This window comes from Lissotriton helveticus, chromosome 2_1, assembly GCF_964261635.1.
Source record: "Lissotriton helveticus chromosome 2_1, aLisHel1.1, whole genome shotgun sequence".
NCBI classification, from domain to species: domain Eukaryota; kingdom Metazoa; phylum Chordata; class Amphibia; order Caudata; family Salamandridae; genus Lissotriton; species Lissotriton helveticus.
Window position 1 is genome coordinate 1,877,179,856 of NC_136059.1, and position 288,358 is coordinate 1,877,468,213.

Below are 288,358 nucleotides of genomic sequence, written 5' to 3' on the forward strand. Positions count from 1 at the left end.
AAAAATCTCACTTCTGTCCAGAAGGACCAATACAGGAACAAAAAGATCCTTCACTCATAGTAAATCCTAACGTCTGCGAACCCCCCCAAGGAAACAAGGAACAGTGCCGTGCTAATACAAGATGGTCAAAGGAGGAAAAAATAGATCTAATAAAATCAGCAGCAAGTGCAGCTGCAAAGGATCTGCGGACCGGCAAATCGCTATCCAATACATGCGAGGCGAACCTAATTGAAATCTTGGAGTCTTTAGAAGGGATGGGTCAGGAAATGGAGCAACGTACCCCGAGTCCAATGAAAACAAACCTACAAAGAAGAGCTCCTCTGAATCCTCAAAGAAATCAGAATGTCAACACGACAGAACCACAGGAGGATGGCCACAGTCCCATAACAAACAAACAACTAATCCTGTCATCACCAATAACCATCTCTTCCGGAAACGCGTCAAGCCCTGGTTCGTTAGCACTGGCTCAACACAATGATGACCATCACAACACGAAATGGGCTGAAACTCTGATTCATACCTTGGAACAATCTATAAAAGTACTAAACTGCCAATCTGACAAAATGGATGTCAAAATAGACCTGATCAATCTGATGGCCAGCCACACCGCTGGAGTAAATAAAAAACTGGACGTAATAACTGCGCTAATTAACAAAAAAAAGAAAATCCAGACAGGCAAACTGACTCGAATAACCAACTAGCCACATGCCACTGTAGCCCGATAATAGAGAAACTGGCAACTTTACCGGAACTCTTAAAAGATGTACTAGGGGCAGCAAAACAGTCTTTAAAAACTACCTACCAAAAACCGATCGCGCAAGAGCAAAACTCCCACCTATTCAAAGCCAACAACGAGGAAGCCAAAAATAAAAACGACCCTCAAATAATTTCAGACCTTGAGATAAACCAAAGTCAACGCGTAGATCAAATAGTGGCTCCACAGCCAATAACAAAGGCGGGAGTTAAAATCACTATTTCCACTTTTCACAGTAAAATCAACCACGGAGACAAAACCAACGTATTGCTCCCTATCCGAGGGTGGAAGCGCCGAAAGAAATCGAACACACTTTTCACAGTCCTCCCTTGCAAACAGCCAAGGTCCTAGGCACACGGCAAAACCTTTTCTTGTGCCTCAAAACAAGCAAGGAGTTAGAAGCCCAGTGCGTGAGGACAAAGCAATCGGTAAAGAAACCCAGGCGATGCAGCAATTGAAGAAGACAAAATTACATGAAAATGAACAGGACGAAGCAGTACACACGGAAAATCAGCAATTGCCGGGACACAGCAGCCCGAGGGGTGGCAAAGTAAAAAAAGGTCAACACTGTGCATGGCAACAAGCAGAGACACATGAGGGGCCCAACTTAGCAGAACTTCAACAGCCCCCAGAAACTAGGTCGGAGGGCTCATTGCCAACCAGCCCTCAAATCCCCCTGAAATCAATTGCTGTAATACTAAGGGGAAAGGATCGCCACTGTAAGCTCTCAGGCCAGGAGCAAGCAGACCCACAAATAAAGACGTCGTCCCAAAAAAACTCGGGCTCTACAAATGCCAGGCAAGAGGTAAGAATTAAAAACCGTGCAGAGTACGAACAAGGAAGTAATGAAGAACCCCCGCTAACCCTCACAGGACCATGGAGAACAAATAAAAAGCACACTACAGTCATCCGAAAAGCAAGTTGGAATTGACTCGTGTGATTTGAAGCGGTCTTTTAGCCCGGAATGTTATGTTATGTTAGGAAATTTGTAAAGCGCACTTACACCATAGGTCTCTTGGCGCTGTTCCTACATAAGCTGCTGCGGGGGCCAGTTTAAACAGTTTGTCCGAAGAGCCAGGTTTTTAAGGCTTTTCTGAATCCCAGAAGGCTAGCACAGTTCCTGACTGATAGAGGGAATGAGTTCCAGAGTCTGGGGGCCAAATAGGCAAACCTACGCCCGCCTAGGCGTTTTAATTTGATAGATGGAATGGACAGAAGATGAAGATGGGCGGAACGAAGATTGCGAGTAGGGACATGTCTCGAGATTAAGCTGTTGAGAAATCTAGGACTGGTGCAATGCAAAGCCTTAAAGATTATACAGCCCGATTTGAATGCAGAGCGTTGCGCCATAGGTAGCCAATGTAAAGTGCGCAGTAACATCCTGGCAGACTGCCATCTTGGCTGCTTATAGATCAATCTCGCCGCCTGGTTCTGAATTATTTGTAGGCGGTTTACCAGACCAAGAGGAAGGCCAGTATACAGGGAATTGGAGAAATCAAGGCGGGAGAGTACCAGCGCAATCACCACCTGGATCAAGGCTTGATGAGATAACAGATAGGCGATCTTTCTTATTTTTCGTAGTTGGAACAGAGAGTAAGAAATGACCGTGCCCACATGGCCCCTCAAGGAGAGATCGGAGTCTATTGTTACTCCCAGACTTTTCAATGATGGGGACGGAACAGGAGGGGGGCCTAAAACGCCCGGCCAAAAGTGAGGTCCCCAGCTAGTGAGACTCTTCCCAGGCAACACCAATTTGTTTTTCCCGGGGTTGAGCTTTAGTTGGTTCTGGTCCTTCCAGCCTTGAATATGCAGCATTGTGTCTTGGAATTCTGCAGCTGCATTTTGGGAGTCCAGCTTGAAAACCAGCTGAAGGTCATCAGCATAGTTGAATACAATTGCGTTCCTAGCCTTGAGTGAGTGAATCAGGGGGCGGATGTACAGATTAAACAACAGTGGGGATAGGGATGAGCCCTGTGGGACTCCACATGAGGTAGTCAGGTTAGGGGCCGTATAGTTCCCAAGATATACCGCCTGCATTCTACCTGTCGAAAAGGATTCTATCGAGACATTAGTTCAAGTAGGGTAACATAATCAATTTCCATGAGTTGATCTAAAACAAATGGATTATCAGGGTTGGCCCCAGGGGGTTCCTCCTGGGCTGCCAAAGGTATACTAGCCCTGATGGTATACTAGCCCTGATGGTCTCGATTTCTCCACAAAGAAGCTGTTCAGTGCGTTACACCGCTCTTGTGTAGGAACCAAACAGGGAGTAATTCTGTCTTCGCTACTGAGGACATTAACAATCCTAAAGATTTCTTTAGATTTGTTGGAAGCAGCGAGTACCTTTGTGGAGAAATAAGAGGTCTTTGCAGCCAATAAGGCATTCTTGTAGTCCCTGCGAGCAGTGAGATAAAGTAATCTTTCGTCACTGGCATAGCTGCGCCTCCACTTCCTTTCTGACTGGCGTAGGAGTAGTTTTTGTGATTTCAGGCCCGCAGTGAACCATTTGTGAGCTTCGGCCTGTCTCGCCCGGGGAAAATTGATGAGGGGGGCATGGATGTCACTAGCAGCTAATAGCCAGTTAGAGATGCCCTTTTCCATAGAGTCGACATTAATATTAATGTCAGCAGAGGGAAGGGAGCTGGCTAAAGTAGCCATAAAATCCTGGGTGGTGAGCGATTTCCAATTTCTGGTCATGCCTCCTACGACCTTCGATGGCTTTACCCTACCATTAAAAGTGACTGTGAATTCAATTAAGTGGTGATGCGACCAAATGCACGGAGAGATGAGCGGAGATAACAGTTCGACATTATACGACCATAATTGGTCCAGGATATGGCCTTTTATGTGTGAGGGGGCCAAGATATGTTGGACCAAGTTTAAATTAGAAAGTGTTTCAGACAGTCTGCTGACTGGGTCCCACCACCAACGTCGTTAAACCAGTAATTCAGATCTCCAATATGCATAACTCTAGCGTGGTTCATGGCAAGATTAGCTATCTGTTCGCGAAGAGAAAGGGGAAAAGAGGGCATGGGCTGGGGAGGACGATACATGAGTACTAGCGCCAGAGATCCTGAATTTGTATCGAAGTTGATAACCATATTCTCAACCTCGGGAAGGATCAATGAGTTCAATTTGTTGAACTTATGGCATTTATTTATAATGGCAGCGACTCCCCCTCCCGCCTTCCCAGCAGGCCTATTGACTGAAAGAATGTAATAGTCAGCAGGAAGAGCAGCTAGGATGTCGGGGGTGGAATCGGGGGGTGAGCCACGTCTCAGAAAGCAGCAAGATGTCTGGTTTCGCTGACGTCAACAATAAAAAAAATGTCTAGTTGATGCCTCACCATCGAGCGGGTATTAAGATACATAACCCGCAGGGCAGTCGACTTTGGTTTTATAGGTGACTTCACGATATGCTGGGAAGGAGCAGGGTAAATTGCCTTATTGTGCGAGATACCGTGCATCCTAATCCGGTCCATGATGTCCGATGGGAGCCCCGTTTCATATTGCTCGAGGGATCTAAGCTCTTCTGAGCAATAAACCGTAGTTTGACCATGGTTTGTGGCCCCTGGGCCCGGGCAGGCATGGACGGGCGCAGACGGTCTTGCCTTTGGCGCGCCCGCTGCGCTCCCGCGTGCCTATGCACATATATACGTGTACTGACCCCGCCTCTGAGCTCCGCCCCGCTCTAGCTGATTGGCTAAGGCCGCTAGGAGGGTGTCAGGCAATGTAGGCGATCGGTTTTAATGCCCCACGCCATTCAGTAAGTGAAATTAAAAACACAGTATATCACAAATTAAAAGATTCCCACAGTATTCCTGACACAGTTTTAATTTCTAGTTTAAATTAGCCCAAACAAACGGACCACGCGGCAGCAAGCAAGTAGTGGCTGGCCCCTCGCGTAGTTCCTCCCTTTGAGGTCTGACCCCGCCTCTGAGCTCCGCCCCGCTCTAGCTGATTGGCTAAGGCCGCTAGGAGGGTGTCAGGCAGTGTAGGCGATCGGTTTTAATGCCCCACGCCATTCAGTAAGTGAAATTAAAAACACAGTATATCACAAATTAAAAGATTCCCACAGTATTCCTGACACAGTTTTAATTTCTAGTTTAAATTAGCCCAAACAAACGGACCACGCGGCAGCAAGCAAGTAGTGGCTGGCCCCTCGCGTAGTTCCTCCCTTTGAGGTCTGACCCCGCCTCTGAGCTCCGCCCCGCTCTAGCTGATTGGCTAAGGCCGCTAGGAGGGTGTCAGGCAGTGTAGGCGATCGGTTTTAATGCCCAACGCGATTCGGTAAGTGAAATTAAAAACACAATATATCACAAATTAAAAGATTCCCACAGTATTCCTGACACAGTTTTAATTCCTAGTTTAAATTATCCCAAATAAACGGTCCGCGCGGCAGCAAGCAAGTAGTACTCATCAAAAGGCATCCAGGACACACTCAACAGGGGAAACCTCTTGAGACTTTTCCATGAAATCCCGAACTAAAAGGAATCTGTACACGAGATCTAATCTCGGTGGAATTCAGGGAAACACCCCGAAGGGGGGCAGAGGAGTCCCTGAGAACGTGGGCGTCCAAGGACCTGGTGGACAACATTGTAGCAATGAGCGGAAGATTTGAGACATGGGGAATCAGGCTCTAGGCAGTGCAACGCCCAAGGTACCCGTATCCCTTTCTAAACAATCCAAATGAAGAGCAAAACCCCCCGAACACATCAGCACACATGCTTATGCGGAGCACGTCCCAACTCACCAACATAGTCCCTGCAAACCAATAGGCACCCCAAAAGCGAAAGCTTGGGTACCACAGGGGGAAGCCCGCAGGAACTCAAGGATTGGGCCTGGATTGCAAAAACGCTGAATGATAAGCATTCCTAACCAAGGAATACAATCACCGGGACCGGTAAGGGGGAACAATGAATTAATTAACATCTCACTTTGTTCATGGAAGGTGCATGGTTTCAGGGACATGGGCCAAGATCAAGAGACAGTAACCTTTTTAATGCAACAACAAATTATCCTGCTTCAGGAAACATGGAACATGGGGGCAACCTCAATACCTGGCTTCATCGAACATCATTGCCTGGCAGAAAGATACTCCAAGAGGGGGCTTATCAACCTTCATAACTCAGAATTTGAGCTGGGTAACGGAAGAAATAGACACAGGGGCAAACTGGATCCAAGTGACCAAGGTAACCAGCAAGGAACAAACCATAAAACTCCTCCTAATAAATGTTTACATCCATCCGGAGAGAAAGAATCAAAATGGTAAATACATAACTCTAATAAAACTACTAAAAGCATTGCAGAAAAGCCACACTAATGCTGATATGTTGATCGCCGGCGACTTAAACACCAATCTTTTAGCGACTAAATGGGGAAGAAACTGTAAAGTTCCGAATGGTGCGTCCGATTTCGTCTGCAAACTAGCAGCACTTGACCTAATAATCATGAATGGTAAATCCCCGTGGGACTTGCCCCCAGCGGCAACATACCTGAGTGGAAAAGTCACCTCGACAATCGATTTTATCATTACCAACACAAAACTGTTTTCAGAAATAAACAGTTTTAGAATAATTCCACGAGGAGAAATTGACCACCTCCCGCTAACACTGAATCTGAAGAACAGAACAAAAATTGCTCAGAAGAGTAACGCCATTATCCAGCACCCAGAAACTTTCAATTTGCGCAAAGTAAAATGGCGAGGAGTGGCCCCAGAAGTTATGGAGGACAAAGTAAAGGTCTTTATTGAAACCCAAGGCCCAGTTCAAGAACGGGCACACGTAAAACATTGGGAGCAAATAGCGGAGTTCTTGTCCCATACTTTCCCAGTTTCCAAGCAACAGAGGTCTTCAAAAACAGCCAGAATGGAGCCATGGTTCACTCATGATCTCAAAATGTGCAAAAGAGAGATCGCAAGAGAAGTGTGACGCCTATCCCGAGAGGGAGAAAAGGGCTCAACACAAGAAAAAATAAAGTTGCAGGCACTAAGGAGCGCTTATAGAAAGAAGTTGGGGAAAGCAAAATCAGTATATAAAGATTCAATCTGGCAGCAACTATTAACAGCTAGCACAAAATCCAACAGCAGTGATTTCTGGGGGATCATTAATACTTTAACAGCTGGTCCAACACTTCAGCAACAGGCAGGAATCGGTGCACAAATCTGGACAGACCACGTAAACACCTTGTTCAACCAACCCACGAGGGACCTATAACAACAAGCCCAGGTGCAACACCATGACCAAAAGGAGGATCAAGCCTGCCACCAGGTTGTCACTTCTTATGACCCGGATAGTTTTGCCCGACCAATCTGGCTTTGTCCCGGGCCGGTCCACTTCACATAATCTGTGCACTCTTTTCTCCCTGCTTCATACAGTTCACCCTGACCTCCCCGTCGCGGCGATCTTTTTAGACGCCACAAAAGCGTTTGACTCTATTGAGTGGCCCTATTTGTTCACCGTCTTGACCCGTATGGGGTTCCCCATCATATTCATTTCCTGGGTCCGATTACTATATACTCAACCCACCGCGAGAGTCCTGCTTAACGGCCATCTCTCCGCGCCGCTTGACATCTCCAGGGGCACCCGACAGGGGTGCCCACTGTCCCCCCTGCTATTCGCGATTGCCATCGAACCCCTCGCATGCCGGCTCCACCAGCTTCATGGCAAAGGTGCGATTCACTGCCTCCAGCGCCAGATTGATGTCTCCTTATATGCAGATGATATGACTTTATTCGTTAAGGACCCAGTGCACAACCTGAATCCCCTGCTCAGGGAATTTGTGGTCTTTGGAAGAATGTCGGGGTGCAGATCAACTGGACGAAATCCCAGTTTTTTCCGCTCACGGACGCCGTACCCGACTTTCCCCTGGATTACCCCCTGGAACGGTGCAGGCCTGACCGTCGGTATCTGGGCATACAGATCTCGCGCGACAAGGATGAGATTCTCCGCTCAAATTATGGCGTAGCTGTGACCAAACTTACTACTCTGGTGGACCGCTGGATATCCCTCCCCATTTCCATGGCAGGGAGAGCGTCTCTTATCAAAATGGTAGTGCTCCCGCGCTTTCTCTATCTTTTTCTCAATATCCCCTTTTACCCGGGAGCCTATTTCTTCAAGACACTGAAATCGGAGCTCTGCCGCCTTTTCTGGGGAGGCAAGGGCCCGAGGCTTAAATGGTCAATGTTGATACTACCGTACGATAAAGGGGGGTTTGACCTCCCAGATTTCGAAGCCTATTATCTGTGCGCGCAGGCGCACTATGCGTACCACTGGCTTCTCCCTACTCTCTTTATGCCTCAGTTGGCAGTGGAGGACTGGATTGCCAATCCCCTGCCCTTGAATGGCCTTCTGCACTGCCAGCCCTCGGCCATAACGACACCTTATACGTCGGTCACATGTACAGTTAATGCGTGGCGTCGGCTGGCTAAAAGACTGCACTGCGAACTATTGTACTCCCCCTTACTGCCATTGACATATCATCCCGAGCTTGCACTCCTGCAGGAGAAAGGATTTCAAAAACTCTGCGCGGCCCTGAGGATTACTTGCTGGGGTGACCTCTTCACTACGGGTCGCTTTAAAACTGCTGATGCGTTCTTCAAAGAGCATGCTCGTACCCCTCTCGAGGTATTTTACTATTTGCGACTCCGCCAAGGCATGCGCGCTATACTCCCTGACTTCCCTACAGAACCTGCCATTACACCCCCGCTTCAATTTCTGCTGAGCTCGCATGATGGCTCTCATTTGGTCTCGGGAATGTACCGTCATATACGAACATGTTGCCCGTTGCCGGCGGCCTCCGCGAGGGCGCGCTGGGCTACCGAACTAGCTATTGATATCACTGATGACCAATGGTTAAACTGCTGTACTCTTACGGCTCGCATATCGGCGAGCAGTAGGCTCAAACTAATTCATTACAAATACCTACAGCGCTTGTACTATACCCCCATGAAAAAATTTAGGTTTTGCTTAACTGACACAAACCGCTGCGACCGCTGCCGCGCAGAACATGCCGACTTTTTGCATCTTGCCTGGGAATGCCCCTCTATACAGACCTACTGGCAACAAGTACATGCTGCCCTGGCATCCATGATCGGGTCCCCCATACCACCGGACCCACTACTAATGCTGTTGGGACACACGCCGCAAATTCCCTCACAATGCAGAAAATTTGTAGATGTCGCGCTCCTCCTGGCAAAAAGGCGCGTAGCATGCAGATGGGGACGTGGCAGGGCCCCCAAATTCAAAGAATGGCTTGCTGATATGACACATAGTCAGGACCAACACACGACTTTTGCTGACCTGCCCCCAACGTCTAGCAGGCCGAGAGACATCTGGCAGCCCCTGGTCGCCTATCTTTAAGCCCAGGCGGCTCGTGATGATGAGCCCGAGGGGGACTACACTGGGGATGGTAATGGTAACCTGGTATAGTGTACTTCAGTCACCTAATGATTCTGTACTGCCTCTGCTATTATTGATATTGGACTGTATTACGACTGCATGTATTCCTATGCTTCCCTACCGCTTCGCTACTGCCTATTGCTGTTTTGCTCATGCATATTTACATGTTTCTGTCGACCCCATGCTGTAATGTATTTTGCCCTCTTGCTTATTCCCTATGTACGGATGCCACTGTACTGCCCCTGATCGTGGTGTGAAACCTGCCTGTTGCCGTACTGTTGATGCTCTGGTCGACCCGCTGTACTTTAGTATGCTATGAGCCCTATTCCACTTAGATGATAATCCATGAGCCTTATACCCCAGCCACTGTAATGTCGCACTGTATGTTCTGTCTTGTTCTCTTGTGTTATAAAATCATTAAAAAAAAAAAAAGGAGGATCAAGCCGTATCGAGTCATGTAACATCAACAGACAATTCAGCCCATTCAAACTCCACGTTTAAAGAGCAAACTCCTCTGACAAATGCGAAAGAATTGAAAAGCCTCATAAAGAAACTAAAGTCTGAGGGAGCGGCTGGGCCAAATGGCATACCAAATGCAATTTTCAGGAGCAACCCAGAGTTGTGGTCTGAAATCCTAACCCCAGTCTTCAATGAGATCTATGTATATTCTAACATCCCAGTTTCCTGGAGGGGGACTGTCATCCACCCCATACACAAAAAGGGAGACCACGTCAAGCCAGGGAACTACAGACTAATCTCATTGATTGACGTGGAAGCAAAATTATATACCTCGTGTCTATTGAACCAGCTGCAAGGCTAGATGGAGGAAAAAAACATCATCCCCAAATTTCAAACAGGATTCAGGCAATGCATGGGTACTCAATCGAATCTTGCAACCCTAGCCCTCCTGACAGAACAGGCGCAAAGAAGGAAAGTTCGCCTCTTTGCCTGTTTCGTGGATATCAAATCAGCATTTGACAGAGTCAGCCGAAATCACTTATGGAGCAAACTCAAAAGATGGGGCCTACCAAATGTACTCCTCACTGCCATCATAAACTTGTTCACTGACACCTCGACAAGAGTCAAGTTGGGAAATGGGTTGAGCACCACCGGAAGTATTCTCACACAAAGTGGCCTTAAGCAAGGCTGTGTCTTGGCCCCAAGCCTTTTCAATCTGTACTTATCGGACATTGCCGACACTTTGAAAACCCAGACTGCCACCCCCCGAAACTGGCAAACGAGCCCGTCCCAATCCTCCAATACGCAGACGATATAGTCTTGCTAAGCCAAACCCCAGTGGGGCTACAAAGATCAATAAATAACTTGGCATCCTACTTGGACTCGGAACAGCTAGAGATAAACAAAGACAAAACAAAAGTCGTCCGCTTGGTTGACAGTAGGAAATTAAAGTTTAAATGGAGGGTTAACGGGGCCCACGTGGAAGAAAAAAACTCATACAAATATCTGGGCGTAATAATCGGGCAGGGCACAAGTCACAAAGAGCACAAACTGGCCCTTAGAGCAAAGACCCAGTCTTTGATCTATGCTTATAGATCCTTGCGCAGAAAACTGGACTGCCCAAACTATTCGCATCTGTTAAAAGTTATGGCTGCCCAAATCCAACCAAGTGTGTCCTACGGCCTCGTCCCCTGGTGTGGAAAAGATTCGCATTTTCAGAACGACTTGCAGTCAAAAATCTACATATCGGTTTTTGATTTGCCAAAATGCGCCTCGCCTGCCCAGGTAAGACTGGAATTTGGGCTCCAGGATCTTAAATACAGGGCAATGAGCAACTTTATTAAATTCTGCCACACTCTCCGGCTATCCGAAGTAGACACTCTAAACAGACTTTGCTGGGACGAAGTTAGGTCACAGAACGAGCAAGAAATTCCAAACTCTTGGGGGAGTTTCCTGAGTACATCTCTGGCCACTTTGGAACTTCAACCAGCATGGGAGAACAAGATGGATCGAGTGTCTTTTAATAAAACTGTGAACGTCGCGAGCAAAAAGAAATCTTTACTGGAAGATAAATCGGTGCTCAAAAAGAGGCGGCACGGATGGACAGTTATGAAATCATATAAGACTACAAAGCCACAAGCCTACTTATCTGCCCACTTTAGTTCCCACTTAAAGATGTGCTTCTTAAAGTTCAGGATGGGGGTGCACGTCTCCAAGGATTTATCCCCCTCTTGGGTGATAGGTTTTAAGTCAGAAGGTTATCGCTTATGCAGATTCCAAAAGGAAACCCTGACCCATTTGTTGTGCGCCTGTCCAGCCATGTTAAGCCAAAGGAGACAGTACCTAAAGGCGATTTTAATCAACCTGAACATTCGCTCTAGCAGACAAGCAGTGATAAGCTGGCTGGAGGGTTCGTCATGCATTCTGGCTTGCCGAGGAGTCAAGTATATGAAATTGGTAAACAGCTGCCTATCGCAAGCGGACGATGTCTAAACTTAAATGTATGTAACACCTCCCCACACTCCCACTTGGAGGTTCATGAAATTTTATTTCTTTGCTGTAACTTGATACATTTTTATATCATACAGTTTTAGTACGATTTTATATTAATAGAATGTTATACACTCGAAATGTATGGCAGACAGAGCACGGACATAACACGATCGCTCGCAAAATGACAATCTTAGCTGCCCGTGTAGATGCAATTCATTTATTTTATGTAGGGGGGGGGGGTTGTGATGATTTTAATTAATCAAGCAATAAACATTAAACTTGAAACTTGAACTTGAAACTAATGGTCAGAAAATGAGCAGAACCCACTCTAGCACAATGCACCCACTCACAGAACAACTCAGACACTCTCACACCACCTCACAGACCCAGTCCGAGACCCATGCACCCACTTAAAGAATCACTCATACTCTCTTCCTCACCCACTCACAGATCTACTAAGAGGCTCACTGACCCACTAATAGACTCTAGCACCCCTCACAGACCCACTCATGCAGTCACTCACAGACTGACTGATACACTCATGGAGGTACTGACAAACCTACTCACAGACCCAGTGAGATACTCATGCACCCACTCACAGACCTATTTAGACACTCATGCACTCACTCACAGACCCACTCACACACGGAGGAACTTGCAAACCCACTCACTCTCACAGACCCACTCAGACACTCATGCACCCACTCACACCCCCAGTAAGACACTTATGCAGTCACTCTCAGGCCCACTTAGACACTCACACACCTACTCACACACATTGAGACATGCATTCATACACACACTGAGACACTCTTACACTCAGTCACACACTCATTCTACAAGGTTGCAGGTTACAGTTAAGAAATTGAATTTAGAAACCCTTAGAAACTCAATGAAAAATCAAAAGGTTACAGGGACGTTATAGTCTGGCTCAGATTTCACTTGTACAAAACCATACAAATACAGCAGTTATAGTTACCTGAGCAAACTATAACTTACAACCTGCAATGCACGGCTTATGACCGCACATATTACACTACTCATGACATGGTCAGTGACATCACTAATGACATTACTGATGACATCTCAAAAGACATCATTGATTACATCATCCATAGAACCACTCAGACACCCACTCACACCCCTCTCATATACCCACTCCGACTGCCACACAACCCCTCACATACCTATTCACAGACCAATGCAAGTACTCACTCATCCATAGAGCCATTCACAGATCCACACTTATACAGCCACTCACACACCTACTTACTCACCCATACAGCCACTCATGCACCCACTCAAACAGCAATACAGCCACTCACGCATCCAGTCATACACCCTTGCGGCCACTCACACAGCCACTCAAGCACTCATACAGCTACGCACTCACCCATACAGGTACTGACACACACATACACTCACCCATACAGCCACTCACTCACCAAAACAGTTACTCACACACCAACTCACTCACTCACCCATACAACTCAGACACCCACAGAACCACTTACCCATTCACACACCCTTACAGCCACTCACACAGACATTCACTCTCCAACACAGCCACTCACACCCACTCACCCATACACACTCAAACAGCTACACACTCACCCATACAGTCACTCAGACTCACTCCCTTACCCATAAAGCCACTCACATAGCAACTCACACCTATGCAGCCACTCACACAGCCACTAACTCACCCATACAGCCACTCCCACACCCACTCAATCACACATGCAGAAGCTCACACCCCCACTCACCCATACAGCTACTCACATGTCCACTAACGCATCCATACAGCCACTAAGACATCTACTCACACACTGATAGACACTCACACAGCCACTCAGATGAGAAATGTTACAAATAGGACCAATTACTAGTACAGAAAGAATAGTAATGTAACTTATGCTGTAGGTTAGTATATATCTTCAAGTTTCAGAAACGTTTACGAAACACTCAAAGGATGATGTCATCAGTGAGGTCACTGACTAGGTCCTGAGTGATGTAATACGTGAGGTCATAAGCAGTGCATTGCGGGGGTTGCTTCATTTCTATGGTTTTGAATAATGTAATCTAAGCCGAACTATAATGTCCCTGTAACCTTTTATTTTTTGAGTGAATATTTACAGACATATAAAAACATATGTATATGGAAATATATGTATACATAAACTATGCATATATGTCAAATTAATTTTATTTACTCAACATTTTTGCAACATTATTTCCTATGTAGCACTATTTTAAAACTCCACTTTCATTATATGGGAGTGTGTTGCAAAACGTATGAGTGGCTATTTGTGGTGCTCGACTTACTCCAAGGCTAGGCTGAAGTACATTTTCTGTTTCTGTGGGTGCCTGCCGTAGCCTGTCCTTCTCTAAATCCCTCCTCATTTTGCAGTAAGCAATTCGATTTTCCAACCACTCTCCCACATCCCTCTTACATTAACATCTAAATCATATACTTAAGAGTGTGGACTCTCCGCCACCCTGGTGGCGATCTCTGCACAAAAAAGATAGGACACGGGGAGGTCTCCACCTTTAGGTTTGTATACAGCATTTTGTAGAATGTCAGTTATACTACTATAGTAATACTTGCCATACTACAAAATGCAGTTTGTGAATCAAGGCCACAAACTTGATATGGTCTGTTCAAATGCATGAACCAGAAGGTGAGTCTGTATGCTACAGGTAGCGGAATACAGAGTCTTATGGCAGTCTGGTCACACATTTGAATTAGAGGGTAAGCTTGTACCCTAGACAAAGTTTCAAACACAGTTTGATGCACCCTGGCATAATTCTGAACCAAAGCTTTTACATGCAACCTAGATTTGGTTGTCAACGTAGGTTTGATGCAGCCTAGTCTGACTATATACACCCGAGGTGGCTCCTCACAGTGCCTGTTTGCACCGTATCATGCAGCATAGGTTGAGCTAGAGTTATTCAGTTGCCTCTACACACTAATGCGTCAGAACCTGATCATGCACCACAGGCTTATTTGCTCCCTTGAGGTGGTTACACACAGGTCTGCAGGCAACCGATCACGCACCTTTAAAGTGACTAATGATAGAGGCTGTTGGTGCTACATCATGCATATGTACCTTGGGTGAGTCAGCAGAAGGATTATTATATGGGTTTGAAGGGAACTCTGTCTCTACCTTCAAACCCCCTCCATCTGCTGCTGTTCCTGTAACCAATGTATTGCAAAAGAGGAACTCTCTTGGAATAATACACCTAATATAAAATCAAATAGCAGTATGACTGTAAATAGGAAATACCAATGGCATCATTTAAGGATGGCCATTGTAGCAACCACTGCTCCTGAATTGCCCCTAGCGACTTTTGGCACTGTTTTTGCAACCCTCAGCCTTAGAGGTGGAAGAAGCAAGTTGGGCCTAGAACAGATGGTAAACATTACTTTCTAAACCATCCACTTGGGTATTACTCTTTCATTGCTATGGAAAAAAAACATTCAGAAATACACAATAAAATTAAACATATTTTAAAAAGTATCCACATATTTAAATTATTTCCATGTTTTATAATTATGGAAACAATAAATGTAATGTGTCGGAATAAAACCTTTGTGATACACACAAGTGATAATACCTTAAAAGTGATCAGAAAAGAAAAATGATTGACAAGTAATTCAAATCCGTAACATAGTATATTTTCACTGTATGAGCCATATGAATTACTAAAGATAAGCATGGTAAGGAAAATGCTACTTACCAGTATGCATCTGTTCTTGGCATGTAGAGCTGCAGAGTTACACACTGTGCATAGATGGCCACCTAGTGTTGGGCCCGGATGTTTGAGGTTTGTTTTTGTTCTAGAAAGTCTTTGGAAGTCATAGGATAGGTGACTCCTCCTTTGGATCATACTGCGCATGGGCATCGGCTCCACCCCCAGATTGTTTTTCGCCATTAGGGAAGTGATGGAGTTTTGCAAGAAAAGTAAGGATTTTCATGTAATTTGTATCTAATTAAGATAATACTGGAACAGATAAAGGCAGCCGGGGAGGCGGGTGGGTGTGTGTAACTCTGCAGCTCTACATGCCAAGAACAGATGCATACTGGTAAGTAGCATTTTCCTTTCGAGGCATATGAGCTGCAGATTACACACTGTGCATTGATTATATAGCAGTACCCACATTTAGCGGGGACCACCAGTATCTGTTGCAGTGGTTTGAAACAGGGTTTTTAGTACAGCTTGGCCCACAGTAGCTTGTTGTTTAGTTTGCTCATCTACACAATAGTGTTTTGTGAATGTGTGCGATGTAGACCATGTAGCTGCTTTGCATATGTCGTCTGGGGGAACGTTCACTAAAAATGCCATTAAGCCCCCATTTTCCTAGTAGAATGGGCTTTAGGAGAAATAGATAACACACGTTTAGCTTTGTGGTAACAATTTTGTATGCATTTGACAATCCACCTAGTTATCCCAGAATTTGATATGGGGTTACCCTTATGGGGTTACCCTTATGTGGTGGTGAAAAAGACACAAAAAGTTGTTTTGTCTTGTGAAAAGTTTGTGTCCTTTCAATGTGGTAAAGCAATGCTCTTTTGACATCTAAGGTGTGAAGAGCTCTTTCTGCGACTGTTTGTGGCTGTGAGAAAAATACGGGCAGATCAACAGATTGATTTAGATGGAAGGTGGAAATGACTTTTGGAAGGAATTTAGGATTAGTACGGAGGACCACTTTATTATGATGCATTTGCAAAAAGGGTTCTTGAATGGTGAATGCTTGTAGTTCACTAACTCTTCTGAGAGAAGTAATAGCAACTAGGAAAGCTACTTTCCAAGTTAGGAATTGCAATTCACATTTATGTAACGGTTCAAAGGGAGGGGCCATTAACCGTGTGAGAACAATGTTTAAGTTCCACCCTGGTGAAGGTGGTGTTCTTGGAGGGATTATTCTTTTAAGTCCTTCCATAAAAGCAGTTATGGCGGGAACTCTAAAAAGAGATAGATGTTGTCTATTTTATAGGTATGCTGCAATGGCAGCAAGGTGCAGTCTGATAGAGGTGTACGCTAAATTACATTTTTGAAGGTGTAATATGTATCCTATGATGTGCTGAATAGACACATCTAAAGGATTGATGTGGTTATTTTGACAGTATATTACAAACCGGTTCTACTTCGCTGCATAACATGCTCTAGTGGTTTGATGTCTAGCTTCTTTAATAACGTTCATACAGTCTGGAGGGAGGTTAAGGTAACCAAACTCTACGACTTCAGGAGCCAGATCGCTAGGTTGAGCTGAGCTGGGTCCGGGTGTCTGATCTCTCCATGGTTCTGCGTTAATAGGCGTGGAGATAGGCATAGTTTTTGGTGTGGTACCACAGAAAGTTGCAGCAGCGTGGTGTACCACAGTTGTCTGGCCCAAGTTGGAGCAACTAGAATGAGTGTTAGGGAATGTTGCTAGTTTGCGTACCACTAACGGAAGTAGTGGGAGAGGTGGAAAAGCGTACGCAAATTTGCCGGACCAGTTCATCCATATCGCATTGCCTTCGGACATCGGGTGTGGATATCTGGTGGCGAAGCTTGGGCATTTCGCGTTTTTGTGGGTAACGAAGAGGTCTATTTGAGGTTGTCCCCACAGTTGAAAGAACGGTTGAAGAACTTGTGGATGAGGTTCCCATTCGTGGATCTGCTGTGTCTGTCAACTTAGAAGATCTGCTATGGTGTTTTGTACTCCTGGAACATGTTGGGCTAAGAGAAAGATTTTTAGTGGTATAGCCCATCTCCATATCTGTTGCGCTGAGAGAGCTGAAGAGAGTGTGTTCCCCCTGGTTTGTTTATGTAGTACATGGCTGTCATATTGTCTGTGCGGACTAAGACAGCTTTGCCTGATACTTGCTTCTGGAATGCTTTTAGGGCTAGAAATACAGCTAGTAACTCCAGGTGGTTGACGTGGAGTGACTTTTGTTGTTTTGTCCACCTGCCTTGCATGGTATGAAAGGGGGTGGTGATGGACGGAGCATCTAAATCAATCAAACACTCACACCCAGTCAAAAGATCTGGGTTAAATCCATCACCGTTCTTTAGCCCACTCTGCCACCCCAGTTCAGACATGGCTATATGCAAATCAGTCTGACCCTGTGCCTCATGGGAACAGTCCAGCCCGAACTGCCAAGCCATGTCTTCCCTGGACCGGAAACAAGCTTCCGAGGACCGGTTTCTGGCATTCCAGCCGTCTTCAGCCCGTCTTGCTTGAATCCAGTGGCAAAGTGAGCAAGGGACTCACGTCTGAGCATACCCTGCCACACTTATGGCGGCCAAAAGCGGTACAAAAGGGGGTGGTGATGGACAGAGCATCTGAATCAATAAAACACTCACACCCAGTCAAAAGATCTGGGTTTAATCCATCACCGTTCTTTAGCCCACTCTGCCACCCCAGTTCAGATATGGCTATATGCAAATCAGTCTGACCCTGTGCCTCATGGGAACAGTCCAGCCCGAACTGCCAAGCCATGTCTTCCCTGGACCGGAAACAAGCTTCCGAGGCCCGGTTTCTGGCATTCCAGCCGTCTACAGCCCGGTTTGCTTGCATCCAGTTGCAAAGTGAGCAAGGGACTCACGTCTGAGCATACCCTGCCACACTTATGGCGGCCAAAAGCGGTACAAAAGGGGGTGGTGATGGACAGAGCATCTGAATCAATCAAACACTCACACCCAGTCAAAAGATCTGGGTTTAATCCATCACCGTTCTTTAGCCCACTCTGCCACCCCAGTTCAGACATGGCTGTATGCAAATCAGTCTGACCCTGTGCCTCATGGGAACAGTCCAGCCCGAACTGCCAAGCCATGTCTTCCCTGGACCGGAACCAAGCTTCCGAGGACCGGTTTCTGGCATTCCAGCCGTCTTCAGCCCGACTTGCTTGAATCCAGTGGCAAAGTGAGCAAGGGACTCACGTCTGAGCATACCCTGCCACACTTATGGCGGCCAAAAGCGGTACAAAAGGGGGTGGTGATGGACGGAGCATCTGAATCAATCAAACACTCACACCCAGTCAAAAGATCTGGGTTTAATCCATCACCGTTCTTTAGCCCACTCTGCCACCCCAGTTCAGACATGGCTATATGCAAATCAGTATGACCCTGTGCCTCATGGCAACAGTCGAGACCAAACTGCCAAGCCATGTCTTCCCTGGAACGGAAACAAGCTTCAGAGGACCGGTTTCTGGCATTTCAGCCGTCTTCAGCCCGGCTTGCTTGAATCCAGTGCATGGTATGATGCAGTAGGTGAGCTCCCCAGCCGGAGAGCGATGCGTCCGCTGTTATGACTATTTGAGGAACTGGCTTTAGGAATGGTCAGCCTTTTGAAAGGTTTTTGGTGCTCCACCATTGCAGAGAGCGATCAGTGCGGCTGTCTACCAACACTAGGTCTGTTAGTTTACCGTGAACCTGTTTCCATTGGCGTGCCAAGTACTCTAGAAGTGGAAGCATTTGTAGTCTTGTGTGAGGTACTATGAATATGCAAGATGCCATGATTCCTATGATCTGCATGAACACTCGAGCTGGAAGAGAGTGTTGCGGTTTGAATTTTGTTAGGAGAGTTTGTACACTTGTTATCTTGGCTGGAGAGGGATAGGCTAGTGCTAATTTGGTGTTTATCGTGGCACCGAGATATTTTTGTACATGTGACGGTTGCAGATGGGACTTTGTGTGATTTACTGTGAATCCCAAATCGTGGAGTAGTTGAATTGTGTTGTGAGTGTGTTATACACACTGGCTGTATGAGCTGGCTTTTATGAGCCAGTCGTCTAGATATGGGAAGACGTGAATATGCGGTCTTCTTAGATGTGCTGCTACTACTGCTAGGCATTTAGTAAACATCCTTGGTGCTGTTGTGACTCCGAATGGGAGTACTTTGAATTGGTAGTGCTGCCCGTCTAGTACAAACCTGAGATATTTTCTGTGCGCTGTGTGGATAGGAATGTGAAAGTAGGCGTCTTTGAGATCTATAGTGGCAAGGAAGTCGTTTTGTAAAAGGAGTGGAAGGACCTGCTGGAGTGTGCCCATATGAAAGTGGTCTGATTGTATGTACACATTTAGAGGTCAGAGGTCTAGAATAGGCTTCAGAGATCCGTCCTTCTTTGGAATTAGAAAATACAGTGAGTATACTCATTTGTTCTGCTGATGCAGAGGAACTATTTCTATTGCATTTTTCTGCAGGAGGAATATTACCTCCTGTCTGAGCAGTATCAAATGTTCTTGTGGCATTGGACGCTGTTTGGGTGGTATGTTTGTGGGGATAGATGTTAGTTCGAGACAGTAACCTGACTGAATTATTTGTTGCACCCACCTGTCTGACGTGATGTTTTTCTAGGAATTGGCAGGTATTGTTGCAGCCTTTTCCCGACTGGACTGAATGCGGCGGGGGAAGGGGAGGGAAGTCATTGGGCAACTGCAAGGCTCCCATAGATTTGGCAGTATCGGTATCCTTTTTTATCTTTTCAAGGGATACGTCCACATTAGGTCCGAATAAGTGTCGCTCATCAAAGGGCTGGTTGAGTATGGCACTTTGGACTTCAGGTTTGAACCCGGTAATGCGTAGCCAGGCGTGTCTACACAACAGAACACTGGTATTAATTGCCCTGGAGGTAGTGTCTGCTGCATCTAGTGCACAACGAATAGAGGTGTTGGTGATATTTTTACCCTCCTGTATAAGTTCATTTGCCCTGTTTTTATACTTATCGGGGAGGTGTTGCATTAATGATTCTAAATCACCGTAATGTGCCCTTTCGTATCTTGCCAGTAATGCTTGTGTATTGGCAATACGCCACATGTTTTCTGCCTGTGACGCAGCTCTTTTACCGGATGCGTCAAGGAGCTTAGACTCTTTAACTCTTTAACTGGTGGAGGAGCTTCACCTGATGTTTGTGAATTTGCTCTTTTACGTGCATTAGAGACCACAAGAGAGTCTAATGATGTGGGCCTTTAATATATGCTGGATCTTAAGGGGCAGCTTTATTTTTCTTCTCTATTCGTGGGTTGATGACCAGAGTTCTAACTGGGTCTTTGAAGACTTCTGGAGCATGCTTAATAACTCCCTTAAGCATGGGTAAAATTGACACTGACCTTTGTGCGTTGTCAAAGGTATCCATTAGGAAGTCTTCTTCTACAGGGTCAGTATGTAGGTCAACCCCATGGTATTGTGCAGCCCTACGTACTAGTTGATTAAATCCCATAGTGTCTTCTGGTGGGGCAGGCCTAGAGGGATATATGTCGTCCTGGGGGACGTTAGGGACGTCTGGAGTGTTATAATCATTCCAAGGGTCAGGTGAGCCCGGAGGAATAGACTAATCTGGTGGCTCTCTATCTGCACCACCCCCTGTGTCAGCAGAGCTATCATCCCTGTTGTCATCATCTGCTATGGGAGAAGGTGTAGGGGAGTGAAGTGGTAGGGGAAGAGGAGGTGATGGTATATGTGCAGGAGGAGAGGAGAAGGAATCCTTAGAGGAGAGGTAGCAATGTCCTCCTTCATTGGATGAGGAGCAGGTGTAGGAGTGTCCAGTGGTCGCTTCTTTGAACTAAGAGTTAGTCGACCAGTGTTTGGATCTTTAACTAGAGTCTTTTGTGCAGGGTCTGGATGAAATAAGTCCTCTGCGGGAGGCAGATCCTTTGGTGCCAAGGGCTTTTTTGGCACCGAGCTATGAGCTTCTTTTGGCTTTGAAGCTTGTTGTTTGGCCGGGTCTTAAGTATGCACCTTTTTCGGCTCCAATGGTTTTTCCGGCTCCGATGGGTTTTTTCAACTCCGAAGCGGGTCTGCTTGGGTCTGAATGTGGTTTCGGTGCCGAGGAGCTAACACTAGGTTTCGGTGCTGATTGTTTCGATGCCGTCGTCGAGGCCAACGATGGTATCCTTTTCGGTGCCGGTAGATGAGCTGGCACCGTGGGCAGGCTGACTCGGGCCCGAGTCGCCTGAAGGCTTATTGGGCTTCTTCGCCGAGCCTGAAGGCAGGGCATTGGAAGCGGTGTCTCGGTGTGCACCTGAGGGCGAGGGTGTGACCGAAGCCTTTTTGGAATGTGTCGAGGAAGGGTCGGGGTCGACGTTCTTACTTACGACCCGCTGTGCTGGAGTGATGTCCTCGACTTCGGAATCTTCGACCTCGGAGTTGCTGTCGACGCCATGTTGTTGTTCTGGGACGTCGACGCCCTCTTGGAAGATGTCGTCTGGAATCGGAGCTGATGAACGAGCTATTGTTCTCCGAGCTCTTTGGTCCCAGATCGTCTTCTTGGAGCGGAAAGAGGCACAAGCGGAACAGTCTCTGGCTCGTGCTCCGGTGAGAGGCAAAGGTTACACACCTCATGTAGATCGGTGTGGGGAAACTTCGACCCACATTGAGGACACCTCTTAAATGGCATCCTTTCCATGAGCTGGAAGTTGAGGCCTAGGTAGGCCAGTAGGTCTTCGTCGAAGACCGGAATCGAAGACTTCGGAGTTGAAGACTAGCGTCAACTGGAAAACACGTTCGAAAGAATACCGTCGAAGTTGGTGAAGATTGTGCGCCGAAGGAAATGGGTTCCAACACGGAGCGCTGGAAACACATCCGAGCCCGGTGGCGGAAAAAAACAATCTCTGGATGGAGCCGATGCCCATGCGCAGTATGATCCAAAGGAGGAGTCACCTATCCTGTGACTTCCAAAGACTTTCTAGTACAAAAACAAAATGCAAACATCCGGGCCCAACACTAAGTGGCCATCTATACACAGTGTGTAATCTGCAGCTCATATGCCTCGAACCTATTTTTAATTTATTTTTGTGCACCTCCTCATGATTTATCAATAACTTTCTACTTGCGATATACACTAGGCTTCAGTAATGCCAATTACTGTGATATTAGGATCAAGGTCAAGAGGCATCACTTGTTGGGATTCAGGGTCTAAGGTCATATGTCATTTCCTGCTGCTAGTGCAAATGTAATTATTCACAAACTACTTTATTAAAATTGCAATGTGCAGAATTTCCATTTACAGATGTGTGTGTTAATGCAAAAATGTGTAGTAGGCAATAACACTTAAAACCTATAGGCCCTGTAACCTAGTAATTAGGCCTGGATTTTTACCTTGACATATGTAAAGACATCATGTTTTAGCATGAAGGCCCATTAATACTGAAATGTTTTTTGCACTTTTAATGACTGTTGTGCAGGTTGTTTTCTTCTATTTGCTGCAGATGTTGCAATTTCAAAAGCTATGGTTTATTAGTTAATGAATAGACATTTGTTGTATTAGGAAAAGGATAGTGAGATTCACAATGCAAAAGATGCATATGACTTGGAGGATAATTCATGGGAAGAGGTTTTTGAAAAAAAGAAAGGATGTGCTGCAACATTCAAGGACACATGGTTAAAAGACGATTGTACTCTGGAGAGAAGATGGGGAGTAGATCTATTTCCAGGAGCGTGCTGAAATCTTATTGATCAACCAGAAGAAGAAAGAATATTAATGTTGCAACATAGAATATGTGTGTTAATATTAGTGCGTGTTCCTAGACTAAGTAGGGAGATTCTTTCAGTAAGACTCCCAATTTGCAGTAGATGTTGTATGTCCCTTTTCCTAACTCTCAGAGAGTAGATAGACTCTGTACCAAGGTTTCTGAACATCTCTTTATGAGAAGTCTTAGTTTATTCCTTAACCTGCTATTATTTGAAGTGTGAATACTTTCCAGCCTGGTCTGCTAAAGCTTTATGGTTATTCTCAATTCTTTCATCAGAATTCTTCATGGGTATCTGAACTGACACCTGAAATCCTTTTTAGGTCGAGCATTCAAGACCTTTTGCATATACTTTAGTATATACTTAAATGTGCATGTACTTTCTGGGCTCAGGAGATCAGCCCTAGGACTTGTCTGCTTCCGCTTAGGGGCTTTTTTTTTACTGTTCAATTGCCTCTATTTAACGGTCTTGCTAGAAAACGACCAGCAGGTCAGTAAAATACCAGGATTGCTTTCTGCTGGGGGACTTTCTTTTTTTTAAAAATATCTGGCAACTGCCTCTATTTAACTTTCTTGATAGAAAACGACCAGCAGAGGTCAGTAAAATACCAGAAACGCCTTCGCAGTCTCTAGATTCCAGTCCATAGAAATTGTCTTCCAGTAGCACCCGTAGACAATATTTTTTTATATCCTGTATTTTCAGATATATAACCACCGAAGGCCCTGCTTTTATACTAAAAACAGAGCTTTGGACCATACCATTTCCCGCTGAAAGGCAACATTTCTCTCCATGTGTTTCCATACCTGGCATGTCATGCAGTTTGGTGCTTACTGTCCCTTCATGTTAAAGACCAGTATATGTTTCAGCACCCAGGCTAATGTGCTGCATAGCTAAATACATATAAGGTCCCAAAGGTGAGACCGATTGCATTGCAAATGCTTGTTGCATTTACCCTGACTTAGCTTAGAATAGGGACATTTCTTTATGGAAAAAACGTATTACATTTATTGTATTGATGCTTTATTTTGATTTACTGAATTGACTTACCTTATTACTTAATATTGATTGATTTTGTTAACCTTCAATTATGAAACTTGGAGAATACTACTTCTATAAAAGAATGAATAACAAAAAGATTTAAAATAAAAACCCTTTAACTCAACTTAACTCTGTTTAGTGATTGAACTAAAGTAATGATAATAATTTATGTTGAGTTTTGACTTTTACGTTTTAGCTGACAACAAAGATCCATCAACCTGTACGCAGGGTTCTTGGTGATGAGTAAGTGCAGGGCTGGCTTTAGGGCAGTGCGACTGGTGCGGCCGCACTGGGCGCTGACCTGTGGAGGGGGTGCCGACCTCAGGGGGGGCGTTGTGTTTAGCAATAACTTATGATTGGAGAGATGAGGGGCACTTATGGCAGGTGGTAGTGAGAGAATCCTAGGAGTCTGTCATGGGGAGTGGGGGCGCCAACAATGATTGTTGCACCGGGCGCCACCAGCGCTAAAGCCGGCCCTGAGTAAGTGGCAAGCAGAACCTCGTGCTCCAGAACTGTGATGTGATTCGGGCTACCCGTATCATTTTGCTCAATCGACGTCCAGGAGAAACACTCTAAGCCTCTTTCTAAGTATATTTTTTTCGTTGTTGTAACACGCTCTGACAACAACTAAAGCTGCCTCGAGCCAGGCCTCATTGTTCAGAAATCATCGGCAGTCGAACACAACGGGTCTGAAGCAAACACAGCATTATAAAACCAGGATAGAAATCAACCACATCAAAATAGAAAGTAGAAGTGTACCCCAAGACAACAACACTTGACAACATGCCATTTGATGTAGGTAAATACAGTTAACAATTCGTCAAATAAAGCACGGGACTCGAACCCACAAAAAACAGTTTGTTATTTGTACACATAACACAGCACATCAGCAAGGTAACTGTTTTACAAATTAAAATCAACAACTGAGAATTAGCATAATAATTTATTGTGTGTTGCGATGAAAAAAAAATGTATTGTTCCAGCTATATATTCTTGAAGTCCCAGATCTAATGCATTATTTAGAACACAATGCTCAGAAAAACCTGGACACCGAGGATTAGCCTACATTTTAACTTTTTTTTTTTTTACAACAATCTGTAAAAAACTGTTACGAGAAACTATTCTCTCCTAGAAACACAAGAGCTGCTAAGATTAGCTCGACAGAAAAAGGCCATCAGTTTATTTGCAGTGTTTATGCCATAAAAAAGCAGTAGTGCCAAGTTTTTAAGTCATAACACACGGTTGTACTTCAAGGCATACTCTTATAAATTATCAAATCAAGAATGTAAGATTTATAAAAAGATCACTATACATTTAAAAAGTAATCATATACAATTTTTTACAACTCTTATTTAATTAGTTAACCTGTGAAAGGCTGTTGCTAGGCAACACAAGCCAAAGCAACATAAACAAAAACTGAAGACCTATAGAAAAGGATGAGTTAATTTATTTCAGTACACACGCGAGCAGAAAAACACTGCACAAACACCGCATCAGTTACGTTTGAATAGAACCTTCCCAACCATCAAAAAAGGGAAGGCCTTTACATTGATTAAGTATCAGTGGTACAGTGGCAAGGACTCGTTTGTTTCTGTCACATAAACCGCCCTTTTATGCTTTTACTTCGTATCCAATACAAGAATGTAGTACCAGTGGAAATGGGTCATTGTTGAGTTGCTACTTTTCTTGGTAAAATTCGTGGTCACCTCTGCTGTCAGTCAAAGCAATCTGAGGGATTCTATATAATCTCATATGGATGTTTTTTCCCTTCATGAAAACACAATCAATTGGTTTTTTTCCCAAGACCAGAGTCACTGTTAAGGCAATGTTTGCTACGGTGGAAATCTGCAGTCAGGCTCTTGGATTTTAAGCACTGGGGGTAATGTCCCACGTACATTGCATTGGCTTTTTTGTAACATTCTTTTGTTCTTGGCACCGGAGTTAACTTCATCAGCCTCTCCAAAATGGTTCGATGTATAGCACCGGACGAAATAAGCTCCTCTTCTGGAGCAACTGAAAAGACTTCACCACAACAGACAAGTCAAGCGGGGTACTTCTGTAGGAAGCGCTCAAATGCGTCATAAATAGCTTGCCTGCAATATACAAAAAATGATTATTGTACAGGGTCGTCTTTAGACATAGGTTAATGTAATTTCTGTTCTAAAACATTTTAATCTGTTCCTCTCGAATGGTGTTTTTGACCAAATCGTGAGAGTTCAATTGATGTAGGCATACCACTGCGGTGATTATCAGATATGCTCATTTCAGGTGGCAGTATTACCGCACTATTCGGAATTTGCTCCAGAGAAATGGGGAATAACCGCAGGCATCTGCGTTTCCGACCGGGTTCTCATATTTGTTTCTCACATTACGGGCATTTAACCCAACGAGAAAAAATATCAGAAGCATGGTGTTCCCGCAAACCTCGTGATCCTGATTCAACCGGAAAATTCCAAATATGGATTTGTTTATGGATTTAAAATGTGGGCCTGGTGGACAAGTGTTTGAGCTTTCACAAACGGCAATAAAATGCAACAGTGGGGTACAGAACGAGCAAACAAAAAACAGAGCCACTAGCTAGGTCCGTTTATATACAGTGCATGCACACAAAGACACACAAATGTGAACACATAAATGACATTTTCTGTCCCCCATGCACACAGTCAAAACTCGGCCAATCACATTTCTACTGCATGCAAATTTCAGTCCCGCCTACTCAGAATGGGGTCTGGAGTACTTACAGACCTTCGGACCAACATACAATCCACTTGCAATGAGCACAGCATTGCTGAGCATCGAGACATGGAGGGCTACCACCCACAGCTTGTCCCATTGGGCAGTTTGGCTCTCCTGGCCCTGGCTTAGCTCACATAGCTGTTCAAAGACATTATGTGAACATCATTCAATATCATTATACTGTTGCTATTTTTAATGTCTCTTGTGTACCTTGTATAACTGCTCATCTGTTACTCTACGCATCATTCTCTTTGGTGGTGCTGTACCCTTGTGGACTGCCCATAATTATGCATCCACTGCCCCTACACCTCTGAACTGCGCATACCTTCGACTTCGGTGTTCTTGAGACTTGTACCTATTCTTGTGTTTGGTACCCCTGCACAGTTGTGCACTATGCATAACTGCTTGTGTACCTCTGATCTGGACATACGTTTGTATTATGTCCATTTGCATCCAATACCTCTGACGGAATATACCAATCTGTTAGGTACCCCTACACCACTGAGATCTGAACCTATCCTTATGTTTGGTGTCCTTGTACCCTTGTGAACTCTGCATTAGAGTGCATCCAATGACACTTCATCTCATGAACTACGCGCACCTCGAGTTAGGTGCGCCTGCACCTTGCAGAATAGTACACATGTGTGGATTTGGTGCCCCTGCACACTTGTGAATCAGGCACAACTGGGAATTCGATGCCCCTGAACCTCTTTGAACTGTGTCTATTCGGGTCTTAATTATCCCAGCAACCATATGACCAGCGTATTGTCCTTGTACGTACGAGAACTGTAGCTTTCCTTATGTTTGACAATTTCCAAACGTGAAATTTATACATGATAGAGATCCAAGCGCCCAGTTGCTCTAACACTTAAATGGGTTTTGAAGCCCCATGATCATTAGGAGTGCGGCTAATTTGCGTTTTAAATGCCAAAAAGTGGGTCTATTGACCCAGGATACTCCAATCACATTGTAACCATGTTGTATGTGTGTGCCTCCAGATACACAGAACTTATCCTACTTAAGTTTGTGTCGCCCCTGAGAACTGTACTCAATCAGTATCGCTGGTGCTCAAGCACCTGTCAAACACTGAGCTGTGTGGTGCATACACACCTGCAAACTGTGCCTAACCATGCACGTCATGAGCTCCGCAGGCTCATACCTAAATGTATGTTTGTGCCTCAACACTCACATGATAGTGTCCAACTTTACCTAGCCTACATCCACAAGAGTGGTCTTACCGTAGACATACCTCACACCCAAGTTTTAAGCCCTACAGTCCACTAATGGTAAGCGTCAAGAGTTCTGAACAATTCTGTCCAAAGAGTACTTTCAAGTAGAACGCTTACTGAGCAAGTGGTATCCATACATTTGGGGTTGTTTCTGTGCCCAAAAACATTCTAAAAACCCTCCGGTTTGTTTGATTAATCGTTTTAACTTCCCTATATTGCCTATACATACCATACTAAAAAATAAAGGACATTGTTTTAAAGATATAGCTTTGCCAGGGCAGTGAGTTTATTGTTCAATATTTGTGTCATTATCTGTCTGACTTCCAAACATGCTACCACTTAAGCTTTGTTGCTAAACGTGGTCATCTTCGGAGAATCAAGTGCATTAGGAGAGCAATGAGCCATTGAAGTTGAAATATAAATGTAGCTGTTGTATCCTGGGCTGAGATTACATGTTAGACGAGGGGTAGTTATGTGCTCTTTGCTTAGGGAGCATAATCTATTCCACAAGCAAGGTAACACTGCAAATGGCGCCAACAATAGGCAGGATACCATACTTGCCTGGGGGCTAATTAAAGAGCTGGCTTTTAACCTTACATTCAAGCATAACATTTGGAAAGGAAGAACAGTTCTTCCTTTCTCCTTGAAAGCGTCTGTTCTAATCCCTTCAACAACACCACAATTTTTGCGAGCAGCTTGGCAAAGGCTAATGCGATAATTTCACACCTTAAAAATGATTTACATAATCATAAAGCACTGACCTAGCTTCAGTCAATAGAGTGTTAAACGTATCAAATGTGACGAAACAGATTACATAGTACAACTTGTAATCAATGAACAGCGATTACTAGGGCAATATGCTGCTAAATAAATGCTTACAATGTCCCCATCACCATGATTCACATGTTATCCCAGTCGTACAGCTGAACGTTTCACAGTAACTAGAGAGAAGTGCAATGTTAAAGATCGGCAGAAAAGCTTCAATATAGTAAAAGAAATAGCTCATCCACATTTTAAAATATTGAAACTTCAGTATATCAGCATACAGCACATCTTTCACCCTTCCTCACCCAGGTGATTCTAGCTCAGATTTCGTAGCTAGTGTTAAAGAAGAACATGACATGGGTAAGCACGAGATGGCGAGGAGGGTCGGTATATGTGAATCTATGAAAGATTCCAATATTGGAGTAACTCAGTTACATGTTAGTAACTTCTTTTCCTCCAAGATTGAATCTTTCATAGAGTCACAGGCTTGAATCACAGTAGCATGCAGTGGTATTCCAATAAAAATAAAAGCCTCATTTTACTGAAGTAGATGTCGCAGGACGACCTGTCCCACTGCTGCATCCCCGTGTAGGGTCATATCCAGACAGTAATGTATAAATATTTATCTTTTTTTCCACATTGCTGCCCTACAAATTTCTGCTAAAGGCACTCTGCAAATAAGGTTGTGGATGTAAAAGCACTTCTTGGGGATTGTAGGGTCACATTTCCTTGGAGAGGCTGACCAGTTTTATTAGAACAAAAGACTATGGCTGCAGGCACCCAGCAAGCAATATTCGTTTGAAAAGAGATTTTCCTTTCTGTGGATGAACGTAAGCCACCAAATTTTGATCAATTTATCGTAACAATTTTGTTGTGAAAATATAAAACTTTAGGCATTTTTTTACATTTAAGGTATAAAAAGCTTTCGGCTGCATTACTCTAATTCTGAAAGTATGTTCTTAAGACTATTTAATTCAAATAAAAGTCAAAAGGTACTCCAAGGATAAAATGTGAGTTCATTCATAGTATGACTCATCTCGGTCAAGAAGAAAGGGTTTTTTAATTGTAAGGGCTTGAATTTTGCTAACACTTCAAGCAGAAGTTAGAGCGGGCTTCTCCAAGGAGTAGTTTGTGAGCGACTGGTAGCTCGCCAGCTACCTGTAATTAACTCTGCTAAGTGTAGCTCGGTGAACTCAATTAGAAGATTTTGCTTATTTTAATTAATAAAACGAAACGAAAAGGAGTGTTTTTTCATAATTCATAAGCGGATGTTTGGAGAAAAAGAGTTGAATTTCCAAAATGTATTTAGAGCTGATATGTGAGAGATAAAAATCGAACACTGCTGGGGAGAGTATTACTAGTTTAATTACCTTGGTGCCAGAGCACTGCAGCTATGGCGTTTATGTATTACCCATGAAGAGGCATTCCACATTGACAAAGCATTTTTTGCATTACTGCTGGCAACTGTGCCTGAAGCACAGTGGTGATCATTGCTAGTAATCTTGCATATGGTTGCCACTTATTCAATCTTGTCTGATGTGGTTACTACTACATCTCTGATATTAGTAACTCAAGAGGATTTTCATTGAACATAAGTAGCTCTTATTATATAAAAGGTTAGAGACACTTGTGTTAAAGCCAACAGAAGCATTATCTTCCAAGAAATACATTTAAATTCCGCATTGGTTCAAAGGGACTCCTAATTAATTGTGACAGAACCATGTTAAGTTGCCATGGGTTAGAAGGAGGTCTTATTGAAGGAAAGAATCAGAAAAGACCTTTGAAGAATTCCTGAAAAAGGCTATTAGACCAAAGCGATGGCTGGTTTAGTGTCCTGCAAAAGCGTGAAACGGTAGCCAAATGGACTTTGACCTACGAGTGACTTAGACAAGATCTTGTTAAGTGAAGCAGGTATGGTAATATTTGCTATGGAGAAGACAGCATCAGCTGCAAATTATGTACTGCACAGCAAGAACAGAACAACTTCCATTTTGCCCCATACGCCTTATTTGTAGAGACTGCTCTGACTTTAGATGGTATGTCTCTGCAGTCCTCCTAAATGTCAAGGAGGAGGAATTAATTGAATTCAGGAGCCAAGCTATAAAGTGCCGCGAGTGCAAGTCTTAAAACAGGATCTAACCGTAACATTAAGACAGTTGATTCTGTGATGATTTTAGGTAGGATTCAAGGCTGCACTGCGATGAGGATAAACCGTGTATCAGTGCTCTTTGTAGTACCATGGGGCTATGAGAACGAGACGCCACGGCTCCGTCTTCATCTTTATAAGAACTCTAGGGATTAGGGGGAAACATAGGAAAATTGTATACATAAATTCCTGACCAAATGATTAAAAATGATTCCCCATGACCTGGGATGGTCATGCCTGCTGACATAACTTCAGCACATCTCTGGTTCCGACTGGTTGGGAATAGAACCAGATTTAGTTTGTCCTAGTGGTGGAAGATGTGGTTCAGTTCCACTTGATTCAGTACCCATTCGAGACACTCATTTCGTGTTCTGCTGAGATTGTTGGAGTTGGTTATACCTGGTTCAGCTACGATTCTGTACGTCCCAGTCCCATGTTTTGTTCTTCCCTGAAAACATGCAGGAGAGTGTTCCTCCTTGTATGTTGATGTAGTGCATACTCGTTATATTGTCTGTTTGCACCAACACTAAGGAATGCTTTATTCTTGGAAGAAAAGAGTGTAGGCACATTGCTATGGCTCTTAATTTGAGGACATTGATATGTAGGTGAGTCACTCTGAGCAACCACTTGCTGCTGTCCACTAGCTCTTGCAAGTGCACATTTCAATCTTTTAGGGAGGCGACCACTATCATAATAACGTGGGCGTTCTCCTTAAGAAAAGGCAATCAGACAGTGGTTTTTGTGTTGCCTACCAAAGTAAGGCATGTTTAATTTGACTTGTTACCTTTATGAGGTTTGCAAATGAGTCTTTGCTTTGTAGCCACTGTTTATCAAGCTCTTACTGTCACAGACTTTAAAGGCATTATTGATGGATTAAAGGGATGAAGCAAGACATTATCCCAAAAAAGGACATGAAGCGTCAGACGGTAACTAATCTTCCTATCTCCGTCTCGTCAACGTGGTTAGACACACTATTCTACCTTTGGCTTCAAAGACCTGATTTATATGTCAAAAATTGGATTTTCCTTCCAGGAACTAAATATGATTTGCCCTTTTTTTCTTTAAAGTAAAGCTTAACCTTTTGTAGACTTGTTGACATTCTTTGGTAGATGCTTTTGTGGCCTTGAAATAATTTCCTTTGACTAGCCAATTAATTAAGTATTGAAAAATGTCATGGCCTTTTCTCAGACGTGCTGTTACTGGGGCCATACACTCAGTGAAATTCGTGTGGCTGATTGGAGGCCAAATGGGAGGGCTTTGAATTAATAGTGGTGCTCAGCCACGTCGAATTTCAGACATTTCCAAGGAATGGATTGGTATAGAAAAAGAGATGTCATGTAATCTAATTTTCAGAGATGTTGGATGACATGTAAAGTCACCATGCAAAATATTTGCTTTTTTGAGAAACTCCGTAGATCCAAAATTGACCTCCGCTCACAATTTTTTCTTTATAAGGAAGAAGCAAGAATAAACCTATGTATTTCTCAGGGAATAGTTCCATCGCCCCTTTCTTTAACATTGTAACAGACGAAGATGTTGATGGGATCTATTATTTGGTGTTGTAGGCAGTGGTTTTAGAATGAACTCTAGAGTTGTCCAAATGTATGTGGTCCAATGCCCAGTGATCTGATGTTATATTGGCCATCTGTTTGTAAAGAGATGACATTTTCCCTCCTACAGGAATGTCTGGATTCTTTATGACAGTCTCTAAAATGTCACTGGCTTCTTGAACTCTCATTACTTTGTGACTATTTTCCACCTTTCCTGCAAGGGGTCCATTTGTGATATCACGCTGGTGGTGGCGCCCTGTACGTTTGTGTATAACCTTGGGGTATATGTCTGCTGAGATGGTTGGCATCATTCGTACTTATACAACTGGTAACCTACTTGTTGGCTTTTTCCATGAACTACCTGGAAGGGATATGGTCACCTCTGCTGAAGGACCTAGAAATCGTGCTGTGCCAGCATTTGAAATAATAGATTGAAGCACCTCATCTTCATGCCGTTCGACAAAGGATTCTTCATTATGCAACATGTTTAAGATCATAACTCAACATCTGGTCTAAAAGAGGTGGAACGTAAAAGAGGTGGAACGTAACCAACCTTGCCTACGTAAGACAGCTGCACCTGCCAACTGCCCGATTCCAGTTATTGTAATGGCCATTGCAGTATCAATGATTGCAGACAATATTTTTCTTTTTCTCCCTCATTACGTATTGTCTTCTGCCTTTTTCTCGTCCGGAAGGTGGTTTTGACATGGTCCAACATCTGACCACATGTGATTGTCACAAAGTGCTAGGACTGCCAGTGCGTTTGCAACACTACTAGATGTTGCCATTGTAGATAACCTCTTATCAATGTGACCTAGTCTTCTGAACTCTCTATTGGGTGTTTGAGCACATGGAAATGTCGGATTTCTTGCTCATCGTTGGGCTTCTTGCATCACCACCAAATCTGCATGGGAGTGACCAGTGAGGCAGGGCTGGGTATTTTCAGGGACCTTATATTTCTCCTTGAGTCTGGGGACCATGGCAGCTACAGTGGCTGGATTTGTCATGACTCTTAGTCTGTCTGACCAAATATGATTGATCATTGGTATGGCATTTACTGATTTCCTTGTTGTTTCTTTAAAGTCAAAGTAAACTGTCATTTTCTTTTGTTGCTACTGGCACATGAAATCTCTTAGACACTGTCAAATAAGGATGTGAAGCCTCCAATGTCATCAGGACGAGAATCCTTTGTAGGAGAGGTGACACCTCCTAAAATGAGTGTTACATAATCATCCCATTCTGGGCAAGTATAAAGAAGAGTGACTGGTGGTAGATGACCTTCCTGACGGTCATCAGAATATATGTCATCTCAAATTGGTAATATAGATTGATTTGCCAAAGAGGAGTGTTGCGGCGAAGGAGTTGCATTAAAGGCACACACATAGGAGTGCGCAGGGTTGTTGGACGCCTTGATTTAAGAGGAGATGCAGTACTTGGAGGTTGTTTTGTCAGTTTGGATGTAGCCGATTCAGGGAAGTTCTTATAATAATCTGCAAGCAGAAGTCGTAGGTCTCTTTCCAATGCTATAGGGACCTGGATCATTGATTCCTGAGATGTTTGAGTAGTCTGATCGTAAGGGTCATACCTATACTGCCAAGCATCCTCATAATCTCAATGCTCTTCAAAGGGATGACAGGAACTTCAGGTATTTGGATTTTCCATCTGACCAAAAGCAGAAAATGCCTTCAATTTCCCTATATTCTTCCATATCTGGGTCTTTAAAAAATGTAATTGCACTGAACTGTATGGAGGTCTGAAAGAACCATCATCATTCTCCTCCTCCTAAACAACATCAGATCCTCTCATCTCCCATATCCAGGAGCCGTTCTGGTGTGTAAGGATATACCTTGCTTGAAGATGTATGTTCAGGCAGAAGTGGCATCAGAATGCCCTTTTCTGAAATTAAGGTGATGTTTGCAGTTCTTGAAGTCTTTAGTAGAATGTGTTTAGTCAAATCTCTTGCCATTATTGACGGTGTAGATGGGATTGCTTTGGATACGGTTATCAATGGTGTCATTGTTGATGCAGTGGAACAGTGTGCTTGTGGACCGCGTCATTGTCAACGGAGCTGAAGTCGACACTGGCTGTAGTGCACTGAAGTGTTTTTTCCTGGAGCCGTAGCAATGATTGGACTTAGCCTTGTGGGTGGCTCAGAGGACAACTTGGTGGCGGCTTTGAGAGGTTTTTCCAGTCAGAATTTTCATGACTACTTCAGGAGTGGCCTCAGTTTCATTCACAGATTATTTGTGTGAGCTTTTATTGGAGGCTGCTCAGAAGTTGTGGATTTTCCTCATGTGTTGATTTTGTAGAGCGCATAGAGAGTCAATGAACATTTTCTGCAATTTTCCTGAGGCATTTGAAGTACTCTCAAGTTCCTCTTCAGAAGTTTGTGAGTTTCTTTTCATTTTGATTTTTAGGCCATAATAGATGACCACCCTCTTTGTCTTTTAGGATTTTTGTAGCAAAGGTACAACATATTTTGCAACCCTTTGCTTTGTAGTTAGGATATAAACAATATATGCAGTCCTTACGAGGGTCTTCAGAGTGAAGCCTCTTCCTGCCACAGGTTCCTTATGGTCTACAAAGATCTTTTACAGAGGATTCAGCCATGATCAAGTCTTGTCAGGTTAAAAAAAGTCTTCGAGATGGGGGTATTCTCTCAGAAACTAATCAATAAGCCACAATAGCAAACATCTGTGTGACTGACTGAGCAGAGCTGGGGACTCTCTTCGCACACAACGTGCAGTAGAAATATGCCCTAGGGTGACCTGAGTAGGGAATGGTGAAGGCTGTGCTATTTGCTGATTGGCTGCAGCTTGGATATTTTAGAATAATATTGATGGGCTACGTCTGTGACTTTGTTAAAGCTTTTCTGGAGTGGTTTAACAATGCACTACTCCTTGGGACTCCCAGCTTAACAACTGAGATGATTCAAGCATATCAATCCACCAAAGATCCAATATTGGAGAAGCCTCCAACTGAACATCAATGGAAGCCCCACTGGCAATGTCCTGCGATGAAGAAACAGGTCATAAAACTGTCTCGTAGTGACTCTTGAGATAGGACCTGATCCAATCCAGTATAGTGACCCTAATCCCAAACTGCCAAGGAGGACAACATGGTAGATGGGATCAAAGGCCAGTACAGATCTAATATGATAAGGGCTAAGACATATCTAGCATAGGTTACCTGTCCCATGTTATCTAGTACAGAAACCAGTCTAAAGCGGGGGTTTGCTTGCCCTAGGCTGAAACTAAATTATAAAGTACCAGCTTCTCCAATACTTTGGATTTTACTGACAAAAGGTACGTTATTCTACAAATCAGTTGTGTGTTGGATCCTTTTGGGCTGCATACTTAATGAACAAGTTTCTTACCTTCAGTAACAATGCATCTGTAAGAGACATATGTAGTTATAGATTCCTTCCATTTGGAATTATCCCCATGCGTCAGACTGGATCTGGAGATTTTTTTCAAAGCAGTCCCCCTGCACGTCGATAAGGGGAGTCGGTCGACTCCATGTCCGGCGTCGTGGTCGCCGGGATGACATTGCAGAGTTTACTTAGACGACGCCCCTGCACTCTGACGTCAGCTCCGACACGACTTTCCACTCCAGAAGCGCAGAGCCATGCAAGACACGGACCACTGGTGCACATAACTAGGGCCCTGTAAGGGAGTCCCTATCCCCAGAAGTCAGTTCGCAGAACGGGGAGGATGGATGGGGCAGTAAGGAATCTATAACTACATATGTCTCTTACCGAAGGGAAGTAACTTGTTCATCTGAAAGAGACTGTAGTTATAGATTCCTTACCTTTAGAATAGATGACCCAGCAATGCCAAACCCGGAGGTGGGTCTGGGAACCAAGTTCACACCAGGAAGTCCTGGAGAACAGAACGGATGAAAAAGCAGTCTCTCCGGACTTGGCTGTCCAGGCAGTAATGTTTTGTGAACGTGTGCAGGGATGCCCACATGGCTGCCTGGCAGATGTCAATCAGCGGAACTCCATGTCCCAAAGCAGTAGTGGCTGCAGTCGCCCTACTGGAGTGGGCCAAATAATAGCAGACTTTGATTCATAGGACAACCCATCGAGAGATGGTATGTTTGTGCACAGCCCGACCTATCTTGGCGCCCACATAACCCACAAAGAGTTGATTGTCCACCCGGAAATCTTTAGTGCGATCAAGGTAGAAGAACAGCACACGTTTTGGGCCCAGGCGGTTGAGTCTCTCCTCCTCTTTGGAAGAGTGCGGGAAGAGGTGGGCAATGTGATAGTCTGACCTATGTGGAAAGAGGTAACCACCTTGGGTAGAAAAGAGGGCCTGGTGCGAAGGACCACTTTGTCTGTATGAACAGCAAGAAAAGGAGGCTTGGAGGATAGAGCCTGAAGCTCCCTCACCCTGCGGGCAGAGGGGATGGCAAGCAGAAAAGCAGTCTTTAAAGTAAGAAGACGAAGAGAACAATTATGCAGTGGCTCGAAGGGAGCACACAAGATAAGTTAGGAAAAGATTCAAGTGCCATTGCGGCATTTCGAAAGGAGAAAGAGGAAAGAGATGAGCAATGCCCTTCAGAAATTTATTTACAATCAGGGACTTGAAAAGAGAAGGCCGATCAGGAAGGCGAAGAAAAGCCTCACAGAGCGAGTGCCGCCTTGAAAACTCCAACACGCAGAACTGCTGACATTGCGCGTTCTCTTCGGTGGTGCACAGATCTAACCAAGGCTCTACCCACTGCTGAAAGAGACCTAGCACCGCCTCACAGTGAAGACGGCATTCATGATCCTTCATGCACCGGTGGCTGAATTTGTCCGCCCTAGCGTTCAGGGAACCGGCCAGGTGTTCAACCACCAGGGATATGCCCTGCTGTTCCAGCCATGTCCAAAGGCGAAGGGCCTCTTGACATAGGGTCCACAACCCCACCCGCCTTGTTTGTTGCAGTACCACATGGCGGTGGTGTTGTCCGTGAACACCTGCACTTCTCTTCCATTGAGAGAAGGAAGGAATGCCTTCAGTGCAAGACGTTTCGCCCGTAGCTCCAGGAGGCTTTTGTGGAGCCCAGACTCTGCTGGAGACCAGAAACCCCTGATCTCTGCCTCTCCCACTGTGAACTCTGGTTGGGGAAGGGAGAGGGATCTGGCATTGACCCGATCCTGGTGCATAAGCCAGCACTGCAACTGATGTGCAGTCCCCTCCGAGACTTGGACAACATCGGAAAGGTTCCCCTGATGCTGCGCCCACTGGAACTTCAGGTCCCACTGCAGAGCCTGCATATGCCATGTAGCATGATCCACTAGCAGGATGAAGGAGGCTTTGCGGCCCAGCAGCCTCAAGGTCATTCTCACCGAAGTCCGGGATAGCGGCTGAAACATCAGTATTATATCCTGAATATTCCGGACTCGCTGCTCGAGAGAATAGGACCGAAACTGCGCTATATCAAGAACTGCTACGATAATAGGAGCTTCTGAGAGGGAATCAGGTGCGACTTCGGCACATTGATAGTGAAACCTAGCGGATGCGGGAGGTTCGCCATAGTCTGGAGGTGGAAGATGACAACCTGGGGCGAGCCCGCCTTCAACAGCCAGTTGCCGAGATAGGGGATAGGGGAAGACTGAAACCTCTAATCTGCGCAGATAAGCTGCAACCACCACCATCACTTTCGTGAACACCCGAAGGGCGCTGGTAAGGCCGAAGGGGAGCATGGTAAACTGAAAATGCTTGTGGCCTACAGTGAACCTTAGGTAACGCCTGTGGGTTGGCAGGACGGGGATGTGGAAATATGAGTCCTGCAAGTCCAACATTACCATCCAGTCTCTGGGATCGAGGGCAGAGAGAACCTGATCCAATGTGAGCATTTTGAACTTCTCCTTCTGGAAGAAGGGGTTGAGGGCCCTGAGGTCTCATATAGGATGCAGGCCTTTGATCTTCTTGAGTACCAGAAAGTAGTGGGAATAGCAACCACAACCTACCCCTGGCACAGGGACCTGTTCGATAGCTCCCTGGGCCAAGAGAGCCATAACTTCCTGGCGGAGAAGGGGCGAAGTGATCCTCCGACATGCAATGGAATGCTGGTGGCATAGAGGAAGGAGTAGTCTCGAAGGAGAGGGAGTAGCTCCTTTGGTTACTCCCTCCTTTCTGCACAACCCACCTGTCCAACGTGATGTTTTGCCAGTGGAGAATGTGATGGTGAATCCTGCCACCCACTGGCCTCTGGTGGCCCTGAAAGGTCGGACAAGGAAGGTTTGGAGGCTGCTGCAGGAATGGGAGGGGGGGGCATGGGTGGACTGACACACCTGCTGGTCCCCAGACCCACGTCTGGGGACCAGCAGGTGTGTCCCAGGTTGTCATCTTCCACCTCCAGACTATGGCGAACCTCCTGCATCTGCTAGGTTTCACTATCAATGTGCCGAAGTCGCACCTGATTCCCTCTCAGAAGCTCCTATTATCGTAGCAGTTCTGGATATAGCGCAGTTTCGGTCTTATTCTCTCGAGCAGCGAGTCCGGAATATTCAGGATATAATACTGATGTTTCAGCCGCTATCCGGGACTTCGGTGAGAATGACCTTGAGGCTGCTGGGCCGCAAAGCCTCCTTCATCCTGCTGGTGGATCATGCTACATGGCATATGCAGGCTCTGTAGTGGGACTTGAAGTTCCAGTGGGCGCAGCATCAGGGGAACCTTTCCGATGTTGTCCAAATCTCGGAGGGGACTGCACATCAGTTGCAGTGCTGGCTTACGCACCAGGATCGGGTCAATGGCAGATCCCTCTCCCTTCCCCAACCAGAGTTCACAGTGGGAGAGGCAGAGATCAGGGGTTTCTGGTCTCCAGCAGAGTCTGGGCTCCACAAAAACCTCCTGGTTCCCACGTCCGCGCATAGACTGGGTAGCTTGCATGTCCCTGTGGCTCGATTGGGTGGAACATGGTGAGGCACCCCTTCCGTAGGTATGAAAGGGGTGAAAGGCAGACTGCAAGTGGCGAGAGGTTGCTGCGAGGCCCAAGGATCTGGCCTTAGCCCTAGAATCCTTGAAGCACTCGAGCGCTGAGTCCGCCTTGTCACCGAACAGGCGGCGGCCATCAAAGGGCATGTCCATAAGGGTGGATTGAACATCCCAAGAAAAACCAGACGTGCTCAACCAGGAATATCGGCTCAAGGCTACCGACCTGGAAACCGTTCTACCCAGAGACTCAGCAGTATCCAGCCCACACCTGATGGTGAACTTTGCTGCGTCTCGAGCCTCAGCAACTACACGGGTGCGAACGGCCGGGCCTCTCCCAGTAATGTGGCAGCACGTGCGCAACTGTATTCCACACCGTTTGGGTATAACGGCCCAAGAGGCTTGCAGTGTTCACCGACCGCACCTCTAAGCTAGCGAAAGAAAACATCTTCCCAAGGTGGTCATGCTTCATGGATTCCCATCTGGGGGAGCGGTAGGGAATGTGCCTTTAGAGGACGAGGTTTGGACCACCAAGCTCTCGGGGTTGGGTGCTGTGAGAGGAAAAGTGGGTCGCCCGGAGACTGGCGGTGCCGTCGGGCAATCATCCTGTCCACAGTAGCACCTGTGCTGGGCTTGGACCAAAGCACCAGTAGTATGTCAGTGAGGGGTTCATTTAAAGGCAGCAGGGGCTCTGAAGAGGCTGCTGCCGGCTGAAGCATCTCTGTCAGGAGGTTAGTCCTGACTGCCACCGTAGGAACCTCAAGGCCCAAGGCCTCAGCCACCCTACGCAACACCACTGCGTATGAAGCTCCCTCCTCTGCAGCCACGGTAGGGGGTGAGAGCATGCCAAGGTCTGAGGAGGTATCCAAACCACTGGCATCACCCAACTCCTCTTGCCAGTCCGGCTCTTCAAGCAGCTCAGCTAAAGGGTCAATAGACCCCTCCCAGTCCTCCTCTGGCTGCCACTCAGGGTGATAGGGAACGCTAGGGATGAACAGCGGTACAAAAGTACCCTATGACATCGGTACCGAGGACTGGCGACGTTGGTCCAGCACCAGGTCAAAGTCGGGGGTGAGGCCGGTGTCGACGCCGGTTGGGGGCACAACGTCAGGGGTGTCGTCCCTGGAATGGACCACCTCTGGGGCATCGTCACTGGAATCCGCACTGGGGAAAGTTCAGTGACATCGACCGGCGCCGATCTGGATCCTCGGGGGCCCTCCGGCGGCAGAGCCGCGGCATCGAAGGCCCAGGGCCCCCAGCCGAGTCTGTGGGTACCCTAAGGCGCGCCTGCGGGTTCGGGCTGCCCAAAAATGCTGTGAAGCGCTTAGCAAAAAGCTCGAAGCTGGGCAGGGGACGCTCTGGGAAAGGGGGGAAACACAGAGCAGTTCCAGGAGCGGGCTCCGAAGACGGAGCAGGAGAGCGACAATGCTCCGGGTCTCGAGTCGCATCAGCTGACAGATGGGGAGAAGGCGAAGAGCGGCAATACTTCTTCGCCTTCTTCTTGACCTCCTGCTCGACCGGGACCTCGAATGATGCGGGGTGGACTGCCGGGCCTCCAAGAGCTTTCGGGACCGCTCCTGCAAATACTTCGGATTCATGGCACGGCAGTCGGAGCACGACTTCGGGTCGTGGTCGCGCTCCAGGCACCAGAGGCAAACGAGGTGACGGACATCAGCTTGTGACAGGAGTCACAGGGCTTGAAGTCAGTCCGACGATGGGACATCCCTCGTGCACTAGGAGTCGAAGTCTCAAAAAAGATGTCCACAACAGTCGAAAAAAGTTTAGTCAAAAAATGACTAAGGGGCACACTCTCTCCAGATATGCGCTGGCTGGCGCGGAAAGAGAAAGAAATTACTTCACCAAGCAGGGGCGGCGTCTAAGTAGACACCGCGATGTCATCCAGGCGATGACGACGCCAGACACGGAGTCGACCGACGCCACCTACCGACGCGCAGGGGTACTGCTACGAAACAATTCTCCGGATCCAGTCTGACGCCTGAGAGTAATTTTAAAGGTAAGGAATCTATAACTACAGTCTCTTTCAGATGCCAGTGTTTACTATCTCAAGCCTAAAAGTGGAAATTATATTTTGTTAACAGAGATTTGTATAACGCTGTATTCCGTTCCGAAAAGCCAATAACTATGCACTTTTGCTGTGGTCTTACGGTGACCACAATTTCAGGTCATGGGTTACATTATATAATTGATTTAAGTAATATCATAAAAAAATAAGTCATTCTTTGAGAATGAATAACCGCAGGACCATGAGCGTCATTTATGTATTGCTGAACAGTGACATTGAGTTTGGACAATAATAATTCTGAGAAACTACCTTGGGAGCGGGAATTGAGAATAAGCTATTTTCATTGCTGATTATGGACTTCATTTTAAGTGCGAACATCCTACAGAGCTTCATCCAACAGAGTGGGCAGCCAGGCAGGATCACCAACGCTGGAGGCCTGTTTCCAGGAGACTACAATCTGCGCTTGAGAGGCAGTGAGAGGAAATCACACAATTGATGGACTAGAGCCTCATCCTAGGAGACCTGCATCGGAGGCTCAATAATTAGCACAAAATCTCAGATACTTTGCTCCTGGAAAACACAATAATAAGGTACGACTTCTACATATAGGGGGTAAGGCCAGATATTGGTGCACTTACCAACTGGAGTGCAACCTAATCCCCACACACTCCCTCATCATGCCTGACATCCCTCCAGCCATACGATCACTGTAAAAAGAGCAACGCTGACCTACTGCATAGACTATTGTAACTTTAATGCATTACTGCCTCACCACCACCTACTGCCAAACCGATCAATATTTTGCACATATCAAACCCTAGGGGAACAAGCATCAGCATTATAACAAAATATAAGGACTACCACTAACAATGTTGTCTAATATACTCTAATGAACTGTCACTCCCAACCAATGGAACTGTCACTCCCAACCCATGCCATCACTCTCCAAATAACTCCAAGTAATCTGTATTACCCAAATAGTGGGGGTTGTGCCCAAAATGCACCTTTACACATTTAAAGTCACACATTTCTATTACCTTTAGCAGTCAAACAGGCCAATCAGCACTGCATGTTAACATTACCAAACTTTGCTCCCCATCCACGATCATTTATCCAAAAATTTAGATTCCAGTGAAGAAACCACTAAAAACGCACTTCACTCTTAATATTTGACACATGGCCATCCAAACAATTGTTTTCAGAGTCAATGACATTAGCAAGCAACCATCAGAAACCATGCTCAAAGAAATAACTATTGGAACCTCCATAGTAGGGAAGATGATGGAATTAAGTACTGAAATGAAATCAATACGTTCCAACACACGTGGCTCTTCAGAAAAATATAATTCAAGATCTGCAAGAACATACAAATAAAGCTCCTAATTGGGGGTAGGATATCTGAATCTGGCACCAGCAAAGCAGAATAACTGATTAAGAGGATGTTATAGACATCCTTTTTGGGGTCCCAGAAACCCCAAAAGTGTTCTCACCATGTTATTAATGAAGTTGGTGCCAAAAGAATTCTCGCCAAACCTTAAATTTACCAGTGAACATGTCATACAAGTACACAATTCTTTCAGATCATTAGGACCAAGAAATATAATTGCTTGCTTCCTGAGACACCATCAAGACAAATAAGTGATACAAGATGCCTGGAAAAACATGTTCGATATCCATGAAGGCCAAATAATACACATTTCAGCAGACTTCTTCATGTGAACAAACCACAAATGCAAAGGCTTTCCGGTTCTCCATACCAAGCTGAAAAAACGAATCATCAAACACGGTCTCCTAGATCATGAAACAGCATTTCTAAAGAATACACTGAACCGGGGGATCTGGATGGCTGTCTAGATAACCAAGAATCCACTGACATGGAATTCGGTCCAGAAACACACAGTCACCAAACGGTGTCAACTAAGTAAGTTGGAACAGAATGCTCTGTGAACAATCCGGCTTTCAGACTATATCAACAATACTCCGACAAGAAAGGTCTAATTCAAGTGGTGGAAGCTGCTGTAGAGGATAGTGAAAAAGATCTAGGTCTCCTCTAAAAACTAAGGCGGACTACACTGCTGCATCAAGATGTACATGACTCCTCTCAGTAAAAACACATCAATCATTATCACCTCATTGCTGTGATCTTGCCTCCTGGATGGTCACTTTGTCAGCATACCCACTGACTACCAACAATCAATACCTATCAAACATGGGAACATTAGGGGACTCAAGCCCCAGTACAACACTGACACATTTGCCACAAACGCACATCCACCAACCTTCTCCATTATTTATCCAATGATTTTGAGAGATACTATACCTCCCCTAGCCCCTCACCTTCAGGGATCCCTCAATACTCACTAGAACATCAATCATTTAATATTTAGCATATTATCGCGTCTGGCTATGTGTACCAGGGACCAGGATGCCACAAAAAGTTGCAAGTTGTATCTCTTGTAGAATGCCAGCCTACTGACTCAGTATCCTTCATGTGCACAGAACTACTAAACACTTTTTACTCAGAGGAATACTAACCCTTGGCCCATTCCTATCTTTCCCTCCATCTCTATTCATCATCTTCAAATCCACCAGTTCAGCCCTGACCGAGCATAGTGTAAACACATTATTGTCTAGACAACATTGAGTGATTCCCCATCTTCCCATTTTATCGGAGCTAGATCGTGAAAACCTACCTAGTCCTTTCCATGCCATTACTGCCACCCCTCTTGTCCTTGTGTCCTACATAGTGCTGGAAATCAATTGGTATCCTGCCAACTCCACAACCTCCCGTCTACTGGCTTCAATATGTGTTTCCTGAAGGCAGATAATATCGGCCATCAAGAATTGGACGTCCACGCTGACTCTCCATCTCTTTTGAGGGTTATTTAATCCATAGATGTTAATTAAAGCTATTCTGAGCTTACCCATTAGTAGATGAGTAAGGTTTGATCACCACGTGGCATAACCATACCTATTTACATATACTTCCCACCATTATCCCAAAAGCCTGCCCATTTATTTTCTTTTGGAAACCTCCCTCCCCACCCTCCAAAACCCCCTGAAAAAGGCAAAAAAGGTCCATAGACCCTTGTGATGCCTCCTGCATTCCCCTGTGCCCCTAGCTGCTCCCCGCCTAAGCTTAAACAAAAAAAAAGAGAAAAGAACCCAAACAAAAAGGGAGAGATAATCCTAATTAAACTTATGTCCCCTAAACATATGCAGAAGACATAGCGAAGAGTTTAGCCCTTATATTGTTCTCTATCTGGGTGAAACTTCCTGCATTTACTCCTGGGCTTGTATCTCGGAGGTAAATACCCTGGTTGTGCCTTTACAGATGACCTTGAGTCGGGCAGGATTCATTAGAAAGACCTCACAGCCCAACTAATGGAGGGGAGTGATTAGCTGCCGTAGCCTCCATCTTCTTTCCACCGCTGTGTGGAAAAAGTCCGGTCACACAAAAAAGGAGTGCCCCTCAGCTACTCGCCTTGCATCAGGTCGGACCTTCTCAAATATTGATTGACGTAGGAGGAAATTTCCAAAGAATATAAGAATAGCTCCGGGTTTCCCACTTTGGACTGCTCTCTTTTTCCTCATCAGAGGGAATCTATGCACCCCTCTGCACCTCTGATTCCCAGTTCTAATGAGCAAGTTCCGAAAAGGCACCCTTAAATAGTCTTAGAACAAATCCACGTATATCCTCCCCTTCCGTGTTTTCTTCTATGCCTAGTAGCTACAGGTTATTTCTCCATTGCCTGTTTTCATCCAGTTTCCAGGGTACATCAGTCATTCTGACCTCATTTGCCACGATTTCTTGTCAGGTACTCTCAGCCCCGGCCTCTAGCCCCACGATACGCTCCTCTAGAACAGTAGTGCGCTCCAAGATTTCTGAACAAACTTTAATATCTTTGCGAATGGCCCCTGAAGTTTCTTCGTCGCCATGTGAGCCCTCTTGAGCTCATGGCGGGCTTACGTCTGAATCTGCTTGAGCGTAGAATAGATGAATCCCATGGATGGAGGGGATTCAGTCTTACTTTTAGACTCTACCAAAAATTCAGGAGCGTCGAGTTGGGATACCATTCGCCTCCTTCCTCCTCGGTTTCTATCCCAAAATGGGTGGTGGAGTAATGAATATGCTACTTACCAGTATGCATCTGTTCTTGGCATGTAGGGCTGCTAACATTCATATCTATTGCATAGATCGCCGCCTAGTGTTGGGTCCAGATGATTGCACATTGTTGTCCTGGAAGAGTCTTCGAAGTATCACGAGATAGGTGGCTCCTCCCCTGGACTACAGTGCGCATGGGCATCGACTCCATCCCCAGATTGTTTTTAGCCATTGTGGCAGAGATGGAGTGAAATAGTGTAAAGGATGTCCATGCTAATGATTGAATGCAAAAGAGTATCTGCAGCCGCTACGGGCACCGGGGAGGAGGGTGGGCGATATGAATGTTAGCAGCCCTACATGCCAAGAACAGATGCATACTGGTAAGTAGCATATTCAGTTTGAGGCATGTGGGCTGCTAAATTCATATCTATTGCATAGAATACATAGCAGTCCCTCCATTAACGGCGGTTGCCCGTGCCAGCTGCAGAAGTCTGAAAGAGTGTCTTGAGAACAGCCTGTCCTACAGCTGCTTGCTGCTTGGAATGCACATCTACACAGTAATGTTTGGTAAATGTGTGCGGTGTAGACCACGTGGCTGCTTTACAAATGTCTTCCAAAGGAATATTCCCCAGGAAAGCCATGGAGGCCCCCAACTTGCGTGTGGAGTGCGCTCTTGGGGGGATTGTTAAAGTACGTTTAGCTTTTTGATAACAAATCTGGATGCACTTAACAATCCATCTGGCTATTCCTGCTTTGGAAATAGGGTTGCCTTTGTGCTGGGCTGAGAAGGCAACAAAAAGTTGTTGTGTTTTCCTAAAGTGTTGTGTTCTGTCAATGTAGTACATCAACGCCCTTTTTACGTCTAATGTATGGAGCATTCTTTCCGCTACTGTTTGTGGGTTTTGAAAGAATGCGGGCAGGTCAATAGTTTGGTTGATATGAAACTGTGACACCACCTTCGGAAGGAATTTGGGGTTAGTGCGGAGCACTACCCTGTTTGAATGAATTTGTATGAATGGCTCTTGGATTGTGAGCGCTTGCAGCTCACTAACACGCCTGAGCGATGTAATAGCAATGAGAAAAGCCACTTTCCATGTCAGGAACTGAATCTCGCATGAGTGTAGTGGCTCAAAAGGTGGGCCCATCAGCCTAGTGAGGACTACATTAAGGTTCCACACTGGAGCTGGTGGTGTTCTTGGAGGAATGACTCGTTTCAGTCCCTCCAGGAAGGCTTTAATGGCAGGCACCCTGAAAACAGAGAGATGCTGCCGGTTTTGGAGATAAGCCGCTATGGCGGATAAGTGTATCCGAATGGAAGCGTACGCCAGATTGCATTTGTAAAGATGTAACAAATAGCAGATGATGTTAGGAATGGATGCATCTAGCGGGTTGATATTGTGTTCAGTACAGTAAATGACAAACCGCTTCCATTTTGCTGCATAGCAAGCTCTGGTAGTGGGCTTTCTTGCCTCCCGGATGATGTCCATGCATTCAGGAGGCAGGTTGAGGTAGCCAAACTCTAGGACCTCAGGAGCCAGATCGCCAGATTGAGCTGTTGCGGATCTGGATGCTGAATGTCGCCATGGTTCTGCGTCAAGAGGCTTGGAGAGAGATGCAGCCTTTGATGCGGTACCACGGAAAGTTCTAGAAACGTGGTGTACCATGGTTGGCGTGCCCACGTTGGAGCAACCAGGATGAGCGTCATCGAGTGTTGCTTGAGCTTTCTTGCCACCAGTGGAATGAGAGGCGCTGGGGGAAAAGCGTACGCAAATCTGCCTGACCAGTTCATCCATATCGCATTCCCCTGCGATTCTGGGTGAGGGAACCTGGCGGCAAAGCTTTGGCATTTTGCGTTTTCCCTTCTGGCAAAGAGGTCTATCGCTGGATGACCCCACTGTTGGAAGTACGGGTGGAGTACTGATGGATGCATCTCCCACTCGTGCATTTGATGGCTGTACCTGCTGAGTAGATCCGCCATCTGATTGTCTTTGCCCGGGAGGTGTTCTGCCATGAGGAAGATATTCCTCTGAATGGCCCACTTCCACATGCTCTGAGCCAGATGAGACAGCTGTGGAGAGTGCGTACCTCCCTGCTTCTGGATGTAGTACATGGCTGTCATGTTGTCCGTCCGGATCAACACGACCTTGTTGCACAGATGTACTTTGAAGGACTTGAGCGCCATGAAGATTGCCATCAGTTCCAGGTAGTTGATGTGCAACTTCCGTTGCTGCGTCGACCACAGTCCCTGCACCGTGTAGTGGAGCACATGAGCTTCCCACCCCTGGAGAGATGCGTCCGTTGTTAGAATAATCTGTGGCACAGGCTCTTGGAACGGTCGGCCCTTGCAAAGGTTGTGTGGATTCCACCAATGCAGAGAGTTGTATGCCCGACCGGTAACCAACACTAGGTCTGTCAGTTGTCCTTGAGCCTGTGTCCACTGATTCGCCAAGCATTCTTGGAGCGGACGCATATGCAACCTTGCGTGCGGGACTATGAAGATGCAGGAGGCCATCATGCCTATCAACTGCATGAACACTCTCGCTAGTAGTGAGTGTTGCGGTCTGAACCTCTGGATGAGCGACTGAATGTTGTCGATCCTCACCGGGTTTGGTTGAGCCATAGCAGTCAGGGTATTTATTGTCGCGCCTAGATACTGCCGCACATGGGCTGGCTGAAGGTGCGACTTTGGGTAGTTCAGTGAGAACCCCAGACTGTGAAGGAGGTGAATGGTGTGGGACATGTCTGCGGCGCACTGCTGTTCTGACTTTGCTTGAACGAGCCAGTCGTCTAGGTAAGGGTAGACATGTATATTTTGTCTCCTGAGGTGCGCCGCAACTGTCGCCAGACACTTTGTAAACACTCTGGGGGCAGTGGTCACTCCGAAGGGTAGTACTTTGAACTGATAATGCCTGTTTTGGATGGTGAATCTGAGGTATTTTCTGTGGGAGGGGTGGAGTGGTATGTGAAAATAAGCATCCTTGAGCTCCAAGGTCGCTAGGAAGTCCCCTTGGTTTAGCAGGGGAAGAATCTGCTGCAGCGTCAGCATGTGAAAGTGTTCTGACAGTATATACAGGTTGAGGGGGCGTAGATCCAGAATGGGTCTGAGGGATCCGTCCTTTTTTGGGATAAGGAAGTACAGGGAATAGACCCCTGTACCTTCCTCCTCCACTGGTACGAGCTCGATTGCGCCTTTTTGCAGCATCACCACCACTTCTTGCTGCAATAAGTGCAAGTGCTCTGCCGACATAGGACGTTGTCTTGGGGGAATGTTGGGTGGAGTGGATGTCAACTCCAAACAATAACCGTACTGGATAAGTTTTCTCACCCACCTGTCTGTGGTGATGGACGTCCAGACTGGCAGGAACTGCTGGAGTCTCCCCCCGACAGGTGTTGGATGGTCGGGGGGCAGTGACAGAGAGTCACTGTTTGTTGGTGGCAGAGGAACGGGAGTTGTTGTTTCCTCTGCCTCTGCCCTTGGCACTATTTCCTCTGTAACCCCCTCTACCTTGCTTGGGGTACGAGGACTGTGCGCCACCTTTCGTGAATTGTGTTTGTTGTGCCAGGTGTCCTCTGGTAACACCGCGGGTACCTGAGCGACGAAAAGTGCTCCCCCTGAATAGCTGGGACTGAAGCGCCCCCATGGACTTCGCTGTCTCATTGTCCTTTTTAATTTTTTCGAGGGTGGTGTCAACTTCTGGGCCAAACCGTCTGTCTGGATTAACGGGCTGGTTGAGTATAGTTGTTTGAATGTCAGGTTTAAAACCTGATATGCGAAGCCATGCTTGGCGCCTTAACATGACGCTAGTGTTAATAGCCCTAGCCGCTGTATCTGCCACATCAAGCGCACACTTTATCGCAGCGTTTGAAATGAGCTTTCCCTCTTGTATGAGCATCTCGGCTGCCTCCTTAAACTCATCTGGGAGGTGTTGAAGGAGCTGTTCTAGGGTGTCGTAATGCGCCCTATCATAACGTGCCAACAGTGCCTGTGTGTTTGATATGCGCCAGATATTGGCAGCCTGCGCAGCCACCCTTTTGCCAGATGCCTCAAGCACTTTCGACTCCTTGTCTGGGGGAGGAGCTTCACCCGTTGTCTGGGAGTTCGCCCTTTTGCGGGCATTTGCGACCACCAACGAGTCCAGAGGCAACTGTCCCCGAATATATGCAGGGTCCCCAGGTGCCGGTCTGTATTTCTTTTCAATACGTGGGTTGATTGATTGATTGATTGATTGAAAATAATTTATAATGCGCAAAACAATAACCCGAAGGTATCAAGGCGCCTAACAATAAAATCAGAAAATAGAACCATTCATCCACTACGCATAGGCTTGCCGGAAGAGGCGAGTTTTAAGTACACCACGAAATGCCTGTAATGTAGGAAGGGACCTGAGGTCAAGAGGAAGTTCGTTCCACCATTTAGGGGCAAGGGTGGAAAAGGCCCTGCCACCCCATTTAGCTTTTCTGATACGAGGGGCTGACAAAAGCAATTTCCCAGAGGAGCGCAAATTCCTTCCAGGGATGTAGTTGGAAATGATGGAACTTACTCCCGAGTCACTATTTTTTGTGGTGACTCTATAAGTCATACACAGGACCTTGAACCGTACTCGGTATTCTACCGGAAGCCAGTGCAATGTTTTCCTGGCTAACGTAGCCGAAGTACGTCTGGGAACGTCCAGGACAAATCTAGCCGTGGCGTTTTGGACCACCTGTAAGCGCTGCAGGAGGCTCTTATTCAGCCCCGCGTACAGCGCATTACAATAGTCCAGCCGCGATCCTATTAATGCCACTGCTACCTGCTTTCTGGATTGAAGCGAGAGATATTTCCTAATCCTCCGCAGGGTGTGGATTAAGCCCCAACAGGTGGAGATGGTTCTGCTCACCTGTCCATTCATATCCAGGGCAGGGTCTATCATCACCCCCAGGTTCTTGGCAGAAGTAGTGGGGGAAGGGCAAGCTCCAAGGGAGTTTGGCCACCAGCTATCTGACCAGATGTTGTTGTTCCCTCCAAACACCATCACCTCAGTTTTCTCCCCATTCAGTTTAAGAGAGTTCTGAATCATCCAGTGACCAACCGCCTCCATACAGGATCTAAACTTGGAGGCGGTCTGCACATCTGAATGGGAAAGAGAGACGAGGATTTGAGTGTCATCAGCATAGGAAACTACCTCCATCCCGAAAGATCTTATGAGTCTGGCCAGCGGGGTCACATAGATATTAAACAGGGTCGGACTGAGAGCCGACCCTTGAGGGACCCCGCATAGCACAGAACGGGATGGAGATAGAAACTCACCCAGTTTGACTCTTTGCTCCCTCCCAGCAAGGAAAGAGGTCAGTAGATCCAAAGCCGCCCCCTCCACCCCCACCTCCCTCAGACGAGATGTAAGTACTGAGGGGGAGAGGGTGTCGAAGGCAGCAGTCAGATCCAGAAGGACCAGGAGGGTGGTCTGGCCCCCATCCACCGTCCTACGGATGTTATCGAGCACGATGGTGAGGGCTGACTCGGTACTATGTTCCCTCCTGAATCCATGCTGGGAGGAGTCCAAGCATCCCGAGCACTCCACAAAGGCAGCAAGATGCTTGTTCAGGTGTAATTCAAGCATCTTGGCCGGAGCGGGAAGCAGCGAGATAGGGCGGAAGTTTTTTAAGACCTCTGGATCAAGGGAGGCCTTTTTTAGCAGTGGTTTTACCACTGCCTTCTTCCATTCCAGCGGGAAGACACCGTTTCTTATAGCTAGATTCATTATCTCCAGCAGCGGTGGTAGAAGGGTCTCCCTACACAGCTTGATGATTTTTAGTGGGCAAGTATCCATAGGGGAGCCAGATTTGATCTTATTGGCCAAGATTTCAAGGTCCTCAAGAGTAAGAGGTGGAAAAGAGTCCAGGGAGCCCAATGAAGAGAAGTCGGTGGTTAGAATGCTTATCTCAGCCATGCCGGTGGGCACACTAATGCAGGCTCTTTGTTCCTCAAGAGCTAAGTGAATGTCCTCTATCTTTGTATGGAAAAAAGAGGCAATCCTATCGCATAGGTCCTGCGAGGGCACGACAGGGTCAGGGGCCTGTAGATTGACAAGAGAGTCGACAATTTTAAAAAGCTCCTTCGGCGAGGAGAGCGAGGATGTCAGGGTCACAAAGTAATCCTGTTTAGCCTGCACAATCTCAGCCTTATATTTCTTAATAAGGGCTTTGTGGGCCTCTTTGTTCTTGAGGTCCCAGCTGGAGTGCCAAAGCCTCTCCTTCCTCCTTACCTCTTGTCTGAGAAGCCTGAGGGAGTCGGAGAACCACGGGGCCGATGGTTTCTTCCTGGCTCGACGGCGTGTCAATATAGGGGCCAGTTCATTCATAGCCTCAGTGATGACATACTCAAAGTGACCAACTGCGGTCTGTACATCATCCATACCTCGGGTAGAAAGGCTCGCAACCCAGGGCTCAAACGAATGGCTGGTAATACTCCTGAAGCTTCTCGCCATTTCCACAACATGATTTCCCTCTTTGCCCCCTTCCTCCCTGTCATACTGCAGATGAAATGGTACTGCAAGGTGGTCAGACCAAGACAAGTGGGTTTACCACTCTCGCCCTGGTAGGTTCCTTAAAGATCTCTGAGGCATGCTTAAGGACACCTTTTAGCATAGGAAGTGTTTTAACAGTTTTTTCTAAAGCAGAGAAAGTGTCAAATAGAAAATCTTCTTCCACCGGGTCAGCATGCATGTCCACATCATGATTTGCAGCTGCCCGCTCTATCAAGGCATGAAATGCCGCTGAATCCTCAGTTGGGGATGTTCGTGCACCAAAACCCTGTGGGTCCTGTACCACCTGATGGCCTCCCTGGTCACCAGTGTCCACCCATGAGTCCTGTTGCTCATCAGGGTCATTGTTAGCCGGGAAATTGTACTGGTCATCCTGGTCATCGTCCTCCCCCCCCGACTGATTGGGGGAAGGTGATGGGCTCCGCCTTGGTGGAGGCTGAATAGGTTCAACAAGGGCAGGAATGTCCTGTGCCGGCCTCTTCTTCTTTAGTGGTATGACATAGGATTCCAATGGGTGGGAAGTGATCTTTCGCTTATAGAGCGTTAATTTCCCCGTTTCGGCATCGATATAATGCTCAGATTGTTCTTCTGAAGCTTGATGTCGATCCAATCAGCCACTTAGCGTCGAAGGTTCCGATGTTTCAGTGGTCTTCGGCACCGATCTGGGTGCAAATGCCTTCGGTGCCACCTTCGGCGGCAGAGTGTAGAGAAGCTTGGTTGAAGTCTTCGTAGGTGCGTCAACCAGTGTCGGAGCCGACGGCGTGTGAGTCGGTGACGTTAAAGTCTTCTCCCGAATTCGTTTGAGGGAGTCAGTGACCTGCTTTGTGAAGGAAGCGGAGGGTTTCGTAACCGATGCCCTATGTCCGTCACCATCGGAGGCTCTCCGTGCCGACGAGGTGTCCGCCGACGCATCTTCGGCCCCAATGGTCCGCGCCTCCGTTGTAGGCTTAGGCGCCGATGCCGTTGCTTTAGATCCGGCGTCTGTGTGCCGATGCGTAGGGCCTCCGGACTTTGGCTCGGGGCCCTTTGTCGACTTTGCTTCGACCGGGCGTTTGCCAGTTGGCGCCGCAGTCGCGTCCGAAGGAGTTGCAACAGTCTTAGTGGACTTTGCCGGAGTAACCGTGCTCGACACGTGTAGGACGACCTTCTTAGAGGACGGGTCCTTGGCCACCTTCTGTGGCGGTGGCGGCTCGACAGCCGTCTTCGGCTTCAGAGGCCCGGCGGGCGACGGAGTCGATGACGTAGCAGGCTTTTTCACTTTTGATGGTACGTCGGCCATCTTTGGTGTGGTCGAATCCGAAGGTTTCGGTTTCGATGGGACGTCGGCCATCTTTGGTGTCGTAGAATCCGAAGGTTTTGGTTTCGGTTTCGATACGCGCAATGGCGTCTCCGCTGGTGTGTCCGAGGCCGGGCCAGAAGGCGGGGCCGGGGATAGCGGTGCAGGGTCGTGGGTAAGGCCGAGTGGCGATCCCGTGACCTGAGCCTGAGTCATGTAACTTTCGGGGCATAGCTCTTCCTCCGAGCTATCTTCCGCGGCCCCATAAACTTCTTCGTCGTCCCCTACCTCCTCGACGTATTCAAGGTCCTGGCCCTCAACGGGTTCTCCGGGATCTGCCTCGACCTCCGTCGATGGGGGTGAAATCTGCAGGCGATGGCTTGGGCCTTCTGCCTCGGGCTCGTTGAAGATGTCGTCGGGTGCCGGAGCTGCTCGCTGGGCCTCGAGGCGCGCCGCGCGCTGAAGCTTGAGCGTTTTCTTCGACCTGAACTGTGAGCAGGCCATACAGTTGTCCTCGTTGTGGTCCGGCGAGAGGCATTTGTTACAGACTGGATGCACGTCGATATGTGGGTACTTGGATCCACACACGGGGCAGCGCTTGAACGGACTTCGTTCCATGGTAAGCTCGTCGGGGTCTTGCTGCGACGACAGGGCCTCGATGTCCGAAGAGTTAGTCGACTCCGCAGAAATTCGACTCGAAGAGTCGGATGAAGGCCGAGACCGTACGCGAACAATACCGACGCAGTTAACGAAGGCCTTTTGGCCTTAAAGAAGTATGTTTTTCCGATTCCGACAAGGAGACGTCGAAATCACATCCGAACCCAATGGCGGAAAAAAACAATCTGGGGATGGAGTCGATGCCCATGCGCACTGTAGTCCAGGGGAGGAGCCACCTATCTCGTGATACTTCGAAGACTCTTCCAGGACAACAATGTGCAATCATCCGGACCCAACACTAGGCGGCGATCTATGCAATAGATATGAATTTAGCAGCCCACATGCCTCGAACTCCCATTTTAGCTGACTTGTCTGACTGTTATCAGAGTTTGAACCCTTGTCTTTACCCGCACCTCTAGTGCTTCTCCTTTTAGTGCGATTAGTTACACTTTGAGTGTCGGGCCTCAGGGGAGGGCTGCCACTATCCTCTCCTGTGACTTCAGGGTCTGTACCCTAGATTTCACTGGTGTTGGTGAATTCAGACTCATCTGTCAAAGAATAAAATTTGTCACCATCTGGAGTCCATATGGTCTTGCCGCACATATGGGAGCTAACAATAGCATTGGGATCAAGGGAGCTTATCCCGCTTTGTGCTTCTGACACAGTAGAACTTACTTGGAGGCAGTTCTTATCCTCCTTCCTTATATCAGTGTCAGTATTTGGCTCAATATTAGTGATGCTTGTGTTAGACAAGTTTGTTACAGGCATTTCTGTTAATGTTATCCCGGGGGGCAGTTTTACTACTGTTGACTGTTTGTCAGCCATGCCCCCTTCAATATCTTCTGGGTCTTTACTGCCTTTCAGTGTCTTAACATTGGTTTTACCTTTGTTTGATGTTTTTTCCTGTGCTCCGCTAAGCCCACGGCCGGAGAACATCCCGGGAACGGTTTGCTGTTTAGACCTGGTTGCTGGGTCGACAGGACGCTGCTCTCTGCTGGCGTCCTGCCGTCTATCTCTTCCACCCCCAGGCCGATCGTGTGACCAGCATCTCCGCTCTTTTCCACAGTTGTCTTCCGGATTGCCAGGATCCCTTTCGCACCAGCCACTGCGCCTTCCTTCGGTGGTGGCTTTGCTTTTGGGGGCATATTTTGGATTTACCATATTCCTCCGAATGACAGCTGGAGACCGCAGAGCACTCCAGGGCCAGAAGTACGCTTTCCGTTTTAGGCCAAGAGCAGAGAGGAAACTGTCTGGGCTATCAGAGCTCCGATTCTCTGCTCTGGCCTCATCTGGTATTTGTTTGCCTCTTAGGATGTATTAAGAGTATTCTCTCTTGAGTTTACATGATTATCCAACGCTATAATGCCAATTTTAATCCATTACAGGTTCAATTGTTATTGGTTTTCTCCGCGGTGAAGAGAGAGACTTTCCACAGCGTTCATGCGGCCGCCATCTTGCCTCCCCAGTAACCTAAATCTTTTCAATATCTATGTTCAGACCATAGGTTTATCACTAATCAGCACTGGAAGTAGAGCCAATTATCACATTGGTTGAGATGCAGACTAGAATTTGGATAAAATACACTACCTACCACACTAAAACTGACATGCAACCAGACTTTCGGTCACCATCAAGAAGGCTCTGGTTTGTATTATGTCTTTATGGACCATCTCTTCTCCATCACACTAGAACAGGACCACTGCCTTTTCTGGCCATGGAGCATATCTCACTAATATTCAGACAAAAAGTGCTGTGACCTCTTAGAACACCGCGACAGAGTACTGAGGTGCACTAGAATTAAGTTTGGTTATTATAAAATAATATTAAAATGGTACTTGATCCCTACATAGATTTTTAAAGTGGGGCTCAGTCATAATTCCTCCTGTTGGAGATACTTTCAACTCACTAACTTGGAAAAACTATGATAACTAGTACAGGTTTTAGGCTTTGTCTTTCTGCCAGGTTAGCATTCTTACATGTCTCGCATACTGGGCAACAATTAAAACTGGAGGAGATGGACATCAAACTTCCTTGCACTGTCTTAAATATGTATACTTTGTTGCTGAAGATCTTAGGACTGACTCCTGAAGAATGGTGATTTGAAATGTACTGCATAGCAATGTTTGAGAGACATATATAGGAACTAAATAATCAAACAGAAATATTGCTCAAAATATGGTCCCCTTTTACAAGGATAGAGGATACATTCATGGGCTGATGGGCATTACTTGACTGAATCACACCACACACCAAACTCGACATGAAATCCCCTCAATCATCCTTGCTCACACATAGTCCTGGCAAGTTAAAGCTGCCACATGGAATAATTAAAGCTCAAAAGACGCCACACCAGAGACGGGTATGACATAGGGTACTAGAACTTAGTTAGGTACACTGCACCCCTCACCTCTCTCCTTGCCCCATTCCTATCCCCTTCTCAAAAACTACCCAACCCTATCACCACCCCCTCCCCCCTCTATCCTAAGGGAAATGCCACTTCTGGACCATTGACTGGAGACTTGTTCCACTCCCAAACAAACTAATTAGACGGACAACAGGCCATTGTTTTATTCAAGCGTCTCTACCCAATTCTAACACCTATGTTAATGTCATGTTACAAGAAAGGCATTTCAACTAGTATTTGTTACTATCACAGTACTAGCATGCATGACAAATGATCCTTCATCTTTAGGATGAGAGAGGCATGTATGTTTTGGAAAATACAAAGGCCTCAATACATCCAGTTCACAATATATTTGTGTATGTTTTACTAATGCTGTAATAAACACTTCAAAAAGAATTCTGCTCTGACTCCACTAAGAAGGCAACAAATGATGTAGAACAGTTAGAGAATGTCAATGGCGTTTTAACTTTAGCCTCATCACTTTCCACTGTGGTGTTTACAGCATTTGGCAATACAATTGCCATAGTTTATTGGCACTATTTTAACCATACATTTACTACACTTAGATGGCAAATGGGATCATTTAAAAATTTGAGAAACAACTTGCATTTAAGTTAACAAATCTTACCTGAAAAGACCTTGCTTGAAGAGGTACGCACTTATGTGACCTCCATTTAGGTACCTTATCTCACACCCCGGCCAGATCTCTTGAAGGCTGCGCACCCCAGTTCGTGGAATGTAGGCATCTTCCTTGGCCTGGACTACAATTATTAAACTGGGGTCAACTGGAGCTGGAAAAATATGCAAAATAAAAGATCTAACATCAAGCATGAATACTAGGCACAAAAAAGACTCTTTCAATACCACAACAATTTTGTGGCAACGCATACAGTCATTTATTATTTATGGATTTATTGGGCATCAACAAGCCAGAGTAGTTTAATTATTAACAATAACACAATCATAAAAATACTATATCTTTGTGCTATAGTTAGGCACAAATATACACAGCATGTGCATTCAGCAGGTCAATAAACCTTTACCAGATAAGAAACAAAAGGCTCACAGGAGCGAAAACAGATGAAGTGCGAGCCTTGAATTGAGATCTAAATGTTCTTGCATTCACATTAAATACACAATAAAATACCACATAATGTTAACAGTATACAGTACTACACACATTATGTAAGGCACACTGGCTTTTCAAATATAGAGAAAACGATTTATTTGTAAGTATTCGTTTATGGCTTGTACTTTGTTGTTTTAAATGCTGGCCATTCTCCTGCCATGTAGTGCTGGGTTCAGAATATTACAACTTGTTTTTCTCTAAAGTCTTTTGATTTATCTTAGCCCTCTCTTCCTTTATCAATACTGTTATTCAAACTGCTTTGTCAATTAAACAGCAGTCAAGGCTGAAGTCATAAGAGGACCAATGAGCTGCTACCCTCACTGGTTTATTCTTTTATTGTCCGATCCATTGCGTGTCTGTACCACTGTCCATCATTGCATACATTGGTGACAGTGAATTTCACTCAACTCGAAAGAGAAAAATAATCTGTACTGCAAACTCTTGGGTCCAGTTACATTGGTGTCCTGCACTTGAAAATGCTCTACCCTCTTCTTTCCATGAACTTCCTTTCTACATAAGCTATCCCAAAGAGTTCCCCCCGCCTGCCAATTTCTAAAGTCTGAGAAGTACCTGAGAAATTTGCTACGTGGGTGCATTCGTCCATGACTCCTTTCATAAATAGTAAAGATTCCCTCTGCAGTGTGTCCCGTCTCATGTCCTCCCTTTTTGTATGCTCCTTCTCTGCAACTCTCATAAAGTGCTTGTTGCCGCTGCTCATGTTGGCTGAAAAGGTTGGGCTAATGCTGGACATTTTGGAAGTGTCGTGGTATAAAAAGCGGTCCATGGAGCCACCTGCAGCAGCTTTGCTTGCACCAACAGTTTGAAAAGAATCAGCAGACCACGTTTTGTCAGCAGAACCAAGGTTCAACATCTCACTGGTTAATTTCAGGTCTGTCAGACTGTCCACACTTCCAGGTGAGTTTTTGACAAAGTCTTGTCCCATTTTGAAGGAATCAGTCTGAACAATTAACAAATAGAAAATTGTTAATAAGAAGATATAGCATGCAAAGGATTATTACAGAATAATTTCGTTAATAACTTGTATTGTGAGTGAAATCCTGTGCACAGATTTTCTATAAATCCAAGGTTCTGTTTGCTTGTACAATTGTCTAGGCTCAAACCAAGGGCAAACAGAATTAAAAAATAAAATTCACATTAGCAGAAAAAAAGACTGGTGGATGGGTATCAGTGGGTTGTAGGGCAATGCATTTCAATAAAGTAGCAACTCCTTTTTCCAGTGTGAGGGTAAAAATATAGAACACCAAAACATTTCGACAATAGGTCTAAGATACAGTAAGAAAAAGTTTTCTCAACAACACTGGTCATCATGGTCCACATAGCAAAATTCTCAGAAATGAGTAAAAGGTTTTGAAAATATGTTTTTCACCAGTTGTATTACGCCATTCAATATTTATTCACGGGGTTCAGTCAGATGTAATAATGTATACTGTAAAATGCAGTAATGCATTTTGTAAAATGGAGTAATGTATTGTTTTTTGCAGTGTCCGAGCATACTGCTTTAGAATGTTAATAAAATGGACAACAAAAGAAATGTAAAAAGATGTTCATGTTCTACCAATTATGACTGAAAACATAAAATGCCCACATTCAGCTGTGAGGTTTATTTCAATGGGCTCCCAAACGGTTTACTTCCATTTGTCTCTTGTACGATGCAGAGTTCAATGAACAGTAGAACCAGACCAGAATGAAAACACTCAAGATGCAGGTGCTCTTTCCAAGTACTGTAGAAAGGTCAATATTTAGGGCATGTCTTAAATACAGATGCTGCAGGGTTCTGTATTCTCTAGGAGTCAAATACACACCTATTCCGAATTCCACCTGTTCGAATGGGGCCCTGCATGTCCCATTTCGCTGGTCAGAATGAGGCATAAGATGCAAGACTGGGGGTTTTCGTATGTATTACACAAGTTTGAACTTTTTCTATCAATTTCTCCACACAAATGTCGCTTGGTATTGCTAGACAAAAAGACTTTAAAATCTGAATCTCGACGGAAATGTCTTAATTATGTACTCATTAGGCAATAATCAAATAAATTGGCAGCAGAAAACAATACTCACTCCACAGTATTCAAGCATTTGGATAATTTCTTCCTCGTATACGGTTTGAGTACAATATTGCTTCTCCAGCTCTCTCCAATTGACTGCCTTACTCAATACACCCTGCAATCACAATGGTAATGTTTATTTCTAGAACTATTCAGGACAGAGGAATCACTGATTGTATTTAATGTTGCAATCCCCAAGGTGAAATCACAGGTGAAACATAGATTTGTTTACTGCTTCACATATTTGATCAACGAAGAGAACACAACTGAGAACATTACAATATAAATGAATGCAGTAGATATAGGTCACGGCTCAAAAATGTTGAACACACTTACTTCAAAACTAACAACTGGCTCAATAAAAATAGTGAAGGCAAGAGACTCATCTTACTGAAACACATGCATGAAAAACGTGTTTGACAATAATTATATTACTCATGAGCTTTTAAAGGAAGAGTTTATATTCAGTGGAAGCTGGAAAAGCTATGAAGAGTCTCTTCATAAGCTCCTACACTACGCAATAATTGACGAAAGTGAATTGTATCTGTATCTTGAGGACTGCAACGTGTACTTGAGACCAGAATATGCAAGGATCTGCAATTTGTGAGTAAATGTTATGGCTGGGACATGAGTGGATAAAGCCCTTTGGTTTTCTCCATAGGCAGAATCATTACACTTGAGAGCATATGTATTTGTGGTGGCTGGATCTCCACCTCCTCGAAGGATATCCTTGCAGTCTTTGTGGGTTTGCAAAGCTCTGACTTCTAAATATTTGGGAGTCAGGCTGTCCAGTACAATAATGATAAGTTGTTGCTAGCAATTGGCGTTTTTCTATTGTCAGTTGTGCCTAATGAATTCTGAAAATTAATGTTTTTGTATTGACAATTACTAGAATCCTCTGCACTAGAACTGTTCCACCTACCCTGGGGGTTTGAAATTCAACTTGAGGTAAAGGAATCCTTTTTGATTCTTACAGAAGAAAGATGGATACAAGGAAACAATATATGTAGAGCTTAGTTCCAAAAGATTTGTGTGCATATGGCTTCCTTTTAGCAGCCAGTGAATTTGTGTTGACAATATTTTAAAGTGGGTAGTATAGTCACACAGGGAGGCATTGTTATTATCAGAAACCAAGGCTATGGTTCTTAGATGGAACATGCAGTGGTGGAATTTAGACAACAAAAGTCAAAGCTCCATCCAGAAGATCATTCAAGAGTAATTACTTAAACCGAAAGATACTGCCTACATTGTCAATATCTATTTGTGTCATTCCCACTTGCAAAAAAGCATCTATCTGTTGAATGGTCTAAAAGAGACGATGAAAATAAATCAAATGCAGTCATTTGAACAAACTGTGCAAAGACAGATAGTTAGAATGGATATCTGTATTAAACCCTCCATTTGCAATCTCTAATAATAACCGAAACGTGAACAGCAACATAGTCCTCAAATAATTGCTAGGGCAATGAGAGTAACTGAAAAGAGTAGATTGATTTACAAGTGATAGTTGATCTATATACACACACACAGAAAGGCACAAGGATTAGACAAAGTCTGTGCACCCAACTAATGGCATCCTTAACACAGTCGTTCATTTGCTTATGTGTTGAAGGAGTTTCAACACTAGAGGAAGAATCAATTGGTCTTCATCAAGACGTGGGACAGTGGGCACTTCTTGCATGGGCCTTTTCAATCAATCAATCAATCAATCATAGCATTTATAAAGCGCACTACATACCCATGAGGGTCTCAAGGTGCTGGGACGGGGGGTGGGGGTGGGGGGGGGGGGGGGGGCTTGCGAAGTCTCCTGAAGGTTAGGAGGACTTCGGTATGCCGCAGGCGAATGGGGAGGGTGTTCCATGTCTTGGCAGCGAGGTGGGAGAATGATCTACCGCCAGCGGTCACTCTTTGGATGCGGGGGACGGTGGTGAGGGCGTGGTCCGCGGAGCGGAGCTGGTGGGTGGGGTTTAGAGGCTGAGTCGGCTGTGTTCTGCCGGAGAGGAAGGAGGTGGTCCAGTCCAGGGCCTGATCTTGGATTCCGGAGTCGTGGAGGCGAGTTCGTAGTGTGCATGGCAGACTGTGGCTGGCAGGTCCAGAAGGATGAGGGCAACGGTTTCTCCGTTGTCAAGCAGGGTCCTGATGTCATCGGTGGCGGCGATGAAGGCAGTTTCGGTGCTGTGGTTGCTGCGGAACCCGGACTGGGACAGGTCCAGGATGCTGTTTTCCTCTCCTCGAGGAAGCTGGTTAGCTGTTTGTTGGCAGCCTTTTCGATGATCTTCGCCGGGAACAGGAGCAGGGAAATGGGTCGGAAGATCTTGATTGCCTTGGGGTCCGCCTTGGGTTTCTTGATTAAGACGTTGATCTCTGCGTGCTTCCAGCTCTCCGGGAAGGTCGCTGACTCGAAGGAGATGTTGATGGTTTTCCGGAGATGGGGTGCGATGGTGCTGCTGGCTTTGTTGGAGATGTGGTGTGGGCAGGGGCATTCCGGGGATCCGGAGTGGATGGTGTTCATGATCTTGGTGGTGTTGTCGTCATTGATGTTGGTCCAGGCGAGCAGGCGGTTGGTGGTCATGGGAGTGGGTGTCTCATCGGTTGCCGGGGTAGAGGCGGCATCGAAGCTGTCGTGGATGTTTGCGATCTTGCGATGGAAGAAGGTGGCCAGCGAGTCGCACAGGTCTTGTGACGGTGGGATGTCGTTGGTGTTGGAGCTGGGGTTGGAGAGTTCCTTCACGATGCTGAAGAGCTCTTTGCTGTTGTGTGCGTTGTTGTCTAGGTGGTCTTTGAAGTAGGTCTTTTTGGCGGATCTGATGAGGTGGGGTGTCTGCGGGTGGTATTCTTGTGGGCTGTGTAGCTTTCCGGTGTTCGTTCATGGATCCAGTTTTTTTCGAGTTTTCGGCAGGTTCGATTGGAGGCCTGGAGGTCTTCGGAGAACCAGCTGGCTCTCTTGCTGGTGTGGGTGTTGGAGGGCTTCTTGCGAGGGTGTTGGCGCAGTCGTAGATTCACTGTCTGAGGATACGGGTTGCGGCGTTGGTCAGGTCTGCGGGTGGGTTCTGGGTGAGGGCGGTGTTTAGCTGGTCCTCGGGGACTTTGCTCCAGCGGCGGCAAGGCATCTGCTGGGTGTGGTGGGTTTCCGGACGGTGAAGTGGATGCAGCGGTGGTCGGTCCAGTGGAGTTCGGTTGTGCGGTTGAAGATGACGTGGGAACTTGTTGAGAAGATGGGATCAAGTGTGGCTGGCGGATTGGGTGGGTGTTGTGACGAGCTATGGGAGTCCGAGGTTGGCGAGGTTGTCGATCAGGGTGGAAGAGTTGGAGTTGTCGTTGTTCTCGAGGTGGAAGTTCACGTCCCCGAGGAGGATGTGGTCCGTGGAGCAGGTTTATAAGTGGGCGCATTCTGAAGGAGAAGCAGCAGTGCTCCCATCAATAGTTTTGTTGCACCAGAGATGGTCTCAGATCCTGCAGCTAGGAGGGATGCCATCTTTCTAAGCAAAAGAGCGTGCTGTGAGAGTTGATCAAAGACATTAAGGTAGCTTCGAAGCCAATGAGACCGAGGGGGTGCACAATCACTTTGTTCAGATGTTCCTTACAGTGGAGCCTCCTTGTTCCCTTTTTGGCTGGTGTTCAGGGAGGAGATGGAATATAGCGTGTCTCTCTACTGTGTTTGGTTCGAAATGTCCTTATGGTTTCTGAGGGCTGGTAGGACTAATTAGCTGAGCAGTTATTGGAGCACGGTGGAGTGATACTATGGGTTGGAATGTTGTAAATATAGGTTTCATTTAATCACCCATTTTTCACCTTCCTCTCACGAACATGTTTGGCCTCATGGAATGGTTCTAGTGTGGCCTAGAGTATGACTGACGTTGGAGTAGGGAAACAACCATTACAACGCATGCTTTTTCCCCGCATGCCATTACAACGAAAATGGCTTGCTGTAAGGGGTATAAGGTGTTGGATTTAACTCCAACACATTCCCTACTGTTGCACAGACTGGAGTTGGAATAGTAAATTATACTATTCCAAACTCCAGCGCACCCCTGACAGCAAGTCGGGGGAAAAAATTATGTTGTAACGGCATGCTGGGTAAAAGCATGCGTTGCAACGTCATACAACCGTTGGTGTAATAGAAAGAGAAAGGCCTTACATCTGACCATTTGCTTCTATTTGCAATGGAAGTCAAGAGGCTAATCAATTATATTCTGTGTCAAACGATAAACCCTTTTAGTCCACAATTGTTAAGAAGTACTGCCTCAGAGGTCCCCATATATCCCTTATTCTAGATTCAGGCATTAGCAGCTCCATGTACAATTACAATTGGTAACTGCAGTATTCCAGTGTACCTATCCAATTCCAAGTGTGGGAGAACTCTTCCCACCCCAACAGAATGCCACCTGTCTTTTGGCCAGCAGCAGCACAAGTGCAAAAAACTACCGTTCAGTGTGTAGGTCCCTCACCCAGCCCAGAAATGCAAAGCAATTTTGGGATCCATGCGTATGACACATTCTGCTCTGCGGGTCAATGCAGCCAGCACCTCTCGCCAATATGAAATTACTTTCTCACATGACCAGGCCAGGTGTACAAAACCAGACTTTTAACTCATCCTGCATGCCACATCTCCAAATAGCCAGGGGGATGCAGTACGCTCTTTGTAAGAACATTTAAGGTATGATCCTCAATTGGGTACTGGAGGAAATAAGGCCAGTCAGGGTGCAACAGAACTTCCAAATATCTACTGGAATCTCCCCTTCCAGCTCATCCTACTTTACTTATCTAGATTTGAAGCTTTCAGTGGCTATTCCAAGGGCTTACACAATGAACTGGTGAGGTTTTCCCAAGTGCAATCAGGTGGTAAAGGGTAAAGACTGAGCCAATATAAAGCATCTAAGCTCCATGTTTGGGATAGGTGAGCTAGTCTGAGTCAATCCGATCTTCTAGTGTAGCACCTTGGGGCAGCGAGTTTATTCTATGTGGGCTCTACGTTACTGCTTCTTGAATTCTGGTACTTGCTGGGGCATGTTGAATATGTTCTTCTTGCCTCTCAAAGTGGTTTTAAGCCACATGGAGTATTACATGGCATATTGTATATTCTCTTTTTGCAGTTGTTTCTTCACTGTTCAGAATTTCCGACGAGCCTCCTGCACGGCCACTATAAAGCCTAGATAAAGAAATATGTCATAGCCCTCAAATGACATGCTGCCCTTTTCACGCAGCAATCTGAGTGCTGCATCTCTATCCTTGAAATTCAACAGGTGTGATTATGGGGGCCCCGTTCTGACAGTCGGCGGCTAGTGACCTTTAGGCGCCTCCTATTGCCAACAGTTTGGAGCAGGCACCAGAGTCAAAAAGGGACAACAGCAGTGTTCCCCCAAAGACCTCCATTTTTAAATTCAGGGATTCCTAGTATGAGAATATTGTTGCGACGCAACTTTGCCTCAAAGTCTTTATTTTTGGCTGTGATCACCCAGAGCACTTTCACCATGTCCTGCAGTGTGGCCCCCTTGGAGCAGAGGTCATCTTCTTTGTAGGCATTGCACCTAGAAGTGTTTTTATGTTGCCTTCACTGTCAACTGTAGCACAGAGGACCTTACTTGTGGTTCTGGCACAGTGTCCCAGGCCTCCAGCACACGATCTGTGCCGGGGTTCAAAGTGCAGCTTTGGGTGCTTAGCATTTGACTTCCCATGTTGTGGCCTTAAAAGCCAAGGTTTTACAAATGTGGTTATGTCATGAGATTGGCCCTTTGTGGTCCAAGAGACCTGGCAAGACAGCGATAGGAGGAGCGTGGTTCAAGCAGGCAGCCAAATGGCTGCCAGGCGGCTCTCCTCAAGGTCACACCAGCTTTAAGTGTGGTCTTTGTTCTTACAGAAAGTGATCTAATGGCCTACGCTCCTACATTCTCCTTGCAATTGTGAGCAATAATCAGTACTCCTGACAGAGCATGTGGGTATGTGTGTGCCAGGTCAGTACTACTAAGCGGAGTGCAGGCTTGGTTCCAGAGAGTCCTGGTTAGTTCGAGTTCAGTCTACCCCTGTGTACTGTGGACATGAGCAGGGGGATCACGAGCGGACACACGATCACCAGGGCACCCATGTCAAATCTCACCAGAAGGTTGATAATCACTCTAGCCTAGGTGACGAGGGCCAGGAATCTGCGGCTGGCATTTTGGAACGAGAACGTTTGATATCTATGGAAGGACTACAGGGGTCCCAGCCCACGGCCCTGGTGCTGATCGGCACTCCGCACCTTTTGTCTTTTTGATTCCTTACTCTGCACAGGTACTTTTTGACCACATGAGAATCGGGTCAACACACCCGGATGTATAGACACCCAAATTAGATATGGTCTCCCCCACTCCCTTTTTTCCTTCTTTTTAGGTCCTGAAGACAGCCCACTTGACCCACATGGGCAACCACAAGGGCTGCAACATGTCGACCTTTTTTATGGCCATTCACAGTGTGTTGAACCAGTAACCAGTCTTCCTATGCACGACACAGATTTTAATATATCTCGAATCCAGATTGATTAAAATTAACAAATCTGGGTCTACGAGTGTTTAACATCACTTCCTGAGACTCACTCCCCAAGACTCGCTTCACTAAACACCTCCACCTTTCTTTGATCACTACTGCAAGAACCAGTGGTTCACCTCCGGATGGAGGAAGCATAAAAAACTAACCCTATGTTGATGCTGTCACGTTACTAACCCTATGATGATGATGCACGTTTTTAAAAGTAGGGCGGAGAATCAAGATATACCGCCTTCCCGACGTGAATACGTGAATGAAGGTTTTTATCGGTACACTAAGAATTTTGCAAAACCCTGGTTACTCAGGTCAAGTGATCCCTTCCCATTTGATATTGAATTTACGAATAAGGAAGCTGAATGGATCGCAGTTCCTTCTTTCTCCCCCCTTTTGATTTCATATAATAATTTGTTGTGACCCAGTAGAGCTCAAGGAAAAGGAGTGCCTTTGCCTAGAGTGTTCACTTAGACTACCTCTGAGTGTATCACCCAGAAACGATGTGTGAACACTAGTATAGATATTTTTGGGTATTGCAACATAAAGTTGAGTTTATTGTTTTTATATATATATATATATATATATATATATATATATATATATATATATATATATATATATATATATATATTTGATGCACAGGTCCTTCACCGCCGCCGCTCCAGATGTCCCGGGTGCTTTCAGCCAGCGCTGGTGAGGCGCTTCAATATCGCTACACAATCCAACCTATCCAGGTCAAGGAAAAACGGCAAGCACTCCGTAGCTATGACCGCCGCAGCTATGACCAAATACCGTCATCTATGTCTATGAAATGAATTTTAGCGGCGAGTTTAAAATGGCCATAGAGTTTTTGCACAAACTGACACTGACGAAGCTAACTGGCGAAACGTGTCTGTCAGGGGTGAAGGGGGGTTTGGATACGAATAAACTTGGATCCATCACGACATCGGAGTGCTTGCCGTTTTTCCTTGACCTGGATAGGTTGGATTGTGTGTTATTATTGCATTTTTATAAGATTTTTTAGGAATGCGGTATTAATTGATTTTTTTATATAAATAACCATGTGATATTTTATGGAATATTTTATATTATATAATCATTGCACTTGTCACTTTACAATTCAGGCTGAAATAATGAGTGATACAAATGTTCAAAGAATAATTTTTAAATGTTGAAGCTTCGCAAATCTTAAATATTTGAAAGGAAAATATGTGTAGCCTTCATTGAGGATGTTGTCTATGTCCATTCATGCGATCATGTGACTCACAGGGGGGTGGGACACTAAAGCAATTATAAAAAAGAATGGCTTTTGCGTTATCCGCTGTGTGAGCAAGGGCACTTGGTGCTCGACACGCGTAACAACAGAGAAAAGATTCAATAAAGAACAACTACCTGCCAAATCCGCTGGGTCCGTGGATTTCATTTTGCCTGCCTGGGAAGTGATGGGATCATGTTTACTTGATAGATTATATATATATATATATATATATATATATACATATACATATATATATTTTCACACAAAGTTCCATAGGAATGATGGCACTCCACTCGTGGAAGTTTTTAAAGTTTTTATTTCAACAACTGAGATCGCCTACGCGTTTCGAACTTAGCGTTCTTGATCACGGCATAGATTTTGGACAATTAGTCCCTTTTCCCATTAAATGTTTTTCTATTCAATAAAAAGGTGTACGCACAGTGCTGCGGGACGGCCATGGGAGTTTCCTTCTCCCCAAGCTACGCTAATCTCATGATGGGGTGGTGGGAGAGGTGCTTGGCTTGGGGAGAAGAAAACGACAGTTACATGGCTAACGTGGCATTGTGGCTGCGCTTCATTGATGATTTGTTCCTGCTCTGGAAAGGCACAGAACAGGAATTCCATTTATTCTTTGAGGTTCGGAACAACAATACTGTAGGATTAAAATTCACTTACAATCTAAGCTCCAGGGAAATAGAATTCCTAGACACAAAAGTCTACGTGAAGAACAATAGACTAGAAACAACTGTACATCCTAAGAAAACAGCCACAAACAGTTTACTTCACGGGCAGAGTTTCCATCCTGAGAGCCTCAAAAAAAGTATACCTTACGGAGAACTACTTCGGATGAAAAGAAATTGCTCTGAAGCAAGTGAAATGGAACGAAAATTTGAGGATACAAAAATTTGTTTCAAACAGAGAGGGTATAAACAAACGGATATCATCAGAGGGGAGAAAGCAGCCAGAGAAATGAACAGAGATGAAATGCTCGTATCTAAAAATAAGACTAAAAAAGCTTCACTTGGCAAGAGAAAAAATACAGATGAACAATTGTTTCCAAATACAGAGAAAATGGAGGAGACAACACTGGAAGAACATCCTAGGGTGATAATTAGTTACACGAAGGAAAGTTACAAAATACAGAAAATAATGACAAAATACTGGCATGTACTAAAGAAGGATGTCGACATAGGGAATGATATAGGAGAACGACCATCGATCACCTACAAAAGAGCCCCTAATTTGTCAGACCACCTTGTGCATAGCCATTTCGAAATCAGAAAAAATTCATCTTGGCTAGAAATTAAAAAAAGAGGATTTACGAAATGCCTAGTATGCAAGGCGTGCAAAATCGGGAAGAATCTAAAGAATATATATGATCCATCAGGAAAGAACTTTGAAATTAAAGAACCGATAACCTGTGAAACACTCTTCGTTGTATATCTACTCCAATGTAATTGTGGAAAAAGCTACATTGGCAGTACCACGTGTCCTCTCAAGAAACGAATCCTTTAACACACTCGAGCCATACAGAACAAAGACCTCTCATATGCCATGGCAAAACATATGGCAACCCATCCCGGAAAAACATGGCTCAACATGACGTACTCAGGCCTAGCCGTGGCACCTCATCATGAACGGGGTGGGGATAGAAAACTAAAATTGAGACAACTTGAGTCCAAACTTATCATGAGATTCAAAACAATGCAACCTCTAGGACTGAATGGAGATGCGGAACTATATGTTCATCTGTAAATATGAAACTGAAGTTTAGAACATTGCTTGGAACAATGAATTTGAACTGTAAAACTTACTGTTTGCACATGCATAAAGTGAGATCGCTCAAGGCACATCTAGCAACACTCACTCCCAGTCAGATGTGGTAAATGTTTGCGGTGGCAAGGGCACTCAGCCCAGGAACCATTAGTACCTCCAGCAGTGCGACTGCGTTATATACACGCGATCCTTAAGATTGAACACAAGTTCGTATAGATAAGAATAGAAGACTTTCGCATAGGAAGTCTACCACCGCAATACCACACAATATCGGGGAGTTATTCTCAGAGCTCACTGACACATAAGTAAATGTAAACAGACACAGCCTGCTGGAAGTAATGGGCACTCAGCCCAACACATAAGAAACCAAAACAAACTAAAACGATACTAACAAACATAAGCGTTCCATAAACACATAGTTGTAATAGAGCGCCGAGACTACACATGAAAAATAAAATGTGTTAGAAACAATACGATTAGTTAAATGAAAGAAACTGATCACAAACTGTAGAATATAATTTAATGCAGCGAAATGAATTGAATTTCACTACAAATCCCAGCATGCATTGTGTGTCACATGTGTATTTAATGTGAAAAGGGAAAAGGGACTAATTGTCCAAAATCTATGCCGTGATCAAGGACGCTAAGTTCGAAACGCATAGGCGATCTCAGTTGTTGAAATAAAAACTTTAAAAACTTCCCCGAGTGGAGTGCCATCATTCCTATGGAACTTTGTGTGAAAATGTTCGACGGGATACTGCCTTGATCCAGACGATGGCACCAGCACGATAGTGCTCCCCCTGCGACGAGGCAAGTTGTGAGGGATATATATATATATATATATATATTTATTTTTATTTTTTTTGTCACCAAACAATTATACTCGCACACCACCAGGAAAGAAGTTTATAGCAGGTTTATTTCTGTGCCCTTACAGCACACAGCTTTGGTAAAGCTATGTGCTGTAAGGGCACAGAAATAAACCTGCTATAAACTTCTTTCCTGGTTGTGTGCGAGTATAATTGTTTGGTGACAAATTGACGAGCAGGGAAAGCCCGTCCCTGGAACTCGCACCGGCTGTTTAAAGGTGTGCCTTCGATAACTGGAGTAATTTGGTGAATAAAAAATAAAAAAAAAATATATATATATATATATATATATATATATATATATATTGCAATAACTTTATGACAAACCAAGAGAGTGCTCACAGTATGTCTTTTATGTCTACTTATCACGTGACACGGGTGAAGCATTAGAGAAAAAAACACAACTAAAAACAATGGTATAAAAACAGTAAGCGGACTGTGTTTCCGCCAGTGATCAAGGATACTGTGCTATCCGAAACGCGCCTGACAAGCTAAAATAAACAAGATCTGCTGTTCAACGACAACTTGGTGTTCGTATTCCTCTCTCTGAACATTTGCCAGCTGGAAGTGTGAGAGAAGTCAGGAAACTGATTGATATATATTATATATAATATATATATATATTATATATCCACATTCACAAAAGTTTGCCCTTGAAGAAAAGCCACTTACAGGTAGGTGATTTTCGTTTTTTAATGTAGAAGCTGCAGCCGAGGGGAATGCACATTCACAAAGGATTTTATCAGCCTGACGCGTTTCATGCTCAGAAAGCATTTCTTCAGAGGCAGTTCATTAAGTGTAGTGACGCATGAGGCAGTACTTAAATCTTCCGAACCACCTGCGTCAGTGGGCATTGGCTCGTGCTGAGCCTGCTGGTTCTTGTAGTGCCCAAATAACACTCAAGTGAGCTGCTGCACTTCACCAAATTAAAGTTGAAATTAAACCACAGTGGGTGTTGCAAAAGTCTTTCTTGTACTGGGCTGCACATATGACCTTCTACAAATGACATCCTGTCCTTAAAGCGCTGGTAGCCAAATACTTCCAACTTGGTCCACTTCCTTGTGGCAGGGCTTCTCCCACGACCGGGACCAGCCGTTTCAACATTAAACCACAAAAGTTTGCCCCTGAAGAAAAGCCACTTACAGGTACGTGATTTTCGTTTTTTAATGTAGAAGCTGCAGCCGAGGGGAAAGCACATTCACAAAGGATTTCATCAGCCTGACATGTTTCATGCTCAGAAAGTATTTCTTCAGAGGCAGTTCATTAAGTGAAGTGACGCACGGGGCAGTACTTAAATCTTCCGAACCACCTGCCTCAGTGGGCATTGGCTCGTACTGAGCCTGCTTGTTCTTGTAGTGCCCAAATAACACTCAAGTGAGCTGCTGCACTTCACCAAATTAAAGTTAAAATGAAACCATAGTGGGTGTTGCAAAAGTCTTTCTTGTACTGGGCTGCACATATGACTTTCCACAAACGACGTCCTGTCCTTAAAGCTCTGGTAGCCAAATACTTGCAACTTGGTCCACTTCAATGTGGCAGGGCTTCTCCCACAACCGTGACCAGCAGTTTCAACCATAGCTGCGATTGAGCGCCCAACAACGCTCCTCCTGGCAGTGGCATACAAATGCTACCGGCGGGCTTTATACCTCACCCGTAATACGGTTCCTTATGCGCCAGCTACACCCCTGGAGGGCTCATCTGGTGGTGAGGGGTGCTTACGGCTTCTATGCTCATGGAGGGGCGGGAGGCAGACATCCATACGCTTGGAGATCTATATAGGGATGGGGAGCTCACGACATATGAGACACTGGTAACAGAGGAGGGGCTTCCACCTGGGGGGTCCTTAATACACCGCTCATTGAAAGCAAAGCTGACCGCCAGGTGAGGAGACATAACCACGGAGCCCAGGCAGCATTTACCAAACAGTATCTGCACGTTATGGGGAGGGGCAGGCATCTGGTTCGCTGCTTTGCGGCATCATTAAGTGAACACGTGGCAGTTAGTTTAGGCCCACTTAGATGCAAATGGGAGCTGGACCTGGGGCGGCCACTAGCGGACAAAGAATGGGAAAAGGTACTTAAAAGTCTGGTGCGCATCCCTATAAACATGTGATTCCGCCAAATTCAGCTCTTCATTGTCCATAGGGCTTACCTCACGCCTGAGTTGATTAATAAGTACTTTTACCGTGACGATGCGCTCTGCCCTGGGTGTAGCGAGTTGGGGGTGGGGTTCCTGCATATGCTGTGCAGCTGTCCTGGGCTGGGCACTTACTGGCGCGCAATTAGAGAGCTGCTACAGGGTTGCACAGGTCGAACAATACCCTTTGACTGGCCCGAGTACATCCTGCATCATTTCAAGAGGTCTCTCAAGGATAAGGTGTCATCCCATTTTCTGGACCTGGGGCTAGTGGTAGAAAAACGCCTCTTTACAAGGAGATGGAAGGCACATGACCTGCCATGTACATGGGCATGGAGTTCCTTATTTCAGGCGTGGGCTAGGGCAGAGTGGACTGCCATTCGCAGGGGGGGAAACACTAGGGCTCTGGAAGGAACCCATAGCGGCCCATTGGGAGTGGATGCATGGTGCATTACAACAGTCGGACAGGGAGGGGCGCACGAGTCACACGGAGGGTGTGGGAGGTGTACACAGGGGTGGGTGCATACCACAGGTCGTTCTCCTGCCGGGATAATCTGGTGACGCTTTACTCCTGCTCCACCAGGGCATGAAGGCAACCATGCCAGTGCGGCCACAGATGAGGAGCGCGCGCGCAATCCGGGAGGGGGTGGAGGGTCGGGACGAGGGGGGGAAGAGAGTGAGTTAAATTCACATGCGGTTTCTGCTGCCACGGTTATTGTTTCTTGTTTCATATATACACTATCTGTTTGCATGCCCAAGATGGAGGGTCAGCCCTGGACCGCACAGACCACTGGGAGGTTAGCACACCGGTCCTCATGGGTAGCCTCAGAGTCTGCATCAGGACTGGCGAAAAGTAGTTCAGTTAACCCCTGGGTGAGCATCTTTTGTTCTAATCATAGTAAAGCTCAAACACATGTAACATATCATGACCATGCGCTAATGCATTGATGGATGACCTGTATATGACTGTGAGCTTTTATAAGTGATGCTTGTGCTGTAAAGTGTAACCTTAAAACAATAAAAATAGATTCGACAAAAAAAAAAGCAACAGGCCTCAATACGTACTTTAATTATTTTAAGGTGTTAAAGACAGAGTAGCATAGATAACAGATACATGCACAATCCGAAAACAATTATTTGTATACAGCAGTTAAAAGTTTTAAGCCGAGATCTAGGTTTCCCAAAAACTAAAATGAAACAAATACATTTTACTTTTCAATTAAAAGATACTCATTAGTCACAATTGCTTGCAATGTCCGTGCACAGGCTTACTTAAAGAAGACATCCTTTAATATTTACCCGAGTAAATACGCCTGAAGCTGTAGACCAGGAAAGGCAAGGCACTAATGGTATGGGTTTGGGCCAGTTTGTTACAGCCAATGACGCCATCTATAAAACAAAAGAATAATAAGTTGAGATTTTCTTTATGTTTTGATCCCTTTATTGTATTTATCCAAAGATGACCTACTGTGCACAGTAAAAGAAGGATCAGCCTGGAATCTCTTACTGAAACAGTGGTAGACTGGTTTTAACTCATGGATCAATTGGAATTGATGCCTCAGGTCTTTTGATTGCAATTACTTAAACAGAAATGATTCCTATGAAATTAAGAAGAAACCAGAGCTATTTAACCTTATATTGCCTTTTTCATGCCTTGGAGTCCTAATACCTCCCAAAAAAGTTAGACACAAATCAAGAGAGGTCATATGAATATAGGGTGAGGCACTTCAAGTGTGACCATCAATTTAAGGTCTCGAGGGCTTTGCAAAAGACAGAACATCTACAAAGAAGGTTGTCTCCATGACATGTAATGAAAACCTAAATGAGAAACTGGTACTACCAAAAGGTTTTTTAAAGAATGCCAACAAAGATGAACCTAGTTCAGATAAAAGATTGACACTCGCCTTAACTTAAAGGGGTGAGTTATTTTGATTTCTGATGTGCCACCTCCACATCTTTTGTTGTGTATAAACCAAGCAGATGGTCCACCAGACTTATTAAATGCATCAGTCTTTATGGAGATGCATATTCACAAACTGTTATAACTACCAGAAATAGGGTTTCCCATCAGAGGCCTTAGGCAAGTGGGTGCTAAGCTGTTAAAGATTATGCATCATAACAGTGGAGAGGGGAGACATATCAGAAAGTGAGGCAAACCAACAGGGAATCACTAAAAAGAATTGCATAGCAAGCCCCTGTCCACTCATAATGGAACCCCTGGACTCTTTACACAGTATATCTGATTCTTGATTTATCACATAAAGAGCCAGCTTCCTACACCTCCCACTAAAGAACACTTGCCTGCCACCAGACAAAGCCAATACGATCACATTAAGGCGCGTCACTTGTTGCCCCGCCTATATTCATTAAAGTATTTTCTGTATACTTTATAAGGCAGTCTAAACCACCAAAACCAGACTACTGGACAGAAAATGTCACCTGGCACCAGAGGTTACTACAAATACCAGAAAGGGGAAGACAGCCTTTTTCTCGTTGACCACTCTCTTACAACAACCCCCATCGTGTGGTAAGATTGGTCATTTCTTGTTAATCCACCATGCTTACAGAATGTTTGTCTTGTAGCTTTGTGCAAATGTAGGTCCTTTTGTGCAACTATAACCGGAAAGCCTCAACACATATACATTTGATTACAAATAAACTGCATCTGCAACTAAATATCTGGTTTTGCTGTGGTCAAATGAAAACACAAGATAAAATAAACCCGTGTAGCTCATAAAACTATGCTTCTTTCTTATTAACATGGTAGGAGATGATTCAACACAACTCCCTCCTTTGACGAATGACGACCCAAAAACAGCAGGGCAAAGAGGAGGAGAGGAAAACACTGGGCTGAGATAGTTTGATCACCAAGTAGGATGACAGTTATCATACTTGCATTAAGGTTTCTGCAGAACTCATAATTGATGCCTCAGAAAACATTCAAGGAAAACAGAGATGGACTGCTTGTGGCATATAGGCTACCTTTTAAACTTCACCTTCTTGATACTTTTTTTATGCTTACATGGTGTACGGTTTCCATCCCAGTTGGTAGTAGGAACAAAGCAGATGAGACAGCATGTGGTCTTAAAACCATGACTGCTTTAACAATTAACTTCACAATGTAGTCACACACCATTTTCCAAAATATTATGCTATGTGGCTAGGACCCATTAACCATCTATTGATTCACAATAAGCTTGATGGAATGCAGTGTGATGGTAGTTACTTTTTATTGGGACATGGAAAATGGTCGTGATTCTGCAGTATATTTATGTATTAGACAAACCTAAAATAATGTACCCGTTCTTCATGGTCTCTAAAACGTACTCCGGATATACAAAAAGAAATCTGCTCTTGATAATATTTTTGACATCACAACTCACTGGTATTTAATTTTCCTTTGAAAATTTGATTGAGAAATAATAACAATGAAAATCATGTTACTATCTGCTTTAGTCAAGATAGATCAAAATAAATGTGTTCTTGGTAATATTTGTGACACCACAACTCACAGGCATTTAATTTTCCGTAGTGGATCTGATTTCAGAAGAGTAGCAAAGAAATTTATGTTAATGTCTACATTCCAAATGTGGCCTAGTTCTACCCGAGTTAAGTTACATCAGTTAGTTAACTAAGTGATCAGAGTTACAAAAAGGTTCACTTTCCATCGACTGTCAGGTTGGAATGGATTCATCAGAGTTCCTAGCATCTGTGCACAACTAAAGAAATCAATGAAAAAACACTTCTTGTATTGTTTATCGCATTTAGATATGTAGATTTCATTTGTATTTTATTATTGTATTACTTGTTTTCTCTTACGATACATTTGATTGTTCATTTAACACACATCTTTCAGATTCAATAATATGTACACCCTACTGAATTAATTTCTTTAACTATTTATACTGTTACTATTATTGCAATGTAATTCGGTTCTTCTCTTGGAGACTTTTATACTGTATTATATTTATAAAATGCTAATAAATAATTTCAATAAAAAAAAAAAACACTTCAAAAGTAAAGACTTACACGGTTTTGAAAAAAAAAAGTAAAGACTTACGTGGCCACCCATGGATATACCAGTCAGGCCAAGAGGTCCATAACCTTCTCTTTCCAACCAATGTAATAGAGCAGCAGATTCCAATACAAGAGCTCCTCCCATGACAAAGAGGTCTGAGACATTTTGTAAACACGATCTCCTGTCCTCCACAAACAAAAGAAAAATAGCATTGACTTATTTTACTGATTCCGGTCTTGAATTCAAAGAATTTGCAAAACTGGATCATGGATGTAGCAGCAGATAACAGTACTCAAAGATACTTCATACTCCTTTCTAACGTGGATGGTAAAATTATGTTCCAAATGTATAATTTTTTAAGTTAGCACATCAAATAAGATATTTTGGTACATGAAACTAAAAATACGTAACATTATATCATTTAAAACATGAATAAAAAGACAAACAAGAAAAATAATGTTCGTGTGAAAGGGGCGTCGATAAATCACTCGCACCATTAAACTTTATGGACTAAAAATGTGTGGAAGTTCTTTATCATAAAAGATACTTACGTCGTAGAAACACTTCTTCAGATGGATGCTCTAGTAAGATTTCAGGGTCTCTATCTCTTGACAGCCCAGGCATCCAGATTAAATCCGGACAAGTTCTCAGTGCACATACAACGGGCAAAGGACTTCTAGCATGGATACACATCCAAATGAGATCTGGCTTTTCTAAAGAACGTCCTTCCAGGTATACAAGTTAGCACAGCTGTGCCAATAGCACCAGTTCAAGCTTCTTACCAATACTACAAATATGACGACGTAGTGAGGGCAACAAGGAGTCATCAGAAACCTTGATACTAAGTGATAAGCAACACCTTCTTTAAATGGGGATTTTAGTCTTGAAAATTCAAATTTTTAAAACAATCTTGATGAACTCCTACGCTAAAATAATGAAGGTGAGTCAGAATCAAAATAATGTTTCTAATCACACCCTGAAACAAGGCTGTAGTTAGTAGCTGTGTCCGTTAGTAGGATTTGCCTGGGAGACACCTCTGAGCAACCAAAGGACTTTAAAGGATACTGACCACCCAGAGGTGGTGCTTCAACGGCTTTACTAACCACGACCAGAATTACTTCCTTTTATTTTCAGACAGTAAGAGGAAAGACTCCCAGATGGAGAAGATGCCTTCTGAGCTGTCATGGCAAACAAATGGTTTTCATATTAGGGAAAAAAAATCATACTGCTCACTGTGGCATCTCTAAGAAAGGATAGGTCCAGTACCCATGCTCCCATGGTTAACATAGTAATCACTAGGGGGTAACTGTTCCTAAATAGGAGAAGTAGCAGACCTATTTGGTAGCTTAAAGAGGCTCGTGAGAGTAAAGCACTCACAGTAAAGGTTAGATATTGATGAAGGTGGGGCAATTCCTCCTTTTGGAAAGAGTGCCCTCACACACCCATGCGAGTGTCATGCTTCATTATCGGGCATTTGCTTCTCATGGGGGTGCCTACATTAACGTCCAATGGGCGTTCCTGGATCCAACCCCTCAAATAATAAAGGATAGCCTCATCTGCATGTCAGCGTGGTGATAAAGAGGTGAACAATGCCTCTCCTCACTTGCAGCCTATTATCTGCCCCTCCGCTGCTCGATTGCCGGTAAGAGGAGCATGGCTGCCATGAAAGGAAGAGATGTTGTGCTGATGGTGACCTTTACTATTATTTGTCTTACTTCAGTATTTGTGAGCACGAAGAGTGTAAACAGTTCTCAAATTTCACAGGATAGTTGTATCTTTTAGGATAAAACCATAACAGACTGAAATATTGACTGGATAAACAGAGGAAACTTTGAAATCTGATAGAAGCAATGCCATACTCCCAATATTCACCCTCTAGGAAATCTGAGCAGTCAAGTGCCAAACGGACTGCTAGTAAATCTTCTCATCAAAAGAAAGGAGCTCATCTTTCATAAGGGACTGAAAGAAGTAAGGCTAACTTGTTGTCGTCATGCATGTTTTTCCAATCTTAACAAAACCTGATCTTACTGAGACTTTGCTTACCTACCTTTTAGCTTGGAAGCATGGAGAGATAATATGATCCTACAGAGGGACATGTTGGTACAGTAAGGATTAGTTACTTACCTGTAATCCTAGTTCTCTTCCAGGGGTATCCTCATCAAAGTCATAAGCATTAGAATATTCCCGCCCATGCGCGGGACCCCGGAAACAATATATTATATGTGCCCCACATATATTATAGACATATATATAAATATATATATATATAAAAATAAGCAATTGTAGCCAAATAAACAATAGAGCTGTAATATGCAGTGAAGAATTTCCACAATACAGTGAATTCTGTATTAGAAACATGAGAAACAACACCAATGCTTGTTTAGAAACTGTTTTAATGCTCAGAAAACAGTAGAAATTCTCATAACACACTGTAAGCATATACAGCTCCCAGGCTGCATTGCAAAATCCCAGTCTAAAAAGACTGAAAAGCTAACCTGTAGCTGAATGCACTAAAAACTGACGCTGTGCCTTTAAGGCACCTCTGCCCCTAGCTTCCCATCATGCCTCAGGGGTTACAGTTAGGTCAGTTGTTCTTTTCGGAGACTGAAAACCAAACCATGGTAATAACAGGTTAAAAAACATCTCCTATTTAATAAACAAAGTCCTTTGCCCGGGGAGGCGGGAGGGGTGCTTATGACTTTGATGAGGATACCCCTGGAAGAGAACTAGGATTACAGGTAAGTAACTAATCCTTCTCTTCCAGGGGATCCTCATCAATAGTCATAAGCATTAGAATAGAGTAGCGAGCCTCACCTCATCCCTGCGGGCAAAGGAATCAACAGATAACATTTATATCCGTAGGCCCAAAAATAGGCCTTATTCTACCCAAATAGGTTTCTCAAGGAGGCTTGCCCTACTTGAGAATCCGCTCTGGAATCAGACTCTAGGCAATAATGCCTTGTAAAGGTATGGACTGATTTCCATGTCGCAGCCTTGCATATTTCTGACATAGGAATGTCATGCAAAAAAACTATTGTGGCTGCTTTCCCTCTAGTGGAATGAGCTTTGGGTGATTGCAACAAAGGTTTGCCAGCCAGCTGGTATGCTAGTTTGATACAAGAGACAATCCATCTGGAGATGGATCTTTTGGCTGCTGCAAACCCGGACCTCATTGCACCATAATTGACAAAGAGTTGGTCTGTCTTTCTGGTGTCCCTCGTTCTTTCTAGGTAAAACTTTAGCACCCGTTTAAGATCTAACGAGTGCAACGACCTCTCAGCTGGGGTCGATGGGTTAGGAAAGAACGAAGGAAGGGTAATCGTTTGATTTATATGAAAATCCGATACCACTTTTGGAAGAAAAGAAGGGTGAGCCCTCATTACTACTCTGTTGTGGTGAAACACAGTGTAAGGTTCCTTGGTGCAGAGTGCTTGAATCTCGCTAACCCTGCGCGCAGAGGTTATTGCCACCAAGAAGGCCGCCTTCCAAGTGAGATGCTGCAAGGAGGCCTTGTGTATAGGCTCAAACGGTGTAGACATCAGTCTGGAGAGAACCAGGTTCAACTCCCAGGGAGGAGAAGGATTTCTCACAGGGGGATAGACCTTCTTTAATCCCTGAAGGAAATCCTTCACCACCGGGACCTGAAAAAACGATGTTTGTGTAGGTGATTTTCTGTACGCTACTATGGCAGATAGATGAACCCTAATAGAAGCGTATTTCAACCCTGATGTCGCTAAGAATAGGAGGTATGGTAGGACTACCTCTTCTTGCCCTTTGGTGGGATCAAAGCCATGGTCCTTACACCAAATGAAAAATCTTTTCCACTTGAACGCATAAGACGTCCTTGTGGAAGGTCTCTTTGCCTCTCTTAAAATATTCATACATTCCGGAGGCAGATTTAAGTGTCCATATTGCAAGACCTCAGGAGCCATGCAGTCAGGTTCAGCGACTGGAGGTTGGGATGCAGGATCCTCCCGTCCATTTTGCTCAGCAGGTCTGGCCTGCACGGCAGCCGTCTGTGTGGACACAGCGACAGATGTAACAGGTCTGGATACCACCATTGTCGCGGCCAATCCGGAGCAATTAGGATCATGTCCATGCTCGATCTGATGAGCTTGGCCACCACTTTCGGAATCAGTGCCAGAGGGGGAAAAGCATAAGCGAACATCCCTGTCCACTCCAGCAGGAGAGCGTTCCCTTGCGTCCCTGGCCGGTGGAACCTGGACGCGAAGGCGTGGCATTTGGCGTTTTCGTCGTCCGCAAATAAGTCTATGTCCGGACGACCCCAGCAACGGAAGAGTTCTTCGACCACTTCGTCGTTTAGCACCCAGTCTGGCTGATCTTCGAAGTGCCTGCTGAGTGCGTCTGCTTTTGTGTTTAGCTCGCCTGGAAGGTGCACTGCCACCACCGACAGTCCCCGAGCCAGAAGCCAGTGCCAGATTGCCTGGGCTTCCAGAGACAGAGGGCGAGATCGAGTTCCTCCCTGCTTGTTCAGATAGAACATAGTTGTAGTGTTGTCCGTCTGAACCAGGACTTTGTCCGTTGTTATTGCTGGAAAGAACGCTTTGAGCGCCAGATGAACTGCTCGAAGCTCCAGCATGTTGATGTGGTATGTCTGAAGGTTGGTCGACCAGCGACCCTGAATCTGAAGATGACCCATGTGAGCACCCCAGCCTTCTAGAGATGCGTCAGTCACCACAGACAGCGAAGGAAGAGGTTGCTGAAAAGGGACTCCCTGCAGGACATTCCGAGGGCGAGTCCACCACTGTATTGAGGTCAGCGCTGCTTGAGACAGGATGATTCGATCCTCCCAATCTCCAGTCGCTTGGTCCCACTGATCCTCCACCGACTCTTGTAGAGGCCGCATCCTCAACCTGGCGTTCGGTATTAGGAAGATGCAGGACGCCATGGAGCCCAACAGAGACGCTACGTCTCGCACCTTTGGACGAGGAATCTGAAGTAACTTTTTGCATTTTCGTCCCATGGAAGAAAGTCTCTCTTGCGAAGGAAACGCTCTTCCTAACTTTGTGTCTAGAACTGCTCCCAGATAGTGGATAGTTTGTGTGGGCTGCAGGGTCGACTTTTCTGAGTTTACATGGAGGCCGAGCCTGTGTAGCTGTTGGAGACACAGGTGACAGTCTTTGGTGGCTTGTCGAGGAGATGGACTCTTCAGGAGCCAGTCGTCTAGATATGGATACACAAAGAGACCTTTCTTGTGTAGACACGCCGCTACCACTGCCATGCACTTGGTGAAGACCCTTGGTGCGGATTTGAGTCCGAAAGGAAGCACTTTGAACTGGTAATGCTTGGACCCTACCAGGAACCTCAAGTACTTTCGATGACCTGGTGTAATAGGAATGTGGAAGTACGCGTCTTGTAAATCCACCGAACACATCCAATCTCCGATCTGTAGATGAGGACATATTTGGTGGAGTGCCAACATGCGAAACTTCTCTTTGACCACCACTTTGTTGAGGAGTCGAAGATCCAAAATTGGTCTGAATTTGCCTTCTTGGTCTTTTTTGGGAACAAGGAAATATCTTGAGTACACTCCTTTCCCCCTTTGGGATAGGGGTACCACTTCGATTGCGTTTTTCTTTAAGAGGACGCTCACTTCCTTTTTGAGGAGCTCTAGTTGGTACGAGCGAGACTTTTTTGGAGGAGCCGGTTGTGGTTTCTTCCTGAAACATAGCGCATATCCATTGCGCAGTATATTCAGCACCCACCGATCTTTCGTGATGCTGACCCACTCTGCCAGATGATGTGCAGCACTTCCTCCCACTGGAGTGGGTAACGGTGACAGAGGAAGCCACTGCTCAGGCCTTGCCTCCTCTAGGTGTGGTAGAGGACTGATTATGTCCGCCTCTACCTCTGCTTGACCTTCCTCCTCTGTATTGCGGCTTTCCTTGCGGCTTGTTTTGAGACCATTGAGGGGTTTGAACCCTCTGTTGGCCTCCCCGGTTCTTGTTGGTCTTGAAGCGTCGTTTGAACGGTGCTTTCTGTTTCTCCAGACCTACTGCCTTTACTGTGTCTAACTCGGTCTTCATCCGGGCCATTTCCTGATCGGCATGCTCCCCGAAGAGTGAAGATCCGGAAAAAGGCAGATTGAGGATGCGCTGTTGGGCATCTGGCTTGAGCCCAGTTAAACGTAGCCAAGAGGATCTCCTCGCACATATCCCATGTGAGTAGTTATGTCCAGCTAGAAGGGCGTTATCTGCTGATGAACTAATCATTTGGTTTGCCACCAAACAGCCCTCCGTCACGGTCTCCTCAAAGTCCTTCTGGTCCTCCTTGGGCAATTTCTCTTTGAATCGTTCCATGGAGTCCCATAGGGCTCTATCGTACCTTCCCAGAAGGGCTGATGCACTAGAGACTTTTAGGGATGAAGCTGCTGTGCTGCATACCTTGCGTCCCCAAGAATCTTGCGTCTTGCTGTCTTTGTCAGGAGGAACTGACGAAGAGGGAGCGACCGTGTGATTCTTCCTAGCTGAGGCTACAATAACTGAGTCCGCTGCAGGCTCACCTTTAACAAAGATAGGATCTGAGTCAGCCGGCCTATATTTTTTTGGGATACGTGCCGGTACTGCTCTGATCGTTGCTGGCGTGAGGAAAACCTCTTTGATTGGGTCCATTATTCCTGGGACTAATGGGAGCAACGGCCTTGCATATGATTTGTGATGAAGAGTCTCAAAAATCACAGTAGTGGACACCTCTGGAGTGGTCATTTCTATATTCAGCTTGTGAGCACCCCTTTGCAAAACGTCCAGATACGTGTTGACGTCGTCCAGAGGGGAAGCTCTTGAGCGAGGACTGTCTGCCAGCGTCGGAGAGTAGTCCCCTTTCGAAGATCTAGGCGAAGATGGAGGGGAGGATGAAGGAGTTCTTCTACTCCTGTGGTGAAAACGCTCCTTCCTCACCGGTGATCTCCTAGGTCGTTCCTCCCTTCGAGGAGAACGTGATACCCTCTGATGTACTGGAGATCTCGATCTCTCAGTTCGTACCTCCTTTCTCGGTGTTCGAGATTTGGGTTGCTCCCTCCTTGGCGATCGGGAGACCCTAGGGGCATGCGACCTGTCCGCTCTTCTCTCTCGTGAGCGTGATCGCTCTGCCTCTTCTGGTTGCTGAAGAGGAGACCCGTGGATTGGACTCAGGTACCTTTGAAGTCTCTCTGGTGCCTTAGAATCCTTCCAATTACTCAACGGAGCATACCATCTTGGAGAGAGTCTTATATGTGAAGTGTAACCCCGCTGGGGATTCTTCTGAACCGGACTCCTACTCCTAGAAGATGACCCCGTTGACCCCGAGGCACTTGAGGAGGAATGGAGTGAAGCAGATTGTGTCACTAGGATTGTCGAAGGCACTGAAGGCGATCTCCGTCTCACCGGTGTTGGAGGACGTCTCAAAAGCCTTTCCCTCGACGTCGAACGCCTCTGCGGCGTCGACGGGGCGATAACCTTCGGCGTTGAATGCTTCGACGATGATCTGTGGTCCCTCGACGTCGATCGGTGATGATGCGCCGACGGCGGAGTCATATCCCTCGACGTCGAACGGCGTTGTCTTGCCGTCGACGGAGGTCTCGACGTCGAACGGCGTTGTCCTGCCGTCGACGGAGGTCTCGACGTCGAACGGTCTAGTTCTGCCGTCGACGGAGGTCTCGACGTCGAACGGTCTAGTCCTGCCGTCGACGGAGCTCTCGACGTCGGCCGACGTTGATCTGTCGGCGACGGAGATGTCATCGACCTGGCATGTGGCGACGGCGGAGGATCGGACATCCTCGACGACGAGCGCCGACGTGCCTTAGATGATCCCTTCCTCGACGTCGATCGTCCGAGGGGGCTCTTGCTCCTCGACGCCGAGCGCCTCCGTGGAGACGTCGACGGAGGTGTTGCACTCTTCGAAGCCTGTCGACGTCGAGACGACGGCGAGTGTGATCTGTCTCCCGACGCCGACCGTCGCCTGGTTGACGGCGGCGGAGTTGACTTATGTCTTGACGCCGAACCTCTCGTCGACGGCGATCTCGTGGCTTCTCTCGACGCCGATCGTCGCCTAGTTGACGACGGCGGAGCTTTCTTCGACGACGGCGAACCTCTTTTCGACGACGATTTCCTCATCGACGCCGATCTCGACGTCGACGGAGCTTTTTCTCTCGAACCGTCCATCAGATGTCGTTTTTTCAGCGCCGAGCCCGGTGCTGAGGTTGATGGACGCTCTGACTTGCCTTTGGAGGGAGTTCTGGGTCTCTTTGAACTCTTCCTCTCTGCAGATCTTCCTCTCATGGATCTCTGGGCCAGACCATAGAGCCTGTTCCTCTCTCTGTCTTTAAGTGTTCTGTCAAACAGCTTTTTACAATGAGAACAGCCTTTAGGATCATGATCCTCTGGCAAGCATAAAATACAGACCTCATGAGAGTCCGTTTTTGCCTTCTTGTGGCCACAAGAAGGGCAATCATCAAATAATGAGGGCATCCTGAAAGGAAAACCTCACAAAAAATTGACTGCTAAGCAGTTATTTACTTGACTATGATGTGAAAAGTCAAAGTAAATCAAAAAATTGTTCTTTTGAAGATTTTCTGACTGGAAAAGGCAGAAAAGTGTGGAGCTGAGTATCCAGGGTCCTTCCTGAAGGAGCCGGAAAGAACAACTGACCTAACTGTAACCCCTGAGGCATGATGGGAAGCTAGGGGCAGAGGTGCCTTAAAGGCACAGCGTCAGTTTTTAGTGCATTCAGCTACAGGTTAGCTTTTCAGTCTTTTTAGACTGGGATTTTGCAATGCAGCCTGGGAGCTGTATATGCTTACAGTGTGTTATGAGAATTTCTACTGTTTTCTGAGCATTAAAACAGTTTCTAAACAAGCATTGGTGTTGTTTCTCATGTTTCTAATACAGAATTCACTGTATTGTGGAAATTCTTCACTGCATATTACAGCTCTATTGTTTATTTGGCTACAATTGCTTATTTTTATATATATATATATTTATATATATGTCTATAATATATGTGGGGCACATATAATATATTGTTTCCGGGGTCCCGCGCATGGGCGGGAATATTCTAATGCTTATGACTTTGATGAGGATCCCCTGGAAGAGAACCACAGTTAAAGCCCTGGCAGGGATAGCACTTCTTAGGCACTGGACTAAGAACATTGTTGATAGTGAAGATGGACTGGTGCACACCACTAAATTAGAAACCACAATCTTATTCTAGGCATTTTTGTTTAGGGGAAGAATCTCTCTATCAGAATTCTCTTCTTTAGAATGTTTGAGGAGAACAAGTCTCAAGGTACAACATCTCCAATGTGACCTGACAACCGCAGATGTTCCAGTGCACATTTGTATTACCAAATACCTTTCCCTATCTCATCAGTGAATAAAGTCACAAATATATTTATTTAATTTACATTCTAGTTTAGCTTATGACCAGATATCCCTCTGGGAATAAGTACTTGGTCATGGACAGAATGGAAGGAACGTTAAGCAAACCTAGCTGAAGCTAGGGGAGAGGAGTTGGCCTAACGGCTTGGGCGGTCAACTTTGAATCTGGGGAACTGGGTTAGAGTCTCTTCAATGATGCTGAACATCCTGTGATTCTGGGCAAATCACTTAATTTCCCCGTGCCTAACAAAAATGAATGTGTCCTCATGTAACGCAACTGGTGCTATGTAAAGCGCTCTGATACCCGATACCTTCAGGTCAAGTTCGCCGCTATATAAAAGTCAGTTAAAAAAAAAAGTGAGAGGTGTCATGTGGGTGGTGATGGTGATCCTGTTGCTGGAGGTATAAATAGGGTTGAGGGTGTGGCCTGCTGTGTGTGTTGGTCCTTGGACAAGCTGGGTGACTCTGAGGTTGCTGAGACAGTTGAGGAGTGTCTTGGAGTTAGGGTCTGTGGTGTCTTCTAGGTGGTAACCGATGTCCCGGAGAAGGATGTAGTTAATCTGAAGAAGAGGGGAGCAATGAAGCCTGAGGTGTGGTTACAGAATCATACTTGGGGGCCTGGGGGTTGGTAGGTGAAGGTTCCCTTTAGGGGGGCTCTGGAGTCTATTCGTATTGTGCATTAGAGGTGTTCCATGAGGATGGTGTTCGAGTCAATCGAGTTGGTGCAGTCAATCGAGTTTTTGTAGATGATCACAAGTCCTCCGCCTGGTTTGTGGGTTCGATCCTGGTAAGATTTTGTAGGCAGGCGGAATGGCTGGGTTGAACCATGTTTCAGACAGGAAGAGAAGGTAGGGTGTGTTGCTGTTCAGTTGAGTGTTTCCACAGGGAACAGACATCGACAAGCATGGCGGACAATTGGTGCAAGGTGGTGGTGGTGGCGGCGTCCAATGTGTTGCAGGTAAAATCGCAATGGTTTCAGGAGAAAGGGTCTACAGTGGTGCTGGGAGATGCACTGCAGCAGCGTGTTTGCCGGTCTGCTTTGTTGAGATCGCGGAAGAGTAGTGGTAGCGTTTGTTGGCACTGGTGGTGGCTGTGGTTGTAGTGTTGCGTTAGATGATCATGGGGCAGGGTTCCTGGCACTGAGCGCGGTCCATGCACAGATGGGCTTGCCTTTTGCACGCCAGCAGTGCACCCACTGTGTGTATCCGCTGTGCGGTAACGCTACGGCCTGCATTACGTAAGTCTTGGAGTGGGCGAGGCTTCTGTTGGCAGGAAGATCAGTGAGCGTGAACAGCCGAGGCAGGAAAAACTCGGCAGCTGCAATGTCACTTGGTCAAAAGGCAGCAACTGGATCAGGGTGGAACAAACAGAAACTGGGGGCCATTGGCAAGTGGCAAGTTAGGTGCCCAGGTTGGTGAGGTCCCAAAGGCTTATGCATATTAACTCAACATTTTACTAAAACAGGATTCATATTCAACATTACCGAGAGTTAACACACATTTCTGGTGCAGAATTAAGAAAAATTGCCTTAGCATAACTGAAGTAAGGACAAGCATATTTTTGCTCAAAGATAAAACCAATGCTACCCAGCTGTGCCTGTCTCAGACACCTAAAGCCTCACATTCGTGCTTGGCATTAAAGAGAGAAAATTCTGAAATAGCTTGCCCAATTCTGAAAGTTTACATGACCCTTTCTATTTAAAGGTTGAGTCTGTATTATTACATAATGTAGTGTCTGCATTTGTTGTGTTTAGTTTTTTTCTACACAATCACCATTCCAGCCATGTTTAAAAAAACATAACTGTGTGTCCCATACATGTGTGCCTTTGCAACACCCTCACAGGGTGCCCAGGGGTCCCCATTTCAACTGATTCAGTGATTCATGCGCTAATTTTCTTTGTTTAATAAACACTTTCAGACTACAAGAGGAACATGAGCACAGGCTCTTTCACAAATAAGCAGATTTTTTCATCTCAATATACGATTATAATTAGATGAAACACTGATCTAGTAAATTGAGGTGTTTCTACAGTACAGTTACGCAATCGAAACAGACTCTTAACTGAATAGTATTGCAACTATGTTGTAGGACTAACATTTTAATGGAAACATAAAATAGGCATATCTGCCTCTTTGTAACAGGCTACATTGCAACATTTCATCCACCTGTGCAGAATTGATCAATGCTGATAAAGTGAAATAAAAAACTTACACTTGATCCTTTGGTTTTCTACAGCCATGTTATTTTATGTTAAGGACAATTATTCAAACACATGTTGTAGTTATTAAAGAATAGGCTAACCACATCTTAATTTTACCTAGCTCTTAAGGCACAAAAACAACATACATTGATTAACATTCCAATTGGAAAGTAGCAGTAGAGATACACACAAAAATGAAATATTTCAGGATGTGTTAGATTTTTTCCATTGCCCCATTATTCCACATTGGTCTCCCCCTATGTTGTAAAGGTCCCTTACCACTTACGTTTCAGGGACACAATAATGTGGCACTCCAAATTGGATATGCAAGACACTAGAAATGTATTTGCTTACTCCAGGTTGTAGAGAGGCTTAGAAACTCATTGAACACGATAGATAACCCACAATAAATTCAATGTAAATTCTTAACTTAATAAAAATAAAGTGCCTTATAAGTAAAATAGTAAACTTAAACACAAGAAATGCATTGAAATCTGGAAGGTACAGCACCTTCTATGCCCAAGACAAAACAACTGCAATGCATGCACACTCTGACGTCACTATTGAACAAGTTACTTACCTTCGGTAACACATTATCTGGTAGAGACTCTATCTAGCTGCAGATTCCTTACCTTTGATTCCTTACCTTTGAATTTCCCTGGCATCCGACTGGATCCAGAAACTTTTGCTGAGCAATACCCCCTTGCGCGTGACTTCGGGTGGCTCCTTTCGGCTCCGCGTGTCGTCGCCGGCATCGGTAGCGGCGGTTATGACGTTGCGGGGCCTATATAGGCGCCACCCAGGCACGCAGACGCCGTTTTTTCCATGCCAGAAGCGCAGAGCCACGAAGTGACTGATGTAATTGTTTGCAAAACTAGGGCCCTGAAAGGGGTGTAAACCTAGACCTACTACATAGGTCCGCAAAGCAGGGAGGCATGGGTGAGGCTGTAAGGAATCTGCAGCTAGATAGAGTCTCTACCAGATAATGCGTTACCGAACGTAAGTAACTTGTTCATCTGATAGAGACTTCTAGCTGCAGATTCCTTACCTTTGAATCAGATACCCGAGCCATACCATCCTGGCGGTGGGTTGCAGACTCATGACCTAGACTAAGTCGTCTTGCAAGACTGAACGGGCAAAATGCTCATCCCTGCGCACTTGACCGCAAAGGCGATAATGCTTTGCGAACGTGTGCAATGATGCCCATGTCGCTGCCTGACAGATGTCTTGGACTGGGACACCCCGAGCCAAGGCTGTAGTTGCAGTCTTTCCCCTGGTGGAGTGGGCTCCTAATCCTTCAGGGGGCTGCTTATTCGCCAAGGCGCACCAGATTTTAATAAGGGGTATCAGATTTTAATGCAGAGAAGAACCCAGCAAGAGATGGTTCTTTTCTGCACTGCCTTTCCCTTCTTTGCTCCCACATACCCCACAAAGAGTTGGTCATCCACCTGGAACTCTTTTGTTCGGTCAAGGTAGAACGATAACTCTCTTTTTGGGTCCAGACGGTGGAGATGCTCCTCTTCTTTAGAGGGATGTGGGGGAGCAAAGAAGGTGGGCAAAGTAACGGATTGGCCCAGATGAAATGGTGTCACAACTTTTGGTAAAAATTATGCTCTGGTGTGAAGCACCACTTTGTCCGGAAAGGACATAAGATAAGGAGGCGAGCTGGATAACGCCTGCAATTCACTCACCTTCCTGTAATCGCCACTAAGAAGACTATTTTGATGATCAACAGCCGGAGGGGACAATTATGCAAAGGCTTGAAAGGAGCGCACATCAGGTAAGTGATGACCAAATTAAGGTCTCATTGTGGCACAATAAAGGGCATGGTGGAAACAAGTGATCCAGCTCTTTAAGAGATCTATTTCCAATAGGAGATTTAAAGAGAGAAGGCTGGTCTGGCAGCCGCAAAAAAGCAGACAGAGCAGAGAGGTAACCCTTGAGAGTTCCCAAAGCAGGACCCTGCTGGGCAAGAGTTAAAATGAATAAAAGGACAGTAGAAAGAGGGTCAATGGACCTTTCTGTACAGTATAATACAAATGTGTGCCAACGGCAGGCATACACCAACTTAGTGGAGTGGCGTCTGGCCGCCAGAATAACATTACAGACTTCGGGAGGAAGGTCAAAAGCCATCAACTGCCGCTGCACAATCTCCACACATGGAGGCGCAGAGTTGACAGGTTTGGGTGGATAACCCTCCCCTGCTGCTGTGACAGACAATCCTCTTGAAGAGGCAGCCTGATCGGAGTATCAATGCTCATTCTCAGAAGCTCTGGATACCAGACTATCCTTGCCCAGTCCGGTGCCACAAGAATGACTTGGGCCCGGTCGATCCTGATCTTCTTCAGAACCCTGGGCAAGAATGGTATGGGCGGAAAGGAGTACACAGGCCTGAACTCCACTCGCAACGAAATGCATCGCCGAGTGATAGCCGCCTTGGAAACTCCAGTGTGCAGTACTGCTGACATTGGGCATTCTCTTCGGAGGTGAACAAATCTAACCAATGTTCTCCCCAGTGTTGAAAGAGACCTTGCGCCAACTCTAAGTGGAAACACCATACGTGGTCTGGCAGGCATCGTGAGATTGTCCACCCTGGCGTTTAGAGAACCTGCCAGGTTTTGAACCACCAGGTTCATGCCCTACTGTTCCAGCCATGTCCAGAGACGCAGGGCCTCTCGACAAAGGGTCCACAACCGCACCCCGCCTTGCTTGTTGCAGTACGACATGGCGGAGGTGTTGTCCGTGAACACCTGCACCAACTTCCCCTTGAGATAGGGAAGAAATGCTTTCAATGCCAAGCAAATCGCTCAGAGCTCCAACAAGTTTATGTGGAGCCCCATCTCTGCCGGAGACCAGGGACCCCTCATCTACATCTCTCCCATGTGGCCACCCATTCCAGAAGTGACGCATCCGTCATGATTGTGAAATCTGGTTGGGGAAGGGAGAGAGGTCTGCTAATGACTCAATTTCGGTTCGTTAACCACCACTGCAGATCCTTTGCAGTTACATCCGAGATCTGACCATTTCGGTGAGATCGCCCCGGTGCTGTGCCCATTGGAACTTCAAGTCCCACTGCAGAGCCCACATACGCCATCTCGCGCGCCTTACCAACAGGATGCAGGAGGCCAAGAGTCCCAACAGACTCAGAGCCAGTCTCACCGAAATTCAGGACAGAGGCTGAAATATCGGAATCATAGCCTGAATATCCTGGACTCGCTGCTCGGGAGGTTAAGCCCGAAACTGCACTGTGTCCAGAACAGCTCAGATGAAAGGGAACGTCAGAGAAGGAGTCAGGTGTGACTTCGGCACGTTTATAGAGAACCCCAGCGAATGAAGGAGGTTCGACGTAGTCTAAATGTGGGAGACAACTGTCTAGGGCGAGCCCACCTTCAACAGCCAGTCGTCGAGGTAGGAGAAGACTGACACCCCTAACCGGCACAGGTGAGCTGCAACCACCGCCATCACCTTGGTCAACATCCGGGGCACTGGTAAGGTTGAAGGGGAGCACGGTAAACTGAAAGTGCTTGCAGCCCACCTTGAACCACAGGTAACGCCTGTGGCGCGGCAGGATGGGAATATAAAAATACGCATCCTACAGCTACAACGCTACAATCCAGTCCTCTTGGTATAGGGCAGACAAGACCTGAGCCAAAATGAGCATTTTGAATTTCTCCTTTTTGAGGAAGAGATTGACGGTCTGACGATCCACAATGGGCCGTAGCCCCTTGTTCTTCTTCAGAATCAGAAAGTAGCGGGAATAACAGTCACTGCCTACTTCTGAAACTGGGACCCTTTCTATAGCTCCTTTGGCCAAAAGAGCTGTAACTTCCTCTTGGATCTGCTTTAAATTATCCTGCGCCTGCCGTTCCTGACTAGGCAGAATAGTAGGAGGAAAAGAATGGAAAGGAAGAGAACAGCCCTCCTGGACTATCTGCAAGACCCACGTTTCTGATGTTATAGATCTCCAGCAGGGGAGATGATGACAAATTCTCCCACCCACTGGAGTAGTGTGGTCCTGCAGAATCAGCCTAGGAGTGCTTGGAGGCTGTTGCTGCTGGGGGCAGTGTGGTAGACAACTTCTGGCCTCCATTCCTAGGATGGAATGTACCGCATCCACGTCCACCCAGGGCTTGGGTAGTCTGAGCGGGACGGTGGCTAGGATAGGACTGAAGCGGCTGGAAACCCCTTCCGTTGCCACGAAAGGGGAGAAAGGATCTCTGGCCACAAGGAGTGGCGGAGAGACCCAGGGATCTGGCAGTTTGCTCGAGAGTCCTTGAACCAGACCATGGCAGAGTCTGCCTTTTCCACAAAAAGGCGGGTTCCATTAAAGGGCATGTCCATCAAATTGGCTTGGACATCCCCAGAGAAGCCAGGTGTACTAAGCCAGGTGTGGCGCCTCAAGTCCACCGTAGTTAAAATCAACCTGGCCCGCAAATCGGTTGTATCTAATCCACACTGTACGGCAAAATTTGCTGCATCTCTCCGGTCCTTGACCGCTTGGGTGAGCACAGCCCGGGCCTCCTCCGGGACTTGTGGCAGCACCTGCGCAACCGTTTCCCAAAGAGAGTGGGAGAAACGGCCCTATAAGCATGTGGTATTCACCGAGCGCAATGCCAGACTGGACATCTCCTTCCCAACTGAGTCCAGTCTCTTGGCTTCCCTATCCAGAGGTGTGGAAGGGAATGCGCTCTGGGAAGTAGAGGCCTGCACCACCAAACGTTCTGGAGTAGGGTGTTGGCTGAGCAACTTTGGGTCACACAGAGCTGAGCAATGGCGGTGTACAATTGTCTTATCCACAGGAGCCCCTGTGCTAGGCTTAGACCATGTTCCTAAAAGGAGGTCCGTGAGTGCCTCATTAAAGGGCAATAGGGGTTCAGAGGTGGAAGCTCCAGGTTGAAGCACTTCAGTCAGTAGATTAGTCCTGACCTGCACTGAGAGCAGCTCCAGTCCAAGGACCTTGGCTGCCCTCTTAACCACCATGGCCTAGGACACCCCCTCCTCCATAGCTACTGTAGGCGGAGAGAGCATGCCAGTGTCTGGGTAAGTATCCAGACCACTGACTTCCCCAAGTTCCCTATACCAGTCCATTGTCTACTCAGACACATCCTGGTTCTCTAGTGGGTCTCCAGAATCCTTCCATTCCTCTCCTGAGCCCAGCACATCCACAAAGTGCTCACGCGATAACAGAACCCCTGAGTCTGTCTATGTCGGAATCGGCGTTCCTGCTCCGTGTCATTGGGGATGGGGCTTTCGCCGCCAACGGGCATCGGCGACATGGTTGGCACTGACTTCGGATTCGACGCCGAGGGAGGTCTCGTTGGCACGACCGGCATCAACCCGGATACGGGATCCTGTTGGGGTATCCCTCGGTGTTTTGTTTTATTTACATTTCTGGTCCATCCTTCCATGTGCAGAGTATTCCATTTCTAAGAACATCTGGACAACTTAAGCATGGGATTACAATTATACCCAAATAGATCAGGGTAGACAGAGGGCTTTATATGATGTTGGTCGTTTTGTATATGATTTTGATCAAGGTTAGAACCATATATATATTCCTCTATATAATTAGTGTTAATAACATCAGAAGCATTCTCTCCTATCCAAGGTAGTGTGTCTCGTAAATATGACAAGGCCCAGCACTCCCAGTACTATTGAGGTCGTATTATTAAACACATTTTGGAGGTGTTGGATGTTTTAATAAATTCCCACTGACTTAATATCTTTTGAAACAGTGTTTTATACCCATAAACCAATGCCAGTGTTATTGAAAGAATGTATCCAGATTTAAAATTCCCTGTAAGCGTTCTGGAGTGGTTCCGTAATGTAGAACTACTATTGCCATTAGCTCATGTATTTCTAGGGCGTACCTAGGGGAATAGTTCCGGTATGACCTTTTGAAACAAACAAGCGACGGCACGTATGCCTGCTCCCAGCCCCACACACTTTTGATGATTTTCAGAATACAACAGTTATTAATGGGCATTTAACGCTAATGAAATATAGCGACAACACTAAATATTGCCTTTTGATAGGAGTATGCCCGATTATAGAGTCAAGGTATTGTTATGGGCTTAGTGGGGGAATAACAATTACGCATTGAACACAGCACACAACCCAGGTGGTCTCTATATACCACCCCGTAGATTTTTTGAGAGCCTGCGTATTTCACGCATTTCAAATCCCTTCCCTCTTGATTGAGGAATACTAGAAATATGATTTCTAGAAAAAATACTGGGGATTCCTTTACATTGAAACTAGATGATCATCAGGATAGACTTTGTCGGTTTTACTATATGAAAGTTGCAAATATGGAATAGTGAGTTTCATATGACAGAGACACACAATTGTGATAAGGCTGATCAACAAGTGAAGTCTCACTTGCAACAGCACACACATTTACATCTTTCTGTTTTTCTACAATTGTTTTTAATCTGGCTCTGTATACATTGATGGGGACTGATATCTTGAGAATGGAATAGGTCCTTATACATCGGGTAAGAGCACTACCCCCTCCTTTTCTTTGACACGTTCACTACCCTTTCACAAGTGTGGTTGTTGGGGATGGACAACCTGCCGTACGCTACATTACCCCGAACTTTGATGAATCAGATGGCAACTAATGCAAATTTGAGCAACTGCTGTTTTCTTGGTCTTTTCTTTTTTCAGCGCCTTAGGTAAAAACTGAAGATAAGAATAATTCACCACGTAAACCACTGAGTCAAATGTATGGCTAGTATTTGATTTTACAATGAAAGCAGAGAAATGGCTTATCTCTGGTCCTGATGAATGCCCACAAACTTTAGACAGTCATTAAGGGGCTGTAACATGCTGACCAACTGATATAGCGTAGTTGTTACCCCCTGTCCTCACATATATTTAAGTCCTCTTCAATGGGGACAACAGAATAAAATTATAGTTTGCCAACCTAGAGATAGATAGTTTTAAACCACTATGATTTTCTTTTTGCACTCTGCCCGCACTCACCGACATTACAATCCTGCTAATCTAAAAACACCTCTGCTGCTCCTAGTGTATTTGTGAGTTGTAGCCCACACAAGGTACCTTACGGTCCTTGTATGAGGAGGGAGCCCTATGATGATGCATGTCACCTTCGGGTGAGTGAGGGTTCTCGTCCCTAACAGCTAAATGCTCCCCTTAGATACTACATCATGTACAAATATTGTGTAAGACTATCCTTTTAGGAGCAGTACTTATTTAGTAGCATTAAAATGCTCCTTTAGAGACCCTATGTGTGAAAAGGGCGGCAAATATTTGAAATTTAGTGCTGTAGTGACAGGTACAACACTAAAACCCTTTTTGGAAATCAAAGACGAGTTTGGTCTATCACACCCAGTTTTATAGATATTTCCAATTTAGACATTCTCAGAGACCATGCCTGTTGAACGTGAGGAAATACCCTAATACGGTCCTTGTATGAGGAGGGAGCCCTATGATGATGCATGTCACCTTCGGGTGAGTGAGGGTTCTTGTCCCTAACAGCTAAATGCTCCCCTTAGATACTACATCATGTACAAATATTGTGTAAGACTGTCCTTTTAAGAGCAGTACTTATTTATTAGCATTAAAACCCTCCTTTTTGAGACCCTATGTGTGAAAAAACGAATTAGTCAAATAACCATATGGCAAGCACAGTATTATCAGAAGTGACCTCAACAGAGGGCTTCAAGGGCGTGGCTTGAGCGCCGATGGGTGAGGCGGCGTGAGCAGGCAGCTCCGCGCTCGACCCCGCAAATATCCTGTAATAAATCCCTGAAACTGGCTGACATCGATGCACAAGGTGTCGGAAGGCAAGACCGAGAGGATCCGACCGGAGTTACGAATCCTGAGGCCCTAAAACGAACCGGGCATGGGGTTTTGTAAAATCGGCTGCTGAAAAGGGACGGCAAGATGGCGGCCGCAACCTAAGTCGGGAGCGGAACTGCACCGGCAGCGTAACGATCGCATGGGCAGAGCGCACACACGGAGCGCTGCTTGGCCCACAGAGGCGGAGAATAGACTGTGGTGAGCGGACGGCGGAGTGGAGTAGCAGTGCAGGCTAACTGCGGCAATCCCGGGTAAAGTGCTGCCGGAGCTGGGCCCAAGATGGCAGAAGTGACTCGACAGGTTCGCGGCCCCTAGCTTGAGCCCAGAGAGGAGGAGAAACCAGCTGGGACATATAAAGGTGCAAGCAAGCGGAGACGTCGGAAGCGAGTGCACGGGAGCAGCGGACTCGATGGACAGTGCCTCCGGGCTGCATACAGCTGCCTGACCCCCTGGAGGCCGCGCACGTCACGAGAGAGCTGTTGGGATGCTCGGGCCGCCGGCGACTGAAGGAGGAGGCACACAGCCCCGATGGGAGCCGACGTGTGATCCCTGGTAAGTGCGCTGGGCCGGGCCTGTGCTCAGTGCTACGGAGGTGGGGCGGGGTGCAGGACTGGTCCGCGCATGAGCTGGGGAATGGGGGAACGCGACCTGAAGTGTAGGCCTGGCATAGTGAGCCCAGTATCGAGGAGCTGCATGAGCCCTGACCACTGGGGGCTGATTTTGGCATCATACTTGGCTACCTGTGGCACCCCGGGGGGCCTGTGACGGACATTGGTGTATTGCGACCGTGGGGAAAGGTCTTGAACTGCACGGGGATACAGTCGCTACGTCACTGCAATAGAGGGATCGGTGTTAGACTTGGCAGGTGGCTTCACATCCTGAAGGGGGTCAGGACCACACAGGAGGGCCTCGTACCCCCCGACCAGAATAGGCAATCAGGCCCAAACATTGGTGTAACACAGGGGAGGCCACTACTCCGCAGTCTGATAGGGGCCCAGCAGGGGCGGCTGTACGATAACGACTGTTTCGGTTATTGAATCCTGATTTTAGCAGCACGAGTGGCCTTGCGGGGGCTATAGTGAGGAGCAGCCGTCGCTGGAAAGGGTTCCACCACAGCGTTAACTATGAAACCGAAGGGCAGGAAGGAGGATGCCGCAGAGCAGGACGCCTCCCGGGGTGCGAGCACTGAGCCAGAGGAGGACCTCATGGGTATAGGGCTGCGCCAACACCTGGACAGGATCTTGGGCGCAATAGCTGCGACAAAAGAATCTCTTCACCAGGACATTGCGCAGGTGAGTAAGTAAAATTCTTTATTGTTTGATTATTTAAAATCTTACAATATTTATAATATTAAAACATTGCACAGGTGGCTACTGGGCTCGGGCTCCTGCGCCCAGATTATGTGAAACTAGCGGACAGGGTGAGGGATGCTGAACTGACTATTCAAGAACTAAAACCGGCACAGACTATGACACATGCCAGGCTAGAAGATGCTCTTGAACGCCTTGCAGTGCTGGAAAGAAGAGCAGAGGATTCAGAAAGTAGGAACCGGCGCAATAATATTCGCGTGGTGGGTTTGCCGGAAAAAACAGAAGGTGCGGACATGATTGCATACCTAGAGACCTGGCTCAGCACGGACGTTGCACCAGAAGGGCTGTCTTCACTCTTCACGCTCGAAAGGGCACACAGAGTGCCGGCTAAACCGCCATTGCCGGGCCGCCCAGCACGACCAGTGGTGGCTAGGCTGCTCCATTATAAAGACAGAGACGTCCTGATCAATAGAGCAAGCATAGCAGGTCCCTTCAAAGTCGATAACGCCACGGTTACAATATTCCCAGATTACACCCACGACGTCCAAAGACGCAGAGCCTCCTATCAGGCGATCAAAAAGGAACTGCATGAGGAAGGGATTCAGTACTCCCTGATATTCACAGCGAAACTCAGAGTGATCGTAGATAGCAAGACACACTTCTTTCAAACACCTGAGGAGGCGTGGACTTGGTTTGACACCTACAAAGCAGGCACCGATCGTCGGGGCCGGGGGCATGCCGATCCGCCGAAGCCCTACCAGATGCGCAAATCCCAACGACTACGGAAACGATCAAAAGCCCAGCAGAAACTCCAACTGAGCCAAATGGCAAAGGACAGACAAGGAGCACTAGCTGCGACTGCAGTGATTACGGGATCACAGACTACGGAATCAGTGGTAGGGTCGGAATCGGAGGATGACAGAAGAAGAACGGAAGAAGAGCGGTCGGAATCGGACAGCACCAAGGGCCCTGAGATCACGCCGCAGACGGCGGACGGAATATTGAACGAATGATGTGAGAAATTGAGTCCTGGAAACGGAGGGGCAACCCTGACCGGCATATTTATGTGGCAAAGCCTGGCGACACTTGGACACTCCTGTTGTCAGATTAGTATTCATTGAGGCCTGTAGCGGGCGGGCCTAGGCGAGCGCTGCTCCCTGTTGGGCCGTACCGGGCTTCCATTGCCCTTAAGGCTACCTGTGGTGACTACCACAGTATAGGGTTGATTGGGGTGTTGAGTAGTTTGGATGAGGGCTGATAGTGTGCTATTGGGTCCCGTTCTGGGGGGGAGGGATGGAGGGGGTTCATGGGCTGTTGTATTTTGGGAACCTGAAGGTGGTGTGGGTGTAACGGCAATACCACAGGCTAGAAGGCGACGCTATCAAGATGGGGTCGTTACATGATCTGAAATGTATCACATGGAATGTGAGAGGCTTACATACTATGACTAGATGCCATAAAGTACATGCTTATTTATTGCGGAGAGGTATTCACATACTGCAGGAGACACATCTAACCAGGGCGGAGGCTCAGGCGCTGCAGCGTAGATGGAGGGGACAGGTTTTCAGCACGGGTTACTCTGCGTTTGCTAGGGGGGCGCTCGTCTGCGTCAGGGCGGGAATCCCTTTTCAGGCCACCATGCAGACTGTAGATCAGGGAGGCAGATATGTAGCAGTGGAAGGTAGACTTTATGGCAGGGACATTGTGTTATGCAGTATATACGCCCCTAATGTCGACCAAGGTCGCTTTTTGGCTGATTTGTCGAGTGCGCTGGCGCCCTTTCTGGCTGGCCCGGCTATAATAGGGGGAGATTTTAATGCTATTACAGATGTAGACAAGGATAGATCGCATCCTCCTCTGGCAGCTGCCCCGTTCGAAAACTGGCTAAGACTAGATCTGATTGGCAAGAAAGATGGGGGCGGATAGATGTCTGGAGAGCGCAGAATCCTAATGATAGGGATTACACATTCTTTTCCTCCATACATGACCTTCATGTCCGCATAGATGCTATTCTGTGCTCCCCCCTGATAGCTCATGTGGCGGCCTACACTGAGTACCTTGCCAGGACTATTTCCGATCACAACCCACTGCTGATGTCGATTAATTGGACAACGGAGAGAACGGCGGTTCCAACATGGCGCTTGCGCCCTGACACTCTGGAAGACCAAGTGTTCCGGAGTGAAGTGGAAGAGAGTATTGTTCGTTATTTCCGGGAGAACCAGGGTACGGCGACATCGAGAGCGGTGGAATGGGATGCTTTTAAAGTAGTCATAAGGGGGGTCTGCATTACTAAATACTCAGGGGCTAGGAAGACGGTGTACGTAGCAAAAGCGGAAGGGGCTCTCAGGGATCTGGAAAAGAGGAGGCCGGAACGACCGACGCTACAGACCCAACTGATGGAGGCTAAAGAACGGCTAGCAGCGGAGTCTGAAAGGATCCGATGCTATGACTACAATGGGTATCTGGCGAAAGTTCATGCAGAGGGAGACAAGGTGGGCACCTTGTTGGCCAGGCTGGCTGACCCAGTACCAAGATGCGGGCCGATTATGCAGATAGCCTTGGCAGACGACCTGGTGGTCCACTCGCGGGCGCAGATGCCGTCTCGTTTTGCTACCTATTATGAATCACTGTATAGCAGTAAGCAAGGGGACAGGGAGGCAGAAATAGCGGAATATCTAGAGGGAACACCGTTGCCACAGCTGGAGGAGGACCAAGCGAAGCTGTTGGGGCAGGACATCACCCTGGCGGAAATCCGTGTCGCAAGTAAGCACATGGCCCGGAATAAAACGCCGGGTCCAGATGGGTTGTCTATTGAATTTTATGCTCAGTATATTGATGCACTGGCACCGCACTTGCTGGAGGTATATCACGAGGCCGGGAAGGAGGGACGACTCCCGTGTTTGATGCGCGAAGCTCTGATTATCCCTCTCCTGAAGCCAGGACGCGTTGATGTGGATGTGACCTCATATCGGCCATTGTCCATGTTGACAGTGGACTACAAAATCTTGAGCCGAATACTGGCGTCCCGACCTCTGCCGCACATGACATCGCTGGTTCATACGGACCAGGCGGGATTTGTCCCCACACGGTGTACGGCCTCGAATATTATGCGCTTCTAACGAGTTATGGCAGACCACCAGGGAGATCTGGACTCTGCAGCAGTCCTCTCGGTGGACATCGAGAAGGCGTTTGATAGCCTGGAGTGGGCCTTCCTCAGTAATGTCCTGACTCGATTCGGACTGGGCGACCAGTTTGTGAAGTGGACAACGGTGCTGTATTCCTCAGCCACAGCCAGGGTGAAACTGGGTGAGGTGATCTCGGCCCAATATCCAGTCATGAGAGGGACAAGGCAGGGCTGTTCGTTGTCGCCATTGCTGTTCGCGTTGGCGATAGAACCCCTCGCGGTGAGGGCGAGGTCGGGACTGCTGTATAGGGGGCTGCTGCACCGAGATAGTCTTCACTATATTTCCCTGTACGCTGACGACTTGCTTCTCTTCCTTAAGGATGCTGAGACCGATTTACATGGGGCCACGTCCCTGCTGTCCCAATTTGGGAGGGTGTCGGGACTCCAAGTGAACTGGACTAAGACATGCCTCTTCCCGACTCGTCGGGAACTGCCGCCTCCCGAATCCCTTGGGGATATCAAATGGGAACCGGTGTGCCTCACTTTTTTGGGGGTTCGGATCTACAATACCGACAGGGAGTTACTGGAGGGTAATATAGGACGATATATTAGAGCCTTGAAGGGCTGTATGGAGTTTTGGGCGACGCTTCCGCTGTCGGCACTGGGAAGAGTGGCATTGCTTAAAATGGTAGCACTCCCCAGATTATTGTATTATTTCTGCACCCTTCCGATCTGGATCCCGCCGCGTATATTTAAAGACTTGAGGTCCTAGACTGTGGGCTTCATATGGGGCAATGGTAGACGGCGAGTGGCACTAACAACACTGATGAGACCACGGCTCGAAGGCGGATTGGCAGTGCCGGATTTCGAGCTTTACTACCTGGCAGCGCAATTGCAGGTCCTAACTCAAAACATAGCACGGGAATATTGGGGCCCGGAAGATGGATGGGGACAAGGGATACAGCGCCACGTCCTGGCCTACATAGTGTTGCAACAAAAACTTGATCTGCAGGGTCTAACTGGGGAGGAGAAGACCCTGCGGCTTTGTTGGAATAGAACTCAGCATAGGGCGGGGACCCTTCACCCGTATGCTCCGGAGATCCCGCTGGGCATGTTGACGGCTCTACCACACGGGGGAGATTGGACACCATTGGCGAATTGGGAACAGTTGGGTGTCCAGATGGTAGGTGACCTGTACGTGAACAGGGAACTAATGACATTCCCAACACTGCGCGACATGTTTGGGCTTTCTTGATTCATGCTGCGGTCACGGCAGCAATTCAAAAACACTGGAGATTGGGAAGGGCGGAACCGGTATTGACACTGGCTTGCCAATATGTTGGGATGGCGGCAGGGACAGTTAAGGCAGTGACGTGCCTCCAGTCCCGGCTGCATCGGGAGAATCGGCGCCCCTTGGATGCTCTTAAAGCAAAGTGGGAAGCGAGCATTGGCCGCCCGATTCCGGATACCGCGTGGGAACAAATCCTCAAAAGGGCATGGAAGAGCACAAGGAACGCCAGGCTACAACAAATCCAATTTTTTATACTACATAGGGCCTATTTAACTCCGGGGAAGATCCAGAAGTATTTCCGGGTCCAGGACGCATCGTGTCCCAGGTGCCAGGAGGAGGATGTTGAACTAGAACACATGCTGTGGTTGTGTCCACGAATGGAGAGTTACTGGTGGGAGGTGGGGGAACTCTTGAATGCGGTAACAGAGCGACAACTAGAATATGATATGGCCACCTGCTTGTTGCACTGGTTTCCGCACACAGCTAAGACCAAGGTCACCAGCAAATGTATTGATCTGGGGCTCCTGCTGGCCAAGCGCGAAATCACCTGGCACTGGAAGGCGAGAGAGGGACCATCGAGTGCGCGTTGGCGAAGGGAATTCTGCAAATGGGCGAGTTGTGAAAGTGTGGTGAGGCTTAGACAGGCTACCCGCTTAGGCAATGATAAGGCGTTAGAGGTGGCCAGGAGGTGGGAAGCTTTGGTTCAGACTTTAAAGGGTCACCAGTCAACAGAAGAGGAGGAATGAGTGCTCAATGTCCATGTGATAGTTACACATAATAAATAGCTTGGCTAGCCAATTGCTGATCTGCTATGATGGGTAGTGAGATTCTGGTAGTGCCCACACCACCGTCACTGTATAGGGGGGGAGGGCTCTGGGGAGGGGGGTGGGTATTGACTTGGTATTGCCCCTGCTAATGAGAATAGGCAACAACACCGATAATTGTGACTAATTGTTGGTTACATTGATTTGCTAATTTATACTTCAAGTGGAGAGGGATGTTGAAATCATAGAGCAAACACAATAGGTGGGGGAGTAGTTGAGAAAATGTTCTAGTCTAATTCCCAGGGATTGTTTCAGTTTGGCTGTTGGGGGGTGGGAGAAAAAGAAAAGCAGATGCAAAGGACCCCTGATGACCGATAATGGTTGACCTGATTGGGTTTTGTTCTTTTTTCTTTTTATCTCTTCCTGTGTTTTGGACTAATGCCGCCCGACCTTTGGGTTGTGGGCTAACTGGCCGTGTATTGAGTAAAAACATGTGATAAGAACGTGTCGGATGTCAGACGGTTATCCAAATTAGGTCTGTACCGTACTAATCTGCAATAAAAATATATTTTCAAAAAAAAACAGAGGGCTTCAAAGGGTGGCAAATATTTGAAATCTCTACATTTAGTGCTGTAGTGACAGGTACAACACTAAAACCCTTTTTGGAAATCAAAGAGGAGTTTGGTCTATCACACCCAGTTTTATAGATATTTCCAATTTAGACATTCTCAGAGACCACGCCTGTTGAACGTGAGGAAATACCCTAATACAGCCCCCTCAAAGCCAAACTAGCAACGTTTCCCCTCCCCCCTTGAGCAGAGCATCTCTTGCCTTTATAAGATATTGATTATTAACTCCTCTGATACTTTTAATAAATTGGAGAAAATGGGAGGCAGGCATAAGGGTCCTTAGAGGATGAGGAATGGATGTTTGCGCTTCTGGCCCCGAAGGAAGCAGCAATCACAATCAAACTAAGTCCAATATAGTTTAAATCTCTTCACAGCGCCTATTTGAATCCATCATATCTGTGCTTCCAATAGAGAAGCCCTGGGCCAGAATGTTTGTGAAGTGGGGCCGACTGCAGGCATGTTAACCACACAATCTGCACATACGATAGTTTGATGTCTTTCTGGGATGCGATTTTGATTAGTGGTACGAAAGCTGCTAGACTTTGTACTGAAGGTGGTGCTTCCAAACATATTGGAAGACAGAGGCTTGACAAGTGCTGAAAAGGATTAGGACTAGAACTGGGCAAAAGGGATATTGGGAAACACGATCCCCCCAGGAATACGATCCCACCCCCCCCTCCCTGCACCTCATTCTGGTGAAATTGAGACATGGTACGGACAGGCCTAGTGTACTAGAGATGCTGATTTATCAAGGTAGAGGCTGCTCATGCAAACATAAGATACACATGCTTAGAGAGCTTACTTTCTAGATAATCTTGATGATTGATAAGAATCTGCCGGGTCCTTGATTTTGAGCAAATTTACGAAGTTGTGGTAATGAATTTTTGAATTTAGGCCTTTTTTTTCTTGATATTAAACAACAAACCTCTATAAAAACTCAACAACAAATTTACTATCCATTCACTGCTGTAGGCAGTGGACTTACAGTTCACAGGCAGCCTTGTGGCTAATGTTACTCTAAGGAGGACAGGACAACTTGGTTTAGTTCTGAGATAGTTGGAAAGGGGCTATCATTAGACCGATGCATAAAAAAGGCGATGTAAATTCCCCTAAAAATTATCGCCTAATAAATCTCCTGGATATTGGGGGGAAAGTATTCTCCAAAGTAATCCTAGGTCTGCTGAAAGATTGGGCAGAAGATAACCTGATAGTACCCCCAGAACAGAGTGGATTAAAAGAAGGGCATTCAACGGTGGACCATTGTTTTGCTCTCTGGGCGGTCGCACGGAAGTCGATAGAGCAGAGGGGTAATTTATTCTGCTGTTTTGTGGACTTCCGTGCGGCATTTGACCTTGTAGGTAGGGAGCAGCTATGGTCAACCATGGTAGGTTATAAAATACACAATGATCTGCTAGCCCTTATACAGGCCTTACATACAGATAACTGGGCCCGGGTAATCTTGGATGAGGAGGAAGGATTATCCGGGAGGATCCAGATTGGAAATGGCCTGAGGCAGGGGTGTGTATTAGCCCCTTTGCTTTCTTCCCCTGTTCATAGCCGATTTACCCCTGAAATTAAGAGAGGTCAGAGGGGCTAGCCCAAAATTAGGAGGTAATCATATATCCTGTCTGCTATATGCAGACGACCTGGTGATTTTGGACCAGACAGAGATAGGACTTCAGAGAAAACTAAACATGTTTAATGAATACTGCATAAAGAAAAAATTAGTAGTGAACATGGAGAAGACCAAAATATTATGTTTCGGTAGAAGCAAGACTAGGTTCCCTTGGTGTCTTGGTACAGAATTATTTGAGAGGGTAATAGAATATAGATACCTGGGACTATGGTTTATGAGCAACCTGAAATGGTCTACCCATCTGGAGGCCTTAAAAATTAGGCCAACGGCTTCCGTGTAGGCTCTAAAAAGATTCAACAGCATTTATGGCGAAATGTCAGATGGGCCGGTTATAAAGGCCTACCTACCAATGGTCCCCGTACAATTTCCATATGGGGCAGAGGTACTCTTTCTAAGTGGGAAAAAATGTTGGGATAAAGAAGAGGGAAATATCCTGAAAAGCTTGTTCTCGTTGCCAAAATCATCAATGGTACAAGCAGCAAGGATAGAGCTAGGATTTACCGCTTGGGCAGTAACCGCCAGTATGGCCCTAATACGTTTTTGGCAGCGCCTAGGGTTAGGGGAATCCCCCCAAAAAATTTCTCAGTGGTGTAGAGGCGAAATTGCCATTAGTGAGCTGATCTGGGTGAAAGAAACTAGAGCCTCATTAAGAGAAGCATATGGAGTGCTGGGATTAAAGTTATGCCCGCAGCTAGGACACACAATAATAGGCAAAAAAGAACTAAGGCCACTGGGAGCCGACATGTCCCGTATATGTGACCGAGAGTATCTGCTGCGGAAAATATCGGTGTCCCATAAGACCCAGGTTTGGGAATCAGAAGAACAACAGTATCCCTATTTAGACAGGTGACCGAGTTTCCGTCTAAGACGTGAGGTAATAAAAGTGAGATTGGGAATAAACCCCTGTTACGCGAATGATGGGGTAAAAAGTTTCATGATAAATAGTGATGGTTACTGTACTTGTTTGTTAGGTACCTGCTGTGATATTGTACATATTTAATTAGACTGTATGATGGTTTTAGATATACGAAAGGAGATTTTATGCCCGATATTAAAATAATACAGTATTATGAATAGGATGCAAGCTGCTAACCTTCTAGTGGAAATGGCAAAATTAGATATAGCCTGTGCTTTGAGGAAATTTATGAGTAGAGTTAGGGTGTTTTCTCCAGTGTACAGAGTAACAGGAGCGAGCAGCTCCGTTAGTATAAATTGAGATTACATTTTTAAAGGTAATAGTAATGTATGTATTTTATTGGAAGGATATATGTATGAATTATTGTGATTTTATTAATTTTAGGAAGATATTTGATTAGTACCTAAAGGAGCTGCGTTATCTTTCGTGCAATGACTATGTGCTGCATTTTTATGATTGTATTATGCTATGTGTTTTTAAAAAGGTTTATAAAATGTAAAGTGTATAATTTTATGGTTGTAACAAACCAAATAAAGTTCTTATTGACTGACTGACTGGTTTAGTTCTGTAATGTTTGGAATCACTTTGGTAATTCAACTGAAAATAGATTTCTGAGTGACTGGCTGCAGGCAGGGACAGTAGAACCTAAGATTAATTTGATTGTGCCGCTAGTGGTACCCCAGAAAGCATTGAGTAAAAGGAAGCATCCGCAAATGTAATCAAAGCTATGGCCTTATAAAATGGATATCCCAGAACCTAGCAACCAAATAAGCAGTTTATCATGAAATGGATTCTTGCAGTATCAATATCCAAGTGGCCAGATAGCTAGCCAACAATGACCACTAGGGGTTAGAGACCAAGTCACTGAAATCGAGGGATTAGTTAATGGCCCAAGTGCTACGGCAATTTGTGATGGGCAATATAGTGAGCCAGTTCTAAGTCCCAATAGACTTTGGAATTCGCTCCCGCTAACCATACGAATGGCACACTCCCTGCTTCAGTTTAGGAAACTGGTGAAGACATGGTTGTTTAACCAGTAAGAAATCTCTTGCCTCAACTGTTGAAAGTTGGGCTGAAACCGTCAACATTATCGGCGCCCTCTTGCTCTCCTTAAACCTTTTGTGCGCGTAAAACAGCCGCCATTTTGGGCACCATGGCTTCCCTGCTCTCGCCGAGGGCCAGCGCGCCTCTCTCTCCCACTCCTAGCTTCGCCGGCATCCCCCCCGCATACTGACAACCCCCCTGCCTGCACCTGCCGCGAATCATAAAACCCCTCTTCAGCGCTGCTCTGCCCCAGGCCCTCGTCCTGTTCCCAGCGCGACACCTCCCTTCTTCCCATTTATGATCCCCGGCCCTTTGATGCAAACCCCTTTTCCCGTGTGCCCGTTCGTCTTCCTCGTTCCCAGGCCGACACCCAGCTCTGCCGATACTGTTCCTTGCCCCTCCCCGTACAATAGAAAGTTCCCCCCCAGCAAGGGATCCCCGGGTTGATCAAAGCCCCCCGCCCTACGAGACCCGATCAAACCCCACACACACCGTGAATCGGCGGAATATCCAGCTGCGCGATGATCATCACCTGTTGTGAACGGGGCGGGGACTTCCACTGTAACCTTGCGTGGGAACGGGCTGGGAAAGGGGGGGATTCTGAGGATGTCTTTCCGTACATCAAAGTATCGACGAGAATGTGTTACATGCAATAAACAGATAAACATGTGTATAAGAGGCCAGGCCTCAGGGATGCAGTTAGAGCACCTCAGAACGATACCTTCTGTCCGTTTCGTTGTGTTCTCCTCCGGAGAAAATAAAAACCTTGTTTCCTGCCTTCCAGTCTCCAGCGCCTGCCTCTTCAATAGTTTAACTTCTTTGTGGGTTCAAGAGGCGACACCGCCGGGCAATACTTAAGGATCTTATATTCTGGTTGGTAGTGCCCCCCAATTATTTTCTACAATTGGCGTCCCAAGCGTGGGGCCCATCAGCGACCCATGGATCCAGTGGGAGAGGTCCTGACGACAAAGTGAACGACTGCAACGATCGGGAACGCGTCTGTCCGATAGACCCTCGTCTGACAGCCGATCATCCGAACTTCACTGGTTCCGAACAGACCTCTCTCGAGTGATCTACGGTCCTGACTGGGAACCATCAGGAGTGCCGCGAGGATAACGAAGAAGAGAGGACGATCGGGCGCTGGATTCGGAAGACAGGAAACTGTCCATGCGGTCCGGGTAAGGTCGTGTAACCACGACAAGTCGCGAAATAATTGCTTGATTGCTTGTTTGTTTAAAAATACTAGTATTGCTCTTTTTATTTATTTGGAGATTCACTGTCTGCAAACGGAGAAACAACGGGCTCTCTCTTTGCAAGCAGTGGAGGATAGGTAGGGCAGCAGCCGTGCTTATTTTTTCTCCCCCACTCAATAATCACCTGAAACTGAACTGTTGTTCGCAAAACTATTGTTTCCTGGAGATTCCCTGTCTGCAAACAGGGAAGAGACCACCCTTTTTGCAGATAGTGAAAAGGGTAGGTAACGCAGATCTTTGCGGACCTGCTCATTCTCCCCATTGTTATTTATTGGTCTTTTGTTATTTTTGATCCATGAGGTATTCACTGCCTGCAAACAACGTAGAATAGAAATATTCTGTCCAGTCTTTGCACCTAGTGATAAGATAGGCAGTGCTGACTTTTTAGTCCCTCGTTACGAGCCGTCATGTCTGTCTTCTCCCCACTGATTAGTAGCCTGTTTAGCCCGGACCGCCTATTAGAGATGGACCATCCAGCCCCACTGGAAGGCACCCCTAATAAGGACATGTTCATGAAGCATGGATTGACCGCTATAGCCTATAGTAAACTATGGCATAAATATACAAAAAAGGGTCAAGAAAGTCAATGGCCCCTGATAGGATCCTTTGATGATGATAAAATAAAAACGCTAGAAACTGCCCTGGGTAAAAACAAGACAACACCTACTATGCTTGACAGCTTCGGCATGTGGCGAAAAGAAACTGAACAACGTAAAAAGAAAACTGAGAGTAGGTTGGAAAAAGAGCTGCGAAAAGCAGCCCACCTAGCTGCTCAGAAACTAGAAAAAGAGATAAAGGAAAGAGAGAAAGCTAAACAGAAACTAGAAATGGAAACGCCAAGCCAGTGTCCGGTTAGAACCCCCTCCATGCTCTACCCTGATTTACCCTCGAAACGACAAGCCAATGAGGACCTGCTGTTAGGTCCTCCTATCATCTACATGCCCCCTCCATATGCCCCTTCTCAACCCGTGGCGCAGCACGCGCCACCCCCAGGTACAAACGAAGGTACCGCCACAGCGTCGGCCCCAATGGCCTCTGTGCCAGCCGAACCCCTTGTATTAAAACCCGCATCAACAACGACGTTAGACGACCATGAGACTCGAGGGGCTGGCCCTGCAAGAACAAACAGACTAGACAAAGATGAGCGAGCGGGGATCGACAAAATAGCAAGGACACTGGTAGAAAGGAAGGATGATGAAGAGTACATCACAGATATGTTCAGCTCGTATACAGGGAGTCACAGACGACATTTTACCGTACGACTGTGTTATCATGTCTTGAATGCATACGAGGACCGATATCGAGACAAAGGTCCCGAGAGCCTAAGGACTCTGTACCGGAAGGTCGATATCGGGGATGAGGGCGAGTGTGATGTGTCGGACCTCCTTACGCGTACGCTTGAGGTTTTCCGCCACCTCACTGAACGAAAGCCGGGAGCTAAATCCGCAGCCCCCGTAGTGACCGAACCACCAACCGAGCAATCTAACACCATGATGCCGATACGTGAGGCTGCCCCTTACTGGGTTCCTCCTCGGGGTACAGGGACTCACGATGATGCAAACAACCAAGATGCGAAGGGAAGGGTAGTATACAACTGGGTCTACCAGCCATGGGACCGGCAAGAGATACTGACATTCCGGAAATCTCTACCCGACCTACGTAAAAACCCCACTGCCTTCTATACTGAATTGGGTACAGCCCTGGGTTCAACGATCATGACCCTGGCTGACATCGACTTGTTCTTCGGGTTATGTCTACCAGCTGATGTGTGGAAGCAAATCCGGAAAGTCGACCACCTTGAGCTGTTTGGACATACCTGGTCACAACTCGATGACCTGGACAAACAACGGGGACCAGGACAAAAGCCGTTGAAATCCATTCTAGACCTCCCAGATAAAATCGTAGAGAAATTAAAAACCCTAATCCCAGAAAAGAAAGTGGACTGGTCGATAGTAACAGCCTGTCGCCAAAAACCCCAGGAGGATGTATCGGAATACTTCTCCCGGTTTGAAACGGTGTTCTCCGATTACAGCGGCCAGGACATGACCACTGCAACCGGACACCATCTGTTTGTCCAGAATTATGTTAAGGGCCTATCATCGGAAATCTCCCAGAAACTACAGGCCAGCGAGAGTAGTTGGGCAGCCTCCAAACCTACAGCGATTCTCCAAATGGCCCAATATTATGAGCATCAGAAAAATTAAAACGATAGGGCGACAGAGAAAAAGAAGAAGGACTTAAAAGAGAGGGTGATGATTGCCAAACTGCAAGGGGTGACTATAGGACGAGACCAATACCGGGGAAACTACCAGACAAACGTCCCTAAGACTACATTTCCCCAGGACCGCACTCTGACTTCCTACAATGGACGCACAGACCTTAGAGAAGACCAGTGCGCTTTCTGCAAAGGGACTGGCCATTGGAAATCCCAGTGCCCAGTTCTTCTGGAAATGATCAGAAACAAAGACCCCAGGTATGTAGCAAACGGACCGAGACCTAAGGGACAACAACGAGGGCCCCCAAATGACGCGACTAATGACAGATCAAGCAGACCAAATACGTTCGATCGACCCAGGCAGAACCAATATCAACAATCTGACTATGACGACACTCACACCTTCGCATAGGACAGCCAAGGGCGAGGGAGGGATCCAGTCGAGCTCTATGTTGACCAGCAGGGCCCTTATGTCACTGCTAAGGTCCTGGGTACCAAGTCTCCATTTCTGGTAGACACTGGCGCAACACGTAGTGCGTTATCTAAACGACTGATTCCAAGGGCACCCTTGTCTGGCTCACTCATAACATCGACAGGTTTCGATGGAACGCCCTCCACCAACCCTTTGTCTGCCCCGATTCTCTTTGACGTAGAAAACAACACCACCGACACCACGTTCTTGCTTTCCTCCAATAGCCCTGACGCCATTATGGGACTTGACTTACTGAAACACTTCCGAGCGACGATTAGGTGTTCTCAAGATGGAGTTCGAGTGTTTCTTTACGACAACCCCGTTCTGCTTAGACATTGTTCCCCCCGACACATGTTTTCCATCACCGACGTTGACGCGTCCCTGCTTGACACTCTACCTCCGTATCTGTGGGCCAAAGCGGATTCGGACGTAGGGCGTATGTTAATTGACCCAGTGCACATTACTGTCCGACCAGACGCAACACTCCCAAAACTCCCACAATATCGGATATCGCCAGAGGGCGAGAAGGCATTGGTAATGATTATCCAGTCACTGATAGACGCAGGAGTGGTAGAGGAAGTGGTTAGCAACGTTTGCAACAGCCCTATCTTGCCCATTATCAAGAAGCAGGGAGAGGGAGATGAGAGAGCATACCGTTTCATCATCGACCTCCGAGAGATCAACAAAGTGGTGGTACCCCAGTACCCTGTGGTCTCAGACATCACCACCATCCTGACCTTGATTCCATCCACTGCCACCACCTTTTCCGTCATCGACCTCAAGAACGCATTCTTCTCCATCCCCATCCACCCAGACAGCCGATATCTCTTCGGCTTTACCCTAAAAGCCCGCTCATATAGGTTTTGCCGAGCGCCTCAAGGCTACACGGAAAGCCCTAGCATCTACAGCCAGGCCCTCAAAAGACAACTAGACCAAGTCCAGTTACCCGACGGGGTGGTGTTGGTACAATATGTCGATGACATCCTTTTGGCAGCCGACACCACCCCTCTAGCGGTTACCGCCACCATTCAACTCTTGCACTTCCTTGCGGAAAATGGCCACAAGGTCTCCAAGAAGAAGTTGCAATTCTGCCTACCCCAGGTCACTTACCTAGGCCACCTTTTGTCCAAAGATGGAAGAAAACTCACCCCTGATCGAATCCAAACCATTCTAGATACCCCTGTCCCTAAAACCCAGAAGCAGGTTCGCTCCCTATTAGGCCTCACCTCCTTCTGCCGACAATGGTTACCAAACTTCAGCCTCGTTGTAAAACCACTGCTTTCTCTGCTAAACAAAGACGTCCCTTTCCCACTCCCTTGGACTCCTGAGTGTCAAACTTCCTTCACAGAACTGCGAGATGCCCTTTGCTCAGCCCCTGTCCTGGGTACCCCTGATTACAGAAAGCCCTTCTCCCTTTACACTCACGAAAGGGAGGGGTGCGCTTTATCTGTCCTGACCCAGGCCATCGGCCCTAAGCAACGACCGTGCGCTTACTTCTCTGCCACTCTTGACCCTGTCGCCAGAGCCTTGCCTGCCTGCCTTCGAGCTGTAGCTGCTGCTGCAGTCTCTATCCGACAGAGTGAGGGGATTGTACTCTCGAATTCCCTCACGGTACTGGTACCCCATGCAGTCGACACCCTCCTGAACCAAACCAAGACGCAACATCTGACGAGTGCACGACTGACTGGATACGAACTGACCTTGCTTGCCCCCCATATCACCCTGAAAAGATGCACCACACTGAACCCAGCAACTCTGTTACCCTTGCCAGAGAACGATCCCAATGTGCACCCCGTACATGACTGCGTGACTCTTACGGACGAACAGACCAGGAGTAGGGTCGATCTCAGAGACACAGCTTTCCCTGACCCCGACGGGGAGTTGTGGGTGGACGGTTCTTGCATCAAACTCTCCGATGGTACCACTTCCGCTGCCTATGCAGTCACCACGGCTCGAACTGTAGTAGAAACAGCCCGCATCACCCAGCGATCTGCCCAGGCAGCGGAACTGATTGCTTTGACGCGAGCCTGCATCCTGGCAACAGGAACCACAGCGAACATTTACACCGACAGCCAGTATGCCTTCGGGGTGGTTCACCATTTTGGGCTCCTCTGGAGGGAGAGAGGATACTTGACCTCACACGGCACACCCATTTTGCGCGGGGATTTAGTCTCCGCCTTAATCGAAGCTGTCCTCCTCCCCAACAAACTTGCCGTTATCAAATGCCAGGCACACAAGAAAGTGACAGACATTATTGGACAGGGAAATGCACTAGCCGACATCACCGCCCGAACGACAGCTGAAAATAGAACGACAACACATATGTACGTGACCAGGTCACAAGCAGAAAACTGGACTGACGCCAAGGACACAATTAGAGACATACAAACGGCTAGCACACAACACGAATTGACTGAATGGACACGGGTGGGATTGAAAGACGATGAAGGCTGCTGGCGGACAAAAGACACGAACAGATGGTTGCTACCTGATTCGTACTTGATTCCCATATTAACCATGGCACACTCCCCTGCCCACATAGGATCAGCCCCCATGATCGAACTTGTCTCCAGGGTTTGGCACAATGACAAGATCCCAGATTCCGCCAAACGCCTGGTCCAACAATGCTTAATATGCCTGCAACACAACCCCGGGAAAGGAACTGTAGTACCCCGGGGGGGATTTGGGGTCCCAAACCACCCATTTGAAGTCCTGCAGATGGACTACATCCAGCTAGACAGATGCCAAGGCCTGAAATATGTACTCGTCGTGGTGTGCGCATTTAGCAAGTGGGTGGAAGCATATCCAACCCGTGACAACACCGCTATGGCCACTGCAAAGGTTCTGTTAAAGGAGTTTTTCCCCCGTTATGGCCTCTGTCGTGTTTTATGGAGTGATAATGGCCCCCACTTTGTAGCCAAAGTTATCCAGCTCATCCTAAATGGGCTGGGTATTAAACAGAAATTCCACGCAGTCTTCCACCCTCAATCTGCTGGGCTTGTCGAACGACACAATGCCACACTAAAGCTTAAACTGGCCAAAATAGTGGCTACGACGGGCCTGAAATGGCCAGACGCCCTCCCATTGGCATTGCTATCGATGCGCTCTACCCCCACCCGACATCACTTAACCCCTTATGAAGTTGTCTTCGGTCGACCCATGAGCGTCTGGTCTGCCCCGAAACCAACTTCCATTCATGACGTTCCGGATGTCCTAATGTCTGATTACCTGTACAAATTGACTGAAACTTTGTCTGTCCTTCATCAGCAGGTGCAGCAGGCCATCCCCGATGCTTCCAGGGGTCCGGGTCACGCCATCCAGCCGGGGGACTTCGTGCTGATCCGAAATTTTCAGCGATCAAAGAGTTTGGAACCCCGGTGGACGGGCCCCTGGCAAGTGCTGATCACCACTCGGACCGCACTTCGAGTGGAGGGGAAGAAACACTGGCTGCACGCTCATCACTGCAAAAAGGTCTCTCCAACCCTGGCCACGACAGACACCGTCAACACCCAAGAAGAGCTCCTGAACCAGGACCGACCATCGTTGAACTGCTACCCTGATACTGAGACACTTGAACTTTCAAAACATCCTGACCCCACTGTGCCATCTCGAGAAGGGTATTTCCTGCGTCGAAAGGAGGGAGCTTCGGCTAAGTAGGCCACGGACTAGGTTAAAGGATCTCAGAACGGTGACCCAAACTACCAAGGGTTACCTGGAGAGAAGCTAAAACTAAGTCTGTGGTCCTGCCCACTACCGAGCACCTTGAAGACGAAGATGATGGAAGCGCCAGATAAGAAGATGATGGAAGCGCCAAATAAGAAGCCGACGGAGACAGCAGGAAATACCCACTACAGAAATCCGAGAATAGACAGACTCCATAGCTCAAAGACAATTGCACTCTTCATCGTAATCCTCCTCTGTTTTCTCCTCATGACTACGCTCTGGATTATGGAAGAACACGCACCTGCTCACGAAACATTCCTAACCACTGCTCAGCCTACCACCATGAAGGAACATCATCTAATTTCGCTCTCTCCTCAACTAAGAGAGAGGCGAAAGGAGTTTTGGAACAACTCTTTCGTGCAGCTACTTCACCAGCACAATCTTGCCACCAACACCACCAACTGCTGGATCTGTGGGTTGCTACCCCATGCCACTGGACATTCAATACCATTCATCCCTTCACCCTTCTCCGTCCACGGCTCCTGCCTTGCTTGGCTGATCCTCCTGCAAGAAAGCTATACGGGCAATGCCACCTCCAGCAGAACTGCAGCACATTCTTCTCACGGGGCCGGGCGAAACAAGACAAAGACACACTTCTGCCCGCTGACCCCCAGCGACTCGAACCAAATGGACATCCCGGCTAAAGAACGAATCGAAATGCAGGTGTTCAACAATCCAACCAGACCCACCTTCTCCTATCTGCGGAAACGAACGGCTGCCACTCTGACTGTGGCCCTGACGGTCATCAACGTCACAGGCCACATGTGTGTAGAAGGACTTGGGACACAGCTGGTGGGTCGCAGCGCTTGCCGCTTTACCAGAACTTTGGACTCCACGGATCCACCTTCCTTTGTGTCATCCCCAAACATGTATTTCATCTGCGGCACGAAGGCCTACACCTGGCTCCCCAAAGGCTGGGGGGGCACTTGCTACATCTCCTTCGTCCTTCCTCCGACTTATGTAGCCCCAGCGAATCACCACCGGCAAAAACGAGCCAAAGACATTGGACAAGCCGACTCAACAGGGGCACAGTTCCTCGATGCTATGAAAGGACTCGTCCCCCTCTGGGGCCCGATGGCAAACAGCCGTGCCATCCGACATTTGACTCAGGCAGTCGAGACAACCATGAACATCACAGCGGGCATCTTTGCCAACAACACTGCCGAGCTCCAAGCGGTCCGTTTGGTGGCTCTGCAGAACCGCCTCGTTCTAGATGTGGTTCTGGCGGACCGTGGAGGAGCATGCCGCATTATTGGGTCCAGCTGTTGTACATACATACCGGACAACTCACCCTCAGTGTACAAAGCCATCGAACATCTTCACAGACTCTCTTCGGAAGTTCACCAAGAGCAAGAAGAATGGTCGCTTGGTGGTTGGTTCTGGGACACCGTCAAAAGCTGGGGCTGGAGACTGCTCACCATTATCCTGATTCCCGTAGTTGTACTATGTGGCCTATGCTTAGGAATTCAATGTTTGCCACCTATGTGTTCTTTATGTGCGAGTTGTATTTTTCCCAAAACTGTGGACATTGGAAGCGAACATATGAGAGCATTGTATGATACCGAAGTTAGGAATTTGATGAAAATTGACATTGAGTAAAGCAAGGTGGCTAGATATGTTGAAAAGGGGGGACTGTTGAAAGTTGGGCTGAAACCGTCAACATTATCGGCGCCCTCTTGCTCTCCTTAAACCTTTTGTGCGCGTAAAACAGCCGCCATTTTGGGCACCATGGCTTCCCTGCTCTCGCCGAGGGCCAGCGCGCCTCTCTCTCCCACTCCTAGCTTCGCCGGCATCCCCCCCGCATACTGACAACCCCCCTGCCTGCACCTGCCGCGAATCATAAAACCCCTCTTCAGCGCTGCTCTGCCCCAGGCCCTCGTCCTGTTCCCAGCGCGACACCTCCCTTCTTCCCATTTATGATCCCCGGCCCTTTGATGCAAACCCCTTTTCCCGTGTGCCCGTTCGTCTTCCTCGTTCCCAGGCCGACACCCAGCTCTGCCGATACTGTTCCTTGCCCCTCCCCGTACAATAGAAAGTTCCCCCCCAGCAAGGGATCCCCGGGTTGATCAAAGCCCCCCGCCCTACGAGACCCGATCAAACCCCACACACACCGTGAATCGGCGGAATATCCAGCTGCGCGATGATCATCACCTGTTGTGAACGGGGCGGGGACTTCCACTGTAACCTTGCGTGGGAACGGGCTGGGAAAGGGGGGGATTCTGAGGATGTCTTTCCGTACATCAAAGTATCGACGAGAATGTGTTACATGCAATAAACAGATAAACATGTGTATAAGAGGCCAGGCCTCAGGGATGCAGTTAGAGCACCTCAGAACGATACCTTCTGTCCGTTTCGTTGTGTTCTCCTCCGGAGAAAATAAAAACCTTGTTTCCTGCCTTCCAGTCTCCAGCGCCTGCCTCTTCAATAGTTTAACTTCTTTGTGGGTTCAAGAGGCGACACCGCCGGGCAATACTTAAGGATCTTATATTCTGGTTGGTAGTGCCCCCCAATTATTTTCTACACAACGCTTTATCACCCAGAGACCCGTCTAAGTAATTTTAGCGCCAAGACGCCTACGGGCAAACGCACGCGCTCTACAAGTTGTATTAATAAATAAATAAATAAATAGACCCTTCAAAATTTTTAGATGTTTTTAGGGTACTACCAGTTGTAGGACAAATATGCCAGTGGCACAGCATGCATTCCCCAGAGAAACAGCAGTCCAAGATACCAATGGTAGCCACTAGGTACTGGTAAAATCTAAGTTAACATGGACCTCACCTTTAATCTGTGACAACTCCAGGACGGTATGGTTCAAATTGTTACTGAATGAGCACAAGAGCTTATCTCCGGAAAGAGAACCCCTAACACCAGAGGTATAAAGACAGACTGCCTCTTGATCTCTCTGGATCAAACACAATTTCACCTCACTTTAGAATCAGAGTAAGTGATGGGTTATCACATTGGCAGGTAGTTTCTCAGGCAATGTTCACTTTGACTGTAGTGGATGATTGGCAGTGCAGTGCAAGAATATCCCAGTGTAAATAGCTGATGTTCACAGAAAAGCATCTATGTACTGTGCAAGGGTTAGAACCATATTTCTTTACTTAAAAACACACATCTTAAAGAGGCCTAGATGTGCGATTTACTCCTTGCACATTGATCGAAATCCCAATCTACTGCCCATTACTTCGGCAGCAACATCTTTTTTAAGCAGGACCAGCAGATAACTCTTCAAAGCAGTTTGCAGACCAAACTCAATAGTAATATTTGAATGAATAACCAGTGTATCATACACAACCACAGTCTGACTCACAACACTTCAATGCAAGTATTGTGCTGCAGACTATGCTTTTTTTCCAAAAGCGACCATTGAGTATCTTCAAACTAATGCTCGACTGCCACACCCATAAAGCTAATGCATAGGTCAAGAATCAATACATTCCCCCCCCCCTAACCAAAAGCACAGCCTTTGTCAGGGGTTCACAGAGAACCGCATAAACCACAATGATTTCATTCAGGCCTCCCACAAAAATGTGCACTATACGAACTTAGGCTTGAATAAAATATTTACATTTTCTTCATACAACTCAAAGAATAAGAGTGTACAATCTCTAACTGTATGCAGGCAACTTTCACCTGAAACCAATGTATCAGCATACCAGCAACTTGATTTGGTCTTGTTCAGATTAATATTTATTTTGTGTGAGGCACAGTAAACAGGAAGCCATTTGAGCATGTGCAGCATACAAGACTACCAGGTAGTTGGCATACAACAGTGTTAGCATGAGCTCTTGATCCTTTTTAAGTGGAAATAAGACTACATTCCATTAAAAATCCATCATACGTGCAGGGCAAGTGAAAATAGAAGGTAGGGTGCAATAAGGATCCATGTTGAATTCCAGACAATTTTGGAAATCTGAATTTGCTGTGGCAAAGCACCCTCTCTCTTGACTCACACCCTAACCTAGGCATCAGTAATGCCACTAAGATCTTCAAAAGGCCTGCAGTTATCTCCTATCTGAATGATTAACCCTTTAATACAATATAAGGTTGGATTATGTTTACCAAATGGCATGCTGCAATATAATGCTATATCGTTAAATCACAGTGGAAAATAGGGGTGAGCGATAACCTCTGTTTTGCCAGCAGAGTTTGCAAAGTGTTTCCTATTCCGCGTTACACTTGTAACGTGGAATTCCGGAAACACTCCGCCAACCACCACACAGAAGAGTTTTTCTCAAGTGCGGCTCCCCAATGTAATGGTGGCAAGCAAAAATGTGGGTTCCCCCAGCACAATTGTCAGTTGCTAGAATGCTACCCGGCAAAATGTTCTCAACACGGGCAGTCACAGCAGGTCACAAGCGTTTGTGTTGAGAAAGCTGCAGCTCGAGTAGGAAAACAAGCTACCGGCCTCAAAAATATAAATCAACACAAGCAGCGCAACGTGCTGAATATGGACACCCCTACTGGAAAATACTGTAAATGAGTCAAGATTATTCTGGAGAAAACTTTTTCTCCCATATAGAAAACTGCATGATTCTAAAATTAGGCTATTCATTTGTCAATCGTTCCTTAAAATGGAGACCAATATCCCGAGAGCGCTTTTCCTCTCATGTGGCGCCGCGGCCAGGGCGACTGACTCCGGAATCTGGGGACCACGGTTCGATCCCCGGCTCCGGCGGCAGGTCAGCCCAGCACCATGTGACTCTGGGCAATAGCTCGCTTAATCTTCCCGACGGCCCCCCAGCGCCTAGAGACCCTTACGGGTGATTGTGCGCTTTACAAATGTGGACTTTAATCCCCAAGAATTAAGAAAATAATTTGTGACAGACATTTATCAAAAAATGGTGTAAAGACCTATCCAAATTGTTCTTATATTCACGTATATTACTCGATAATACATCAATACATCAGAAGCACTAGAGGACTTTAACTGGTTAATGAGCTGCTCAATCTTCAACTCTCCAATATTTTTTCTAGGTTCTTACTGTAATGCTGCATGGGATTCTTGCACCTCGTAGTGTTTCTAGCCATTCTTAACTCATTACAAAATTATGTGAGTCTCCAGAGATTAAATCAGCTCAATGGTATACTCAGACTTTGTTAAACCACGGTTTCATATTTAAATACATTCTCATTTTGCCTTCCTTTCTGTCTCCCCTCCATCACATTATGGTGCTTGTTTCCCGAAATTTTTTTGTAGCTCTTTGTTTCAACAAGGAGAGTAACAATTTCCTTTGCCACTGATTTCATTAGAACCCAAGACAAAAAGGATATAATAGGGATTTTCAAGTAACAGGGATGCCATACCAGCTTCTTTGATCATAGGGCGGGCCATTAAGGTACGTCGCCGCCAAAAGTACTGAAAAGGAATAATAGAAGAATACAGTCAAAATAGAGCACAATCTTAACAACTGTTTTAAAAGTTATTTTAATTTGATCAAATGTTTTTGTTTCTTTTAGCTATTAACTTTTTTGGCGACAAGATGTCAAAGTACTAAAGAGCACCCAAACTCAAGCCCAGAATAATGCAATGTGTGATTGTGCACATTCTAATCAATCTACAGGTTGGTGGTAGAATCTTGTTGGCTTAAGAATGGTCAGCTTGCTACATCCAGAATGCCTTTGAGGATTTCGTTCTGTACACATCTGATTAGAAATATTTACGTCCTCCCTCATAAAGGAGCACAGAAATGAGTGGCACTACTTAAAATGGTGGCCCTACCCAGGCTATTATATTACTTGGGGACCCTGCCAGTTTGGATTCCGGCGCGGATCCACACTTACCTCCATGGTTACAGGATTTCTGTGGGGTACAGGTAGGAGGAGAGTAGCTTTGGCCACCCTGATGCGGCCGCAGTCGGAAGGAGGGTGGGCAGTTCCCGACTTTGAAACATATTACATAGCTGTCCAGCTGCAGTGGCTTACGCAACAAAGAGCGACAAGGCTGAGTGGTCTGGAGGAGATGAAAGAGCGGGCCCAGTCATTAGGATTACTTTCACGGATTGTGCTGGACCTCCCTGTTCGGGTTAGTACCCTTCCAGAAGACCTTAAAACAGCAAGACATTGTTGGAAACTGAGCCTAAAGAGGGCGAGTATCGCGGTCCCGTACGCACCTGATATACCGATATCCATGTGTGAGGCATTGCCCAATGGTGGCTCTTGGCGGGATCTGGTAGATTGGGGCGCGAGGGGATTGACTACTATAGGGGCAACTATAATATGAGGACGGCACATGCTGCCTTTCCAAGACGTACAGTAACAATTTGACTTGGCGGGGGGAACTACTTGCTTCATGCAGCGCTTATTGCCGCTGTCCGTGGACAATGGAAGGAAGGCCTAAATGAACCTGCCACCTCCCTGAGCTGCCAATATATGGTGGTTGCTGTGGGAAAGTTTAAAGCGGTTACCTGCCTGTACAAGCGGTTGACGCAGAAGAAACTAGCTCCCTTAGATGCTCTTAAGCATAAATGGGAAGCAGATGTGGGGACAGAGATACCAGATAGAGCATGGGCTGAAGTAGTGGAGAGAGCATGGAAGAGCACCAGGAACGCCTGCTTCCAACTAGTGCACTTTTATATATTGCACAGGGCCTATTTCACCCCAGCGAAGATTAAGGCCTACTTTGACACTGATTCGGATGACTGCCTGCGCTGCCGGGGGGAGGGAGCGGGCTTTCCTCACATGTTATGGGGGTGCCCACAACTAACTACCTATTGGACTGAGGTGGTGGACTTGCTGAACAATATAACGGACAGAGATTTGGAGTTGGCAATGGGCCGGTGTGTGCTACATTGGTTCCCACATACGGCTAAAAACAAGATCACCAGTAACTTTTTAGATATGGGTTTGCTGCTGGCAAAGAGGGAAAACAAGATGCATTGGAAAGCGTTAAGGGGGCACGATGTAGACAGATGGAGGCAGGAATTCGTTAAGTGGGCAGAGTGTGATGGAAAAGTACGATTGCAAATGGAGAAGAGAACAAATAGCGAAAAAAGGCACTAGAAGCGGCCAGGGCTTGGGAGAGCTTGGTGGGATTGTTAAAAGACCCAGGAGCAGATAGCGGGGATGATAGTGAGGTTGACGAACCGGCAGCGGGACACTGAGGTGCTGACTTTCAGGGCCACCGGTGCTGTATCCTTAACACTGACATAGTATAAAGGAGTACACGGGGGAGGTGTGCAACCATACTTATTATTAGACTAAAGGGTTGGAGGTAGCTACATATCGCTAATGTTTATTGAAGGTATTGTGTTGAGATGGAAGTGACATGCCTGGGAGGGAGGGATGGGTGGGGGGTGATTGGGAAGTTTTATTAGTATAGTATTGTTGTAGAGTTGTAATGCAACTACGTTCAGAGATGATGCAAAGTGGAGCGGACAGTTTTTCTTGCTTTTTGTCTCCGTGTCTGTTGTCCCTCAAGCTGCGTGACAGCAGAATATCAATATGTACTGTGGATTGCAATTTATATGATCTTCCAATATATGCTAGTAATAGTTACTGAGATGGGACTATGGGAACCGATTTTGGCACACTGTAACTTTGCACTGAACCTGAAAAACTCAAAGTTTGTTTACAAAAAAAATAAAAGAACACATAAATGGCCCAGACAGACGATAAAAGATTTCCCACATCATCATGGTACGGGAATACCAGATAGAATGAGAAATGCACTGTGACTGGGGACTATTAGGCACTAAAGTAGGATGAGCAGCTGAGGAGGTCATCAGCTATTCTACAAAAGTTATCTCTGAAAATGATATATTTTCTACAGTGTGACTGTCATATTTCTATCGACTGATGTGACCAATTAATCCTTTCAATAAGAATAGAGGGACTAATTGGAGGCTCCTCTGGGCAGTGAACGATTGATGGAGTTTATTCTGAAAATGCACAAAACATACAGCAGTAAATACATAAATAATATTACAGTGACAGATCCACAACTGCAGTCTTAGATACCATAGTTCAAAGGTGGGTTTGCTTTTATCCAGTAATGCGCTGTTACTAGTTTTGTCGCTCCCATACACTGCATCACTGCGTCCCAGTCTGTTTGACCATACACTCATAAGTATCTGGCCTCAAGGCTAAAGCATAGTGCATGTGTTGAATGATAATGGGAAACCCAGAATGGTTTTTAACATGTCTGCCACCCCTTTCCAGAATGATACTGTTCTTTTAATCTGAATATAAGGTACATTTCGAAATGAAAAAGGGGTAATTTAAAAAACAATTAAAAAAAAACTTCTTGTTAAAATATAGACCCACTAGAGTGGTGTATATGTGTTTTGTGTCCACGACATAGCACTGAGCATGGGACAACATGTGACGGGCCAACTGAGAAACTGCATTTGTGGTTATCTGTGGATGCTACAGCCATCTAAAAGCGGTTGAATCGTGAAACACGTGTTGGTTGACGAAACGTGGTTGCGAAACCAATATGCTGATGATGAACCAGCTAGTATTAAATTGTGACAAAAGAGAAGCATTAACACAATTTGTGGATTTGTTATAGGAACATTGATATATTTACTGCTGTAGGTACTGTGAATTGTGAAGAGTGGCATCAGTGCCTATCTGGTGTACTAGCAAGCACAGGTTCATATTCCTTACTACCAACTATTCCGTATGATTCTATTCAGGCTACGTACAGAGAAAAAAAGACACAAGACAGTGACTGACAACCAGAGAAATTGTATGCATCCTACTTGGACTCTGTATTGGATAGATGCTTGAAGTTTAATGTGGACATCAGAGGTGGGGTGATGAGGATTCTGGCGTTCATCATGAAACAATATATCATTACCCCAACCCAGATAAGGGTTCTTTAGATTGTAAGCCATATAGACTTCTATTAGTGATAAACACAGATGTTAAAATACTCACTAAAGATTGTGTGGGCAGACTTATGAAGCTAGCTGGTGAATTGCTACAACAAGATCAATGCAAGTTTATTCCTTTTAAGAACAGTATCTTAAATGTATGTTAAGTTATGCACCCATTCAAGGGCAAGGAAGGGACAGCAGCTGGTAGGTCACCTGAAGAAATATTTGATACAGTGAGCTGACAATTTGTAATAGCATTAGTGGTTTTATAGCCCATTTGGATGGTCTAGTTTAACAAAAAGAAAAAATGAAATCTTCTATTTCTTTTTATTTTATATTTTGATGTTGTTGTTATAAAACATACAAAAACGTACAATGTCAACTGTTGTCATAACACATTTGTACATTTCCAGCTAACTATATGGTCTAAATGTGATATAGCTTCTGTAGAGTTGGCGGTATGCATTCTTACAGTGGAAAGTTCCTAAACTTAACCATAAATCAAACAAAGTGCGATAGATACTTATATTTTCAGAATTTTCATACTACAATTACTGCAATACAAAGTTTGGTCTGCATTTTAAAGCATCTATCCAACTGGTCAATGCTTCACCCACTGCAAGTCAGAACAAATGGAACATCATCCGAGGACAATGTGCTCTGCCATGGCAGCCCTCTCTCACCCCTTCTATTCTCATTGGACACTGGGCATCGCCAAGTAAACTCTGATAACTTTTAGGACAAAACGAAAGGGGAAGAAAATGCATATAGGCCTATGTGAGTGGATGGCACCTGTAGGAAACTGGGTATTGTTGCAGTACTGTCCCCCTACTTTTCGACTGGTATTTGGTGCAACTTTGACTGACCAGGCCACCAGCACCAGGACTCCTTGTGAGTCCCTAGTAAGTGGTACCCCTGGTACCTAGGGTATGGGACCTCAAGAGGGCCCTTAAGGGCTACAGCACGAATTGTGCCAACCTAAGGGACCCCTCATTAAACTCACACAAACTACCACTACAGCCTGTGTGTTTTGGTGCAGGGAAAACGGAATAGTCAATAGGGCACACATCCCTGTGTGCCATGCCAGCCAAGCACTGCATGTGTATAGGTAAGTCACTCATACGGCAGGCCTCACAGCCTAAAGGCAGGGTGCACTATACCCATGTGTGGGCATATCTGCCTGAGTGAATGTGTCCTAGTGATATCTAAATTCACCCTAAGAGATTACGAGTGCGCAGGAAAGCCATCATGAGTATACGGGCTGGACACTTGTGAATTTGAGATCCCCAGCTACATGATGGCTTCACTGTACACCAAGGTGTTTGATACCAAACACATAGTCTTAATAAACCCACACTGATGCCAGTGCTGAATTTATTAATAAATGTAATCAGAGACCACCTTAGAGGTGTCCCCTGAAAACTTACCAACTACAAGTGTGCTGACTGACCGGTCTCGACCAGCCAGCCACCACAGGCATGTTTCTGGCCTCCTGAGGTGAAAGCTTTCACTCTCTGAGGTGGGAACAAAGCCTGCTATGGGAGGAGGTGTTCAAACACCTGGAATGGACATTCCAGGGCAGGAAGCTTCAAAGACCCTGTTGCCTTTGTTATACAACCCTAGGCCTCTCCAGATCGTGGAGGTGCCCACCCCCCTTTCCTGACCCCACTTTTTGGTGGCAAGACAACCAGGAAATTGTGTTAGAGTAGGAGGTGTGCCCACCGTCTGTCAGCACCCCAGCACCAACCATAGGGCGGGTCAGCTGATGTGGACCCTACTTTTCAGATTCTTCCAAGCCGTTTTGGAAGGAATTAGCCTTCTAGGGTCAGGGTTATGCCCACTTACCACAAGAAGTGGTCATATAGAGGGTGTAGACACCTTAAGGTAGGTAGCTCATTGGCTACAGCCTATCACTCCCCCTAAACGCCCCTAAATTAAGTACTTAGGTTGCACCCCTAGGGAAACCTACCAAACCCAGGCACTTCTGAAAACTAAACAAACTGGGTGAGTACAGGGAAGTGTGGCTTGCATGGATCCCCAAGAGTTTTCTTACCCAGGATCCCCTGAAAACCTCACATTTAGCTGAAAAGGAACATTTCCCTCACATTTCTGTTTGGGAAAGTTGTGAGATGACCAGGCCAACACAGATTTTCCACCCAGAATTCCCCTCAGTCTCCCGATAAAAATGCTACCTCGCCTAAAAACCTATTTAAAAACGGTCCTTTTGGACCCACTTTGGTAACGCCCCTAAGTTTTTCATTTTATACGTTACACCGCCAGCCTAGCGTCATCCGCGCACACTGCCAGCCAAGCGCCATCCGTGCACACTGCCAGCCAAGCGCCATCCGTGCACACTGCCAGCCAAGCGCCATCCGCGTACACCGCCAGCCAAGCGCCATCTGTGCACACCGCCAGCCAAGCGCCATCCGCACACAGTGCCAGCCCAGTGCCACCCGCGCACACCGCCAGCCCAGTGCCAGTCCACGCACACTGCCAGCCAAGTGCCAGCCACACACACTGCCAGGCAAGCGCCAGCCACACACACTGCCAGGCAAGCTCCATCCATGCACACCAACAGCCAAGCGCCATCCATGCACACCACCAGCCATGCGCCATCCACGCACACCACCAGCCATGCGCCATCCATGTACACCCCCAGCCAAACGCAATACACGCATACCGCCAATCAAGTCACAGTCCACTCACAAGCTAGCCAAGTGCCATTCACGCACAATGCCAGCCAAGTGCCATCCATGCACACCGCCAGCCAAGCGCCATCCGCGCACACTGCCAGCCCAGCGCCATCCGCGCACACCGCCAGCCCAGTGCCAGTCCACACACACTGCCAGCCAAGTGCCAGCCACACACACTGCCAGGCAAGCGCCAGCCACACACACCGCCAGCCAAGCGCCATCCACGCACACCACCAGCCATGCGCCATCCACGTACACCACCAGCCATGCGCCATCCACGTACACCACCAGCCATGCGCCATCCATGTACACCGTCAGCTAAACGCAATACACGCATACCACCAGCACACCGCCAATCAAGTCACAGTCCACTCATAAGCTAGCCAAGTGCCCTCCACGCGCAATGCCAGCCAAGTGCCCTCCACGCGCAATGCCAGCCAAGTGCCATCCACGCGCAATGCCAGCCAAGTGCCATCCACGCGCAATGCCAGCCAAGTGCCATCCACGCGCAATGCCAGCCACGTGTCATCCACGCGCAATGCCAGCCACGTGTCATCCACGCGCAATGCCAGCCACGTGTCATCCACGTGCAATGCCAGCCACGTGCAATGCCAGCCACGTGCCATCCACACGCAATGCCAGCCACGTGCCATCCACGCGCAATGCCAGCCACGTGCCATCCACGCGCAATGCCAGCCAGGTGCCATCCACGCGCAATGCCAGCCAGGTGCCATCCACGCGCAATGCCAGCCAGACCCCAGTCCACGCACACTGCCAGCCAGGCACCAGTCCACGCACACCACCAGCCAGGCAACAGTTCAGGCACACCGGCAGGGTATGCATGCCAGTCAACGACGGCCAGTCCACGCACACCGCCAGCCAAGCGCCATCCACGCACACCACCAGCAAAGCACCATCCAAGCAAACCGCCACTCAAGTGCCATCCATGTACACCATTAACAAGTGCCATCCACGCACACCACCAGCTAACGGTCAGTCAAGCGACATTCCAGTCACACTGCCTGCCAAGTGCCATCCACGCACAATGCAAGTCAAGTACCATCCACACTCACTGTCAGCCATGCACACCTCCAGCCCGACGTCAACGCACGCCAGTCAACACATGCCAGTCCACACACGCCGCTAGTGCATGCACTGACAAAGCCAGCCATGCGCCAGTCCACGCACACCGCCAGCAAGGCCCCAGTTCCCACACACCACCAGCCAGGTGCCAGTTCACACACACCACCAGCCAGGTGCCAGTACAGGCACACCACCAGTCAGACGCCAGTCCACGCACGCCAATCCATGCACGCCAGTCAACGCACGCCAGTCCACGCCCACCACCAGCCAAGTGCCATTCACGCACACCACCAGCCAAGTGCCATCCATGCACACCGTCATTCAAGTGCCATCCATGTACACCGCCAGCCAAGCGCCATACACGCACACCACCAGCACCCCGCAAGTCAAGCAACAGTTCACTCACACTGCCAGCCAAGTGCCATCCACATACAATGCCAGTTAAGTGCCATCCATGCACAATGCCAGCCAAGTGCCATGCACGCACAATGCCAGCCAAGTACCATCCACACACAATGCCAGCCAGGCACCAGTCCACGCACACCGCGAGCCTGACGCAAGTCCAGGCACACTGCCAGCCCGACGTCAGTCCACGCACACCAGTCAAAGCACTTACGCCAGTCAGCGCACGCCTGTCCACGCACACCACCAGTGCATGCACGCACTCAGTCAGCCAGGCGCCAGTCCACGCAATGGGGCCGCTCACCGACATGCCCATATTCTGATGCCTAAGGAGCTTTCTGCCCCCCCCCAGGAGGCAGATTAGGGGCTTTTGCTCCTTTCTGCCCCCCCCCCCCCGGAGGCAGATTAGGGGCTTTTGCTCCATCTGCCCCCAGGGGAGACAGGAAGACTGTGGCTATTGGGGGGTGGGGGCATTGGCATGCCCATTCTGGGCAGTCCCCCCCCCGTGGCGGGGGGGGGGCAGATCAGGGGCCACTGCCCCCATCTGCCCAACCAGAGGAGTCAGAAATACTGTTGCCATTGGTGTCTAAGGGTTGGGGCATTGGCGTCCCTAATTTGGGCAGCACCCATCCGTACGCATTACAAAATAAAATCCCTGGTGCATTGTGGGCTTTCTGCCCCCCCTTCCCCGGGGGAGATCGAGGGCTATTGCCCCCATCTGCCCTCGTGGGTGCAGAAAGACTCTTGCCATGGATGTTTAGGTGTAAGGGCATTGGCATGCCCATTTTGGTCAGCCCGCACCCCTTCGCATTACACCCTAGTGGGCTTTATGCTCCCCGGGGTGGGGGGGCAGAAATACTAATATGGACAAAAAATATGGGAGAGCAACAAAAGCCTTTGCTCAAGGGGCCGCTACCCCCTCACTGGTACTTAGTGGAATGGATCCCTACTTTTGGATCGCCCTACTGCGTCGATCCGCAAGTAGGGATCCACTAGCAATGAGTACTATTGGAAAGGGGAGATTCTCCCCTTTTTTATGATACCTCTTCCATCTGCCCAGATGCTTGAGGGGCTGAGATAGCCCCTCAAGAACTTAGAAGGTGAAAGTGAAATGAGCCAAACGGCTCTTTTCACTTTAGTTGTCAGTGATATGACAACTAAAATGGATTTCCCTTTTGCGTACTTAATCTATATCTAGCCTCCACTTAACTTGCTACTAAAACACAGTAAGAATGAACCAAACACATATCTACATCTGTAGTCAATAACCAATTATTGCTGTCTCCCAGTTAAAAGATTTCATACATTTGTATTGTTTTCACATCTATTTAAATACAGTAATGTATCTATTTATTTAAAAGTTACACAATTGAAAAATCTCATTTTGCTACAACATTTAAAACGATATATGCAATCAATGCATTCAATAAAGCTTCATACGTTAATCATTGCATTCATGGATACCCTAATAATCCTTCATACAATCCTTCATACAACAATGTTGACAATACATTAATGTATCTTTTTATTAAAAACTTTTCAAAGAAGTGATAACATTCAATTCTTAAACTATGTGTTGAAGTAAATGTTGTATATGCTATGACGCAATGCTACCAATAAAAAGCATTTGCAATACAAATAGGTCTCGCATTTACGAGAGTTTGAGCATTGTAAATGACATTGCCTTTTATTTGTGTTTTGGTTTTTAATACATAAATAAAAGGCATTTTAATTTACAATGCCAATTGCTTAAACTCTCGTAAATGTGAGACCTATTGCATTGCAAATGCTTGTTTTTCTTCTTTGCAAGTAGGAGCTACCAGTGTAATGGCGCTAGAACCCCTTTCCTCCTTCTATGATTTTTTGCACAGTGCGAACTCCACCGGAGGTTATTGTAGCACTTTACATGTGCACCAGTTACATTATACAAGGTCACATTCATATTTCAGGGGGCATTGTGCCGACGCCAAGAGTCGGAACTGGTTCCCCAGGTCGGTTGCTAGGCAACAGTATCGCCCTTGTTTCTGAAACACCATTATCTCTCTTCAGCAGCAGTGTGACACCCAGGGCCGCCTTTAGCACCGGAGGCCCCACCAAAGTCAGCTCCAGGTGCCGGCACCAGTCGCACCGCCCTAAAGCCAGCCCTGGTGAGATCCGGCACCAAATCTCTAACCCTGACCTGCTGCCCCAGGTTTTCTGAACCTGGTAGTTTAGATTCCATTTATTTATATACCTAACCCTGACAAGATGTTGAGGTCATCAAGTACAGCAATGACAAAAATTCAAAACACTGTCAAACAAGTTCAGAGATGGCATGCAGGCCAAAAGGCCGGTTCAACGGGCGCCTCCCGATTTTTGGGCTGCCTTTTGTCTGTAATTGGCACTTTCATGAAGAGTCAATGGGGGAAATAAGTTCTCCCGATTATGTTTTTTTTAATCTGCCACTTTCCTCTTCCTAAATGTTGCCATGTATAAAATAGCTTCAGATAGAATAGGAATAGATAGAAGGGAGAGGATGTGGCGTAACGGCCAGATCTTCCCGAATCTCGGCTTCTGCTCCACATCAGGTCGCGGCACCTAATCTCCTGGTGCCTACCGAAAATGAATGTGTCCTTGTGTAATGTGACGAGTGGTCGTGTAAAGCGTTCCAATACCTTCGGGTTGAGTTTGCGCTATATAAACCTGCAAAAAAATTGTGCGCAGTCTGTCTGGGGAATGGAAGGAAGGAAGGGGCAAGGGCCAGCCGGAACCAATCCCGGGCTCTCCGCCGTCCTTACCTCAGGCATAATCCAGTGTTGCTGGAAGCGCAGAACAGCCAACGTCTCTCATAATTGATGCAACATCATAGAGATGTTTACTAAGAACAGAGGGGCAGGCCTGAGAGCTGAGCCAATCTTCGTCACCCGCCACGCCCGGACATATTCCCCACTCTGTCGGGTGACAAGCAGTGCTCAAACTGTAAAAAAGTTAACTGAACAAATATGTACAGATGCCACACTCTGGTGTAGTTTACATTAAGAAGCAACAGAAGGTAGGAAAACAGTGACCAAAAGAGAAATTGAACACGGGACTGCAAGAGAGTAACAAAGAGACACGAGGCGTGGAGTTCTGTAAAAGATTAGCGGTTGAATCAAGACTTTTCTTGTGTTTGACATCACTAATGCACAAAGAGTTTTTGCGTGGTGTACATTTTTTGCAGGATTACTACTAGTCATTATGATAGGAAGAAACGTGAATAGCAAAAAAAAAGCAATTTTCTTTGGATAACCTTTGGGACAAAACCCAAAGTAATTCTTAACCTTAATCGTGAAACTAAGTCTTTTTTCCACAGCACGTATATGTCACGACTGCAGTTAGATTTGCTGCATCGTGGCTATAGCCTCCAGCATTTGCTGGATTCTTTCTATAGCTCAAGGTTACGTCGGTAAAAGCGAAGGAGTAGTTTCTGTTCTGTAACTCCAGTTCTGTAGTAGGGGTATCTCTGTTATAGTCATAATCTAGTGAATAGTCCCGCCCATGTGCGTGGACCCCGGCAATCAAAAATAATCTCTTAAGTTGTCAAAAAATTGCAGAACTGCAAAGACACTTAAGAGAAAATTTAAAGACAAATAATGCAGCCTATATCCACAGGCTACACTGTCCAGTACTTCAACTAGAAATTCCACCAAAAATCCACAAACAGCAAAGCCTGTCCAGATTTCCCTTGCCTTTACTGCAAAACCCCTCAGAAATGATAGAGAGGAAGGCCTGGACAGACAAGCCCCATAGGCTGCCATTATGTGGCTTAAACAGGATACTGTGCCTTTAAGGAAACCTTCTAGAACCTTCTCCCAGTATCCCAGAATGCATAGCAGGTCCCACTGACTTCAGTTCTTTTTGAAGGCGTAAAACGCCAGACCTGTAGCATTAATTACATGAACAATTCTCCACCGGGGAGGAGGGCGGGCGCTTATGACTATAACTGAGATACCCCTACTACAGAACTGGAGTTACAGAACAGAAACTACTCCTTCTGTAGTAGGGGATCTCTGTGTATAGTCATAATCTAGTGAATAGAATGGCAAGCCCATCCCCACACCAAAGCGGCGGTGGAGAAAGAACATGACGCCACTACTGTGCGAACAAATTCCGCAGCGAAGCCTGCCCAACCTGAGCGTCTGCCCTGGCATCAGAGTCCAGGCAGTAATGCTTAGCAAAGGTATGAACCGACTTCCAAGTGGCGGCCTTGCAGATTTCTGCAATCGGCACATTACGGAGCAAGGCTGTCGTGGCAGCTTTGCCCCTGGTGGAATGAGCCTTAGGCTTACCTCCTAAGGTCTTATTAGCTTTTTGGTAACACAATTGAATGCAGGACACAATCCACCTAGAAATGGACTGCTTAGAGGTAGCAAGACCCGTCCTGACTGACCCATAATTGACAAACAATTGGTCTGACCTACGAATATCTTTGGTTTTATCCAGATAAAATTTCAACACCCTCCTCACATCCAGGGAATGTAAAGATCGTTCCGCCGGAGAGGAAGGATTCTGAAAAAACGTAGGCAAAGTTATGGTCTGGTTGACATGAAAATCAGAAATAACCTTGGGAAGAAATTTAGGGTGAGTACGCATCACAACCTTAGCAGCATGAAAGACAGTATAAGGTTCAGTACAACACAACGCCTGAATTTCACTCACCCTGCGGGCCGATGTAATGGCCACGAGGAACGCCGCCTTCCAGGACAGGTGCTGCAACGAAGCCTTGTGAATGGGTTCAAAAGGCTCCTTCATCAATCTGGACAGCACCACATTCAATTCCCATGAAGGCGAGGGAAGCCTGACAGGAGGGAACACCTTCTTCAATCCTTCCAGAAAGTCCTTGATCACAGGGATCTGGAAAAAAGAAGTCTGTGAAGGGCATTTCCTGTAGGCAGTCAATGCAGCAAGATGAACCCTAATGGAATGAACATTAAGGCCAGAGTGCGCCAAATGTAAAAGGTAAGGAAGGATGACATCTTCCTTGCAGGTCGTAGGGTCATGGTTCCTAGACTGGCACCAGATACAAAACCTCTTCCACTTGTAAGCATATGAAGTCCTAGTGGAAGGTCTCTTAGACTCCTTCAGTATGTCCATGCAATCCGCGGGCAGATTCAGATGTCCATACTGCACTATCTCAGGAGCCATGCCGCCAAACTCAAAGACGAGAGGCTGGGGTGTAACATCCGCCCCCCGAACTTCGTGAGAAGGTCCGGCCTGCACGGCAACCGAATGTGAGGAAGGAGAGATCGGTGAAGCAGGTCCGTGAACCACCACTGCCTGGGCCACTCCGGGGCAATGAGAATCATCCGAGCCCTGGACCGGGCCAGCTTGATGAGTACCGCCGGAATCAGGGGAATGGGTGGAAAAGCGTAGAGAAAGCTGTTCGACCAGCTGATCCATAGCGCATTCCCCAGCGACCCCGGCTGGTAGTACCTGGAGGCGAAGTCTCGGCATTTGCTGTTTTCGGCGGTGGCTAACAGATCTACGTCCGGAGTTCCCCACCTTGCGAAGACTTCTCCCAGCACTTCGTCGTTTATGACCCATTCGTGGTTTTCCTGAATGAGTCTGCTGAGTTCGTCCGCCTGAACATTCTGCACACCTGGCAGATGGGTAGCCGTCACCGTCAGCCCTCTGGCCAGGAGCCAGTGCCAGATCGTCTGCGCCTCCTGTGACAGAGTGCGAGATCTCGAGCCCCCCTGCTTGTTGAGGTAGTACATCGTGGTAGTGTTGTCCGTTTGCACAAGCAGGGAGCTGGTCTGGAAGGACGGAAGAAAAGCCTTCAGTGCCAAGTGAACAGCTCTGAGTTCCAGGAAGTTGATGTGATAAGTGGCCTCCACCGGAGACCACGTTCCCTGAATCTGCAGAGTCCCGGAGTGCGCTCCCCATCCCAGGAGAGAAGCATCCGTCACGACAGTCTGCGTGGGAATGTCCTTGTGAAAAGGAACCCCTCTGAGGAGATTCTCCGCCGAACACCACCACTTCAGAGACTGAAGAGCATGCAGAGACAGACGTATCCTGTCGTCCCAGGATCCTGTCCTCTGATCCCACTGGTCCTCCAAGCACTCCTGCAACGGTCTCATGTGCAGGCGTGCGTGCGGCGTCAGGAAGATACAAGAGGCCATCGAACCCAGTAGAGAAGACACCGTCCTCACTGTTGTAGATGGAGTCGACATAAGAGCCTGAGCCTTCCGAAGGAGAGATAATCGTCGCTCTTCCGAAGGAGACACGCTTGCTGACAGCGTATCGATGGAGGCTCCCAAGTACTGTATGCATTGGACCGGAGTCGGGACCGACTTGGCCATGTTGATGTGCAACCCCAGCTTGTCCAAGAGAACGCACGTCTTCTGGAAGTGTGCTCGCGCTTCCGAGAAGGAGGATGCCTTGATCAACCAATCGTCCAGGTACGGGTAGACAAACACCTTGTTCTTCCGCAGGTGCGCCGCCACCACCGCCATGCACTTCGAGAATGTTCTCGGCGCAGACTTCAGTCCGAATGGGAGTACTGTGTATTGATAATGATTGGTGCCGACTTGGAACCGCAGGAACTTCCTGTGTTTGCGCGCAATGGGCACATGGAAGTATGCATCCTGTAGGTCTATGGCACAGAGCCAGTCCCCTTGTTGCAACTGAGGATAAATCTGATGCAACGACAGCATGCGAAACTTTTCCCTGCGAATTCACTTGTTTGCCTGTCGCAAGTCCAGAATGGGCCTGAACTCGTTCTTGTCCTTCTTGCGAACCAGGAAGAACCGGGAGTACAGGCCTCTTCCCCTCTGGGACAGAGGCACGTCTTCTACCGCCCTTTTCCTTAACAGGGTATCGGCCTCCACCTGGAGCTCTAGCAGCTGAAACCGCGAGCTGCCCGGAGGAATCGATGGAGGCGGGCTGGTGAACCGAAGACTGTATCCATTGCAAACAATATTCAGCACCCACTTGTCCTGAGTAATTTTTCTCCACTCTGCCGGAAAAAATTGGATGCTTCCCCCTACCGGAGTGGGTAACGGATCCGGGGGAAGTAAGTTCCTAGGGCCTAGACCCAGCCGGGCCCTTGGGCGTCGGAGCCGACTGCTGGCCTCCCCTGCCCCTCTGGCGCTTCTGGAACGGCTTACGGAACTGTTGTTGCTGTTGCGAATGTCCCGAAGCCTGGCCACGTCCACGGCCTTGTCCACCGGACCGCCGTTGGAAAGAGCGGTACGGCTTCTTCGTCTCCTTAGGCTTCTCGAGGCCCACCGCCGTGAGCGTCTCGGCCTCCGCTTTCATGCGGGCCATCTCGTCGTCCGCATGCTGTCCAAAAAGAGACTTGCCAGAGAACGGCAGGTTGGCCACCCTCTGCTGTGCGTCCGGTTTCAGGGACGTAAGACGGAGCCAGGCGTGACGCCTCTGGTTGACCCCATGCAAAACCCATGAGCAGCCAACAGGGAAGAGTCCGCTGCCGCACTGATGATCTGGTTGGCCACCAGCATCCCTTCACTCAGCACTTCCTGAAAATCCTCACGCTGTTCACGAGGCAAGTGCTCCGCAAAACGCTCAAGGGAGTCCCAGAGGGCGCGGGCGTACCGACCCAACAGCGCCGTGGCACTCGCAGCCTTCATGGAGGTGGCGGCAGTTCCACAGACCTTTCTCCCTGCAGAATCCATCCACCTGGACTCCTTATCCGGGGGAACCGTGGATGACGGAGCGGAGGCATGTTGTTTGCGTGCCGCCGTCACAATGACGGAGTCGGGAGGCGGTTCCGCTCTCAGAAAAGCCGGATCCGAATCCGGGGCCCGGTACTTCCTCAGCAACCTAGATGGCGCCGCCTTTGTCACCGCTGGGGTGAGGAAAAGGTCCATAGCTGGTTCCTCCAGGCCCGGTACCAGAGGAAGGAGAGGGCGAGACGAGTGTTTTTGGTGCAACGTCTCAAAGATCACGGACGTCTTCGGCGTGGGCACTGTCAGGGGTATGCCCAGCTTCGCAGCGCCCCTCAAGAGGACATCCTGGAACGCCACCAGGTCATCAATAGGGGACACCCTCGTATCCGGTGATCCCGACAGGGTAGGAGAACGATCCCTGGAGCCAGAGGATCCCGTGCGGGAGCGAGACTCGCGCCTCCTATGGCGGCGTCTCGACCGCGAGGACGATCTGTGTCGCGACCTGTCCCGTCTCCCAGAGCGAGAGCGAGAGCGAGACCTGCCAGTCCGTGGCCTCCCCACCGGTTTCCGTGGTGGAGTCTTCCTCGGAGCCTCCTTGGGCGCAGGTTTAGGGGTCCCCTTAGGAGGTACAGGCAAAAACGGCAGCGAAGTGGACCTCGGCGGAGGCACCTCCGGCTGCGGTGCCGGCCCACGCGGAGGGACCGGTGGCGGCGGGTCGTCCGCTGGAAGTGGAGGCAGCGTCGGAGGATCCTCTTGAGGCAGAGGAGGAGGAGGAGTGACCTCCTTCGGAACAGGTGTATGCGTCGACCGAGGCCGAGAAGGAGTGTACACCGCAGAGTACACCGTGCCCTGTGATCCTTTAGGCGAAGAGGGCTGAGAGCCCGCCCCTTCAGCCGGAGACCGCTTCCTCTTGCGTCCCCCACTGGAAGCAGTGTGACTCCTGGGACTAGAATCCCTCTTGCGACGTTTTGGAGAGCCTGACCGACTCCTAGACGTCGACCTCCGTCTGCTCGACGTCGAGCGTCGCTTTTCCGGCGTCGAAGGGCGTTTCCTTGACTCCGGCGTCGAACGCCGCCTCCGCGACGTCGACCTCTTCTTCCTCGGCGTCGAACGCCGATCCCTCGACGTCGAGCGCCGACTCCTCGACGTCGACCTCTTTCTTCTCGACGTCGACCTCTTTCTCCTCGACGTCGCACGCCTCCTCGACGTCGAACGGTCCTTCCTCGACGACGAGCGTCGCCGTCGTCGTCTGGATGTTCTCGACGTCGAGGATCCCCTCGACGTCGACCGGCGGTGTTGCCTCGACGGCGAGCGCCGATGTCCATGACGTCGGTATGAAGCCCTCGACGTCGACGCCGAAGACGACGTCGACGGCGGCTTCGTCCACGGTGGCTTCGACGTCGAGTCGTCCCGATGTCTCGACCCGGAGCCCCGGGGAGAAGGGGAGCAAACCGCCGTCATCCCTCTCGACGTCGTCGTCGCTGCTATCGACGTCGACGGAGACCGGGATCGCTTGCTGGGCTTCCTGCCTCTGGGGAGCCCCCCAGAGGCCTCAGCAGAGGCAGAGGGAACCTTCCCTGACTGCCCAGACCCACCTGCAGCCTGCAGGCGCCTCTCCTCAAGGCCAGACAGCCTGATCTTCGCCCTTTCCTTCAGAGTGCGAGTTGTAAACTGCTGGCAGATGACACACTCCTCAGGGACATGATCTTCAGGGAGGCAGACGATGCAGATATCATGTGGATCACCTCTGGCCTTCTTCCTCTCACATGCTGGACACTTCACAAAGAGGCCAGGCATTTTAGAGCCCTAAAACACCTGAAGCAGCACACAGAAGAGAAGAGAAAACCAAGAAAGTAAACTGCAACACTTTTAGAATGCAAAAGTGCCAAAACATGCAATAACCCCTTGAAACAAGGGAGAGCTCAATGCCAGGGTCCTGTAAGCAGGAGCCGGAAAAAAGAACTGAAGTCAGTGGGACCTGCTATGCATTCTGGGATACTGGGAGAAGGTTCTAGAAGGTTTCCTTAAAGGCACAGTATCCTGTTTAAGCCACATAATGGCAGCCTATGGGGCTTGTCTGTCCAGGCCTTCCTCTCTATCATTTCTGAGGGGTTTTGCAGTAAAGGCAAGGGAAATCTGGACAGGCTTTGCTGTTTGTGGATTTTTGGTGGAATTTCTAGTTGAAGTACTGGACAGTGTAGCCTGTGGATATAGGCTGCATTATTTGTCTTTAAATTTTCTCTTAAGTGTCTTTGCAGTTCTGCAATTTTTTGACAACTTAAGAGATTATTTTTGATTGCCGGGGTCCACGCACATGGGCGGGACTATTCACTAGATTATGACTATACACAGAGATCCCCTACTACAGAAACTACATGTTATAGAAAATGTCGCAGGCTTAAAAACAGGGAAAAGGGGCGTGACCGGGGAGCAGGAGCGAAACGCTCTGCCGATAAGGAATCTCCTCAGACAGGAGACGGGGGCGAGGAAAGGGTGGAGTCAAGGGCAACAGAGTGGTCTCACGCGCAAGTCAAGACATAGAAAAGAGTTGAGACGTGACGTAGAGGCGGGGGTCAGAGAAGGCATGGACTGCAGGAGGGTGAGGCACCGGATGTAAATAGTGCTCAAAGTAAAGGGGCCAGTAGCCAGTAGAGGATACAAATGAGGACATGGCCATCATGAGGAGGGACTAACAAGCCGAAAACCAACGGAAGGCAGCATTTAGGAACTAAGCCAATGATGGGCGGAGAGTGGGCAGAGCTTACACGAAGTTTCCACGCTATAATGAATCATGCATGCTTCGCAAGGCGAGCAGTGCATGCGCTGCAACGCTAGGCTCGAACTAAAAGCAAGTTAAAAAAAAGCAATGTTAGTGTGAAACAATTACTGTTGACGCAGCGTTTCGGTATCCTGACGACATGACAAGCTGCTTTGCACATATAAGGACTTTTTACTAATTGAAAGGTCGGGGTGCAAACATATACATAGAGATAATATCATCATTGGAAATTACAGGAACCCAAAACCAGGATGAACCAATGAGTGTATTGGTGAGAATTACCAGGGTATATTTACCTGAGAAAATTAAGAGAGATAAAAAAAAGTGCTGGAAGAGATTGTGTCAAGCTACCAGACCCCCACAGAGAGGGACTCATCATATCAGGATTAACCAGGCCTCTGAAAATCATAACTTTTTTACTAGGGATGTAGGTCGAGTGACTTAAATAATATACTCGACCTATTTGTAATGCTCTTGACCCACAAACTGGTTTCAAATGATGTGATTGTAGGCAATAATTTAATTCATTGAGTCGCCATTTTCTTCATTATCGCGTATGAGAGCACCTTCAAATGTGTGTGTTCAGCATGTCTGCTGTACACAAAACTCTTTGATGTAATAGACTAAATGTTCTTTCCATAAATAATACAAAGCTAGCCACATATAGGATAAACATGGCCCCTGAAATGCCTCTTAAGTTCATTAAGAGCATTTTCATCAGGGCAGGGGCAGGAATGTTTGTGTAATCATGTTTCAAATCTATCACTTTTTATAAAATACAGAACTAAAGCAAATAGTGGTAGCACACTACCATTTGTAATCAGCCGATTTTACATTGAAATGGTCACAAACCTTCCCACTGACATGCAGCTTTACTGATAAAACTATATAGTGTACAAACAATGTTTAGAAATAAAGTTTCTGCAAATAGGTGTCACTTGAACATCACCAAGTAAAGTGTTCTGGTTTGTTTTGCTCCTATTTAACTCAGTTTGCATCCCACTTAACAATTACAAAAGCAATTTTTTTTGTAATTAAGGACATATTTTTAAATATTTGTAATATTAATTTACAGGCTGTTTATTTAAATGTTATGTGTAAGAGAAATATAACGGACATCTTCAAATAGCTCACTTGGCAAAAACCTCTAACTCTAGTAAGAGAGAAAAATAAACCTCATTTTCCAAGCAGCAATTCGTTTAAAGACAACCTGACATTTGACCTCTTTCCTTGAACAGACAACAAATGTGACAAGTTTAATGGCATCTTTATTGCTCAATCACTTTCTACATGAACAGAACACCTGTTCTTTTCCATCCTGAGTTTACTCGTGACCTGATAACATTTACTCCCAAGTGCTGTAGGCAAGTAGATTTTTCGAGGCCTGTGAATATATTGTTTTCTAGTTAAAAAGTTTGGTGAATCACAGGAACAAATAAGAATGTTGCCGATTTCTGATTGGTTTGAGCTACACCAATGGGAACAATAGATGGAGATTTTAAAGGGACCAAACACTGAGGACATTTTTAGATGACATGATAGCACGGAAGAAGGCATAAAGCCGAAACCCGTCTGCAGAAATAAAGTCATTACACTGCGAGTGCTCTGATGCATTTTTCAAGTTGTTGTGTAACAAATCGGGTCCCACCCCATGTACGGATGCACCCGCCACTAATTCGTCAACCAACCATGGTGGGCTTGTGTGGATGAATCTATTTTTGGACTGCCTGAACCCCCGATGTCAGACTGTCGGCCAAGGAAGGCCGTGGATTATACAAATCCAGGGTGCCCAGTTATGCGACAGACACCTGGGGAGAGCTTGTGAACAAATAATATTCAGAGGCAGGCGAGTGGCACATGCACAGTGATTGAGCTCGGATGGCAAAATTGGTGACATGATAAAAGCGGAAATTCCAACTTGGGGACTGTGAGTGGCATATCATTGTTACTTGGATAATAACATGCACATTGAATATTGAGGTTAAAGTATTAATATTTACATCATTATTGAGGCCCTAGTCAGTGAATCACAGAAACAAATAAGAACTTTGCTGCTTGCTTATTGGTTTGAGCTCCACCAATGGGAACACAAGATGGAGATTTTAAAGGAACCAAACACTGAGCACGTTTTAAAATGACATGCTTGCACGGAAGAAGGCATAAAGCTAAAACACGTCTGCAAAAATATATATATATATATATTTATTTATTTATATTTGTCTAGAATAAGGCGGGGGAATCAACCGCTGGAACCGACGAAATACCGCATCGACATAAATTGTTTCACAATAAAAGAATTGAATGTTGTCACTTTTATGAAAAATAAATGCTGTAAGCCGGCCATGCCCTCATGCCAAAATGTAACCCAGAATTCATTGCGCAGCTTTAAGTCTGGTCGGTATGCGTAGTAAGCTCTCAGGATATAACTGAATAAGCAAACAACAGAGATATGAAATGCGTTACTTACCTGTAACAGCAGTTATCCAGTATTGGTATCTTTCATAGATTCACATGCCTGAATCATTCCCCGTCGTCGGGATGGGAGTCCCCGGTAAATAATTATAGTAATGTCACATGGACATATACTTAGTACTAGGTCAGAGGCCTCACATTAGTAGCCTATCTAGGTCCTTATGTAAAAAGGACCAAACTTTGGCCAGTAGCCAATCAGTGACCATCACCCTCCTCACCTTCCTGGAAGGAGCCCTAGTCCCTCAGATTTTCGTAAGCACAGTGCCAAGTAGTACCTACTGAGAAGACAAAGGTGAGCCCTTCCAGGGGAGGCGGGTGGGTTGCATGTGAATCTATGAAAGATACCAATACTGGATAACTGCTGTTACAGGTAAGTAACGCATTTCTTATCCAGTATTATGGGTATGTTTCATAGATTCACATGCCTGAATCAGAATAGCAAGCAATAATGAGCACATTTCGCATAATACATCTGTAAAGACATAAAAAAAAATCTTATCATAAGTTGCTACACAGTTACATGATACTTACAACCTGATAAGAAATGTGCAATAAATTACCTGGAAGGTGGGATGATAGGAAGAAGGCTCACCTCTAATGAAATAGATGACGTAGGACCGCCTGTCCTACTGCTGCATCCTTCATAAGTTCAGAATCCAAGCAGTAGTGCTTGGTGAACGTATGTGGCGTCTTCCATGTCGCTGCTCTGCAGATGTCGACAATGGGAACCCCAGCAAAGAGCGCCATGGAGGTGGCTACCGCTCTAGTGGAGTGTGCTCGAACCTTTGAAGGGAGAGGATGGCCCGCCTGTTGGTGACAGAATGCGATGGCAGATGAAATCCATCTGGAAATGCTCTGTTTAGTCAATGCTAGGCCTTTCCTGGGCCTGCTAAATGCAACAAACAATTGGTTGGACTTCCGCAATTGCTCCGTCCTGTGTATGTAGAATTTGAGACATCGCTTGAGGTCCAATGAGTGTAGAGATCTTTCAGCCGCAGATGATGGATTCGGGAAAAAAGATCTCAGGACAATAGGTTTGTTAAGATGGAAAGAGGACGGAACCTTCGGTATAAACTTAGGATTAGTCCGTAGAATGACCCTGTCGTTCTTGAACTGGATGAAGGGGTCTTGCACAGAAAAAGCCTGCAGTTCACTCACTCTTCTTGCTGACGTGAGCGCCAGTAATAGAGCCGTTTTCCATGACAAATATTTAAGATCTGTTTTGTGGATTGGCTCAAACGGGTGTTTCATTAGTTGAGCTAGTACCACATTTAGTTGCCATGTAGGTGGTGACGCTCGTACTGGAGGGAAAGTTCTGAATATCCCCTTCAGAAACTGCTTGATCAGTCTGTTGGTCCATAGTGAAGCTCCACACGAAGAACGTCTGAACCTGGATATGGCCGCCAGGTGGACCTTTATTGAAGTGTGCGCCAGCCCCGAATTGGCTAGGTGGAGCAAGTAGGGCAGAATTTGTGCTGGAGTAGAAGTGAACGGATGTAATTTCTGAGTCCTACACCACAAACAGAACCTTTTCCACTTAAGGGAATATGTCTTATTAGTACTTTCAGCCCGGGCCCGGGCTAGGACGACCCTGCATTCCTGCGGAATATCTAAATGCCGGAGCTCTCTGAACTCAGGAGCCAAGCCGATAATTTGAGAGATGTTGGATCCGGATGCTGGACTTGTCCCTGGTTCATTGTGAGGAGATGTGGGCAGGTCCTGAATAGAATTGGAGGTTCCAGCGATAGAAGGTGTAGTTCTGTATACCAGTGCTGGCGCGGCCACGCTGGGGCTATCAGGATCAGGGTACAACTCTCTGCTTTCAATTTCCGGAGAACCCTGGGGATCAGGGGAAACGGTGGAAAAGCGTAAGCAAAGAGTTTGCACCATGTCATCGAAAAGGCATTCCCTAGGGACCTTTTCTGGGGAAGCCAGCTTGCGTAATGTTGGCATTTCGCATTCGTTTCCGTCGCAAAGAGATCCAGGTGAGGCTTGCCCCAACGGGAAAACACAGAGTCGAGCGTCATCTGGTCGAGCGCCCACTCGTGGCAAATTGAGCGCTGCCTGCTTAGCGAGTCTGCCAGGGTGTTGTCTACTCCTGGGACATACTCTGCCCGCAGAGAAATGTTGTGTTGGAGCAGCCAGATCCAAATTTGCTGAGATTCTCGAGACAACGTCCTGGATCGAGTACCTCCCTGTTTGTTCAGGTAGTGCATTGTGGTGGTGTTGTCCGTCCTCACAAGCACTGGGAAGTTCCTGATGCGGGGTAGAAATGCTCGAAGTGCCAAGCGCACTGCTCGTAACTCTAGAAAATTGATGTGGAGTTGTCTTTCTGCCACTGACCACTGACCCTGTACTTGCAGTTCTTGAAGGAATGCCCCCCATCCTTCCAGTGACGCGTCTGTGGTTATCACATAAGGAGAGATTGGGAGTAGAAAAGACAGGCCTTTGTTCAGGTTGTCGCCCAGAAACCACCATCTCAGAGCCTTCTTCATGACCTGAGTGATCTTGATCCAGTCGTCGAAGGATCCTGTACTTTGGATCCACTGATTTGTTAAAGCTTCCTGAAGAGGTCGCATGTGGAGGCGACAGTGAGGAATGAGAAAAATGTTGGAAGACATCATTCCTAGTAACGACTTGAAGAGTCGAACCTTGACTCTCTTTTTGGTCTGAAGTTGGACGGCCAGGGTCTTCAGCTTGACCTGACGTTCCCTGGAAGGGAAGGCTTTCTCCTGTTTTGTATCCAACGTTACCCCCAGGAAATTGAGACGTTGTGACGGTCGTAGATTTGACTTTTCCCGGTTAAGCGTGAGGCCTAGGTTCTCGAAGAGATGAAGGCAGGCTGTAGAGGACCTGGCCACGCCTGTCCGAGTAGGAGCTTTGACGAGCCAGTCGTCCAGGTAGGGAAAGACTTGGTGATGATGCTGGCGAAGGTATGCCGCAACAGGAGACAGACACTTTGTAAAGATGCGTGGAGCTGACTTCAGGCCGAATGGTAATACTCTGAACTGGTATTGTCTGCCTGCTACTGCAAACCTCAAGAATTGTCGATGACTCTTGTGAATGAGGATATGAAAATAAGCATCCTGGAGGTCTAAGGATACCATATAATCTTTTGAATTGAGTAGATGTAATACCTCCTGGAGGGTAACCATACGGAAAGACTGCTTCTTGAGGTATTTGTTTAGGTTTCTCAGATCCAGAATTGGTCTCCATTGCTTCTTCTCCTTTTTTCTGATCAGGAAGAATCGGGAATAGAATCCCTTCCCCTTCTGACTTCGAGGAACTCTTTCCACTGCTCTTTTCTGGAGCATTAGTGAGAGTTCCTGTTGAAGTATGGTTAGATTCTTGTGCTGCACAGGACATGGTGGGTTCGGAGGAGGATGTTCCACAAACTCCAGAGTATGTCCTCAAGCGAACTAACTGCAAAACCCAACGATCTGTTGTAATTTGCTTCCAATTGTGGAGGAAGTTGGTAATTTTTCCTCCAACTACGAATTGTGGAGAAGAGGTGGAGGCCTGCTGGAGAAAGCAGTCATTGGCGTCTGTTATTGTCTTTCTTTCCTCCTCTTCCTCGAAAGGACGACTTGTTGTATGAGGATTGTCCTTGTTGTTGCCTCTGCTGAAATTGAGGCTTGTACTGCTGGGAAGAGTTATAAGTGGACTTGTAACCTTGATAGTTGCCACGATTCTGTTGTCCTCGACCTCTGGATCCTCGAAAGGAATTATGCTTGTATTGTAGGGTGCCTAGGGCTTTCGCCGTTTCGGTATCCTTCTTAATACCTTGCAGCATGTCATCGATATGCCCACCGAAGAGTAGCTCCCCATCAAATGGCATGTCGAGAAATTTGGCTTGTACTTCACGCCGGAATGCGGTGGCTTTAAGCCATCCCTGGCGCCTTAAAACTGCTGCTCCCGCCAATTGACGAAAGCCTGTGGAAGCGATATCCAAGGCAACCTCGATCATCTCTGAGGCAGAGCGTTCGCCCTCCAGCAAAATCTTCTTAACCTCTTCTTTCTGGTCTTCTGGGATCGCCCCTAGATATGGGGCTATATCTGCCCATATCTGTCGATTGTAGCGACCTATTAATGCCAGAGAATTTGCAGCCCTGACTGATAGGGCGGACATGGAGGAAAATCTCTTGCCAATGGCATCAAGTTTTCTTCCTTCTTTATCAGGAGGCGTTGTCATTGCCGCTGACGGGTTGCTGGACTTCCGCTGAGCGGCCTGAGATATAACTGAGTCAGGTTTAGTGTGGCCAGTTAAACATGCGGGCGCAGTGTCTGGGGCTTTGTACTTCTTTTCAAGCCTAGCCGGCACTGGAATGAGAGAGGAAGGATTTTTCATTATTTTTAGGCCTTGCTCCCATATATAATCGATCACTGGAATGGAGCGAGCTGATCTCTTGAAGGGTTCTTTAAAATCATGAAGGAAACAGTCTTGCGTTTCCGATGCTATTTGGATGTTGAACCTTGCAGCCGCTCTTCCTACGATATTATGGAATCCCCCTAAGTCTTCAGGGGGTGAATCGTCCTGTACTTGGTCTGGGGATGCTGAATCTGGGTTGGCGTTATCATCAGAATCATCATCATCATCATTATGTATTTCACCTTCTTCCTCTTGGGTCTCATCATTTCTCACTTCTTCCTCATAGTCATCCTCATCCGAGGAAATGTGAGGAGGTAATGTCTCTTGCTCCTGACGCACAACCAGCGGGGGCGGACGCTGTCGATGTTGAGGAGTTGGCGTTTCCTGCTGTACCTGTACTCCTGAGGTAGGAGAAGATAATGGAAATCTTTGTTTATAGTCTGAAATTAGAAATTGGAGGTCAGAAACAATTGAAGCTGGAAGGCACACCATAGGCTGAACAGTGGTATGTTGTTGAACTGTCTCCTGTATTCTAATCTCTTCAAAATCTTCATAGTCCGAACTCTCCTGAACTTTGATGTTAAGATGAGAGGGACTGGATGCCACTGGAAACATGGTCTGTTCTTCAGGATCTTCTGTTTCTAGAAACTGCGTTGGCAGCAGCTGTTGGACCTTGCTAGGTGAAGTCATCTCTGGTGTCACCATACATGATGACATTTTAAAGTGTGTATATGTATACTTCAATGAGGGAGAGCCCTTAGATTGCAGATCCGTTGACGCGGTGTCCGTCGACGGTGGGGCATCTACGATTTTTGATGATTTATCAGGCATTTTCATCACCGACTGCATCGTCGACGACGACGACGATGATGTCTTCGTCGACGGCGGCGGCGTCGACACTGTAGTAGTCGACGACGATGGCTTCGTCGACGGTCTCGTCGTCGACGGGCTCGTCGACGGTGGTGTCGACGACTTCGTCGACGGCGTCCTCGTCGACGAGGTAGTCTTCGTCGACGGCGGTATCTTCGTCGACGGTGGGGTCTCCGTCGATGAGGGATTCCTCGTCGACGCTGGAAGCTTTGTCTTCGTCGACGATGAAGCAGACGTCGACGGGAGCGTCGGCAGAAGCGACGTCGACGGTCTTGTGACAGGAATGACAGAAGGTATTGACCTACCCATCGTCGACGATGTTGTAGTAGTCGATGCCATGGAGAAAGTAGACGCCGTGGATGTAGAAATGGAGACTGTCGACATCGTCACAGGCATGCCCGAAGACACCAAAGCAGGCTTCTTGAAGTCTGTCATCTGAAGAGAAGATTTCTGAGGCTTGACCTTAGAATGACTCTCCATGGACTTTGGCTTCTTGTGAGGAGGCGCAACAGACTGATCTGGGGATGTCTGTCTAGGCCTTTTAGGAGAGGAGTGGAAGCTCCTGAAGGAACACTCGCTCTCACCTGAAGAGACTAGCTGCTCTTTGTCCTTTAGTCTCTGGAGCCACAGAAGCAGTCGCCCTTCCCTGTCCTTCAATGTCTTGACCGGGAGAGTGCGACAAATCTTACATTCTTTGGCAGAATGCTGAGGATAGAGGCAATACAAACAATCTTCATGCTTGTCCTCTATATGTAGCCTCATTTTACTACAAGAGGCACAGGGTCTAAAAAGCTCTTTTTTAGAAGTAGTAGACATATTAAACACCAATACTCCTTTCTAATCTGAAACTTGAAGAGTTAATAGGAAAAAACCCAAAGATATAGGAAAAAACCTGAGCAGAGCTCAGTGGAGACTCCCTTAGCACGACGTGCGGTAGAAAATCTGAGGGACTAGGGCTCCTTCCAGGAAGGTGAGGAGGGTGATGGTCACTGATTGGCTACTGGCCAAAGTTTGGTCCTTTTTACATAAGGACCTAGATAGGCTACTAATGTGAGGCCTCTGGCCTAGTACTAAGTATATGTCCATGTGACATTACTATAATTATTTACCGGGGACTCCCACCCCGACGACGGGGAATGATTCAGGCATGTGAATCTATGAAAGATACCCATAATACTGGATAATCACAAATTCTCATTAATGTTAGGAAATGGCTGAATTCTGAGGTCTCAAATTACAATACAGCCATACATGGGCAGGAAGGTCGACAAGAAAGCTCAGGAAAGTGCTTAATAATGTAATAGATTTGCCAAAAAGAAGGTAGACTGTGAAAAAGGGTCTTCCACTGAATCGGAATTATGAGTAATGTTAATGAGATAAAACAGTGTGATCATACAATGCAAACATAAAAAAGGCTTTAGGTGAAGAAGCAAATTATTCCCCTGACTTTTCTTTATTATGTATCCAATTATTGCAATTACTAATAAATGTATTTCCCGGGAACCGTAGTTGACGCGGCATGCCTAAAATCTGCAAATAAGGTATGATCAGCTAACCCAATAATTGCCTTATGCTTTCTTAAATAAAAGTTGAAGCTGAAAAGCAGTATGTCTGCACTACCAGTCTGTAACTTATCCCTTTCGCTAAACAAACTTCCTTTTAACATAATGTGCCAGTAACTTGGATGCTGAAGTATACTAGAAGTGATGGATGGAATGCTTGATTTAATCTCAGCCACTGGTAATTACTCAGGCAGCATCCCAGTCCAGTGTTATTTTGCACACCATGCCACCTCAGTTTGGCCCTAGCCATAAGCAAATCAGTTTTGGTCCTCCTCCAACAGGAACAATCCAGCCGAAATGCCAGGCTACGCTACGTATGATGCATATTCCCAGAACGTGGTTCCCTTGCTCACTATGTCAATGGAACCAAGCTACATCCGAATGAAAATTCCCAATCAGAGCGAAACCAGTCTTGGGTTGCTTGTGTTCCGCTTCAGGAAAGTTCTGACCGGGCCTGGCGGTTTGGGGCTGGACTATCCCTATTGGAGAAGGGCCAAAACTGATTTGCAGATGGCTGGGTCTAATCAGAGGTGGCATTGGGTATTACAGATTAAAAGAAACTCTGCAGCTTTGAAGGCAAATAACGTTCAGGTTCCACAAGCAATGTTTTTTTTTTTTTATTTAAATTTGTTTTTATTGTTGCAGTAAAGTATCTCAGTACAGCATAAACAGTCCGCCGACGTGGCCTCAACATTCAGCCACGATCAGCTATGTGTGCAACATTTTCTTGCTATATAGAACTGGTACACATAAACATGACTTCGACGAGTCTGTGCATTATAATCACGTAAAGGCTCCTGCAGGCTGAGCGGTGATGGGACGGTATCGCCATAGGGGCGATGAAGAAGATCAAATGGGCACTCTCATGCCATAACAGCGCTGGATCTGGATCTGTACCGTGCACATAATAGTGTTACCGTTCCACAAGCAATGTTACTGGCAATCGCTCCTATTACACTAAGAAATTGTAGTTGGCTCAAAATCAATTCCTTGATTCAGAGTTGTGAGTTCTCCTTGCAGTGTCTCAGTTCAAAGTCCTTGATTTTTAAGTTTGGTTAGTCGTAATCGCACACCAGATTGATGTCTGACGCACAGTTTCCATAATCATAAACATCTGTCCAGTCCTTAATTTATATTCTTATAACTAAAGAGGATGATCCTTAGACAATGAACTACACCAAGTCGATGATCTCATAACATTCCTGTTGTGCGCCATGCTGCAGGCCTTCATCAGAAAGTTCACTGCAGCCACACTGGAAATAGTCAGCCCTAAGTACCCTTGAGCTCATACGGAGAGAAGGCCTCACAGATCATCAGAAACCCGACGCTCCACTTGCAGCTTCCGGAGTGTGCGCATACTGCTCATTTTTAGAACATAACACACATGCAACTGCAATTTAAGAATTAATGCTTTGCCATAACGTAAGCCTAAATATTGTGAGGATAGTGATAAAGTTAAACAGTAACAAAATGCATCTCTCCGCACATGCCCATGTAGAAGACATACCGTGGGGGTTGGGCTTGCTGCAGTCTTACTTTTTTCATATTCTTTGACGTTCTATTATGCAATGAAATTGGTTATATCTTTCACATTGATGGGGTGTGTTTGTTTTTTTAGTATGTTTAGTGTATGTTTGAGTGACCACTAATACAGAAGAGTCCGAATTGCTATTTAGAAGGCATACCGAAAACAAGCCCATTTGGACACCATTTCTAAACCCATTTAGCGATTTGGATTTTTTTTTTTTCAAATTGCTAAATAGGTTTAGTATATTAGAAAAAATTGGGCGGGTTTGTGAGTGGTACATCAGGCTTGTTGTTTGTATGTGGTTAGAATGTTCCCTTTCCCCGATTCTACTAGTGTCTGTTGAAAGGCTCAGACGAGCTGGAGGCTCAGCTAGAAACATCAATAGTTCCTGATGAGATTCAGGATTTCCCAAGTGAAAGGTTAGACTCTGTTCCATGGGGCGGAGACTGAGGTTGTTTGCCACTGCAGTCTGCCCTACTTTGACTCTGCAAACTTGGCCAAGTACAACCCTTTCCACGAGCAGTCACAGGCTTCTCAGGAAGGTAGTGGGGAAATCAAAAGATCAGAATTTAACAATCAACCAATAAACAGCCATTTGATATGTAGCCCAGTGCTTTTAAACAAAAGAAAGCACGTTTAATTACACAGCAAGACTAAATACTACATATTTCAATTTAAAAGTATAGAAGGTTGCTTTCTCCACTAATTCACAGGCTCAACCAGTTCACTTTTGTTTTTACCCCATTGTTGTTTAATGGCAGAAAACAGTTGAAAATACTTGTGCTCACTGTAGCGCCTTGCAGTGGCTTGGTCTAGACCACAAGTGGAGGCCCAAGGTACTCGCTTGCTGTCTCTGGGACAGTCACATGAGAGGATGGGAGGAGACCACATCTCCAGTGGGTGAAGTTTCCCTGGACAGACGGATGCCACTCAATGGTCACTGGTGATGCGGAATGGCATCTTTGGCAAACACAACCTGCTTCTGGGTCCAGTAAGTACTGATGGCAAAGCAGTTGCAGTCCTGTGAGAAAATGGGGTTCTGTTGCAGTACATTCCCCCACACTTTTTGCCTGCCTTTTGATGCAACTTTGACCATAGAGTACGGGGTTCCTGCTGTCCAGGTTCCCAGTATCAGTCTTCTTTTGCTAAAACGGACCCACAATTGGTACTTCTGCCCTCCCCCCTGTAAGTCCCTAGCAAGTGGTACCCTGGGTACCTAGGGCCTGGAGTTTGAAGAGGGTCCCCTGGGACCCCTTCACTAGGGCCATGCCACTGCCCCTGCAGCTGGCATGTCCCTGTGAGGTAAATAGATGTTCAAGTCGACATGGCACCCTGCCTGTGTGCCATGCCAACTAGCATTGCCTAAGCTATAGATGAGTCACCCCTACAGAGGGCCTTTCCAGCCCTAAGGCCGGATGCACTATATCCCAGGTGTGGGCATATCTGCATGAGCAGATAAGCCCCTATAGTATTAGAGTCTATTCCTTAATATTGTAAGTGCCAGGGAAGCCATAGAGGACATGGGCTGGGAACTTGACAACTCTAGCTACACAGCACTGTGATGGTTTCACTGAACCCAGGAGTGTTTGGTCCCAAACAGCTCCTTGTAATAAATCCACACTGATGCCAGTGTGAGATTTATTAAAACATGTACTTGGAGGGCACCTCAGAGGTGCCTCCTGAAAACCTACTGACCCTGTTGTGAGCAAAGACTGGCTTTAAGCAGTCTTTGCTCTGCACAGAAATGTTTCTGGACCCCCGAGTGGAGAGCCTCTGCTCTCTGGGACCAGAAACAATGCAGCAGTAGATGGCAGCCCCCAGTTTACACCCACACTTTGGGTGGGAAAACTTAGAAAGGCATGGAGGTGTGCCCACCTTTGCCAACTCCACACCTCGAGTGGAGGAGGCTAAGTTAAACACACTTTTCAGTCCCCTCCATCTTGAAGACGAGGGGACCCCTCCAATCAGGGGTAGGTCTATGCCCCCTCCCACAGGAGGTTGGCATAATTGAGGGTGTAGTCATCCTAGGTAAGGTGTCCATTGGCCCTACCTGCTACTCCAATAAAATGACCCTAAATTTAGTATTTAGTTGGATCCCCCAGTTCTGGAAACTAGATTTGCAACGGCCTACGATGAAAGAAGATACCCCTGATGAAGAAGCCTTAAGACATCTGCCTTGGCACCAGGCCTACAGGCCTGTCTCCAGCTTTAAAGAACCTGCGACCTGTCTTGCAGCCAGCGACATCTGAAACACCTGGGAGGACTGCTGCCTTCAACAAAGACTCCAATCTCCCATTGACAGCGGACCTGTCCAGAAGAAATCAACAACAAAGACTCTGAATCCAGGCGGATCTGCGACTCATGCCAACTCTGCACCCGATGCCCACGGCCTGAGTCAGAGGGGCCAACGGCCCAGTGAAGTCTTCCTAGCGACCTAGACTCCAAATCCAGCGTTGGCCAACCTCTCCCAACCCCCACGACAGCGCCTGTAGTGTGAATCTGAAGGGTCTCCCCCACCGCAACTGGCCCGGCAAGAAGATTTCCAACGTCTAAAGGCACCCCTGCACCCGCAGCCCTCGGCCTTTGGTAAGCCCAATCATCGGTGTCCCTGTGACCCCCAACACCTCAACTTTCCTGTGCTGTTGCTGATGTTCTGCCTGGACACTCCAGTTTAACGCTTGCAGCGTCCAAAAAGAAGAAAGTCCATAGGATTGCACTTGGAGCCTAACTCTGTGTTTGCACCCTGCACCTGGCCGCCCCTGTGCCTCTGGTGGTGTATGTTTGCTGCTTTGTCCGAACACCCAAAGCTTGGCCCCTGCATCTGTTCTGCTTACTCCACGGGTCTCCAGTATTCATTGAAATGCATGGGGCCGAATTCTGATTCTGACCTCTGCACCCGGCCACCCTTGTGCCGCTGATGGTGCAGTGTTGGTACTCACCTGACCCTTGCCCACTGCGGACCTTTGGTCCTAAAGACTGGAACTGTAAGTTGCGTACTAACATGATTAACCGCAAAACTGTTTTCCCCATAGGATAACATTGAACTGTGCTGAAAAGTTTTAAAGTGTCGATTTTTCAAAGTGCAAAGAATTTTTTAATTAAAAACGTACTTACCTTATTGAGAAGGTATTGGTCTTAAAATAAAGTTCAAAAAATTATAATTTCATAAAATTGGTCTGGATCTCTTTCTCAAGTCATGTGTCCATTATTGATCACTGTTGTGCAATAAATGTATTACACTCCACTGTGTTAGGCTGAAGGCTGCGAACCCACACTCCCACTAATAGGAGCACTTTGGGTTTTACATTGAGCCTTGTACACTTTTGTGGAACCCCAGGACTTTGTGAATGGTGTTACCACCAAGTGGCAATATCATATACAGGCCCAGCTTCCTACAAATCCTATACGAGCTGATGCACATGGCAAAGTAGTGTAAGTCTGACATGATCCAATGTACAAGGCAAGGCAGTTACAGCCTAACTTGGACCGGTGATGATGGATATCCAGCTGCAGTCCAACTTGGGCTATTAATCTTGGCAAGACAGCTGTAGCTCTATTTAGGCTGATGATCACAGCAAAGTAGCTGCAGCCCAACTGAGAGCAAGGCATACAGCAAGGCAGTGGCAGCCTTACTCAGATCAATAAGCACATATGTACAGTCTTTCACAGTACTTGTAGGAACGGAGGAGACAGATCTGGAGATACACTGCAGCGCATATTGCTTCTTCCTTCACTCTCTCAGGCAGTCCACTTTATATGGGTCCTCCTTTCACCAGGAACATGCTGGGCTTCTCTTCCTGGACAGTCTCTCCTCCAGTGGGGCCAGGCAGACTATTTCGCTCTCCTAGCAGGTAGAGAGGAGTCTGGTTCTTTAATTGGTAAATGTACACTTCAGGTGATGGCCCTTCACCTCTGGGAGACTGGCTGTTAGATGGACACCAGCCCTAGTCATTCAACAGTCTTTCGAGCACTCTGCAAAGAACACTCTTCCTTGGTCACGAAGAATTTGGAACACAGCAGGGTGGTTTTCTAGAGCGGGAATGTCGATCCACTGCCTCAAACTTCAGAATCGGTTTTGTGTGGTTCTCTTCCAAGTGCATGCTCAGGCTGCTCATCAAAGAAAGACATTGTGTAAAGTGATGCAACTCACATTAGGCAGCACTAGGGCTGACTCCAAACTGGAGCACCCACAACATGGGCACAATGAAGTGTGAGGTTTCTGCACCTGGCTAGTCTTCCTCTCTGCACAAGGATGTTTCACACAACTACCGAGTTTTATATAAGTAGGAGACAGTCTTGGAGACACAGATAAAGAAGGGCTGGTCAACTATATTTGATCACAAATCATGGTACGCTACCACCACCACTTTATGAACTAAACCCAGGACAAGGACTGTAGTCCTATGGTTCATCCCTCTAGGTCACAAGACAGGTCCCGGACCTTGCATCATCAGCAAAAGGCCTAAGTCTCTGTGCACAAACTAGATTAGCCAGGGCCAAAGTAAACGCCATAATACCAGGTATAAAGGGAGTGGTGCACAAATTGGCACTCAGGGCAGGGCTGCATGCTAGATCACCATTTCTTTGCCAATATAACCTGTAGCTACAAATAAACTCACGCTATGTTGTACCTGAATGCCTGAAGAAAACTTACTACCAATGCAACAAGCAGCAATTATTTCTCATGACAATCGAAGATACATTTTCATGCAGGCATGATGCATTACAACAAAACCTGAATGCTCCAGGCCAAATTGACAAAGTTCCGCACAGAGGTACCAACTCCTCTGCCCACAGTCAAACAATATTTTACAGAAAGACCCTGTTCAAATCAGAAGCAAAAGTCCAATCAAGAGGATTGGTGAAAAACGGCTCACGGCTGACTCTAGACAAGGTAAGGGAAATGCATGAAATAACAGCATGAGATGACAATGGAGGACATATTGTTTCCACAGTCACATTTGTCATATATTTCCAACTTCTCTCTTCAGTCTATGCTTTTCTCTCATCCTAGACCTCCGAAGCCAACCAATACTCAATCGGTCTGGTTAGGACATGCTAACTTCCCAAATTAGGTTCCTTCCCTGCACGCTGAATTTGCCTGTCACCGGTTCCTTTTTGCTCTAGCACAGTCAGCCTGCACTATTTTTCATTCAGAGCATTTCCTTGGCCCTCCTTCTCTGGCAAGGCCTTTGATAATTGACCCTTTCTGACTCTCACCTAAGAGTACCGAAGTTGTTGGTCTGCATAAGCACTGATCATGCACTGAAGCATGGTCAGAAAGAGGTCCTTTATGCCTCTAGCCAACTGACCAATGTGTCCACTTGAACCTTTTTGTTCATGTCAGATCTTTAACTCTCTTACTATGGCCAATGAAGTTTGGTTTCCACTCAAATTGGAAGCTTACTTCAGCAAGCCTTCAGTTTTCCAACTCTTGCACTTGATACCCTCCACAAATTTCTCCATCCCCATCAAGGGAAACGCATACAAATCTATTCATGCTTAGGTTTCTTCCTTACTTTCTGTTGTGACTCTTTACCAAACAAACTTTCTTCAAGTTTGTGTAAGTGTTTAGGTATAAGGGGGTCCAGTATGGACAATTCTCCATTTTCCATCTTAACTCACTCTCCTTTCAGACAACACTTCTCTCTCTCAACTTGTAGATATAAAGGGCAATTAAAAGGACGCAAGAGCATTAGGTGAAAGGCCACGACTAAAAGATGGCATTTCTCGTGACATGCAACTACTTGGTAACTCTCTGTGCCCTGTTCAGATTATGCTCAAAGGCATTCCTCTGGTAGTCACATCGCGTTCTTGTGTTAGCTCTTTCCAGTCATCTCCATGGCATCTCCTTCAAACCATGTTGTGTCATGTCTTGCATCAAAAATTTAAACGTTTTCCAGCTTTAGCGCAGAGGAAACCTAATATTTATTAAAGACATTAAGGTGAAAATAAACCCTGTCCACACTCCCAGAGGGTTATCAAGATTCTTTAACAGCATCTGTTTAGCTCCCTTGTTTTTTAGCTGCCTTTCACTGTTTCTCTGCATATCCTCCTCATGTTTCTCCATACTTGTAGTTCTACCACCTTCTGTCTTGACACAGCAGTCAGCAACTATGCTCCTTGCTCCTGTTATGGCACCACAATTTCAGACTGCCCATTGCCTGATGTGTGACCTTTCCTGCACTGACTCCCCCATGACTACTTTCCGTGGTAAGTCATACTATCCGGGCTAAGCAGACCATTTCCTGCTTGGAAAAGGTAGGCATCCTTCACATGGCTAACCTACCTTGGTGTCCAATGACGTTTCTCCATAATAGTTTGCTTTATTTCAATATTCTGACATCAGGAACTGTCTACCCTAGTTATTCACAACAGAGACATATGGTATTGTTTCAAAATATGGTATTCAAGCTCATCTGAGGATCCGCTCTATTCCTTTCCAAGTATCCAGTCTTTGTTTTCTTAACATTCTCCCTCAGCCGTGCCATACATTTTGGCAGCTGTCTCCCTTGCACCTTTTGTTATGTTTTCTTGCAAACATGTATCTATGTTTTATTTGTGGTAGCTCTCTTTGTGGCCTTTCTCATGCCATGTGTTTAGATAGGCCTCAGAGAAGGAACACCACCATTTTATATGTTAACGTTTAAAGTTCTTAAAGGCGGACTCTTGACACACATTCGCTTACATGCCCATATGGGATAATATTCTCTGCAATGGATTTGCTTACATTTACACTCATTATCAGGGCCTTGAACATTCTGTTCAAGGTTTAAGTGCACTGCTGTAATGTTGATGTTTGTAGTTGTCCACTCAACGACATCCCGGCAAAGTGTAGAATCAATAATGGTGGCCTGACTAGAGCTCTGGCATAGTAACATGGGTGAAGTTTATTATATAAACACCACCAATCCTTAGTTAAGACAGAGGAGCATTTTGCTGTCACTGTCGAGGTTGCCCATGCATGAATTCCAGCCCAGCTGAATCCTGTCTACCCTCCTGAGAAGGACAATGGCCTGCTCTGCACGAGGACAGGCTCCCAGATGAAACATACCCACAGATAACTGGAGTGTTCGATCACCCTAGGGTATTCTTGTAGCTTCATACCCCCCAAGTCCACTAGGTTAGGAAGCGCTGGATAGGATTATCGATAAGATTATACATGTATGCATATAATCAATGTAACAGCACAATGCCCTGGTTGAATTATTTATCTTTTTTACCATTCCAGTAATTCTGATTACTCGGTTATGTTTCCTTCTATTAATCATTGCAGCACACATATTTTAGAGAAGAATCCTATTGCTTCAATAAATGATTGAAATGCCAATTCAAGTATTTCTTGTGTCTCCCTTTGGGCAAGTATGTGTTATTACCGAAAGGGACTGATCTGTTTCCACATTCTCCTTGGGGACTCAGCGCTGTAATGCTTTGAGGTTGCATATACCATCCGTTATCTTGTAAGGTTACAGGTCCAGATGGTGCACTGTGAGAAAGCCAGGTCTAAGGTCAACATATCCTGATGGGGGGAGTGGACTCGGTCCCACACAGTTTTGACGTTTATGTTGTCAAAACACACAGTTCTACTGATATGGTATGAACCGTACGACATGGAGCTACCAACGTTCTAGCTTGGGTACCAATTTAATGGGTCTCCTGTTGGCCCAGTCTATGGATGGTTGATGTTTCTAGCTTGGTGGATGGTTTTCCCCTTTGTCCCATGCAAACTGAAATGCCTGTTCACACATGATGTTTTCTGGCTTCAATACCTTTTGCGTTACGGCCCTTTGATTGGATACTTTTCCCTTCCTGTTACGGGGATTCGAGATCTTTGCAGGCTGCGCTCTAGTCTCCACGTTGGTTTGAGGCTACCATTTGCAGTAGAGGTCTTACCTAGGATTGCAGGCTAAAGAAAACTTGAACTAAGAAGCTGTTGTTCTAGGAATTAGTGAAGCAACCTGAACTCCTGAGAAACGAAGGCAGGTCAAAGAAGTTTACGCAACAATTCCCATCAATCTGTACATGTACAATTAAACATAGTAGAAGTATTAATTTGGGGATGCATAATTGTTCTCATCATACTCTCTATCAGTCAGACCTTGTACCTGGCTAGCATTCTTGCCCTTGTAATCACTTTTGCATTCCTCCTACCATGACATTTCATATTCTGTTTCAAAAACAAGTTTAGGAAATAGTTAGTAATTTAACTGTAACACTTAGCAAAGGTGTTTGCCTCAGTTATAGAACAATGTTCAGATATTTGTCTGCGATTAATGCATTATTCCTCAATTTTGTCATAACATGAATAAGAGCTAATTTGCCATTTGTTATATACAAAACTCCCATTTACATAATTATGATAAACAGAATAAACAAATTGAACGTACGTGGTCTCCTGTGCCTGCAAGATGAATGCACACTGGTCGATATTTACTCTTCCACTCCTTAGGCACAATGAACTGAAACCTTCCGTAAAAAACATACAAATATAAACAAAACTAAATTCACTAACAACCATAAGCAGCTCAAAAGCTCACACTCTGATAGACACATAAATCAACTTTCAAGAAAGAAACGTAGCAGTACACCACATCAAATAACACAAAATTAATAAGAGTGAAACACCCCAATCAAGCACATAAGCTTTCAATCAAGCACATAAGCTTTGAGTGGTTCTTGACTTTATTTTCATTTTCTTAAAAATTGGCAGCAGGTGCTTGTGGTGTGTGCACACATTTTAAAATACTCTTGAGAACTGTATCTTTGGGAACACAGGTTAGGTGCGGGCATCCTGGTTGGCTGCAGTTTTTGTCTTTACATAAATCAACTTTGTACGATATGCCAGATAAGAAATACAAAATAATATATCTCATAATCTACTACGGTCAGCTGCCATGCCCTAAATGCTGCCCCAATCACCTGCACTGCGATCTGCTAATCCCATTTTCTCCCAGACATCTCGACTCTGCTAGGGGAGGGCATCTCTTTCAAATCTTACTCAATATTCTGCTGAATGTTATCTGCACTCCCACAAGATGCATCCAAGGAATAACGGCCACCAAAAGTGTGTGTGTGGTATAGTTTACATAGTAGAGACGTGTTGCAAGGAAGCAGCTAATACTGCATCGCTTCACACAACATGAGAGCTGTTGAATAAATTGTAGTTTGGTGAATATTCGTTAATTACACTATAATTCAGATACTTGCAGATTTCATAGAAATAATTGCCACTCACAAGATGGAATCTTAAACATCAATATCTTTTTGTGGCTCACTAAAGAACTGATGGAACATCTATGTTGAGAAATTCTTACTTTCTCAAGTTGTGAAAACAGAATCAAATCCAGATTTCTATCTCTAAACAAACTATGAATGAGATAAAAGAAACTGGTCACAAGAACAATTAGCTGAGATAATGAAATGAACTGAAAAATATAATGAAAAATATAAAAAATTTAATTGTCATTTTTTTTTAATGGCAAACTAATATTCTTACCTTGCAAATTCACCTGCAGCAGGTCACAACCCGGCCCACAGGTTTACACTTTACAGAGGTATTCCAAGTATAATTGAGAATGCAGTACAGTCAAGATGTCGGATTAATGCAAAATCATCTGCAGCATGCCATAAACATACCACAATTTTACACTTTAGTTCTGGTACCCCATCATCTGACTGATACAGAGAATAAGCAAGAGGTCAGTTTAATTCTATGTGAAATGACCCAATTGCTCACCTTGCCGTAACACATTCTGAAGGCATGACACCTGGAACATAGTGTGAGAGGGGAGAAATAAAGTGCCCATCAAGGATTTTGCAGTCATTCTGCTCTTCCACCTAAAATTGAAAAGAAAAGTCTGATTCAGATTTGAAACTTTCAGATCTGGTTGATACCCCAACACCCCACCACTGTTTGAGAAAGGTAGTCAAACACTGTGCAATGTAAACCACAATCAGTTTAATTCATTCATTTTACATTTGCAGTGAAATGAGAGGCTTATTCAACAACCCATCAAGATATTTAGATTGGTAGCCTACCACAACATATCAGTATGCAATCAGCTTTAAGCAAAATAGGTTGGTTGTTGAGATGGTGGAATACAATTTCACTATTATCTTGTTCAATCAATAATTGGACAACAGCTAACTTCCGGAGTCAACCAACTTGCAAAACAAAGGCTTCTGCAAAATGCTTTGTCACTAGAACCACCAACATACTATACATTTATGGAAATGTGTGAACCATGGCAAGACACTGTGAGGAAATGTAGATGACTGTAAAAACCCTAACTTCAAGTCCATTTCCTAGAACATAAAATTCCTATACTCATTTTCACTAATTTGCAGCATTTTTTAAATCTCCAAGTAACTGAAAGGCAGGAGTTAAAATAAAGGTGGCAAAAGAGAAGAACTGGCATTACCTTGTCAATGTATACTGGATAATCATCTGGAACTAGATATTTGCACTTTTCTCGGTCACCAATAATCTTTCTAAAAGCAAACAATCTACAAGTGATATAAAACAAATAAAGTATTGTTAAATTGCATTCTGTCTATATGAACATGTTAAGTATCTCCACTACGCAATGATGAATATCAAAAACTAAATCCAACAGTGCAGATTTATTCTTTGCTAGGCAAAGTCTATAAGGAACAGAAAAATGTAAGGGAATAAACAAATTGTTTCTTTTCCAAATGTTATAAATGTGCCAGGCTGTTCTGAAGATACCCCACATGGTGTTTTCAAATACCTTAACTGCGAAAGAAAGAATATTACTAGAATGTACAATATAAAGTTGGGTGCTTAGGTACAAAAAGCAAAATTTACCTATGAATCTGTCTTTGTTTAGCACACTCAGGGCCATATGTAGGAAGCCAAATTGCGATCGCAAATGCTGAAATTTGCAGAATTTCAGCGTGTGCAATCACAATTTGGGCAGTGTGCTATGTAGCACACAAAAACCCACACGCAAATAAGGAATCGCAAAATTTGCGATTCCTTATTTTGCAAATGCATGGAAGGAGTCCCAAATTGAGATTCCTTAAATGCAATGTAGGAAGCACCCAAGTTGTGCGATTTTGGCTTAAGGAATCGCAAATTGCCACCAACTTCAGGTTGTGGCAATTTGCGATTTCTTTGAAAAAGGCACTTTTTCGCATTTTTCAAAGTGCCATGCGGCGCATATACATGCACTTAGCGCATGTATGTGCGCCACATGTGCACACGTTTATTTCAAGGGTGCCCTATTGACACCCTTGCAACCTTGAAATTGCATTCTCAATTTGCGATTCTCTAACTGAGAATCGCAAATTGAGAGAGAATGTCTTCTAATTAATTCCTATGGGCCTTCTAGCCCATAGGAATGAATGGCAAGCTATTCCTTTCTGTGAATCTCAATTTGCGATTTGCAAATAAGGAATACGTGGGATTCGCAAAATGTTTTGCTAATCCTACCTACATTGCGTTTTGCGATTCTCTAATTGAGATTCCCTAAAAATCGCAATTTGAGAATCGCAAAACACGTTCTACCTACATATGGCCCTTAGTGGGCAGAAAGGAAAATGAATGCTAAACAGAGCATGGAAGGGGTGTAATGAGGCGAGCAATTTAATGCAACATACCCCCACAACATTAGAAAATTCAAGACCTTTCAACACATAAGCACTGAACCCTTCATAAAAATCACACATACTTGAATCATACATATTCTAGAGGCATATATCTGTCCATGACAGTAAGTGGACAATATTAACCAGAAGATACATAGATGAATAACCAATACAGGTTTAGCGTTACAAATAAGAAAATAATTATAGCAGGATAGGACTGCACAAATGCAAAAGAGAGAAGATTTAAAAAAACATATGTATGACACCAAGGGCCTTTGGAGTACAAACAGTATAGGATGCTATAGTGAGAGAATAAAGGGCTTAGCAATGATGTTAGGGTTTAGCAGTAAGGAGATTTGAACATGGCACCACCATGACAACCACATTACAAATACTGCTGACTTTCAGTGCAAACCTACTCACATCTATGGGGCACTGCTCTGTGTGATCAGTAAGGACCACAACAACAAAAAGTGAACACCAAGGTAAAATTGTGATATGTGGCCAACCTCCAAATGCCACCTGGTTAACATCTGTGGAAGACCTCCGCTCACGAACCCTCATGGATCTTCAGCCCAGGGTTTAAAAATTCTACAGTAGAACCAAGATGAGGGGGTACATTTCCAATGTAACACCAAAGCAACCACGGAACACAACCCCTTACCTGTTTTAAAAGCTACGTGGCCAGACCAAAGCATGTAGTCACAACGTATTGAAAGTTGGACAGGAGAGTAGCCAGTCATTTCTGGGTACATGGCTAGCAACTATTAGTCAAACATGAAAAACTCGGGGACAATTATGGGCCATTTACTACTCATGTTCCTATGAAATGTTTCTTCTTTCTTACCATTATAGCTCCTAACCTTTAAAAACGTTCTACAGTAATTTCCCACGTTTTTGTTCGTATGTATTGTGTGCATTCTGATTGAAGACTGCATTTCGCCATGCAGGTACGATTCAGTTTAATTCAATGTAAAATCCTACTTACAATATATTACACTAAAGACACTACTGCATAAGGTCGTTAGGTAGAGAGCGATGAATTCCTGCATGCTTGTGGCCAGAGAGGGTCTTTCCTGCACACACTACATCAATGCCCCAGGATCCGAGCTCTTTGGAAGGGTGTGAAAGCACAGTTGGAAACGGCGATTGGATACACCAATTGCACTTCAGGTTTCGTTGATGTTGCTGGGGGCTTGGGGCTTGGGGAACCTCATTTCTCAACTCCCATTAGAAGAGCCTAGGGAATTTGGGATTTTTTTTGCGAAACAAGAGATTGCATGCAAATGGGGGGGTGGGGCTGTGAACACACGATTACCATATTTGAATCGGGAGATGGATGTTTATTGTGGAAGGGAAAAATTGGTCTACGAGTCCTGGGTTTGCCCAAGGAAATTCGCAAAGGTGTGGGGGAGGATGGACCACAGGAGAATTGAGAGGGGAAACCATGGAATCTGGCGGTGGCCTTCTAACAGACAGTGGACGAGGGGGCGTTATTAAGGGGTTGGAATTTTAGATGGTGTACCGAATTGCCTCAACCTGCGGTTCTGAAGTACCTTTGTGGTACCTAGGGTAATATTTTTTCCTATCATGGTGGGGGGGGCCTTAGGGGGTAGAAGGTCATCACTACATGTTTTTGTGTGTTATTGTTCGATTACATGTACCTAAAAATCAATAAATATATTTAACAAAAAAGAAAACTGCATTTCGGTGGCATAGGTTCCCAGCCAACCAAGAAGCCTCCATTTGCCTTACAAAGCGAACAGAGCGCTGAGGTCTGACCAGAGGTGTTTGCTCCAGGTCCCGAGAGTAAAAAGATCACGCACGGGCGGGAGGCGATTTTCTGTGCACACAGTAACGCTCTGGAACTCCCTCCCCTTAAAACTTCGTGCTGAGACCTGTACCCTGCGTTTTCGCAAAGGTTTGAAAACACATCTGTTTCCCCTGTGAGTCGTTACTATTATTTCATGGTCCCACGGTTGATGCACTGTTCATAGCGCCGGGATGCCTCAGGGTAGCTGTGCGCTATATAAGTTTTAATAATAATAATAATAATAATAATAATAATAATAATAATTTAGAAGTATGTACAACAGAATGCATTTAAAAATGAATACATAAAAATGCATCCATTCATGAATTACCAGCAGACAGGACACACCATCAAGTGAGGAATCTTGTTGAGACATATTCCCCAAAGCAAAAACCTTCCAGTGTGCAGAGGCATCGGTGCCCTACACTTCAGAGATGCAGCACAACATATGCAATGCATTGCATCATAAGAGCCACACACAATACAGTAGAGTGATAGGGCACAAAGTCTCACTATATATGGACATCATATTCCAGCACAGTCGAGAATTGGGACACCGACCCATGAGTGCATAATGGTATCAGACCTCAACACAATACAGACTTGAAACAGAACGACAAATAATAATTAAAGCAGGGCAACAATATATGATCAACTATCCAGAGACACACGTATAAAACAAGGCTAAACCCTATTCCAAAAGGGAAACTGGCTTATAAACAGAAAAAAAAGAGTGGTTTCCCGTGGGTTCGTTCAAAAAATGTTATGAATATTTCTGTATGATATCCTGTAGCTAATAAACTCATAGGCTATAAGAAAGTGTTTCCATTATAACGGAGACCGAAATATTGACTTACAGGAGATGAAATACTGATTGTAGTGTGCTGAAGTAAAAAAAATGGCAAACACAGGCTTGACGAAGGAAGTCATTTATTGGAACAATATGTGGAAGTTCCACAAGAGAGAAAAGAACAGGAAGACTTTACCACCTACCAAGAAATGCGCAGCAGAATCCCTGCCCCAAATTCTACACACACACACCTTAGGTCCAGAAAGAAGCTCAATACTCCTCATTTTATATATTCGCATTCTTAATATTGCAGATCTAGAATTCCAGACAACCACTACACTGATAGACAGGGCACAAGCATAAATTGTAAACTGGTCTGGCACAGCACAATATATATGTGAATCAATGTGTACAGACACCAAAGCCTGTATTTAGATAAGAAACAGCACAAGGCACATAATCATCACTACATAGAAACATCAGAACTAATACTGTACAGAAGAGGAATAGAACTCCACACAGCACAGTAAAGATACGGTTCGGAGCCCACAGAGACAGGCGACAACAAATAAAACTGCTCACGGCACACCAGTTCACAGAGACAGGGAACAGAACACATACACAAAATGTACACTAATAACATAGCTGCACCAAGACAATGTGTGAGAAATTAATTCTGTGTCAGGACCGGCGGCTCAGATTATGCTTATCTGTTTCATTTTAATATCCAGCACCCTTAACCACACATGCAACCAAAGACTACAAATCCCATGAGCCTTTGCAATAAGTCAACAGAACAACCATAGAGTGTGTCCCATATAAACAGCATCAAGGAACAGCACTTCTTCTTTCTTCATTGCTCAGCAGCCAGATAAGTGACTTTCTTGGTGCATTATGTGAATGCGGTTTGATATTGGCATTGTTAACCCCTTGCGCGCTTCTGTCGGCCAACGGCCGTCGCGCGCACTACCGGCCCCGCCCACTCATTAAACCAGCCGCACCGCGGTGGAATTGCCCCTGCGGTAAACAGGTTAACATGGTTATTTGTTATTGGTATTGATATTGCCTTAGAAATTGTTCATTTGCCGGTGAAAGTGCCTCTCAGCGTACTTCGATAGCTTGCAGAAACCACCGGGGCATCAAGTACAAGCTAACCGAACCACGTTGTTTCACAGCAGTTCCATTACAATGTTGTACATGTCAGGCCCTCTAGGGGGGCGCATGATCCTCGGTCGCAAGGCCGCACTGCAGACAACATTCCCTGCATTTCATTCTCCACTATACGAGTGGAGTCGCAGGGGTGGTGCAAGCGCTAGAGGGCATAGGGTAAAGATAGCAAACCCACCACTTGGCATTCTTCACATTTCTAAAGGTCCTTGGCATGCGACACACTGACGCGGTGTTCCCCTTCCGTCTACAAATGGAGGGAAGACATTCCCAGTGCACACTTGCGAGACAAGACTGTTCCCTACCTGAATTCCATTCTCCTGCTCCAGATAAGCGATTCTCTACGCCGCAGAGGACCTTTTACAGGCAGCCTTATTATCTTTTGATCGGCAAACAGCTGTGTCAACAGAGAGGTTGTCAACAAGCATCAGCCAACAAGCATCAATACCAAGCATTGTCCCCAACAAATATCGCTTGTGCAAAGCTTCTTTATTGCTCATCGCTGTTTCCACACAAATATATTTAATTATTCACCTGAGCATCTATGGCAGTTGCTTTTGATAAACTGTGGGAGTTATGGCCATCCCCATCCCCGAAGAATTGGTGGATGCCATTGATGCATCCCTGGAGAGGCGGTCTCCTCAGCTTTAGCTCTCCTGACTCAGAGGATCATCGAACTGTCCAGCGCAGTATGTTACCCCCATGTGGGAAAGTCCTGAGGCTTGAGCCTCCTATTGACACTCAGGAAGCCCCTAAGGGCAAAGGCAAAGCCGGACATGCTGCCAAAGTTAAGGCGACCTCTCCCCCTTCTGACGCCGTTGAGCGGATTCGCCAAGCCTCTGTAAAGAGGCGTCTGGACGCCCTAGGTGTACAGGAAGATTTCCAGACTGGATATACCCCCGGCCTCAGGAGGACTATTCCTATTCCCATCTGGGAACCGATAACAATGCCAGAGACGACCGACACCCCTGGAGGGATTGGGGCGACAAACCAGGCCCAAGCAGACCTTGGCGACTGGAAGGTGGCACCAAGAGACCCAAGTTGAAGGACAAGGGCTAACAAGACTCCCGGGGTGTACCGGGAATGCTGAACCTGGAGGACATTTATCAACACCAATCCGCTGACTGGGTCCCTGCCTCTAGGGTAGCATGATTAGTGGCCAGCCTCATAAGGAAGCCCATGGACAGGGGGTGAGGGGACATGTGAGGGCGGATGCCCTAGACCATCCTTAGCCAGTAAAATGGCATGCACCCCTGGTATCAACCTACAAAATTGTGACATTTATTACGATGTTCAGTAAAGACCCGAAGAGGGGCCTTGACATATCCTGGCGGTCCTATCAGGATAAGGTACAGGACATCCTGGGCCCACTTGAGAAAATTCTGGATATGGCCGAAGATGCTAAATATTCCAGCCATATGATTGACCCCACTATTCTCTGAGGCTGGGCCCAACGGGCCCTGTGTTCCCTGGGCAATGCTAATTGTGCCCCATCAACTGAGCATTGCTGCTCATTATTAAACAAAATCGAACCCAGACTGAGGTAATTGGCCACCACAGAGGATGGGCTGGTGGCAAATGGGGGGGGTCTCTTCAGGGAGCCCTTCATTAAAGAGCTCTCACGCTTTGTGAACATGTTTTAGTCGCTGGTTAAAGCACAACAATCCATCCACAAGATGTTCAACCAGCAGATTTTTGGAGGGGCCGGAAGAGGTAGGGGGCGTTCCTACCGCCAGGTGCATCCTTTCAACCCACATAAATTTCAAACTGGTCCATCCATCTAGTGGCAAGATCAGAAGAAGTTTGGAGGTTTCTACCCCTGCTGAGGCCGCGGAGGGGGTCGGGGAGGTAAAGGAGCCTTCCACAGAGCCAGCAACGCACCAGGTGGCCCCACCGGTATGCAATATCCACCTTTCTCCCTACAAGGAGTGGGGGGCAGACTGCAGTGGTTCAGACAAAACTGAATGGCTGTCAAAAGAGAGCAGTGGGTGCTTTAGACAGTGACTGGGTTCCACATAGAGTTCTACGGTTCCCCCCGCCACCAACACACCAGCCCCAGGCCTTTGATCTTCAGATCAGGAAGGCATGCAGGTAGTTGACAAGAGAGGTGCCCAAACTCCTAAAGAAAGGAACGATTACCCATTCCTCTCTACACCCCAGGGGGTTCCTGAGCAGCATCCTCCTTGTAGAAAAGAGAGACAAGTGCTTCAGACCGGTGATAAATCTGAAAGATTTCAACCAGTGGGTGATGCATCACCACTTCAAAATGGAAGGCATACATCTCTTCAAAGACATTTTGTTACCCAACAATTGGCAAGTGCGATTGACCTGAAGGACACCTATCTTACTGTTCCCATTGTCCCACCCCACAGACGTTTTCTATAATTCGAGTGGGGTGGACAGATCTTCAAATTCACGTGCCTCGTTCATTCTATCCTCCGCACCATGGTGCTACGGCTGGTAATGGAATGGCTACAGGACCGAGGAGTCAACCCTGGCCGACATCCTTCTGATCCACCAGGACACATCAACGCTAGTCGCCCAACTCCAGATGACTCGATCCCTCCTTCAAGATCTGGGATTCATTGTGAATGTTCAGAAATCAGAGTTTGTCCCGGTCCAACAAATGCCCTTTCTGGGCTTCAAGATTGATACGGTGAGACAAACACTCTGATGCTTCTAATACGTCGGAAATTGTGCAAAAAGCTGGAGAAGGAGATGTTCTCACTTCGCCATCTGGCCAGAATTGTAGGTCTGCTGCCCTCATCCATACAAGTTATTTTTCCAGACCCATTGCACTACCGTGCTAATCAAAGACTGAAGGCACAACATCACAGGAAGTCTCCCTCTCTCCGGAGGCCCGTACGGAACTACAATGGTGGCTCGACTATATGCACGCCTGGAATGGCAGGGCAATATTCAGGGCAGCTCCGAATCTAGTATTAGAATCCGATGCCAGTTAGCAAGGATTGTGGCGCATGCTGTGGAGATATTACCACAGGAGGGTTGTTGTTAGAACACAAAGAAGCTCTCCACATCAATTGTTTGGAACTCCTCGCAGAGTCCTTTGCAGTGCTCAGCCTAGCCGCCAACAAAGTGTCCTGCTCCATTCTATTAAAGATGGACAACGTGTCAGCAGTGCAGTATATCATCCGCCTGTGGGGGGCACTCGATCCAAGGTCCTGGCAGATTTGGCCAGAGACTTCTGGAATCACTGCTTGAACAAGTTGCCGGTGATTACCAACCATGGAAACTCAATAAGGCCGCGGACTGGCAACCCAGACACCCAAAAGATTACCGTGTATGGAAACTAAATGCCTCATTGTTTCAGGAGATTATGGACTGGTGGGGCCCATGTCAGGTTGACCTATTTGTGTGGAGGCTTAATCATCAGCGAAAGCACTTCTTCAGTTGGTGCCTAGATTCGATGGCAAAAGCAATGGATGCTTTCCTGCAAAACCAAATTCGGGGGTATGCTTTCACTCCTTTCTCAATGATCAGCTCCTTACGGTGCTGGTCAGGCATCAGCAGGTGGAGGTGATCCTAGTAACACCGCTCTGGAAATCTCAAGTATGGCATCCAGTTCTTCTGGAACTTTCCATGGATTTTCCAATCCCACTTCAAGAGACTGCTCATCTGCTGAAGGATTCCCGGGGATACTAGCATCAACTAGTGCAGGAGGGATGTCTCCAGTTGATGGCCTGGGGGATTACAGGGGACGTTTGGAAGTCCCAGGCCTTTCGACAGATGCTTCTGCTTTCAACAGAAGAGCATGGGCCAACACGACAGTCGAGACACGGCTTGGCTTGCCACATATTGTCACGATGGTGTCTGCGAAGGGATCTTGATCCTGTGGGGACAGACATAGTGTATACCGTTATCTTCTTGTGTGAATTGGCAGGCAAAGGGTCGGTGTATCGCACTATCGATGTGTATGGAGGTCAGCAATCTCAGGGGGCATGTGCATCTCCATGGCATTCCGGTGGGGGAACATACTTTGGTCTGTCGATTTTTGAGGGGCATTAATTTGTTTTTTCCTCCCGCTCTGAAAAGTGCTCCTCCAATTCACCATGGGACGTTAATGTAGTACTGCAAATGGTTTGGTCTTGGTAGGATAACCAATACTTGTTGTGTAAACAATTAAGAGGTAAGTAGGCGATGCTGTTATGCCTCATCACTTCTAAGAGGATATCTGGTGTTCGGTCACTGGATATTACAGCTCGTATTTTTACCAAGGATGGGGTATCCTTAAATATTTCTAGCAGCATCAAGTCCAACAGCAGAGTTGTCCACTATCCGGCTTTCTCTACTCACCCCAAATTGTGTGTTGTGTGCTGCTTGAGAGTGTATGAGACCATGACTGCAGAATAACGTCCTCCGGAGACAGCCCAAATTCTTATATCTCTAAAGAAATCTTTCAAATCGGTCTCAGCAACCACTATTGCCCGCTGGGTGAGATGGGTGTTACACAAAGCTAGGGTAGATACATCAACCACCAGGGGAGCTATGTCTTCAAAGGCCTTCTCCCTGGGGGGCTGCTTGGAAGACATACTCTGAGCAGCTGATTGGTCATCAGACTCTACGTTTAGAGCCTTTTACTTTAAGCCCATTGCAAGCATGGCTGCACTGGTTGTATAATTTTGATTCATACTGACATGCTATTGCTGAATAACTGATGACAATTTTTATTTGTTAATGTTTTATCAGACTTGTTGAATGCCTTGTTAGTTTAGTATGATACTGATGAAATACTTCAAATTATGTTATCATATCGAAAGAATTTACACATCATGTTTGGTTTTTCTTAGGGACCAGAGCATAAGCAAGAATTCTGAAAGAAATGCCTTGGTCAGGATCTTTCACACGAAGAAAGAGGAAGTGCAGTTCTTTGATGCTGTTTATTTGGGACTGTCTCTATGGTTGTTCCATGGACTTATTGCAAAGACTCATGGGTTTTGTAGTCTTTGAATGCGATGTTTAGTTAAGGCTGCTGAGATAAAAGAGAGAAGCCTAATTCTCGGCTCAGTGTCCTTAATAGAATTGAAAAACTTTCCTTCACAATAGCTAAAAAAAAATATATTCAACTAGAAAAATGAAGCTTAACTTAGATTTGATTTATTTGATATAATTAGGCTGCATTAGGCCATAGTATTGAAAAGTACATGTTTAAATATTGCACACAAGCATTGCTTTTCAGAAAATTATTGAAATTCAGCTGCAGCCACAGTCTCTTTTCTCTAGCTTCATCAGCTGACGGGGTGTGTTTTAAAACATTACAAGATAATGTGCTGAATCTCTGTTGCTCTGTTTGTCATTAAAGATGTGCAGAACAGTCCACTGTAATAAATGTTGTTGCTTGTTTATTTCCTCTGAGCAACTAAATTGTGTGAGTTATTAGCCAATAAAAATCAAGTGCCAGTAGGTGCTTGTTGGAATGGATAGGAACCTAATAGTTATATTAGTTTCCTGTCCAAGTAACATTTAGTGCTGCCTTTATAGGTAATGTCATACCATGAAATTGTATGGTGTTTTGCCTGAATTATTATAAAGCTTTGAAAAACATTAGGACATTGGGAATGCCTGCTTGTTATTTAGAGAGGGCTAGATGCTGTGGGTTGGGTTTGCATTAGGGTTATTATTAATTTTTACTATTTGTCATATTGATTTGACTGCTTTATTTGTTAAAGGTACATTCTATTAGTGTTTTTATCAATTATTCATTAATTAAGTATTCCGATTGTTGCTTTCTGTGATCGTTTGAAACTGAAAATGAGATTCATTAGAGGCTAACAGCTTTTAGTGGACGTTCTGTAAGGATTACTTTGGTATTTAAATAATTCTACAGACTAAGAACTAATAGAATCCTAGTTGTGCACATTTTTCTTTAATTGTCTTGACTGAGTTTTGTCAGCACTGGATTCTCCCTTTTCCCATATTAACCCTCTTTAATGTTAAGTGGGCTATTTAATAGATAATTAGATCCTTGTGATGGAGATCCGTGAACAGGATGGACAGTTTTGCAGTTAATTCGGTCCCATGTCGGAGTCTGGCAGATAAGTGATCTGGCGGTTCTGTCAGGAAGGATTGGCAAGTAGGACTTCATGATAATGTGGTGTGTCTAGCGCGATGAGTTTTGCAATGGGGTGTGTTTGTGTTTGCTTTCATGTTGTGTGATAGTATTCTGTTTTTAACTGTCTAGTTGTGAGTGGAATAAGCTAGGGTGGAATATTGGTAGTATATTATGTGCACAGGTTAAAGGTGAACTATTCCAAGGGCAAGGGTAGGTTGTTGCTGGTCAAAGCTTATCTTGATGTGTCTCCCTTCTTAAACTGTAGTTATTATTAGTGATAATTAATCTTATGACTCCTTGTCTAATTAAATATGTTTTATAAATTAAGCTTCAGTGTGATAATAAATTGCATTGTTAATTACTGTGTATATACTTTGAATAAAAATATCAAATTAATATTAACTTTAATAACATCTTTGTTGAATATGGTCTAATATTTCGCTCCCCATAAATGTACGGAGTTATTTGAGAATATTAGTCAGTGGGGTTACTTTTTCAGACTAAGCCAGCACAAGGCCACTATCATCTACTTTGCTTAATTCATGACTATCTCAATGCGTGATTGCGTAGCACCTCGAAGTACTACTACTTCTGTGGCGAGTTTGATTTCTGTCCTGTTTACTGTTACAACTCCACAACAAAGACTTGCACAGTTTGAAGCATTGAATGAAAGGGATACTAGGGCCAATATGAAAGCACAACAGAAACTGTCGAAGTGCCAGGTTGGTAAAGCTGTTCCTGATTGGATGGAATGTGCTTGAGAGAAAAGGCATGGCATAGTGAAGCCTCAGAAACGATGGTTGTATTCTGATAGAGGATGAGGTGTTGACTGAATTGCTGACAGGGAGACAGCCACCTTATATTAAGGTTGTAGAATCAGAGTTGTCATGAGGAAGATGGCAACTCAGAATCTAGAGTATTACAGAGGAATGGAACAAAAAATGATCAGAAAGGTTCAAGATTAAAATGCAATATACAGCTTCAAAATAGACGTTTGATGAAAGGGTGTTTTTTGAAAATGTAAGCAGAAAAGCGAGCTTGTCATCCATATGGGAAGCTGGAGATAGTGGCTAGTGTATTTGGTGTGGATTTGCACAAAAGGAGGATTTGTAAGCCTTATATAATGGTGATGACAGAAGTTGAAATTTGAAAGGAGAGAATTTTACAGTTGGAAGCAAATTTAAGAAACATTGTGAAATTAATCAGAGATTGAGAGGATGTGGAAATACACAAGAGAGAATGGATTTCAAAGACACTGAAGAATGAAGCAGAGTTGTGAACAATTCTTAGTGTGATGCTGTTGAACGAGAACTGCCAGTGAGAGAAGTGCCAGGAGCCAATGGTCCAGCTTATTTGCAGCTACCCTGGTGCAAACATCATTTATAGCATTTTACGAAAGAGTTTTCAAAGCCTAGGGCGGAGCCTGAGAAAAGGTATTCAGAAGTGGATAGGATTGTTACTGTATCAAAGGTATTTTAAGAAGATTTGGATGTATTATTTTCTTTCATAGTTTCAAAGGATTTGTGGATTGAATGCAAGATAATGGTGAAGTGGTCAGATGAAGAACCGTTTAGGAGCCTGTCGCGTTATAAACGCTCTTCGCTGGCTATGGATAAATATGCCACAATTATTGAACATTTGAAGGGAATTGTTTCAACGAAACAGGTTAATTGGTAAAACAAATTATGATAATGACCAAATGCAGTACTTAGATTCAGCAGTGCTGCCAAGCAAAGTCACTTGTTGAGATTTTAGCTTATGCAATATATAGTAGTGATAATTAAGAGTCTAAAATATAAATTGACAAAGGAAAAATTGATGATGGCACAGAATTCTTCCAACAAGGAAGGCAAGGATTGATGCTTTAGGGAAGTGGTGCGCAATTGCAGGATCCTCTAAGAGTTGGAGGAAGTTTGAGGTAGAGGAAGAGGTTTTAATAACAATGTAAACAATGGTATTTTGAGGTCTGGAGCTTGTCACAAATGGGATCAAGCGGGACACTGGAAGAGAAATTGAATGGACAGCTTTAAGATAATGGGACTCAAATGGTGCCTCAAATGAACTCTATGCAACAGAATAGGTTACCTGACCTACCTTAGTCAATGGTCCCAAACCCACTGGCTCCTGTGCAGAACATGCAGCTGTTCTACAGAACTATGCCTTTGTCTCTTCAATCTCAAGTTCAGTATAGAACAGTAGAATTCCCACAGAATGTTTAGCTTCAACAAAATGCAATTCAACCTCAAGTGATTAATTACCACAATTTGCAGGTTTCTTCAGGGTTCTGAAAGAACAATGTAAGGAAGAATGACTGTGGATTAGAGTGGAGGAGCAACTGCATGCTGGATGAAGTTCTAGAGGTATACTAGAATGGCCCCTTTGTAGAAGTAGTAGTTAATGGCCATACTGTGTCATTTTTGGTTGATACTGGTGCTACCCATTCCAGAGTTAGACCAGTGGAAGTTCCTGACCTTCCCTTCCAGGGGCAAAGACGTCCAAGTAGCAGACATTTCAAATAAACAAGTTAAAAAAATAGGCTCAGCTGTAAATTAACATTAGTGAAAATAGTCCAGTAGATCTATTGGGTAGAGATGTGTTTCGCATAATTTATAGTACACCGGATGGAGTCTACATTCTAACAAAAGACTCCGTCGTAGAGTTCAAGATAAAATGAGTGGCTATGAGAAATGGTATATTTCCAGTTCTCACAAAAGAGAACACACCGCCTGATTTAAGACAGGCGGTGGGTGAAAAGAGGTTTGGAATTTTAATGGAAAATATGTTGGGCGCATTAGATGTGCAAAGGCAGTGCAGATTACCATGAAGACAGATGCAGTGGATCCACACGTTCCTCAATATAAACTTTATCGTGAAGCAGAGGAAGAGATTACACCTGTGATTGAAAAGATGGTGCAGCAGGGCATCTTGTACGAAGCTTTGGAAAGTAATGCTCCTCCACTGGGATTGTGAAAAACCAAAGGGAAGTGGAGGACAGTAAAAGATCTTAGAAAGATTCATGAGATAGGACTTCCATGTTGTACCGTGGTACCGAATCCAGCAGTGATTTGGTTTCATATTCCGGCAAATGCAGAGTGGTTCACAGTAATCGATTTGTGTTTTGCACTTTTCTCCATTTATCTCCAAGAGGCTAGCCAAGTATCTTTTAGTGCTCAGATTTAAAGATAAGGTATTCATTTGGGCACAAATCCCATAAGGGTATACAGAGTCACCTATTTTTTTCCTGTTGAACGGTAAAAAAGGTATTCTGTTAAGTTAGCCTCTACTCCTCTTCCATTTTGTCAACCAGCCCCCATTTTTGTGTTGCTGCGGGGACTTTTTATAAAGTCAGAAGTTACATGTTCACTGAAAGCTGGTTGTAATGATAATACTCGCGTGTCAGAGTAAGCAGCCCTGCCCTACCGAAGGGTCTATGTGCACAGATGTCTAATCTGTTAGTCCACAAGCGCCTGTAACCTCCCTTGTCTATCTACAAAGATGACATGGGTTGGGGTTTATCAGGATTCAACAGTTCAGCATGTAAACATTGTGTAGAAGGTTGCGTAAGGGGTTGTGTAAGCGTTATGTAAAAATGCTAAAGAGGGTTATAGAAAGTGTGATGTAACCATGACAAAGGGGTTTTTGGTGAATTCCTATGGTACCCAAAATGTATAAAAGGCAGGTTTGGAAATGTTCTAGTTCGTTCCCTCTCAGGCTCTTGTAGTGTCTGTATGACAGCCATCTCATGCGATATAATAAACTTATGTTTCATTCCACTTCAGTGATGGTCCTCATTTTGTGAACCCGTAGACTAAAGGGTGTCCCTGCACAAGTGAGACTGATAGGAATCTCACTTATGGACTCTTTTGAGAGTTACCTGCGAGTCAGATTTGGTGCAATACATTGATGATTGCAGATAAAACAAAAGAGGGATGTAAGTTGGACACCACTGCATGCTTTATCATCTAGCTCATAAATAGGCACAAGACGACCTACAAAGTTGCAGTATTGCCGCACAGATGTTATCATCTAGAACAGCAGATTCAAAAAGGAGTTCGAATGGGGCCCAAAGATCGCATTTCTGTGATTCGGAGAAACAGAATAACACACACAGAAGTAATGGATGGTTTCCTATCAGTGTCAATGAGTTCTCCACTTTTCCTTAATTACAAAACATTTACAGAGATCGACACCTAATGGTGTGACAGATCCAGTACCCTGGGATGAACAATATATGTAAGCCTTCCAGGAGCTGAGACATGCTTTGTGTACATCAGCCCCTCTATGAATGCCAGATTTTAAAACAAAGAGTTTTATTTATTTTGTCATAAAAAGAAGGATGCTTACTTTCGTTTTGCACAACAACATGCCAATAGGAAAAGACCTGTTGCTCATTTTTCCAAAATGCTAGAGCCAATTGCTGCTGCTTTGCCTGGGTGCTTGAGATCAGTAGCAACTATGTATATTGTCATTTCTCAGAATGATTCACTTGTCATGGATCACATGGTAATTGCATTAGTGCCACATTCAGTGGAGACCCTTCTGACCCGAACTAGAACTCTACATATGACAAATGCAAAATTAACAATTCTAGAACCAAAAGGCTCAAATAAAAAGATGTGCCATTTAAAATCCTGCAACTCTTTTGCCACTTCCAAAAGATGACAATGAGGAGAACATTCAGGAAGATCATGAGTACCTTGATGTAACAACATTGTTTGCTAAGCCAAGAGCAAATTTTCAAGATGTATCATTCGAGTGGACTGATTTGGTTTTATTTGTGGACGGCTCATGCTGTAGAAACGTCCAAGGAAATTTATAAGCAGCCGATTTAGTTTGTAAATTGGAAACAAAAATCTGAAGAATCTGAGACTGCTTTTGTTTGAGTGTCAATACAAACATTAGACGAATTGAGACATTTACAAAGGAGATGCCAGATGAAGAGAACAAAACTGAGAAATTGTAAGATGTAAACAGGATGAAGAAACCATTAGGAAAAAGGCAGATGGGAGGTATGAGGAGTTGGGGGGATCCGGCTCCCCCGAGAAACCTTATCCAGGGAATGGAGGTAATCATACCGAGATTGAGCACTTACTAAAGATCTCCTTCACAACTGGCATAGTGCCCCCGAAGTGGAGCATGCTACCGTAAAACCTCTTAAAAAACCTTCATCGAAGCCATCTCTACCTGAACATTTCCGGCCCATTTCGCTCCTCCCTTTTTTCTCTAAAGTAGTGGAGAAACATATCAATGCTCAACTGATTCGTTTCATGGATTCAAACAACCTACTTTACGATTCACACTCAGGATTTTGTGCCTAATACAGCACACAATCAGCCTTACTGTAGGCCTCTGAGTCTTTCAAAATCTGTGCTGATCGCGGCCAAATGACCGCCCTGATCATGTTGAACCTTAGTGCAGCATTTTATACCGTCTTTTGCTAGAGTGCCTTGAAAGCTACTGTATCAGGGGCCTAGACTCAAAGTGGCTGGCCTCCTTTCTTTGTGATCGCACAGTTCAAATTGTGCAGACTCCCTTCGCCTCTGAACTTCTTTCCCTAGCTCAGGGGAGCCTCAAGGCTCGATTTTGAGCCCTACGTTGTTCAATCTCTAGAAGCGCCCCCTGGCAGATGTCATCAAGAAAACACAATGTCACCATGGTGTCCAATGCTGATGATACGCAGCATATTGTCACACTCGCCCAGGAGGAGGAAGGAGCTGCACCCAATTTCTGATCCTGCCTGAGGGATCTCACAGAATGGATGAACATGAGCTGCCTTAAGCTGAATGCTAATAAACCTGAGGTATTCTTTGTCGGGAAAACTTCAGTTTGGTCCTTATCATGGTGGCCAACAGAACGTGGCCCAACTCCAGATCCCAAACCCAAAGTAAAAAAAACCTAGGCTTCCTGTTTGACTCCAATCTTACCTTTGAGAGCCAAGTTTCCTGTGAAACGGGAAAATGTTTTGCCACTCATAAAATTCTGACCAAAATGATGGCTCTTCTGCCTATATCGACCAGGAAAACTGTTGTCCAAACTCTTGTCATGCCCTAACTGGACAACAGTAACATACTTTACATTGGAGCCACTTGGGGCAGATTGAATAGACTTTAGAGTGAAGAATGCTGTAGCACGCCTTCTGCTGAAACTCCAGAGGCGTGCACCAGTCAGCCCAGCCCTGGACAATCTTCACTGGTTACCTTTGAGGAAAAGAATCTTCTTTAAGGCTAAGTGATTTTACCACGGGATCCTTAATGACAAAGGCCCTTGTTATCTTTTCCCACTCCCCAAACCCTACCAACCCAGTAGGCAACAACGATCATCAGAATCCATGCTGGCAACAGTGCTGGCAACAGTGCCCGTCATAAAAAGAACCCATCTGAGTGGCTCTTCCTTTATCTTTCGAGCATCTAAACTGTGGAACACTCTACCTCTCCAACGGAAACAAGAACCCATTGGGAAGAGTTTAGGAAGAAACTTAAAACTTGGTTGTTTAGACTCTAACCTCATTGGTTTCTTTTTTAACCTTACCTTACTGGTCAGGTTCCGGTTCCCCTTTCTCCTCCTATCATCACTATGGTGGTTACTGCAATCCTAGTTCAGGGACGCTCCATTCGGAGCAACTGCGCGCTTTAAAAATTTATAACCTAACATTTGGCTTGCCAAATTCCCTGCTATGGCAGATGGTAAATGTTAGACCGGTCAGCCTTAGGATGGTTTACCCCAAAAGTTCTGCCTTCACCCTTGCTATTTTTCTGAATTCGTTTTTGTTGGCCTTAGTGCTCTGTGCACTTTACGACTGCTAACCAGTGCTAAACTTCTTGTGCTCACTCCTTACAATTTGGTAACATTTTTCTACACTGGATTGGCATATTTAATTTACTTATTAAAGTGGCATACCATATACCCAGAGGATAAATTAAATGCTAGTAGTGGGCTGAAGCACTTATTGTGCTACCCACTTAAGTATCATTTTAAAACACATCCCAGGCCTACCATTGCACCCTGCCAGCAGTTTTAAACAACCAATGTGACTTCCCAAGCACAAAACTCACCTTTAATTACATATAAATCATCCCTACGGTAGACCCTAAACAGCCCATAGGGTGCGGTCTATTACAATTAAAAAGTTGGGCGTGTAATTTCAAGTTTTACAAGTCCTGGTAGTGAAAAACTCACAAATGTGTTTTTCATTACTATAAGGCCTACTTCTCCAATGGGATAACATTGGGTTACCTTATTACATTTAACAAGTGCTAGCTTTTTATTGGAAGCAGCTAAGAAAGTCAAGCTTGGTGTCTGAGGACATGTAATTTAAAACTCTCTTTAATGGTAAAGTTTTATTTTAAGTCGCATTTCTAAAAATGCCACTTTTAGAAAAGGTGGTATGTTTGTGGCCTAGCTATTTGGTGCCTGCCGCCTTTTTCTGGGTCACAAGACTAGGTGTGGGCGGCAGTCGGCCTTTGTATATTCCTCCCAGAGAGCCACACAATAAAGAGACTATGGGTGTCTGAATGGGCCATCTAAGGCAGAATGGAGGAGCCGGATCTGTGAGCAGCCCCACTTGCACTTCAATGAACTCTGCCTCTTACGCACACAAAGAACTTCACACTTTCCATTTGTCTCTGTAGCCAGGCTGCCCCGGACAGGGAGGCAGGACGTTCAAGACAGTTCAAGGGTGGGGGGGGGGGGGGGGTGGGGGGTCTCCAGACGTTTCTTCTACTTCAAAGTGGGCATGAGGTATACTTTGATGCTGCCCTGCAGCTCCAGCCCTGCCCTAAATCTTGAATCCACGTATTCTAGAGTATCTCAAAGGGCTAGTTGTTTGGCCTCCTGATCAGAGCCTTAGAGACAGATAAGTCTCTACGAATATTGATCCCGCACCTGGACCCGGCCTTGTAATGTAAATGTTTGTATTTTATATAGCGCACTTCTACCCGGAGGCCTCGTAGCGCTGTATTCATACCGCTGCGGAACCCATCCTGGCTTTCCTATGAAATGTCCACTCCTGGGCACCCCCAAGGTGAAGCCAGGCATCCACAGCGCTGCTGGGGCCGTTGTGGAGATTAAGCAAGCTATTGCCCAGAGTCACAGAGTGGGACCCATGATTAGACTAGGCACCGAGGCGAGAATTATCAGGTCCGGGGAAATTGAGCCCAAGACCCGCCGAGGCGGGAATCGAACCCTGGTCCCGGGCCAGACCTCAGCATCAGGGTCTGCCGCTCTAACCATTGAGCCACACTTCTCCACCGCCTTAGCGAGTCCTGACCCCTATAAGTGCTTCCTCTCTAGTCACGGACTCTTCAAAGTGGTGCTAAAAATACCCAGACAACCCAAATCCAAAACTGGGAACATTTCTGCCAAAAAGTGCTTTGAGAACAGAGAGGAAACCAGGACATTCCTGCTCGTTGATCTGCCCAAGGTGTATCACCGGTCGGTCTGACATCACTACAACTCCCAATACGCTCTTCTCCGCAGCAGCAAATCCTGTTCAGCGGGTCCTCGCAGAAGGGGCATCCGGCCTCGTGGAGGCCCATTGGCAATACCTTGCAGCTTTGTCTTGCTGAAGATTTTCGACTTCCAAAAAAGAGACTTAATCCAAACAATTTTCACTGTAACTTCCTCCAACAGCTCCCCGATGATGACACCTCCTTCTCCTCAGACAATGCCAGCTGCCTCGCCCCGCTGACCTTTACCTTCTTAGACATTTTTACCTGAAATTTCTTCCAACTCCAAATGTAAGCAGAGACTGGGCCCAATCCCCTTTGTGGATCGAACCTTGGTTCATTATAGTTGGCCATAACTTTTGACTTTGCCCCAACTTGTGCGACTAGATTTCAGCAGTTGGGCACTAGTTTTCATTTTAAACTTTAAAATCCATAACTCCAGTTCTACTAATTGGGATTTTGACATTTTGGTGTCAAATAATTTATTTAAATGTACTCTAAGTTCAATCTGATTGCTTTTGTTCAAACTACCAGAGGGATAAGCACAGGGTAATTTAGTGACTGTTTGTGGTTCACCCTGACAGGGATTTGGGCTGTTGCTTGAGAAGGGCTCACACCCGCCTCAACCAACAACCCAAGTTATCACAGTAAGACATTTTGATAGACCTACACATGTGGGATGGTGAGTCTGTTAATACTTATTGGATTAATTCTCATTTCAGAACAGCTGCGGGGATTGCGGTCAGAAATGTATAGCGTGCCAGAAAAATATGGAAACAAAAATGTGTGTTACAATGAACCATGTCGGGAAAACAATAGGTCCCTTTACTACGCTACAAACTGATTTTGTAGAGATGCCACCATGAAATGGTTAGAGGTACATATTAGTTATAATCTGCCTGTTTTCAAAATGGACTGAGGCACATCCAGCAAAGTCGTGTGATGCACTAATTGTAGTAAAATGTTTTTGGGAGTGAGTTGATCTCTAGATTTGGAATGCAAACATCTATTAGGTCAGGCAAGGGCGGACTTTTTAAGAATGAGACCAGGAGAGTTTTGCATGCAGCACTGAGTAATGATCAGATGTTCCATTGTAGATTTCATCCAGAAGCATCAGGAGTAGTTGATACAATTGATCGGTTAAAAATAAACGTGCAAAACTTTTATTTCAACTTCTCTGAAATGGCCAGATGCACTTAATTTGGTATTGTTAAACTCCTAATAAGAAAACAGGATTGAGGGCCTATGAGATGCTCATTGTGAGGTCTATGAGACTTCATGGAATCGCTTCTGCAGCTCAAATTAATTTTACTGATGATTTGATCTTGGATAGATGCAGGAGCCTAGCTGACACTAGCTCGCTCTCTCTCTCTCTCTCTCAACAGGGGCAACTTACTACACCTTCTGCACCTAGAGTTATATCAGGATCTGGAACCAGGTGATTGGGTCCTGATAAAGAAACATGCAAGGAGAAATTGTCATGAAACACGCTGGAAGGGCCCCTAGCAGGTGATCTTGGTGAGGAACACTGCTGTGAAGTGTAGAGGTTTGCTGTATTTGATCTACGCATTTCTCAGAGAGTGGGTGCTGCTGATGAAAAGACGATAAAACAAGCCATTAAAATCGTTTAATACTTGGCTCCAGTGGTGGGAGAATACAAATTTGAGCACACCAAAAAGTAGCAAATCAAGCAGAAGCAAATCAATATGGAAGCTTGAATTAAGCGGATTAACCTGAAGCTCACTGGTCTGAAAGTGAGAGAAAAATAGAGCAGTACAAGAAGATCCTGAATAAACGGGTGTGATATTAGCGGAGACAGTCAAAAGTGGCATTGACAAAGAGATCGAAGTGAACACTGGAGACTCAGAGGGAGGAATAACAATAAGTAGCACAAGGGAGAGGGTTTCAAACAAGAGGTGCATAGCTTCTGAATGGGCATACCTGACAAACATTGAATCGGATAGAAGAAACAAGAAGTTAAAGGTTTTTGATTAGAAGATTCCCAAGAGGCACTCTGGAGTAGTAACTGTCTGAGAAATGATCAATGCTGAATATGTTCCAGATGAACAAGTGAACAGTGGTCTTCTGAAAGACTTTTCTTTATAGAATTTTTATTTTCGATAAGTTAGTTTTTTAAAACCTAACCACTGATTACATTTTGGACTTTGCAATTTTTGCATTTGAAGATCACATTTTGAAAAGAAATTAACACATTTTCTTCTATTCTTTGCAGTCAAAGAAAAGAGAAGATATGCATGGCTTTCCAATAAATGATAGCAATTCTTATTTCTGCTGCGCTTATTGGTGTCTTAGTTCATATATACTCTCCTGATTGGTATTCCCCAAACACTACTAGTAGCGCAATATATCTGAATACTACCAAGCTTCACAATTTACAACATAGCAATAGCTAAGATAAAGATTTTGAATAGAATTATTTTATCGATTTTTTGAAAAATAATAGACATAATGAATGTCTGGTTGTTGAATTTGTACCCACTTCCCACATCTGCTTCAGAAGGTGCGACTCATACGCAGTTACCTATGTCAAATGTATTTTCATAATTTGTATATTATAATGGACCAGAATTATTTAGAAGCTAATGTAGATTATGATGTTCCAATAGATCCATAACCTACTATTAGAAAATGTAAAGCAGCTGAAATTTTTAGAAGCCATATAAAGTTTCATAATTCTAACACTGTAAGTGTTAACATACAGAATGTGTGTTGACCGACTGATCTAGCGTGCAACTTTATTAAAGACTATAACAAGAACATATAGCAATATAGGTTGACGGCTTTAAAAGAAGAGAGTTGATTCAAGAGAAAAGACTGTGATTAAAAAGTCACAAATATATCCTTGTCTTATAATCTGCACAGATAAGAAATGGAGTGTGTGTATGATAAAAATTAAATATAGTGTATATGATAGTTCAGTTGTGATATGGAATAGTGCGCGTGTTTATATTTTATTTATTATAGACAGATGTTATGATAGGTATTGTTGATCTTCTGTTTAGAGGCGTTTATTATCTTTACAACAAATCAGTTTATTTTACTCTTCCATAAGATTGGACAGGTTCCCGTTATTTCGCTTTAGTTTTTCCTAAAATGTAAATGTCAAGTAAATAGTTTGATTGAAAAGAGAAAGTGCAGGTCAAAAAATACTATAAGTGTTTGGCGTTTTGATTTCTTCTGTATGGATTGCTGTGAATGATGCATAGATTAGGGAAATGCCAACTTTAGTAGAGAATTTGGCAGGCAGCCCAGCAGGTGGTTTAACTACGATTAATGAGGAGATGCACAGGGCCTAATATAATCCTCAAAAGTAAAGCTACACCAAGTTCACTCTTTTTAGTATTCACAAACTACATGTTAATAGTAAGTTTACAACTGCTCTAGGACAGGTCTATTTATGTGTGGAATTCTCCACACCGACTGCGGAGTCTCCACTTCGTATTTTACTATCAACTTGTAGTTTCTGAATAACAAAAAAAGTAAACTTACACTAAATAAATGTACCTTTTGTGAGTCACTCCCAGTGTAATAATCCAGATAATAGTGGGAGTATTATTAATGATGTTGATGACCTGACTACCCACCTATTAGGAGAACCTAGAATCTTTGAAATTACAGGTTCATGGAATATTGGGATAGGTAAAGCTATATTAGTGAGGACTGCAGTTTCAATAGTAATAATAAGTCTAGTTAGAATGAGTGTTTTCTTAATGTTTCGTTCTGTGGCTCGGTTTGTGTTAAGGTTTTTGAATTTAATCAGAGGAGCAACAAGAAGACAATGAGGCAACTGACAAAGGAAGAAGATGCTGTTGACAAGAGAAAGGAGGACGTGGACGACATTCTGGTTGCATTGTTTTTTATTGATTTGCAGAATATGGTAATTCAGCTGCAACCACAATCTCTGCACATTTAAAGTAACTTTTCTCAAGCTTTCTCGGCCGAAGGGATGTGTTTTGAAACATTACAATGTTGTGTGCAGAATGAATGTGCAGAACAGTCCATTACGTAATGTTATGCCATGAAATTGTGTGACGTTTTTGCCTGAATTATTATAAAGTTTTGTTAAACATTATGTTATTTGGATAAACTGCTTGGTTAGAAAGGGCTAAATGCTGTGTGGTGTTTCTGTATTAGGGCTTGATATTAAAAATTTGACTATTTAAAATATATGTTGTGGCTGCTAAAGTTCATAAAGGCACATTGCACTATTGCATTGTATTAATGAATTGGCTTTTGATTCTAACATTCGCTTTCTATAGTACTATAATGCAAATTTGAGACTGCAAATGAGATTAGAGACTAACAGTTTTATCAGACTTTCTGTAATGACAACTGCAATATTTGAATACATTTACAAACTGAGAAGTGGAAGAAGCCTAGTTGTGCATATTTTTCTTTAATGGTCTTGGCCAAATATTTGAGCACTGGATTCTCTCTTTCCTGTGAATGGACTATTTATCCTTAATGTTAATTAAGTTGGAGCGTCACAATATGCACCACAATGCAGGATTTTCAGGTCAAAGACAAAGGAGACACATGAAGTTTATGACTTAAAGGGTGAGTAGGAGAAATCAAGGAAATAGGTCTACAGCACATCGCAAATCATTTGAGAAGAGTAAAAAGTAGTTCAATACCGTTTTAGGTCGTCTGGTTTTCCCCATCCTCGAATGAAGAGTTTGGTAAGGAGAAGCTTCCTGTACAACAGGTCCAGCTTACTCACACCCATTCGCAGCAGTTATACCACTAAAATAAGATAATAAACATATGTTTAAAGCAGGAATAAAATTAACCTTGCAGATCTTACATTAAGGTGAAAGCAGAGGGGAGAAAATGCTTCCCTCACGTACAACCTTTGCAAAATGCATTTCAAAATGTGCACCCTATTATGGTGTACAGTGCAACTTTGAATGTAAAGGTGCTATCCAATAGTGTCATAAAAGAGATTAACATCAAGCAGACGTGAAAGAGGCATAATGGAATCCTTGTTGCTGGAATGCAGAAATGTGAAACAAAACTTTACAGGATGGACCCTTTGAGGAATGTGCCTATACGTTCATAAGCCATTGCCAAAGTCTTTGATTATCCGCAGACACTATTATGATCAGTCATAGGATATCTATGTAAACTGATGTTGAAACCTAGTAAAAACACACATTAACTCACATTTAACAGGCATTTATTCCTCCCTCCGTCTCATAGGCTGCTTCCAATGCGGATGAAAAGTGAGCTACAGACAGTGATAAAAGAACAAAACAACAAAGGCCAGGTGCCCTAAACTGCCAAGTCAATGAAACCAATATGGGCTCAAGGATAGAAGGTATAGACTTGCATTCCTGGAGTTCTTCTGTTAGCATTAGCAGAGGAGTAAGAGTGGGTGAAGAAGAAAGGAAGGGAAAAAGAGGAGAGAATAGAAGGAAGGGAGGAGATAAAGTGGCTAGAGAAAAGGCAGGGCAAATAGGAGAATGGGAAAGAAAGGATACGAAGAAGCTAGGAATCAGGTGGGATGTGGAAAGAGGAGAATACTTCTTCAAAACTGTCTTCTGTCCCTCCTTACTGAGACTATTCTTGATCCTTATAGGACCAATGCCACCTATTGTGTCTTGTAGAATACAGTTACGTCATAGTAAGGATTCTCTGTGTATTTGTTTAGAATGCTTCTTTTCAAATAGCCGAGGGCTGTTGCTATGTTTCCTGCTGACCTGACAGTAGCTTTATTGAGCTTTTAGTAAACCAGTCACAACGTCTGTGCAGTTTGGTGTATCTTTTCATTGGCGGCGAGAGGCAGAAGAGTCAGAGCCGTCGGATGTAGTGGTGCTGGAGAATCCACGTTCCTAACTGAGCACCTGAGCTCGGATGTATGTCGTTACAACGCATGCTTTTACCACGCATGCCTTTACAATGCAGGTATTAAAACGCAAGTAGTTACAACGACTTGCGTTGGGGGGCGCTGGATAGTGGATAGTTTAATTTATTATTCCAACTCCAGTCCCCTGTGGATAGTAGGGAAGGTGTTGGATAGTAAATTAAACTATTCCCTATCCTACAGCATCCTCCAGCGCAAGTCGTTGTAACGACTTGCGTTGTAATACCTGCGTTGTAAAGGTACTGCGTGGTAAAAGTTTCGTTGTAAAGGATGTTTCCCCCTGAGCTCTGTCTTTGGATTCACAGGAACCCTCAGTTTGGTATGAACTTACGCGGCCTGAACGTTTTCTATGCAGGCGCGGCACTGAAGTGGGCCTTCCTCTGGTGAGGTGTCACAACCTTGTTCCACCATTTGTGAGACTCCTGCTTCCTGTACGCCATTTATTGGTCAGAAATTCATTCTGCTTAGTTAAAGAACTAGCAGACCTGTGCCCTTCAGCTTAACAGCTGGTGAACAGCAATGCCACATACATCATAATTTCTACGCGTATCACATCGAATTGTGGTTTTCAGTCAAAGTGAGTTCTGAGGTTCCTAGCAAAGCAGTAAGCAAGCATAATGCACACTACAGCCCAATGTGTTGGACTGTGAAAAGTTCAAGTCCAATTTGGCATGCAAATTTCTCTGCCCTATCACTTTAGTAAACTTTTAACTGACAAATCTTTATTAAGATTGAGGTAACATACACATTGATGTGCACACCCTTTTCTTATTGTTAACCTTAGATCCGTACTTCTTTCATTGGTACACTTATTGTGTATTCACCTTGTATCATGCTCACCACTTTCTACACAGTGATGTGCAAACCAGAGTATCAAAAGAATCCTTATTTGTTTCTACTGGTTCTCAGAATATTTTACTCATTACAGGTGTAGTTTCCTTACTTCACAAGATTTATCGATAATGTTTACAGCGCATGCAACGGGAAATCTAGCTGTATGTGTTATTACTGGACAAATGTATCCTTTTATTTAGACCATCTTAAGCAGGTTTGTGCAGCAACATATTGACTATGCAACAAAACAATTGCCTCACCTTCATTTCAGCCTGGTCCAGGTCTACCAGCAGTAGACTGGGAACAATTAAAAGAAGGATTTGAGGCTTCTTTTGATGCCATTGAAGGGGAGACAGAATAAAACAATATGCTTCATTGAGGCACTGCCTAGGCACCTAAGGCAGAACAATTCTAAAGCACCTCCCTGATGAGAGTAGGAGATGTTGAGCATGAATATGAATCTTCAATTTGGATTTTGGATATTAGTTACAAATCTCATAAAAATATTATTTCTATAGGAGACAAACTTCCAGGGGAACCCATTCAAAGCTTTGTAAGTGCACTAAGAACTCTTACTTCAACATGTATTTTGAAGAAGATCTGAGTGGAGATCAAATCGTCAAAAACACCAATGACTAGGTCCAACCGGATTTTAAATAAAGCTGTGGAAATTGCAGAGGATATTGAGAGCACTGCATCTTACTTGGTGGAAATGTTACTTTCTCAAGAAGTTTCTTCACTGCATGCTGTAGCTAGTTCTACTAAATCCAAACCAAAGAAACACTCAAATTCTATCACTGCCAAGAATGTGACATTTTATACATGAGCTGGAAACAACAATTTCGGAAAGTCTCCACTTTGCCCAGTTATCAACAAAGTTTGGATAAAATGTTTTTTTAAGGGGGGGAGGGGCTTGTTGCTAAGGTATGCAAATGTGAAAAAGGGGAACATAATAATTTGGTGAACGGCAGTGATCATAAGGACACATTGAAAGGCTTGAATTCCAGCCATATGAGAGTCATTATGTGTTTGGAACTAATTCCAGGAAAAGTTTAGGACTAGGAGAAAACAGTTATGCACGTTGTTCACATATAATCTGGGCAAGATAAACAGGGTTCCAGAACAAAATTCTGCTTAAATCAGATGCTAAGCCTGTGCTGCATAAGGTTAGACAGGTGCCACTGGTGGTTAAACCTGAATTCCTCAAAGAGTTGGACAAACTTTGTGTCCAAGATAGAGTCTATATAAGAATTGGAGTCGATTTCACCAGTATTTTTAATACATAAGGCCAATGGCACTTTCAGAATGTGTTATAACTTAGGGACCTTAAGTCCAGGAATTGGGTAGACAGGCATACCTTGCCAAACACTATAGAAATGCTTACATGCCTCAAGGGGCTAGTCTCTTATCCACCTTAGACATGGCCTCAGCATACCATCAAATTATTTTACATCAGGATTCTCATCACCTGACAAATTTTGTCATTCCTGAAGGGGTATTCTGTTTCAAACAGATGCCTTTCTGGTTGGCGTCTATTGCTTTCCATCAATAAGTGGGCATGTTTTAGAGAAGTAGAGGGGCTGACTTGCTTCCAAGATGATATGCTGGTGTGTGCAGAGGAAAGGACAGTCATGATAGTAAGTTAGAGCTCATTTTATCCATACTTCAGGAGAAGTGTTACATTAAAAGCATAACAGTGCAAATTTGGAGTTCAAACTGTTGAATATTTTGTTCACAAACTATCTGAATAAGGAAACTCTGGTTCAGTCAAGGTCTTTTATGGGACATATACGTTGTGGGGTTTGTTGAATAAGAATTAAAGTTGTGTGGAGTCAAGAGTGCATGGATAATTTGGTTTAAAAAAATTATATATATATATAAAAGCCAAGGTGTCGCTGGTATTCCAAGCCTCTTAATTGCGGCGAGCTCGAGTTGGGGTAGCGACCGACTTCCACACTAGCAATCCAATTCATCCTCATATTGTGTCTATTCGACGAAAATACAGGGAATGGGCCAGTGCTCAGTACAATTTCAAGGTGTTTTTTTGTTTTACAAAATGCAGCAAAAACAGCCGCATCGAACCTCTCATACACCCACTCATAGCCCTATACAACCTATCATACACCCACTTACAAACCCACACAACCACTCACAGACCCATACAAGTACTCGCACAACTCACTCATCCATAGAGCCACTCAGACACCCACTCACTCAGTTACTCACATAACCACTCACTTATAAAGCTACTCATCCAACCAGTCAATCACCCATACAGCCACTCACACAGCCACGTATTGACCTATACAGCCAGTCACACACCCACCCATATGGACTCTCACCACAGTCACTCACTCACCTATACAAGCACTTACATACCTATTCACACATCCATACAAGCACTCACACATCCACACACTCACCCAGACATCCATTCACACAGACACTTGCTCTCCAATACAGCCAAGCACACACCAACTCATTTAACCAAACACCCACTCACTCCCCCATACCTCTCAACAGCCACTCAGTTACCCATACTACCCCTCACACACTCACACAACCACTTACATACACATTCACACATCCATACAAGCACTCCCATCCACCCAGTCACCCATACATTTCCTCTCCAATACAGCAACTCACAGACGCAGCCACTCACCCATACAGCAACACAGTCACTCCTCATGCAGCCACTCACCTATACTGCCACTCACACACCCACTTATTCACCCATACAGCCACTCAATGTTGGAAATAGTACCACTCATTAGTAGCACACAAAGTATACAAATTATACAAGTATACTAATTTAACATTTGTTGTACCTTTGTATATATGTTTAACACGCACAACCTATTAGAAAACAATCACAATCAACGGATGATGTAATCAGTGATGTCAATTGAGACGGCATCTGTGATATCATCAGTAATGTCATGGACCATGTCATGAGCGATGTACTATGAGCAGTGCATTTTGTGGGCATTATTATAGTTAGCTCAGGTAACTATAACTGCTGAATTTCAATGGTTTTGTATGAGTGAAATGTGAGCCCAACTATAACGTCACTGTAACATCATTAGACTTGTTTCAGTGAATTCCTATGTTTTTTTTAATTCTATTTCTGGACTATAACATACTATAACCATATGTTTTTTAATGAATTATAAAGGTCTGAATTAGACTGTGAGTGGGTGTGAAAGCGTTTGAGTGGTTCTGTAAATGGGTGCATGAGTGTCTGAATGGGTCTGTGAGTGGGTGTACGTGTCTGAGTGGGTCTGTGATTAGGTGTATGAGTAATGAGTGTCTGAGAGTGTCTGAGTGGTTCTATGAGTGGGTGCATGAGTGCCTGAGTGGGTCTGTGATTAGGTGTATGAGTAATGAGTGTCTGAGAGTGTCTGAGTGGTTCTATGAGTGGGTGCATGAGTGCCTGAGTGGGTCTAGGAGTGTGTGTGAAAGTGTCTGAGCATATTTGTGATTGGGATCGTATTTCAATGTGGATTTGCCAAATAAACACATTTGCTTTGCCTTTCCTCATTCTTCCTTTACAGAAATGGAGCTTCAATTGGGGCACCTGCCATGTTTATATATGTAAGTGCTTGCACGGAGGTTTCATTTCTGTAAAAAGTAAGCAGATCCTCATGCCAGCTCCCCCTGCAACAGTTCTCTTGTCCAGCTAGCTCGTAGTCCGCTACCCTCTGCTGTCAGTCTACCTGCTACGCACTGTGCCCCCTCTGCTTGTTTCTTGCTCTGTTTTGCCCTTTCTGCTCATTTTTTTGCGCTATGTGTTGCCATTTCTGACCTCCATTTTGCCTTCACTGCTCATTTTTCTGCCTTGTGTTTTGCTCTCTCCTGCTCCGTATTGCCTTTTCAGCTTTTTCTCTGCCTTCTGTTTTGCCTCTTCAGCTCTCCGTTTTAACTTTTCTGCTGGTTTTTCTCTCCTGTTTTGCCTTTATCTACTAATTTTTCAGCCCTTCGATTAGCCTTTCCTGCTTGTTTTTCTGCCCTCCTCTTTGCCCTATTCTGCTCCATTTTGCCTTTCCTGCTTGATTTTTATACTTGGTTTTGCCTTTTCTGTGTTTTTTTAAAACTTTTTTTTCTTTTTCTGCTTGTCTTTCTTTCCTGTTTCTGCCCTCAATTTTCCTTTCATTGTTTTTAAGCCCTCTGTTTGGTCTTCTTCTGCTCTGTTTTTACTTTTCTGCCCATTTTCCTGCCCTCTGTTCTGCCTTTGCTGCTTGTTTTTCTGCCCTTTCTTTTGCATTTTCTGCCATAAATACCATGTCAACAGTCGCTCTGTCCCTCGCTGCTTCCGTGATTTTAGAATTGCACACACTCCCACAGGTTTTTGTCTGTGTGACTGCATACCTTCAATTAAATAATTGAAAACCATCTAGGTTGATAGGATGGCATTACAGTTTGGCAATGGCAGTTCTGGCAGTAATTCATAAGCTCTAGGGTTTCACCCAGCTGCTTAACTAAGGACAGGTGCTTTGGCCTGGCAGCGTGAGGGTGAATCACATAAAGGTAACGAAAAGCTCAAAAACAGGCACGGAGCACTCATGGGAGAAAAAAAAAATATATATAGATATATCACACACACACATATATAACACAAAAACTATTCCACTGAAACCATTTGAAACTAGATATCCAAGTGTGGTAGTTACAGATGCCTATCAACATGGTTTAGGCATGGTATTCATTTGAAGAAAAATGGTACGGATGAAATGGTTACTTTTACCAGTCGGAGTCTGGTAACCATTGCATTCCATAATGGAACAAGAAGCTTTGGCGGTCTGTTGGTGGGGTGTCAATTATTTTTACCAACTATTATGGAGATCTGAATTCACCACTGGGTGGATCATAAACCACGAGCTGATCCACCATAAAAAGAGGAGGATAATTACAATCCAAATCACAAGAGGTTTGTTGTCTTATCAAATATATACAATGTATCAAAAACATTATGATTAGTGAGTTGATGTATACCACTAAGGTGCAATTTCAGAATTTGAGTGGCTATCAGTGTTGGATCACAATGAAACTATTAAGGCTCTGACGGAAAAGGTTTAAAACAGTTGGCTTAAACAAAATAAAACTTTCTTAAACTAATGTCAGATTCTTTAGTAGATGCCTCTAGGAACATTGCACCCAAAATGCCTATAGTTAAAGTGACTTTTAGAAGGTTGGACACCGTGGTGGTACCAAAGACACTCATAATTAAAGTGGTGGAGATCATGAATGAGGGGGCACATTGCAATGTGTGTTAAGAAGAGAATGATAAGAAATGTGTTCTGGTGACCTAGTTTGGATGGAAAGGTTGAACAGTCTGGGAGACAACGAATGCTGTGTGCTGCCAGTGATAAGTATCAGGTCACTGCGCCTAGTCTGATTAGCCCAATTCCTGTATCGGATGTGTGACCCAAATTAGCTATTTACATAATTGGTCCATTGAGTGTTCTAAAAGGCAGTTCCAAATATGCTATAGTAGTCGTCGACTATTATATGAGGTAGCAAGAGGCTGAATTTATTAGTAGCATCACCACGCCTAACATGAAGGACTTTTTGGAGCATGTGTTCCCTAGGGAAGGAACACTTAACAAAATTGTTTCTAGCAATGGATCACAATTTACCTCAAGAGAACTTATGGTTTTCTGGGATAATTGTAGTATCAAGCACATCACTACTTCCTTAAACCATCCAAGGAACTATTGTCTTGTGGAGTGGAGTAACCGGGTGATTAAAGATAACATTAAGTTGTCCATAGATAATTGCATTCAGTTGTCAATAGTTAATGAGTTAGATTTGATGAAGGAGTTAAAGAACCTGTTGTGGGCAATTCATACCACACCCAATTCTGACATCAAAGTTTCACAATTTTTTCTTTCACAGGAAGACTGTCTTGTTTAAGAAATTAACAGGTTGTGGATGAAAAGAGAGACGCTATCAGAAAAATTATTACATGGTGTGTGTGTGGAGAGTAAAAGGGCAAAAGATAAGTATGAAGGAAGACTCATGAACAGCATTTGGAAATGGGAGACATGAGGAGAGCCAAGTTACCTTCAGATGGCACGTGGAAAAATTCTCGTTTTTTCTTGCCCCAAAAAGTAACACATAAGAAGAAGGATCTTATGAGATTGGAAGATGGATAATACTGGAACAAAGAAAAGTTGACATTGATACCAAATGTCCAAAAGTAGTCATCATTTTCTAATGTTGCTCAGGATGTCCAGAGGAAGTCATCAGGAAAATGTTTTTAATCACCCAGGAATGTCTGAAGCTATAATATGTACTGCATAAAGGCACGTGCTGATTCCTAAACAACAAAGTCCCCTTTCAATAACTAGGTGCTGCTTATTAAATCAAATTGCTGTCTGAAATGATTTGTATAGTCATCTGCCTGCCCACTGTACACAATCTGATACTGGAAAAGAAAATGATTTTAAGGTCACTTGAGGCTAGAGGTTTTCTCTACAGCTTTCAAATCACCTTTCACCCCATCATGACCGGAATCTGTCCTTGTTTTGGTGCTGGATAATCCTTATAAGATCACATATCTCGTTGGTGTCAGTGCCCAACATTTTTTGGGATTCATCACTAGCATTCGACATTGACCATCACCAGATTATTCTGATTACGTCCCAAGTTAGAGGCAATGACAACACGGCCATGAACTGGTTTGGGGGCATTTATAATGGGAAGACCACAATAAATCATTCCTCCCTGTTTCTCCTAAGTGCATGTGAAGTTTCGCAGGGCTTAACCCTGTCATTTAACCCATTTCATACCTACATAGTGAAACTGGTCAGACCGATCCAAGCCCACTGCAACATTTTTTCATGCATATCCAGCATATGCGCCATCTGAAGCGAACAAAGCAAACACAAGGCGATGATGGACGGAGCGCCGAAACTTTTCAGACACTCACCCCTAGTCTCAGATCTGGGTTGAATCTATTATCGTTCTTTAGCTCACTTCACCGCCCCAGTTCAGACCTAGTCACATGCAAATCAGTCTTGACCCTGTCCTTCATGGGAACAATCCAGTCGAACTGCCAAGCCAGGTCTTCCCTGGACCAGATAAAGCATCCTGGAACCGGTTTTGAGATAACACCCCTCATCAGTCAAGCTAGCTTGAATCCAGTGGCAAAGTAAGCAAGGGACCCAAGTCTGGGCATACCCCGCCAACTTAGGGCGATGAGGGGTGATGCCCTGAAACCGGTCCTAGGATGCTTGTTTCCAGTCCAGGGAGGTCCTGGCTTGGCAGTTCGAGCTGGACTGTTCCCATAAGGCACAGGGTCACTACTAATTTGCATATGGCTGGGTCTAAACTGGAGTGGCATGGTAAGCAAAAGAACGATAAACTTAACCCAGATCTCTTGACTGGGGTGAATGTTTGATTTGCTCTGCATTCCGTCCATCATCTATGTGTATTTTGCCATCTGAACGCGGGTATGTGTAATAATGAGGCAAGTAAAAGAAGATTTTCACATAATAGGAGAGCAAATATTTTTCGCTCCAATAGCCATGGAATGTTCATAACATTCGCAACAATACATGAGGAAGTACCTGCACACACAGATGTGGAAGAAGTCCTGGGGAGGGAGAAGTTGACATGGGTAAAAATATAGGAATATATAATTAAATACTAGTGTTTTTCAATATACAACTTCAGCATACTATACAAAGAAGTAATCAGTGAAAGGTTCCACAAATGTGTGTTAGTAATCAGTGCCTGGATAAGATATAACCAGCTGAAGTTAAATTCGGCAAAAAAGAAAAGTAATTCTATTGAGGTGGGGGGCATATTTTTGGACTTATGAATTCAGGGCAATGGAAACAGGAGCTTATGCTTTAGGCAGTACTGCCTTTGGATAAAAATGTGGGCCCCAGCTCCCTTATGTATCAGACCTCTGCCCTGAATTACTCATTACTTTCAACACTGCTAAGAAACATCTGACTGTGCTCGACCTATGAGGGATGTACCACCGCAGTTAAAGTTGGTAATCAGTCCTTGCCTGGTCTATGGCAAGATACTCTATCTGGGTTTAGATAAAAGTAGTAGATGTTGAATTCAGATCATTCAGAACGCAGAACCTAAGCTGCTGCTTGCTGTAACTCAAACTAAACTCCGCAGCTTCACCACTGTCATTGCACTGGCAAACTGATTTGCCCATACGGTCTTCATGGTTCTATGCAAAGTCCATTTATGAAGCTAGGTCTGAGACTTTAAAAACAAAACTCAAACTGTTCTTTCCCAAGCACTCTCTTCAGGTGAGAAACCATGTATTACTTAAAATTAAATTCCTCAAAACAAAATCGGGAAGGGAATGATGGAAGGGAACCCATGTTCTTATAACTAGTGCGTAGCCAAAGACACATGAATATTTCTCAATGCAAGCTATTCCAGACCTTTTCATGCTCAGCAGGAAACTAAAGACAAGGCTGTTCAATCAGTTTTCTTAAGAATCATCCTTAGACTATTGAGCGGTTCTGATATAGCCAACCCAAAGAAACCCTACAAGTGTCAGCTACCCCTTCAAATCTCGTACATAAAGGTACTGAGATAGCAGATGGCATTGTATCTTGGCCAGATACAATGCGAGGATAGAGAGTTTTTCAAGCATAGAGCCTTCCCTCCATTGAGGTACAGGAAGGGGAAGAAACATTGTTCATATGAATGAATGAAATGCATTTGTAGAGCGCACAGCTACTCTACAAGAGTGTCCCGGCGCTGATCGACTCACGCTAACAGGAATAAACTAGCACGCCTTGCCCTGGAAACGCCAGGTTTTAAGAGGTTTCTTAAAAACTGTCAGGTCAGCTGTGGATGTGAGAGCAGCCGGTAATTGGTTCCACGCTGGAGCTCCCAAAAACCAAAAAAGATCTGCCCCCCCCCATTCGGGCCAGGTGTAGTCTGGGGATGCAAGCCAAGCCCAAGGAGGAGGACCTCAGAGATCTGGCAGGCATGTAGTGACTGACTCTTGCTCTGAGATAGCCAGCACCCTTACCGTGGAGGCCTTTGAAGAACATAACCAGGGGCTTAAACTTGACCCTTTTATTCTTTGGGAGCCAGTACTTCAAGAATGGGGGCCAGGTGAGCCCTGGGTTTCAGCCTAAGGACCAATCTGGCCGCTGCATTCTGAACCACTTGAAGGTGCTGGAGGAGATAGCCTGGAAAGCCCAGGTACAAAATTTTGCGTAGTCCAGTCAGGAAGTCACCAGAGCCTGGACCACTGTTTTCCTGGTGCTGAGTGAAAGAAGAGGAAGGACATTTCTTAGCATGCGCAAAATGCCAAAACAAATGCCAACTAAGGACTGGACTTAGGGTCTCATAGAGAGCACGCTATCAATGTGGATGCCAAGATTTTTTACCGTAGACTGGGCTGAGAGGGGCAGAGACATCTCTTCAGGCCACCATTGTGTCCAATCGACCACAAAAGGAGAACCAAAAAAGACAATTTCCTATTTTTCTGAATTACATTTGAGTTGGTTTGCATTGAGCCAGTTAAACACCTTGGTGAGGCATGATCTAATCCTATCCCCATCGAATTCCACTCCCTTGTTGCAGGTGAAGTTCAGATGCATGGCATCTTTATATGAAATTATTTTGGCCCCCAGGCTTCCGTCAAATGCAAGGGGCAACATGTACAGGCTAAAAAGAGTAGGGTTGAGGATGGAGCCCTGAGGGACTCCCACTTTCAGGCTGGGCATGGGGGAAGCAAAAGGGGCCGCCCATATTTCCTGGCTTCTGTCATCAAGAAAGGAGGTTAGCCATACGAGCACTGAACCAGCATAGGTGGCAACAGGACCTTCAAGAAGTCCACCAGTCCACTTCACAGTGAATTCATTGGTATGACAGGAGATACTGAAATGATGGAGGCCGCAATACAAAACAAGTTATTAAGCCTCACTGGCTGATTGATGGGTTTTGCAAAACACTGGGAAAAACCTATGTGCCCCTCTGAGCAATGGAGAAGGGCAACACAAGTGGTACCTCGTCTATAGTGGAAACGGAAGAATTCAGAAAATGTATTGTTAAAAGTGTGGTGCAGTTGGATTCTATAGTGAGGTCACTGGACCATACCTTCAAGGGAGCGCAAAGGAGTCCTGATGGCCCCAACAGAGGTATCTGCAGAGGACTTAAGACCATTGTTAGAAAGAGTGGTTTGTGGTCTACTTGAGGTGCAGGACGGTGAGGACTAACCTTTGATCACTTTATGAGTCAACATTAATATGATAGGCCAAATGTGCAGAGGCCACACGGAAAAAGGTAGTGGTACTCATGCCATCACGTAAATAGCAAGATAAACTTCTGAGGCACTCAAATTGTGTTTTTAGTTCTGCTTCCTGTTTCTCCTTTGAAAAAACGTGAATTGAAAGTGTGTTGGCAGTGTAAAAATAGTTGGGCAGACTGGGGCAGACATCGCTGTTTGCTCAGAAGACTGCAGAAAATACTCTACATGAAAATTGAGGAACAGGTAGTTTGCCTTCCGATTCTACGAGTCTGGAGGGAGATGTTCCTTTTCTTTAATAGTAGGTAGTGGCCTTCGTGGAAGTGAATGAAGTGGGTGAATTTCTGGCTGGGATTTCACGACTGATGATGGGTTATTATAACCTACTTTAATTGGTGACCTATATCACCCCCAGAGTCAGCCTGTCTCCTAATTCACATTTAAGTGCTATCGGGACAGCTACATCTGTGCATTCCTGATAGAAGGCCATAAACTAGGGGCTTATGGGATACTGTGGACCTGTGACTCTGAGTGGCCTTCTGGATTTGGTTACATGGTGGTGGAATTGGCATCTGCATTCCAAGGGGCAGGGTCTTGGCCCCACTAAAGATAGTGATCATACCTCTAGGGGTTGGATGGCAGTTAGTACAAAATTTACAGAGGGCATGTGCATTTCAAAGGTGGCCTTTTGAACTTGCCGTGCGGGCACCTGCAGCTGACCGACTGGATCTACGGCAGGTCACACCTCCACTTGAGGGGAAAACATTTCTCCAGACTTGGAAACGCACCAGCTTCCTTTGTCCCATCCCTGTTGTCCACGGGGAGGGAGGATAGCGATCCCACACTCATGCAGCTGCCGTCTGGAGGTCTAATCCGGATGCACAAAACTAAGCAACAGTTTCTTTATGTGTTAGGTGGTTCCAACTTTCTAGTCAATGGGACGCCAGCAGGGACAACGTGTATAGTTGGCTGGTGGAGTTTAATGACTGAGGGGCTGGGTCACATGGCGTAGTCAAAGACCTTTCTGCTAAGGGGAAAGTCCGACAATTGCATATAACAGCAAAGTGTACATACAATTTGTGTTTCGTTTTGATTTCAGAGTGTGTGTGTGTGTGTGTGTGAGAGCGTGTATGTAAAATACTAAGTCAAGTGTTTTATACATGTAGAGTCTTTTTGTGGCATATGCAGTATATTGCGGGGGTGGTGTTGTGCCAATGCTTTACACTCGAGCCCTAGGATATGCCTGACTGCTTGGTGCCAAGCTACCAGAGGGTGAGCTCAGGTTATCAGACAAGTGCATCATACTTATCCTATTAGGAACTGTGAATTCTGACTGGCTTCAATGCGTCCCAGCTAGCCCGAAACCACTAGGTCTAACGATCGTCATGAATATTGTTAAGCCATCTTCTAACCAATGATGATGCAATACTGGCAATATTCTGAAAGGAAATGCTGAATGCATTTGCATCTCACATTATCCATCTTACCAAAGCATCACTGAAACAATGGTCCTTTCAACCTGCAGCCTCAAAATAGTCAAGACTCCCCACGGTCAAAAATCTAAATATGGACAACTCTGATGAGTCAAATTTTAGATACTTGTGAAATTTCAACTGTTGGGAAAATATAATGTTAATGCATCATAACTCCAAAAACACACCAAAGCTACAAATTCTTCACACATAAAAAGGTAGGCTTTTGACAACAGCGCAGCACTAAGAACCTGACTCTGCAAGTTGCAGACAAACCACACTACATTTTACGAGACGCTTGATTGACTGTATTTTTGGATCTCTGAGTAGCATAGTTGCTGTTGTACAGGAGACATAAAATGTTGGCTATAATCTTTCTTTCAGGCAGATTTCAGAAGTGATCAATTGAAACATAATGGTATTCACCTCTTATCCTTTCATACAAGGCTTAGGGTGTGCACATATCTCCTTTGTTGTAGAATTTCCCCAATGAACTAATGGGTGTGATGACATCATAACTAAAGAGTTCTGTACACTAATATGCAGGTTTCCCTATACCTGCCCACTCTGGTGACACATACCAAATTTCTTGGATTTACACTGAACACAAAACTCTCTCTAAAGAGGGATGTATGCCAACTCCTCCAAAAAATGCATCTATCCAGCTAACTCCTCCAAAAAATGCATCTATCCAGCTACATCCTCTAAGACACATCAAACTACTAAACCCGCCCAGATACCTTCATATTTAACTTAGTCTCCAATGTTATGCTATTTGGGTTGGAGAAAACACAGCTAATAGCCATTCTACATTTAAGGCTTGGCTAATCGTTGGAGCAACTAAAACAAGCATTTGCAATGCAAATCTCGCATTTGCAAGAGTTTGAGCTATTGGCCTTGTAAATGACTATGACTTTTATTTATGTGTTTTGAAAACCTGCGAGCAGTGCGTAAACACGGAATTTTTTACAGATAGTCCTTGGTTACGAGAAGCAAGGCTGGCAGTAAAAGAGGCGCAGTTATTGTCAGGCTTGCTTCTCGTAAGCAACAGCTCATAACGCAAAAGCGAGACCTATTCCATTGCAAATACTTGTTCTTAGTGGCCAGGGATTGATATATAGGGCAGCGACAATGACCGTCCTACATCTTTTAAAGACATGGGTGCTGGGCTAGCAAAATGGCCATAAAAATGTACACTCAAAACTACTCCAAGCTATCAAAAGTAAAAGCCTCCCAGAAGGATAATTAATTTTGCATCATTCACACATAATACTTCATCAATACTTTGAACTGCTCTTGGTAGGTTTGGGGGTGGGAGTTGCAAGTAACTATAATGCATTAAGCACTGGCCTGCATGTTTGCTATACCAATCAAGCGCTAAAAGTGGGTTATCAGGGTAGTGGGCATTTAGAGACAGGTTATTTTACGGGCACACAGAACTTCCACTCATGTCCATGAGAAAGATACGTGTTAGGGCTGGGAGGACAATATCTAGTCCGGGCAAGGGAGGGAACCAACAAGCCTCACTTGCAATGAAAAGCGAGCGTTTATGACGTGCACCAATCAAAAGTAGGGTTGGAGCTTCCACCCCACTCCCAAACAAACCGGACAGAAAACTGACGCCAATAGATCTCGCAAGCGAGCAGCAAATGCGCTGCAACTCTAGGCGAGACCTAAAAACTAAAATGGAAATGAGACTACAGTACAATGCTACAATGGTCTCTATAATTGCTGCCTTTACAAGCATGTGTCAAATTGAATATTACGTGTTTTATTTATAAAGGTTTTACACTTCCACCAACACTCAGTATATACCAAACTCTTTTGGGCCCACGACGACCTAGAAACAGATTTAGTGTATCTGGACATCCTTACGTTCAAAAGAGCAAGAACTTTAAGAAAAGTGATATCCTGTATCATCGCCAATGGTGGCTCTCTCTTAGAACAATGATATGAGTTTTTAGAAGACCGGCCAAAGAACACTTTTAACTTCAGCTTGTTAATTGTAGCGGTTAGGAGTTTAATAAGTGTTTTGCAGCGTAGCTATATACTTTCATATAGCAAGGGGAAAAACGTAAGCATGTTGAAGATATACTCTTTTTTAAATGTTTGAAGAAACATAATCGTATTTTTATATGATGATCACTGCATGATTTACATGCTAAACATTTTCTTGGATCAGCTCATGCACTGGCTCTTAGAGACAAGCCAGGCTCTTTGCTTGACTCTGGCTACAGAGGAGTAATTAGAAACGATAAGGGGAGAAAGATCATGGAAATGAGTAATGGGTAGAAACGCCAGGCGTGCAACTCACACAGGGGAAAGAGACAGAGAGCTGGCAGAGAGGATCAGAAGAGTGGTACGGAGCTGCAACAGACAAGAAATGGGAGGGCAAAAAAAGGAACAGAAGAAAGAAAACAAATGGAATGAAAAAATGAAGACGAGCAGGTGAAAGGGAAAATAGAGGAAAGACGCAATCGTTAGCTGAAAGAGACTAAAATGGACAGCATAAATACTCACAGGTTCCCACTGTGAACAGCCTATTCCCCTCTGCACTGTTAACAAACTCAAATAATGGACAGAGAATCAGTCAACATGTGTTTAATTTTTTTTTTTAATCTTACTTTTAGTGTGTACTGCATTTGCTTGGACGGTTTCCGTTGGGAGCCTCTCTCAGGCCAGGTGTGCTGACCTTCATGTGGTGGAGACAGCCCTTACCCCACATGACTCCATATTCTGAAGTCCCAGGCAAGCATTGCAGTACATGCGAGTAAACAGACTGCTGGCCAATCAGAGCCTCACCCAGCATGAACCACAAAACATGGACTCTTGGACGGCCTACGCAGAGCCCCCTAGTCACTTATTGAGGAATAGATATGAATAAATCACTGGAGCAAGTATACAGATTGAACACACTACTCAACCTAATAGAATGGTAATCTCAGCTGCTTGTGGCAATACAGTGAAAATTATCAAACTACGTGATCAGAGTTGTGTGGCTCTTGGCGGGGATGGTCAATGGATGATTTGATTCGCCAAACTATAGTTAGTCTCATGAACTCTGCATAAATTAGCCTCAAAGCACAGTGCCTCAACTTTGCGACATGGGATGATTGGCAGTAAACATAGTGCCTACAAGTGTTGCCCAGGTATTTCAGTTATTAATGACCTTAGTAATATAGAGCTAAGGTTGCCACCAAGGATATCCACCATCTTAAGTTCTGATCCAGCTTGTAGTTGTTGGAGGCTTCTTGTAGTTTCTCTCGCTACATCAACCTATTCTCTACAACCAGTGCTGAAAAGTAGGGAGATACTGCAGGATCCCGATTCCAGCAGGCATTTCTGGGCCGGAACTGAGATCCCGCCAACTCAGGGAAGCATGCTGAATTTTACCTGGAGTCATTTTTCAACACTGTGGCATAATTTATCAGGGCCCGCATATTGTCAGCATCCCGTTTTGAACATCAACCTGCATGAAGCAAGGAGGGGGCTTTCTTATTTTCACTTCAAGCCAGGCCCAAAACAAAGGCCTGATTTGTGCCAGCAGCTCTTTTATTTAAGTATCACCCTGTTTGGGACCTATGTGGAACCTATTACCTAGATGCCAATGCAATGAAAGGAAACAAAGGCACACAGCTTATCACAAAGTACTTTGGAGACACTATGATTTGGATGCAGATTTTTTACTTTGTTCTCCTCCTTATGTTACAGATGTGCGTGCACTGTAAGAATGCTAAATGTATCTGTATGAGTAATTACACAAGTAATGGTAGAAATGGCACCTATTATTTTGTATTTAATCCTTTTACAGGGCTACACATCCCAATGTAGGGCGTCAGAGCACTTTCCATCACACACAAAGGTACAATAAATCCTACTAAAGTGGAAATCAGGTCAGGAAATGTTACAAAACACAACGACGCTCATAAGTGTAGGCATCATCACATATTGTGGCATCATCACATATTGTCCATATTTGTAGACATTATCGGACATATGTATCAAAGGGTTTTACCCATTCTGTCTATGGGAAAATGCGTTCATATATATGGGCCTTTAAGTTGGAATGCATGGTTTGGGAGGAAAACCAAGTCAGGATATAAAACATAATGTAATGACTGTGGTAGTCTGTATTAAAGAGACTTTATTACTTCTCAAATTAACCCTTCTTTGCAAGCTTAGAATAACAGATTGAGAAAAACTAATATGGATCTTAACCCATGTCTTACAGTTTGCATGCAACTCTGGAAAAATGACTGTGCTATATTAAAAGGATTGCATCTTATGAATTGGAAATAACAACATGATCTCAGTGTCATAAGCATTAGCCTACTTACCTATATACATAAATACAAATCGGTGATCTGCATATTCAGCAATGTGCTTTGTGACAGGCACATTAATCCTCAGCGAGTCTAAACTGTGGCTGGACAAAACACTGAACTCTCCCACAACTGTGTTAACCACTAGTTATTTTACTACTACTACTATAAGACCCTCGAAATTGCTCAACGCACAAATATCTCTGCAACCGGTGTCTTAACCCTCTCATATATTTAAAACGGAGACTCTTTGTGCCAATTAAGTAACCTAAAACAGATTTAATGTCACTTTTCGCCAATTTCTATGCTGCAGATTTTGTATTTCTTTTTAAAATGTATATGTTGAAGGTCGGGCTCTGCTTTTCAATCTTTGTTCATCGTGGGTCGCTTAAGTAACAACCGAGCCCTAGTTTTGACGTAAAAATTCCTTGTGAATTAATACCCTTACAAAACCTGGAAATGAAAAATCATACCTGCCTACTCAGCTACCAGGCTGTTCTCTAGGACATACTATGTCAGACTCAATGGGATCAGCGTGCTGACTGTACTCTCTGGAACTCATCATGTGAGGGGGAAGGGTGTGTGGAAACACTATCAATAGTGCTCCAAATCAAATACTGCAGTCTGTCACAAGGTGACTTCATATGTTGTGCAGGCTATTTTTTTTATTTTTTATCACATGAAGGTGCCCTTTAACCCCAACACGACACAAGAGAAATGTCCCGAGTATTGCAGAAAGCTCCCAAGCCTGAGTCTTACCTCCTAACCGAAGCGCTCGTACATCGGACTACCTCTACCTCTCATCTATATCGAATCCAACCAACTTCAGTATCTGATGTCAAGGGGAGGTCATCGAAAAACCTGGTTTCAAACTGAGTGACAAGGTAAGGGGCGGTACAAGTGGAGCCTTTGGCGCTGTACCTCCCACCGAACCAATGTGATTGGTTTGCAGGAAAAAGGCCGGCCCTAAAAAGGCTGTCCCAAAAAAAAGACCGCCCTTTGCCGTTACACGGGAAGCGACCTCTTGGATGCTCCGGAAAATACCCGCCAGCAGCACGAGGTCCGGTGACGTTTGCTGTGTGCGTGCAAGCCTGCACGCGCCCCTCCAGCCTTTATATCTGGGCAGCGTCTGTCCGTCCGGCCGGTACTGGAGGGTGTATTTATACAGCTCCTTTTGTAATGGCGTAGAACAAATGGACTTGGGGAGGAGGAGGGGGGTGTTCCCACTGCTGAACAAAAGAGTAAAGCAGCTCAGCACACTCCCTACATGTGTTCGGTGGGTAGATTTAACATACGGACACCGGCAGTGCCTTCCCTGCCTCAAAGAGTGAGGGTCTAATAATGAGGGTGGGGTACCCAGCACTGTTTCTCATATTGAGCTGGAGGGAATAAGGGCCATATTATAAAGAACGGGCGTAACATTATCGCCGATTTAGCGGCCGGAAACTGCAGCTAAAGCGAAGATAATATGCCCCAGAAAATTCCAATAGAAGCCCAGGTTTGATGTCCTTCTCACCAGAACCTGGGTTTCTATGACAGTTCTCTAGGGCATATTATCAAGCCCCTTATCGCCGCTTTAGCAGCACTTTCCAGCCCGCTAAAGCGGTGATAATGTTATCGCCCATTCTTGATTTTTATTTTATTTATTTATTTAATGCGATTTTATATAGCGCAAACTTTACCCGAAGGTGTCAGAGCGCTTTACATAAGAACCAGTTTCAAAACATAAGGACTAAGGATTACATGCGTTACATAAAAGATAAAAAAGAAAAAATTTGCAAATGTACAAGATGTAAAGTCACAGAAAGAAGAGACTGGTGCTTAGAGTTCTCTATATACATAGGGAAGGGCTACGACTGGATATACTCGAAGAGTCACATAGGAGTGATAGAGAGTAAAAGGTCTACTACATATACTAGTGATTAGAGTTATCTCTATATACAGAAAAGCAGAGTACCATTAAGTGGGGTCGGAGGGGGGATTCAGTCACAGCACCAAGGGAGGGACAGAGAAGGGCAGGAAAGTGAGAGAAACCAGAGAGGGAAGCAGATAGTAACGAGTAAGACAGCAAGGAGTGTGTCAGAGGCAGCAGGAGAGACAATAGAAAGGTTGCTAGGACAGAGGGGGGAGGTCAGAGATCGCTAAAATGGTGGAGGAAAAAGGTAGAAGAAGAAGCGAGTCATAAAAAGAAAATGGCGGGGAACACAGAGGTCCAGGTCCGAAAGTCCAGGAAGAGGGCTGCCATAGCCAGCAAGTCCGGGGGGAGAAAGGCAGTCCGCAGCAAAGTCACAGCCTCATCGTCCATGAGGAGCTGGGGCAGAGGAGTTCGAATCGGAGACCAGGGGTCAGGGAAGAAAGACCACAGGCGCCAAGACACCTGTTCGCAGAACGAGAGGCAGTCCCGGAAGGAGGGGAGAACACACCACAAAGCCGCCCCACATCATCTGGGGCCAAATGGAGGAGCCTAAGCAACGCTGACGCTGGATGGGCACAGGAGGAGGGCACAGGAGGAGAGCTCTTCAGGCTATGCTTTGGCAGCAGGCGATCGCAAGCTTGAAAGTCTGTCCGGGGAGTCATTGGCACCGGTGTCCCTAAGGCGCCACCATTTTGTGGTCAGGCAAGCCCCGGGGCAGAGCAGACTGGAGCGCATCTCTGAGGAGAGCAGCAAGGGCGCCCCGTTAGTTGCGGTGGGGCCCGGCTCACCTCTAATGCTGGTGTAAAATGGGAGGCCAAGGTCTTCAGGTGGCAACCTCCGCTGGCACCACAGGATCCGGTTAACAAAGTCGCCCTGCAGCCGCCATTTTGCCTCACAAGCACGAGATCCCCCCGAGGTCGCGCCAGGGACGATCCTGCATCTCAAGAAGCATCTAAGCGCTCTCCAGCTGAGCGCTGCACCTTCTGCTTCCGAGGCGTGCTGGAAACAGCCCCCGGGACTGTTGTGCTTGTTTCGCATGTGAGAACCGATTCCACGGAGGGGATGGAAAGCAGGAAGAGGCCGGGGTGGTTGTAAAGGATACAAAAAAACATAAATGCAGCTTAGCAAGAAAAGAGAGTAGGCGAGAAAGGAAGATGGCCCTACGTATTCAGCGTCTGACAGTAACTTGTGCTGCGGGAAGTTGGAGTGATCAAGCCAGAAGAGCGTGCCAGCCTTAGGGACTGGGCTGCCAATTGTAGTTGCTTCTTGCGTTCCCACGACACTACGACTGTGTAGGCCCGTCAGGCTGAAGATAGGGTTCCCCTATTTTTAGAACCAACAAACAGACAGCCACAGGCATACAAGCATTTGCAATGCAATAGGTTTCACATTTACGCGAGTTTGAGCTATTGACATTGCAAATGACAATGTCTTTTATTTTTATTTTTTAAACATAAATAAAAGACATTGTCATTTACAAGAGAAGGGGATACTAGCCAATGCCGTTCCCTTACTGCTCTATTTAACAAGTGTTTGATTTATAGAAAGAGTTGTAAACTCAATACACCGTATTGCTTGCACATCACAAATTGCATATTTGAATTCAAGACGCTCAAAATAGACACTGTTATATACGCGAGACTTGCACATAGGGATAAAAATAAATAAATATAAATGCGAGTTGAATAACTCTACCCATCTCATGTGCCAGATTTTCAAATTACATATTCCCAACATAGCGACATAATAGCTGTAAAATACATTATTGCACATTCAAGTTTAACCAAATTACAAAAGCAAAATGTGAAATCAATTGGCCCTTGATAAGTATAATGTCGTGGCTGATGGCCAAAGATTACCCTGTTAAGCCTAAGGTAGTAGCTGTAGGCATAATTCATTACATGGTAGTCCTATGTGTCAAATCAATGGTGTGCAACAAAAGTGCAGCCGGTGAAAAAAACTGTGAATATAACTGAAAATGTACATGTGTGATCAACACAGAGATGCCAGGAGCGGCGGCCTTAAGCAACCGTTGCCAATTTAATGCGGATAATGATTTAAGGACCTGAAAGACCTGTACTGAAACACTACCATGTGGCCTTGGTCTGGTGTAAGTCCAATGTATGGAATAAAGACAGTTGATGGCAATTAAAGACTATGACTACGCATCACCTACAGGCAAGTTTGGAAATCCTCTGTAGCGTTGAGGCGAGTAGGAGTCTTACTGTCTAATTCCAGGATATACCTGGTTTCCAAGGCTCTTAAAGTAGCCTCCCTGTCACCTCCTCTTTTTTGGGGATACACAGCATCTATTACGAAATATCGTAATAGCTCACTTGTGTTCTCGTGTTTTTCCTTGAAGTGCCGTGCGACCGGGTACGATGCATCGGTGGTATTGATGGCCCTAATGTGCTGGAGTAGTCGTTTGTGGACCTGCAACTTGGTGCTACCCACATATTGCAGGCCACATGGACACTCCAGCACATAAACTGCGTACTCGGTCTTACAAGTAAGCTGTTTCAAGATAGTGCAAGGGACATCGGAAAATGGGGTGGTAAAGCTGCTTTTATTGACTTCCTGTTTGCAAGCCTTGCAACTAGCACATCTCCTGAATCCTTTACTGCCTTGTAACCAGTTTTCACAATAGCCATCTCCGGACTGGATTTAACCAATGCATCGCTCAACGAGCGTGCTTTACGGAAGGTGATGGCTGGCTTGGATGTCAACAGATGACCAATGATAGGATCATTACGTACAAGGCACCAATGTTTGTTGATTATCTTACGGAGTGCCCCATGTTGTTTATTGTACGTCCAGATTAACCTGGTTAGTTGCTGACCATCTGCTGCACTGACCTTTTGACTCTTTTTGTGTACAAGGTCCTCCTGCCTAGAAAATGCGTTAGCCTTTCTTATGGCATTCGTGATGTCAGACTCCTTGTACCCTCTTGCTAGGAACCTAATCTTGCTGTCCTCCTGTGCCTTCTGACACAGTGCCTCTGTACTGCAAATTCGCCTGATACGCAACATCTCCCCGTAGGGGATGCTGCGTATCAGATGCGCCGGATGGTAACTGGTGGCGTGCAGCACAGTGTTGCCAGCTGTAGGTTTCCTAAAGAGCCGATTTTGCAGTTTGCCATCAATGATCATAATTTCAACATCCAAAAAGAATGCTTTCTGCTGGCTAATACTGGAAGTGAAAGACAAATTGTAGTCATTGGAGTTGAGGACATCAACAAATGCTGCTGCTTGTTCATAGGAACCTTGCCAAATTAAGAATATATCATCGATATATCTATACCAATGCACTATATGTTCTTTACAGATCTCACTGTGCTCACCATGGAGGACCTGCCTCTCCCAGTAGCCCATATGGAGACAGGCATAACTGGGAGAAAAGCAGGCCCCCATAGCAACACCCCTAATCTGTTGAAAATTCTGATGATTGAACATAAAATAGTTATTATGTAGGCAGTAGGTAATCATGGCGGATAGCATTTTATTGTGCTCTGACATATGTAATGGTCTGAAGCCCAGATAGTATTGGACTGCCCTGATGCCATCTTGATGTTGAATACTAGTGTACAAGGATGAAACATCCAAAGTGATCAGCCAGTAATCAGTGTTCCATGATACATTGTTGATTTTCCTCAGAAAATCACCCGAATCTTGAATAAAAGATGGCAAATTAGATACATGTTCTTGTAAGAACGAGTCAATGTATACTGTGGTGTTCTCCAACAGTCCATTAAGTGCAGAGATGATAGGTCTGCCGGGCGGCCTATCAACACTCTTGTGTATCTTCGGAATAAGATACAAAACGGGTGTAGCTGGATGATCATTCTTAAGATATTTGAACTCGTCCGTACTAAGGAGCCCAAGACTTCGCCACCCCATTAGCAGCGAATAAAAATCCGCCTGTGCTTTCCTCATGGATATTACATCACAGCGCCTGTAGCATTGAGGGTCATTTAACTGGAGATAGGCTTCCTCCAGATACTGAGACCGTGGCCAAAGAACAATGTTCCCGCCCTTGTCTGCTGGCGGGTCCTGTGACGAGCCCAGACTGGGTCCTGTGACGAGCCCAGTGTGGGTCCCGTGACGAGCCCAGGATGGGTCTCGTTATGCAGGGTGTGCTGGGTGGTTCCAGAATGGGCCTGGAGGTCCAGGAGCAACCCGACGTGTCCGTGATTGGCTAAGTGGTTCCAACGTGGATCCAGTGGGGGCTCCAGCACGTACCTCATGGACTGAGGATGGGATGAATGAATCCAGGGCAGGGTGAACAGGGCTGGCCCCGGGTCCTGGAAGGAGCTGTAAGCTCCAGGAGGGCTCAGCAGATCCAGGTGGGAAAAGGCGGATCCCACACACCTCGGCTGGTGCCAGTAATGGCTCTGTGGATCCGGGATGAGCCTGAATGGGCCTGGTGGTTCCCGGATGGATTGGTCTGGACGGTGGACGCGGCTATGTCACGCAGGGCAGCTGGAGCACAGACACGCAGGCGTGGCCATGCGCCAGGTGGGCAGAGTTGCCAGGCAATGGAGGGCTTTGTGTTTATCACAGACTCTAACACAGGCCCCGGGGGCCCTGTCCCGGTACCAAAACATAGCACTGAACTCTTTACCTGGTTGAAGGCACGAGAGGCAGGTAGAGACGGAATATGTACCAAAACCAACCCCTAGGGAAGAACCCCAGGCTCCTGCGTGAGGACGTCTACTTAGCGCACATGCTGCGAAATGATTCGCCACTAGGCGCTTGGTCTAGTGTGTCTGTGTATCTTTGGGCACGCGTTTGCAATTCCCTTAACCTCACGATTTTGTAAACATACCTGCTTGCCGTCACGTTTGTGTTCTATACACAAACAAATGTGTTTCCACGAGCCAGAGTTAAAAAGAAAAACAAGTATTTTCTGGGCGTGAGGAGGCAGCGGGTGGCAGCCGCCACTGTGTCACTTTCAATAAAAACTAGCAGCTCGGCCAGCATGCCGCGATGTTTCGCTGCTGCACCATGTCTCACACTTAAACTGAAATCGCAATGCAGAATGGAATTTTTTTTGTGCTTACAGACTAGTTAAAGGAGACCAGACCAATACCTAAGATAATTTTTTTTAAAGTACATCAAACTGCCCGTGCTGCGATATTTTTTAGGATTCTGGGAAACATTAAGATGATCGCTCACTCTGTTTCCCGAGACCATTTGCCCACGTTCACGCATATATGTGACAAATATTTCTGAAAATGTGTATTGCCTCTACGGCAGCAGGAGGCTGAAATTGTGACTGTCACCTCCCAAGTGCTCACAAGCTACCATCTGTGACCCCTGCCCAGGCTGCGCGATTGTCAGCCAGACGATAAGTCCACCGAATAACTGCTGTGGTTTTCTTATTTTTCAGGCTCTTCCAGCATGCCCGTTCTTAGCTAGCGTCTGCTCAGAGCACAGAACTGGAAGTAAAGAAGCCATGTAGAGCAGGACCTCACCAGGCGGTCTTCAAGAGCACCGGACGTACTTTTCCGGTATTGCCCGGGGGAGGTCTTATCCGGTGCGCCATGTTTCTTTGGGAAAGGCTGGGCAACCTCTTTGAGAGGCGGGTCACATTTTCTAACCAATGGCAGGGCTTAAAGGGCAGTACCGCTGCAAACACCCTCCTTGCACCGACCCATACCTTGTCAATCAGTTTGAAACCCGCTTACACATGACCTCCTCCCGACTTCTCATAAAACGTTGTTTAGAGTCTGGAAAGTATATCCAATCTGTTTGTAGAAGGATCTTCCCTCGTGATTCGAGAGTATGGGCATGTAGGCCCAGCGGAAAAATAGAATAGAACCACTCTGGTGGGGTGCCACCACCAGCACTTAAGTACCACAGGACAGAGCCAGGCTGTGAAGCATCCCTAGAGGGAACAAGCACAAATTCGAAACCTGTGGTGCGCGCGCACCACAGAGGAGCGGGGGCGAGGGAGCCTGTCATCTGTGCCGCGCTGATGCGTGTGCTAGACACCGCCGGGAATGAGCGGAGCAAAGGTGGAATAAGCTCCCGCCTTTGCCCAATCGCGTGCCTTTTTAAAAAAAAAAAAGCGAAAACCAGTGACTGCCGGCGAAAGCCTGATCACGCGCATGAGCGTGTGGTCAGCTTTCAAAACCTCCTTACAAGAGGTCTCGCGCTGCGCTAGCAGTGCTGTGCACTGCAACTCTAGGCACGAGACCTAAAAATATGCTGCCCCTATCACATAATGTGAGATAAGAAAGAAGTTTTTCACTTCTTATCCTTGTCCTGTTATGAAATAAAGGTTTATTGAAGTTGCATTTCGGGCTCAAACGAGTCAGCTCATGCTTTATGGGTGTGTGACGATTCACTCAGAATCTGGAAGCTAAACAACCAACCCCAATGAAGCAATATACAATTAGTACATTTTAGGTGTAGACATTGAAGGCAGACTTAGTGAAATGTAGGGAATATCCTCACAACGGGTCTTCAGTTCAGCTATAGGGTATAGATAGAGCAGAGGATGTTATTACTGGGTCGAGAACATCTGGGTTCAAGACACATTTTCAGAATAATAACCACTTTGCAAATTAATTTAATTTACATTTACTGTAGGTGTATCTGAAGCTGATATTATGAAAATGTGGCTCAGATACAGGTAACGTGCACCAACACTGATCACCCGTGATAACGAGATTCTTCTTTTTCATAGTGAGTAATCTCTTTGCTTCTTCTCAGAAAGAGAAAGTAGTAAACAGGTGCAACATCTACTTTACTCCAACAAATTAGAGTAACCCCTCAACACCAAGCGGACAGGGTCTCTAAAGACAAAGCCACAACTTCCTTTGTTACTACAAGAGCTACTGTAATGAATTCATAAATGTGCTGTATAAACTGTCCAAAAGGGAACAACAATTTTAAAAATACAAAAATATAGATATCATTTATCACATATAAAAATATACATTAATACACATTAACCCCTTCGGTGCTCATGACGAGCTCAGCTCGTCATGAGGCACAGTGCTCGTGTGCTCATGACGAGCTGAGCTCGCCATGACCACACCCATTTCTATTATGGTCCAGCACAGTAGGGGAATATCTCAAGCAGCCAAGGTGTTAAAAAATAGCAATTTCATAAATATAAAGATGGTCACATACAAAACACCACACATCTATTTCTATTTCTAACTCTTTCTTATTATTCATCATTAAATGTTAAATAGGTTGCCAATCCGTATTTTAGTCCAATAATGTGAGAGGAGAAATAAGCCCATAATATTCAGTGACGTCTTGCAGTGGTAAAGCATAATATAATAATAACCACCTTCTTCGGGACAAACATGGAAATGCATGTTAACTTTTTTTCCATTTAAAAACTAAGGTAACAGTTTGCCCTTAACATTATTTGTGGAGTGGTGTCTGCTTCTGCTGCTGACTTTGGATGCACTGTTAATAGTATAGGAATGTGCTTTAAGATTGTGTACTACAGCCCACCAAGTTTGGGCTTCTGTACTGAGAGACTTTCTGAAATGTATCGCATTTTAACTTAGACTTATGGCATATATATATATATATATATATATATATCAAATGCAAACACACATCTGGCATGCAACACACATCATTACCCACTAAAGAAAGCCACAAAGCATTGCAATATATCTAACTATTGGAGTTACTTTGTTCGGTATCAAATCAACTATAGCCATTAAGCCTCATATATTACCTGTATAAAAATCTCAAAAGTGAGTAGGACCCAATTGCATGTACCACATACACCATAGTACAACCACACATCACCATACCAATTATCCAGGGCCACTGGTATCAATTTTCTTTTTTTTTGTTAAAGCGGGAATGTTTGAGTGATCTAATGCGAAACAAGCAGCAGCTGGGTGCCATATAAAAGCTAGATAATGATAAAGTCAGACAGGGTAAGTCAAATCTAGAATTATTTTGAGATGTTAGCTATAGAACATACAACAGTAAAATGCATAGGGCAAGAATTGTGAGTAGTTCATGTGCACTTTGCACTGCATTTCAATTACTATGCAGCAAAGCAGAATGAAGGGCCTGTTCTTTTAGTCAACAACAGAGCAACCACTGGCTATGCTGGCAATATAAACTGTCCTTCAAGACAATTTCCATAGTTATGGTGCACATAGAAATCCTTACCTGAGCCTTCTAATAATAATAATAATAATAAAGAGTTTTATAGAGCGCGAACAGTTGCCTCACAAGGAGGTATCCCGGCGCTATAAGAACAGAACGGCCGTAGAAGTCATGTGGCATACTTAACGTTGTGGAGTGAAAAGCCAGGTTTTCAGCAGTCGTTTAAAACAGGCTTCTGAGGGGGCCTGTTGGAGAGCGGAAGGAAGAGAGTTCCATAGCCCCGCCACATTGGCCGAGAACGTTCTTCCGCCCAGCCGTGCCCTTCGCACTCGTGGGATCACAATCTTCACCTGCCCGTTGGAGCGGAGGGACCGAGACTGGTGATACCTGGGGAGTCTAACTTTCAGGTAGTTAGGGCAAGTGCCAAACAGGGACCTAAAGGCCAGCGTCAGGGTTTTGAACTTGACCCGGCTGGCCACTGGGAGCCAGTGCATTGCCCGTAGATGCGGAGAGACAGAGTGTTTGAAAGGAATGCACCTCAGCAGTCTCGCAGCCGCATTCTGTACCGTCTGAAGGCGCTGGATTAGATACCGTGGGAGGCCGAGATAGAGTCCGTTTGCGTAGTCCAGCCTCGATGTTATTGTAGCATGGACCACCATTTTACGGCACTCTACTGGTAGTAGTCTCAAGATCTTGCGTAGATTTCTCAACTTGGTGAGACAGCAACCAGCAACCTGCTGAATATGGGAAGCGAAGGAGAGGTTGCTATCCCATCGGACTCCCAAATTTTTCGCGCTCTGGCTCGGTGACGGAGGTGTTCCCATTTCCACCGGCCACCAAAGTTCTGCAGGGGGGGGCAACCCCTTGCCAAAGAAGATAACCTCGGTCTTCTCAGTATTCAATTTAAGTTTATTGGCGTTCATCCATCTGGCCACATCTCGGAGGCATCCCTTAAAAGTCGCAAAGGCCTCTTCCGACACCTCCGAGTATGGAAACACCAGCTGGGTGTCATCAGCATATGAGATTGCTTTGACCCCCCAGTTTGAAATAAGTGTGAACAGAGGAGCCAAATAAACATTAAATAGTAGCGGGCTTAGTGCCGACCCCTGGGGAACACCACATTTCAACTTGGAGGGTTTTGAGACAATCTGATCTAATGCCACCTTCTGTGTTCTTAGTGATAGGTACGACTGAATCCAGCTCAATGCTTGATCTTTTATCCCTATCTCAGCCAGCCGCTGGATGAGCCTAACATGATCTACCGAATCAAAGGCGGCCGATAGATCCAGGAGAACCAGCATAGCTGATTCCCCGGCATCCATCGACCACCTCACTGATTCCGCTACTTCAATCAGAGCCGTCTCCGTGCTAAAGCCCGGTCTAAAGCCCGATTGCGTCTCATGTAGGACAGCATTTTCTTCTATGAACGTATTCAACTGACGCTGTATTAACTTCTCCAGCATTTTCCCGGGGGCTGCTAGGAGAGAGATTGGCCGTAGGTTGCTCAAATCCAGCGGGTCTACATTTACTAGTTACCAATACACCTTTACAGAATGAGGTAAAATATTCAAACTAACATAGGATCCTGGAAAAAATAGCTAACAACAAAACGTTAATACTGCAACTAACCCTGGAGTGCAAAGCTCATATACAGAAAGCACTGAGGACCTCGTGGCCTAGTCGGGGCTCACAGCCTTCTGTGCACAGGGCGGCCCAGTTTTTAGAATTCTCTACTTGATTTCACATAAGGTGCAAACCGTGCAATAACGAAAAAAATGTCAACGTTAGTCCAGGCACCCACTACTCCTGGCCTGCAATATAACGAAGACAGCCTAACAGGACTTAAATGTAACCTCATACTTATTGCAGAGTCAATGTATTTATTTCTAAAAGAAGTTGTTTCCTTAATTTAAACACGGTCGACGTGCTATTTTTTAAACAGCATCCCGTCTGACAAAATAAACTGAATCTGGCCTCAAGCAAATTGTGAGTGAAATCGCAGTGGCGGTCTTCAGCTTAACTCTGCTTTGGTGACAAGTGACGTACACTCGGAGTGGCGGCCGCGGCGCACACTGCTTGTATATCCGCTGACTAATGTACACTAACACGGCCAAATGACGTGCGGAGGGGGGTCGTCTTCGCGTGTCAGAGGCTCGTGGCGCTTCAAGCGGACTGCTGCCTGCCAGCCGCTCAATTGTAAGGAATAACAACAAGCTTGTGAAAGCGCAGCAGTGCGGGGGAGGGAAAGTGTAAGCGCATCGGCGCGCGCTGTGTAACACCAGCCGACGGAGATAAGGAGATGTGCACGCATACGGAGTGCACAGAAACATTTAAAAGCTTTCCTGTATTAAACCCGTCCCTGTTCCTTGTGCGGCGCTCCCTTGGAGTTGATTTAGAGTGAAGCGCCGAGATGCCCCCAGGTGATTCAAGCGCTATATAAAAGCAAATAAAAAAAAATGTCTGCGCGTGCACATCTCCTGTCTGTGCGTGTCACCGCCTGTCTCCCTTCGGCAAGGAAACCGGCGACTATTGGTCTCGCCAAGGCGAGCAGCGCATGCACTGCATCGCTAGGCAAGACCTAAAAAGGACTATCTTTTGGGACTAGTTAAGAACATTGAAGGGCTACAGTGCAGCACCCCAACTTAGAAGAATAAACTTCATACATGACATTTTGATATTGGAAAACTGGAGATTTAGAAAAATAAATTGGGGTATTGTTTTATCCTCGATAGCATATGTTGAAGCACAAGCGAGAGATAGAAGAAATAAAACCATATCTGCTTCTCCCCACCAAGTTGTCCAGCTCCGCTCCTGTAAACAGGGTGGCGTCTCCTTTGCTCCAGGCTACTCAGACTGTCAGGAATCAAATAAGTGTGGTATCTCTTGCTCTGAACAAGTTGAGGAAGAATCCAAGTAAAAGAAAAGTTATAGTCAAGCGTCCAATGATCAACCATTGGAAGAGCCTACAGAGTTAGGTAATTCAGGACACTGTAAGACGGCCGCTGTGTTTTCTGAATCTTTGCAGCCAGTAACTCTTGTACTCTCTCGAGAGAGTTTGTGATTCTAGCGAAGTGCGCGCGCTCTCCTCTGCGCCTTTTTTGAACTCACTGATGAGAGTTCGTTTTTCCTTGTCCACTTTCTTTTTGGTGAACCTAATGACGGCAGACAATTGTTTAGTTAGGATACACTTAATATTGGTGTTTGTCTTCCTTGTATCCTGCCAGCTCAAGAGTAGTGTCTCTCGAGGAGTGGTTCCAGTCTGCGCAGTCGCTGTGACTAGAACAGCGTCTATTTGTGAAGCGTCTTCAGGTTTGTGCAGTGTCAGGGTGCGAGTGACCTCTCCAGAGGGTAACGTTCTCTTTCTGCGCTTCCTCTAGAGTTTACAAACAGTGTCTATCACTCGTTCCTTGTGCAAGTTAAAAGAAGCTTCCAGTCATTTTTCCCTCAGTCGGGGGTATCATCGCTTCAAGCACTTCAGCCGAAATCTCCCGAACTCATCTACATCTGGAAGTCAGTAAGCTTACAAAGATTACCCCGGAATTCTCATTGAACTGAATTTCCTTGCCTGCCTTTTCTGGCGCTTATCCTGTTCTTTCCTCCCTCGTTTTCCTCCCTTTGCCTTTTTTGCGCGCCTCAATTAGTTTGAAAGGCTTCATCTGTTGGAGACTTGAGTTGGAAAGTACATACTTTTGGATACCTTCATGTGATAAGGAAAAGACTTGACTTTCATCATAATACTCAAATGTTATAATGCTATTTACATGTGGTTGGGTTAGACTAGCAAATCTCTAACTTAGAGCCACACTGAAAAGAAGCTAATACTCCAGAACACCTTGGTAGGATTTCTATATTGTTATGGCAGGATGTTAGAGTAGAGTGATTTATTTTGTGTCTCCTCATTTGTGCATTAGGTACTCTTCCTTTCCTGTGATCAACATGGGTGACGAATAGCAGAAGAACCCTAGTGAGGATTCCATAGTTGAAGGGCTGCCAATATTTGGAGTTGTCTCTTCTCTGTCCCATTCACCTTTCCCCCCTGGCTGGTGAGTCTCACCAGAAACTCTTGGCGATTCGCACTGGCATGTGGGCATCAAGAAAATATCATCCATTCAGAGTCAGCGGAGATTCAGGTACTTTCTGACACAGCCCCTACCCTTGTGCCCCCAGCTGCCCTGATTGAGGAGGCTATTGATCTCCTGAGTCAGATCTCCGTTAGGCAGACTGCAGTACTGAATTCCATCTAGGAGCAGTCCAGCCAGATGACAAGGTGCTGGATGACCTGGAAGGCATTCACTGTAGTATGTCTGGCCTACAGAGGTTGTTTCAGGCTTTGGCCTCCTCACTGACGGCAGCCTTCCACCCACCTCAGCCTTTCACCCACCCCACCGCCTGCCTTTTCCCCAATCCCAAATTCCTTTACCCAGACCTGGCCACAGCAAACACAGACTGTAGCATGCATCCACAACAACATCCACATGCAGCAGCACACACACCAAAGCACAGCAAGAAGTCCAGGCATGCAACCACTCAATAGACACTCACCACCCCCACCACAAACATACCCACAGACCCTGTACCAACAGACACAGTCCAAACACACAACATACCTAGGACATCCACAGCAAACACCCTAAAAACACATAAATGCAAAATCTCACCCAAAAAACAGACACCTGCAAACACAGACACAACATACGTCAGACCCACACACACCTGCACCAACAACGGGCTCACCAAAACCAGACACAGACACTCCCCCTACCTCCAAAGCCCACCCCTTGTCATCACAACTCCCCATGCTCTCAAGGAAAGCCCTATGTTTGACCTTGCCCTTACCTCTGCCGCAGGCCCTCCCCCCTCCCAAAGTCAACCCAACCCCTCCCAATACCTACCCCAGCCCTCCCAAATAACATAATTGAGGTGCCTGAACTGCCCAGTAGGTGCCCCTTTGTGAGGAGGAGGTTCCCTGACAGTGTCAGATAGGGCATGTGTTTTGGCACAACATTGTGCTTTGGCACATTTTGGACATTATGTTTCATTTGATGAATACTTTCATCCATTCATTACAAAAAATCACAGTTTTGTAGACATTGGTCCTGCCATTACTTTTCTGATTATTTGATATTGTTGTATAGTTAGTGATGTGTAACTACAGTTGTGTTTGTTTTATCCTTGATTGCTGATCCAGTTGAAGTGGTTAGTATGATGTGTCCTTGGAGCCAGTGTTGGAGTTCAACAGGACTTAGGTAAATGTTGGATGGATGTCTATGTGGGTTGACGTCCAGATGGGACAGAAATGGCATTGGGTGACATGTTATGTGGTAAGTATTCCAGCTTGGCTCTGGCCACTGTCAAAGTCATTTAGCTTGCCCTTCTTCCTATGATGTAGGTTGGATATGTGTTTGATGTGTTGAAGTTAGATTTCTGTGCATCTTTACATGGAGGGTGTCACCTTGTCATAACTTTGTGTAATTTTGCATGGACATGTGTCCATTTTGTAATGTGTACCGTACAGCTACATCATCTGGATACTTACCCATTGCCTACACATGCATGGAACTTGGTTATGCAATTGGTTGTCCCTGTTATACCTTAGTTCCCAGGTCCAGGGCCCATGGACTTTGTCAGGCATGCGAAAAAACAGTACTGTGCCCCAGTGCTCTAGCCTTTCAGGGTTCCCCCCGATAGAGGCATAGCTATCCTGCAGAGTGTGTTTCCATTGTGCCCTAAGAATGTTTCTCACACTGATTCTATGTATCCCCATTGACTCATGTTGCCTTTTTATGTGGGTGATGTGTGAGAGTCCACTAAAGAGTTGTAGCAGAGAAGGTGTGTTTCACTTTCATGACAGCTCCATACTGATTTTTCTTTAACCTCACAACAGGACCTGGGATGTGTGCAAAGTGAGTGTGTGACATTCACTATAGCAGCTTGGTCAGAGTTCCAAACGCAAGGCCTCATGGTAGTTGTAGTCAGTTCAATGTCACTTTAGCAACACTTGAGAAATGGTAAGCTGCATGACTAGTATAGATTAGTGGTGACATGGCAAACAAGTGGGAAGGGGCAATAGTAGTGTAGCATCTTGGTTAGAGTTGGAGTAAAAATGCCTCCTGGTAGTTGCAGTCACTTCAGTCTCACTTTATCAACACTGGAGTAATGGTAACCTACATGAGTAGTGAACTTCGTACTGACATGGGAGGCAAATGAGAAGGGACAAAAAGAGGATAGCATCTGGGTTATAGTTAGAGTCACAAGGACTCATGGTAGTTGTAGTAATTTCTATGTCACTTTAGGGACACTTGAGAAATGGTAAGCTGCATGACTAGTGTAGATCAGTGATGACATGGCAGAAAAATGAGAAAGGGCAAAAGATATGTGTGACAGACAATAATAGGTGTGATATTGATGATGAGAGGTTTCCAGAAAATTGTATTTGCCCAGTAAAGAATTCCCTTGCCCAGGGTGATACTCACCCATCCTGTGCTCTGCTTCTCCACCACAGCAAAGGGTGCAAATGTAGGCTGAAATTGGAAGCAAGTACAAATTACACTTAGGCCACTCACTGGGCACTAAGGGCTCTAAAGTCCTTGTAACCTGCCAGTAACGGGGACGGGATGCACCACTGGGAATTGAGAAGTCCCAAAACGTTTGAAAATTGAAGACCAGTTGGTTCGCTCTGGCATCCAGCCTGCCCAGGTAGATATATTTACTGAACCTCTCGACCACTACTTGGCTGATTCGGTCATCATCACTTGGATATCAGTGAGGCCTGTTCCAGAATGAGAAGACACTAAAAGCTGAACTTCTGTGTGGCTGCAATTCTTCTTGCACACAGGACCTAAGTCTAGAAGCCTGCAAATTCATCTTGCTGCTATGACTTACAGAGAAAGAGAGCCTAACTACTTCCACAGAAGCTAGACCTCTCAGACCCTCAAGGTACATAATGTGTCTTGGACGGGGTGGACAGGAATGGTGTATTTGCAGCCCGTGATGACATGATCATCTCAAACAAAAAGAATACCACCTTTTTTGCAGCAAGCACATGGGCCCCAAACAGACCACCATTCATCAGCTCACCCAGAAACAACTCCTCCTACTGCCCTTACAACATGGTTCATCCATACCCCAGACCAGATGAAGGCAAAAGACACAGTTATGGGACCTGGGCAGACCTTAAAGGGGGTGAACCACTACACTGTGTCCCCACAGTTCAAAAGGATCCTGCCATCACCAGTCACTGCATTGCCTGATTTGAAAAGGCAGTAGCCACTCTCGCTGAGAGGGATGAATCCTAAAATGGCATGGAGCACCTACAGTCTGTTTTTATGATTGTCAAGCTCAGTGGAGGAAAAACACAGAGTAAGCCAGAAAAGCTGTAGCTTTTCAAAGCTTTTCTGACCACTTTTATCCCAATAGTAAGTGATATCTATGCTCAAGGATATGCAGGTGAACTAGGTAAATGGCACAAAGTAGACAGGTGCTCTACCACCTCAAACACTAATGGAAACTGCTCAAGCATGTAGAGCAGCCTTGCAAAAAGGCGAGAGCTAATTGATCATAGCCACTAACGTGTGTGATTTCCTTATAAATGAGATGAGCACATACGTTGTATTATTCTGAAAATGTTTTTAGGATCACCCAGTAGAGGAAGGGACAAACAGAAAGGTTGTAGCAGAATTGTACAATCCAGTATTTTTGAGTAAGAATTGGTTGGGTGTCAAGAAACACAAGTTTTAACAACTTCATGGCTGGAAGAGATGGCATTTCTCTGTGGAAGTTGTCATTCCGAAAAAAATATACATTTAGTAATGGAACAACATAAGTACCATGCAAGACCTTCAGAGACTGATGAAACAACTGATCAATGTACCACACTGCTGAGAGACCTAACTGCGACTTGTGTGTGATGAAACATCTGTTAATAGATCAATTAATTGTTCAGTTTAAGGAGAAGAAAATACTAGAGAGATTTTGGATAAGTTAAAAAAAAAAAACTGGAATCAACAGTATTTTGTCACCAAGTCTCATATGTATAGTGGGGACGTCGAGGAGAGGACAGAAGAGTGTCTATGAGAATTGTAGTTAAGAAATGACTATGATGAGAAAACTGTTAGAGTAATGGATAAAAAGGGAAACTGGAGTTTATATATGTCATTGTTTTGAAATAGCTATAAACAAGCCGACCTGATTTTCTAATGCGGAAGAAGATCCAAGATCCCCATTTGCGTCCTCCCTATCAATTTGGCAAAAAACAACAAGCAAACATGACCAGTCCTAAAAGTAACGCATTTTTAGGGGATTACCATTTTAATCAGATCACCTTTTTGATCCATAGTGCATCTCCCGATATGTATAGAACCAAGGTATTCGCAAAAAAATGATAGACATGGCCTCACACACATTCCAGGTGTCATGTTTCATCATTGACCAAGACTTATTCACCAGAGACACATCTAGTGGTGAATGGGCACCCCGTTGTTATGAGGAGTGCTTTCAGGTGGTGAGTGCATGTGGAACCAGGAACTAGTGAATCTAAAAATCCATATGCCCTAACCTAAGAACTTCCCTTTATTAAGATTGGACCTGAGGGATGATTTAAAAAATGTGGCATGCATGGGACTACCTATTACCCATGCATATGAGGACCCAGATCCCTATTTTACTATACGGCAGTCATGTATATTCGCAAAAACAACAGGTGATGGACAGAATGCAGAACAATGTCATACATTCACCCCAGTACAGAGATCTGGGCCTAAATCCATCGTTTTTTTGCTCACCATGCCTTTCCAGTTTGAACCCAGCCATATGCAAATCAGTCTTGACCCTGTGCCCCATGGGAACAGTCCAGCCCGAAGTGCTAAGCCAGGTCCTCCCTGGACTGGAAACAAGCATCCAAGGACCGGTTTCGGGCTTTCAGCCCTCTTCAGCCTGGAAAGCTTGATTCCAGTGGCATGGAGAGCACGGGACTCACGTCTGAGCATACCCGTCCCACTCGGGGTGACAAAAGCAAAAACAACAGGTGATGGACAGAATGCAGAACAATGTCATACATTCACCCCAGTACAGAGATCTGGGCCTAAATCCATCGTTTTTTTGCTCACCATGCCTTTCCAGTTTGAACCCAGCCATATGTAAATCAGTCTTGACCCTGTGCCCCATGGGAACAGTCCAGCCCGAACTGCTAAGCCAGGTCCTCCCTGGACTGGAAACAAGCATCCAAGGACCGGTTTCGGGCTTTCAGCCCTCTTCAGCCTGGATATCTTGATTCCAGTAGCATGGAGAGCACGGGACTCACGTCTGAGCATATCCCCGTCCTACTCGGGGAGACAAAAGCTAAAACAACAGGTGATGAACAGAATGCAGAACAATGTCATACATTCACCCCAGTACAGAGATCTGGGCCTAAATCCATCGTTTTTTTGCTCACCATGCCTTTCCAGTTTGAACCCAGCCATATGCAGATCAGTCGTGACCCTGTGCCCCATGGGACCAGTCCAGCCCGAACTGCTAAGCCAGGTCCTCCCTGGACTGGAAACAAGCATCCAAGGACCGGTTTCGGGCTTTCAGCCCTCTTCAGCCTGGAAAGCTTGATTCCAGTGGCATGGAGAGCACAGGACTCACGTCTGAGCATACCCGTCCCACTCGGGGTGACAAAAGCAAAAACAACAGGTGATGGACAGAATGCAGAACAATGTCATACATTCACCCCAGTACAGAGATCTGGGCCTGAATCCATCATTTTTTTGCTCACCATGCCTTTCCAGTTTGAACCCAGCCATATGCAAATCAGTCTTGACCCTGTGCCCCATGGGAACAGTCCAGCCCGAACTGCTAAGCCAGGTCCTCCCTGGACTGGAAACAAGCATCCAAGGACCGGTTTTGGGCTTTCAGCCTGGATAGCTTGATTCCAGTGGCATGGAGAACACGGGACTCACGTCTGAGCATATCCCTGTCCTACTCGGGGTGACAAAAGCAAAAACAACAGGTGATGGACAGAATGCAGAACAATGTCATTGATTCACCCCAGTACAGAGATCTGGGCCTAAATCCATCGTTTTTTTGCTCACCATGCCTTTCCAGTTTGAACCCAGCCATATGCAAATCAGTCTTGACCCTGTGCCCCATGGGAACAGTCCAGCCCGAACTGCTAAGCCAGGTCCTCCCTGGACTGGAAACAAGCATCCAAGGATCGGTTTCGGGCTTCAGCCCTCTTCAGCCTGGATAGCTTGATTCCAGTGGCATGGAGAGCACGGGACTCACGTCTGAGCACACCCGTCCCACTCGGGGTGACAAAAGCAAAAACAACAGGTGATGGACAGAATGGAGAACAATGTCATACATTCACCCCAGTACAGAGATCGGGGCCTAAATCCATAGTTTTTTTGCTCACCATGCCTTTCCAGTATGAACCCAGCCATATGCAAATCAGTCTTGACCCTGTGCCCCATGGGAACAGTCCAGCCCGAACTGCTAAGCCAGGTCCTCCCTGGACTGGAAACAAGCATCCAAGGACCGGTTCCGGGCTTTCAGCCCTCTTCAGCCTGGATAGCTTGATTCCAGTGGCATGGAGAGCACGGGACTCACGTCTAAGCATACCCGTCCCACTCGGGGTGACAAAAGCAAAAAAACTGGTGATGCAGAACAATGTCATACATTCACCCCAGTACAGTCATGTATATTCTCCTATACGGCAGTCACGTTCCTATATTAATCAGCAGGCACACTATAGCTATTAGTACAGTCCTGTTGAACAATGTTCATTGGAGTTGCGGAGTATTTTGGTCCTGTGTGTTGTGTAAAACATACAACATACCAAATCATAAATAATGAAACACATAACAGGAGACAAAAAAGGAACGTAAATGATAAAATGGCAATGATAAAAACAAATAACATAAAAAGTAATCTGTTTCTTTTCATGCTCTTAGTAATTATGTTAAGGTGGATAAATAATGTGTAGTAGAATGTATCAATTGGAATATTTCAGGAAATAAAGAAATGAATCAGAGACACTATGCAATGACTTTGATACAATTCCACAAGATCAAATGCATCCCCAGAGTTTTGCAAGTGGCAGTTAAACCCACCCTGTGCAAAACAAATAACAAATTTGTGGAGCGATGGTTTGCTATTATGAAAAAAGTGCTTACTGGACCTTATCTTGTTGAAAATAGTGTAAATCTCACAGGTTTTGAATAAGATGGAAGAGTAAATCTCTCAAATCATACATCACCAGACTAATTGACAATACTGAATGGAACAGACCACTTGAAGATGTCAATATTAGACTGGACGTGTATAAAAGGGAGATCATTGAGAAAAAATTCAAAAGAGATACATACGATTGATTTATAAATTAAATATGGTGTACACTTGGGCTGAAGTATACTCTAAAAAGAGAATCAATGAAAGATTAACTACAGAAATGTCGGAAGAAAGTAGCATCTGAGAAGATGAAAGAGCGGGTAGCTCCAAAAACATCATGGTCTCAGATAAATGTAAACGTAGTTGGATACATCAAATCAAATAAAAGATGTTATTCCGAAGGACCCTACTTTTTAAAGAAAACACGAGAGAGGCAGTGTTTTACCACTTAGTGCTTCCTTGCAACTCACTTTATACACTTCTCCCACGCGATATTTAACCATACATACTCTCTTAATGTCTTCATTGTTCTCCCTACCTTCTTGTCGTTTTCTGTAGTTGCGATAATACTGCATTAGGTATGCATTTACAAATCACTATAGGGATCGATATTAGTTATCTTCAGTAATTCTGATTATTTTCTCACTTTTTAAAAAAAATCATCACTACAGGTGTTTCAACAGTGTTATTACAGATACATTGCAGCGTGACCCAGTGCTTTCAAATGTTCATCATAATGCACAGTGCATGGTAGCGATGTGTATTTTGCCTGCAATCTGTCTGCGGTGCAGTGTGCTTGCACCATTGCAGTTTATGCAACGCAGTGACGCCATCTCTAAATCGTGGCAGTGTGGTACCTAAATTAATGGAGAGGCATATTGATTGTGGGGGAAGTGGGAATGTCCCCGATGGGCAATTGTGTGGTGTGACTGGTTAGTCCGAGGTGGTGTTACTGTCTAGTGTGCCCTGGAAGGTGGAGAGCAGGATGTCCCTTGCGAATGCAAAGGAGCACATGTTATGTTATGTTATGTTACGTGAATTTGTAGAGCGCGGCTAATCACCCATGAGGATATCCATTACCTGAGTAGGGCAGTCCTGAGGGGGAAGAGCCATGTCTTGAGGGTTCTTTGGAAGTCTATGATAGAGAGGGAGATCCTGCTGTGTTTCAGGTGGTCGTTCCAGGTCTTGAATGCAAAGTATGAGAAGGAGCTTCCTCCGCTTCTGGTCCTCTTGATGCAAGGGGGGTGTGCTCTTGCCTGGGACTTAGATTAAAGGTGTCTGATGGGTTGGTAGAAGTTGAGGCAGTAGTTGAGGTAGGCTGGACCGGCATTGTGGAGCGTTTTGTAGGTGTGGGTGAGTAGGTTGAACTTACATCTTTGCTGTAGCTGGCATCCGAAAGTCTTTACATCATGACTTTTTCCACACACGTGGGACTACGGTAGTACACCAGACTCAGTTTCGAAGCCTTGTCAGCAGCGGAGGTGTTTCAGAATGCCATCTCAGGGCTGGTGGCCATCATAAACCTGAGTGATGACATTCTCATATATTCACAGATCCTGGAGGAACACCACAAGTGACTGCGTGCCATGTTGCAGCGCCTGACAGATTGTGTCCTCACCCTACACCAGAAAAAGTGCTCTTTCTATCAGAATTCTATTGACTTCTTTGGATATGTGTTCTCAAGCAAGTCTCCAAGTTGATCCCTTTGAAAGCGGAAGCCATCCGGAGTGCACCTGGGCCACAAAACCCAACTGAAGTGCGCAGTTTCCTCAGCATGGTAACGCACTGCGGAAGATTTAAACATTGCCTGTCCATGTTATCAGATACACTGTGCCAACTCATGAAGATGAGTGTGACCTGGTCATGGGGTCCCAAGGAAGAGGTCATGTTTCAGGACATAAAGAAAGCACTGCTGGATCAGACCAGGATGGCCTATTTCCCCCCACGGAAGAAAACCGAGCTGGCTATGGACGCCAGCTCTGTGGGGCTTGGAGCCGTTCTCCTGCAGGAAGATTCCCGAGGGGAGTACGTCCCAGTGACCTATGCAAGCCGGGCGCAGATGGAATCCAGGTACACACAAATAGAACGCAAGGCACTAACCAACCGATGGGCCTGCTAGCACTTCCATCTCTACCTATACGGTCACCAGTTAGGGCGGATCACAAGCCACTCCTGCCGCTATTGAGTGGATTATCCCGCCTGGGCCCCCCCAAGGATAGATGGGCAATACAGCTTCAAGCCTAATCTTTTCAGCTGGTCTACAGGCCCAGTGTCAACAACCCAGCCAATTTTCTATTGCGTCATCCCTCACCAAACACCCCGAGAGAACAGGCCCTGGACGAAGATAACACGAATTCTTTGTGAACATGGTGGAGGCTCACGCTTGCCGAGAAGACATAGAAGAAGCCCTAGACGCTGGCGGCACACTGCGCAAGGTGAAAGAAACCCTGGAAAAAGGACAATGGAACAAATTCCTAGAATGATCCAAGCTGCAGTGGGTGGATGAGCAGAACACACACCACCAGCTCTGGAGGACACAACACGAACTGAGCATGAGTGAGTCTGGTCTGTTGCTACCCGGACAGAGGATTGTCATCCCCAAGAGCCTCCAGGGTCGGATGGTCAAGCTCGCCCATCAAAGCCACAAAGGGGCTGCCAAGACCAAGGTGAGGCTCTGAGCGAAAGTGTGGTTCCCAGGCATGGATGAGCTAGTAGACGAAGAACTCCGGTGCAGCCACCCATGCACCATCACCGGAAGAGACCCTGCTCCAGCGCTCATGCTGACAGAAGAGCCGTACCTCACTACATGGGAAAGGGTCAGCGTCGACTTCGGGAGTCCTCCCGATGGGCGGAACACCCTAGTGATCATAGACTCGTTCTTGAAATTACCAGTGGTTGAACTCTTACCCTCCACCGCATTTGTCCATGTGAGACTGGCGCTGAAGAAGACCATCGCAATGTTTGGTTTGCCGAGAGAAATGAAGTCTGACAATGGACCCCTACCTTCCAAGGGCAGGAGTTACAGTACTTTTTGGCACAAAAGGCAGTTCACCATCCGGAGAATCACACCCCAGTGGCCACAGGTGAACGGAGAGGTGGAAAGATTCATGAGAACTTAATCGAGCCCTCCAAATCGGAGTAGACCAGAACCAAGATACTAGCAGACCCCGCACTCCACCACGGGTTGCGCCCCACAACCCTCTTATGCTGACAGCTGCCCAGGGATGTCATTCTGGAGAACTCCAAGTGGGTGCCACCAAGTCTGGATGTGGAAAGAGTGCAGCAGAAGCGGTGAACAACCAATAAAAAGGCCTCCAAAGATTGTCACACAAGTATTCTATGTTTGCAAGTAAGATCGCAAGTAGTAATCAAAGACCCTCACCCGGGGTGGAAGTTCCGCACACCCTACGAACCAGAAGTGTGGACAGTAGTGCAAGTCGACGGAACCATGATTACCACCAGGCGAGGCCGACATACGGTTGTGAGAAACTTGGCCTGGTTCAAGGTAGTTCCTCATAACACTGCACCTGCGAGCATCCAGAGGTGGGCAGAAAGAAGAATAGAATTCCCACCTGATGCGGCAGACGCAGCCAGTGCACCGCTCACACCCCAGTAGGGCGTAGGGCCATCTGAAGGTGCAGGGCCTGGCAGTCAAGCCCGAAAGAGTCAGACAACACGTTCCGGAAGTACGTCAGACAAAAATGATGCTGGTGAACAGGAGTAGAGTGTTGCGTTGAGATGTCAGCGGTATCATCTGCACCCGATCTCCACACCCTGCGAGAAGCTAGGAGACTTTGTCTGTAAATGTGTGTGAAAGTTTGGTTGCATATATATGCTTTGATTAAAAGATGGGAGGGATGTAGAGAACCACTGGCCTCTCCCCTAAATTGTATCCTTGCACACCCCTCGTGACCGAGCTCGGTCCGAGGAGATAAATAAACGGGCGGTGATCGCAAGTGATCACTCGCTGAGTGGCACACTAAATGCTTCGGACGTCGGCGGATGCTTTGGACTCAGCGATCCGCATAGAGGAGGTCATATCCGCGATTGCGCTGTTAAAGGTAGCTAAATCCCCAGGGCCGGATGGCTTCTCTGCCATATTTTATAAAACTTACTGTGTGGAGCTGGCTCCTCTTTTAACACGTCTCTTTAACTCCTTTCTTGATACGAGGGCAGTGACTCCTTCCATGGCTGAAGCGGCGATTACGGTCATTCTTAAGCCTGGGAAAGACCCTAAGGATTGCGGTTCGTACAGACCGATCTCGCTGCTCAATATTGATGCAAAATTATACGCGAGCGTGTTGACTGCGAGATTCAGCCCTTTAATGGATGGAGTCATTGATCCGGATCAAGCAGGGTTTATCCCAACGCGGCAAGGGGGGATAATACCAAGAGGCTGCTCCACCTCATAGACTTGGTTCATCGCTCACGGACTCAGGCCTGCTTGCTTTCTATCGACGCAGAGAAGGCCTTTGACCGGGTAGACTGGGACTACCTGTTCGCTGTTCTGAAGGCCTTCGGGGTGGGAGAAAACTTCCTGCGCTGGGTCCCTCTATGCGTCCCCTAGGGCGGCGGTGCGGGTGAATGGCTGTATATCAGCCCTCTTCCCCATCACTAGAGGAACGCGACAGGGATGTCCCCTATCCCCTTTGCTTTTTGCGCTCAATATGGAGCCCTTCGCCCAGCGCATACGGTCCAACATAGGTATCACGGGGATTAAGTTCGGTGTTATCCAGTCAATAACCCAACCTCATTCCTCCCTGCGTTGTCTGTCGGCGGAACTCCTCGAATTTCAGAAGGTAGCGGGCTTTAAAGTTAACTTCTCAAAATCACAAATCCTTAATGTCTCTGTCCCTGATGCCGACGTACAGGATCTGCACAAAGACTTTGCCTTTCAGTGGGTGCACTCCGATATTCCATACCTGGGTATCCCTCTGTCCCCTCCATTGCTAAAACGGTGTCCCCTAATTATAGGTTGCTCGCTGAGCAAACTGCCAAAGCCCTCTCTGACTGGTCCCGCCTCTATTTGGCCTGATACGGGAGGTTGGCAGTGGTGAAAATGACTGTGCTTCCGCGGGTCCGTTACCTCTTCCAGATGCTACCTTTGAGTCCCCCACCGGGCACTCTGCGGAAACTGCAGGGGCTTCTCAATAGGTTTCTATGGAACAATAAGCGGCCGCGGCTAGCGATGTCCCTCGCTACTACCCCGAAAGCGGCGGGCAGGCTGGGTTTCCCCCTGTTGACGGCTTACTATCAGGCATCCTGTCTTCGTTATATAGCAGAATGGAACAGGCCCTTGTCTAGCAAACATTGGAACTTTATGGACCAGACGGTGGCGGGTTGTAACATCTGGCGGGAGTTGTGGTTGCTGCGCAAATACAGAGCGTGAGGTCTTTACTCTTCCCCGGTGACCTCCCCGACCCTGAAGGCATGGGACCACTTGGCGCAGCGCAGGGGGTGGACTACCTTTCCCTCCCCAATGACTCCTATTGTTGATAACCCGGATTTCCCACCGGGATGCGCGTCCCCAATCTTCCATCGCTGGCGAGAGGAAGGCTGTAAGAGGGTGGGCTCGCTCTTCGACCTGGATGGCCTGATTCCATTTGCCCAATTATGTAAAAAATACTTCCAGCTGCCGGAGTCTGACGCTTTCCACTATTCGCAGTTAGCACACTGGGTGACCCAGCCAGTCAAGCTCGCCTCTATGTCTCACCCCTTGTCGGCGTTTGAAAAATGGTTAGTCTGCAAGAAGGATGACCGCAAGATCATCTCTGAGTTATACGTGATGATTCTACGCCATCCTAAGAAACAGCGTATGAAGGCGCAGTTCCGCTGGGAAACAGAGTTGGGGCGTTCCTTGACGAGAAAGGAGTGGGAGCACATCTTTTACCACGTGCACCACACGCCCTCTAACACTGCGGGTACCGAGTTGGCCTACAAAGTGGCTGCTTATTGGTACTATACCCCGGCGCGCATCAAGGCGTGGGATGTAACGAAATCGGGCCTCTGCTGGCGGGGGTGTGGACTTTCAGGGACTTTCGTGCACTTGTTGTGGCATTGCCCAAAGTTGGGGCGATATTGGAAAATGGTTCTGGATGAGATAGATGATGCATTTCAGATTACATTTCCCCGGGCACCTGAGCATGTGTTGTTGGGGCTTCCCCATCCTAAGTCCTTTCCCTTGCGCTCGCTGAGGGGTAGACAGATTGCATTAGCTCTGCTAGCGGTGAGGCAGGTCCTCTTAGCACAGTGGAGTTCCCCGGTCATACCTGACCCTCGGGATTGAATTTAAAGGCTCTGGCACATTTTAGCTATGGAACGTCTCTCGCTGGGCATGGATGGAAAGGGGGCTAAATACGCAAAGCTCTGGGGTCCGTTCTTACAACTCCTTTCTAAAGACCTGCGAGAAGTGACATGCCCAAAATATCTACAAATTCTGCACCTTATTCCTTTAGAGCTTAGGGGGGCTACGACTGTTGTCTGAATGGTGCTCTGACGAACCGGTGGGTCCTGGAGGTTGGGTGATGGAGGTAGAAGCTGATGTGGAGCGGGGTGGGGGTGGGGGGAAAAAGGGTGGTGGGGGGGTTGGGGTGTTTGCTTTTTTTTTTTGTTTTCTTACTAAAAGTGGTGGCTATGGCGCTGGGAGGGCTGGTCTTAAAGCTCAAATCTCTTACGCGGGGTCGCCCTCCGGGTTGTAGGCCCAAACGCTGTGTCGTTGCCAAGAGAGTCCGCCCTGCCGGCAAGGTGATGTAGGCAGCTGTGCTGTGTACTAAGTTGCTTCCCCACACAATAAAATGATTGACTCTAAAATGTGGAGGGCTAAACCTTATAGTCATCACACACCTATGGTTAATGCATAATTTAAGCTGCTGGTTTGCTGGTGGTGCCCACGGCACTCATTTTTGGGAACCGGCACTTATTTCCCTCATCAGATATTATCCATGAGCAAGAGAGGGAAAACATACAAATGGGATAGAAAAAGAAAGAGAAAGAAATTTAAAATACAGCACTAAGGAAGAAAACAGGAGCCCGCAAGAGTGAGATAAGGGACAGTAGTGTCTGGTATTGAATTAGGAGGCCAGAGGTGAATTTTAGATGATGCAGCCTTGGTATTTGTTGCACCGATTATTAATGGCACCCCTAGAACAGAGTATTTTTGCACCAGCGCTCATTCTTTTACAAATTAAGCATTGCCTATGTTATTGCAGTTCAATTGAAAAAGGATAATTGTTTTAATGCAGTGTAGTTAACACATAATGATTTGAATATATTCAGCTGAGAAGCTTTGTTTATTTTAATAGGATTAATGTAGGCCTAAAATTTCAAAATGTCTGTTGTGGTCTGCAGCCATCTTATTTTTGCATGTATTCATTTCTCTTCCTTTCCTCATCGTGAATTAAGCGTAAAATAGAAATTTTGTAAACAATGTTTTGAAACACGTCATTCTCTCATGTGCAACATGGTTCTTCGTCCTCAAGCTTTGTTTTAGCATAGTCCTAGTGAATACTTACCCAATGTATTCTCTATTGGGACCATGATGTAATACTCATGAGAACTCAACCTTCATTTATAGTGATTTGTTATAACTATTGAGGTGTCACAGGTGCACCGGAAATGGGAACTAAATTATATGAACCTGTCCGACAGGTCTGACATTTGTGATTTTAATTGTATCATTCTGTCTTTAAAATGATTGGGTGGTATTTCCAGCCTTTGCACATTCACACAAAATGTACAAATCATATTGTATTTCACTCTATAAATCAGTCTTACTCAGAGGGTGTTGGGCTCATTCTCTCCCGTTCTTTAGAAGGCAGCACTCTGTCAGTCTGCTCTCTGATTTATTTACTTGAGCTGAATTATACTCTGCCATAACACGTGCTCGATATGAGTTCTATTCCAATGAAATTAAAATGGCTGGCAATGTATCACGTGAAACATTTCAGATTACAAAATTAATTAGTTCCCACAAAGCCAGCACAACTAGAATTCTGGCGAGATCTCAGATATCATCGTATTAACCACCTTCCTCTAAGTTCCCCTGTGCTCTTCTGCAGTGTAATCAAGTCTCACTTGAAGTGTCTAGACAGACAATCTTAAACTGCAAATCAAGCTCCCCCACTGATCCTTGTCTCCTAGCTTTGACATTAGAAGTAATAATCCCCAGTATTTAATGAGGTTTTTAATACTTTCTCCACCATTAAATTTGCAAAAACTTGGGAACAGGCAACAGTAATAACTCTTCTAAGGAAACCATCAGCTGATCCTGCGAATTTTCGACCTATTTCACTTCTGCGTGCCATTCTAAAATGCTGGAGAAGTTAGTAAATACCTAACTGTCCAGTTACCTGGAGTTCATAACTTGCTTCATCCATCACAATTCAGCCTCTGGCCAAGACATAGTACGGAAATGGTTAGAAGTGCCTGAATTCATGAAGATCTTTGTGGATCAGGGCTTGCCCACCACCCTGATCTTGTTAGATTTTTCAGTGGTGTTTGACACGGTCTCTCCAGTTCAAGTTCAAGTTCAAATACAGTCTCTCATTCTATCCCCGCTAGTGCTGCTTGGGGAGAGTAATTAAGCTCAATAATAGTTTCATTCATTTCTTTCGGAAAGAGAACAAATGGTATTTCTGGAACCATTACCCTTCCTCTAAAACATTGAATTACGGGGTATCTCAGGCTCTTCGTTGAGCACTACACTTATTAATGTATATTTGGCCCTGTTGGCATGCATCATTGAATCGTTTGGAATTCAGGTTGTCTTGTATGTCGATGACACCCACCATATCCTTTCATTAGTAATAAAAGTTGACGTTGCTCATGTTGCAATTAAGAGATGCCTTTTTAAAGTGGTGAATAGATCAGGATTTATTGCTTTAAATGCAATTCTGATAAAACAGAGGTACTACTGGTTGGCCAATAGTCAGAGGATTGGTGTCCTGGAGGGTTAGGCCTTGCCCCTGATCCCACAACAGTGGCAAACAATTTAGGTATAATAAACTATTGTTCCATCCCCAGATATTCTCAGTAGCAGATACTTGCTTCTCACTGCTTCGGGCACTGAAGAAGACTCTGGACATTATGCTCACTGAAACCATGCAAACTATAGTTCATGCTACTATCACATTCGATAGTTGATTATGCTGATATCTTCCTATTAGATTGTTTGCAGATTGTACTTAATGAGGCAGCAAGGATGTGTTTATGCGAGGCCATACCTGAAGGACCTACACTGGTTGCCAGTAAAAGAAAACATCCTTTTCAAATCGTTAGTCTTAGCTCATCTTGGTTTTTATGAAACCACTCCAAAATATCTGAGCAATAGGCTCTGTCAGTATCAGCCAGCGGGAGCATGAAGATCTCTGCATTGCTGTTGCGGATACCCAAATTTAGGCTCACCTCATTCGAAGGGTGCTCTTTTACCTGTTTGACCTCCAAGACCTGGAATGATTTGTCACTCTCTCTGCGCCGACTCTCTGAGGGCCAGTTTAGACGTCAACTTAAATCATCAATCTTTAACCACTAGTCTTGTTGCAGTTTATGAGCCCTTAACTGGCTTCAAGAATCCAGGACGCCAAGCTGGGCAGCTCTGTGCTCTACAAATTTAATTTGATATGTTCTTCTATTTAATATATTGCATTTTATTCTGAGTTTCATGCTTTTATGTGATAAACACTAACTGACTGACTCCTTGCCACTTAGTTGTCTTACTGTGATGCCTTTCTTTTTTCAATAAACCTTCATAGTTTTTAGCATATTTTCCAGTCTATACTGTATAGTCTGCATTTAATTCTGACATTTTATTTGAAATTGAATTTATATGTTTACAAGATCCAGTGAGGAGCGGCAACATCCTAAAGGGATTAACACCACTCCCAGTTCATCAGTAGCGCTTAGATTGAAGACCAGCAAAAAGTACTACAACACCTGTGTGCATCTCTCCATCACTTTTACTTCATCTTCAAGGCCCTTCTTCTGGTGTGGCATAACAGTGCAACTGTTAACTGACAATAATGTGAGAATCACCAGGAGAGTTGCTTTGGCTTCACTCACATTTTGGGAGCTAGGAGTTCTAGTTTTGGTTGGGCAAACGTTGTTTTCTTCCACAAAAAACATGTGTGTCCACCATGCAGCTGTGACTGTTTTGTTTATCCAGCAGCATGATCCTGAACTTTCAGGAGCACACACGTGCCATTGTAATGCTATTAAAGTGTCTCAGATAATGTATTCTGTTTTTCTCTGGCAGCAGCACAGATGGGAGGAGGGCAGTCATTAACCTACATGGATTTTTAAGTCTAGTTTGTCAGTGCAACTGTCAGCTGATCTTATGTGATCAACAAAAAAGAACTTTCAGTGTCCTACTGTGAGAGGGGCAAGGTGCCACTCACATGTTGGTGCCCCTGAGTACTCAATTTCATTGGGCTGAATTTGGCTTGACGCAAAGTTTATACTTGATGTAGCAGGACTGAGATGTTAATGGAGGCACACCAATGATCATGGCTTTAGGTCTGATCTGTTTATTATTAAATCTTATGATAAAGGCACTAGGCATGACATATTTATTGTGACATGCAATTGTTAAAGTCGATTTAGCTATTAATTGTTCTTATTCTATATTAAATGCTAGAGATAAGTATTTTGTTGCCTGAAATCTCACAGATTACTGTAGGCAAGAGTTTTGAATTTGGCCACCGACTTGGATAAATCCTTGGGTGTTTCACTTTGATGATTCTTGTTAGGCCGTGTTGAAAGGGGGTGCATATAGTTTGGCAAACTGTATTTTTCGAAATGGTTGCCAGTTTATGTGCACTTGAATAGGCTGGTGCTGTGTAAAGTGTACAGCCAACGTGTAGAAAATTGTGTTACTTGTTGAGGGGAAGAAACAATACTCAAGCAGCAGCCAATATTCTTCTCAGTGAGAAAAATGAGTAAACCCCAAATTAACCTGTGCTCAACCCTCTGGTAGCTTGGCACAAAATCACTCAGGCTTGACTTAGAGGCAATGTGTTAAGTTTTTATGCAGCACACAAACAATAAGAAAGTGAAAACACAGCCTAAGAAAAATCTCAGACCAATTTAGCATAATAGAGTAAAATGTAATAATTTATTTAAAACCAAAACCGCAATAATCCAATTAGCAGAACCGGAGATATGCAATTTGAAAGGTTGTTGTAGCAATTAAGTGTTAAGAAGCAAAAAGCGCCGCAGGGCATGGTTCAGCCCGCAACGCTGCCCGCTTCATCTCCGTGGGCAATGGTGCTGCTCGTGATGCCTCCGACGAAGCCTCCCTCCTCTCTTCGTGCGAATAACGGTGTTGCGCAGCAGCCCGCTGTTGCTCTTTTGGTGCTGCAGTTACATTTCGCGACGCCCATCTCTTCCTGATATTGGGCTTGACTCCGCTATACGCGGCGGCCCGTTTTGATGTGTTAGGAATACCGCTGCTCCAGTCTTGGAACTGTGGCTTCCAATATAAACTCTTTATGGGAATAATATTACACTTACCTTTGTGCCTGCTTTAAATTCTTGATTTCTATTCTTCGCCTCGGGCCATCTTGTTGCCTTCTTCTTCCCATGATTCTACAGTTCTGCTTTCCAGAGGACTTATGAAGGTTTTTGTTATACCATTCTAAGATGGTGACCTTTCCTATTCTTTGCAAATCTTTCCCCTATCCAAGATGGCGACTGCTTACTTCCTGTTATGTCACTTCCTGTCTATTGGTATATAAGGGGCGGAATCCTTAATTTCCTCGCGTTGCAACACTCCTTGCTCCTGCTGGTTTGTCCTCGCTCCTGTTGGTGCCTTTTGCTCCTGTTTGGTGTACTTTTGCTTCCTGCTGGGGCACTTTTCGTTTCCTGTTGCGATTCCTGTTCCAGTTTCGATTCCTTGAAGACTTCTACTCTTGCCTGGAATTCTTGTTTTCAGATCTACTCTCCTTGTTGGTGTTCTGCCCTTGTTTCTGGGTCTTTCCTTCCTTTCCGTTCCTGGAGTCTCTGCCTACAACAGAGGTTTTTTCCCACTGTTTTTTTTCCTCTTGGGACTCCTTCTGGAAGGCACAGTCTACTCTGGCTTTTCATTGTCGGCTGCACGTGGCTACCAGAAAGGGTCACCCTTACCTCAGACAGACTAGAACCTTCAAGAACTGAAGTTGGGAACCATTCCAACACGCCAAAACTAGTAAGAAAATTAGAATTGTGTCAACTGCATTTATCTGGTCATGGTAGTCTGGTTCCTAGTTCAAAGTTAGGACTGAACGAGATGGAGCACGGGCCGGATATAGGACTAGTTCAATCACTTGTGGCCTGGGCATTGAGATGCAAAGTCTGCCAGGATAGCTTGATGGGTGATGCCCCGAAACTGGGCCCAGGATGCTTTTTTCCGATCCAGGGAGGGCCTGGCTTAGCATATCAGTCAGCCTGTTCCCATCAGGCACAAGGTCAAGACTGATTTGCATATGGCTGGGTCCAAACTGGGGTGGCATGGTGAGCAAAGGAACGATGGATTTAACCCAGATCTCTTGACTGGGGGTGAATGTTTGACTTGCCCTGCAGTCCAACATTCATCTGTGTCTCTTTTGTTTTCTCGCCCTAAGTGTACCGGGTATGCCCAGATGTGGGTCCCGGGATCATTATGCCACTGGATTCTAGCTAGCCAGGCTGATGAGGGGTGATGCCCTGAAACCGGTCCCAGAATGCTTGTTTCCGTTCCAGGGAAGACTTGGCTTGGCAGAGCAGTCAGGCCTGTTCCCATGAGGCACGAGGTCAAGATGAATTTGCATATGGCTGGGTCCAAACTGGGGTGGCATGGTGAGCAAAAGAACAATGGATTTAACCCAGATCTCTTGACGGGGGGTGAATGTTTGATTTGCTCTACATTCCCTCCATTATCTGTGTCTCTTTACCTTTCTAAAGGTGGCATTTCCAAATGTGTGACTTAAAATTCAACTTTACCATTAAAGAGGTTTTTAAAATAAAATTCTTTAGAGACCGAACTCAACTTCCTTACTTGCTCCTGATTGAAAGTTATCACTTAATGAATGTAATAGGACAACCCAATACTATTCTATGGGAGGTAGAGGCCTCACAGTACATGTCTAATATTTTAATTACAATTCTCCAGTATTGAATCTTTCATAGATTTACATGGTTGAATCTTCCCCTTTCATTTAGATCTATTATTATTGCATTTCCACTATAAGATTGAGTAGCAATCCACATTGTTTTGTACATGACCAAAGTTCAACTAATCAGAGTGGAGCTTGCACCTTTCCCTCCTGTGCAGTGGCTTCCCACAACAGATTTGTTAGCGCATGTTGTGGAAAGTTAGTCTCCCTGTGCTCTGCTGAGTTTTTTTCTTATCACATCCTCACTGGGGATAGTGACCTCCAGCTGAATTTATTTTATACTATTCTACTATCTTTCCGTATCTGAGACATTCTGCTAACATGTCATAGGGGGTCAAAGAAGGGGTTATTTCGCCCATGTAAGATGTGGGAAGATGAGGCTCTTCTCGGAAGACACTCCCAAGCAGGGCTTATATGGCCTGCACTCCCACCACAAGCCCAAGAACTGCAAGCACTGCAGAACATTCTCAGCCAAAACCCTTAAAGATAGGGAGGCAATGCTTTTATTATGTCTCCAAAAGAAAAAAGCTTCAGAAACTCCTGACTCTGGAGATGAAGGGTCCTGCCCTAAGTCCAAACAACCACATAAAAAATTCAGATCGGACTGTACACAGCTGAACTACCTAAAAAGACACTAAAAAAGATGGAGAAACAGAAACTAGTAACAGTTAAGGTTGGTTCTCTCAGACCTCAGGAGAAAAAGGGTTAAAAGGTGTCAGCTTCTGAGTCATCAATGCCTTTTAGGCATTAGCCCCTGCCGACATCACTAAAACCTGTCTCTGATAAGTCTGTCACCAGTGCCCCTTCTTGAAATGCAGGAGGCAGAGGATGAAGACAAGGGTTTTTTTGGGATGCCACCAGCGACTCTCTAATACATGTGAAATGTCAAGATTCAGAAAACGAGGAGCAGTCAATCAATCAATCAATCAAAGTACTTGTAGAGCGCGCTACTTACCCGTGAGGGTCCCAAGGCGCTGAAGGGAGGAGGGGAGAGCTGCTACAGCTCGAAAAGCCAGGTCTTGAGGAGTCTTCTGAAGATGAGTAGGTCTTGGGTCTGCCGTATGTGGGTAGGGAGGGTGTTCCAAGTCTTGGTGGCGAGGTAGGATAAGGATCTGCCACCGGAGGTCGTTCGTTGGATGAGGGGGACAGTGGCGAGGGCGAGGCTGGTGAAGCGGAGCTGGCGGGTGGGGGTGTGGAAGCTGAGTCTGCTGTTCAGGTAGGCTGGTTCGGTGTTGCGGAGTGCTTTGTGTGCGTGGGTGAGGAGTTTGAAGGTGATCCTTTTGTCGACGGGGAGCCAGTGTAGGTTTCTCAGGTGGGGGGTGATGTGGCTGCGGCGGGGGATGTTGACGATCAGTCGGGCAGAGGTGTTTTGGATGCGTTGTAGTTGTCGTAGTTGTTTAGCTGGGATTCCTGCGTAGAGTGTGTTGCCGTAGTCTAGTTTGCAGCTGACGAGGGCCTATGTCACCGTTCTTCTTGTTTCGGTCAGGATCCACTTGTAGATCCTGGGGAGAATGCGGAGGGTGTTGTAGCAGGAGGAGGAGACGGAGTTGACCTGCTTAGACATGGAGAGGAAGGTGTCGAGGACGAATCCTAGATTGCGTGCGTGGTCAGTGGGTGTTGGTGCTGTTCCCAGTGTGGTCGGCCACCAGGAGTCGTACCAGGCTGAGGGGGTGGATCCGAGGATGAAGACCTCCGTCTTGTCCGAGTTCAGCTTCAGACGGCTGCTCCTCATCCAGTCGGCGACGGCCTTCATTCCTTCGTGGAGGTTGGTTTTGGCAGTGTGTGGGTCCTTGTTGAGGGAGAGGAAGAGCTGGATGTAGTCGGCGTAGGAGATGATCTTGAGGTCGTGATGGCGGGTCACTAGTGCGAGGGGGGCCATGTAGATGTTGAACAGCGTCGGGCTGAGGGATGAGCCCTGGGGGATGCCGCAGATGATGTCGGTGGCTTCGGCTCGGATGGGTGGGAGGCGGACGCTCTGGGTTCTGCCGGTGAGGAAGGATGTGGTCCAGTCAAGGGCCTTCTCTTGGATTCCGGCTTCTAAGAGGCGTGTCTTTAGTGTGCAATGGCAGACCGTGTCGGAGGCGGCTGACAGGTCCAGGAGGATGAGGGCTGATGTTTCGCCATTGTCTAGTTGGCGCCTTATGTCGTCTGTGGCGGCGATGAGGGTTGTCTCGGTGCTGTGGTTTCGTCTGAATCTGGACTGGGACGGGTCCAAGATGTTGTTGTCTTCCAGGTGGCGGGTCAGTTGCATGTTGATGATTTTCTCGATGACTTTAGCCGGGAATGGGAGCAGGGAGATGGGCCGGAAGTTCTTGAGTTCCTTGGGGTCTGCTTTGGGCTTCTTGAGGAGGGCGTTGATTTCGGCGTGCTTCCAGCTTTCCGGGAATGTCGCTGTTTTGAAGGAGATGTTGATGACCTTCCGTAGTTGGGGTGCGATGGCTGCGTCTGCTTTGTTGAATACGTGGTGTGGGCACGGGTCAGACGGAGATCCTGAGTGGATGGAGTTCATGACCTTGCGTGTCTCGTCGTCGTTAACATTGGACCAGGAGGTCAGGCGGTTGGCGCTGGTGGTGTTCACAGGGGAGGTGGAGTCTGGCGTAGTCGGGTGGTCGTGGTGTCGATTTTGTTGTGGATGTCAATAATCTTGCGGTGGAAGAAGATGGCCAGTGAGTCGCACAGTTCTTGTGAGGGCGGGATGTCGTTGCCGTTGGCGCTGGGGTTGGAGAGTTCCTTTACTAGGCTGAAGAGCTCTTTGCTGTCGTGTGCATTGTTATCCAAGCGGTCTTTGAAGGAGGATCTCTTGGCTAATCTGTTGAGGTGGTGATGTCTGCGGGTAGCATCCTTGTGGGCTGCGTGGTTGTCTGGTGGGCGTTTGTGGAGCCATGTCTTCTCCAGTTTTCGGCATGCGCATTTGGAGGCCTGGAGCTCGTTGGTGAACCATGTGGCTCTTTTGCTGGTGTGGCTGTTGGAGGGTTTCTTGAGCGGGGCGAGGGTGTTGGCAACAATCACAATACATTCAAGCTGATTTCTCTTTTAAGGACAAACAAGAAAGATGACAGGATTATGAGGACCTTTTGGAGTTTGGGGCTTATGATGATTCCTTTGAAGCTCAACAATGCAAAAACCTGTGGCATTGGTAACGGACCTTTGCACAATGTTGCAGGACAATCATAGGAGGTTTCATCCTAAAGCGGTCATGTCTTCAAAGCCAGAGATGCAAGGACACCCCTAAAGGAACTTCTACCTCCTCCTGCAACTCTGAGGGTCCAGCAGGTTGAGATCCCCCAACCAAGACATTTGGAATCCATAGCCATACACAATGACTATGTGGATCAAGGGAATGATGACGATGAGACTGAAGAGGGGGCAGTACCGAAGGACCATATGACTACTGCGGATGATGAATGGTGCACACCACCAACACCTCCAGAAGCCAGTTTGCCACCTGGCGACATCTGAGGGTTCCAAGTGCTTATTGAAAGGGCGGTGAAGTGCTTTGACCCACTAATCTTGGTACAATAGACTGAGTGCTTCTTATATTATTTTAAAGAATCAAACAGCAAATTAATACAATCTATTCCAATCATTGACAGTATTTGGAACGAAGGACTCAAGGTAATGAGAAACCCCGCCACAGTGATACAGAGGCTGGACAAAAAATACAAAATGCCAGAAAACTTGCTAGTCTGCCTGGCAGGCCATCCTAAGCCTGATTCAATTGTGATGCAGGCGGCACAAAGAAGATCTAAGAGTCCTATGGCACCATGTTCAGCTCCCCCTGACAAAGCAGGCAAGCGGCTGGACAACATTGGCAAAAGTTTATCAGCCATAGCAGTGATCACAAGAAAAGCATCCAATGCCCTAGCCATATGGGGCAGGTACAATCGCCAAATGTGGTCGGACCTGGCTCATGTACTGAAGTTCCTGCTAGAAGAGAGGAAGCAAGAAGCCAAGACAATACTTCAGGAAGGGGAAAGAACGTCGTCAGAGATGATAGATATGGCAGTGAATGTGGACCTTACAGGCTTCAGGCAGATGGCAGGGGCAGCAGTCCAAAGAACACAGGGTTGACTTAGAGCAACCTCTTTTTGACTGGAAGTCCAGTCCAAAATATTACACATGCCTTATTACTGAGAGGCCTTTTTCTGTAAACATATTGATGATAAGCTGCAATAAATCAAAGCCGACATAGAGACTGCTTGTGCCTTAGGTATACTCAGCAAAAGAGATACTCATCATTTTGAGGTGGTAGACTAAGAGTACAGTACTCTTTTCATGGTGGATACCAACCATGTAGATACCAACCATACCATCGGCAAGCATAGAGCTATTGACAGCAGTTTTCACAACAGTACAGACAATCCCAGACCTCAGCTTACTCCAGGCAGATAAGTAGAAGAAGGACTGCCGCTGCAATAAAAGGTCAAGAATCTTACAGAAAGCAGTGACAAAAGAATAACACTAGTCACCTCAATGCCTCCATCTCCCTTGCATTTCAGAGACACTCTTTTCAACTGTTACAAAGATTGGACATCCATCTCTTCAGACAGGTGGGTTCTGGATAGCATAAAGTATGGTTTATTTATAAACCTCCCTACCATCCACCTCTTAGACGGACACATCAACATCTTCAACAGTTAAGACAGGAAATTCAGTATCTGTTTTATTAGGGAGCAATAGAAGAAGTCCCTCAAAACGGCAGACACACAGTCTTCTATTCCATTTCTTTTCTCCTGGGAAATGGAGACAAGTGTTAGCTCTCAGGATGCTCAACAAATATCTTTAAAAAAACAATCCTTTTGAATGATCACGTTGAAGGAAATAATTCGCTTCCTGCGCAAGGGAGATCACATGACATCATTAGATCTTCTGGACGCATATTTCCACATTCCCATTCATGTGAGCCACAGAAAATATCTCAGATTCGAAGTGGCTGGAAGTCACTACCAGTTTAGGGTAATAGCATTTGGACTTAAATCCGCCCCAAGAATTTTCACCAAATGCATGGCCCCAATAGCAGCCTACCTCAGTCCGAGCGGACATCAAGTGCATCTATACTTAGACGATTGGCTCATAAAATCACACTCCTGGAGGGTTGTAAGGGATTAAACAAGCGCATGCCTACAATTATTCAAGAACCTGGCCTTCACATAAATTAGGAGAAATCCAGTATAATCCCACGATCAAGGTTAACTTTTCTGGGAGCTGTCATGATACAGCCATCTGCAAGGTGTATCCAATGGAAGAGGGAGTGACAACGATGATCAAGCTGGCATCTTCTCTGTCAAAAAAAGGTCTATTTCAGTAAGGAAATATAAATCATTCCTGGAAATGATATCGTCTTGCATCCCTCACATACCAACCTGTTTGTTATACAAGAGGTTTCTGCAAGAACAACTGGACTGGCAATGGACAAGGGCTCGATCAACGACATGGTCCAGAGAAAGCAGTGGATAGTGTCAGCGCTGCAATGATGGACGAAAAGAGAAAACATCAAAACGTCAACATTCTTACTCAAATCCACAAAGCTCATTATGACAACTGATGCTTCAATGGACAGATGGGGAGCACACCTCCAAGGTCTGGAAGTGAGTGGAAATGGTCAGACAAGGAAGGACAGAAACATATCAACTTTCTGGAACTGAAAGCAAAAGAGCTGGGTCTCAAAGCCTTCTTACCAAGACTACAAGGGTCAGATGTTTTAATCCTCAAACACAAAATGGCCAAAATGTTTACTTAAACAAACAGAGAGGTATAGGATCACACACTCTATCCAGGAAAGCTGAAGAAATTTGGATAGGGTGTTTAAAAAACAAGGTCACCCTGAAGGTAGTATAAATAAACAAAAAGAATCCACCTAACTGGACGTTGTGTTCCCTACAACGGTGGGGAGCACAGGATGTGGGGAGCACAAAGTGCTTGTAAAATACCGCTCACACACCAAAAGGACCTTTGGTGTCATGCTTCATCATTGGGGTCTTCGCACCCCTCTACGGGATGCGGCGTGCTGCGACCTACGACTACGCGGGAGCACTATATCGTGTAGACTATGTGTGGTGTTTGTGAGGGTTAGGTGTGAGTATGTGGTGAGGTAATATTAGTGAGTGAATGATTAAAAAGGTACCTGGCTCGTAGGGTGAATCAGAACTAATTTAATGAGCCCCCGGGCTGGTACTGTTAAAAAAGGTGCAGCTTGAGGTAGTTGTGTGATATTAAGCACATCACCTCTTGGGTGCGTCGACATGTTTCGGGGTAAAAACCCCTTCTTCAGGACAGGGTGCACCACACCCCACCTTACTCACGTTTTTCTAAGTAAAAATGATTTTTACACAAAAGTGAAAATGTAGTGCTGTAATATGCCTACACAGATCATCAAGTTCTTATGATATTATGCAATGAACCTGTAAAGGAAATGGAGAAAAAAACCACAATGTAGTATGCCACTTCTCATTCTTGTACATAGTGCAATGACCTGTAACAAATAAGTGGTAGGAGGTCACTAGACATAAAATTATGTCATGCTACTGGTGCAGGTGACCCTGTAAAAAAGGGGGGACAAATACATCACAGACACACACATAACATAAATCACACACTCTAGAATTGTTCATTCCTTCTGCCCAGTGATAGAAAAATCTAGGTCAAAATTCGTTATATGAGGTGAGGGGAATGAGAATGAAAAAGACATACTTGGTGTTAAATAGTACAATGCCTCATGAGCCTCCGGACGTTGGGGGAGAGTATGGGTCCACTGGCCCCTAGAAATAGCAATAATGGAATGGCATTTATAAGTACTTACTTTACGCTGGTTTTGAGAGTTTGTTTCTGTCTCATAAACTCTGTTTTTACTCACGGGTTACTGCACTGGCAACGTCCTTCTGCCCCCGAATGCGGCTCCGCTGTGAATGCGGCAGAGCCCTGTTGGGGGAGTATTTATAGTCATCATTGTTCTCGTTAATCTCCGTAAATTGGTAATTAGTTCAACGGAAATACCTAATATGGGTTTTCCGCATCAGTGAAAAAATGGTCCATTCACCTGGCGCACTCCCTGTTATTGATTCCTTGTGCGCCTAGTTCCGTCTTTACTCTCACTAATCGTTAGCGCATGCGCGGTTGAGCATGAACATCGTGCATATGCGAGCGGGAGACTCTGCTCCATAATGTGAATCCAGCGTTTGACTTGCGCTATGTTTTCCCGTGTCATGCGATCTATCTAGCCTGTAAATATTTGCTTTGTTTGTCCATATCAATGTAGAACATCGTGAATCATTATTTACAAGTGGGTTAATAAAATCCTGCATTACTGGTGAGTTCTATATAAATATTCAAAATATAGGGAATGTCTATGTACTTCCTTATATGCTTGATTACATCAGGCCGCTTATGAAGACTGGCACATCTTGTGTATCACCAATGTCAATCTCAGCACATAATTTGGAAAGACAGAAAACGGAAAAGAAACATTCTCTTGTATTTCATGGGCAACTTTGACTTAAATCATGATACTCATTCAGGTGATTTGCCCCCAAGGTATCTCATCGTTGAGGCCGTCAATATGTGTCCCCAATCAGAAAACCCAACGTTGTTCCTTCTGGAACAGGCCGTTTTCTGTTGGTAATTGTTCAATTATTGTCCACTTGATATCTTTGACACAGTGCTCAGCCTCCAGAAAATGTGTAGCCATCTTGGTGGTGCTTTTTTTGCACCTTACGTTGCTCTTATGCTCGTTCATACGTATTTTTACTGCTCTTGTTGTCATCCCTACGTATTCTAATGAACAGGGGCATGTAATCATATAGACTACGTTTCTGCTGTTGCAGGTTGTAAGACTTCTTTGTTCCCACGTGGTGCCATTTCTAAAGGTTAGTTGTTTACTTTTAGAGGTCAGATGTCGGGATTGAAAGCAGCACAAGAACACGCATGCGCCACTAACCTGAATCCGATGGCCAGCAGAGACGATATGATGATAGTCCTCCCAACTCCCCTCTGTACAATACCCGACTATGGAGTTAACACCAATATCGGAGTATGTACAGAAGGGCGCCGTGAGGTGTACCTGCAAAGGGGGCGTCTGATGCTCCCTTTGTACTCTGATCGGGATATACCCACGAAGACACTGGCACCGATATACTGCAGGGGGAGGAGAAGACAGAGAGGAGAATATAAGTACCCTAACCTGTGATTGTCCGAACACTTTTCCCCCCTCCTCTTTGTTGCTAGACTCACCGACTTCTCCACACCTAGTGCGGTGAATTAACAAGAAAAATGTTTGTGACGGTATGGGGAATCTTGCCAAAGTACTGAGAAGTTAATCTTCACTTCTCTGTCTTAGTACACCTCCGATGCAAATAATAGGCTCCATTGTACTGTACACGCGAGACGTTAGATATACACGCCTCATATAACCACAATGCTTCTTGTGGGGGGAATGGTTTCAGAGGATTAAGGGTTCGGATCCACTTACGTCTATTAGTATATAGACTGAGTAACTTCAAAGTAAAATCAACAGAAAATGTGCACGATAAACAAAAAGGTTAGACAGGTTAATAAAGGTAAACACTGGAGGCGAGCCCGCACTCCACTGGTATACTTGCGATGGATGAAACCAAGGAACAACAACAGGATATGGCTTGTATCCCACAAACCCACAGGAACTCTGACCTCGCAGGCTCTTCGTCGGCGTTGCGGGACACAGGAAACTCTGACCTCGCAGGCTCTTCGTCGGCGGTGCAGGACTCAGGAAACTCTGACCTCGCAGGCTCTTCGTCTGCGGTGCAGGTCTCAGGAAACTCTGACCTCGCAGGCTCTTCGTCGGCGGTGCAGGACTCAGGAAACTCTGACCTCGCAGGCTCTTCGTCGGCGTTACAGGACTCAGGAACTCTGACCTCGCAGGCTCTTCGTCGGCGGTATAGGACTCACCATCCAACACTATGGAGCACCCGGAATTGGATTGACAAGCACCGTGCCGGTCATAGGGAGGAGTTTAAATAGAGTCCACCTTTTTCCCCGATTTCCAGCGTCGCATGGCCTTCTGGGACATGTAGTGTTTCCGTAACGGATGCGTAACACGGAGTCCCTTCCTCCCTTCTGCGACGGCTTTTGTGATCGCTACATCAGGTGACAACAACTACAATTTCCGCATGGGAAGTGTCCCCTTATTCCATGCATAGATGGTGTGTGTTGTTGGTTCTCTCTTGGGCGAGTTTGGACCAACATGTCTTTTAGATTTCTCCCCCTTTTATGTGCAAACATTGGTTTTTCAAATGCCAAATCACCACAGGTCAGGATTCGCCAGTTTTTATTAATGATTTTGGCGACCTCATTTAAGTGTGTGTTGTATGTTGTTACACATACTTGTCTTCTCTGGTTATTTTCTGTTTCTGTTCTGTCTTCCAAAAGGGCGTCTCGGTTATTGTTTCTTGCCTGTTTCATTGTGGCGTCAATTATGCGGTCTGGGTACTGTCTGTGTTGCAGCTTGGTTTTGAGATCTTTTGCTTGTGTTTTAAACTGGGTGATATCGGTGCAATTTCGCCTTAGGCAGAGGAATTGACCGTAGGGCAAGTTGGTTCGTAAGTGCCGGGGGTGGAAACTGTCAAATCTTAGTAAGCAGTTTCTGGCAGTTGGTTTAAAGTGGGTGGTTGTTTTAAGTGTGCCTCCTTCCGGGTAGATGTTTAGATCAAGGAAAACCAGGGATTCGTTGGAGACAGAGCTAGTGAATTTAAGAAAGTCATTTTGCATGTTTAACCAGTTCATAAAGTCAGTTACTGATTGTGATCCCCTTCCCAAATTACTGGCACATCGTCTATATATCTCCTCCAGATGAGGATCTTATCTCTGAAGGGATTGGACGGATTGAGGATCTTGGTGGTCTCCAAATGGTTGACGTAGAGTCCTGCGATACTTGGGGCAAAAGTACTGCCCATGCTGGTACCGTGGCTTTGAAGATACAAGGTTTGATTGTATCTAAAGAAGTTCTTCGTCAGTGCCAGTGAAATACATTCCAGGACTACCCCACGTGGGGTTTGGTACTTCCAAGGGTTACTGAAAAGTACCTCCTCAATGATGTATAGTGTCTCATCATGTGGCAAGCTGGTGTATAGGCTCTTGACGTCTAGGCTGAGCAATATTTGGTTTTCTGGGTCGAAAGGTATGTCCTTCAACAATTGTAGGACTGCTTTTGTATCTTTCAGATACGTGTCTGTGGCCTGTACCAGGGGACTAAGAAAAGCATCCGCAAATTTTGAGAGGGGCTCAAGTATGGAACCGATCCCAGACACTATGGGTATCCCTGGTGGTTTTTCTTGGTTTTTATGGATCTTGGGGATACAATAGAAATAAGGGGTGTTAGGTGTCTTTTGAATCAAGAAGGCCCCTTCCTTTTTCGTTAGCCAGTCATGGGCTAAAGCCTCCTCCACCATTGCTCCGATTCTCATTCGAAGTGATTTAGTTGGATCATCTGGCAAGACCGTATAGTTTTGTCTATCAGAGAGGAGTCTTAAGCATTCCTGGTCGTATGCTGTGAAGGTTTGCAAAACAATTGCTCCTCCTTTGTCAGCTGGTTTTATCATAATTTCGTGATTGTTAGCTAACTGTCTGATGGCTTCCTGTTCTGTGCGACTGGTATTGTGGAAATTACAGGGTTGGGTGAGGTCAAGTGTGTTAAGTTCCCTCATCACTGCTTTTTCAAAAGTAAGTACCTCAATGGGTAAGCTGGCATCTGGTGGACTGAATGAAGATTTTGGTTTTAGGCCTGAATTTAAAGTTGTTAATTGTGGCTCTTTGTTTTGGAAAAAGATTTGCAATTTTATTTTGCGGACAAATTCTTTCATTACAACATTTAGTTTGAATTTGTCTGGTTTGTTTGTGGGCACAAACCCAAGGCCTTTGTTAAAGACTGTGTTTTGGGCATCAGTAAGAGGCCATGGAGTGAGATTCACTACTAGATTGGTCATTTCTTGCTCGATGTTGACGCTTGATTGGGAAGATTCCCTGTCATTCTCCGTGTGCTCATCCTGGGGTCCTCTTGTTTTGTGTCTTTCCACACCACTGTGTTGCCCTTTCTGTTTCTGCCCCTTCGTGGGACCTGGCGTGCTCCTAAAAAAGGCTGTTGGTTGTAATAAGTTCCTTCATAGTCAGAGTTCCATTGTGGGTAGTTCTGTCCTTGTGGTGGTGGACCATAGGGAAAATGGATGAAGTGTGGGGGGGCCCATGTATTGTGGGAATTGGGGGGGTGCTTGTTGGTAACCCCTCCACGCTCTCTGTTTAGGGTATTGTTGTCTTCCTTGCCTGAAACCTCCCCTGTTTAGTTTGTACTTCTGCTGTCCACTTGAGTTAGAGCCTGAAGATCCACAATCCGAACCTTTACTGTCTGTCCCTCTGTAATTGTTTTTGGCAACATAGCAGCTTTTTGTGTAGGGGTAAGCTTCTTCTGGGGTGAATCGATCTTTACCCTTTTTCAACTTATTGAATTTACTCTGCTTAAGGGTGAGCTCGAAATCAGTCATTTCTTGATTCAGCTCTTCCAACCTCTTTTTTAAGACTGCAGGCGATTGGTAGCTTTTCAATTGTACCTCAATTTTTTGAATGTCTATCTTGAGCTCTTGGGTGATTCTGGTTGCTGTCTTGACTATGAGTACTAGCCAGTCCCTAGTACAATGCCAAGAATTGAGGGACCATTCTTTCTTGAATTGGGCGTCTTTTTGGAAGATAAAGGGTTCGTTCTTCACTATTAATCCCTGCGGTGATATTTTATTCCTAAGGTACTCAGTCATGACTAACCCGTGTAAAGCTGTTTTGATTTGTGTCCTCCTGAGGTTGTTAAGTTCTTCCCAGTCTGCCACACTGGGGCCGGAGTCTGTGTTGCTAAAACCCTCAAAAGGATTGACTGCAGCCAGGATTTGGTCAATTTCTTCCTCCCCAAATGTTAGGCCATGTTCATCCTCCATTGTAATGAGCGTGAAGTCTGTAGAGTGTGTGTGCTATGTGTGTGTATAGAATTTTGTCAGGAAACTCCCACAGCGGTGCGCTGTCTAAGTACTATAATCAACAAAGGGGGGAGAGAGAGAGAGTGTAAGAGGGTGGATTTCTTCTCTCAGGTAATATAAATAAACAAAAAGAATCCACCTAACTGGACGTTGTGTTCCCTAGAATGGTGGGGAGCACAGGATGTGGGGAGAACAAAGTGCTTGTAAAATACCCCTCACACACCAAAAGGACCCTTGGTGTCATGCTTCATCATTGGGGTCTTCGCACCCCTCTACGGGATGCGGCGTGCTGCGACCTACGACTATGCGGGAGCACTATATCGTGTAGACTATGTGTGGTGTTTGTGAGGGTTAGGTGTGAGTATGTGGTGAGGTAATATTAGTGAGTGAATGATTAAAAAGGTACCTGGCTCGTAGGGCAAATCAGAACTAATTTAATGAGCCCCCGGGCTGGTACTGTTAAAAAAGGTGCAGCTTGAGGTAGTTATGTGATATTAAGCACATCACCTCTCGGGTGCGTCGACATGTTTCGGGGTAAAAACCCCTTCTTCAGGACAGGGTGCACCACACCCCACCGTACTCACGTTTTTCTAAGTAAAAATGATTTTTACACAAAAGTGAAAATGTAGTGCTGTAATATGCCTACACAGATCATCAAGTTCTTATGCTATTATGCAATGAACCTGTAAAGGAAATGGAGAAAAAACCACAATGTAGTATGCCACTTCTCATTCTTGTACATAGTGCAATGACCTGTAACAAATAAGTGGTAGGAGGTCACTAGACATAAAATTATGTCATGCTACTGGTGCAGGTGACCCTGTAAAAAGTGGGGACAAATACATCACAGACACACACATAACATAAATCACACACTCTAGAATTGTTCATTCCTTCTGCCCAGTGATAGAAAAATCTAGGTCAAAATTCGTTAAATGAGGTGAGGGGAATGAGAATGAAAAAGACATACTTGGTGTTAAATAGTACAATGCCTCATGAGCCTCCGGACGTTGGGGGAGAGTATGGGTCCACTGGCCTCTAGAAATAGCAATAATGGAACGCCATTTATAAGTACTTACTTTACGCTGGTTTTGAGAGTTTGTTTCTGTCTCATAAACTCTGTTTTTACTCACGGGTTACTGCACTGGCAACATCCTTCTGCCCCTGAACGCGGCTCCGCTGTGAATGCGGCAGAGCCCTGTTGGGGGAGTATTTATAGTCATCATTGTTCTCGTTAATCTCCGTAAATTGGTAATTAGTTCAACAGAAATACCTAATATGGGTTTTCCGCATCAGTGAAAAAATGAACAAATGGTCCACTAACCTGGCGCACTCCCTATTATTGATTCCTTGTGAGCCTAGTTCCGTCTTTACTCTCACTAATCGTTAGCGCATGCGCGGTTGAGCATGAACATCGCGCATGTGCGAGCGGGAGACTCTGCGCCATAATGTGAATCCAGCGTTTGACTTGCGCTATGTTTTCCCGTGTCATGCGATCTAGCCTGTAAATATTTGCTTTGTTTGTCCATATCAATGTAGAACATCGTGAATCATTATTTACAAGTGGGTTAATAAAATCCTGCATTACTGGTGAGTTCTATATAAATATTCAAACTATAGGGAATGTCTACGTACTTCCTTATATGCTTGATTACATCAGGCCGCTTATAAAGACTGGCACATCTTGTGTAACACCAATGTCAATCTCAGCACATAATTTGGAAGGACAGAAAACGGCTGTTAGATCTGGCACCTTGGCGTGAGTCTCCCTTCCACTTTTTGCTGATGTGCCTCAGATGTTTTGCTGGTGTTCGATGCTCAGGGCACTGCGCCACGGCCAATCCGTGCCGCAGTGCCAGTGCTCTCATTGTAAAGGTGTATATGTAATTGATTTCCACGATTGGCTTATTTGGCTTACTATCATTCCCCAGTAGAGTGCACGAGGAGTGCCGGGGCTTGTAAATACAAATGCTGCTAGTGGTCCTGCAGCGCTGGTTGCGCCACCCACAGAAGCGGCCTCGTAAGATGTGTCTCGGGTCCGCCATTGCAGACACTGCGTACGGTCTCGTACTGTCATGCTGACTGCGCAAGTGCCCACACTTGCCAGTCCCTGAACCTTCCCTAACCTTCATATCAGTCACCCCTATGGTAGGCCTACGGGCAGGGTGCATTGGAAGCGTAAGGTAGGACAAGCCTAGAGTGTGGCATGTACTAGTAGTGAATTACCGCCCTTTACGTTCTTCACTATTGAAGGGCTACCTGTTCTCTTAGGCCAAGATGAGCTGCCGGAACTATTACACGCTATAGTCCCGGCAGGCTCAGGGAACACGGTAGCACGTCGAGTTTAGTATGCCTGAACTCAGAATAATAAAATACTTCCTTTAGTAACGTTTATTTTAATATCCTGTGTTTGCAAATGCTACTTTTAGAAAGTTAGCCTTTGCTGGCCTAACTGTTTCAGCCCGCCTCTGCCAGGATGTGTATCTGCTGTCTGGGTTTGTGTGAGTGACAGGGCTGGGAGATTCCCGGGGACAGTCTGGGGCTCCAGGTGGTGAATAGGGTGCTTACTCCAGGATGGGTGGGCGGAGTAGTCCTTGACTCTGAATAGGGTTGTGCTCCACCACCACAATGCTGGCTCCACCTCCTGCGGAGCGTCTGATATCTCTGCACTGCACCCTGAAAGAAGACGGCAGCGTCCTGTCAACAGAGTACTCCAAAACCGGGTTGAACTAGGCTCAGGCCCCCTTGCCTGCAAAGACAAAAGAAACGCAGTATAAATATAGGAGCTCCGCACCTTACAAATCAGATCCAGTTTTGACCACGACGAACCTCTGCCTGACTAGAAGGACCAAGAGAAGCTGAAGGACGGAAACCAGTCTGTATCCTGTAAGACTGGCCTGCAGTGGTGCCTTGCTGAGAACGGAGAGGAAAGGACCAGAGAGGACTTTGTAGACTTGTGCCTGAAACGATCTCCACGGGCTTGATCGAGAGCTTGCCCCCTGAACGGAAACCCAGGACCATTGGGTTCTATTCTGCTTGTGCCCGTCTGCTGTGGGGCCTTAGTTCTTATTCCCTCGCCAGAGTAGTGACTTGGGTGCCTTCGCCTCCTCCCAGGCCGTGACAGCTCGGAGCCTGGTCGCCCCGCCGCAGAGAGCCCCACTCATCCCTGAGTCGCTCTCCGCTCCAGTGCCGGGCCGCCCACTCTCCTGTCACCTCACCGCCAACTGAACGCGTTGTGCACCTCTCATCTTCTCCAGACGGAATCTGCACGGAGAGCATTCCATAGCCTCGGACGGTCCGTATGTCGTAACGTACCCGACTGTCTCGCTTTCCCTCCTGCATACCAAGGCTCGTGCCGCACCTCAAGAAAGGCCTCCCGGGGGAGGAGCCAAGCTGGCGATCGAGATGGCTGCATAGACGCTTGGCTCCGTGAGCCTTCTCACCCCACGCATACATCCTGGCAACTATCCTGAGCCATAACGGCATATTTAAGTAGGCGAAGGACAACTTTCACTGACCGTTTGCTCCTGAGGCTTTTACGTGCGGCAGACCCGTGGAAATGTCTCCAACTGTTTTGCGGCCTTCACGGAGCTGGAACCGGGGTGTCGAGTGAGGAGAGTGGCCGGCCGCGACTGCGACAACAGCAGTCTCTGGTGGGGGTGAAGAGTCGGCCGGAGGGCGCCGGAGATCTGATGGGCCGATGGCGACAGTTCTGACCCAGTCCATTTAGTGGAGTGCCTTGTGGGATGTGCGGTGAAGCAGGGTCGAGGGGAGTGCACGATACTTGGCCCCCCTTTCCAGTGTTGTGTCCGGGCATGCCTACTGACTTCTCCCGGAATCGGCGGGCGGCTCCCAGGGAGCGGCGGAGATTTTGTTTAGCCTTTTGGTGACCCTTCGCTGGGAGGCCTGCCTTGACTTTTGGGATCCTTGTGGCGATTCCTGTTGCGCCCCGGTGTGGGGCCCAGTCCCGAGGTGTGGTGGAGAAGGACGCGGCTGGATTAGCTAAGATGGCGGACGGCGCTCTCTTACGCAGACCACATCCAGGCAGAGAAGCCGCTGTGCGGGAGAGTCCTGGGGTCTGGTGACACGAGACGGAGCCCACGTCCAGAGATATCCTGGCTGCGCTAACAACCCTGCATACGACCCTGCTCCGGGACGCCCGGGATCTGGGGAGAAGGATGGCCGCCATTGTTGACCCGCCGTTCCACACAGGCATGGTTCGATCTCATGGAGGCGCCGATGTGCCCGCCTCTGCGTCAGTGATGAGTGCTCCGGCTACGCCTATGTTCGTGGAGACGCTGGAAGACCCGGTTCATGAGGTCGCTTTGGACAGATCTGTTGTACATGTGAGTGACTCGTTGGGGCCCTTATCTATTCGGCGGCTGGGGAAACAACGTCGATCTATGGTCTGGGCTGCCTCGGCGGCGTTTCGGCGCTTCCCGGATGATGTGCCTCTCTTTCCCTGGCTGATGAGACTGTGTTCGGACTGGAGGATGTTGTCGGGGTCGATACTGACACAGCCGGATTTCCGCCATACATACTTGGCTGGGTTTTGGTGGCTGCAGTCCCATGGAATAACGACATTGCCCGGTCCGCCCGGATCACTCGGACCCTCCATGCTGCTCTGTATGCCGCTTGCTAAGTGGACTTATGTTGGTACTATTGATAGGAAAGGCCAGGGGTGAGACCGTTTAGGGCATAGTGGAATTTATTGTTGGCTGACTGTGATTTGGGGGACACTCTGCGGGGATGTTATTGATTGTGCTATCGGTGATTAATGTTTTCCATGGCTATTCTGATCTCGCTTTTAGGATGTTTATTGAGCGCGGTGGTGGGGGGGGTGGGCCGGGTGGCCAGATCGATGGCCCTTCCCCACATTTTTCCTCTTTTTCTTCTTTTTCTCTTTCTCTATATTTCGGGCCTCTTATTTAGGGCGACAGGCACGCTGCTGGGGGGGGATAGGCCGTAGCCTTCTGCAGGGGTGCAGGGTGGGGGGTAGGGGGATGGGGTTTGTTACTTTGTCCTTTTTTTGTTTCTATGGCCCTTTGTCTTTTTTCCTTTTTGGTGTCGTCGTTTTTCATGTTTCCTACAGTATGTTTCGTCTTGAGGGGTGGGGTGCAGCTTTGCTACGTACTGTGTTTGTCTTTGCGTTTATCCTGACTCGTGTGCCTTACCCCTGCTACTTTGAACGTATTTGCACTATTTGCGGATTTCCTGTTTCATGCTTGCTATTGTAGGAACATGTGTGACCGTCTGGCATTGATTCTGAGTTTTTCTTTATTGTAAAATGAACCTTCACAAATCCTGCATCTCGCACAGTACGCTTGAATACAAGTTATATCCTGTACACTTCTTGGACCCTGATTCTCGAACTGCTGTATTTTTCTACATTGACTTGCTGTACTTACGTCTTGCTAGCGGCCGGCCGGGATGGTTGTAGGCCCATACTTGTATTTACTTGAGGTGCCAATAAAGGTTCTAAAAAAAAAAAAAAGAAAGGCCTCCCCGTACAGTGGTACCGGAAGCCTGGTGCTGCACCCGTCTGCCCGAGAATGCGACGCCCCTTACAGATCCATGAGTACGACCCGGCGTGCTAAGAAGTACTACATCACGCAGGCCTGAACGGCACCTCGCCCCGTGAACTGCATCGACCCCGGATTGCCACAACCCTCCACAGTCCTGCTCCCCCCGCCTCGCTCCTTGAGGGGGACCGAGTCGGAGAGATCCTCTGGAGAACCGTCGGCCTCGTCCCGGGTCCGCCCTCACCAGTAGCCGCGCCTGAAACGCCTCGGACTTCCACAAGCAAGGTACACTTGAACTCCGTCTCGAGTTAATTTCGGATCCAGGGTCCGCATTGTTCTTATTTCCCTGTCATCGTACCTTGCTGAACAACGAACATTTAAAGACTAAATTGCCTATTGTAATCTGGTGGCCTCAAATCGCTAAACGTTATATGGTCTTGTGATAATCCTGCTTGACTCTATCTTTTATATAAAGTATACGTATTTTTGATACAACCATACGACTGGTGTCCATTTGTGGTGGGTCAGTGGGTTTACTGTGTGTGATCATAAATGCTTAACTTACTATCGCCCTGAGGATTAGCCTTGTCTGCTCGCGCCACACTACCTAGAGGGTGAGCAGGGGTTATTCGAAGGAGTAGTTCCCTTACCCTGACTGGAAGTGAGGGTCCCTGCTTGTCACAAGTACATACCTGTGCCAACCAGAGACCTCCGGTTCCAACAACGGCAAAGAAACATTCTCTTGTATTTCATGGGCAACTTTGACTTAAATCATGATACTCATTCAGGTGATTTGCCCCCAAGGTATCTCATCGTTGAGGCCATCAATATGTGTCCCCAATCGGAAAACCCAACGTTGTTCCTTCTGGAACAGGCCGTTTTCCGTGGGTAAATGTTCAATTATTGTCCACTTGATATCATTGACACAGTGGTCAGCCTCCAGAAAATGTGTAGCCATCTTGGTGGTGCTTTTTTTGCACCTTACGTTGCTCTTATGCTCGTTTATACGTATTTTTACTGCTCCTGTTGTCATCCCTACGTATTCTAATGAACAGGGGCATGTAATCATATAGACTACGTTTTTGCTGTCGCAGGTTGTAAGACTTCTTTGTTCCCATGTGGTGCCATTTCTAAAGGTTAGTTGTTTACTTTTAGAGGTCAGCTGACAACAACTACAATTTCCGCATGGGAAGTGTCCCCTTATTCCATGCATAGATGGTGTGTGTTGTTGGTTCTCTCTTGGGCGAGTTTGGACCAACATGTCTTTTAGATTTCTCCCCCTTTTATGTGCAAACATTGGTTTTTCAAATGCCAAATCACCACAGGTCAGGATTCGCCAGTTTTTATTAATGATTTTGGCGACCTCATTTAAGTGTGTGTTGTATGTTGTTACACATACTTGTCTTCTCTGGTTATTTTCTGTTTCTGTTCTGTCTTCCAAAAGGGCGTCTCGGTTATTGTTCCTTGCCCGTTTCATTGCCGTGTCAATTATGCGGTCTGGGTACTGTCTGTGTTGCAGCTTGGTTTTGAGATCTTTTGCTCGTGTTTTAAACTGAGTGATATCGGTGCAATTTCGCCTTAGGCGGAGGAGTTGACCGTAGGGTAAGTTGGTTCGTAAGTGCCCTGGATGGAAACTGTCAAATCTTAGTAAGCAGTTTCTGGCAGTTGGTGTAAAGTGCGATACTTGGGGAAAAAGTACTGCCCATGCTGGTACCGTGGCTTTGAAGATACAAGGTTTGATTGTATCTAAAGAAGTTCTTCGTCAGTGCCAGTGAAATACATTCCAGGACTACCCCACGTGGGGTTTGGTACTTCCAAGGGTTACTGAAAAGTACCTCCTCAATGATGTATAGTGTCTCATCATGTGGCAAGCTGGTGTATAGGCTTTCGACGTCTAGGCTGAGCAATAATTGTGTTTCTGGGTCGACAGGTATGTCCTTCAACAATTGTAGGACTGCTTTTGTATCATTCAGATATGTGTCTGTGGCCTGTACCAGGGGACGGAGAAAAGCATCCGCAAATTTTGAGAGGTGCTCAAGTATGGAACCGATCCCAGACACTATGGGTCTCCCTGGTGGTTTTTCTTGGTTTTTATGGATCTTGGGGATACAATAGAAATAAGGGGTCTTAGGTGTCTTTTGAATCAAGAAGGCCCCTTGCTTTTTCGTTAGCCAGTCATGGGCTAAAGCCTCCTCCACCATTGCTCCGATTCTCATTCGAAGTGATTCAGTTGGATCATCTGGCAAGACCGTATAGTTTCGTCTGTCAGAGAGGAGTCTTAAGCATTCCTGGTCGTATGCTGTGGAGGTTTGCAAAACAATTGCTCCTCCTTGTCAGCTGGTTTTATCGTAATTTCTTGATTGTTAGCTAACTGTCTGATGGCTTCCTGTTCTGTGCGACTGGTATTGTGGAAATTACAGGGTTGGGTGAGGTCAAGTGTGTTAAGTTCCCTCATCACTGCTTTTTCAAAAGTAAGTACCTCAATGGGTAAGCTGGCATCTGGTGGACTGAATGAAGATTTTGGTTTTAGGCCTGAAGGTAGAACATTTTCATTGCACACAAAACGACTGGGCGAACAAACTAACCAGGTCACTGTAGGAATGTCACTAGGGAATCGTCAGACGACCAACTCAAGAAAATCCTCTACAAATGGGGAGCTCCTTCCCTAGATCTTTTCACAACTCACAGAAACAAAAAATGCCAGCACTACGCAATCAGGTTCCTGCACAAGGGATCATCGGGAAACGCACTACAGATGTCCTGGGCTGACATGTTCACGTATTCTTTCCCACCGATACCTTAGATTCCACAGATACTACACAAGGTGAAACAGGAGCCATGCAGGAGCATCCTGATAGCCCCGGCGTGGCCAAGACAATAGTGATATACGGACCTGCTCCTATGTCAAAACAGCAACACACTCAACTCAAACCAGTCCCGGGTTTGCTTTACAGAGACAGTGGGCAGGTCATAAATCCGGACCCAGAATCTCTCAATTTAGCAGCTTGGATCCTGAATATTATGAATTCCATTAGTTAGATATCTCACAGCAATGTAGAGACATCATAGCAAATGCTAGAGCAGAATCTACAAACAAATCCTAAAACGCAAAATGGATACTATTTTGTCACTAGTGCGTAGCCAACGACTGTCACCCTTTCTCTTCAGAGCCTGCACAGACCATTCCACATCTTCTCTCATTACCTAGGTCTGGTCTCTGCCACAGTTCTATTCAAGTTTACCATGCCGCACTTTCCAGATACAGATGGGTTTGCAACAAAAAGTCCCTTTGGTCGGACTGCTTAATAAAAAAATTCCTGAAGGGATTATTTAGAGCTTTTTGTAGGAAAGTAGGATCTGCTTCTCTGGTTACAACACTTTTTGCTTGATGTGATGCTGTTTTTTACTATTCTGACTGGGATCCTGCTAATCAGGACCCCAGTCTATCTGCTTTCTCCTTAAACTGTTGTGTTCAGTACCTAGGTACAACCCAGATTGGATACTGGGGTACCCTGGTCAGTCCCTAGTATTTGGTACCCATGTGCCCAGGGCATAAGTAGCCCAGAAGTCTCCCATGGGCTAAGGCATGTATTATGCCCCCCATAAGAGACCATTCAAAATGAAACTACAGACCTGCCATTGCAGCCTGTGTAAGTTGGTGCATGTACCACTTACTAAAGGCATAGGTTTACTATATCTAAGGGTCATTGCACTTAAAACCTATAAGTCATCCCTATAGTAGGCCTTTACAATCCTGAAGGCAGGGTGCTTGGTTCTAAGTGAGAGGCTTGCCCTGCATGAGCTGGACACCCCTACAGCCTATGGAGTCCATTCTCCCGGGTTGTCAGTGAAGCAGCCATATACTATATAGAGAGGCACCGCGAAATTACGCTATGACCATGTCGAAAATGGCTGCAACAAATCCTATAATGTTTGCTATCAAACTTGTTGGAAACATGCCCCCACACCATAAATGGTGTGGGAGGTATGATTCCAAGCACTGGGAGAGCCCTCCGTTAGGCTCTCCGTGTTCTCGGTACCAGCCTTCTGGACCCAGACAGCACAAAATGGTTGCTGTCGACCAGAGGCACATTTCTGCCCTCCTGCTGCTGAGCCTAGCTTGAGCAGAGGAAGGTAGAACAATAGGCATCCTGTCACAGGGAGGTGTGACCACCTCACAGACAGGATTTAGTGTATTAGGGCTGGGTGAGTGAAAGACCAGAAACCTGCATGAGGGGCATATTTGGTGTCCCTGTGCATAGTCCTGTTCAACCCAGTCCTGGGAGCCGTTGGCTCCCGCTCTGGCATGAAACTGGTCAAAGGACATGGGAGTAACCTCCCCCCTGTCCAGATCCTCCCTTGGGATGGTTCCCTGAATCTTCTCAACCCTTTCCTTAGGGTACTTAAGGGCTTACCTGGGAATAGGTCCCTAGATTTGTCGTGGGATAAGATTCAGATCAGACACCACTGCACTTCTACCATCTGGGCACTCTGCACTTCGCTGGACTACGTTTGGGCCTGACTTCGTCTCCCTTCCAGTCTGCTGCATTGTCTGTGCCTGTGCATCATACAGGAACCTTCCATGGCCTGTGAAGCATCAAAGACACCTGAAGTAATCTCCCCTGGAGTGAAGGAGTCACTCCCCTGCATTTGCAGGCACCACAACTAAGTTGACCGGTCTGCAGATCCTGAGCTCCTCCGGACTCCGCTGTCTCTGCAACACAAGTTGTGGTTATCCACAGCTTACGAGGCCTTCCCCACCCTCTCACCAAGTTTGAGGCCAGTATTCCCTGTGGGGGTTGCAATAACCGAACCCCTGTGCACTGCCTCCAACTTGCAGTTACAAAATCTTGTTGATTCCTTCAAAGAAGATCTTCGGGCTTCAGGTCGCCCCAACCTTGAGCATCTCCTGTGACTGGAATCTTCAGCCATACAGCATTGTGTGCATCGTGGCCTGCATCTTTTGGTGATCCTCCATCTACCTGTGTGCGCCTGTGTGGCCCGTCCGTCCGCTACCCCTCCCCGCTCTAGTCTTCTCCACTTTCCTGCTAATTACCTCTGGCCTCACCTGTCCTGGCCCCCACCCTGTTTATCTACGAATTTTCCCTCGTCAATTGAGATCTAGCTATTTTGTTCTGATGCCCGATGGAGCTACCTAGTTTAGCTATAGGGGAGACAGGTCGGGGATTTCCCTCCTTGGACGTCACCTACCCAGTCGGTTTTTAGCAAGACTTCCTTGCATCTCTCCTGTCGTCTCTTCCCACATCCTCCCTCCATTTATGTCTCTCCTTCCCCCTCTCTCTAAATATTGAGACTGAACTATTTTGTCTGATGCCCGATGGAGCTACATGGCTTAGCTATAGGGGAGATGGACCGTGGATTCCCTTCTTGGTCGTCACCTACCCAGTCGGTCTTTAGACAGACTTCCTCTTGTCTCTCCTTGTTGTCTTTTCTCTCTTTCCTCCCTTTCCCACCTCCCCCGCCCCCTCCAATGCTTTTCTCTCTCCTCTCTCTCCTCTCCTAATGTATGGCCTATTATTTTTGATGTATTGTGTAATTGTTGATCTTGTCTGATAAATTGTTTATCCTCATGTATAGTGCTCTGATACCTTTGGGTCTAGCCAACCTCACTTTCCCTCCTCCCCTCCCCCCCACTACTTTCTCGCTCCTCTCTCTCCTCCCCTAATGTATTGCTGACTGTTTGATATAATGTTTTATTGTTTGATCTTTTCCTATATATTGTCGAACCACATTGTTGCACTTCCTTTCGTCTCTCCTGCAGTCTCCTACCGCATCCGCCCTCTATTTATGTCTCTCCTTCCCTCCTCTCTTAATGTATTGAGACTGAACTATTTTGTCTGACGCCCGATGAAGCTACTTAGTTTAGCTATAGGGGAGATGGGCCGTGGATTCCTTCCTTGCTCGTCACCTACCCAGTCGGTCTTTAGACAGACTTCTTTTCGTCTCCCCTCATTATCTCGTCCCTAGCTCCTATCCCCTCTCCCCTGAATTCTCTCCCCTTGCCTGCTTCTCTGCCTACCCCCTGTCCTTTGTGCCCTTTGACTAAGCACTCCTCCCCTTGTTGGGGAAAGATCAAATATTTATACTCTGGAGTCTGAGCGAACCCGCTGAGTGAGTCCACTGCGCCAAGGGAGCCACTCACACTTGAGGTATGGTATGGCACCCCTTGCCAAATCACTCTCTCTCCCCTTTCTAGGGAAGGATCCAGTATGTAGGCCTTGCCGTCTCAGAGACCTCTCTGAGAGAGTCCACTGCGCAAAGGGAGCCTCTCGCAACAGAGATAGGGAAGTGATACCACTTCCCCTGGGATCACAGCTTACTGGACTTTGGACGTTTGCCTTGATTTGTCAACCTTACCAGTAACTATGTGTCCTTTCTCTAAGAACTATGTAACCTTTGTTATGATGTAACCTGTAACTATGATCTGATGCACATGTAAAGCGCTCTGATACCTCCGGGTCTAGCCAGCGCTATATAAAACTCTTGAAAATAAAAATAAAATAAAGCTGCTTGAGGTCCTCTCGCGACTCGAGTGCCTCCTGCCTGTGGGTCCATTTGAGGGTTACACTTGTTTGTTTTGGGCTCCCCTGATTGCTCAGGCCTGCCCTGACTCCCCTGCCTTTGGTGAGTCCCCTGGACTTTTCTGGTCCCAACGATGCTCCTTCATTGATTCCTGCATGGGTTGCATTTGCCAAGGCTTCTTGGTGCTCCCGCCAGACACGACCCCTGAGCATTTGACATCCTTTGTGGGACAGCTCTTTTCCTGGTCCTGGTCTTCCTCAGCATCGCCTGGTCCTCACAGCTGCAGAGTTAAGGTCATTGTCATCTTCCCTGAAGCACCCAACATTGGAGGGCATTCGTCTTCCAAGTCTCCTGGTCACGCCTGAGTGACATAGACTCTGTCCCATCTGCTTAGCTACTCCTCTTCAAGAATTCACATTTGGATTCCCACGGACGCTTTCTACTTTTCCAGCAGCAGCACTTTCCTGTAGTCTTCCATTGGGTTCGACGGCGGTTTTCGACACCACTTTACACATATACACCAGGCTTCCCTGGTGTAGATAATGTGGGTACTACGGTATCCATGGGTGGGGTGGTTCTTCCAGGGTCCACTGGGAAGGGTCCTTAATCTTTAAAAAAACAACTGCGACTTGCACATAGACTTGTTCGGAGCATGCAGTCGTGTTCTCACACTGCACACGCTCTCTGTGGGGTCCCTATCTACCTACCTTGGGTGGTTCTGTGGGTCCCCAGCAATACTACGTCCTCTCGACATCGTCCTGACTCGAGTTTAGGTTCTTATACCACTTTCTTAGTATATGGTTTGGTCCACCTCTGGGGCCACTGTGTATTTCGTGCTATTTACTGTGTTTCTTTGCTAACGTATTGTGTGCATTGTGTTTATCTCCTTGTGGGAGATACTTGAACGTACTAGAAAGTATTTTATAATAAATACATATCTTTATAAATACTTGGTGTGGTTCTTTTTCACTTAATCTATACTATAAGATTGCATTCTGGTAAAACCCAAGCTGCTTTACACTCCTTCTGGACTAAGCTAAAGGCTGCTCTCCACAGCGTCCACTTAGAGAGCTTCTAAGGTTGTCTCTAAGACCTCTTACATCACCATAAGGGTTGTCTGAACTGGTGCAAGGTACCCATTTACATTAGTGGGCATCATATGACAGGCCAGCTTCTCACACTTTTCCACTGATAAGAAAACCATGGCGATTTAAAATCTTGAAGAGAGAGAGGAATGATGATCTCTTCAATTAAAAACCTTATCGTTCAAGGTATTCACATTTCAGGTTTGTATACTGATGCCACCGTTGGTTTATAACGTTAGGATACGAAGAAATGGGAGCTAAGTAACGCCAACCGTTGTGTGGTGATTGGAGTTCTCAGACTAAGCTGATGTGCCAGGTATTTGTAAGTAATACCACAGATGAGTTAATACACGTCCGCTTGGGCTAGCCTCTGGTTTACCACCTGATAATATTACAGCGGCCTCCCTGCAACCAGTATACAGCTTCCAGGTCAGGAAACTATAGCTCCCATTTCTTCGTATCCTAACGTTATAAACTATCCTGAAGAAGGTTTTTATTCATGTACTCACCGAAATGTTGCGTCGACAACTGTTTTCTCAATAATTATGTATTTTTAATGAAATGTTTTTATATGATATTGTGTATATAATTGTATTTAATAAATACCTAATGCACAATATATTATCTTTTTTTTTTATTGTAGTCTTGACTTTATGATACTGTATAAATGTAATGTCTTCTCAAATTGGTAGCTCCCTGACCACCAGTAGTGTTTAAGTTTGTGATTTACCATCACTGTTGTTAGGGACCTATTTGTTTTTCATACCTAAAGTGCCCACAAACTTCCACCTCAATGAACCAATTGTCCTAAAGACTTTTTTCCAGAATCCATCGAACAATGCGAAAAGATCGCTTCACATCCTTGATGTCATGAGATGCCTTAAATTTTATTTGGAAAGCACTTGATCCTTCAGAATATGGGCCCAACTTCTAGTGGCATTTGTGCCTCTGAGAAAAGGCCACCCAGTCTAGAAAGCAACTATACCGAGATGGGTATCAACAGCTATTTGTTTGTGCCATGAAAGAGTGGTAAGACCACTAGCATCCAAGGAACACGTCCACTCTACTAGAAGTGTTGCAACAATAGCTGCTCTGTTTGCAGGAGTACCACTGTCAATCAAACAATCAATCAATGAATTTATATAGCGCACTACTCACCCAGAGGGTCTCAAGGCGCTAGGGGGGGGGTCCGCTACTGCTCGAACAGCCAGGTCTTGAGTTGCTTCCTGAAGGCGAGGTGGTCCTGGGTCAGGCGGAGGTGGTTCGGGAGGGAGTTCCATGTCTTGGCGGCGAGGTAGGAGAAGGACCGTCCCCCTGTGGTGGCTCTTCGGATGCGGGGGACGGCGGCGAGGGCGTGGCTGGTCGATCGAAGCTGGCGTTTGGGAGCGTAGAAGTTGAGGCGGCTGTTGAGGTATCCTGGGCCCTGGTTGTGTAGGGCTTTGTGTGCGTGGGTGAGGAGTCGGAAGGTGATTCTCTTGTTGACCGGGAGCCAGTGCAGGTCTCTCAGGTGTCCGGAGATGTGGCTGCGACGGGGGATGTCCAGGATGAGTCGTGCCGAGGCATTCTGGATCCGCTGGAGTCTCTTCTGGAGTTTGGCGGTGGTTCCGGCATAGAGGTAGTTGCCGTAGTCCAGACGGCTGGTGACGAGGGCCTGGGTGACCGTCTTCCTGGTCTCGGTGGGGATCCACCGGAAGATCTTCCGTAGCATGCGCAGGATGTTGAAGCACGACGAGGCGACGGCGTTGACTTGTCTGGTCATGGATAGGGAGGAGTCCAGGATGAAGCCCAGGTTGCGTGCGTCGTCTGTTGGTTTGGGTGCGCTGCCTAGGGCGGGGGGCCACCAGGAGTCGTCCCAGGCGGAGGGTGAGGATCCCAGGATGAGGACTTCCGTCTTGTCCGAGTTCAGCTTCAGGCGGCTGTTCTTCATCCATTCGGCTACACCTTTCATCCCTTTGTGAAGGTTGGCTCTGGCGGTGGCGGGGTCGTTGGTGAGGGAGAGAATCAGCTGGGTGTCGTCGGCGTAGGAGATGATGTTGAGGTTGTGCTGGCGTGCGATGTCTGCGAGGGGGCTCATGTAGACGTTGAAGAGGGTAGGACTGAGCGAGGAACCTTGAGGGACGCCGCAGATGACTTCGGTGGCTTCAGATCTGAACGGTTGGAGGCGGACTCTCTGTGTCCTTCCGGCGAGGAAGGAGATGATCCACTCCAGTGCCTTCTCCTGAATTCCGACGTTGCTGAGTCGCTGCACTAGTGTTCGGTGGCAGACAGTGTCGAAGGCCGCGGAGAGGTCTAGGAGGATGAGGGCTGCTGTTTCTCCGTTGTCAAGCAGTGCTCGGATGTCATCGGTGGCTGCGATCAGGGCTGTCTCTGTGCTGTGGTTGGCCCGGAAGCCAGACTGCGAGATGTCGAGGGATCCGTTCGTCTCGAGGAAGGCGGCCAGCTGCTTGTTGACGGTCTTCTCGATGACTTTTGCAGGAAACGGGAGCAGCGAGATGGGGCGGTAGTTCTTGAGGTCGGTGGGTTCGGCTGATGGCTTTTTTAGTAGAGCACTGAGTTCGGCGTGCTTCCAGCTCTCCGGGAAGGTAGCGGTGTCGAAGGAGGTGTTGATGATGTCCAGCAGGTGGGGTGCGATGACAGCGTCGGCCTTGTTGAAGACGTGGTGAGGGCAGGGGTCAGTAGAAGATCCGGAGTGGATGGAGTTCATCGTGCGGACGGTGTCTTCGGTGCTGATTGGGGTCCAGGTGCGGAGGGTGGTTGTGGGGGGCGGTGCTTCGGTCGTGGCGAGCGTCGGTTGAGTGCTGAAGCTGTTGTGTATGTCCGCGATCTTGTTGTGGAAGTTGGAGGCGAGGGAGTTGCAGAGGTCTTGCGAAGGGGTGATGTCGTTGTTTCCGGCGTTGGGGTTGGAGAGCTCTTTAACGATGTTGAAGAGTTCCTTGCTGTTGTGTGCGTTGTTGTCCAGTCGTTCCTTGAATGCGGTTTTCTTGGTGGCGTGGATGAGTTGGTGGTGTTTTCGGGTGGCGAGCTTGAGGGCAGTCATGTTGTCCGGTGTTGGGTCTCTGCGCCAGGTTCTCTCGAGGGCTCGGCAGTTCTTCTTGGAGCTCTTGAGTTCGTCGGTGAACCATGGGGCTTTCTTGCTACCGGGTCTGCTGGGCGGGGTCTTCAGGGGGGCGAGGTCGTCGGCGCAGTTGCTGATCCACTTCGCGAGGTTGGTGGCCGCCTGGCTTGGGTTCGTTGCGCTGGTGGGAGGGTTCATGCTCAGGGAGGTCGCGAGCTGGTCGGCTGTGATCTTGTTCCAGCTCCTGCGTGCAACCCATTGCTGGTGGTGGTGGATCGTGGTCCTACTGAAGCTGAAGTGGACGCAGCTGTGGTCCGTCCAGTGGAGTCCGGTGGCGTGGCTGAAGGCGATGTCCTTGCTGGATGAGAACACGGGGTCGAGTGTGTGTCCGGCGTAGTGGGTGGGGGTGGTCACCAGCTGCTTGAGACCGAGGTTGGCGAGGTTGTCCAGCAGGGTGGTGGTGTTGCGGTCGTTGTTGTTCTCCAGGTGGAAATTGAGGTCCCCGAGGAGGATGTAGTCAGCGGAGAGGAGGGCGTGCGGGCTGATGAAGTCGGCGATGTCTTCGCTGAATTGTGTGCGTGGTCCCGGGGGTCTGTAGATGAGGGTGCCTCTGAGGGTGGTCTTGGGGTTGACGTGGACTTGGAAGTGCAGGTGTTCGGCGGGTGCGAGGGTGTCGTCGGTGTTGATCGTGATGCCGATGGTGTTCCTGTGGATGATGGCGATGCCTCCTCCGGTCTGGTTGATGCGGTCCCTCCGGATAATCTTGTAGCCGTCTGGGATGGCGATGGCGATGTCGGGCGCTGAAGAGGCGTTCATCCAGGTTTCCGTGAGGAAGGCGACGTCTGGTGAGGTTGTGTCGAGCAGTGTCCAGAGCTCGACGGCGTGTCTGGACGGAGCGGGTGTTGAGCAGGATGCATTTCAGGTGGTTTCTGCTGTTGCTCGGCTTGGTCTTGGTCGGTGCTGGAGTAGTGCAGGTCCGGATGCAGGTGAACTTGCAGGCGTTGCAGCAGAAGGGTCCGTGGGTGCGTCTCGGGGTGGCTCGGTAGCATCCCGGGATTCGGCCGGTGTTGAGTGCGTTGAGGGTGGCGTCGTCGTACGTCCAGCGGGTGGGCTGGGGTCTGCGAGGGCCAGGGGTCCTGGCACTGGGCGCGGTCCAGGCGTGGACGGGCGCAGACGGGCTTACCTTTGGCGCACCTTCGGCGCTCAGTCGGTGCTCCCGCTGTGCGCGTCCGCTGCGCGGTCGCTCTGGGGGCGTCATAAGAAGGGGGACGTGAGGGCGGGTCAGCTGGGCGGCGGGAGCGGCTCGGCCAATGGGCCGGTGGTGGGCGGGGCCTGTGGCGAGCAGCGGCGGGAACTGGCAAGCGGGCGGCTCTGCTGTGGCTGGGCCGCTCGGGGGACCAGGGGGGCGTCGGCGGCGGAAAAAAAGCGGCAAGGCTGGCTGGCAGGAGCAAGGCTGGCTGGCAGGAGCAGGAGGCGGCAGGAGGAGCAAGGGGGTGACCCGGCCTGGTGAGAGGCGCAGCGGTCACACTGTCGGACATATTCAGAGCGCCACATTGTTTACCACGCCTACCTTCACTAGACAATACTGTCTGGATGCCGCTAGCAACAGGGATGCCACTGTGGGCCAAGCAGGACTTCAAAACCAATTTCAATGAGGTGAGCATGTAAGTATTTATTTATAAAGTTTATTTCATTGTGAATTTTGTACATTACATATGCATAAATACCTTTGGATGTTACCCAGCTCCGTATAGAGTTTCTCTGATGCTTTAATGTCCGTCCTTAATGGTATACTGCTAGCTATTCATATTCAAGCATGTGAATCTAACGAAAGATTCAATACTGGAGAAAAAACAAGTTACTTACCTATACACTGTCGTTCTTCTGTATTGATATCTTTCATAGATTCATATGCAACCCACCTGTCTCCCCTTCAGTCTCTCACCTCATTGATATTCCTTCCCACATAGCATGGATACTTTCTCATCGTGCTTCGGAACCTGAGGTGTGAAGCCACTGCACAGGAGGGAAGGGTGCAAGTTCTGTTCTGATTGGTGAACTTTGGTCATGTACAATAACGATGTGGATTGCTACTCCATCTTATGGGGAAATGCAATAATAATAGACCTAAATAAAAGACTTTATACAACTAGTTATAATTACAGAGGGACTCCAACCCTAACTACAGGGTCGATTCAAGCTTGTGAATCTATGAAAGATATCAATACTGGAGAACCACAGTGTACAGGTAAGTATCTTGTTTTTTCACCCTGCTCTATGGGCTACTTTGGGCCTAACTTAGGGGTGACTTGTATGTATTAAAAAGGATGGTTTTTAAGGTTGAATTGGCAGTTTAAAACTGCACACACAGGCTGCAATGGCAGGCCTGAGACATGTTTTAAAGGGCTATTTAAGTGGGTAGCACAATCAGTACTGCCAGCACACTTGTAGCATTTAAGTTACAGGCCCCGGGAACATGTAGTACCACTTTACTAGGGACTTCCAATTAAATATGTCAATTGGGAGTAAGCCAATTTTCACCATGTTTAGAGAGAGCACAATCACATTAGCCCTGGTTAGTAGTGGTAAAGTGCACTGAGTTCTAAAAGCCAACAATAACAGGCTTAGACAACAGGAGGGTGAAGGCAGAAAGTTTGAGGAGGACCCTGCAGAGTGGGCCAAGTCCAACACAATGTAAAAAGGTAAAGGCTTCATTTGTTCATTGAGTGAAGCATATCAATTTCATAAGTTTGATCTGTTTATTATGAAACGTTATGACAAAGCCAGTCGGCCTGACCTACTTATAGTGAAAAGCTTGTGTTTAAGACATTAGAATTTTAAAGATGGATACTTATTACACTGTGCTAAAGCCTGTCGGCAGGTACTTTGTTACATGGAATTTCATAGATTACCGTAGCAGGCAAGGGTTTTGTGTTGGTGATCTATCCGAACTAACTGTGTGGATAGAAGATATGAACTACAGTAATCCTCAATAGGCTCTCTTATGAGAGACAGTATTTTTCTTTGGTAATTTTGTATTCATTTGTAATTGTATGCCTATACGCTGGATGGCTGCCTTTTGGAAAGCTTATGCTCAGTAGAATGGGCTTTCATTGGTTATGGTTAGAAGTCAATGATGAAGGTATTAAGTCTTATTGTTTATTATGAAACGTTGTGCTAAAGGCAGTAGGCCTAACATATTAATTGTGAAAAGCATATATTAAAATCAATAGGCATTTAATGGTGGATTGTTATTACTCTGAATAAAGTCTCCAGATAGGTTTTTTGTTACGTAGAGTCTCATAGGCTACATTTTTTGGTACATAGAATCTCATAGGTATAGAAGACTGGCACTTTGAGAATCCTTGTTAAGTGTGGTTAGGGGAGATACCGTTTTGATTTGCTGACTGTAATTATTTTGACATTTGCAGTTGTATGCCTTATGGGAATGTTTATGCTCAGTACTGTATGCCTGAGGTGATTTTGTTGATAAGCCAATGATAACAGCTATAGGCTTGATTGGTGTGCATGGAATGTTATGCCCTATGTCATAGTTCTGGCCTGTTTATTATTAAAAGTTACTACAGAGACAGTATGCCTGGTTTATTTCTTATGAAAACCATATCATAAAACCAGTAAGCCTCCAACAATGAATTGTTCACATTATGTTACAGGTTGAAGAAAGGTATTTAGTTACATGTACTTGCACAGATTACCATTGTGGACAAGGGATATTGTGTTGGTCGCCCAATCTGACAAACCCTGGGAGTAGAATTTCACTCAGAACTCAGATTATTCTTATTAGGCTCTATTGAGAGGGATTTTATAATGTTTGCCAGCTATAGTTTTGTACATATTTGTAATTTTATAAATGTAGGCCTGATGGCTGCTGGCTTCTGAACATTTCTGTTGGCCTGGGTTGTATCTAGCGTCAATCCCGTGGTAATGGGTAGAGTCCCTATCAGTTCACTGGGAAAAGTTATGTCAGGTTTGTTAGGTGTGATCTTTTTATAACGAAGATTTATGACAAAGCAAGTAGGTAATTATTGTGAAAAGTATGTGTTAAAAGCAATCAGCTTTTAAGGATGAATTGCTATTGCACAATGCTAAAGCTAGAAGGCAGGCAATTTGTTATATGGAATTTCCCAGATCACTATAATATAAGGGTTTTGGTGCTGGTGACCCACGTGAACAAACTATGGGGATAGACGATTTGGACTATGGTAATACTAATTAGGCTCTATTCGCAGGAACTTTATACTGTTTTCACAACAGAATTTTGTACATATCTGTAATTTTATTGCGGTATACCTGATAGTTGCCTTGTGGGAAGGCTTACAAACCAGCACAGTAGGTCTGAGTTGCTTATGATGACAAGCCATTGATGAAGGCTATAGGCTTGATTGTTTATATTGAAAAGTTATGATAAAAGCAGTAGGCCTGATATATTGATTGGGAAAAGCATATGTTAAAGTCAATAGGCATTTAGGGTAGATTGTTATTGCTCTGTATTAAAGCCTACTGACAGTTATTTTGTTAGATGGAATCTCACAGATTACCATAGTTGGCAAGATGCATTTTGGTGCTGTTAGACCCTTTGACAAACCATGTGTATAGAAGATACTGTCAGAATCCTTTTAAGGACGTCTTAGAAGAGACAATGTTTTACTTTGGCTGCTGTAATTTTGTATGCTCTGTAATGTTATGACTGTATGCCTGGTGGGTGCATTGTGGGAAAGATTATGCTACATACAGGAGGCCTCAATTCGTTATGCGATTAGTCACTGATAATAGCTACAAGCCTGATTGGTTCATTGGGACTGATCTGTATATTATGAAAACCTATGTTAAACACATTAGACTTGACATATTGATTGTGAATAGAATATGTCAAAATTAAAAGGCATTTAGGGGTGAATTGTTATTTCTCTGTATTAAAGCCTACAGATAGGTATTTTGTTACACGAAATATCAGATTAAATTCTTAGGGAATTTGTAGGGAATGATTTAAGTGTTAGTTATTGCCTCTGGCGAATCCTAGGGGGAGAAGATTCTTGCTAGAATCTCCACTTTGATGTCTGCAGAATCTTGTAATATGCAAAAAATTAAATTATATACATCCACCTGAAAATGTGTGTGCTTTAGTATCAGGGTTGCTGGACCAGTTCTTCAGTTTTAAATTGTCACCTTTTATGTTTCTCCTTACATTTCTGTGCTTCTCTTAAGAGGATACTACAGCTCTCCAGGCAGCGCTAGTAGTCGCTTGCTTGCAGCTCATTTTATCTGCAGTGTGCCGCATTCTATATGGCCACTTCCTCTAAACCAGAAGATCGTTATGGAATGCTGATGTTCATGGTGTATTGTTGTTTTACAATTCAAAGATGGCTAACGTGTTGGTCCTAAATCTGGAGGTTATGCTTGAACTTTAAAACAATGATAGGCTATTTACAATGTTGCTGCAAGGCAGACACCCACTACTATGTTTAGTTTTGTTATTGCAGACATATGGTACCTATGTTTAGAAGGCAGCATGTCTTTTTTTGTACTTGCATTCTTTTAATTTATCTTGCATTTGTTGTTGAGTTTGTATGTGTTTTATTGCGGTTGTGACAGAGGATGAATGGAAGAATGAGTCAGTGGATTGATGAATGGATACATGAGTGCAAAGATGAGCGATAAGTGCATGTTTGATGACTTATTGAGTGTGATTGGTTTATTTTCATATTAAATGTTTTGCATTTTATAGACATTAACATGTAAACACTCATATGCTATTAACTGAGTATTATTCACATTTAGATTCACTATATCTAATGTAGGCGTGTGTTAAGTATGGCTAACTATTGGGAGCAATCTTGTTTCATGTCGTGTGTTTTGTTTTTTTCTAGGAGAAGCTGAAATCCCTTATTTTCTTTTACGTGATAATTGTAGAATGTTCAAATGTGTACATACTAGTCAAAGGTATCTCGTTTTGCTCCAGATAACTGTAAGTTTGAAGGACGCTTAGAGAAGCTGTTTTGTACAACATCTTGAGAAACAAATGAGCTCCAGGTTGTATCTTTATGGTTTAACCTTATTGGCATGTTTTGTGGAAACCATGTGTAGGTGCAACTGATGTTAGATTTGTATGATTTAAAGGTAGGGCAATCTAGAAGAGAGTTCAAAATGCTAGCAGGAATGCTTTTGTCAACCTTTGAAGCAGCTTAGAGCAGAGTAGGGTACTGATTTACTAACTGTTCCTTCGGAGTCAACTTTATAATAATTTGACCTCCTTTATGACTTTCGTTGATTTGAACTTCATACTGACTAAGGCATTAATATATTCATTATCGATTGACACTAATTTTATGATTTTGAATCTGTAAACAATTTAACTCGCAATAAACCTTTAAGGTTTGAAAACTTAACCACTCTCTGTCTTCCTTGTGCATACATGGCAACATTTTAAAGGGAGATTAAAAAAATAAATAATTGGGAGAATGTACTTACCCCATCAACGTCTATTGAAACAGAGGCTTAAAAAAAATCAAGATGCTGTCGCCTGAATATGGTGTATTTCATACATGCCAACATACCCGACTCAGGTGGGAGACTCCTGATTTTGTAAGCCAAAAATGGCTTATTTTGGCTGTTTCCTCCCACCTGAAAGTACCTCTGCTTCAGTAGAAGTCAATATAGAAAATACATTCTCCTGATTATTTTTTTTTTAAATCTCCTACTTTCCTCTCCTAAAATGTTGGCATGTATGCTATTGGCAGGTGTGCTTGCATAATTTCCAACATTTCCCGGAACATTTTTCAGCACAGGGCTGCTGAAGATAGAAAGTTGTTGTTTGCGTACCTGTTTGTAATAAAGAGGAACAGTTTCTGCAACAATATTACCTGGGACAGTCTCCAACTTGCCGGGATTGTCCATGCAGACATGCCAACCCTCCCGATTCAAGCGGGAGACTACCGATTTGAAGGCTAGTCTCCGCCTCCCGATTCAGGCATCCAGAAACCCGATTCCACATGATGCAGCAGGATTTGCAGAATTACTCACTAAGGCCCCCGGTCCAGCCATGGAGGGGGGGTTTGAACCAAAGAGCATAACATCTTCTATGGCGTATTTTGCTGTGGACAGTCACCCGGCTCGAAGAACCGGATCTTTCAGAACCGGCGGCGTCAGGGACACGCCCGAAGTCTTCGAGTCCACCTGTCCTGGCAAACAGAGACACGAATACTTCTAGGTGGCGTCAGAGATCAAATTTATTAGCTGCAGCTAGTAACAGTGAACCAAGCAATACAACACGGTGTATAACTCAGGAGACTGCTCAATTTTCGTAGAGCAAGACACCACTTTTTATCGAGACTTTAGGCAATTACGAATGCACACCAATTGCGGCAAATTCTGACCAGTAGAAACACATTTCTATACATTATCACATTCCAGAAAGCTCACTTTACATTGTACCAACCCCACAAGTTAATTATTAGGATTGTCCCAAATTCGATTACCAAAAGCCGGACAAACCCATAATTAAAAGCACTACCCATGTAATGGAAAGACATAAAGAAAAGAGCAATTCATATGTAGTGTAGGATAAGATATGTGCAAGAAACTAAAAACTAACGATATCCTGAAAATTGATTGCAATTACAGACAAGCTCGGCTAAAGAAACCAGTTTCTTAGAAGGGTCAGTTTCAGGTGAAGGGGTCAGCATCTTACAGTTCACTCGTAAGTCGAAAAGGCCCACGTTAAACTTTACATGGACAACGAGGCCCATGCAACTTCGTTCGTTCGTTTATCCCTATGGCCTACGTGAGGGCAACACAAAATGGAGTCGCAAACAACGTAAAACAAAATGGAGTCCGGTCCCAAAAATCATGGAACCTCAGACCCTCCTTTTGCCATTACGTAGGCAATGACCTAAACTCACGTCAATCTGAATCCAGGTCTATATCTATTCTCATCAGATCATCAAGGTGTTGCTGTAACATCATCTTATTATCCTTCACTTCTCTCTGGACGGGCCTTCTCACACAGATCGTAGCACAAAGGCCACAAATGGCGGGACCACACTGGATGCGTAAGCAACACGAGAAAAGGATCGCTAAAGCCATACCAAGAAACATCAGAATCTTCCATCCCCATTTGGACAGCAGTTCCCAAAACCATCCCATTAACGACCAGTTAACTTCGTCTACATGTATAGATTCAGCGGACTTATACAACCCCTGGATGGCTTGGTACACTGTCGGGGCATTATCTGATATGAAAACACAGCAACTAGATCCGATCAATTTACATACTCCACCTCTATCTGCCAGTATAATATCTAAAACAAAACGGTTCTGTAATGTCATAAGGCGATCCGCTTGAAGCTCAGCTGTAATATTGCTAAGAGCACCTGCAGTCTCATTTATAGTGGCCTCATCCACTCTCGTAAGCTGATGAATATTCCTACTATTAGCCATAGGACCCCAAAAGGGCAGGAAAGCGTTAATGAAGTCTCCAACTTCTTGTGCGACAGTATCTTTCGCATCAATAACACCTCTACCAAATCTTGTCTTATGGTAGTTGAAGTGATACAAAAGGGGATGATGGACGGAGCGTTTGAGCAAATCAAACACTCACCCCCAGTCAACTGATCTGAGTTTAATCCATCACCATTCTTTAGCCCACTCAGCCACCCCAGTTCAGACATGGCTATATGCAAATCAGTCTGACCCTGTGCCTCATGGCAACAGTCCAGCCGAACTGCCAAGCCATGTCTTCCCTGGACCGGAAACAAGCATCCTGGGACCGGTTTCGGATTCATAATCCTCATCAGCCAGGCTATCTTGAATCCAGTGGCCAAGTGAGCAAGGGACTCACGTCTGAGCTTACCCAGCCACACTTAGGGCGAACAAAGCGATACAAAAGGGGATGATGGACGGAGCGTTTGAGCAAATCAAACACTCACCCCCAGTCAACTGATCTGGGTTTAATCCATCACCATTCTTTAGCCCACTCAGCCACCCCAGTTCAGACATGGCTATATGCAAATCAGTCTGACCCTGTGCCTCATGGGAACAGTCCAGCTGAACTGCCAAGCCATGTCTTCCCTGGACCGGAAACAAGCATCCTGGGACCGGTTTCGGATTCATAATCCTCATCAGCCAGGCTATCTTGAATCCAGTGGCCAAGTGAGCAAGGGACTCATGTCTGAGCATACCCTGCCACACTTACGGCGAACAAAGCGATACAAAAGGGGATGATGGACGGAGCGTTTGAGCAAATCAAACACTCACCCCCAGTCAACTGATCTGGGTTTAATCCATCACCATTCTTTAGCCCACTCAGCCACCCCAGTTCAGACATGGCTATATGCAAATCAGTCTGACCCTGTGCCTCATGGGAACAGTCCAGCCGAACTGCCAAGCCATGTCTTCCCTGGACCGGAAACAAGCATCCTGGGACCGGTTTCGGATTCATAATCCTCATCAGCCAGGCTATCTTGAATCCAGTGGCCAAGTGAGCAAGGGACTCACGTCTGAGCATACCCTGCCACACTTAGGGCGAACAAAGCGATACAAAAGGGGATGATGGACGGAGCGTTTGAGCAAATCAAACACTCACCCCCAGTCAACTGATCTGGGTTTAATCCATCACCATTCTTTAGCCCACTCAGCCACCCCAGTTCAGACATGGCTATATGCAAATCAGTCTGACCCTGTGCCTCATGGGAACAGTCCAGCCGAACTGCCAAGCCATGTCTTCCCTGGACCGGAAACAAGCATCCTGGGACCGGTTTCGGATTCATAATCCTCATCAGCCAGGCTATCTTGAATCCAGTGGCCAATTGAGCAAGGGACTCACGTCTGAGCATACCCTGCCACACTTAGGGCGAACAAAGCGATACAAAAGGGGATGATGGACGGAGCGTTTGAGCAAATCAAACACTCACCCCCAGTCAACTGATCTGGGTTTAATCCATCACCATTCTTTAGCCCACTCAGCCACCCCAGTTCAGACATGGCTATATGCAAATCAGTCTGACCCTGTGCCTCATGGGAACAGTCCAGCCGAACTGCCAAGCCATGTCTTCCCTGGACCGGAAACAAGCATCCTGGGATCGGTTTCGGATTCATAATCCTCATCAGCCAGGCTATCTTGAATCCAGTGGCCAAGTGAGCAAGGGACTCACGTCTGAGCATACCCTGCCACACTTAGGGCGAACAAAGCGATATAAAAGGGGATGATGGACGGAGCGTTTGAGCAAATCAAACACTCACCCCCAGTCAACTGATCTGGGTTTAATCCATCACCATGCTTTAGCCCACTCAGCCACCCCAGTTCAGACATGGCTATATGCAAATCAGTCTCACCCTGTGCCTCATGGGAACAGTCCAGCCGAACTGCCAAGCCATGTCTTCCCTGGACCGGAAACAAGCATCCTGGGACCGGTTTCGGATTCATAATCCTCATCAGCCAGGCTATCTTGAATCCAGTGGCCAAGTGCGTAAGGGACTCACGTCTGAGCATACCCTGCCACACTTACGGCGAACAAAGCGATACAAAAGGGGATGACGGACGGAGCGTTTGAGCAAATCAAACACTCACCCCCAGTCAACTGATCTGGGTTTAATCCATCACCATTCTTTAGCCCACTCAGCCACCCCAGTTCAGATATGGCTAAATGCAAATCAGTCTGACCCTGTGCCTCATGGGAACAGTCCAGCCGAACTGCCAAGCCATGTCTTCCCTGGACCGGAAACAAGCATCCTGGGACCGGTTTCGGATTCATAATCCTCATCAGCCAGGCTATCTTGAATCCAGTGGCCAAGTGAGTAAGGGACTCACGTCTGAGCATACCCTGCCACACTTAGGGCGAACAAAGCGATACAAAAGGGGATGATGGACGGAGTGTTTGAGCAAATCAAACACTCACCCCCAGTCAACTGATCTGGGTTTAATCCATCACCATTCTTTAACCCACTCAGCCACCCCAGTTCAGACATGGCTATATGCAAATCAGTCTGACCCTGTGCCTCATGGGAACAGTCCAGCCGAACTGCCAAGCCATGTCTTCCCTGGACCGGAAACAAGCATCCTGGGACCGGTTTCGGATTCATAATCCTCATCAGCCAGGCTATCTTGAATCCAGTGGCCAAGTGAGCAAGGGACTCACGTCTGAGCATACCCTGCCACACTTAGGGCGAACAAAGCGATACAAAAGGGGATGATGGACGGAGCGTTTGAGCAAATCAAACACTCACCCCCAGTCAACTGATCTGGGTTTAATCCATCACCATTCTTTAGCCCACTCAGCCACCCCAGTTCAGACATGGCTATATGCAAATCAGTCTGACCCTGTGCCTCATGGGAACAGTCCAGCCGAACTGCCAAGCCATGTCTTCCCTGGACCGGAAACAAGCATCCTGGGACCGGTTTCGGATTCATAATCCTCATCAGCCAGGCTATCTTGAATCCAGTGGCCAAGTGAGCAAGGGACTCACGTCTGAGCATACCCTGCCACACTTAGGGCGAACAAAGCGATACAAAAGGGGATGATGGACGGAGCGTTTGAGCAAATCAAACACTCACCCCCAGTCAACTGATCTGGGTTTAATCCATCACCATTCTTTAGCCCACTCAGCCACCCCAGTTCAGACATGGCTATATGCAAATCAGTCTGACCCTGTGCCTCATGGGAACAGTCCAGCCGAACTGCCAAGCCATGTCTTCCCTGGACCGGAAACAAGCATCCTGGGACCGGTTTCGGATTCATAATCCTCATCAGCCAGGCTATCTTGAATCCAGTGGGCAATTGAGCAAGGGACTCACGTCTGAGCATACCCTGCCACACTTAGGGCGAACAAAGCGATACAAAAGGGGATGATGGACGGAGCGTTTGAGCAAATCAAACACTCACCCCCAGTCAACTGATCTGGGTTTAATCTATCACCATTCTTTAGCCCACTCAGCCACCCCAGTTCAGACATGGCTATATGCAAATCAGCCTGACCCTGTGCCTCATGGGAACAGTCCAGCCGAACTGCCAAGCCATGTCTTCCCTGGACCGGAAACAAGCATCCTGGGACCGGTTTCGGATTCATAATCCTCATCAGCCAGGCTATCTTGAATCCAGTGGCCAAGTGAGCAAGGGACTCACGTCTCAGCATACCCTGCCACACTTAGGGCGAACAAAGCGATACAAAAGGGGATGATGGACGGAGCGTTTGAGCAAATCAAACACTCACCCCCAGTCAACTGATCTGGGTTTAATCCATCACCATTCTTTAGCCCACTCAGCCACCCCAGTTCTGACATGGCTATATGCAAGTCAGTCTCACCCTGTGCCTCATGGGAACAGTCCAGCCGAACTGCCAAGCCATGTCTTCCCTGGACCGGAAACAAGCATCCTGGGACCGGTTTCGGATTCATAATCCTCAGCCAGGCTATCTTGAATCCAGTGGCCAAGTGAGCAAGGGACTCACGTCTGAGCATACCCTGCCACACTTACGGCGAACAAAGCGATACAAAAGGGGATGATGGACGGAGCGTTTGAGCAAATCAAACACTCACCCCCAGTCAACTGATCTGGGTTTAATCCATCACCATTCTTTAGCCCACTCAGCCACCCCAGTTCAGACATGGCTAAATGCAAATCAGTCTGACCCTGTGCCTCATGGGAACAGTCCAGCCGAACTGCCAAGCCATGTCTTCCCTGGACCGGAAACAAGCATCCTGGGACCGGTTTCGGATTCATAATCCTCATCAGCCAGGCTATCTTGAATCCAGTGGCCAAGTGAGTAAGGGACTCACGTCTGAGCATACCCTGCCACACTTAGGGCGAACAAAGCGATACAAAAGGGGATGATGGACGGAGTGTTTGAGCAAATCAAACACTCACCCCCAGTCAACTGATCTGGGTTTAATCCATCACCATTCTTTAGCCCACTCAGCCACCCCAGTTCAGACATGGCTATATGCAAATCAGTCTGACCCTGTGCCTCATGGGAACAGTCCAGCCGAACTGCCAAGCCATGTCTTCCCTGGACCGGAAACAAGCATCCTGGGACCGGTTTCGGATTCATAATCCTCATCAGCCAGGCTATCTTGAATTCAGTGGCCAAGTGAGCAAGGGACTCACGTCTGAGCATACCCTGCCACACTTAGGGCGAACAAAGCGATACAAAAGGGGATGATGGACGGAGCGTTTGAGCAAATCAAACACTCACCCCCAGTCAACTGATCTGGGTTTAATCCATCACCATTCTTTAGCCCACCCAGCCACCCCAGTTCAGACATGGCTATATGCAAATCAGTCTGACCCTGTGCCTCATGGGAACAGTCCAGCCGAACTGCCAAGCCATGTCTTCCCTGGACCGGAAACAAGCATCCTGGGACCGGTTTCGGATTCATAATCCTCATCAGCCAGGCTGTCTTGAATCCAGTGGCCAAGTGAGCAAGGGACTCACGTCTGAGCATACCCTGCCACACCTAGGGCGAACAAAGCGATACAAAAGGGGATGATGGACGGAGCGTTTGAGCAAATCAAACACTCACCCCCAGTCAACTGATCTGGGTTTGATCCATCACCATTCTTTAGCCCACTCAGCCACCCCAGTTCAGACATGGCTATATGCAAATCAGTCTGACCCTGTGCCTCATGGGAACAGTCCAGCCGAACTGCCAAGCCATGTCTTCCCTGGACCGGAAACAAGCATCCTGGGACCGGTTTCGGATTCATAATCCTCATCAGCCAGGCTATCTTGAATCCAGTGGCCAAGTGAGCAAGGGACTCACGTCTGACCATACCCTGCCACACTTAGGGCAAACAAAGCGATACAAAAGGGGATGATGGACGGAGCGTTTGAGCAAATCAAACACTCACCCCCAGTCAACTGATCTGGGTTTAATCCATCACCATTCTTTAGCCCACTCAGCCACTTTGTTCGCCCTAAGTGTGGCAGGGTATGCTCAGACGTGAGTCCCTTGTTCACTTGGCCACTGGATTCAAGATAGCCTGGCTGATGAGGATTATGAATCCGAAACCGGTCCCAGGATGCTTGTTTCCGGTCCAGGGAAGACATGGCTTGGCAGTTCGGGCTGGACTGTTCCCATGAGGCACAGGGTCAGACTGATTTGCATGTAGCCATGTCTGAACTGGGGTGGCTGAGTGAACTAAAGAATGGTGATGGATTAAACCCAGATCAGTTGACTGGGGGTGAGTGTTTGATTTGTTCAAACGCTCCGTCCATCATCCCCTTTTGTATCGCTTTGTTCGCCCTAAGTGTGGCAGGGTATGCTCAGACGTGAGTCCCTTGTTCACTTGGCCACTGGATTCAAGATAGCCTGGCTGATGAGGATTATGAATCCGAAACCGGTCCCAGGATGCTTGTTTCCGGTCCAGGGAAGACATGGCTTGGCAGTTCGGGCTGGACTGTTCCCATGAGGCACAGGGTCAGACTGATTTGCATATAGCCATGTCTGAACTGGGGTGGCTGATTGAACTAAAGAATGGTGATGGATTAAACCCAGATCAGTTGACTGGGGGTGAGTGTTTGATTTGTTCAAACGCTCCGTCCATCATCCCCTTTTGTATCGCTTTGTTCGCCCTAAGTGTGGCAGGGTATGCTCAGACGTGAGTCCCTTGTTCACTTGGCCACTGGATTCAAGATAGCCTGGCTGATGAGGATTATGAATCCGAAACCGGTCCCAGGATGCTTGTTTCCGGTCCAGGGAAGACATGGCTTGGCGGTTCGGGCTGGACTGTTCCCATGAGGCACAGGGTCAGACTGATTTGCATATAGCCATGTCTGAACTGTGGTGGCTGAGTGAACTAAAGAATGGTGATGGATTAAACCCAGATCAGTTGACTGGGGGTGAGTGTTTGATTTGTTCAAACGCTCCGTCCATCATCCCCTTTTGTATCGCTTTATGGTAGTTGAAAGCAGCTGTATATGTAGGGGGAAGCAAAAACGCTACATAACATGTGCCCGAAAAATCAGACGGCAACCATGTATATGCTCTGTCATAACAAACAAAATACGTGCCTTTGGCTGGCACGAACGGAGGAGATTTCTGGGACGTATAAACGTATGTGTGAACACACGCACTCTTACAAAGCTGAGCTCTCGGATTCTGACCACTACCTTGTAAACAAAGATGACCCTGGTGGGGTACAATCCAAATAGGAGGAGATCTTCGCTGTCTCTCTTTCTCCGTCAACCTGACACTATTTGTCGTCTTATTCCAATCGACATATGCTCGTACCTCATCTTTGGGGATAGCGTTATACGCGTCGATATCTCTAATCATATCAACTATTCCCTGTATCAAGGCATTATTACTCACATTGTCTTTAACAGAACGTACAGGAAAGACTTCATTCGCATAGACAAACATTGATTGGAGTGCCCAAACTGACTCATTAGGCGAAAAAGGCAAAACCAAATATGGCATTCCCTTATTTGTCGTATGTGGCATAAGACCACAAACCCAACAATTCGTGGTATTTATGACTAGCTGATGCTGATGCAGCATCTGTATAAACGAATTGTTCACAAATTCTAATCTACGTGTCTGTTCATGTTCAGGTAACGTATGAAACTCATGTGGAGAAGCAGTAGAAAAAGAAGGAGCAGGTTGGGTGGTAGATGCAAGCGGCAATTGTGTGACATAAAAAATCCAACCCACACAAGCTAACTCAATATTCAAAAGCATTAGAAAACACATTATCAAAAAACATTTGCTACGAAATAATGTACACATTTTCATTTCAGAATTAACTCTCTTAACACCCTTGTCGGACTCCAAAGACTCCATCCTCTAACGTGCTGCTCACGGCTATTACCTTTTTCACTTAAGTGTGCGCCAAGATCGCACTAATGACTGAACCACAGACCTTGTGTCAATACGTGGCTCACCCCTTAAGGCTGTACCGCGACCCTGCAGCTGAGTCTGGATGGTGACTCGAAAAAGAAAAAATCAAAAAAAAAAATCTTTTGATCTGACAAGGTGTAATTCACTATCTAAAAAAAGGATCAGTTTATTTGTCCATTACAATAGGCTTTCTTGGCGTAAAATAGTAACGGTCTTTACCAGGCACAGTCTGATCCGTTAATAAAAGTTCAGGATTGGTGGTGTCGATCTTTAGATGAGGAGGCACAGCAGCTTGCAGAACATCATCGTCCTCTCGTTCAGACCGAGTCCATGTTAAATGAGCATCACTAAAAGGCACAAATCTAGGGTCTCGCTCGCATTCGGAGTCAGCTATACCATCCCTCACCCACTGATCATACGGTAAAGGCAAAGGAACTTTTTTACAATGGGTGGCATGCACCCAGTTCTTTTTGCCAGCTACTCTAACAGCGGTTCTAGTCACTAGCAAAACCAAATAAGGACCAGTCCATCTCGGTTCCAAATTCTTGGTGCGCTGAAAGTTCTTGATGAGGATGTATTGTCCAGGTTCGATAATGTGGCCTGGATCTGTAGTAGCTGTCGGCAAACTGTCATAGACCTGTTGGTGGAGAACACGTAATTTAGCAGTCAAGTCATGTAAATAATCCACCAACATAGGGTACTCAATGCTGCTGTATTCTTTCGGACGAGGCACACCCCAAACATTCGCTGGACGACCAAAGACTATTTCTTATGGGCTAAGTCCCACACGAGAATGCACTGTCGTCCTTGTTGACAAAAGAGCCAACGGCAAAGCATCCGGCCATGTAAGACCAGTGCTTGCTTGTACCTTAGCAAGTTTCAGCTTCAAGGTACCGTTGTAACATTCAACAAGTCCAGCAGACTGGGGGTGATTCGCTGCATGGAACTTCTGATTGATTCCCAAACCAGCACACACCTTCTTCATGATTTGACCCACACATTCACTCCCATTGTCCAACCATAAAATTCTCGGCAAACCATACCTAGGGAAGTACTCTTTCAGCAAAACCTTGGCTGTAGACAAGGCAGTATTATCCTTTAGGGGGTAGGCCTCTAGCCATCTGGAAAAGGCGCAAACAACCACAAGGACATACTTCAGATTGTTGCATCCTTCCATGTGAATGTAATCTAACTGTATCACCTCAAACGGATACGTCGGAGGAGCAAAATGACCAGCTGGAGTTGGAGTTCCCTTACCAGGATTATACTTCAAACAAATCATACAATGTTTCACCACGTTCTCTGCACATTTTGGAATTCCAGCATTCTGCCATACTGGAGCCAACAACTTGCATATTCCCTTCGAACTGATATGAGCCAATCCATGAGCCATTGTAACCACTGGGAGCACATATGCATCAGGCAACAACCATCGCTGGTGTTCTGACAACTCAACCCAACAACCCGTCGAATCCAACATACCCGTACTTTCTCTCCACGCACTCACTTCCTTTTCTGTAGCTTCAGCCTGAATCATCTTCACACTTTCTATTGTGTCTTCACACATTCCACCAGCCATAACCCATTTAGCAGGGCCTGCAACATACATACGGCTCATCATGTCTTTCACCGTTTCCTTCGCAACTTCATCCGCAAACGCATTCCCTCGACCAACATCGTCCACAACTTTCTTATGCGCACTACACTTCACAATTGCAATCTGCTTTGGGAGAGTGAGAGATTCCAAGAGTTCATTCACTAACTGCCCATGCTGTATTTTAGTACCATGGAAAGTAAGGAACCCACGCTCTCTCCACAAATGCCCAAAACTATGGGCAACACCAAACGCATACTGGCTATCAGTATAAACATTCACTCGCTCTCCTTCCGACAACACACACGCTCTAGTCAGCGCAGTCAACTCTGCTGCTTGCGCAGAATTTTGTGGTATGCGTGCTGTCTCAACAACTGTATGTAAAGTCGTAATAGCATACGCTGCAGTCGTCTCACCATTCGGAAGCTTAAAACATGAACCATCTACCCATAGGGTACCATCAACATTCTCAAGAGGAGTATCCTTTAGGTCAACTCTTGCTTTCGTTTCTTCCTCTGTACGAAGAAAACAATCATGCTGTTCTTGAGCATCCGTCTCTGTAGAGATCGGCATCAACGTAGCTGGATTCAACACATTACATCTTTTAATGTGAACATGGCTAGCCAACAATGTCAACTCGTAACCTGAAAGACGTGCACTAGTAAGCTGCTGTGTCTTGGTCCTGTTTAATAAGGTATCCACTGCATGTGGGACCATCACAATCAACGTATTGTCCAATACCAAACCAGCAGACTGTCGGATAGAGACAGCCGCTGCAGCTCTCAGACAACTCGGCAACGCCTTAGCAACTGGGTCTAACGTGCTGAAAAATACGCACATGGACACTGCTTGTCCCCAAATGGTTGTGTCAACACTGACAACGCACAACCTTCTCTCTCGTGCACGTACAACGTGAAAGGCTTACTATAGTCTGGAGTGAAGGACTGTGCTAATTAAGGCCCAGCGGTGCCAGGGAACAACACCTATAACCTTCGTGGGATACCTGATTCGGCGCACAAGTGACAGAGACACGGGAGACTTCCTTCGGCGTCAAAGATCAGAGTTTATTACTGCAGGGAGGCAAAAGTCGAAAGAAGTACAACAGCGTGTAGGTTCTACGAGTCTGCTTCAATTGCATATGTGAGCCGCTCTCTTTTATATAAGATTTCGCCATTGCACAACATGTGAACAAACGGTTACAACCCAGTTCCCACAATAAACTAATAAAAGGGTCGCTTTCATGCTTTCAGAACCCCGGAACATAATCACAGTAACATTACCAGTTCCCAACTGTAAAGGCACATTTTCCCATCGTGAGGCACATTCCACTTGAGTTGTAAATGAGCAAGAGTAAAGAGACAAGAACAGCTGCTAGGAAGTCAGGCACACCTAAAGAAAAGAGTGTGGGGGTAATATTGGAAACATGATCATAGGATCAAAGAGGTTGATCCCAGCACATGCACGGCTGAAACAATAGGCCGGTACGGCAAGATTACCCTCAAGCTGAGCCATTTGCCTCTGCAGTGTCATTCCTCCGGTCATAAAGACGCATGAAAGGAATATGCGTCTTCCGTATGGCTTGGGAACTAACAGGTCACGATGCGGACAGTTGCCTGTTCACTGACTACGTGAGGGCAAGAAACAAAATGGATGCCGTATTGTGGAAAAGTAAATTTTGCCATGTTCTGTGTCCCTACGTGTTCCCCATCCTATGTTGTATGTGCATGATTAATATGCATATGTATTCTCCGTGATCGATTAAAGACGCAATTACAGTTGTGTCCATCTCTAGTATGCCAGTTTCCAGTTCTCGTGAAAGCTACGAGTATTAGGCCTATGTAAAGTTACGTTGCCACGTTTCTCAGTGTGCACGTTATTTCATTGTAAAGTCCCCGTTTCTAGGCCTCAAAAGGGCCCGGACACCAGATTCAGCTCCTGTCTCCTGAGCCCTCGCTGAGGAGCGATACAGCCCCCACCTGTGTTCCTGACCCTTCCCTTACTTCCTGCCTCACAGTGCCCGGCTCGGCCTGGCTCTGCCTGCCAGTCTGCCAAGAGTATGTTATGATTCTAGTTATCAGTCCAGCCCTCCTTCTCTGCATTCCTAAAGCTACTGAATCGCATCAATAGTTTCCGTCATCGTCTAGCCTTTACGTCTCCATGTAAGAGAAATACTGTATTAATGGTCATTTAATATTCTTCAACACGCACTACATGTAGAATAATGCATGCACCAGTCTTAGAATCTGTTAGCCTTTACCCCGATAACTTTTGGATTCTATCAAAATGTTCTCTAAACATCAGATACTAGATAGTGTTTAGGTACATGTCGCCCTGACTCTCCAGACTTCAGTCTCTGCTCCTAGCGCAGAAGTCATAGCCCCCAGCTTCTACTAATAACACGTCATTGTCAGTTTACGCGCACCACTAGGTTAGAGGTCCCGGCTCCTCAGGTAGCCCCCTCCATGTTTCCGCCCCATTTATGACATATTCTGTTACGTTTACATCACATGTCTATGTTCACGCCTCTTGTTACACCTACTTTCACCCTTATCTTTCGCGACTGCTATACACCCCACCCACTGCTCCGCCTATTGTATGTACTGTAATGCAACTGTTTTAGTATATATGCTTGTGCACTGTTATTAAATGTTACGCCGATTCCGATCCTGCCCCCGGCAGCGCTGCCATCCTAGTCCTGTGCAGGTTGTCCTGTTCCTGTCCTTTATGCTGTATTAAACCTGCAAACTCCTACTACCTCGGATCTTGACTCTTATTTATTGAGCTATCTGTTATTACCGTATCCAGTCAAAAATAGATCCGGTATTATTTATTTATATACCACATAATGGCGCCCGAACAGGGACTTGCCCTTTCCCCACGCGCCGGTGAAGCCACGTATGCCCCCTGACCCTCTGCAGCCGTGACGGAACTCTTCTGCGCACCGGCAGATATTTCTGCTTCAAGTATCCCTCAGGCCCACGGAGGAGACGGAGGTTGCGGTCCAGCATCCAGACGAGGCGGTGGAGGAACGCGGCGAGTCCCGACCAGAGCCCAAGCCGAGAGTCCAAGGTTCGAGGTATCCGGAGGCCCACCCGTAACTGAAGTCCGAAGTTCGTCCGTCCGGCGTCGAAGCAGTCCAGTCCAGTCCGAGGCCTTCCGTTCTTGCTGCCCGGTGAGTACCGTTGCTGGGGTAGTATCTAGACAGGGTCAATTTAATTGACTCTGGTCCGTGGGTTTTGGTGGTACACAGACCCAACACGAAGTGTCCACTCCGGTGGATGCGGGTCCTGACGTGTCTCTTTATGAGACCGGTAAGTTCGTACTGTTTTAGCAGTGCATCTAGTTTCTGTTCTAGTCAGTTCTGATATTTTTCTCTCGTCCTATTTGGACGACACAGTCCCAGAATATGCAAATCCTGCTTCTTCAGCCACCGGGGCACCTCTTGCAGTACCTGCTACGGTACCCCCGGTCCAGCCAGTAGTACAAATCCCTGCCACATCAGTCACTCTGCCAGCACGAAGAGTATCAGTCGATGATTCCAGTATAGGGGCCGCAGGAGGAGGTCCTCCTGGTACCCCACCGCCAAGTAGACGTCTAGGAACAATCGAGTTACATGAACGTGCGTTACAGCGTACGCCCAAATATAAGTCCGTTGCAGAAATCAGGCGAGCTCTTACTGAATGCGGTTATGATCCAGTTCCAGGCGAGGATAGTATGGTTCTATATTCCATACGTATAAGACAGGTGTCTGAGTATTTGGTCACCCTACCGAACATGAAAGAAGATTTAGACAGAATGTATCGTTTCATTCGTACAGGACAAGATTCAGAAAGTATTGGTGAAGTCATGTCCCAAAGGAAAGCTGAGATCCAGCTCATGATATTAAAGTTTCTGATTAATTGTTTAATCCGGGAACAAGATTCCCCGACTAAAGATCCGACCGAAATGAAAGTCCTGACAAGGTGGAGTGATAATATAGCCGAGGGTAAGCACAAGACACTCAATAGTATAGAGAGTATGTACAAGAAAATACGTAAAGAAATAATAAGGTTACACGAACAACGCAAAGAAGCACAAGTAAGCGAGAAAGAAAATGACTCTTCTACTGAAGAGGTAGACGACGAGAATACCGCCAGAATAGCGTATGTAGGTAAATCCAGAATTCTAGACCGACATTTACGCCTAGAACACAAGAAAACTGTTCATCTTCCAGCACCAGAACAAGGTTCTCTAGAACAAGTATTTCAAGCTACCGATCACATTCTGAAATCACGAATCGGTTATAGTGAGTTAAGTACTATGCATGAACAAGAACTAGCCCGATCAGCAGTCCGATGGACTACTGATTCTACCACTTTTCCAGACGAAATAGTGGCACAAATGTTTCTGAAACTGCCCCCAGCCGAACAGCGACTGGTGGGTATGTATATGACTCAGCACCTCATCACATTGTATGAGGGTCAACATTCTGATCCAGGTCCGTTACATGATGTCCTGAACGAGTTACTCCAGTATAGATGGAAAGGTTTAGGTACCGATTTAATTAGTGTCATTCTAGAACAGCGTCATAAATATAGTATGTTTTTGAACCCGCATTTTGTTCACGTCTCACCTCCAGAAAGTAAACCGTTTTACATAGATAGACAGAATCCGTTACGAGAAGTACACCCAGTCAGGACAGCAGATGGTGAAATGCAACGAGTATTTGTTTACACCCCGATTACAAAGATGGAACTCTTAGAGATGAAGAAATTAATTCCCTGTCACGACAAAGATCCAGCAGGGTTCCACCGAGAATTAAAAGACATGCTCCGTATGGGAGAATATACGTATCCAGATATTATTAAAATGCTAAAGGTCCTGTTGCCCGCAGGGGTATACGAAAAACTCAAGGAAAAAGAATGGGAGGTGGGAGAGAAAAAGATCGATTGGGCAGTTCTAGAAGCTGAAGATAAGATACGAGTACCAGGTACCGGTCTTGGAGACAAATGTAAGGAATTACCAGAACTGTTAATACAAGTTTTGCCCAGATTGTTAGCCACTAAAAAGGAAGACTGGGATGCAATCTCAGCCTGTAAACAGAAACAAGACGAAGACACTAGTGATTTTTATTCTAGGTTTGAGAAATGTTTCATTATAAACAGTGGCTTGAAGACGAGTAGCGAGTCATACCCTCATCTTTTTGTTACTAAACTAGTCGAGAATTCAAGTCCACAAGTTAAGAATCGAGTTTTAAAGGTCGAAAGTACATGGCAAGCTAGTACCCCGTCCCAGATGTTACAGATGCTCCAGTACCACCAGAATAGAATCAGAGAAGAGCAAGATCACGAGAGAAAACGTATGAAAGACACGAAAATGAAAGTACTAGTTGCACAATCTGTTCCACAAGACAGTCAGAAGAGGGGTCCGAATCAAGCCAGTCATCCTGCAGCTCCCGTTAAAGGGACATGTAATTATTGTAAACAGCCAGGTCATTTCATAAACGAGTGTGCAGTTCTGAAACATAATATAGCTACCGGTAAAACTAAAGAAAGACCACGTCCGCCTAGACAAGAACAAGTTTCACAGACTTCTCAGCCACAGAATACACAACAGACAGTTCCAGCACAGCAGCCTATTGCTGCAACACAGCATGTTACACATCAGATGTACCAGTATGCTCAGGCAGAGTATCCAGAGTACCAACAGTATTCATGAAACAGCCTAGAGAGGGAGGTAGGCTTGCCTCTCATCGAGATTCCTGTAGATCAAGAAGGTCCCTATATTCATAGTAAAGTATTAGGGAAAGACAGAAAGTTTCTGATTGATACAGGGGCAAGTAGGACTACCATAAGTCACGCCGAAGTTCCAGGGGCTCCGCTCTCAGGCTCTAGAAATGTTTCCCTTGGATTTTCAGGAAAGCCTATTGTAAACGAGATATCTAAGCCAGTTACTCTAGACGTAGGTCCATTGTCCCGTACTACTGATCTATTACTTACGAAGTCATGTCCAGAAAATCTGTTAGGCATTAAGACACTGAAAGAATTAGGTGCAGTTATTTGCTGTTCCCCAGAGGGAATACGTTTGTTTTTACGTGACTTCAAGGGTCACTATGTATTACGAGATTTTGATCCAAGATTGTCAAATGTTCCGCAGCATCTATGGGCGCAAGGTCCAACTGATGTTGGTTTCATGCAAATCACACCCCATCGTGTGACTCTCAAACCAGGTGTAGTGTTACCACGAATCAGACAGTACAGATTGCCACCTGAGGCTGTAGCAGCCTTATCCAAAATAATTGACGAGCTCATTGCTCAAGGAGTAGTTGTTGAGACTGACTCCAATGTATGTAATTCTCCGATCATCCCAGTCATGAAACGTACTGATCCAAATGCACCCCCAGTATATCGATTAGTGATTGATCTTCGAGAACTCAATAAATGTATTATTCCCCAGTACCCAGTTGTCCCAGATATCTCTTCCCTATTGACAGCCATTGATTCCGAAGCCACATTTTTCACAGTCATAAACCTCAAGAACGCGTTTTTCAGTGTCCCCATTCATCCAGACAGCCAGTACCTTTTCGGTTTTTGCTTAAATGGAAGGAGCTATAAATTCACACGAGCTCCTCAAGGTTTTACAGAAAGTCCTAGTATTTATAGTCAAGCACTTAAGAGACAACTAGACAACATTCACATGCCAGCTGACACTGCCCTGCTCCAGTATGTCGATGATCTACTGATTACAGCCCGTTCTGAACGTGCTTGCGAGCGAGCATCACTTACAGTCTTGTATTTCCTAGCCGAGATGGGGCACAAGGTGTCCCCTTCGAAGCTTCAATTCTGTGTCCAGCAAGTGATCTACTTAGGCCACTTACTGTCCAAGTGGGGTAGGCAGTTGACACCAGACCGTATCCAGTTAATAGCGAGTCTTCCTCAGCCCAAGACACAGAAGGAGGTACGTGCTTTTATCGGCCTTACTTCTTATTGCAGACAATGGATTCCTCAGTATGCATTTCTAGCTAAGCCACTGATACAGTAAACGACACAGGAGGCAGCCGTATCAACTGTCCTCCCTTGGACATCTGAACATACACTTAGTTTCAATGAGCTAAAGAAAGCTCTATGCCAAGCTCCTGTTCTAGCTACACCGAACTACAGTAAGCCTTTTACACTTTTTGTTACAGAACGTGATGGTACAGCATTATCTGTTCTCACACAAGATCAAGCAGGACAATACAAGCCCTGTGCTTATTTTTCGAGCACATTAGATCCTGTAGCCCAGGCTCTGCCTGCGTGCCGCAAGTCAGTTGCAGCCACAGCACTAGCTATCAGACAAAGTGATTCCATAGTATTAGGACACTCTCTGACAGTACAAGTTCCACACTCCGTGGAAGTTCTTTTAAACCGAACACAGACTCAGCACTTGACAATTGCACGTTTGACAGGTTATGAACTGACACTGTTCCAGCCACACATAGAAATCAGACGCTGCAACGTTCTAAATCCTGCTACACTGTTACCGTCAGTTAATTCAAATCCTGCCACACACGACTGTGTGGAAATAGTTAATACTATGACGAAGCCAAGACAAGATCTGACA

General features: G+C 45.9%; 1 protein-coding gene across 2 annotated transcripts; it reads right to left on the reverse strand.

Annotated features, from left to right (window-relative positions):
* Nucleotides 1–25,020: 25,020 nt before the first annotated feature.
* ABHD18 (abhydrolase domain containing 18) lies at nt 25,021–201,760 on the reverse strand. Of its 2 annotated transcripts, none has more exons than XM_078676794.1 (13): nt 201,621–201,760; nt 182,765–182,873; nt 158,637–158,721; nt 157,952–158,052; nt 156,603–156,681; nt 119,259–119,345; nt 87,788–87,813; nt 76,245–76,383; nt 73,484–73,573; nt 59,646–59,747; nt 58,137–58,524; nt 57,066–57,228; nt 25,021–26,189 (listed from the first exon to the last, which is right to left on the reverse strand). In XM_078676794.1, the coding sequence occupies exons 2-13, from the start codon at nt 182,854–182,856 to the stop codon at nt 26,138–26,140; spliced, it is 1,404 nt and encodes a 467-aa protein (XP_078532920.1). In that variant the 5' UTR covers nt 182,857–182,873; nt 201,621–201,760; the 3' UTR covers nt 25,021–26,137. The 2 variants fall into 2 exon arrangements, with proteins under 2 accessions (XP_078532920.1, XP_078532921.1); XM_078676795.1 differs by lacking the exon at nt 201,621–201,760 and adding an exon at nt 200,877–200,994.
* Nucleotides 201,761–288,358: the final 86,598 nt, after the last annotated feature.

Excerpts from the sequence above, each read along its gene's own strand:
- ABHD18 (XM_078676794.1), bottom strand. The coding sequence starts at position 182,856 with ATGGGTGTGAGTAAGCTGGACCTGTTGTACAGGAAGCTTCTCCTTACC. Across the intron at positions 156,682-157,951 it reads TCAGAATGTGTTACGGCAAG|GTTTCAGTTCATTGTGCCTA; the intron begins GTGAGCAATTGG and ends TTTTTACGGAAG. Across the intron at positions 59,748-73,483 it reads CTTCAGGCGTATTTACTCGG|GGTGTATTGAGTAAGGCAGT; the intron begins GTAAATATTAAA and ends TTGTGATTGCAG.